The 202,590-nt window shown below is 44.0% G+C and overlaps 1 protein-coding gene and 1 pseudogene across 4 annotated transcripts; both read left to right on the top strand.

Moving 5' to 3' along the window:
- Rpl12-ps1 (ribosomal protein L12, pseudogene 1) lies at positions 27,744-28,374 on the top strand (annotated as a pseudogene).
- Positions 46,646-194,071, top strand: Tmem131 (transmembrane protein 131). Of its 4 annotated transcripts, none has more exons than XM_017321814.2 (41): positions 46,646-47,095; positions 96,935-96,996; positions 104,886-104,926; positions 113,680-113,748; positions 131,293-131,416; positions 144,550-144,666; positions 145,749-145,871; positions 148,221-148,301; positions 151,348-151,498; positions 151,588-151,644; positions 152,703-152,764; positions 156,586-156,694; positions 158,087-158,195; positions 158,845-158,998; positions 159,079-159,249; positions 160,721-160,831; positions 160,914-161,048; positions 161,440-161,544; positions 163,107-163,193; positions 167,045-167,197; positions 167,292-167,367; positions 167,485-167,602; positions 170,013-170,151; positions 170,264-170,373; positions 170,739-170,805; positions 173,552-173,703; positions 173,957-174,099; positions 174,666-174,852; positions 175,794-175,979; positions 177,275-177,433; positions 177,784-178,376; positions 181,614-181,792; positions 184,308-184,435; positions 186,857-186,981; positions 187,169-187,318; positions 189,981-190,098; positions 190,844-190,965; positions 191,063-191,159; positions 191,359-191,456; positions 192,062-192,216; positions 193,055-194,066. In XM_017321814.2, the coding sequence occupies exons 1-41, from the start codon at positions 46,915-46,917 to the stop codon at positions 193,337-193,339; spliced, it is 5,589 nt and encodes a 1,862-aa protein (XP_017177303.1). In that variant the 5' UTR covers positions 46,646-46,914; the 3' UTR covers positions 193,340-194,066. The 4 variants fall into 4 exon arrangements, with proteins under 4 accessions (XP_017177303.1, XP_006496213.1, XP_006496215.1 ...); XM_006496150.3 differs by having other exon boundaries at positions 189,936-190,098; positions 192,065-192,216; NM_018872.2 differs by having other exon boundaries at positions 46,733-47,095; positions 189,936-190,098; positions 193,055-194,071.
- The last annotated feature ends 8,519 nt before the right edge of the window (positions 194,072-202,590 follow it).

Raw genomic sequence — 202,590 nt, 5'->3', positions numbered from 1 at the left:
CTGGAAAGTTCAGGGTTGGAGTCAAGGTGTGCCAGGTAAGGACTGTGGGATGCTGGGAGAACCTGGAGGCCAGGTCAGCTTTGATATGTAAAACATGTGCTTCCGTCCCTTGGGGGGTCGGGGGTCTGAAACCAAACAAAAAGGATCTGGGCGGAAGAATCAGGTCTATCAATCGCTTTGCTGAGGAGCACTCACTTTCAACTTGACACACAAATGACTTTCTTTGTTTCAGGGTTAAATCTCATTAGCATTGCCACAATAGGGCTATGCTAAGGAGACTTAGTAACAATCACTAGAGCCTCTCCGGTGTATTGCCTAGTGGTGCACAGCAGGACTGTGCAAGCCCGGAGGATCCTGTAACAGGAAGAGACTGAGGGATGCTGGGTCTTTATCTGTGTTGTTTGTTTCTAGCGTTCTATTGGAAGCTGCTCATTCGGTGCTAGAAATGTAGAGAGTGGCGCCAAGAAGCTGAACGGTTACCTTTAGTTCATTCAACGGCAGCATGTGCTAGCAGTTCTGGAACCTTCCTTAGATAGGCTAACTGCCTGTTTGCTGCGGTGGCTTTCTCAAAGTTCCTCCTATCTGCCACCATGAATGTTGTTGAATAATCCCCAGGACAAAGTTCCGAATTAGATGCCAGTGAGCATAAAGAGTGAAGGTGGCCAGGGCCCTGCCACCAAGGAGTCCTCAGCCTAGAGAGGACTGACAGGAAGCCACAGGGCCACATGGTGAGTCCAGGATCCTGTGACTTCTCGGACTCAGCTTCTCAAAGGCAGAAGTAAAGTTTGAGGGATGATGATGGAGGGCCACTTGGAGGAGATGTCACAGAGACACTGAGGCTCTGAAACTTACAGCCCCCCCCCATGCTGCTATGTAATTAACCCACCAAACCATGACAAAGAATTAGCACTTATTTAATTTGGCCTGTACTTCATTTTATTCCTCAAAGATCTGAGAAAGTTTACAAGAACATGCAGCAGGATAGGAATGAAGCGTGATAGGATAAAGATGGTGTCGAGAACCTAAAGAGACCTTGGGACATTTTTTTATCTTCCTGAGCCGTCACACACAGTGAGAGGGAAGAGCCCCTGCCTCTTGTGAGGAGGGACTCAGAGCACCAGAAGCAGCAGCAGTGGGGAACTGGGCAAAATTGGTTAGCTTTGACGATGTCTCTATGCTATGGCCCTGTCTCACCTGGAACTCAGAATCCTCTTGCTTCTGCCTGCTGGGTCCTGGGATTACAGATGCAAGCCACTATGCCCAGGCCAGGAGATCTTCTTGAATGAAAAAAAAAGAAAGGAAGGAAGGAAGGAAGGAAGGAAGGAAGGAAGAGAAGGGAAGGGATGAGAAGGAAAGAAGAGAGGAGAGGAGAAAGTTTCTTGGAGATAAAAGGGAGAACACAGCCAGAGTCAGACATCTGGGAGAGTCTGCAGTCATCAGGACCCTGAGCGTGTGAGGAAGGAGGAGGGAGCTGGGCTGAGCAACAGGAGGACCAGGTGCAGCAGCCAGAAAGCCCAAGGTACAAAACGGGGGAGGGTAGCCAAAATTTCTGGATTATAGAGGGAAGGGAAGCCAGACTTTTAGGCTGGAGAGCTCATGGTGGGGGACAGGCTATGCAAGCCAGGAGGATCCCATAATGAGTAAGAGACCGGCGAGCAGGGAGAATGAGGCTGTGGGTCTGCTTTGATATGTTGAATAGGCACCTCAGCTGTTTTTCCGGGTGTGAAACCTAGCGTGTTCATAATGGCATCTTACCAAGCTGTTATTCTAAGACAGAGGCAGCCGAGGAAGGCAAGCACTGCAGTACCCTTCCAGTTCTATAAGCACAGGACATATCACACACACACACCCCAAACCCAGCTGTAGGTAAGTTATGTGCCCCTCCCTGAACATGAGCAGAAGGTATGTTCATTCCCAATACCCGGGTACACTCTGCAGATATTGTCAATTTACAATAGGTTTATTGGCTGGAACCTAATACAACTGGTCCTTATAAAAAGAGACTTCCACATGGTTGGATTCACAAAGAAGAGGCAGAGTGAAGATGGAGGACAGAAGAGACATTTTCACAGATCAAGAAGCACCCCCACTCCTCACTGATAGGTTATTTCTCCACTGCCACCAATGAGACAATTCAAGCCAGATTAGAAGGCAGGTTTATTGGGAAAGCTGCTCTCAGGCACGTGAGTTCATTGGCCCCAAGGAACGAGGTCGCCAAGGGGGGAGGGGTGGGTGTACTTAGTGAGAGGAGAAGAGAGCGAGAAACTAAAATTTCTTAATTATATAGGGAGGAGCCTCTGGGGGAAGGGCAACCCAGCCCCTGGGCTGGAAAGTTCAAGGTTGGGGCAGGGTTTGCCTGGTAGGGACTGAGGAATGCTGGGAGAATCAGGAGGCTAGATCTGCTTTAGTGTGTAAAATTTGTACCTGGGTCCCTTGTTCCCAATGGAAGCCAAACCCCACCCTTCAGAAGTAGCAGGAAGTGGGTCCTTCCCCTATGAATTCCAGGAAGAGAAAGGTCTTCCTTACCCACACCTTGATTCTGGACTCTCAGACTCAAGAACTTTGAGGCCATAGATGACAACTGTTCTCAGCCACCTGGCCTGTGGCGCTTTGATACAGCAGCCCCAGAAACTGATGCTGAGGAAAAATCTCTCAGGACACTTAAATGCAGTGCAGTGTATTTGAACAACTATAAAAAGAGCACAAAACGTGGTGGCACATGCCTTTAATCCCACAGAGATTGGGAGGCAGAGGCAGGTGGATTTCTGAGTTCGAGGCCAGCCTGGTCTACAGAGTGAGCGCCAGGACAGCCAGGGCTACACAGAGAAACCCTGTCTCGAAAAACAAAAAATAAATAAATAAATAAATAAATAAATAAATAATAAAAAGAGCATAGGAAACTATTTTAAAAAAAGCACAAATTGTCGGGCGTGGTGGCACACGCCTTTGATCCCAGCACTCGGGAGGCAGAGGCAGGCAGATTTCTGAGTTCGAGGCCAGCCTGGTCTACAAAGCAAGTTCCAGGACAGCCAGGGCTATACAGAGAAACCCTGTCTCGAAAAATAAAAAAATAAAAAATAAATAAAAAAAAAAAACCAAAACAAATCAAAACAAAAAAAGAGCACAAACAATTACATATTAACTAGAGAGCTAGAGAACACGAGAGGTTCTGAGACTGTCCCCACATGATCTGATGGCATCTGCAGGGAAAAAAGAAGCATGGCACTGTGACAGTTTAATTGGTTAAAGTCACCTGCGATTAGTGGAAGCCCAGCTGACATAGTCAAACTGTGTGGTTGGTTGGTTGGTGGATGGGTGGGGCCAAGAGACCAAGAGACTGGTGCAGCCAAAATGGCTATATTATATAGGGATCCAGCTGGGGGTGGGGGACAAAGAACCCTAGCCCACGTCGGAAAGAGGTTTTCCGTACAGGGGGCAGAGTGAGACATGCTGGGAGGAGTTACAGGTACTGAGGGATGCTGGGAGAGCTGAGAGGAGCCACAGGAACTGAAGGATGCTGGGAGAACTAGGAGGAGGCACAGGAACAGAGTGATGCTGAGACAGCTGGCAAGTGCTGGCTTTGATATGTTAAATAGGCAACTCAATTAGCCATTTGTCCAAAGTTTGAGCTCTACCACTTGGTTGACTGGTTGGTTGGTTGGTTGGTTGGTTGGTTGGTTGGTTGGTTGGTTGGTTTAGGAAAGGAGCTGACAAAAAATTATTCTTCAGAAACGAACTTTATTAGAAGAGAGGGCCTTGCAACCATAGGAATCAGACCTTAAAGTAAGAGAACATTAAAAAAGGAACTGCACATCATATCAGAAGCCACACGACGGGGCCTGGAAAGGAAGGAAAGCCTTCCCCTTAAAACCCGAAGAGGGCCGTTATTTTATCATCTGGCCATCACACTAAGAGGGATAGCATAAACTAAAGATGAGACAGACACCTTGGATAGGCTGACAGGAGGAGGCCCAGACAAGAGCCTTAGAGACACTCCCAAACAAAAGAAAATATCTGACTTTTTTATCTGTCTCTCAGAGTTGGTGGGGCACTCGACACCATGTGATTTAGCCTGGGATATCCACAAGAAAGGTGGAGGACCAGAAGGAAAATTCACACACACACACACACACACACACACACACACACACACACACACACACACACACACACCTATGCTCTGTGGAGTGTGTTGGCTTCAGCTCTGCTTTTCACTGATACACTGCAGTCACAGGAGACATTGCCAATGGTGTAGGTTAGTATAACTGCTGCCACAGTCGAGACAGAGACACCTGAGGTCTCCCCCATTGCTTTTAATATTAATGCACAGCCCCATCTCCTGATCCCAGTAACCACCATAGCTATAATTTTTCATCTCAAAAAAATGTTACATAGATAGAATTACATAGTATGTAACTTTCTGAGGCTTATGTCTTTGTTACTTAACCTTTGTGGTTGATATACAAGTTGTTACATCTATCAGTGCCCGTTCCCTCTGACTGTTCAGTATCATTCCATAATGTGAATACAAGATGACCTTCCCTGATACATAATTTCAGTTACCTATGCTCAGTTACAGTTCAAGCATATTAAATGGACCAAAAATAAAACCACTTGTAAATTTTAAATTACACACATTCCGAGTCTGATAATGAAAGCTCACACTATTCCATACCAACCAGCTCCGTCCCGCTCAAGATAACGGGTCACCTGTTGTTCAGCAGAAACAAGTGTATATTCCACCTCACTCTTAGTCACTGAAGAGTTGTTGGTTTCTATTATCACATATATGTGGCTTGGTATTAACACTGTTACAGTTTCAGGCATCCACTGGGGGTCTTGGAATGTGTCTTCTGACCATTAAAGAACTACAGTATCACAATTGGTTAAGTCACTCATTGAAAGACATCTGGATTGCTTCTAGTTTTGAACTATTGTTAATAATAATAATAATAATAATAATAATAAATCAGCTAGGCACAGGTTTCTGTTGAATAAATATCCAGGAGCACAACTGCCAGGTGTTTAGCTCCAGTGTGTTTCCTGCTCTTCCTTAGAGGGCTGCTACACTGATCCCATGGGGGTGGCAGCATTTTACAGGGCCACCAGCAAGCTGGGACCAGCCTGTTTTCCACAGGTCTTTGCCAGCATGTGATGCCACTGGTTTTTGTTTGGTTGTTTGGTTTGGTTTGGTTTGGTTTGGTTTGGTTTGGTTTGGTTTGGTTTTTTGAGACAGGGTTTCTCTTTATAGCCCTGGCTGCCCTGGAACTCACTCTGTAGACCAGGCTGACTTTGAACTCAGAAATCTGCCTGCCTCTGCCTCCCGAGTGCTGGGATTAACAGCATGCACCACCACTGCCTGGCAATGCCACTGTTTTAACTTTAGGCAATCTGATAAGTAGGCAGTGGGTATCATATGGGGATTTTAATTTGCATTTCCTTAATAGCTAATAATATCCAACATCTTTTCGCATGTGGCTCACTTTTTCATTGCTGGCCTCTTTTGGTTTCTCGGAGTCTTTCTACATAGCCCAAGCTGGTCTTCTATTCCAGCCTGCCAGGTGCTAGGGTTCCAGCTTGTGTCTCTTTTAACAGGAAACTTCTTCATATCTTTTTTCCATCTCTAGCTGGGCTGATTTTGCTAGAGATCTTGGGAGAAATCTTTTTATATTATGCACACACAGTCTCTAAGTTTTCTATCATGTAAATCATTCATAGCAGGCTTCATGTAGACAGCTTGCTGACAATGTTTTCTTTATTCCTAGTTGTCAAGTTTCTTAACAAAATCGAATAATGCATTTCCCAAATGCTTCTCCTTCGTCAACAAGGTACTCAAGAGGCTTCCAGATTTGAGCTTGCAACGTTGCACACACCAGGCTTTGGTTGATCTGAATGAGGCTTGCATACAAGAGATAAATCCCAGTTAGATCTATACTGTATGATCATGTCCACTTCCTGCTGCTTGGCTTCGGTGTTGCAATGGATTCCTGTAAGTTCTTGAGAGAACACTGAGGCTGGTTTTCTTTTTGTGCACATGGAGGGAGACTGTCTTTCTCCAGTTTGGGGGTAAATGAAAGTGTTCCCACCTCTTCCACTGTGTAAAATTGATAGTTAAAGACAATGTAAAAGGTGAGATGGTTCATTAGGTATAAAAGCTTACAGCCAAGTCTGACAACCTAAGTTTGATCCGTGGGATCCACGGATCAGAAGGAGAGAAATGATTCCCATGAGCTGTCTTCTGACTTCCACGTGCACCTGTATAAGATCAATCAGTGTAAAAAGAGTGAAGACGTTTTTATAAAGCCGATGCAGACACTTCTTTGTCGAGAAACAGAATCGTCTAGAGACACATGTACCTGGATATTGTTGGACGTCATCTTTAATTACAAGCTTTGTTTTCTTAGTGGCTGTGGGCCTTGGTAGGTTACTGGCTTGTCTTAAGTTTTGGAGAAAAGCTCAAGCTTTTCAGGGGAAAGTCCATTCCTTCCATATTGTGGGTCTGTGAGAGTGAAGCTACTCCTGGCTATGCTTGTGTGGACACCTCAACCCATCCTGATACCCGTGTCAACCCTGACCATCCTACGCTCCTATGCGGTTGTTTTGTTTTGGTGTTGTTTTGTTTTGTTTTGTTTTGTTTTGTTGGTTTTTTTTCAAGACGGGGTTTCTCTGTGTAGCCCTGGCTGTCCTGGAACTCACTCTGTAGACCAGGCTGGCCTTCAACTCAGAAATCTGCCTGCCTCTGCCTCCCAAGTGCTAGGATTAAAGGCATGCACCACCACTGCCTGGCTGTATATTTTTGAAAGGACAACATAAACCCCAATTGTCTCCATTTAAGGACTAGGCTTGATTTTGAAAAGAAGGCAGTGTTACGATTTGTATATGCTCTGCCCAGGGAGTGGCACTATTAAAAGGTATGGCCTTATTGGAGTAGGTGTGTCACTGTGGATGTTGGCTTTAATACCCTAGTCCTAGCTGCCTGGAAATCAGTCTTCCACTAACACCCTTCAGATGAAGATGTAGAACTCTCAGCTCCTCCTGCACCATGCCTGCCTAGATGCTGCCATGCTCCCACCTTGATGATAATGGACTGAACCTCTGAACCGGTAAGCCAATCCCAATTAAATGTTATCCTTGTAAGAGTTGCCTTGGTCATGATGTCTATTCCCAGCAGTAAAACCCTAACTAAGACAGGCAGTAAGACACCAGCTCCAGGAACATACCATAAAATCCAGAACGAGATCATAAAACCCGCCCCAAAGAACAGCCTGGGGATAACCACAAGAATGGAAAAATATTTTACCCTGGAATGGATCATCTGTACTGGGAAGTCCTATCTCATTCTGTAGACAGGAATGCAGACTACTGACTGCCTGACTCAAACCAATCAGAAGCCAACTCCTGTGACCTCCCCTAGAACTCACCAATGGAAATTTAGATCACCTAATCCACTTGCTAATATAGAAAAACTAGCATAGTAGCCAATCAAAGTTATACTAATGTTTTATTAAAGTTATATAATGGCTTTGGTCCCTGCCGATCACATTAGAGATTACCTAATCTTTCTAGAGAGTTCCCCTGATTCCCTATAAGAAAGCCTGTATGCCTTTGTCTAGGGTCGCCATTTTGGAGAATAGTTGATCCCCACATGCTGGATGTTTGTCTTTGCATACTCCCTGAGTCTGGGGTCTTCCTTCAGCAGTTTGGGGACTCTTACATTTTCCCCCTTTGTCAATGCTTTGCTAGAAGCTTTCAGCTTACTGATGTTTTTGAAGGGCCAGCTCTTTGTCTCACGATTTCCATGTCCACAGATGCTTCACCGCTGAGCTAAGCCATTCACACACCATAAAGCTCACCCCCATAAAGCACACGCAGCGTTCAGAGAGTGAGCCCATGTCACCACTGACCCCAAGACCTTCCTCTCACCCCAGGAAGCAGATTAGGCATGGGCACTGCTGCCCAGCCCTCCCCCAGCCCTGGACCACAACTAGTCTACTTTGTTTCTCTGGCTTCGCTAAGTCTCAATATCATGCACACAGACAGAGCCGGGTATGCCCATAAGCCCGAAGTCAAGAATCTGAGGCTCAAGGATTGCAAGTTTGAAGCCACCCTGAGCTAGGCAGGGATAAAGACGGGAAGAAGAAGAGGAGAGAGATGGGAGGAGACAATAATTATTGCATTGGGTTTATGTTCTCATCATATTTTCATTACTACATCATATTTCAACAATAAAACTGTCAATGTAAAACACAGGTCTGGCCTCAAGGAAGGTAAGAGTTTATTCTGGGCCAGATGTGACTAACCATAGTCCAGGGACAGAACAGACTCAGGATGTCCCCTAGTGACCTGTTCCATCATGGAAGCAATTACATCAACTTTTGTATAGCCACAAATCAAGACGTTTACAAAATTCACTGATGGGGCCATCAGCCAGGCAGACAGGTTATAACAAGGCAAAGTCTTGCAAACCACAAAGTTCCAGTCAGTGACTCAGACTTGTAGACCCCTGAGCACCGGTGCAGCTTTCTTCAGCTCACCCAGCATAAATCAATGCTTTGCTCCTTCTTATTTTTCCCAATGCTGCAGGTTGAACCCAGAGTCTCATACTTGCTAGACGAGTGCCCTACCTCTAGGCTACATCTCCAGCCCCTTCAATCCTTTTAATAGCTGAGTAATATTCCATCATATATTTGCATAGTGGAGATCTGTAATGTTGCCCAAAGGTCCATGTTTTTATTAAGAGCCTGGAACCTGGTCCATGATGTTATTGGTGGGTCAATGAGTTTGGTGGGATAAGGACATTCTCTCTCTCTCTCTCTCTCTCTCTCTCTCTCTCTCTCTCTCTCTCTCCCTCCCTCTTTCTCTCTCTCTCTCCTCACTTCCCTCACTTTCTCTTCCTCTCTATCCTGCTCTCCCCCTCAATCATGAGATAAATGGTGTTTCCCTCTATGTCTAGCTGCCAAGGTCACTTTCCTGGAACTGGCCCACAGCAGGTCTCGGCTCCCCAGATCTCTTGAAGAAACATCAGCTTCCTCCCTTGCCTTTGTTCTCCTGGTGATTGGTCTTTTCCTCGACTGTGGGCAGTTGGTTTTCAATGAGTGTCCAGAACACAGGCAGTGGAAGCAGGGTAAACAGAAATGCCGGGAGACTCACTGCTCTTGCTCAAAGCAATCTTGTTTGTTAAACAAGTATTCTGGGATTGATAGCAGCCTTCAGTTCATATCCAGAGTTCTTAAACAAACAAACAAATGTTGATTGTGAAATGTCTGTCCCTTTCTTTCGGCTTTTGGAAAGAGTTCTGCAGGTCGGTTGTGGCTGTTTTCGCTGACATGGCATAACTCATTGATTTGGAAGTATTTCTTCTCTCCTCACCACTTTTGGATGAAGCCCAGAGAAGCCAATGTGCTACATTTTCTTTTTTGTTCTTTTTCCTGTATTGACCCAAGACTCACTCTTTACTCTGTAGATCATTCCAAAGTCTTTTTTATAATCCCGGTATTTAGAGCTTCCTGTTGTCTTTCCGTTTTCCATTGCTAGCTGGATATTCTGGGAACTTATTTGTGTGTGTGTGTGTGTGTGTGTGTGTGTGTGTCTGTGTGTGTTTAAAAAGTCTTTACAATGTCTTGAGGTTTGTATTTCTTTTTACTTTTCAGAATAAGATTGGATACTGTACCAGCTAGTTTTGTGTCAACTTGACACAGGCTGGAGTTATCACAGAGAAAGGAGCGTCAGTTGGGGAAGTGCCTCCATGAGATCCAGCTGTAAGGCATTTTTTAATTAGTGATCAAGGGGGAAAGGCCCATTGTGGGTGGTGCCATCTCTGGGCTGGTAGTCTTGGTTCTATAAGAGAGCAGGCTGAGCAAGCCAGGGGAAGCAAGCCAGTAAAGAACATCCCTCCATGGCCTCTGTATCAGCTCCTGCTTCCTGACCTGCTTGAGTTCCAGTCCTGACTTCCTTCAGTGATGAACATCAATGTGGAAATGTAAGCTGAATAAACTCTTTCCTCCCCAACTGCTTCTTGGTCATGATGTTTGTGCAGGAATTGAAACCCTGACTAAGACAGATATGAATATGACTGCCTCATAGATATTTATTTAAAAATATGAAAGCTGGGTATGGTGGTATTATAATCCTAGAATTTGAGAAGCTAAGGCAGGAGGATTGCTGTAAGAGAAGGTTGGCCTGGGCTATATGGCAAGACCCTGTTTCAAAGTCAAAGAAGAAAAAAGAGGAAGAGAACATGAAGGAGGAGGAGGAAGAGAACCAGCACTGTTATTCTGCTGTCAAGAGTGTTTTCTAAATAGAATTTAGATTTTGTTGGATGGTGGTGCTGTATCAGAAAGAGCTGGAGAGATGGCCCAATAAAAGTGCTTTCTATGCAAACATGAGGACCTAAATTCATATCCGCAGCACACACATAAAAGTCCAGGCACAAATACACATGTACCCATAACCACAATGCTATGTATGGGAAGAGGGGACAGGACCACTGGCCTTGCTGGCCACCAGTACAGTTCCAAGTTCCCCCTCTCTGGTGAGAGACTCTGTCAAAAATAAAAATAAAGCAGAGAGATGGTCTCTATGTACATATGAATACCCACACTTGCTCACATAAGAGAAAAAAAACAAATCTTTGTAGATTTTGGTTTAAGTCTTTCTATCAGTTGTTAACAGTGGAGTATATAGGCATCCTTATTGCATATGTACCTGTCTACACACAAAGGCACATCACCTAAATCTACACACCTCTCTTAGATACTTTTCCAATGCTAAAAGAGACCATGATGAAGGCAACTTATAAACAAAGAGTTTACTGGGGGATCCCAGTTCCAGAGTGTTAGAGTCCATGACCATCTTGGCATGGACCATGGCAGCAGGCAGGCAAGCATGGCATGACTGGAGCAGTTGCTGAGAGCTCACATCTGATCAACAAGCATAAGGCTGAGTGAGAGCTTACTGGGAATGGTGTGGGTCTCTAAAACCTCAAAGCCCAGGCCCAATGACACACCTCCTCTGAAAATGTCACACCTCCTAGTCCTTCCCAAATAGTTCCCCCAAGTGACAGAAGCCACCTAGGAAATTCTGATTTGATTCAAATAATTTTAGGAAGAAAGTTTAAGGAGATGGTTTTAGTTGTTTTGCCAGAAAGATGTAATAAAGTTAAAATCAAGACTAGAATGTGCCCCCGCCTCATAAAATAGTAAGTAAAGGCTGCATAATAAGGAATACAATGAGCTTTCATAAATTACACTAAGAATAGAAATAAGCTTGGGACAGATTTGTGATGAAGGAAAGACATTCTAAGTCAAATCCAAGGATGAGGCCACAGGTGTGCACCATGATAAAGCAAGGCCATGTGAAAATGTTGCTTTGAACTTATAATGAGCTTATAGAATGAAACACTATTTTGAACTTCCTATCAACATCCTTCTGTGACTCCCCTTCTGTGTAACATTTTATCTATGAGGTAATTTTCTAAAGGACTTTTGGCTAGAAAGATATAAAAAGGCTGAAAGAAAAAATAAAGGGCGGCTCTTGGGGCTCTGCTCAATCCACCAAATGTATATATGTGTATCTGTCTATATGCATGTACATACATATGTGTGTATGAGCATTTGGGAAATTGATGAAACAGGTGGTCAGGCCCAACCAGCATGTGTGTATGTGTCTGTCTGTCTGTCTGTCTGTCTGACTTTTTCTTCCTTTCTTTCTTTCTTCCTTTCTTCCTTTCTCTCTTCCTTCCTTTCTTTTCCTTTCTCTATAAAATTGACAGAAGCCATCAGCTTCTGGCCCCCAGAACAGTAAGAGAGTTAAATGCCAGAGGTCATCTGCCTTTGACCTTCTTCTAACACTGTGTGCAGCTTCAGCACCTGACCCTGTAGGGTCTAAACCCTGCACCCAAGCACTCAAATATAGAAGCTGAGGGTAGGGGCATTCGTATTCAACCCCCCACAACACCCATAAGACTCACCACAACCTATAGTTAACACTGCTGTACCTCCTCAAGGGACACCATTCTTCCACCCACCCCCATCTCAAATATAGATCTACTGTGCTTCCTACAAGCATGCTGACCACCATAGCAGATGCAGTCCGGGTTTTTGCCACAATCTGCATATTACTCAGCACTCTCCCAAAGAATGACACAGTCAGTTGACTTTAAATCCTCTCTCCTTTTTTACTTTATTTCTCATCAGTTTAACCACTCTTTCTCTTCTGTCATTTTGTCTTTCCATGAAGACTGCTGCCAACTACTCTTTGTTGCTGGTGTTCTACATAACATTCCCTTTGCTCATCTTTAGATAAGAACATCTTTATTTCCCTTTCTTTGCTGACAGATCATTTTGACAGGTGGGGAATTAGTAGGCACCAAGTCTTTATCTCAACATTTTGGTTTCTGTGTGGCTACCTAAACAAGCTCTGAACAGGAAAGGCACCAGTAGCCATGTTGATGTGGAAGGGGGAAGCTGTGTGGAGTCCCAGCCTTAGACAAAGAAGTATGAGCCACTAAGAGATTCTGAGAATCAGCGATGTAGCCTTCCCCTAGGGAGATGCTCCTGATTGATTACCTTGTATCAAAATGTCAACCCCGAAGTCATGGACATGGAAGCAACAATGAACAGACTCAGCAGGTTGTATTTATATATATATATGTATTTATATATACATATATTATACATGAATACACACATACATATCAGCAGGAATTAAAGAAGAATCCATGAATTTAAGGAGGAAGGTGTATCATGGAAGGCATTGGAAGAAGGAGATGGGATAGAGGGAAATTATGTAATTATATATTCCTATATCCCCCTACACACACACCCTCCACTCAGGCTCTGCTCCCTCCAGCCTGTTTATGATACACACACACACACACACACACACACACACACACACACATACACACTGTAGCTATCTTCAGAAACCCCAGAAGAGGGCATCAGATCTCATTACAGAGTGTTGTGAGCACCATGTGGTTGTGGTTTCTGGGATTTGAACTCATGATCTCTGGAAGAGCAGTCATATCCGCTGAGCCATCTCTCTAGCCCCCATGTAATTATAGTTTAATAAGTATTTAAAAACTTTTAAATCAGCGTACAAGGTATTAAATAGTATTATGGCATTTTCAAACACAGTATGTTTTAGTAGATTCTCCCCCACCTTCTTCCTTTGTGCCCCTACCCCAGTCTCTTTTCCTCTTTCATGGCATAGCTGTGATTTTTTTTCCACCTCCAGCCCCAACCTGTTCTCATCACCCATTTTTGAATCTGTTTTATCATTATTTTGTCAAAACTGGGAAATGTTCTGTGGTAGTTTGAATAAGAATGGTCCCCATAGACTCATATATTTGAATGCTTAGTTATTAGGGAGAGGCACTATTTGGGAAGGATTAGTAGGTGTGGCATTGTTGGAAAAGTGTATCATCGGGGGTGGGCTTTGAGGCCCAGTGACCCTGTCCTCCTGCAGCCTATGGATCCAGATGTAGAACTCTCAACTCCTTCTCCAGCATCGTGCGTGCCTGAATGCCACCATGCTCCCCACTATGATGACAAAGGACCCAATCTCTGAACCTGTAGCTAGCCTCAGTTAAATGCTTTCCTTTATATGCATTGCTTTGGTCATGGTGTCTCTTCACAGCAAGAGAACAGTGAGAGAACAGTGACTAAGACAGTGTTGCTTCCATTACTTCTTAGTTCCATTAATTATTTATCTTCTCATTCTAAAAGTCCAATGGCAGAAATGTTTATTTTTATTTCTCATCATAATCCCCAATCCTCTGCTCTTTTCTTTTCTTTCTTTCTTTTTTTTTGTTTTTTTTTTTTTTTGTTTTTTTTTTGTTTTGTTTTGTTTTGTTTTTTTGAGACAGGGTTTCTCTGTAGAACCCTGGCTATCCCGGAACTCACTTTGTAGAACAGGCTGTCCTCGAACTCAGAAATCCACCTGCCTCTGCCTCCCGAGTGCTGGGATCAAAGGCGTGCGCCACCACGCCCGGCTCTCCTCTGCTCTTTTTCTTTCCTGTTTACTTCCTCTGGCTTCTCCCTTTAGGTCATCGCTATTCCATCTTCAGCTTGTCGCTTATGGATCTCCTAATACTATTTGAGTTTTTTTAATTCGATGCTACTGATGGTTATGCTTCCCATTCTATAATTTCATCTATTATTCCTTTGCTATTTTTAAATGTCATCTGCTTTTCTGAGATTATTGGGGTTTTTTTGTTTGTTTTGTCTATGTTCTGATCATTCTTTATTGTTCCTGGAAACCTTTTTAAAAAAAAAGATTTTCTTTTAGTTCTGTGTAGAAGTATGTGCGTGTTTGTTCAGAAGAGGGTGTCAGATCCCCTAGGGCTGGAGTTATACACAATTGTGAGCTACCTGGTATGGGTGCTGAGAATGGAACTCAGTTCCTTTGCAAGAGCATGGAGCATCCTTAAGTCCTAGTGGTCTCTCCAGACCCTCTTAAGGCATTTATGTATTTATTTATTTAGAGACCAGGTGTTACTATGTAGCACTGTCTAGCCTATAACTTTCTTTGTAGACTAGGCTAACCTCCCACACAAATAAAATTATCTGACTCTGCCTTCCCAGGGCTGGGATTAAAGGTGTGTGCCCACATGCCTAACCTCTCATCTATATTTTTATTTTTACCATGTGTATATGTGGGGGGGGTGTGCATGTGAGTGGAATGTCCTCAGAGACAGAAGAGGATGCTGGATCCACTGGAGCTGGAGGCACAGGCAGTTGTGAGCCACCTAGCATGAGCACTGAGACCATGGGTGCTGGGAGCAGACTCTTGGCTTCAGCAAGAGCAGTGTATGCTCTCTTCACCTGAGCTAGACTCTGCCCTGCCCTGCCCTGCCCTGCCCCTCAAAGCATTTTTTATGATGGCTGATTTAAAGCCCTTGTCAGTTGATTCCAACCTCTGATTCATCTCAGTATTAGAATCTGTTCATTGTGATTTGAATTATGATGACTGATTTCCGGTCGTATCCTGAACAATTTGGATCATTACATTTTGATTGTAAATCCTATTCACACACAAACACACCCATTTTGGCATATACTCTTTCATTTTAGGTGCAGGTAGAAGTATACATGGGGACCCACCTCCCTACTGGCCCTGCTGACACCATCCTGACACCAGTTGAACAGTGACTCACAGGACCTGTGAATGCCTTTTACTAGGGTGGAAATTCAACAAGCCTAGTAGTCCCAACACAGGGTTCCTTGTTCCTGCTAACTGAGAGGACAAGAATCACGACCCACCCTGCCAACCCTCCACAACCCTGCCTACCTGCCATAGATCAAGTACATGTAGATACTCAGCTAACCCCTGGTCTCTAAAGACCATACCTACTGAAGCAAAAACAAAAAACAAAAAACAAAAAACAAACAAACAAAAAAACCAAAAACTCACCATCACCACCAGCAACAACAACAAAATGGAAATCAGTGTAGAGTATGATCCGAGTACTTTCGAAGTAGAGGCAAGAGGATGCTAAGTGTCACACTGGCCTGGGTCAGAAAGCAAAACTCACTGCTGGAGGGCAGACATCCGGGTGGGGCTCACTGAAGGAGGGTAGACAACCAGGGACAGCTCACTGTGCCCTCCGTGTCCTATCCTAAGCCTTTCTTCTCCCAGTCCCATGGTAGGGGGTGGAGAATAAGCTTTCCCTGTGCTGTGCTTCCAGCTCTTGGCAGGCCGCAGGTTGCACTGGGCTCCACATACAGGAGAGGCAAGCAAGAAGTGGGAGGAACTCACTCCCAGATCCCGAGGCCCTCAGCCAGGCTTCGCCTGCAACACCCTTCAGAGCCTCCCTATGCTTTCTTGATGCATGTCCAGTGTAACTAGATACAAGACTGCTGATGATTTCATATGAAGATCAAGAACAGTGTGGGGAAGACGTAATGTTAAGTAAAAAATATAGAAGCCAAGGACAGCAGTTCCTGCACAGCGCTTGGAAGGCATTGGCAGTTTGAGGCCAGCCTAGAAAGCCTGAACCCCTATCTCAACATGAAAGAAAAGGGAAGAGAGATGGGGGCAGGAAGAAGAGAGGGAGAGAAGGAGGGAGGAAAGGAGAGGTGAAGGCAGAGGCAGAGGGAGAAGATGAGGGAGAGGGAGAACCAACATTAACAGAGTTTATTTAATGAAGTGAAATAAATTGCCCTTCCTCTTATTTTTTTCCCACTGTTCCCACTTCCTGAAATTCTCATAGTAAATACAACCAAACCACCATCCCAGACTCAATAAGGCATTCAAAGAATTCTCACACATGAGCCTTCCCCTCAGATCGCCTCTTGGTCTTGGCCTTCATTCTCTTCTCATTATGAATCTATTATCTCTTTCTCAAGGGCATTTGTCTTGAATGAGGTGAAAACCAAGAGTCAAGCTATGGCTTTGGTTCATCATCCCCGGCTCTGTTACCCGCCCATCTCCCCTGCACCAGACAACACTCCCCACCCCCACCCCCAGCCCCACCCCCACCCCTTACAACCTGTACAACCTAGGCTGCTGTTGTCTTGTTTCCACACCCAACAGTGTGAGTTCCTGGGGCTCCTGATCCATCCTGCATGACATCATTACATATGTGTGGGATGAATGGACGGACAAAAGTGTTACCCAAGAGTTGGATGAATGGATGGAAGGATGAACTAATTTGTTAAATGCTCCACTCTGTAATTCTCCCCCATCCATTTCCTTACACCCAGCCTTAACATTTCCCAGAACTGTCCAGAGACATGTTTTCGCTGAGATTTAATTAAGGGTAGCTATAGGTTTGTGGGTACACACTGGATTGGAAATATCCTTACAGGCACCCACCCAGGCCACCCCTGCTCTGAGAGCCCATGGTTCTGTGAACACAAACACAAAACTTCTTTCCTCTCCACACAGTTTCCAGACTCCTGAGCAAGCCTGTGCCTTTTGAAAATATTCCATCAAACTTTTATGAAGATGATGAGGTGGTGGTGGTGGTGATGATGATGATGGTAATGAAAGAGCTTCTACAATATCTCTCCCTCTGTGGCTACCATAAACCAGGGGACAATATAGATGAAGTCTTTGTAGGTACTAAACAACACATGACACAAGACCAAGACAAAGAGCCCAAAAGGTGAGACTCGCAGCTGCCCAAATATTTGTCTTAGAAAAGTTTTCCAGTTTCAGACAAGTGGAGTCAAGGCAGAACATGACCGTCTAGTTCAGTATGGAGGAGAAACTAACAATGTTGTGTCGATTCAGGGACTGGAATCCGTGAGGGGATTCAACAGAGGAGGAGAAATCCACGTAGAATTTTGCATGACATGAATCTGTTGTTGAGGGATGGTCTGTCCATGGACAGGGCAAGGCCCCTTGGTGGCTTGACAGCTACTCCAGCAGTGTTGTGAACAATGTGACAGAGACAGCAGAGCCAAGCAGTTCTTCATGATGTAGTGCAGTCCATTTCGGAGACCAGTGGAAATGCCCCTCACCTGATCAACATCACTCACCTCTCACAGAGGCACTGGAAAGCCCACCTGAAAGACCCCAGAGCAGGATCTTCCGATCCACATTTTCTCCCATGTGTATGTCTATGTGTGTGACATGTTCATGTCTGCAATACACCCCCGTGTGTGTGTGTGTGTGTGTGTGTGTGTGTGTGTGTGTGTGTGTGTGTGTGTGTGTGTATGTGAGGTATATGTGTGTTTGTACGTGTATATCTGTGTGGTGTGTGTGTGTGAGTGTGTGAATGTGTGTGTGTGTGAGGTGTATGTGTGCATGTGTGTGTATATCTGTGTGGGGTGTGTGTGTATGTGTGTTTGTGTGTGTGAGTGTGTGTATGTGTGTACGGGTGTGTATGTGTTTGTACATGTGTGTGTGAGTGTGTATGTGTGTGTATGTGTATGTACATGTGTGTGTACATGTATGTGTGTATATGTGTATACATGTGTATGTATATGTGTGTGTTTGTGTGTGTACATGTGTGTGTGTGTGTGTGTGTGTGTGTGTCTATGTGAGCGCCATGTAGAGGCCAGAGCTTGACATCAGGAGCTTTCCTCAATTGCTATTTATTTATTTATTTATTTAAGGCAGGGTCTCTCGCTGCACCCAGAGCTTACCAATTCTGTTACACTGACTGCCCAACAAGTCCAGGGGAGTGTCCTGTTCTTGCCTCCCCAGCACTCTGGTTATAGGTATATGCAGTCTCTGATGGTTTGTGTATGCTCAACCCAGGGAGTAGCACTATTAGAATGTGTGGCCTTGTTGGAGTAGGTGTGGCTTTGTTGGAGTGATGTGGCTCTGTTGGAGTAGGTATGTCACTGTAGGTGTGGGCTCTAAGACCCTCATCCTAACTGCCTGGAAGTCAGTCATCCACTAGCAACCTTCAGATGAAGATGTAGAACTCTCAGCTCTGCCTGCATCATGCCTGCCTGGACGCTGTCATGCTTCCCACCTTGATGATAATGGACTGAACCTCTGAACCTGTAAGCCAGCCCCAATTAAATATTGTCCTTATAAGAGTTGCCTTGGTCATGGTATCTGTTCACAGCAGTAAAACCCTAACCAAGACACCATCATAGCTGGCTTTTTAATGTGGGTGCCAGGGGTCAAACTTCAGCTTGTGCATCAAGTGCTTCTCCACTGAGCTATCTCTCCATCCTCTCCAAGCCCATTTCATGAGGCCCGAATCCAGGTCCCATCAAAGCCTCCTTACTTCCGAGGGATGTGGGATGAAGTGTCTGTGGCTGAGATCTGCTGACTTACAGGGGTTGGGGAAACCACCTGAGCTTTCCGCCTGTGGGAACTAATGAATGTAAAGGTAAATCTACAGAAAGTCACAACGATTGGCTGCTGGTTAATCATCGTGGTATTGCGATGACTCCTCCAGGAGAATATAACAAACATTCTGGAAAATACAGGCTAACAATAGCCATGAGCAACAGCAACAAGAGCAAGCTAGACACGGAGAAGCCAGACACATGCTCCACTCAAAGCTCTCCATTTAAACCACATTGACAATGGACCGGGTTTTAGAAATAGCCACAGAACTGAAGCAGGTGTCAGACTTAGGCTCCAAGAGCTAAAGCAAAATGTGTTCATTGATAAGCCAACAAGTAGAGAGTCTCAACAGGGAAATCAAAACTATGCAAAATGTAAATTCCTGAAACAAAATGCATCTTATTTTAGAGGTCTTTGTTTATTTGTTTGTTTCTTTAAGGATTCTGTAGGCAAGTAAGTTGGGGACCGTGTCTCAAAAGGTATATTCAGGTTGTTTTGCTGTGCTAGTTCTTAAAATCTTTAACAAGTTTCAGTGTTTTGTGGATCTCCAGAAGGGATCATAGGATGCCACATGTCCACTCCTTGGCTGTAGAACTCTTGCGATCTCTTGAGAGGTCCATGGGCCGCAGGACACTTTCAGGATTAACCCTGGCATTTTCAAGGTCCGTGTCTCCTATCTGGCCCATCCCCTGACCCTCACCACATCCACACCGGGAACATTTCCTCTGCTCTATCAAGGCACGCTTACATCCTCTCATCGATCTGATCAATTACTTCTCTATCAAAACTTATCTTAAGAGTCCCTTTTTGGGACTGGGGAGGTGGCTCAGTTAGAATGCGCCTGCCACCAGGCAAGCACGGGAACCTGAGTTGGACTACTCAGTACCCATGTAAAAGCCAGGGTGAGTGGTTTGAGTGTAACCCTACTACTGGTAGAGTAGGAATGCTGAGGAGGGCAGACAGGGGACAAGGGAATCCCCTGAAGCTAGTAGACAGCCAGCCTGTGCCAACGAATGGGATTCAGGTTCAAGGAATACTTCCATCTCAAAAAATAAGAGTGATCTGAAAAAACACTTAACCTTGACCACACACATACACACACACACTCACACACGCACATGCACACATGTTTCATACACGTGCACACACACAGTAATGTAACAAGCATATATATCACACATATACAACACACCGCACACAAAAATAATCAAAGATAATATTCCTTTTTTTTTTCTCTGAAAGCATTCCCCAACTTTCTTTCCTGGATTTGGCCAAAACTGTGCCGAAGCGCCCAGTACCTCACTACTGCCTGCTGTTCTGTAATTGCATGTTTCCATGGCTCTCCATCTTGTGACCTCCTTACAGGGATGGCACCTCCTTGAGGGCACCAAATAGTCTGAGTCATCTAGATTTCCTCAGCCACTCAGAACGAGGCCAAGGGTTGGAGGCATCATAGGCATTTGTGGAGGGAGCAACATCTTACTGCAGAAGGCAACAGCCAATGGAATGCAACTACCAGGATGATATATGTTCCAGGTTTTAGTGGCATGAAGGTGAATCACCAGTTGTCAGCAGTGTGGTGTGTCATGGTGATTAAGAACAGGCACTGAGACCAGACTGCCAGGGCTTGTACATATCGCTATCGACATTATCTCTTGCTATCTTTATAGCTTAGGGCAATTTATCTAGCCAACCTTAGCTTCAGAATTCTCATCTGGAAAGCAAGGGCACCCATACTCTCTACTTCCTAGGATATGAGATGATTAAAGGAGGGGACCGGAGGAACACAGTTACACAGCCTTGTATGCAGAATGCTTGGTGAGTAGTGGCCATCTGAATCATTACCTCTTCCTGTTTGTCATCTGTCTGCCATCATCTCCCCTGGAAAGGATCAGTTAACCATATTTTCCCTTCATCTTCCTCTTGCAACTCCTTCTCCCCAATACACTGATTCTACCCCTGCATGCCAGCATGGTCCAGCCTGTGCCTAGCCTGAATGGCCAGGCTAGATCCCAGTCTTGATCTGCTCTTAGTCTCTTGGTCTCCTTCTACAGTGTTTGTACAATGTGGCATTTGGATGCATTCCCCCATTGTTGTATATATGCAACTTTAGAAGGACTATGACCTTATTCAATGGAGCCCTATGCACATCCTGTTTCCTTCTATGACTACATCCTAGACTCAAGGCCCAGAGGAAAACCATTGCAGGATAGCTCTGGATGCAGTAGAACATCATAACAACCCCTTTGAAGTCATAGTGATTTTATAGCAATAGTCACATGTTCACCTACAGCAGCCAGGATGGCTGTTTGTGTTAGACACAGTCAACACCTAAGATAACTGGACATCGTAACTCATTAGTGTAATGTGTTATCATTAGGATGGTCCTGGGGGGCACTGGCAGCATCTCATACCTCTCAGATGGTGAGCCATATTATGTTCTTTCCTCATGCTCTGAGACACTTGGGGGGTGGGGGGGAGAGACCGTTCAGCCACCTGGAAAGCTAGCATCAGAGCATGAAAAGATGGCAGATTTGAAGAGCATCAGTTGAGACACAAAGCATAGATAAAGACCAATAGGGGTTTAGAAAAACCTTGACATCTAATCTTGGCCATGGCAGAGCTAGAATATCTGAAGCAAAGGCTGTTTATCAAATTCCCCTCTACAAAACCATGTGGACAAGTATGTTTTGGGTGAGTGCTTTCTCCATCCCCTCCCTCACTCTAATCTTTACTGTAGAAAAGCTAGTCTACAGTTCTCTCTTCAGATTGGGACTGTGAAACAATATGAGTTAGAGCCTACAAAGTGTGAGATCTGGATGTCATCAAGGATGAGGTTTTATAAACCCTAAACTGAGTGTGGACTGTGAGTGTTACCCTGTGATATCTGGACTATATCACTGCAGGAGTATAAAGGCTACTGTGCACCAACCACAGGAGATGGCAATGAGAGAGACCCAGGAGCAAATGGTGGGGTATAGTCTAAGAACTGATGATGGTAGAACAGTCCAAGAGAGTTGAAAGAAATATTTGAATAAAAGAAGGAGAAGATCTGGTATAACCCCAATAAGAATCCAAAGGAGAGGATGGAGAGGATGTGAAGGATGGAGAAAATGGGAAGAATGAGGAGGGTGGAGAAGATGGGGAGTATAGAGAAGGGGAGTATGGAGAAGATGGGGAAGATGGAGAGGATGGGGAGGATGGAGAAGATAGGGATGATGGGAAGGATGGAGAAGATGAGGAGGATAGAGATGATGGGGAGGATGGGAAGAATGGGAAGGATGGAAAAGATGGGGAGGATGGAGAAGATGAGGAGAATGAAGAAGATGGGGAGGATGGAGATGATGGGGAGGATGGAGAAGATGGGAAGGATGGGAAGAATGGGAAGGATGGGGAGGATAGGGAGGATGGGAAGGATGTGGAGAATGAGGAAGATGGACAGGATGGACAGATGGACATGATGGGAAAAGATGATACACTAGAAGACCTCACCAGAGAATTTACTGGAATCAAAGGATGAGTGCTCAGACTGAACAGGCACACTGACTAAGATAAGTGAAAATCAATTCAACTAGAGTTGTATCATAGCGAAACTGAGGTGTGTCCAGTGCAGAGACAAAATAGTAACTTATTCTCAAGAAAAAGAACTAAAGCAGGTTCCTGAGAAATTTTGTTTTATCTTGTCTGGTGGCCTGGTCACCTTCACCTTCCAGCCAAGGCAGAAGACAAGAACTGATAAAAAGCCAGGCACTGTCCAACAGAAAGTGAGATATTTGGATCATGCAATTGCTTAAGCTGGAATCAGACTCTACCTGACAGCTCCCAGCCTATTGTATCAGAGTCTATCAACTTACAAAATGTATCTTTTTAAGGTTTTAATTTTATTATTGCTAGTATGCATGCACTGTATATACAAACATGTGCACTTGTACACGCACATATGCATGAAAACATGCACACATATACACACGCATATTCACACACACATATATGTGTGCTTGCACATGCACACATAAATGGAAATGTGCACACACACACGCACATACACATGTCCACATGCACACACATGCGTGTGTACTTGCACAAGTACACATGCATGAAAACATGCACATATACATGTTCACACACGTATATGTGCACTTGTACATGCACACACACATGTATACATGCTTACACAAACACAAACATGCACATGGCCCTACTTAGCACTGCTCACTCACAAGCTCAGCAATTCTAGACAGTGTTTCACCTTCTTTTGGGTCTGGAGACTGTGTACCCTAGTGCTTCCCACCGCTGATTCTTTTCCTCCTGCTGAGCCTTTCTGCCTGGAATACTACCTCCCCTTGCCTTTTGAAGGGCAAGTCCCACTATCCATTGAGATATCACATTAGATTCTACCTGCTCACAAAGGCCTTTCTGGATCACCGCTTTCCAGCACAATCTAAATTGAGCCTCGGTCACAATTCTTTCATGACACCTTTTTCAACTTTGCAATCACCAGGGTTTGTGGCTTTGTACCAGCGAGCGAGGTCTGCAAGACAATGGCTAGATTGTCTGTGCTCACCAGGCCTAGAGCAGTTCACGAATAGTACTTGTGTGAATGGGTAACCACATCAGATTTCTCAGAGGTCATGGGGCCCAAGTGAACTAACAGGTGTTAAGTGAGGTCAAGACTGCAAGTTTGCCTTGTCTCTTGAGAAAGTCGATGATATTGGGGATGTACAAGTAACAGCTTGGAAACAAGATTGTTCTGGTTTTGTTTTTGAGATAGAGTCTGGTTATGTTACCCAGAATGCTTTGAGTTTCTCAAATGATCCTCCTGTTTAGGCCCCTGAGTGGCAATGACTAGGTGTGTGTCATTGCTTGGGCTGGAGGACAGTTTCTGTTTATCTGGAACGTGACATCAATGAGGAAGACATCGCATGTCACAAGGCCTCCTTTCCTGCCTGTGCTTGGAGGGAACTAAGCCAATATGCCCTATCTGTGTATTGAGGGCCTCCCAGATCTGGTCCCATTAGTCTGAGCTATTTAGGACAGATTGGGGTTTTCTGCTCTCTTGACCTTCTCCTGACCACCACTGCTACCATCGCATACCTCAACCCACGTCACAGACTTGAGCCTCCTCCTGGAAAGGGTGGGAAGACACCTTCTTCATTAGCAACTCATTCTGCTGAAGTGTAAACTCGACCTTTGAGAGCTACTGACCTGGACACGGAAGGGGTGATTCCAGCAGGAACTGAGACTCTCTTCATGGTTTTCACTTGCAGAGTAATCAGGGAGAGGGGGGCCGAGCACTGATTTCGGTAATGCCTCTGAAGCAACCTCGTGGAAAGAAACCTTCCTCTGGTTTCGGAAACAGAGTTTGATGCAATGACTCTGATGAACCCTTCTCTTGGGGGAGAGTTCAGACAACATGTTTGATTTTTTCTGAGCTTTAGTCTCTCCATGAACAAGACAGATGACAGAGCTGGAGTTTAGCTGCGGTCAAGAGCAATGTACGCCCAGGTCTTACAGGGAAGCTCTCCAGACTGAGTCTTTAGGAGTGGGGGTCGTGCTTGTGAGCCTTAGGGAGACTCTGCAGATGATGTTGACATGCACTGATAGTTACTACTTCAGGTGTCTCCTCCTTTTAAATATCATATTAGAATACCTCAGCTTTGTTATAGAACCTTGACAAATAATATTGTGAACTCTCCCTTCACAAGATTCGGGGGCTTCGATTGTAGGACTTACCTATTCAAAGGGAACTATTTGAATTATATGTTACAATTTATTTGTTTTTATTTTAGAACATTGGTGTTTTGCCTGCACGTGTGTCTGTGTGAAAGTGTCAGATCTTTTGTTTGTTTGTTTTTGTTTTGTTTGTTTTTGTTGTTTTTTTGAGACAGGGTTTCTCTGTGTAGTCCTGGCTGTCCTGGAACTCACTCTGTAGACCAGGCTGGCCTCAAATTCAGAAATCTGCCTGCCTCTGCCTCCCAAGTGCTGGGATCAAAGGCGTGTGCCACCACTGCCCGGCGAAAGTGTCAGATCTTATAGTTGTAGACAATTGTGAGCCAACGTGCGGGCATTGAGAATTGAACCTGGGACCTCTTGAAGAGCAGTCAGTGCCTTTAACCACTGAGCCATCTCTCCAGCCCTGAATTATTTGTTTATCGTAAAAGAATTCTGGGTACTAATGCTGTATTATGAATCTCATAGACTCACTGTTTAAGTTAAACCATATGTAATAAATTATATTTAACTTAATGAATTATATCCATCACACCAACAGGTCATTTGATTCAGGAGAAAACAGCTAGCGTGGATAGTGTGATGTCTTACTGAGAAAATGTCCCCATGGCCTTCGGGATGAGAAAGTAGAGGGTAGGCGTCTTTACACCAAACTACCCCATTCCACTACCAAACAGCAAGTCCTAAGAACTAGACGCACGAGCTTACATTAGGCCTGAGAATCAAGAACCGAAACAAACCATGGAATCGAGAACAGAAATTACAGGCACAGTGAAAAGCAGAACAAGGCTGGGGGGCGCGGGGGTGGGGTGCCTCGTCACTGAACCCCATAGGTGAGAAAGAAGTGACAGATCTGAGGTAGTCTGGGAACACTGGCCTGCGTCTCCAGCCTACACAGAGCAGAAAAGCATTGCCTCAACCATCTTTGGATAAATAAGTACCCTTCCCCCACCACAGAAGTATGTACGCAAACTTCCGCCCCTTCACCTCTGGGGAAAGGTGGGGCAAAGTGCGCTTAAAGCTGTTAAATGCTTTTATCTGGTCAGAATCAAAGTGAGGTACAGAAAGCACCCTAGGTTTCTTGCATACCCAAGTTCGTGGAGTGCAAGATGTCCCACCATGCAGAGGTGCTGTTGCTCAGTGCTTGTAACTGTCACAGCCATCTTCTTTCTGGAAGCCTTTGCACCTTTACTGTGTGGCTCAAGATCTTTGACATATCTGGGCTTCCTGTTTGAGATGTCATCTCTTCGACAACTCCAAGAATAGACTGCCCTTGCTCTCTCCCTTCTCCATTCATGCCTTCTCCTCTGTTTCGCTCATTTACTCTATCAACACCTCAGCACATCGGAGAGCACCTTAGGTACCAGGAACAAGGCAGGGAATACACAGAGAGGCGTCTTCTTTCCTGAAGACTGTGTTCCAAAGGGGGAAGGAGGGCCGTAGACCAACAAATACATGATGTGTCAAGAGATGACAGTGTGAAGGTAAAAATAGGGAAGGTCACGAAGAGATGCAGAGGAAGGTCCTAGTTTTGAGTGGTCAAGGAGGCTTTGCTGTCAGCTCTGTGAACTTTCAAAAATACTTTATAGACATGGTAGCCTCAGATGATCTGCCAACTGGCACGCACAGCAGTAGACTCAAAGTAAAGCTAAATCAGGTGACCTCAAAAAAGGTAAGTAAACGCTACTAAAGTATACATCTTGATGGATGAAGGAGAAAAAAATTAGTAGGACAAAAGGAAAGAAAGAAAGAAAGAAAGAAAGAAAGAAAGAAAGAAAGAAAGAAAGAAAGAAAGAAAGAAAGAAAGAGAGGCTTGGGAGAGGCTCAATTGGAAAAGACTTGCCACGTAAGCGCAAGGACCCGAGTTCAAATCCCCAACACCCATGGAAAACCTGGGCTCTGTGGTGTATGTGGTGCATTGCAACACTGGGGAAGCAGGGTGAGGAGGGCTTGCTTGACAACTTGTCTAGTCAAAACAGTGAGTTCTGGGCTCAGAGGAGAGACCTTGTCTCAAAACATAGAGAACAATCGAGATGCCTGGTGCTGACCTCCAGCTTTCATGTGTTTGCATACATGCGTGCACACAACCTCTCTCACACGCACACACAGTAGAAATGAACTGTTAACAATGATGGTTCTGTAACATATGCAATGTTATATCTAACAAAAGAAAAACCTATGACAAAGCCCAGATATCAAAACTGCCTAACTGATGTTTCTAAGGAACAGTCGGCCTTCTGTATCTAGGTTTCCCAGTGTCAGGATTTAACACTCTATGGCCTGAAACTATTAAATTAACTGGGGGGGGGGGGGGTGGGGGTTGGAGGGATGGCTCAGCAGTTAAGTAAACTAACTGCTTTTCCAGAGGTCCTGAGTTCAATTCCCAGCAAACACATGGTGGCTCACAACCATCTGTAATGGGCATCCAATGCCCTCTTTTTGTGTGTCTGAAGACAGCAACAGTGTACTCACATAAAATAAACAAACAAACAAACAAACAAACAAATAAATAAATAAAAATCTTTTAAAAAAAGAAAAGAAAGAAAATAACTGGGAAGTCTGCTGAGCAGGTATAGACTTTTCCCCTTGCTGTAGTAATTATTTATATATCATTTACATGCTACCTAAAGATGATTCAGTTATTGGAGGAAAACCATAGGTGCAAATACTCTGCCATTGTCTATAAGGGACTAGAACATCTGTGAATTTCATTCTCTGTGGTCAAACCCTGAAGCCAATCCCCTGTGGGTATGGAGAGATGGCCGCAGTGTGTCTCCTTGTACTTTATTGACTGAAAAGGCTGAGGTTCCAAAGCTCTTGGTCCCAGCCCTGCTCTGGAGTTCCACGGGAAATAGACAGCAGCCTGTGGAACGGGCTCCTCTTGACTTCAGGGAAAACAGATGATGCTGTGGAAACAGGGAGACTGGGGGAGGCAGGTGGACCCAGGATTGAATGGAAACTGAGACGAAGAAGTTAAACTACATGCCCAGATCACACAGCTCCGTCGGGCCAGGAGGACAACCCAGGCAGAACTGGAGAATCATGCCAAGGGAGAAACCAGCCGATCTCAAAAGCCTGCATCTCTTCTCAGGCTCTTTATGCACTGCTCTCTTGTTTTGAGACTGGATTTCGCTGGGTAGCCAAGGCTCACAACCCTCTTGCCTTAGATTCCTAAGTGCTGGATCTATAAAATTGTTGGAATAGTAATAGAGATACAGAATAGAATCCAACTTAGAGGAGTCAAAAGACAATAGTTGCTTTTCGGCTTTCGGCTCGGAGGAGGCTAAGGTGCATCTTTCTTTGGTCGTCCCGAATCCGGGTTCATCCAACACCGGTTGCCTCCATCATGCCGCCCAAGTTCGCCCCCAACGAGATCAAAATCGTGTACTTGAGGTGCATCGGAGAAGAGGTGGGCGCCACATCTGCCTTGACCCCTAAGATAGGTCCTCTGGGTCTGTCTCCAAAAAAAGTTGGTGAAGACATTGCCAAGGCTACCGGTGACTGGAAAGGTCTCAGAATTACAGTGAAACTGACCATCCAGAACAGACAGGCCCAGATCGAGGTGGTGCCCTCTGCCTCAGCCCTGATCATCAAAGCCCTCAAAGAGCCACCAAGAGACAGGAAGAAGCAGAAGAACATTAAACACAGTGGGAACATTACTTTTGATGAGATTATCAACATTGCCCGGCAGATGAGACACCGGTCTTTGGCTAGAGAACTTTCTGGAACTATCAAGGAGATCCTGGGTACTGCACAGTCTGTGGGCTGCAATGTGGATGGCCACCACCCTCATGACATCATAGATGACATCAACAGTGGTGCAGTGGAGTGCCCAGCTAGTTAAGAAGCAACAAGAAAATATTTCAATAAAAGACTATCTGATAACCAAAAAATTAAAAATTAAAAAAATTAAAACATTTAAAAAGACAATAGTTACAGAAGAGCACCATGGGTAGTCTTTACGGTGATGAAACAGGTTGGTGTGTTGACTGTGGTAGTGGTCACACGAAGCTCTGTGTGACAAATTACTCAGAACTAAGCACACAGAAAGAAGACTAAATCAAGGATTGGAGAGATGGCTCAGCAGGTAAAAGTGCTTGCCCAGCAAGGGTGAGGTCCAGAGTTCAGATCCCTAGTGCCCACATAAATGCTTGGTGAGTGTAGTGGCACTCCTGGGATTCCAGTACTGAGAAGGTAGAGGTGTGAATGCCCAAAGCAAGCTCACGGGCTCGACTAGTGAGCTCTGGGTTCAAATGAGAGACACTGCTTCGATAAATAAGGTGGAAAGCAATTAAGGATGATGGCGGCCCGGCTGGGGAGGCGACCTAAGGCCCGGCTGGGGAGGCGACCTAAGCCACAGCAGCAGCGGTCGCCATCTTGGTCCGGGACCTGCCGAACTTAGGAAATTAGTCTGAACAGGTGAGAGGGTGCGCCAGAGAACCTGACAGCTTCTGGAACAGGCGGAAGCACAGAGGCGCTGAGGCAGCACCCTTTGTGGGCCGGGGACAGCCAGCCACCGTCCGGACCGGAGGACAGGTGCCCGCCCGGCTGGGGAGGCGGCCTAAGCCACAGCAGCAGCGGTCGCCATCTTGGTCCCGGGACTCCAAGGAACTTAGGAATTTAGTCTGCTTAGGTGAGAGTCTGTACCACCTGGGAACTGCCAAAGCAACACAGTGTCTGAGAAAGGTCCTGTTTTGGGCCTTCTTCTTCGGCCAGGAGGAGGTCCAAATACAAGATATCTGCGCACCTTCCCTGTAAGAGAGCTTGCCAGCAGAGAGTGCTCTGAGCACTGAAACTCAGAGGAGAGAATCTGTCTCCCAGGTCTGCTGATAGACGGTAACAGAATCACCAGAAGAACAATCTCTAAACAGAGTCAACTATAACTACTAACTCCAGAGATTACCAGATGGCGAAAGGTAAACGGAGGAATCTTACTAACAGGAACCAAGACCACTCACCATCACCAGAACCCAGCACACCCACTTCGCCCAGTCCAGGGAACCCCAACACACCTGAGAACCTAGACCTAGATTTAAAAGCATATCTCATGATGATGGTAGAGGACATCAAGAAGGACTTTAATAAATCACTTAAAGAAATACAGGAGAACACTGCTAAAGAGTTACAAGTCCTTAAAGAAAAACAGGAAAACACAATCAAACAGGTAGAAGTCCTTACAGAAAAAGAGGAAAAAACATACAAACAGGTGATGGAAATGAACAAAACCATACTAGACCTAAAAAGGGAAGTAGACACAATAAAGAAAACTCAAAGCGAGGCAACACTAGAGATAGAAACCCTAGGAAAGAAATCTGGAACCATAGATTTGAGCATCAGCAACAGAATACAAGAGATGGAAGAGAGAATCTCAGGTGCAGAAGATTCCATAGAGAACATCGGCACAACAATCAAAGAAAATGGAAAATGCAAAAAGATCCTAACTCAAAATATCCAGGAAATCCAGGACACAATAAGAAGACCAAACGTACGGATAATAGGAGTGGATGAGAATGAAGATTTTCAACTCAAAGGTCCAGCAAACATCTTCAACAAAATTATTGAAGAAAACTTCCCAAATCTAAAGAATGAGATGCATATGAACATACAAGAAGCCTACAGAACTCCAAATAGACTGGACCAGAAAAGAAATTCCTCCCGACACATAATAATCAGAACATCAAATGCACTAAATAAAGATAGAATACTAAAAGCAGTAAGGGAAAAAGGTCAAGTAACATATAAAGGCAAGCCTATCAGAATTACACCAGATTTTTCACCAGAGACTATGAAAGCCAGAAGAGCCTGGACAGATGTTATACAGACACTAAGAGAACACAAACTGCAGCCCAGGCTACTATACCCAGCCAAACTCTCAATTATCATAGAGGGAGAAACCAAAGTATTCCACGACAAAACCAAATTCACGCATTATCTCTCCACGAATCCAGCCCTTCAAAGGATAATAACAGAAAAAAACCAATACAAGAACGGGAACAACGCCCTAGAAAAAACAAGAAGGTAATCCCTCAACAAACCTAAAAGAAGACAGCCACAAGAACAGAATGCCACCTTTAACAACTAAAATAACAGGAAGCAACAATTACTTTTCCTTAATATCTCTTAACATCAATGGTCTCAACTCGCCAATAAAAAGACATAGACTAACAAACTGGCTACACAAACAAGACCCAACATTTTGCTGCTTACAGGAAACTCATCTCAGAGAAAAAGATAGACACTACCTCAGAATGAAAGGCTGGAAAACAATTTTCCAAGCAAATGGTATGAAGAAACAAGCAGGAGTAGCCATCCTAATATCTGATAAGATTGACTTCCAACCCAAAGTCATCAAAAAAGACAAGGAGGGACACTTCATTCTCATCAAAGGTAAAATCCTCCAAGAGGAACTCTCAATTCTGAATATCTATGCTCCAAATACAAGAGCAGCCACATTCACTAAAGAAACTTTAGTAAAGCTCAAAGCACACATTGCGCCTCACACAATAATAGTGGGAGACTTCAACACACCACTTTCACCAATGGACAGATCATGGAAACAGAAACTAAACAGGGACACACTGAAACTAACAGAAGTGATGAAACAAATGGATCTGACAGATATCTACAGAACATTTTTCCCTAAAACAAAAGGATATACCTTCTTCTCAGCACCTCATGGTACCTTCTCCAAAATTGACCACATAATAGGTCACAAATCAGGCCTCAACAGATTCAAAAATATTGAAATTGTCCCATGTATCCTATCAGATCACCATGCACTAAGGCTGATCTTCAATAACAAAATAAATAACAGAAAGCCAACATTCACATGGAAACTGAACAACACTCTTCTCAATGATACCTTGGTCAAGGAAGGAATAAAGAAAGAAATTAAAGACTTTTTAGAGTTTAATGAAAATGAAGCCACAACGTACCCAAACCTTTGGGACACAATGAAAGCATTTCTAAGAGGGAAACTCATAGCTATGAGTGCCTTCAAGAAAAAACGGGAGAGAGCACATACTAGCAGCTTGACAACACATCTAAAAGCTCTAGAAAAAAAGGAAGCAAATTCACCCAAGAGGAGTAGACGGCAGGAAATAATCAAACTCAGGGGTGAAATCAACCAAGTGGAAACAAGAAGAACTATTCAAAGAATTAACCAAACGAGGAGTTGGTTCTTTGAGAAAATCAACAAGATAGATAAACCCTTAGCTAGACTCACTAAAGGGCACAGGGACAAAATCCTAATTAACAAAATCAGAAATGAAAAGGGAGACATAACAACAGATCCTGAAGAAATCCAAAACACCATCAGATCCTTCTACAAAAGGCTATACTCAACAAAACTGGAAAACCTGGACGAAATGGACAAATTTCTGGACAGATACCAGGTACCAAAGTTGAATCAGGATCAAGTTGACCTTCTAAACAGTCCCATATCCCCTAAAGAAATAGAAGCAGTTATTAATAGTCTCCCAGCCAAAAAAAGCCCAGGACCAGACGGGTTTAGTGCAGAGTTCTATCAGACCTTCAAAGAAGATCTAACTCCAGTTCTGCACAAACTTTTTCACAAGATAGAAGTAGAAGGTATTCTACCCAACTCATTTTATGAAGCCACTATTACTCTGATACCTAAACCACAGAAAGATCCAACAAAGATAGAGAACTTCAGACCAATTTCTCTTATGAACATCGATGCAAAAATCCTTAATAAAATTCTCGCTAACCGAATCCAAGAACACATTAAAGCAATCATCCATCCTGACCAAGTAGGTTTTATTCCAGGGATGCAGGGATGGTTTAATATACGAAAATCCATCAATGTAATCCATTATATAAACAAACTCAAAGACAAAAACCACATGATCATCTCGTTAGATGCAGAAAAAGCATTTGACAAGATCCAACACCCATTCATGATAAAAGTTCTGGAAAGATCAGGAATTCAAGGCCAATACCTAAACATGATAAAAGCAATCTACAGCAAACCAGTAGCCAACATCAAAGTAAATGGAGAGAAGCTGGAAGCAATCCCACTAAAATCAGGGACTAGACAAGGCTGCCCACTTTCTCCCTACCTTTTCAACATAGTACTTGAAGTATTAGCCAGAGCAATTCGACAACAAAAGGAGATCAAGGGGATACAAATTGGAAAAGAGGAAGTCAAAATATCACTTTTTGCAGATGATATGATAGTATATATAAGTGACCCTAAAAATTCCAACAGAGAACTCCTAAACCTGATAAACAGCTTCGGTGAAGTAGCTGGATATAAAATTAACTCAAACAAGTCAATGGCCTTTCTCTACACAAAGAATAAACAGGCTGAGAAAGAAATTAGGGAAACAACACCCTTCTCAATAGCCACAAATAATATAAAATATCTCGGCGTGACTCTAACGAAGGAAGTGAAAGATCTGTATGATAAAAACTTCAAGTCCCTGAAGAAAGAAATTAAAGAAGATCTCAGAAGATGGAAAGATCTCCCATGCTCATGGATTGGCAGGACCAACATTGTAAAAATGGCTATCTTGCCAAAAGCAATCTACAGATTCAATGCAATCCCCATTAAAATTCCAACTCAATTCTTCAACGAATTAGAAGGAGCAATTTGCAAATTCATCTGGAATAACAAAAAACCGAGGATAGCAAAAACTCTTCTCAAGGATAAAAGAACCTCTGGTGGAATCACCATGCCTGACCTAAAGCTTTACTACAGAGCAATTGTGATAAAAACTGCATGGTACTGGTATAGAGACAGACAAGTGGACCAATGGAATAGAATTGAAGACCCAGAAATGAACCCACACACCTATGGTCACTTGATCTTCGACAAGGGAGCCAAAACCATCCAGTGGAAGAAAGACAGCATTTTCAACAATTGGTGCTGGCACAACTGGTTGTTATCATGTAGAAGAATGCGAATCGATCCATACTTATCTCCTTGTACTAAGGTCAAATCTAAGTGGATCAAGGAACTTCACATAAAACCAGAGACACTGAAACTTATAGAGGAGAAAGTGGGGAAAAGCCTTGAAGATATGGGCACAGGGGAAAAATTCCTGAACAGAACAGCAATGGCTTGTGCTGTAAGATCGAGAATTGACAAATGGGACCTAATGAAACTCCAAAGTTTCTGCAAGGCAAAAGACACTGTCTATAAGACAAAAAGACCACCAACAGACTGGGAAAGGATCTTTACCTATCCTAAATCAGATAGGGGACTAATATCCAACATATATAAAGAACTCAAGAAGGTGGACCTCAGAAAATCAAATAACCCCCTTAAAAAATGGGGCTCAGAACTGAACAAAGAATTCTCACCTGAGGAATACCGAATGGCAGAGAAGCACCTGAAAAAATGTTCAACATCCTTAATCATCAGGGAAATGCAAATCAAAACAACCCTGAGATTCCACCTCACACCAGTGAGAATGGCTAAGATCAAAAATTCAGGTGACAGCAGATGCTGGCGAGGATGTGGAGAAAGAGGAACACTCCTCCATTGTTGGTGGGATTGCAGGCTTGTACAACCACTCTGGAAATCAGTCTGGCGGTTCCTCAGAAAATTGGACATAGTACTACCGGAGGATCCAGCAATACCTCTCCTGGGCATATATCCAGAAGAAGCCCCAACTGGTAAGAAGGACACATGCTCCACTATGTTCATAGCAGCCTTATTTATAATAGCCAGAAACTGGAAAGAACCCAGATGCCCCTCAACAGAGGAATGGATACAGAAAATGTGGTACATCTACACAATGGAGTACTACTCAGCTATTAAAAAGAATGAATTTATGAAATTCCTAGCCAAATGGATGGACCTGGAGAGCATCATCCTGAGTGAGGTAACACAATCACAAAGGAACTCACACAATATGTACTCACTGATAAGTGGATACTAGCCCAAAACCTAGGATACCCACGATATAAGATACAATTTCCTAAACACATGAAACTCAAGAAAAATGAAGACTGAAGTGTGGACACTATGCCCCTCCTTAGAAGTGGGAACAAAACACCCATGGAAGGAGTTACAGAAACAAAGTTTGGAGCTGAGATGAAAGGATGGACCATGTAGAGACTGCCATATCCAGGGATCCACCCCATAATCAGCATCCAAACGCTGACACCATTGCATATACTAGCAAGATTTTATCGAAAGGACCCAGATGTAGCTGTCTCTTGTGAGACTATGCCGGGGCCTAGCAAACACAGAAGTGGATGCTCACAGTCAGCTAATGGATGGATCACAGGGCTCCCAATGGAGGAGCTAGAGAAAGTACCCAAGGAGCTAAAGGGATCTTCAACCCTATAGGTGGAACAACATTATGAACTAACCAGTACCCCTGAGCTCTTGACTCTAGCTGCATATGTATCAAAAGATGGCCTAGTCGGCCATCACTGGAAAGAGAGGCCCATTGGACACGCAGACTTTGTGTGCCCCGGTACAGGGGAACGCCAGGGCCAAAGGGGGGGAGTGGGTGGGTAGGGGAGTGGGGGTGGGTGGGTAAGGGGGACTTTTGGTATAGCATTGGAAATGTAAATGAGCTAAATACCTAATAAAAAATGGAAAAAAAAAAAAAAGGATGATGGCCTGTTTCAACCTTGGATTTACACACACACATGTGTACGCACACATATGCAGACACATACAGACATGCAAGCAAAAGAATAAATTAAGGCTGGGCATAGTGGCACACACCTTTAATACCAGCACTCAGGAGGCAGAGATGGGTAGATACTGGTGAATTTGAGGCCAGTTAGCCTACTCTACAGAGAGAGAGAGTTCCAGGACAGCCAGGGCTATGTAGAGAGACCGAGAGACCCTGTCTCAAAAAAAAAAAAAAAAAAAAAAGAAAGAAAGAAAGAAAGAAAGAAAGAAAGAAAGAAAGAGAGAGAGAAAAGAAAAGACAGTAAAAGAAAAGAAAAGAAAAAAAGAGAAAAGAATGAATTGTATTGATGCGAACTACCTGCAACTGTCTGAAACTCCAGTTCTAAAGGACCCAACACTCCCTCTTGACCTCCTCAGGCAAAACACTCATATCTCTATATCTATCTATCTATCTATCTATCTATCTATCTATCTATCTATCTATCTATAAATAAATAAATAAACTTAAAAGGTACACAGCAAAGGAAGGAGCCTCGGCATATCTACTTGATGGCACTGAGTGCTATCCATGATTTGGAAGTATCTCTAAAAATCTTAACACCTAAGTGGGCCTTTGGGAGATACTTAGGATTGGATGAGGCCCTGAGGTTGGGGCTCTCACAGTGAGCTCACTGGCTTCCCTAACAGAGGAAGAGTTTGGCTTCCTCCCACCATTAATGCCTTCCTGCTTTGTTACCATAGAGCAGGAAGGTCCCCATAAGATACTGACAGCCTGCCATGTTGGGTTTTTCAGGCTGTAGAACCATGAGAGTATGTTTTTGTTCATAAATTACTTTGTCCCAAGTATTCTGTCATAGCAACAGAAGAGAAACTAAGCCACTAAGCAACAGTCCTCAGGAGGGGGGTACCCAGGGCCCTGGGAATCTCTGCAGATTTCAGATATAAGTTCTGCCAGTGGTATTATGTAGTCTCATCGTTAATATTCATATCTCTTAACAAGAAATTGCAAACGTCTGATTAAGCTACCTTGGGATAGGAGTTTGTAGTTCATCCTCCAAGGAAGGGCAGAAAATGTCGCCAAGAACAACAACTTGTATTCATGTGCAGGGTAGCAGTGCTCTCAGAAGGAGGATGGCATCTATCCAGACATGCCCAAGGACTGCCTGAGCAAGCATTTCTATTAGGAACAGGCATGCAGTAGCTTGACTCTAGGATGTCAGGCTCAGAGGAGATCTGTGCTGAAGGCTCAGCATCTCTCAGGGAGGAAGAACATTCCTGCTAAGGCATTATGTCACGTCCCAGGTCACACTCAGACTTTTGAATGCCACGCAGACATTGTAGATCTCTCTGCCTACTGTGTTACAGTGTGAAGGAACTTGGGAATCCTGCCAGGGTCACGAGTAAGCAGAGGAGTTGAGCTGCTGCAGAGCTGGATCTGAGCCACATGAGCTACATGAGCCATCTTGCCCCGGGAAGGCTCCAGTCCCTTTGTTGGTGCTGCCAGGTTGGGCAAAAGCTGCTGGTTTCAAGTGCTGGGCAAGGGCAGGAGTTCCTTGTGTGAGCATTTCCCAGGGCTTGATGAGCTTTTTGGTTGGCTCCATGGGTACCAACAATGGTCTCAGGTCCCTTGTTATCCATCCATAGAGGAAGAAACCTGAGGAGGATGGGGGTATGGCGGCTGAGGGTATATTGTAGTATCTGTATGTGTTTCACACTTTTTATTGTGGAAAATTCCATCATATCTAAAAGTAGAGGTATTAGTCTAAGCAACCAAGCTCTATGTACTGATCACTCAGTTTTGATCACTGATCCATAGCCAATCTCTGCTCATAGGTAGCCTCACTCACTACTTCTATTCTTTTAAAATTAATCTCATTATGCCATGTCATTCGTAACTATTGCTGTATGGATTTCTGAAAGGCACTGTCTCTTTTTAAATACCTATAATAGAGAGCCATGGTGGTGTAAGCTTGTGATCCCAGAACTTTAAAAGCAGAGACGGGAGGGCTATGAATTTGAGGCCAACTTGGGTTATAGAGGAGATCCAAACTACCTTACCCTCCAGAGTTAGAGCTGGTCTCAGAAACAAATGAACATGTCAGTCAGGCTAAGCAGGTGTGGTGGGATGTGCTTGGGATCTTAGCACCTGGGAAGGAAGGAAGACGACTGTGCGTTCAAGGCTGGGCTGAGCTACATAGCAAAGGAAGGAAGACTGTGGGTTCAAGGCTGGGCTGAGCTACATAGCAAAACCCACCTTATTAAAAAACTGTTTCAATAGGCAAATATTCTTCTATTTCTTTTATTAGTGTTTAAACTTAAAAATTAAAAAAAAAGAAAAACAACCTGACTACCCTGACTTCCCTACAACTGAAGTATTTTCAGAGACTAGAGCTCAGTGGTTAAGAGCTTGTATTCTAAGCCGGGTGTCGTGGCGCACGCCTTTAATCCCAGCACTCGGGAGGCAGAGGCAGGCAGATTTCTGAGTTCGAGGCCAGCCTGGTCTACAAAGTGAGTTCCAGGATAGCCAGGGCTATACAGAGAAACCCTGTCTCGAAAAACCAAAAACAAAAACAAAAACAAAAACAAACAAACAAACAACCCCCCCCCAAAAAACCAAAACAGAGCTTGTATTCTTCCTGCAGAGAACCCTAGTCCCATGCCAGACAGCTCACAACCACTTAAAGCTTCAGCTCCAAGGGATCCAATACTTTCTTCTGGTCTCCATGGGCACCCATACTCCTGTGTACATAACCCTCAATATACATATCATTGAAAATAAAAGACCCCCCCCTTTAAAAAATTAATAATAAAATATATTAAGGCAACAAACAACCAAACTGTAAGGCTGTTCTTTATAACTTGAGGACTCCTGGAAAATAAAAACAGTTTTCTTTCCCCCCCCCCCCCTTTGGGCCATTGTCTTAGTCAGGGTTTCTATTCCTGCACAAACATCATGACCAAGAAGCAAGTTGGGGAGGAAAGGGTTTACACAGCGTAAACTTCCACATTGTTGTTCATCACCAAAGGAAGTCAGGACAGGATAGGAACCTGGAGGCAGGAACTGACGCAGAGGCCACGGAGGGTGCTGCTCACTGGCTTGCTTCCCCTGGCTTGCTCAGCTTGCTTTCTTATAGAACCCAGGACCACCAGCCCAGGGATGGCACCACCCACAGTGGGCTGGGCCTGGCCCCGTTGACCACTAATTGAGAAAATGTCTTACAGCTGGATCTCATGGAGGCATTTCATCAAGAGACACTCCTTTCTCTGTGATGACTCCAGTGTGTGTCAAGTTGACACACAAAACCTGTACAGCCATCATTTCATTTTTTTTATTCCGTATGACCCACTCCCCTCCCCCCAAAAGAAGACAACCCCTGTCACAGGACTATGTATGAATAGTCTCAGCTCCTTCTTCTAACTGTGTAAGAGAACTGAGCTCTCCCCCCCCCCCCCCCCGTGTCTTGAAGTTAGCTCTGATCACATGACTTGTTCTGGAGAATGTGTGTGTGTGTGTGAAAGTGGAAGTAGTGAACTGTCAGTTCTTGTCAGAAATGCCAGCTGACGGTAGAAGGCACCCCGGAGCCCTCCCTGCTTTCTGCTGGGGTGGTCGAGGTTATTCCTGAATGAATGTGTGTTCGGAGAGGGAAACACTGAAATTCATCACTGCGGTTTCCGTCCTGGTTTGCTTTCTATTGCTGTGATAAAACACTGACCAAAAACAACTTGCAGGGGAGGGGCCGGATATATTTGCTTTATGGGTCCAGCATTGAGAGAAGCCAATGCAAGAACTTGGAGACAAGTACTGAAGCAGAGACCATGGAAGAATGCTGCTTACTGGTTTGTTCCCCATGGCTCGCTCCTTGTATATAATCTAGCACTCCTGCCCAGGGGTGACGGTTCCCATAGGAGGCAGAGCTCTCTTGTATCAACTATTAATCAAGAAAATGCCCTAGGGATTTCCCCACTGGCCAATCTGATGGAGGCAATTCTTCAGTTGATGTTTTCTCTTCCCGGGTAACACTAGTTTATGTGAAGCTGACAAAAACTAGTGAGCAAAACCATCCTCCACAATGCAGATAAAAACACTCAGGCTTTAGTTGATTTTAGAAACCTCGAGACAACAATTGAGCGTGTTTTAGTGAAAACCCGACTGGGGAGTCCTTTCGTTCACCGTGCTGTTTTTGATCTGTTTCTAATGATTTATTGAATGTGAACTGGTGTTTCCCTTGCTTGTATGTCTGCATGAGGTTGTTGGGTCCCCTGGCATTGGAGCTGCAGACAATCAGAAGCTGCCATGTGGCTATTGGGAACTGAACCCCAGTCTTTTGGAAGGGCAGCCAGTGCTCATAACTGCTGAGCCGACTCTCCAGCCCCTCATTCACCTTTTAGGATATTCCTTTTTTCTTTTTTTCTTTTTTTTTAATTTTTGGTTTTTGGTTTTTGGTTTTTCGAGACAGGGTTTCTCTGTGCAGCCCTGACTGTCCTGGAACTCACTTTGTAGACCAGGCTGGCCTCGAACTCAGAAATCCACCTGCCTCTGCCTCCCGAGTGCTGAGATTAAAGGTGTGCGCCACCACGCCCAGCTCTTATGATATTCCTTAATTGCTCTTTTGCCATCATTTCTGTAGGGCAAGACATTTTTAATTCTTTCACCTTTAATAATTATAAAAGTACTTTGCCAAATAAAACCCCACAGACACACAAACCTTTCCATTAATTGGCCCTGAAGACGGAACAGAAGGCATGACCCTAGACCAGGAGTTGTGTCTCTGCTCTGCCGTTATCTTGGACCAGTCCTAGAATTTCTGGGCCTGGTTTCCCTTTTTGGCAATAATCACTGTTGTAACACTGTTACTACTGAGTGCCTGTTTGCACTACTCATCTCCTTGGGACTAGGTCCATTCAGGCCTTACAACTAACCTATTCACTTTTTTTTTTTTTTAAATCACTGTTAAGGGTAGGAAATCGTGGAAGCTGAAATTGAGTAAGGCCAAATATTAGTCACGGCCAAAGTGAAAAGGGTGTTCTCAAAGCCAGCCTCACTAAACATGGAAAAGTAGTTCCTGCCATTTGTTTTTCCCCATTGCTAGAGGTATTTCTTATAACGCTCCAGGGGGCTCTCAGTGATCATGGTCCAAACTAGCATTTTCTCCCACATACATAGCAACTCCGTGTTTTCCACAAATTGTCAGGACATACTTTATGGAGATCAGAGACTGGCGCAAAGCCTCCAACCTTTCTAACAGCTGATGGGGACTAGAGTTAATAATAGCTTACACGCTGAAGCCTGCGAAGGGGATAGATTGTAAGTGTTCCTACTCAAAAAAATAAGTAAGTGTGTGAGGTAATGCTGCGTGTCCATTAGCTTTGGGAAGTCATCCCACAATGGATACATCGTTACAAATTATCTTGTCACACGTGGTAAGCAAATATACATTGTGTTTGCTAATTTAAAATTATTAATTATGAGATCATTTCTCACCTTCTAAGCAAACTGTGAAGAAAACTTTTTTAAACAAAGCACTCCCCTCAAGAACTTGCACAGATCATTTGCTGAGCCTTTTCCTGTTAATATTTATTTCATTGGTTGTTTGGGGGTTTTTGAAATAGAGTATTACTAGTAACACTGAAACTGGCCTGAAACTCACTATGTAGACTAGGATGACCTTGAACTTGTGACAGTCCCCCTTCTTCTGCTTCCCCAGTGCCCTGCCAGCCCGCCTGGTTTCAAACTCTTGTTAACCTGTGGCCATTGCATTAGTTGCTTTCCTCTGATATTATTTCTGAGTTATATGTTTGTTAGTGAAGGTGGGTCCTGGGCATGGTTGTGGTCATGGACAAGATCTTAGTTCATGAGGGTTTGTAAATTGGAAAGGAATTTGATTTCATTGAGGAATATATAAATAAAAAGATATTCAGATAGGAGCCCAGCACCATAGCTTCTGCCTAGAATTCCAGCATTTGGGAAGCTGACACAGGATTGTCATGAGTTTGAGGCTAGCCTGGGCTTCTAAGCAAGACTCTGTCTCAAATAAGAACAACAAAAACAATAAGTACCATTGTTCAGATAGGAGGAATCACTGTTAATGTGGACTGCAGCGTGCGGTCCTCTGCAGAGGATCCCACCTATTTGCCCTATCAAGGGCATCCGTAGGGTAATTTACATAATTGAACAGGCTCAAAGCTTAAGCTTTATGAATTCGGCTTTTCTCTTGTTTAAAAGAGTAACAGTCATGGCAACCCACCAAGTGGGGGAACCTGTTTCTCCAATTTTGCCTTATCCTTTGGAAGGTGTCCTGTATGCTGTTGTTACTCCAAGAAACCAATCAGATCACAAAGTCTAGGGCTTAGTCTGAGCAGATGGCACTGTAGACTGAAGATTAGAGACAATAGGCTGTGTGGCTGCTCACTCAGTCTCTCCATTGCTGTGGGCTTTGTTCATACAACAGAACACATGGACAGAGACAACTGAAGACAAGGGGAGCAGTCTGTGGTGTGCTGGTGAGGAGGCAGAGGTGATTCGGGTAGAGGGATTACCTAGAAAGTAGGCCCTGGGGTGACCAGCATGGCAGTGGCCAGAGACACGATTCACAAAGCCAGGAGGTGAGAAGAAGGGACAGCTGTCAAAGACCATGGTGAGACAGATTGTGTAGCTTTTGGAGCCATCAGAAGCTCTTTGGCTTTGACCCTGAGATGGGATCTCTGCAGGAGTGTCAAGTATAAAACACAGGCCACCCAAACTACACAGATGCATACAAATCAAAGGCACTTGTTGGAGAAGCAGTTTGTAAGTTGGGAAAAGTCAAGGAAAAGATGGAAGACAGAGGGAGGGAGGGTGGTCCCTGGTGGTTATGCTAATTGAGGATAAAAAATTCCGGGTAGGACAAAATAACAATGACAGATCCTTTTGCTCGCAGGACTGGAACAAGTCTGCCATTGGATCAAATAAGGACCCATAGTGGGGTCACTCAGATTTCTGGTACGTTCCTTGATCAGCTCCAGTTGGTCAGAACCAGGTATTGCAGCAGCGCATTCCAAGGTGATGTCTCAAGGGCTGAGGCCAGTAGTAGGAATTTTCCCTTTTCCAGGTGGATGAGGAGATCTATCCTGCTTTAGCTGAAATGCAGGGAGATGGCAGAGCCCGTAAAGGAGCCCGGCAGGAGAGGCCACAAGCAGTTTGGGACTGAACAGAGTGCAATGCCTAGTTTGTTTTTTTTTTTTTTTTTTTCACTGAACAACTTGAGGGCTGGAGTTGCCCTGGAGATAAGAACAGTGGTGGGTGGAGTAGGCTTGGGGAAGGGAAGATTAGAGGTCATCCCAGTTTAAGATGACTGTGAGACAAGTGCGTGGAAACAGCAGCGGCAGGAGGCAGGCTGGTATGTAAAGCTGCACCTGGAGGTGTGGGTAGCATTGAGTGGCAGGGAACCGTGTGCAAGTGTGCATCATTTGGGGAGCCAGAGACACAGGACTCCAGGGATCCCAACACTATCTTCCTTCCTGCTTCTGTCTTTGTGCGTGTGTGTGTGTGCTCAAATATATAAGAACACTAATACACACACACATACACACAAGGGGGGTAATCAATGGTGTGTTGGTGAGGAGGTGGAGGTGCTTCAGGGAGCAGCCAGAGACACTGAGCTACACCTTGCCTAGAGGATGCAGGAGGAACAGCCATCGAGGACCATGGTGAGCCTGGATGTGTGGAGCTGTGGGAGCCATCATGAGGGCTTTGGCTCTGACCTGAGGTGGGGATTCCCCTTAAATATTCTGGGGTGTATTTTGGAGTATAAATTGGTTAGTGTTTTTTTTTGTTTTTGTTTGCTTGTTTGTTTTTTTAAAGACTTACTGTTTGATATAGTGTTTTGGAAACTGGATACTCATTAATAACTATTTTTGTGACTCTTCCTTGAGCCAGACATTATAAGTTTTACATATACATTTTACTCTTATTTAAAATACAAACAACCTATAATTTGGGCCTGAGAGAGTGCTCAGCAGGTAAGGGCACCCTGCTGCTTATCTAAATGACCTTATTTCTGTCCCTGACATGCCAGAGGAGGGGAGAACTGAACCAAAGGTATGTTCTGACCTCTACATGTGCACTACAGTAACACACTCCCTCCGCAAAATGTAAAAATTGTTACTCTTGGGGCTGTGAGATGGCTCAGCAAGTAAAGGCACTTTCTACCAAAACTGATGAGCTGAGTTCAAGTCTCAGGACCCATGGTGGTAGGAGAGAAGCAACTTTCCCAAGATGTCCTCTCACCTCCACACACACACACACACACACACACACACACACACACACACACACACTAAACGCAATTAAAAAAAGAAAAAAGAAAAAGAAAAACTCTAGCTATTGACCTTTCCAAGCTGTAGACATTAGCATGTAATATTTTTGGACATGCATTGATCAAGTCCACCCACTTTTCTGTCCTTCCTCCCACCTCTTCCAAACTGTTTTTTCTTACAACATACTCTGCTTAATTTTTTAACTTATTAGGCAGCTCATAATACCCATTTTACAGATCAATAAACAGAAGCCAGCAAAACTGAGTAACATTCATTAGCATCAATAGTGCTAATGAAGTGGAGGGCTCCAATGTAAACCAACATGAACTGGAATCCCTTGACCTGCTGTCTCCAGTGGTGATTCCCTAATTTGGGTAGAGAACAAAAATGAACAACAAAAGATTCAGAGACTCCACAACCTCAAGGGCTAATAAATGGTGAGTTTTCTGTTTGGAGGATGCATCAAAAATCACCCAGAGAGTTGATGACTGAGCTTATCCTGTTTAGAATGTTACAGACCTTGGGTATAGCAGGATAATTTGTATTGGCAACAAGTTGCCTGATGTGGCAGATCCCAGGGATAAGAACCAGTGGCTCAAGAGTTTTCCCTGACTTTTACCAGCAAGTAGCCTCCACCTGCAATGTTCCAGATCTTGCTAACGTCCAAAGGTTACTCTAGTACATTCCTCCTGGCCTTGTCATACCCTCTGGGTATGATGCTGCCAATGTCTATCAGGCACAGGGAAGATTTTCACAGTGGTGAGTCCTACGAGAACCATCTTGGCAAAGATAATCTAAAAGGCTCTTGAACCACTCCCTTTGGCAATCAGACTATTCAAACGATGGACCCCAAGGAATTGGAATTTCCCCAGAAATATCCCTTTGAAGGAAGTGAAAGGCTGAGGCCTGGGTGCCAGCCTCAGGAGAAACCTGTCTCCCAGGAAGAGATTTGCCACAATTTGGATAGCTCCTCAGATCACATTGCAAGGAGACTACAGAAAGAAATGGGCAGGGGCAAGCCTTGATCAAGACTGCTTATGTATGACTACCTCTTGCCCTCCCTCCGTTTAAACTGAAACCTGTGTTAAACACTGCTAAGAGCGGGCTGGGGACCTTTAACCCTCCTCTTCCCACTGTGGCCACACTGAATAAATCTCCTTGCCCTGCTTTTCACTTAATTGTCTCTTTAATTGGTGTTAGTGACAGGCCGGCCTAAGACTACCTTGCCTGTTAGGGCTGCCCCTGCCCAAATGCTGACTCTAAAGAGTCAGGTAAAAGCCTGTTCAAGTATTCCAAGGAGCCATTTAAAAAAAAGAACACAGCTCAAAAATACACAGTTAGGTATAGGGTCTTGGAAAGAACTTGTGTTAAGAAAAAGGGCCCACTGCAGAGGCAGTAGATTCATGAGAAGCTGACCTCTGCTGAACATGTTCCTATATGTTCAAGTGCCAATGACACATGCAAATTGTTTCCCAAGGGGCTTTTGAGCCTAGGGTTAATATGGAATGTGGTTGATGCCTGCTTTAGAGAAGTGAACTTTTCAAGGTTGGAGGGACTTGCTTGCCTCGAGTTTGGCAGTGGAGGAAGGACTATTGCCAGCACCCTGGAAGCTAAACTATGACCCAGTGAAGCACTTACATTTCCTTGGGCTTAATTTCTCCCAGTGTTAGAAACCTTCCATATAAATCTCTTACCTTAGGCACATTTCAAAAGCCAGTTTAGAGATAATTATTGAGATTTCATTACATTAAGAAGAAAATTTAAGCCCTGGGTTGGATACCCAGCACTGAAAACCATTAACTTAAATTCAGTGCTAGTATTCAAAAAATTAATGTTCTTTAAAACAGCAGTCAGGGATGGTGGCATATACCTCTAATCCCAGTATTCTACTGACTTTTAAGGAACACAATGAGTTCCACTCCAGCCTGGGCTCACAGTGAGTTCTAGGTCAACCTAGGCTACAGAAGGAGAATGCCTTGGGGGTGGGGGTGGGGGGCAAACCAAAAGCCATCGGGGGTGAGGACGCCTTCAAAATGTATTATTAATTTACATGTTTGCTTCACAAACAGGACGACAGCAGAAGGAAGAACGTTGAGTACCTTTTAAAAAAGGTTTTCTGAAATCCCATTTTCTTTTCTAGTTTGTTCTAAGACATGCAATAGGCAAATGTGGCCTTTTAAATAGATCGACTAACTCAACCAAAAGCTGAGAAAAGCAAAAAAAGACTCTGGGGCTAGGCTCTGGGGGGAAGTGACCAGGCTACCAAACTGTGACAATATCCTTCCTTCCCCTTCCCCAAAGGGCCTAGATTAAGACTTGTATCGAGCAAACAGACACACAGAAAAACACACACACACACTCAAACTTTAACCTGGGAGACATGAGGTGCTTCTTACAGGAGACTAAGACACACCATCTTTGATTTTGGCCTTTGAAAGGAGTATGCGCATAGAAACATATTGATCATTCCAAGACAGAGAAAACCCAGTCTGATTTCTGGCACACCTCGCCTTGTTCCTCCACCCCGCCCCAACTAATGCTTTTTACACACATGGTAAGTTTCCAAATACAAGCAAGCAAAGAAACTGCATAAAAAGGGCTTCCTGTGAACAAGAGGTACGAAGGTTCCATTAAGTCCCTCTTGGGTACGCTTTGGAAGACACAAATGTAAAGAGGGCGGGTCCCCCGTTCTTAAGGAAGCACTGCAAGAAATTGAATCGGACCCTGAACACTTCCCACGTCAAAGCCACCGAGAGGCAGAGGTGCGACCCGAGAAATCACTGGCACGGACTGTCGGCGCTGGGCTCCGGATGCGCACTCAGCCCTCTGAAAGGCTCGGACATTGCAGTACCACTAGACCCGGGTTTGTCCCGGCGTCGGAGGCGCGGCCGGGCCCCGCCCACGCACCAAAGCGGCTGCGCAGCGTGGCTACCCTATCTCCCACGTGACTGCCGTCATTGCCTCCGTGAAGCTCCGGCCGCCATCTTAACTCCTGGCCGGCCCGGGTCCCTCTCCCTCCTTCTCCCGGGCCGTGCGGCAGTGACAGGGTGCGGTTGGCCGCCCCGGCCCGTCCGGTCGGTGAAGCCCGTGTGATTCTGAGGGCGGGGCGAGGAGCCGGAGCTCACGGAGTCCACGGGGAGCACGCGAACCGGCGGGCCGCCCAGGTATTGGCACGGAGGGGGCGGGCCCCTGCGCTCTGCCCCGCCCCTTAGAGGCCAGCGCCGGGGCCCGCGGCCCTTGCCCGTTTCCAGTATGGCCGCCCGCCGTGCCTGACCCGCGGCCTCTCCGTTCCGGCTCTTCGTAGGCGATGCCGATGCCGAGACTGTGACTGACACTCTCGCTCCCACGCACGCACCGACCCAGACCCACGCCGGGAGCCCGAGCTCTGGGCCCACAACCGCTCTCTCCTCGGGCACCGCGGCCATAGCCCGGACCACGGCTCCCGCGCCGCTGCCGTCGCCTCGCGGAGAAGGGTCGCGCAGGACCTCGAGCTCGGCGGCCCCCGGCCCGCCAGGATGGGGAAGCGGGCGGGAGGAGCAGCCGCCGCCGCCGCCGCCGCCTCCACGTCCTCCGCGGCCGGGCTGGAGCCCGCGGCTGGCCGAGGCGGGGGTCCTCGGAGCGCAGCCGCGGGCCTCCTGGGAGCGCTGCACCTGGTGATGACCCTCGTGGTGGCCGCGGCGCGGGCCGAGAAGGAAGGTGGGTTGCCGGCGGCGGGCGGCGGGCGACAGGCGGCAGAGGGAGGCCCGCGACGGGCGCCGGCGCGAAGTTGCTGGGTCGAGCCCCGTCCCGAGCCGGCGACTCGGGGTTCGGCGAGCTGCCGCGTCGGCCGCGCGCCGCGGCTCTGCCGCTGCTCCGTGATTCCTTTCCCCTCACCGTGTCCCGGTCTTTCCCTCGTCTACTGTCAGTGCCCATAAAACTTCCCGAGCTCTCTTGTAGGTTCTTGCCACTTGGCCCGCTATGCGAGGAGGCACCCCGCTTTTAGGCTTCTTGGTGGCTCCTGCTAGGTCGATCGCGGGACGCTTTTCTTGTTTTCCCTTTGTCAGGTTTTAATTTGGGCATGCGGACCGAGCTCACTTTAAAATGCGGTGGTTAAAAAAGAAGAAAAAAAAAAAGCGAGACTGGTGGAAAGGCTTCAATACACGGCTTATAAAATTTCTATTTGCTGGGACATCTCTTTGAAGAGGCTCTTGTTTCCTTAGTATCCTTCTTCACTATCCCTTTGCGGTATGGAGGATCGTTTGTTATTAGCCCTAAATAGACTCTCATTTGCCTCTAGTAAGCTACTGGAAGCCGGTTTCCATTTCTGCTTTAATATCCTCACGTAATTCGGTGCCTTTCTCTTTGATGTGTGAGCCCTTAGAAACGAATGTCAAGTTCCCAGCTTGCACACCCTTCACCTGTAACTCACAATTGAAGCCGCACTCCAGTTTTAATAACTCCTCTAATATTGTAAGGTTGTAAAACTGGTACTTTGACAAGATCAGAAATTACTTTGCAGTCTTGAAGACTAATTTGGGGGTGGGGGTGTTCTGGACTACCTGTTTCTGAACGTGAGCCCAAGGAGAAGTGTGAGCAGTCACAGAACCTTCATGAATTAATTCACAGTGAATGCTGCTTTTTTTTTTCCCTAAGAAGAAAACTAGTTAGATTATTTTTGTTTTTCCTGTATAAAGTCGCTGTTACTGGCTAGCAGCTGTAAAGTAAACCAGATTAGCCTTAAAGTGCAACTCTGTGTCAGTTTATTATTTATTTTCCTTAGAAACATTATATTCTCTCACTTAACTCTATAAACAGAGTCAGCCTGGTTAACAGGCAAGCAGGGATTTGGCAGAGGCAAGATTATTTTAAACATTAAAAAATGCTGCTTTAAGATGGTCAGGCCTGGGATTGTCATAGTTCTTATTATTTATGATCCCCTGTTAGTTTAGTGTTGTTATGGGTGGCCATGGTAGCCAACATTTGCCCATGTGTGTTGAGTGAACCTTTTATAGTGTGATAATTGAATGGGCATGTGTACTTGTGTGCTTCACTGTGACCTAGAGGGGCGCTGGCTTTGCTTTGCTATTGATTGCCTTGTGTGGTATAGGCGCCTAGCTAGGTGCTTTTGAGTCTCACGAACTGGGAACTGAAGTAGTGATTGAATCTAAGTTTTCATTATCCTTCTAAAGTGTATTATTTTTCAATTGTCATTTTATACACTAATTTTGGGGGTACAGTTAAGTAAATAAAGTTATTGTTTGAAGACATTAGTCTAAAATATATTTGTGTATTTCCATTTGCATAATTTACGTGTCCATGCACCTCTCTAATATTCATAAATATATATAAGGGCTGAGCCTGTAGAATAGCTGCCAGCGTGTTAAGTATGAAAGGAAGTGATTGAATCAGCCACTGGGCCTGGCTGAATCAGACAGCTTTTGTGGTTATGCAGTATCAGGGGGAACAGTTTGTATGGACCAAATAGTTATTTAAGTAAGATATTAGGAGTAATTATATTAATATAGATCATATGACTTAGTCTCTCATAAGTAGGTCTGGTTTTAATCACACGTTCCAAAAACGTTCTCAATAAATGTTCTACTCTCAAAACATGCTGCTTCTAGATCAAATTCCAGTCATGTTTTTATTTTGAATAAGTAGAGAAAATGGAATTGATTTTCACCCAGGACTGTGACACAATGTCTTTGGCCTCTGATGTGGCACTAATATAACATTTGCCCCAGTGCTGTTGAGTTTTTGGTTTTTGTTTCTTGTTTTTTTTGTTTTTGTTTTTGTTTTCAGGAAGTTTGGTCAGACTTATAATGATAGCTAAGCTTAGTTTATCTCTTTACTCCCTGAGGATCTTCTGTGTCAAGTAATATAGCTTGACCTTTCCAAGAAGGGGTCTACCAGCAAATTCAGTGGTAGTTCTCTGGGTATTTTGTGTGTTTGTATATTTTTCCCTTCATTGCAGTAGAATTTCCTAGAAAATCAAGACAATGTAGAAGTCCCTGTCTCCTAAGGGAAAGCTGCAGGCAAAGCTGGATCGCCCGATGGGGTTCTGCGTGTTTGAACCACGTGACCACAGGAGCCATTCCTGTCTTAAGATAGGACGAGTATCTTAGCACACATCTTAACAGATCTGTGAAGTGTGTTATCTCTGGTCTAGAGGAAAGGGACCTTTGATTGCGCTTGAATGTTTGTAAAGACTTTGAGATAGTTGTCAGACAGAAAGTCACTATAATTACTACAGATAACTTGGTTAGTGTCACGAGTTTTCTTGAGAGTAACATTTACATACTGAAAACAGAAAATCTCTTTCTGTCTGTCTCTCTGTATGCACGGTGAAGGTACATATATGTTATGACTTTTGATGGAATCTTTTTTTTTTTTGATTCGAGACAGGGTTTCTCTGTATAGCCCTGGCTGTCCTGGAACTCACTTTGTAGACCAGGCTGGCCTCAAACTCAGAAATCCGCTTGCCTCTGCCTCCCAAGTGCTGGGATTAAAGGCTTGTGCTTTTTTTTTTTTTTTTTTTGATGGAATCTTGATTTATAAGTCAGTCATTATGGTAAGCAAGCATTTTTTTTTTAAGTTTTATGTGTTTGAATGTTTTGCCTGCCTGTAAGCTTGTGTGCTATATGAATGCTCTGTGCTTGACAGAAGAAGGGGTAAGATCCCTTGGAGCTGGAGTTATGGATGGTTGTGAGATGTCTGATGCTTGTCTTTAGACCTGAACCTGATCCTCTGCAAGAGCAGAAAGTACTCTTTCCCTGCTCCGCCCTCACATGCCCAGCTGATAAGTTGTTTTGTCTTTTTGTCCGAGACAGGGTTTCTCTGTATAGCCCTGGCTGTCCTGGAACTCACTCTGTAGACCAGGCTGGCCTCGAACTCAGAAATCCGCCTGCCTCTGCCTCCCAAGTACTGGGATTAAAGGCGATGTTTTTAAAATATCTTATTCATTTCATTGTAAAGTGGATTTTGGAAGGTGTGGTGCCTTTTGACTTACTCTAAATTTACCATTTACTTACCTAGTACATAAAGCTTGGGGCTGATTTTTGGACTGCTTCATTCGGTGACAGCTTGAATCTGAAGGCCTCGTGTGTTTCCATTAATTGGTAGTTAAAGGCAAGGCCAAGTTTGTAGTGTTATTAAGACACTTATTTATTTTCTGCCCATGTGTGATAGTTTCATGCATAACTTTTGTTTTCAGCTGTATTTGTGTCATATACAGAAAATGGTATTCTCTATGCAAAGCATAAGAACCCACTGCTTAGGACTGAAGGCCCGAAGAAGGGAGATAAAAGCCTGTTAGTGATTTGTCTGTCTTGGGCTCATAGAATCGATTAGAGAGATGTGCACTTTCTAATGTAAAGCTACATTTTAAGGAGAGTGGGTGTTTTGTCCTCTGGGTGGAATGGCTACGTTTTAATTTAGAGCCTGTTAAATAGGGTGGTACAGAACGAGCACTCTATGAGTGAGCTTGTTTTGCTTTTTCTAAAAGCTGTTTAGTTGTCAGAAACATCGGAGCCCTATAGTAGGGAAGTGTGCCCTTTGTTTTCTGAGAAGCATCTTCTCCTCCTTTCAGTATCTCTCCCTAAATTCTTACAGTGAGTCCTCATAGGCACCTCTGAAGAGATGAGCTTTGGAGGCAGTTGTAAAGTCATCTAATTTGTTACCCAGACTCTTGATAAAACATGTTCCTCTCGGCGGCACAGTAAATTTGTCTTTACTGGGTTCTCAGTATCTTAGAAATGCTCTCCCTTGTGGCTTGAGATTTCTTTTTGGCTTGCCAAACCAAGGGGTCAGAATTCTCTATTTTGTCTGTTGAGAGCGCTTGTGCCTTACGTGAGGAATGGACTTAGTACTTCTTGGTTGTTACTGTGTCCTAGCCAGCTGTCACTGCTCTGCATGTGCCAGTTGGATGGTGTCTGTCTGCATCTGTGTGTCTGGCCAACAGCATACACTAAAGTCTAGGCAGGATTAGCTTACACTGCCTTCCATTTCCCAGTTGTTATTAGTGCCGTGTTATTCTTCGGCCCCATTGAACTCAGTCTTGACCCTTTACTAGGTGCCAATGCCTGTGACCCCTCCTTTGGTCAGCTCTTCCTACGACCTCCATTGTTCGGCTCAGGGTGCCTGAGACACAGCCTCCTGCCTCTCAGTGTTTGCTGTTCGTGTGCAGTCCTGTTCTTTTCAAGCATGTGGTATCTATTCATTCATTTTATATCAGCAGTCAGTTAAGTGATCCCGCAGCCTCCTTCTCCTGGACTAGACTCTGTGAGGCACCCGCAGCACGGACATAGTTCTGAATGAAGATTTGCATGAAATGATCTCACCTTCCTTTTTTTTTTTTTTTTTTTAAAAACTGATGACTTGGAGTTTAGAGTCAAAAATAGGTAAAAACCCTCAGATGTAGTTGTCCTTAGGAAACGTGACAGTAGGATATTGGGTGACACCATTTTTCCTTTCCCACGTGTTGCTTCCGCTTATGACTAGAATGAGTTGTTATACTTATCTGACCCTTCCTTCACTCCTGGGGCTGGAGAGATAGCTCAGGGTTAGGCATGTGTATACTCTTGTGGACCCACATTAGGTTTCAGTCACCCACGTGGGAGGCTCCCAGCTTGCTGTAACTCCTCCCCTGGGAGATTGGATGCTCCCCTGCATTCATGCACAGCACCCCACACAGATGCACAGCAAACAAATGATTAAAGTAAATAAATAATAGACCATCGCTGCCTTGACTCCAGGACTTTTAACATTTTCAGATCCTCAAAATAGTGAGACTGGTGTAGTACTCAGGGAATAGCTGGTAACTGGCGAGGCTAGGATTCCTGCAAGCATTGTTTCCCTGAGCCAAACCATGTGGTTCCCAGTGAGCACGCATGCTTGCATGTGGGATGCTAAGTTCTCACTGGAGAAAGAGCGAGCATGTCAGTGCACCAGTTAGTTGGTTTTGTCATTTTCTACGACGAGGTCTCCCTGACTGTCATGGAACTAACTGTGTAGACTGGTCTTGAACTGGAGTAGATTGCTTGTTTCTGCCTCCCGAGGGCTGGGATTAAAGCTGTGTGCCACTACACCCAGCTAATTCCTTGAATTTCAGTAGTCATATTCTGTCAACTTGGTGAACATTAAAATGCTCATAGCCCATTCTGGATCATCAGAATTCTTAAAAAGAAACTTTCCTATTAGTGGATAGTCCAGGGTATTGAATATTTGCTATTGGTAGCTACTGATTGTTGTATTTGATGAGTTAGAAGCCTGTTTTTGTTGCTTGAGTTAAACAATATTGCATTCTGCAAATTCTCCCTGTCTCTTTTTGGAATGACGGGTTGATCTAGACCTGGGCATTATTCTTGGAAGTTTGTCCTAGATTAAAACGTACTAAAGAGAATCCAAAGGCTGGGAGTAGTAGAATTTGCTGTGTTGTTCACTGTTTGACTTTGAGATAGAGTCCTAACTGTGTTACCCAGGTTGGCCTCCAACTTCTTATTCTCCTGCCTCAGCCTCCTGAGTGCTGGGATTGCAGGCAGGCGCCACCATGGCCAGAGATTTTTTTTTCTAAAGATTTATTTATTTATTATATATAAGTACACTGTAGCTATCTTCAGACACACCAGAAGGGGGCACCCAATCTCATTACAGATGAGTCACCATGTGGTTGCTGGGATTTGAACTCATGACCTCTGGAAGAGCAGTCAGTGCTCTTAACTGCTGAGCCATTTCTCTGGCCCGGTCAGAGAGATTTTGCTTTGCTAGAAAACTAGATAACGAAGTCTCTTTGAGACGTGAGTTTGAACCCCAGGGTTTCAGCAGAAGCTTGGTTCTAATGCTTTGGTTTTTCTTTTTTTCTTTCTTTCTTTTTTCTTTTTTTGGTTTTTCGAGACAGGGTTTCTCTGTGTAGCCCTGGCTGTCCTGGAACTCACTTTGTAGACCAGGCTGGCCTCGAACTCAGAAATCTGCCTGCCCCCCCCCCCCAGTGCTGGGATCAAAGGTGTGCGCCACCACGCCCATTTTTCTTAGCTTCACTTTGCTTCATTCAGCTTGCTACCATACATGGGACAAAGGTTTGAAAAATGTCTAAGATCTAAGAGGACCCTTGACATGTTCTGTCATGATAAGAGTGTAAAGCTTGCATTGTTTGTATGTCTTTTTGTAATGAAATCCCACAAAATTTATATTAATCGTTTTAGGCATTCAGTTCAGGTACATTAAGTTTATTTGCATGTTGTGCAGTAGGTCCCCAGAACTCTTTCATCAAGCATCATTGGAAACCCTTTGCCTATAAACAACTCCCATTTCTCTCCACTACTACCCCATCCTGGCCACAGTGTCTGAATTTGATGAGAGCTGCATAACATATAAGTGGACTCCCACAGCACTGTCTTTTTGGCTTGTTTTATTTTGTTTGGCATAATGTCTGTGAAGCTTGTGTTGTAGCATGTGTGGGAATTTCCATTTCTCCCTGTGTGGGCCAGGCTGGCCTCAGACTTAGGACCTCCTTTGGAGACTGTAGTGCTGGACCCCTAGGCAGGCAGCCACAGTTTCTCCTTGCTTTCCTCAGTACTAGGGATTGAACCCATAGCCGTGGTGGTGCTGTGTAAGTGCCCTGTTACTCAGCTGTACCCTGGCTCTTTTTAACTTGTATTTTGACTGTGTCAGGGTCTCCCTAGGTTGTCTAGGTTGGACTTGAGTGTGCTAGGTAACTTAGCTAAGCCTTGAACTTGGAACCTTACTGTTTCAGCATCCCAAATGGAATAGGTATGATTCTAGGCATATGCCATTATGTGTGGCTTTTTTTTTTTTTTTTTAAGAGACAGAATCTTTATAGCCCAGGCTAGACTTGAACTCAGCAATCTTACTGCCTCAGCTTCCTGAGTGCAGGGATAATATTTGTCTTCAGCCATGTTCAGCCTGGTTTCTTTATTATTCAGTTTTTGAGTGTACAAAATAATAGGTTTCATTATAACATCTTTAAAAAATATTTATTAATTATATGGAAGTACACTGTAGCTGTCTTCAGACACTCCAGAAGAGGGCATCAGATTTCGTTACGGATGGTTGTGAGCCACTATGTGGTTGCTGGGATTTGAACTCAGGACCTTTGGAAGAGCTGTCAGCGCTCTTAATGGCTGAGCCATCTCCCCAGCCCTCATTATGACATTTTCATACACAGATGTCATGTTACCTTGTTACTATTTACTCATGCACAACCCTCCCTCTCCCTCCTTCCCCTCTGCTTTTATGTCATGTGCAGGAATTTTAGTACTATGTATTGTTGATGCCAATATGGTAGAGAATACATAGTATATAGAAGAGAATACACAGTATATAGTAGAGGATATACAGTATATGGTAGAGAATACACAGTATTTGCCTTTTCTACCCTCTCTTTACCCTCTAGCCTGTTTTTTTGTTTTGGTTTTTTTTTTTAAGTATGTGCAGTTATGTATGTGTGTGGATGTGGGCATATGTGGATGTGTGCGTGTAGAAGTTAGATGACGACTTCAGGTGTTATCCTTAGGTTCCCCACCCTGACTTTTTTTTTTCCCTCCTTTGTTTGTTTGAGACAGGGTCTCACTATGTAGCTCTGGCTGTCCTGGAACTCACTATGTAGACCAGGCTGGTCTCAACTCACAGCGTTCAGACTGCTTTTGGCTCCTGAGTGCTGGGAGTGTGCACTAGTATGCTAGTATGTGCTCCTCTTCCAGACACCAAGCTGTCTGTGGTTTCTTAACCTTCAAAGGCAGAGTAACACTCCTTAATGTGGACATACGTCCTGTTTCATCTGTCCCCTCATCCGTGGACACTTGGGCTGCCCCTGCCTTTTAGGTTTCATGACTCGCGCCACGAGGACAGGTGTGCAGTACCTCCTCCAGCTTCCTTTCACTTCTTCACGTGTACCCGAGGCAGGCTCTGCATCATAGGCCAGCTTTATTTTTAATTTTTTAGTGAATGCACTTTTTTTTTGTACCTAGGTACTAATTTCAGCACACTGGTGGTAACTCATTCATTCATTCATTCATTCACTCACTCATTCACTCGTTTTGAATAGTGACCATTGTAGAAAGTGTGTGATGATAGGCTATTGTGTTTTTTATTTTCACATCTCTGGATATTAGATCTGTGGGCATCTTTTTATGTGCTTGTTGTCCTTTTATTCATATTCTCTAGAATGATGTCTAATTAAGTCATTTGCCTAGGCTTTGATGGGGGGGTGTTGTTTTGTTATAGTTTTGTACATATTACGGGTATTAACTTTTATTTGACAGATGACTTGCAAATATGGTCTCTTGTTCTACATGCTGCCTTTGCATTCTGTTAGTGCTTCCTTTGATGAGCTGGACATGGTGGTGTACATCATGGAAGCAGGAAGATTACTACAAGTCAAGGCCAGCCTGGTCTACATAGTAAGTTCTAGGCCAACCAGGGCTACATAGTGAAACATTATCTAGCTGTCTCAAAAAAACAAACAAACAAACAAACAAACACCCCACCAACAACAACAACACAAACAAAAATGGGGAGAAAGAGTAAGAGTGAGAAAGAGAAGAGAGGGAGATGGACAGGGGCTGGGGACCAGAGAGGAGAGATGCCTGCATGGGCTGTGTGCCCCATGTGTGTGCAGATGCCTGAGGGCCACAGGGTGTCTGATCCCCTGGAGCTGCAGTTCCAGTCAGGAGCCACCTGGTGTGGAAGCAAGGAACTAAACCTGGGTCTTTCGGAGAGCAGAAAGTGCTTTTAACTGTTGAGTTATCTCTATAGCCCTAGCAGATATGTTTTTAAAAATGAAATTTTCCATATAGCTATAATACTACATTTGTGGCAAAGAATGCACTAGCTAAAAGCTGCCTCTGCGGAAAGGTTTGGGAGTTTGTGTGAGGTAACTTCAGTGTAACTGACAGAGGGGGAGCAGTCTGTACTGAAGACATAGTAAGGACTGACAGGGTTTTCTTGGTTGAATAATGATGGTAAAGGGAGCGATACATTTTTAGAGGGAGTTTGTTAATGCACAGATGTGCTTTGCATATCTTACCTGCATTTCTAGATGCTTTGAGATGCAGTTTGTCATTCCAAAATTGGTTGAGCAGGGTGCTTTCAGGCAGCACTCAGGTAAAGCTGGACCACTTTTTACATTGCTGCTGTGGATCCAGGTTCCTCTGAAATGCTGCTCCTTGGTTAGCAAGTGGAATGGTCAGCACCCAGCAGGCCAGGGCATGGTCTAGATGCAGAGAGTTTCTTTCTGGGAGTGCAGTAGTGGACATGGTTATGTTCTAGATACAGGGAGCTACTTTGTATGCGTACTTGTGGTTAGCACTGCCAGCAGGCAACAGTGGCGTTCTAGGTGCAGGGAGTTACTTTTTGTTGAGTAGCTTTGGTTACTGCTCAGGAGCTTTGCTTGGGCTGTTGTCTGGGCCTCTGAGAAGGTTATTAAGAATCGTGCCACAGAGGGAGATGTGAGAAAGAAGATAGAGGCTGGGATTCAATCCCGTCTTACTGGAATCCTATAGATTCTTATAAGAGAACATTTCTGAATTTTGTCAATTCTTTCCTGACTGCATCTGGATGTATTTATAGTTAGAGAGTATTGTGGGCTTCTTGAGGTTAGGATGTGTTATCACTACCCTAGCCCTTTAAAGGGGTTCCCCACACCCAGGCATGGTGGTACATGCCTGTAGTCTTAGCACTAAGAAGGCTGAGGTAGGAAGTTCACATTGGAAGCCAGCCTGAGGTGACATAGTGGGACAGTTGGCCTCTGTGTTTGTGCAGGCATTTGTGCATGTGTCGAGTTCTGCATTGGAGTAAATTTTTGTTACTCTAACAAATACTTGAGATAAGATTATAGATAAAAAGGTTTATTTTGGCCCACACTATGGACATTTTGGTCCGTGGCCATTTAGACTCATTGCTCTTAGGTTTGTGGCAAAGCATGGTGGGAGGCTGTGGCAGAGCAGAGCTGTTGAGCACGTGTCCATGACACACCAAGAGCACAGGTCCCAGTTTTTTCCACTCTTTGTTGCACCAGGGGCGCTGTCTCTGGGACCTGGACCTTTGCAGCACACCTGAATCTAAGCTGAGGGAGAAGCCACAAAACAGTGACTATTCAAGGTGGCCCAGAGTGTAGAGAAAGTGCTTCTAAATGGATGCTCTCTTTACACACTTGCTTTTCAGCGCTTTCGAACTGTGTGTCAGTTGAACATGCTTCCCTGATACTCCTGCTTGGTAGCTATTCAGGTCTCCTGAGTCCTTTCTTGCTCTCCAGTGTGGTGCTGTTTGTATTGCAGACCTCAGCATATTTAGTCCTCACAAGATGACAGCCTCCCTCTCTGCTTCATATTTGTTTAGCCTTGGCTAGAGTGTACCTGTGGTGTAAGGCCCAGTGCAGTGCTGCTGGAGGGACTTGTGACAATTTACTCAAGATTCTAGCTTTCCATAAGGAGAGGTGGTGTGATATGTGTGAGCTCTTTCCATGCTTACAGCTTACAGCTTGACTTTGGGAGTTGCATCTCCCACACCCCCACCTCCCAGACAGGGTCTCTCTGTGTATCCTGTCTGTCCTGGAACTCCCTATGTAGACTAGGATAGCCTTGAATTTAGAGATCTGCCTGCCTCTGCCTCCCTAATGCTGGAATCAAAGGTGTGTACCACCACTGCCTGGTTGTTTGTTTTTTGTTTATTTGTTTGTTTTCTTTTTTAAAAAATTAAACAAAATTTATATTGATTATATAACTAAAAACAGATCATCAAATAAAGTTTAATAAGTGGTGAAAGATTGGTTTGCTTCCTTTCCATGAGAGCCCACACCTTACTGTATCTTCCGCTTTCTTTTTTAAAAAGATTTGTTTTTATGTGTCTTGAGTGTTTTACATGATATATACCTTTGAACGACTTGTGTGCCTGGTTCTCACAGCAGCTAGATGAGGGCATCAGATCCGCTGTAACTGGAGTTGTGAGCCATGAGCTCTGGAATTAGTGCTCTTAATCTCTGAGCCATCTCGCCAGCCCCTCTGTTTCCCACTTCAAAAGTGTATATTGCCAGATTGCCTATGAAGAAAACTATTGTTTCAACATACTGTATGAGGGCAGCCACTTCCACATACTGACTGTTACCATTTTTTTTTAAATCACTAAGTCACATTGTGATGAAATAGTTACTGTAGTAAGAGTGGGCACTTTAAAACATTTGCTGGCTATTTCTATTTCTATCTGATTGTTTCTTTTGTTATTTTCTCCATTGACATTTGGTTTTTTTTTTTTAACTTAAATGTGTACTTAATTAAAGACAGTGTTTTTCCAAGCTTCTATTTGTTTTGGAATTATTTTTTATTTTTCTATTATTTTTTTTAATCTGTCAAATCTGCAGCTCTTGTTTTTCTAGCTTTGTTGTTATTCCTCAAAAGCCACACAAAGCCCTGTGTGTAACAATTGTGTGCTCACTAGAATTTCATCTTCATGCATCTGTTTTGTGCTGCAGATCATAAAATTCGTACACACGTGTGTCTGTGTGTGTGTGTGTTTTAACTTGTGCTATAGGAAACTGGCATTTTTATAGGTACAAGTGATTAAATAGCATAGCGGTTTCTCTACCTAATATTGATCTGTATTTTTGTATGAATTACTGCATTGGCTAGAGTTTGAGAACAGTGCTGGATGTAAGGAGTTAAAAAGGCACCTTGCTTTATTCTAGTCACTAAGGTAGTCACACGCCTTAGATGTCTCACTTCCAAGTTTGATTGAAGTATTTGATTAAAATCAGATGTTCTCGATACAGTGTTCTGAAATACTTTACTTAAGCATTATCAGGAGTAGAGGTTACATTTTATCTGGTGAGGTGGTTTGGTAGTTTGATAGTAGTGTGGGCCCTGTGAGGGACAGCAAGCAGCAGCCTCCCCCTGAGCTCCTCCTAAGACTGTTTCCTCTGGAGAACCTATCAGCCTTTCCTTTCAGTAGAGGTGTGCCCAGGCTGGGCTGCCCGTGCTGGCCGCTGCAGCTTACATTTTCACCTGCTCAGTGCGCTTCTCCGTATAGTGTGGCTTTTTAAGCAAGTGTAGCCTTAAAATAGTTCCGACACTGCAGGGAGCTATCTTTAGTGTTAGCAGCAACAACAAATGCCTGAAGACCAAACTCTAAGAACCAGGAAAAGCGTTCTTGAAGGACATAATAGACTCAGTGAAAGACACTTGTGCGCTAGGAAACACAATTTAAGATCAGTTCTCTCTTATTTAATCTGATAAAACTTAAACGTGTAAACAACTTTTTATGGCATTAGAAAAGTTGATAAAGTATAAGTAGAATGTGGAAATGCTGGGTGGGTGCTGAAGCATGACGGAGTTGCAAGGGCGTGGTGGGCACAAGCAGGTATTGGGCCTAAGGGATCCATTAGTGGGCTCCAGTCAGGAGAGTAATGGACCGAAGTCTGGGTGGTTCCTGTAAGATGACTGGCATTCTGACAGAGGTGTCCATGTGATCAGCTCTAAATGAATACCTTTGAACCCATTATCAGCTTCCAATGGAAGCCTTGCTAGGTTATAGTTTCAGCTATAGTGGCTTTAAACAACACAAATCATTCTCTTATGGTGCTTTTTATTTGTTTTTTGCTTTTTTTTTTTTTTTGGTTTTTGGTTTTTTGAGACAGGGTTTCTCTGTATGGCCCTGGTAGTCCCAGAACTCACTTTGTAGACCAGGCTGGCTTCGAACTCAGAAATCAGCCTGCCTCTGCCTCCCAAGTGCTGGGATTAAAGGCGTGTGCCACCACTGCCCGTTCTTCATGACTCCTTTTAAACATGAGCCATGAGTCCCTCTTCATCCTGCCTGGCCTCTTGTTTCTGTCCTTTTCTCTTTAGTTTCCTGTCACCCCTTTTCAGACTGGGGAAGTTTGGCTTGATGACAGCTTTTAACTTCTGTTGTGCGTTTGGAGATGATTTTTCTCTTCCAGTGAGGGGTGGTTAATATGAATTGCCGGCCTGGCAGTTCTTGCTTGGTCATCAGGGTTATCCTTTAAGTGTATTGTTGACTCTGTTTGATTCACATTTGTTTAGGAATTTAGTGTCTGGTTCCCAGGCTCACGTCTGTTTTCTTGTAACAACAGTTTGAACACCATAGAGTCAGACTGGCCCCGTAGTCCCTGTTGACAGGGTTTTGTTTTGTTTTGTTTTGTTTTAATCATTTACTTTGGAGCAGTTTGTAGTACCACGAAAGTTATCTAGCCCTGGGATTTTCTTCTGTGGATGTTTTAAGGTATAATGTAAATTTTTAGAACATAGAACTATTTAGTTTTTTTCCTACCTTGGATGAGCTTTGGTGACTGAACCTTTAAAGGAATTTGGATATTTTATTTAAGTTGTCAAAGTTATTAACAAAATTAGTCCTAATATTTCCTTATGTCTTTTTACTATTTACAAGGCCTCTCTTGCCCTTGGTGTTTATCATTGTTCTCTTGATGAGTATCATTGTACAAGCTGCCCTTGAAGACCCCTTCTTGAAGAGTCTGCCTTGACCTTCTCAGTGCTAGGCTTATTTCTGATGCATTTTTATTGTTTGATTTGCTTTTTTTTGGCTATACTTTGCTGTCTGTATTTTATTTGTATTTTATGGGTTTGTTTGTTGGTTGGTTTTAAGGTGAAAACTGATTTTCAGCCTTTAGGTATTTATTGAAGATTTTCTTGGATCTGTAGGTTAACAGTTTTTTTTATTAACTTTAACACAAATTTTATTTCTTAGGATTGCTTCCTGTCTTGCCCCTCCCTACTCCATTTTAGAAGCTCTGAATAGCCTTGTAGTAGACAGGATGAAGTTGACCTCCAGCTGACCTTTCGGGTTGGGCTCTGTGCTGAGCATCACAGGGCTGTGCTGGCTTACCTGCTCGCTGGCCTTACTTTCCTAGGGTCTGATACTGTTACATCCAATACACTGTTCATCTATAGAAATACTGTTTTGTTGTGGTTTTTCTGTATTTGATTTCTCTTGTATCTACTTCTTTTTCCAGGCTAGGGCTCAGCCCAGGCCCTTGGCATGATAGGAAACACTTACGCAGAGCTACAATCCCAGCCTCGGTTTTCTACTTTAAAAATTGGTTTTTGGACAGAAGGCTGAGTCCAGGGTCTTGCATGTACTATTTCAACTTTCCACTTTGAGATGGTGTTTCAGTGAGTTCCCAACTGACCTTGCACTTACAGTGTTGCACACCTCGGTCAGTTCTCAGTGAGCTGTGGCTCACTGCTCTTGTATGTTTTCCTGTGTGCTGGGTAGCCTTGGGCTGAGTGCTGAGAGTGGGGGAGGCCTACATTGGTAGGTACTGTTATGGCATCTTTTATTCTCCTATAGTGACTGTCATCTCCAAGGCTCACTGCCTCCATCTGCTGACCTAGGCCTAGTCCTGGAAGCTTCTCGTCTCCATACAATCTTATCCAGGCCTAGAATGTCAGCCTCTGAAACTTATTGCTGAATAAGCTCACCCTTTCTAGTTCTTTCTGAGCTCTGGCTGGTTGGTTCAACTCAGCCGTTCTGGCCCAAACTCCTCTCCAAGCTGACTGATTGAATCTGACTTTTCTCTGCCACTCCTGAATGGCTCTGCTTGACCTCAAACTAACTTTGGCAATCTGTTCTACTGGCTCCTTCTCATTTTCTGGCTCATTCTGTCTTCACCTGTGTCTAGCTTGTTCTTTCTCTTCAACCTGTCTCTGTACCACTGTCCCAGTAAAAACTCTTCTCTGTCTCTGCACTGTTCTCTTTAGTAGCTTCCCTTTCTTCTCTCTTATCATGACAGTTGGGCATATCTTCTTCTGTCAAATCTTTCTCTGATTTGTCACTTTGCCATTCAGTTAGACATCACTTTCAAACATGGCTGCTTCCTTCTCCAAACTAACTTTACCTTCATTGTCTTGGATTAAAGATGTGTGCTAAGTAAGGCTGAGCTGCACCACAATTGGAAAGAGGTTTTTGTTTGTGTGTTTGTTTTAGTAAATAACACAATCTTGGGGTTCACAGTGCAATCAGATATCTTGCAACAAGATGCTGGTATCTTTATTCCTTGTAACTGTTTTGAGCTACGGTGGAAGATGCAGGAAAGTGACTTGGAAATGTCACTCCATTGAGGTCTTGCTTGTTCTTGTTCTTCTGTGCTTGCTTGTTTCTGGTGATGTTGGCCTTGGATAAGCAGGCTCTGGCCCTTTGAGCTGCTTCCCCGGTTCCTTGAGGTCTGCAGCTGGGCGCCTCAGGTTTGGATTGTTCTCTAGCAACAAGGCATGACTTCTTGGTCTACCCTCCAGTTTTCTGTGAGTCATAGGGCTTAGTTATTGTTCTTTAGTTTCATGGGTTGGAATAGATGGTCTTCCTGACTCATGTGAACGCCAGACAAGGTGGCACGAGTCTTCTTTATCAGTTACTTCCCCAGCCTTAGGTACCTCAGGTACATATGTGATCAGCATTTTGCTGAGAGCCCAGTGGAGAACCCCACCCTCTACCCCTTTAGAGAACATTTGTTACTTTTTCACATTTATTTTTATTATTTCTAAGGGGTGTGTGTGTGTGTGTGTGTGTGTGTGTACACATGGGTGCCCTCAGAAGCCAGAGGTGTCAATTCCCTTGGAGCTGGAGTTAGAGATTGTTATGAGTCACCATGTGGGTGTCAGGAATCATCAAACTGTGGTCTTCTGCAAGAGCAGCCAGTGCTCTTAACCACTGAACCACCTCTTTCCCCATTCCTGAGGCTCCCTGCCACAGCTCCCTGCCCTGGTTTTTTTCTCAGGAGTCCTCACTGCCTGCTGTCTGCAGTCTCAGCTTCTTCTCAGCTTAGACTTGGAGAATTCACTGAGTTCTAGTAGTTTCTCCTGCCACATTGTGGCCAGCAACACAAGGTGAGCGAACTCCACCTCATGCTGTTTCTTGCTTCCAGTTTTCAAGGTCTTGAGCCCACCCAGACAGGTCAGATGCATCTTAAAAGCATCTGAGTAGAATCTTGGTTTCTACTGCACCAGTGGTTGCCGCTCCTCACATGATCTACCACATTCACAGGGTATTGAGATAATGGCGGAACCTGCCAGGGAAGCCTGTAGACATTATCATGTTCTCTACAGATGGACAGCTTGGAGCACCTATGTCCTCTGCCTCAGACATTTTCCTCTATAGAATAAAGAAGTATGATTTTTATAGAGAATTTTCTTACTCTGCATACATGAAACCGTATTAGAAACAGCAAGGCTGTAAACCTGCTTTTCAGTATGATGATTTTGTATAGATTTTCCTCTGTAAATATAAGTTAGGGTTCTTTATGTAGCTTTCACTGTCCTGGAACTCACTGTGTAGACCAGGCTGGCCTCCAACTCAGAGATAACACCTGTTGCTGCTGCTGCCTCCCAAGTGCTGGGATCAAAGGCGTGTACCACCACCCCTGGCTGGACGTATTTATTTAACCAGGTGTAACTCTCATTTTTATGTTGAGATTTTTCTCAGGGTTTTGTGTTTGTTAATTTCTACAAATTTTTCAAGCTTATGAAAAAAGACTACCACAAATACAGTTTCAGGAACTATGTCAGCTGACTTTTTCCTCTTAGAAATCATATAAAGGTTGCTTCCGCTTATCACACTGACTTATTTGTTGCTTTTGCTTGTTTATCAAACAGAGCAAGTGCTTATGTGCCTGGGCCGTTTCCTCGCAGGCCTTCAGCAGTGTGCCACAGGCCAGCGGTTATAGACTCTGTAGCAGGTGTTGGGATTGTAGGTCACACAGGCTCCTCTTCGAAGGCTCTGTACACTCTCTATGGACAAGATGATTTATGTGCATTTCTAAACAGTTAGGTTCTCACAGCTGCTTCCACCGATGGCATTGTCACGTGTCATTTCACATAGTTGCTGCTGCAGCGATCTCTGGGCTCAGTGTTTGACCTCTGTCTTCAAATGTTTATATCGCAGCTGATAAAACTCTTAAGGCAGACCTCACAGTGCATGGGGAGTCAGTGATGTCAGTCAGTCATTCTCTGTCCTCTTGTCTTTCCCCCATCAGCTGCATTACAAACTTGCCGCATCAGAGAGGGCTTGAGAGGGCTTTGATGCGGGTCAGTGAGCTGGAGGGTGGCGGTGGCGGTGGTGCTGGGGCTGGGGCTGGTTTGGAAGTGCGCAGGTGTTGGTGGCACCTGCTGCTGCTTTACTTTCTTGTGCTTTGCTACTGCACGTCCAGGGTGAAAATGAGCCACAGGCCCAGAAGGGCAGACTTTTGGAAGCTGGTCAAAATGCTTGATGATGCTTTGTCTTTGTGGCAGAACTCAGTCTGAGTTGTCATCCTCTCTGCTGGCCCTAGCCCTGGGACCCAGTCAGCAAGCACGTGTCCTTTTATTTCACCCGGCTGGTTTCTGCCTAAATTCATTGTCTGCTGAATAGGTCAGAGGTTCTCAGATGAATGCTCTTATATATTAGTTTGTCATTTACTAACCATGTAGTTCCCTGCATGGAAATTCCAAATGTGGGCTTTCCTTGACTGAAATGGACGTGCCTATGCTTCTTGTATTCTCAGGCACTTTGTCTAGGTTGAGGAATGTTAGTGTCCGGTAACTTTTTACGTAGAGACATTCTGCCCTTTGTTCTGTCTTCACTATACTCTTAACTTTGGCTTGCATCTCTACTTACATCTTTTTACCCTTTTTTACTCAGTCAAGCTGCATAATGTTATTGCATAATTCATCGGTACCTTTATTCTTATTGAACAGTCACAGGCAGAGTGGAGCTAAGGATGGACCCCAGTGAATCGGTAGGCATTGCTTTAAGGTGGTATTTTATTTGAATAGTGTATGCCAACTTTTCATTCCATTCCCTTGCATAGTGTTCCAGTAGGAAAGCAAGTTTCCTAGTGTATCCCCTGGAGGACGAGTCTCTTGCTTTCTACTTTTAGCTTACAGCAGCACTTTTCCTGGCAACATTTCAGTTCTGGCCATAGCTGCACTAGGATAGTCATTCCCAGTCCACAGGAGGAGAGGTGGACCACACCAGCCGCCCGGGATCTTGGATTGCAGAGGTGACTGGCCTGGAGGCAGATGCCCCGACCCCTGCAGAGCTCCACCCCAGACAGGGTGTTTCCAAAGGTGCTGAGCAGAATTTAGAGCAGTGACTAATTTGCATTATATGATAACATCTGGTAGGTAGCTCTGGAATCAAAGAAGGGAAAATATGAGCCAGCTACATTGGGGAGTGTGAACTTGGAGCATTCTCTTCCTGCTTCTGGTCCTGAAGTATCTTGAAGATACACACATTAGGTTGTTTTCCTGTGAGCAGACTGTCTATAGAGAAGGATGGAACAGTCTTCACCAGGTGGGTGTGGAGATAGATTCTGACTCACTGCAGGACTGCACTCAGACTCAATGGCAGCCTATCAAGAGGCGTGCCAGCCCAGAGATAAGCATTGGAGATAGCAGAGAAGGCTTGAAAGGCTCAGTAATGAGGATCTGTAAAGGAAATGGTTTTGAAAACATAAGATAGGCATTTAAGTGTCTGCCTTAAGAGAAGGGGGAGGTAACCGGCTAGCAGAAGCCAGGAAACAGGACCCAAACAAAGGCAGCCTGGCCTAGTGCCTGGGAGGACCTGGTGCTAGAACAGCAGTGTTTGTTTATCCAGGCACACACTGCTGCTCCTCTCAAGGGGCTGGCTCGAAGTCCAAGTTCTGGGTGACCTCAGTGCCTGTAGCATTGGAGATAAAAGCTTAACCTAGATATACCCAGTAGTTACAAATTGTTCCTTAGTGAGTGAATTTATCAGCTAACTAACATAAATGTTGCCATATCCTCTTTATTGTAATGGGAGTTCCTTAGAAAACTGGTTTGAGTGGAGAGCTGTAGATGGCCTGTAGTCCTTGATAACAGTAGCCAGGACGCTTGCTCTGGCCAGTATCTGTCTGCAGCATATGGGACAGGTGGAGGCTGTTGAGAGTTCCCCTTGCCTCCTGCACTTCCTGTAAGCCAGCACTGCTTGACTGGTTGTGAAGATTTCTGTTTGTATCTAGGCAGCTCCTCTGAGGGTGGGACTTAACTCTCAGAGGCCCCATTGCAGTGAGATAGAGGGCCTGCTAGTTTATCTGTGGTACACATGGCCCATGGCAAGGGCTCAGTAATTCTGCTTAACCACAAGTGGGACTGGCTCATGTCCCACTCATGTTCACCTCAGAACTTTTCGCTGCTATCTTAAAGTCTTAATATACTAAATATACTTAATATTAAAATGCCACCTGAATTTTCAATTGACTTTTTTACATTTACTTTGTGTGTATATGGCACATGTGTGAAGGTCAGAGGACAACTTGTGGGACTTGGTTCTTTCCACTGTGTGAGCTCTGGGACTAGAACTCAGTAGTTAGGCTTAGCAGTGAGTGCCTTTACCAGATATTTCATCCCACTGGACCTTTTAAATATATTCTATTTGATTATATACAGATTCTGTGAGCCCCTATCTAGTAGTTACATCTCATTTTTTGTCTTGATTTTTTTTTTCTTTTTTTTCTTTTTAAAGACATGGCCTCAGGTAGCTCAGCATGGCCTGTGTAGTCAGAGATGACTCTGAACTGCTGCCCTCTTTGCCTCTATCTCCTAAGTGCTGGGATTACAGATGTGTAACACCATACCCTGTTTATTTGGTGCTGGGACGGAATGGAGGGCCTCATGCATACTAATTAGACAACACTGTACCAGCTGAATTGTTTCCACCCCTTTTACATCTCTCTATTCAGGCTCCAGCCAGGTTAGACTGGACCCTGGTAAGTTTATTCATGAAGTTTTATTCAGTAGTACCATTTCCTAAGCTAGACCTGGAAACAGTCTTTTATCTGATGGCTGAACAGATTCTAGGCAGACACTTGCTTACTGGTGGTTGCTGTGATGGGCCTGGAATTGGGGGCAGGAGTGCACTGGGGACGTTGGGGAAGGCACACCTCAGGACACACTCAGTGTGAGTCAGTCTGTGTGTCTCCTATAATGATTATTTTCTTATAAGTTCAGCTTTTAAAAAAGCTTTTGGGATCCCCAAATACACAAATGCCATCTAAAGCTGTCATTGTTCAGGATGAGTGACCCATTTGGGAGCTTAGGCAGTAAGACACTGTATCTTTGTTACAAGGCATCTTTGTCTGCAGACTCTTGAATTTCTTTTTTTGCCTTCTGCCTCCTACCTAAAAAGGACAAAACCAGAACAAACAAGAAAAGATAGCCACAGGAAACAGTGGTGGAAGGCATTGCTGCAGGAGGTGGGAGAGAGTGTGTTAGGATTAGAGACAGCAGCATTGAGACTCCAGGACTGACTGACTTCGACCAATCAAGGATCCTGAGTCTGGCTTCCCTTAGACTAAATGGGAACAACTTTAGTTTAAAGATTCTCTCCGCTACCCACCTTTACCTTCTTCTCTCTCCACTGGCAACTCTCTCGAAAAGGTTCTCAATGCAGTATTTTATTTAGCAGGTATTATTTTTTACTATAATCTAAGTACTTATTTAAATACCTTTCCATTTAATCTTACTATTTTTTAAAAATAGGTGTTTGTGCGCATGTGCACACATATGTGTGTGCGTGCCTGCATGCGTGTGTCAGGGTCCACAGAGGCCAGAAGAGAGCATTGGTTCCAAGGAACAGGACTTAGAGGCAGTTGTGAGCTGCCCCATGTGAGTGCTGGGAACCACACTTGGCTCCTCTGGAAGAGCAGCAAGCACTCTTAACTGCAGAGCTGTTTCGATGCCTTTATTTTTATGTTTCCTCTTTTTGACCTGGTCTGGAACTGAAATAAATGGAACCTTTTCAGAGAGCTGACTTCATGGCCACATATGAATAGGTTTAGCTCTCACGCTGTGTAATGATCCACATCATCCTTACCCCAGTGCTTTTAATATGCTGCTGTTCTTAGGTAGAATGTAAGGAAGACATATAGTCATTAGCTTCTAATATGTATATAACCTATATATTGATCAGCTTCTAATGGGGAGAATAGTCATGGTGAAGGACTTAGGGTGGAATCAAGCTAACTCAGTTTTGCTGAGTCAAAGTGATCTGGGACTCACCATCTTCCTGCCTCAGTTTCCCTAATACTGGGATTGCAGGTGTATCCCACCATTTCCAACTATAAGTATGCCTTGTTTTGTTTTAAGTAGTGGGCAGATCTGTGAACAGTCTGTGGAAAGCTTGGTCAGAGCAAGCATGTTTTCCTGATAAATGATTCCCTTACTCTTGTGTAGGAGACAGGCTCTTATCTCTTGTAGAGACTAAGCATACTTGGGAGGCGGGCTTGCCTCTGACCTTGGGCAAGTGTTGTAGCCCTCTTGTCACACCTACCTGATCTGCTTGGGTGGGTACCATGGAGTACTCACCTTCTGAGGTGTTCTAAATGATGGTGAATAGGCTTGGCAGGCAGCAGGAAGTACTAGATCTGGATTAGCTGTTACATATTCATAGTATGTTTCAGTGGGAGGTGCTTATGCAATACCAGGCAAGTCACATTGCTGTTATTTTCAGCTGGACGAGACCAGTTTCTTGGTCTGAAGATATCCCATGTATTCAGTTGAGCAAACATTCATTGAGGATCAGTGTGCTAGACATTGGGTTGGTCATCAGCACCCCAGCAATGAAGGGATCCCCAACTTCTAGGAACTTGCATTTTCTTTGTGGTGTTCTTTGTCTTCCCAAAGTGCTTTCAAGATCAGGACACAATTTGAAAAGCAGGAGAAATTCCAAAAATCGGGGGAGCCATCCACCCAGTCACCCAGTCACCTACCTACCTACCTTCCTATATTCCATATGTATTGGTGTTTTGCCTGCATGTAGTCTGTAAAGGTGTCATCCCCTGGAACTGAAATAACAGAAAGTTGTGAGCCGCCACATGGTTGCTGGGAGTTGAACCTGGGTCCTCTGGAAGAACAGCCAGTTTTCAACGGCTCAGCCATTGCTCTCTCCAGATTCCTTCCCCCCCCACTCCCCAAAGAAGACATTTAGGATAGATTAAAGTACATTGTCCCTCCTCAGATGTTGCTGTTACCACTCCAGGAAGATTCTGTCTGAGTTGGATGTGGGATTCCATATTGGCTTATTCTTGCTGAATATGCTGCGGTGAAAGCAGCCAACTTGCTTCGTAAGGTTAACATGTTTTATGGATGTGTTGTCTGCTTCATGACGGTGAAAAATATATTTGTCCGTATCAGATAGTGATAGCAAAGAAATAAACTTGGTAACTTTACATTTAAACTTTTTAATTTTTTGGAGTAGGGTGTAGTAGTGTTGCCTATGTTCCCAGCGTTTCAGAGACTAAAACAAGATTGTACATTCCTTTGCACATTAGACTACCCAGTAGGATTTATTCTCTTCTTGCAGTGGTAGCCGCCGACCGAACTGTTACGTCTCCTCTTCAGGGGTTTGGATGACAGGTATGGATCTATAGGAGCAGTCTTTTTTTTTTTTTTTTTTTTAATTAAGAAAAATTTGTATCTGTATGCATGCATATGGGCTCGTGCCCATCTGAGTGTAGGTAATCTAGGAAGCCAGATGACGTGTTCAAATCCTCTGGAACGGGAGTTGAGGCTGACATGGGTGTTGGCAACAGAACTCGGGTCTTCTGCAAGAGCAGTACACACGCAGCTGCCGCTCTTAACGCCACGCCATCTCTGTGGCCCCTGCTGTTCTTGGTCAGAATCTTCCTTTTCACTGGGTTTTCTTCTCAGAGCCTGCTCTTCTCCTAAGTTGTTTTTGCGTGGCCCTTCTTTCTGTACTCATTAAAGTTTTAAGATCTGGCTAAAAGAACCACAGGGCGGAGGTCCTGGGCAACTGCCATCGACTCCTAACTCATCTCAACTCAGAATCACACTTAGATCATGTATTCATAGCAGGCAGAGGACAGAAAATATGGCAGCTTTTTAGGTTAGCCTAGGCGAAGACTAGTTTATACACTGGAGAATTTCTTTCATACTGTTTAGAAGCAGTTTTAAATAATCTACGCTGTTTGGGAGGTTAGTGGAGTTGTGCCAGTCTTTCTGGTTTGTTGTTGTTGTTGTTGTTTTAATTAATTTATTTTTTAAGACAGGCTCTCACTGTCTTGACTGTCTTGGACTCACTATGTAGACCAGGCCTGCCTGGGCCTCCTGGGTGCTGGGATTAAGGTGTGTGTTATACAACGCCTGCCAGTTGTGCCAGTCTTGACCCAGCATTCCCATTGTCCACTACATGCTCAGCAGAGGGTTCCATGGCCATCCCTGACAGGAGTACTTGGTAGGTTGTAGCTCTCTCCTGTGTCCCAGCTCCCTCATGTATGTAGATGAGGACCCAGGTCTGGCCAAGAGCCAGTGTTTTCCCTAGTTTTCTTTGATAGGAGCTAATAGCAAAAGGTAAACTTACTATCAGTTAACCACCCCAAACCCAAAACTGAAAATTCAGAATGCTCCTAATTTTGAGGGCTTATATGCTGCCACAAGTGGAAAACTTTATACCCGATTTCATCTGAGAGGTCACAGGCAAACCTAGGTACATAGCTGGGGTGCGGCTCAGAGATGGAGCACGTGGCTCCCTCACTCATGTTAGAGCTTGTGCTCAGCGCTGTAAACCACAGGCACCGAATGCATGCCCACTCAGAATACTCTCTGAAATTTCCTTCAGGCCATGTGTATTCCTATATGTAAAATGTAATTTTTTTGTTTGTTTGTTTAGACTTGGGTCTCATCCCTAAAAGCATTCCAGAATCTGAAAAAAAAAAAATCTGAAATCTAAAACAGTCTTTCTGTTTGTAATTGTTTGCAGTATGTGACACTCAGTTTGTACTTGGTAGTTTATTCCTGACTTAGGAATTTCTACCCTTCTTCCCAGGGAATTAAGCTAGTGTATACTCTTTACCCAGCAGCACAGAGAGCACATAGTAGGTGCTGCTAGACATTTGTGTTCGTGTTAATTTCTTCTGGTTTGCTGTGAAGGTGGAGATAAGGAAAAGACTCTACAGTGGAATTGACTTAGAAGGACATGTGTCTGCTGTATATTAAAAAGCTTAGTGGATAAAAGTGGACCTATTCTTAGCTACATGGGATTCTTGTTTTCCTCAGTAACATTTATTCGACTATTTTAAGGAAATCATGGAAAATATTGACTTCCTTCCTAATGGTGTCCCCTGAGGCTTCCTGCACTGCCACTGAGCTTGCTCCACACGAGTGGTATGTGACTCTGGACCTAGCTTCAGAAATGGGAAATGACTTGAGCAACAATTGCAAGGAAGTAGAGGTCAGAGGTCAGCATTGAGAAAACTCAGCGGAAGAGTAGAATGTTGTAGCCGTTTCCCACATTCCTTAGCAGTGTTTTGGGCATTGAAGCTCTTTTAATTGAGAAAGGAAACGAGGTCTTTGATTGGCAGCTGGGTGATGGGGCTGTGCGGTGGAGGTGCAGGGAGGCTTCTGTCTACAGAGAAACTTCCAGGAATGAACACTGGATTTGCAAGTTTCTTAGAAGTAGATTGGACTATCAGAATGTTCCTATACGCAGGCTACTTTGAGCTTGTGGGGAGAGAAATGGATTTTGGGGAAACATTCTAATTTAAAAAAATGTTTTATTCTTTCAGATGTTACTTCAATCCTATGCAAATATTTTGAACTTTAAGAGTAATGTACCACATGTACTTGCATAGGTCTAGAACTTGTAAGAATGTGGTATAGCATTAGCATTACCTGGTATTCATTCATTCATTTATTTTTATGTATAGTCCCAGCTGGCCTTGGAATTTGTGATCCTCCTGCCTCAACCTCACAGGTTCTGGTGTTAGAGGCATGTACTACCAACCACTCCTAATTCGTTTTTCTGATTCCAAACTAATGTTCTAGTAAGTATAGTTTCATTGTGTTTCCTTTCCTTTCTTCCTTCCTCTTTTCTTTGTGTGTGTATGTGTGCGTGTGTGCGTGCGTGCTTGAGTGCGCATGTGTGTGTGTATTGGAGTCTGAACTCAGTCTCCATACATTTTACTCATGCTCTCCCACCATGCTTCCCTCCAACCCTTCAGTAATATAAAGCTGACTAGGTACTGGGATCTTAGGGTAGAAAAGCCGTTGAAATACATACAGCACATAAGAGATCGTGAACAGACCAAAAGTAAGGGGCAGCTGTGTTTGTCTTCAGAGTGTGAAGGCTGTGGCAGGGGTGTTAAGAGCTGCCCTCTGTGCTGGGCGGTAGTCGTATATGCCTTTAATCCCAGCACTCGGGAGGCAGAGGCAGGCAGATTTATGAGTTGGAGGCCAGTCTGGTCTACAGAGTGAGTTCCAGGACAGCCAGGGCTACACAGAGAAACCCTGTCTCAAAAAAAAAAAAAAAAAACAAAAACAAAACAAAAAAAGAGCTGCCTTCTGAGGGACCTTAGCACATCATTTTATGCATGAGACCTTCTTCTAGGGGAAAAATAGTATGTTGACTGAGTTTTATGGATTGCATCCCACCAAACTCCCTCCGCTTATTTGCTTCATAGGAATACTTATTGTGCAGTAAGCTTCACCAGTTTTAAGTATTCTCAGATTAATTTTAAAAACGTGCAGCTGTGGAAACAGGAACGTTCATTGTCTTGAAAGTCCGTGGCTTCTTCTTCACAGTTAGTATCTCCCTCAGTGGGCCAGGCAGCTACTTGTCGTCTTTCTGTCACGGACTCATTGTCTTGTCTAGACTTTCAGATAAATAGATCATTTTGTATGGAGTCCGAGAGGTTTGACTTGATTCACATAGCTTAAGCTTTCGAAGCCCTTGTGCTGCGTGTGTGTGGTAAGCGTTTATTGCCGAGTGGAGAGATCCCTCTGTATGATGTAATGGTGTGTTCCTTACCTACTGGTGAACTTAACTTTGCTTTTCTCCCTATTCTGGAGCCGTGATGTTTAAATTTTTTATGAATGTCCAAGAAGCCTTTTTTAAAGGTATTGTTTCTTTCTTGAAAGCACCTAGAATAGGTTGATGTGTCTGATTAGGTGGTGATGTTTAATTTTAATAAACTGTCAAGCTGTCCTCAGCCATGTGAGAGTTCTACCTCCTTGTGTAGGATATCTTTGTTCACATTCGACATTAGTCATTTTGTAAGTGGGTAGTGCTGTGTTTTGTTACTGTTACTAGAATTTGTGAAGTGGCTAGTGGTAGGCAAGGGCCATCTTCTGTTCTCTTTGGCCATTTGTAGAACTCCTTTTGTTTTCAGTCAGATCTTCTCAATTTTTATCGAGCTGTCTTATTAATTTTTGAAAGTTCTTTGTGTCATAGATGCAAATGTTTCATTAGATATATAGTTTATACTTTTTCTACTATATAGTCGGTGTTCTCATTTTTGTCTTTATTTCTAAAAAATGGAGATGGGGCTAGAGAGATGGCTCAGTGGTTAAAAGCACTGTCTGCTCTTCCAGAGGACCTGGGTTCACCAAATCTTAGTACCCACATGGAGAGCTACATCTCTTTATAACTCCAGTTTCAGAGAGTCTAATGCCCTCATCTGGCCTCTGCAGGCACCACACATTCACATGGTGCACAGACATAACCTGTGAGCAAGACATGCATACACATAAAAAATTAATAAACAATCAATTGTTGGTTGTTGGGTTTTGAGATAAAGTATCACTTTGGGTCTCACATTCTCAATCTTGTCCTTGTGACTACAGGCACACACCACACACCTAGCTATAAACAATGGCTTCTGAGAATAAATGTTTTCAATTTTAATGAAGTACAAATTAAATTTTTTTTCATTTTTGATTCTGTACTTTTTGTGTCCTATAAGATTTTTTCCCCTGAACCAAAGTGACAAAAATTTACAAAGGTTTGTGTGTTTGTGTAGAATACACAGGCTAGGAGTAGACTGTTGTTACTGAGGTCTGAAATGCACTCTGAGCTAATCCAGTGTTCAGTGGACATCAACAGTCATTATTTGCATATGCCTATTCATCTGTTTCAGCACAATTAATGGAGACTATCTCTCACCAAATTGCTGTGGCACTCTTTTTGAAAATATGTCAATCATATGTGCACATGGCAGTGCTTTAGATTGTCAGTGCTATTCTTTTTCGGGTGGAGGTCAAACTTATTCATGTGGGCAGGTATTCTCCCACAGACCACATCCTCAGCTCTCTGTCACACTTGTCCTTTGTTTGTTGCAGCTCATCTTTTGTTTATTGAAACAGGAATATGTCATATGGCCTTGAACTCTTGTTTCTTCTGCCTCAGCTTCCCGAGAGCTGGCGAGGATTGCAGGTGGAAACCACCCTACCTGGCTGCTTTTCTAATTTCTCTGAATGTCCCTGAATTTTAAACCTATGAAATTAAAGCTTATAACTGACTCACATCAGTGAGATCACAAAGTAGCCTGTCCCTTCCCTATCATCTGAGCTAGCTGGTGCTTCTGTTTATAGCTAGGAGCAAACACCAACAATGGTACTCCAAGCTTGTACAGCAACAGCAGACTAGAGGGGAGTGATGCATTGTGCCTGCTACTAGACAGGACAATACAGTGATGCTTGTATGCTCACAAAGCAAAAGCTAGAGACTATGAAACTTACAGGAACAGTAAAACCTGCTGTTCAGAGAGACAGGAAGTACTTGGATTTAGCCCAACTTTTGGTTTGGGGTCTTAGATTAGTCTTAGACACTAAGAACCTGCCCAAACCCAGTAGTGTCTTTTTTTCTCTTTGTAAAATCTCTCACATATGACTATCTGGTTTTATGTTAAGATTCTGTTGAATGGTTCTTCTAACTTAAAATTTATCAGAGATAAGCTGTTAAAGACTGGCAATGAGTAAAACTATTGAGCCATGTGTTTAAAAAGTATGTTTAAGGGCTGGCGAGATGGCTCAGTTGTTAAGAGTGCCGACTGCTCTTCCGAAGGTCCTGAGTTCAAATCCCAGCAACCACATGGTGGCTCACAGCCATCCTTAATGAAATCTGATGCCCTCTTCTAAATACATACATACATACACAAATACACAAATACATAAATACATAAATAAATAAAACAATTTTTAAAGTATGTTTATAGCATTAAAAGTTTGGTTTAAACTATGTACTAAAGAAATATATTCTTTAAATCTCTTTTTCTAATTATAGTACACTCTCAATTTAATATTAAACCTACAGAATAAACCTAAATGAGGCCCATGTTTTTCTAACTACTTGGAGTCATTAATTTCACTTAAAACCGATTTTACTTTATAAATGTCTGCTTGTGCTTACTGCAAGCCTTTGCTGTCAGTAGCATTCTGTTCTGGGGCTTTCTTTTTAACTTTAAAGAGTACAGTTCTTACGACGCTTAGACGTGATTGGTGGATGCTGAAGGAAAGGAGTACTTATTGGGTGTATGGTCTCATTGGTCCCCGTCTGGAAGATTTGAGTCATGAGCATGTTTGGGTACATTAAAATGAAGCTTTACCTCCTTGGCTCTTTATTAAAACTTCATTTTTAGGTTTTTGGGTTAGTTTGTTGTTTTGATGTTTTGTTTTTCACAACAGGGTTTTCTCTGTACAACCTTAGCTGTCTTGGAACTTGCTCTGTAGACCAGGTAGCTCTCAAATCAGAACTCAAAGATCTGCCTGCCTCTCTGCCTCTCTGCCTCTCTGCCTCTCTGCCTCTCTGCCTCTCTGCCTCTCTGCCTCTCTGCCTCTCTGCCTCTCTGCCTCTCTGCCTCTCTGCCTCTCTGCCTCTGCCTCGAGTGTTGGGATAAAAGGCGTGTGCCACCAACGCCCTGGCACATTTTTATGTTTTGATTGTTGAGCAGTTTTCTTCCTCACTGGTAAGAAACTTACCTGACTCTTGGCAGGCAGAGGAGTGCATGTGCTGTACACACTCGGCTGTAGCGTCTGCATGCCTGGCGCCCGCACACTATGCCCCACTCCCCTCTAACCTCAACTTGTAGTCCATCTGGGAGGTGCCATGACCTCAAACAGAAAATTCCTCCTAAGTAGTGACAGTGACTGCTTTTGCATTCTCTTTCCCCCCGAAGGGAAATGGCCTCCAAATAGGCCTACTCTAGTAGGTGCAGTAGTGGGAAAATGAAGGGCCATGATGCTGTTAGCTACTGGACAGATGGTTGGAGCTGTAGAAATGCAGAAGAGAGAGGAGAGGTGAAATTCAGTATTGCTATTCTCAGGTTTGACTAATGTTTTAATGGAAGTGTGATACACATTTAAAACACATTTTAGGTACATGGCTTTTGAATTATATGTGAAAATATCAGTGAACACTCCTAAGTAAAATTTTATTTTTAAGATTTATTTGTTCTTATTTTATGTGCATGGGTATTTTTATGTATGGATGTTTTGCTTGCATGTATGCTTGTATTACACATGCATTCAGAGCCTGCAAGGACCAGAAAGAACTGGCATTATAGTTGCGTATAGTTGTGAGGGTTCTGGGAACTGAACCTGGGTCCTTTGGGAAAACAGTCAGTGCTCCTGACCACTGAGCCACCTCCAGCTTCCCAAGTAAAAATTAATAGACTATCCAGCTTTGCCATAATTTTTCATTGGAAAATACATTAGTAAAGTAACCACCTTTATCAGTAGTTATTGTCTTGGAAAGTACATGGATATGTGTGTTTTCTTTTGTGTCCTTGTGCTGAAAGTTTGAATATTCCACAAGTAAATACTTTCTAACTTAGTGACTGAGGGTGGATGCCATCACATGGCATACTTCTGGTTTTCTGAAGGGGCGAGTACTTCCAAATAGTAAGCCAATTGGATATGTGGACATTGTGTATTGGGAGAAAATGCCTCCTGTAGTTGATGTAAGACAGTTACTTGGACTCTTCCTAAAACTTTTGCATAAAAACAACCAAAGAAATCCTGTATAGAATGTGGGAAGGAATATTGACTTTATAAAAACTGATATATCAAAATAAAGTTAATGAAGGACGTTTGAAGTGTGTAGTTGGAGCTGGCCCTTGTGACTGCCCCAGTGAGGTTACAGAGATGAGTATCCTCTCCAGTCTCTTTGTCATCTTTTGGCAACAGGTCTTGCCTTTCTCTCCTTGTGCTTACTTAGTATATTCTAACTTTGTAAATTAACATAGTAATTATGTGATTCATTTGTCAGATTGTATGTGTTGATGATTGCTTTTCTTACTGCTGCACAGTAGTCTGTTGTGGGATAGTTATCACACAGTTGCCAGCCACTTGCCCAGGGGCGGAAGTGTGGTTGTCACCTGTAAGCATCTATGTAGAAGTCACTGTGTCTGTCTTGTAGAGATCCCTAGGAATGGCATGTGTAGGTATAGACGTATACTTAACCATTTCAGAAAGTACAACTTGTTTTTCAGAGCGGCTGCGCCAGTGTACACTCGTTTCCACACGGTGAGCCTCAGTCAGGTGACTATAAAGTGCTGATGTCTAGCTTGGCAGGTGGGTAAGCTCATTTGTCAGCTCACAAATGACTAGCTTTAGTTGATTAGTTCAGTCAACTAAACTAGTGTGGCCTTTTCTCTAGTGACGGGGGATCTTTGTTGTTAACTTTTGAGACAGTGTCATGTAGTCCAAGTCTTGGGCAGTCCTGCCTGGGCTCCACGTGCTGGGATGACAGTCATGTGACTAGCAACGGTGAGCGTCTTGCCCTGTGCTCACTTTGCTGCCATTCAGACTGTCTTTACCTAAGTGCTCATCAAATCTTCTCTGGAGGTTCACGGTTGAGTTTTCTTAATTTAGTTGAAAGCTGTATTTACATATTCTAGATACATTTGTATCTAATCTAAATGTATCTCAAGTTTGTTTTGCAAATACCATTTCTAGTCTGTGGCTGGTATCTTTACTATAGTCTCTAGAAAACTTTATTATTATTATTCACTTTAATCATATCTGACTTTTCTTTCAGTTTATGGCTGTGCAGGCTTATGTTCCTGCATTACAGCTTCAAACCTCAGGCTCACTAACATTTTCTCCTAGGTTGATTTCTAGTTTTAGAATTTTAGCTCTCACATAAGCTTTAGTGTTGAAGTTGATGCCTATAAGTACTGAGCTCTGGAAATTTCCTTGTCTATATGGCTATTCATCTTCGTATGGTTCATTGAAAAGATTATTTTCCCCTATTGAATTGCTACATCTTCATCAAAAATCACTTGACCTCATGAGGTGGGGTTTGTTTTCTGAAGTCTGTGTTATCTGTTGTGTTTATATCAGTGTTACAACTGGTCATAATGACTATGGCTTTAAGAAGCCATGAGAAGAGTTAAGACACCCACTCTTTTTTTGACTTTTTTCAAAATTCTTTTAGGTTCTTTACTTTCCCACAAGATAGAATCATCTTTTAGATTTCTACCCCCCAAAAAGCCCGTTAAGATTTTGAAAATAAATTTTATGTTATTTATTATGTATGTGACTATGGAGGAGTGCGTGTGGCTCCTACATGGAGGTCAGAGGACACCTTGTGGACAGGCCATCAAGCCATCAAACACCCTAAGCTCTGAGCGTCTCACTGCTTCCCAAAGCTCTGAAGTCAGTACTGCATTTCTAGGTAACAGGTGCTCCTGGCGTTTACATACTGGTGGGCTGCATTTGCATATAGGATTGCACAGATGTGGCAGTGACCCCAGCTTTTCTTGTGTCTTTGGATGAATCATTGATTCAGAAAGGGGTTGGGGACTTTGTATTCTTCTGGCTTCTAGTAGAGTTCATTTAGATGATTTTTTTTTTCTTTTGAGAGAGGGTCTGGAGAGAGAGCTCAACAGTTACGAGTAGTACTGCTCTTCAAGAGGACCCAGGTTTGGTTCCCAGCACCCTGTGGTGGTTCACAGCATCTGTATCTGATGTTTCCTTCTGATCTGGAAGGAAACAAGGCATGCACATAGTACACACACATAGACACACACAGGCAAAATACTTAAGACACAAAGTACAACACTTAAAATTAAAAAATCATATTTGGAGAAATTCATCATGAGTCAAAGTAGGCCTGGAGGTAGTTTGTTTGTTTTGTTTGTTTTGTTTTTCTGAGAAGGCTTTTAACTACAAACTAATTGTATTTGGTATATATGGGACTATTCAAAATAACCCTTTTTTTTTTTCTGAGTAACCTTTGGCATTTTGAGTCTTTGAAGGAATTTGCCCATATTGTAACCTGAGTTGGTGACCGTATTGACAGAATTATTGACATTGCTGCTGGTCAGCCTTGTCACAATTGTGGAAGTATAGCTGACCCTGGCTTCCCTTCCTTCGAGCATGGCGTGTGTCTTTTCATTTCCACTGTCCAGTCTCCTGGAAGCTTACCCACTTTATCACTCTTCCCAAACCAAAAGCCATTTGTAACATTTGCGTCTTCTGTTTTCCGCTGTTGGCTTTCTTTTTGTGATGCTGAACATTGAACATTATGGTAGGCATATACTGGCCTGCAACCAAGCCCAATTGTTATTTATATTATTTCTTCTGTTTTGAGTGTAAGCTACTCTTCATTTCTACTTCTTCAGTCATTTGTGGAGGGGGTTATAGGGAAAACATGCAGGATATGGATCATCTCATGTTTAGAATATAATTTTACATATTGTATCCTGTTCATTTATGTAACATAGATATTACAGCTCTAGAACACATGTCTATTTATTATTAGATATTGTATAACACAATAAAATCCCCCTCTAGTAGCTAAATTGACATAAGTGGATCATTTAACTGACACTTTCTGGGTTTTGTTTTGTTTTGTTTTTAAGATGGGCTCTCTTATGAACTCATTGTAGATCAGGCTGGTCTCAAACTCAAAGAGATCCTCCTGCCTCTACCTCCCCAAGTGCTGGAGTTAGAGGCATGTGCCATCATGTCTGACTTTAACTGACATTTTAAAGATAGCTGTAATACCACTATTCTTACATATATGTCAAAAGCTTATTATTTTTAACTTTTTATAAAACTATTTATTTATTACTATATCTAAGTACACTGTAGCTGTCTTCAGACACACCAGAAGAGGGTGTCAGATCTCATTATGGATGGTTGTGAGCCACCATGTGGTTGCTGGGATTTGAACTCAGGACCTTCGGAAGAACAGTCAGTGCTTTAACCATTGAGCCATCTCTCCAGCCCCTATTTTTAATTTTTTATTGTGAATTTCCCATCAAGCACCTTAATCCCACTCATCTCCCTGCCCCTCCATATCCACCTTCCACCCTTGCAATTTCCTCCCACAAAAGAAATAAAAATAAAGATAAAAACAAAGCAAAATGTCATGTGGAAGCTGTGGTGTGTCACACAGTAAACCCTTTGTCCACACTTCTTTATTTGCAGAAGTTCATTGCAGTGGGTCCCTGGTTTGCTTTGAGTCCTCTGGCTTCTGCTACACCATCAATACCGGTTCTTCACTGGGATTCCTCCCAGATTTCCTGTTGCCCTTTGTCATGGAGGTCCCACAGCTTTGGATCTGCAGTCCCAAACCCTTCACAGGCTCTGGCAGTTCATAGATGGTGTAGATAGATGTTGGGGTGAAACAGTTCAGAGTCCTGGATCTGGGCCTGGGTGGTGGCTGAGCTGGTCAGCCTGCCAGCTCTCCTGCATTTACACCTCCAGGGCCTGCTCTCCAGCACTGCTCCAATGCCCCACTGGCTAGCTGGGCCAGCAAGAGCTGTAGCCTGCTCTTCTGCCCTCATGCCCTCAGGGCCAGCATACCCACTTCCCCCACCACCAGGGTCAGCTCTACTGTGCTGCCCAGTGAGATTCGGGGTTCATTCTCCCAAGGGCTGCTACCATTGACGGGTGGGACCAAAAAGTTTATTATTACTGTAACAGTTGTGGTAGCAGTAAGGACACTAGTCACCTTTGTAACCAGCACTTCTCACATGGCATACTTAAGTGAATCTACTGCACCTTGATATGCCTTGTAAAAACACATGTAGCTATCTAGTGTTAGATTTTTTTTATGTCTACATAAGTGCCTTTTCTTTTTGTAAATGTTTTTTTCTTCCCCTATCTTTCCCTGTTCCCCCCTTCTGTAGCAAGAATTTGTAATCCTCCCCTTCAGCCTCCAGAGTGTCGGGAATTACAGGTGTGTTATACTATTACACCTGGTCTAAGCTTGTTTGGAATAATTTCAAACGTTAGAAGTGTATGGGGAGGAGCATGCTGGGCAAGTAGATGACCACAGTTGGCAGTTCCCTTAGCGGCTTTGTTTGCGCCTCACTTCCCTCACCACACATGCAGGCAGTATTGACAGATTGTATGGGCTGTGGGCTTGGTGAGCTGTGCCTTGCCAGCATGAGACTATAAGTCACTCACTCCCCAGCACTCATGTAAGAAAGCCAGGCACAGTGACACACGCTTGTGATCCCAGCACCAGAGAGGCAGAGGCAGATCTGGAGCTCATTGCCAACCTGGCTTATTTGGTGGGCTCCAGGCCAACGAGAGAACCTGTCTCAACAACAAACACCCAAGGTGCATGTCTCCCGAGGCACACCATCTGAGGCTGGCCTCTGGCTTGCATGTACATGCAGACAAACCCATACAAAAAGAATTTTTACACATAAAAGAGCTGTTAAGTATGAAGTTCTGGGATATACATTATCTTACCCCATGCTTATATAGTATTGAAATGCAATTAAGGTAGATTTTATAGAAAAGATTTAGAAAACAGAACAAAACCTGGTGCTGTCCTTTTGTTGTTGACTTAAAATTTTGAGAGGCTTGCGCTGCCACTCAGTGGTAAAGAGCTTGCCTAACAGGGGCATGGTCTTTAGTTTGAAACTCACCACCAAACAATGTCATCCCACCCACCCTCTCTCGAGATCAAACAGAACTTCCTTACACATACTTGTAATCCCAGCACTTGAGAGGTTGAGGCCCGAAGATCATGATTTCAAGGCCAGCTTAATCTACAAGATGAGCTCTTTCTTAAAACAAAAAAGCAAAACAAGCAAACAAAAACAAAACCCCAAGGGCCAGTGATGTAGTCCAAAGGCAAAGCGAGCTGGATTCGCTCTACCTCTTGGGTTCTGGTCGCCTGCTCCCAGAGAGCCACTTCCTTGATGAAAAGTTGCTGCAGTGTGTATGCCCGGGCAGGTGCAGTGTGTATGCCCGGGCAGGTGCAGTGTGTATGCCCGGGCAGGCTGTGCTTACAGGGGTTTGCTTTCTGACCTTGGCTTTTTTCAGGGTTCATATATTCTCTTTTTACTCATGGTCTTGTTTTAAAATGGAGAGCAGTACAAGGGGGTGGGAGTCGTGGGTGGAGTGTGTGTGTGTGTGTGTGTGTGTGTGTGTGTGTGCGCGCGCGCGCGCGTGTGCCTGTATTGTTTTGAGACAGGGTCTGTAGGCCTGGGTGGACTAGAACTCATCCTCACCATGTAGAGCAGGCTGGCTTCTCTACCCATTCCTCTGCCGAGATTACCAGTGTCTGGCACTGTGCCCCATGACTGTGTTGTCAAGGCTCTCATTTGTACCAGTGGGAGGATCCCCTCCAGCCCTGAGCTCACACTGTTTCTTCTGGTTCTTCTGCATCCTTCAGCACTTGTGATGTTCTCAGCTTCAGCCTCTGGTCCTCTTGCTGTTGTGGCTTCCAGGGCTCTGCTGCACAGCCAAGCTTGTGTAAACTGCAAAACTAAACTTTTATTTCCTTAAAAGACAATGATTATTTGTGTTTCTTAAAAATGAAATGGTCAGAAGATTTAAAGTTCTGGAAGGCCTATGATGTCATGTTGGAGTTACAGCAGGTGATGGGCATCAACAAAAGCTCTGTACTGCCTGAGGGCCTCCTGCTCACCACCTCTGTTCTCAGGCCTGGCCTCATAGGGCTCTGCAGGGTCTAGGGAGACATAGGAATACGCTCGCAGCCATCCTCGGTCAGGGGAGCTGTGTGCTTTGAGAATTATTCCCAGGGTCCGTTTGGAGCCAGCTCTCTGCAGGTAACAGGGATGTGTGTGCGGAGGAACAGCAGCCAGGCTCTCTCTCTGCCTCCTTTTTAGGCTTGTTGCTGTGTCGCAGTGTTTTACACCAGCAAAACAAGGCTCAGTCTTTAGTAAAAATGTCAGAAACTTTTCCCTAATAGTTATTTGCCCTACAGGATGAAATCGGTTTAGATTAAAAGCAAACCTGAAACACCTTGATCTCTCTGACCAATGTTCCTAGGGTCCAAACTTTCTATAGATAGACAGCTCTGTGTCAGATCAAAGCTGTCCAGGTGGAGCCTCACAGGGACTCAGCGTACAGGTCACGTAGACAGCTCTTTGGAAGTGAACCTTTGAAGGCCTGCCAGGCCTTCCTGCCTCCCTGGTGACTGCCAGGCTGGTTCCCACTGTGGAGGTGACTGGTGATAGAGTTGCCACAAAGCCAGAGAGAAGAGAATGGGAGAGGAGCCAGGTAAATGCCACCAGTTCCGCTGGGTATTTTTGGTGTCTTTTAGAATGTGAGCCAGCACTCTTTCAATTGTTGGTCGCTTTTTGTGAAAGAAAGGCTTTCCAGAGCTCTTCAATGATACCATTTTCATACTCGCATCAAACCTTTTGAAAGTCAAAAAATACTGTCAAGTTAGTCTGTGTGTACAGAAAGCTGTCCTGAGATTTTCATAGGATCTAATGAAAAGATTGGACATATTTACATTTCTCAGCCAATGAGTATGGCATGTTTGCCCATTTAGACCTTTTATTTGTTTGTTTTGTTTTGTTTTGTTTTGTTTTGTTTTTTCGAGACAGGGTTTCTCTGTGTAGCCCTGGCTGTCCTGGAACTCACTCTGTAGACCAGAAATCCACCTGCCTCTGCCTCCCAAGTGCTGGGATTAAAGGTGTGCGCCACCACTCCAGGCAGTCCATTTAGACTTTTTAAAAGTATTTTTCCATCGGAAAATATTTTCTAAACTTGTTTGGTTTCTTGCATGTAGATAGTGCCCTTCAGTTTCTTTCAGCCCCTGTCGTCATTGCTCTCGTCCACCCCTTGCAGGTCCCGCCAAACTCTTTCCTCCTAGCAAGGCCGTTGTCTCCCACTCCCCGCCCGCCATGCCCATGCCCACGTGCACCATATCTTGTTGCTTTGTGGCCCACCAAGTAGAGTTAGGGCTACTTTCAAGATGGGTGGTGAGCTATTACTGGAGCAGGGCAGCTTGCCAGTAGCTGCATCACTAATTATGGAGGCTTTGGTTTCCTTTGTCATCTTTTTGTAGATTTTAGTATATGTGTGCTATACAGCACCTAAGTATTTCATTAAATTTGGATAATTTCTCACATATTTATGTTAATATATAGAAATATGATTCTATTTGGGGGTTGAGTTTGTATTTGCAAATTTGCGAAACTTACTTATTCTAAGTAATTCACTTTTTCTTTTTTTATCCCTCTTTGTTATTACAAACACAATTATCTAGTCTGCAAATGGAGACAGTTTTATTTCTTTGGGGAAAAAAGTTGTTTTAGTCTTCTTGTGTGCAGGGTTTCTGGTAGTATGTTGAACAAAGTGCCGTCGAGAGCCTGTGCTGCACAAGCCCCAGAGAGTGCACTGAAGCCTTGCTCAGGGCCGCCTGAAGGCGAGCTTGGGGCAGTCTCACCTCCCCACCTTGCAGACAGTTCTGCTGGGAATGAGCACAGGGTTGTTCAGGACTCTTTCAGTTCTTCTGACGATCGAGAGTTACATGTTAGGATGGTTGAGTTCTAAGTTTTGAGACAGTTTGTATACCTGAACAAAAGCCTTGGTTATTGCATGGAATCTATCTGTCTACATTGCTAGATTCAGTTTGTTAATATTTTGCTGAATAATATGTTGTATACATTAAAATTAATTTGTTCTATAGATTGTTAAGTAACATTTAATTTTACACTTGTAAGTATTTTAAGATACATAGTCTGGTAACATTAGTGTTACATAGACAGTTGCTAGGAAACCATCAGTATCTACTTCTAAAAGTTTCATCACCCCTGAGACTAAATAAGACTAAATATTTGTTAAGCAATTAACTTACCCCCACCACCCAGTTTCTAGTACTTTTATATCCATTAATTTGCCTGCTTTAGATACTTCATGTAAGTGGAATTAGAATATTTGAACTTGTGTATCTGGCTTATGTCCTGTACGTAATGTTTTCTGACCCATATTTCCTGTTTCTATGTTTGTGTTTTTGTTGGTCCATTCATTTTTGGTGGACACTTTGACTATTCCTGCTTGCTTGGTGACTTTGGGTCTTCTGTTAGTCCCTTCCTTAGCAGGCAAGGAGCCTACTCACCTCACAGGTCTGAAGCTGCTGTTGTGGGTGGTGGGATCCGTGATTTTCAAAGCCACTCGAGTGCCACACGGTGCCGCTTCTGCCCCTGCTGATTCAGCTCCTGGCAGGGTCAGGGAGGTGTAACAGCCTAAGTTTCTGTGTGCTGGTGATTCTCCTGGTTAGGGTGCTAAAAGTAGTGGTTTTCAGGAATTCATTTTATATATTCTAAATTAACTTTATTGATTTTCAAATGTTAACTAAATACTTTAAGGTCAAGTGAAAATTAAATTATGACATTTAACAGCTATAAAGCTATTCTGTAACACATTTTGGTTTGGGCATGTTCTTGCTGTGTAGCCAGCGCAGGTCTCATATCCATGATTTTTCTGTCTCATCCTTCATAGTGTGTGATTGCAGGGGTTCACTGGAAACGTCTATTTATTTAAGTTTTAGATGTATTAAATCCTGTACATACTCATTATATAGGATTACATATTGCATTTTAGTAAACAATATAGAGAATCGCCTTTCTTTAAGAAGATGGCAATGCTGAGGGTTTTGATGTGGATTTCATACCCTAGCTATGTGCATATGTAACAGTTCAATCTCGTGCAACAATTGATGGGTGGGCCCGCAGGGAAGTGAGCGGTCAGCACTCACACTGGGACCCTGATCCCAGTGCTTATGGATGAACTTTACGGTAGCACAGGTAACCCAGGCTCACAGATAGTCACTGTGCTACAAACCCAACACAGTAGACCATGTCTGTAATCCTGACACTCAGGAGGCAGAATCAGGAGAATAGCAAATTTAAGGCCCGTGTGGGCTACTTATAGAATGATAGTCAAACCTTGTCCCAAGAGTAGGGGGTTAGGAAGATAGCTCAGTCAGTGAGAACTTGCCACACATGAGAACCTCAGTTCAGTCTCCAGAACCTGTGTGGAAAAGCTGGAGTGTGGTGGCATGCACTGTGTCCCGATTAGGGTTTTTATTGCTGTGTTGAAATACCAAAAGCAAGCTGGGGAGGAAAGGTTTCTTCTACCTTGTAGTCCATTATTGAAAGAAGTCAGAACAGGAACTAGAGCAGGGGCAGGGCACACACACAATTTACACAAATTGAATTTGTACTTTAAAAATTGTTTTTATTATTGTTGTGTGTGCATGTGCATATGTACATGGGGAATGCACACATGTCAGAGCACACACGTGAAGGTCAGAGGACAACTTTGTGGAGTTACTTCTTATCCTACCTGTATGAGGGAACTAGGAATCAAACTCAGGTTGCTAATATTGATCCTGAGATTTGCTGGAGAAAAAACAATTCCACATTTTTGGATCAAGCTTTATTACACATTTTTGAAGTAAGCTTTATTAAATATTAAATACTGACCAAGAGATGGACTTTGGTCAGGACAACTCCCTGGAACTTTGTGCTGAGTGCCCTCAAGACATGTGTTGCAGGGGTTTATAAAGAGAAACCCATAGGCCACCATACTTTTCCATGAGGCTTTTGTTATTTTCCCAGAACTTCAATTTCCAGCATCTCAAGCAAGAGGTTACCTGGTCCTTGGGTGATGGGGCTTGCAAGTTAATTTTGGGTACTAGATTCCCCCCTTGTGTCTTGGGTCAAATCCTTGGCTCTGTGATGTGTGCTCATTTATTTTGGATCTAGTGACCGTCAGCTTAACAGTACCCAGTAGGGATTAGCATTTAGCTATTGTGTCAGTGAGGTAAGAGTCACTGTAATTAGCAAAAGCAAGAGGGCCAACGACCCTGCGATGGCTGACATCAGAGCTACTGTCTAGAAAGAGCCTGGAATGGGTGGAACACCAGTCATGTGTCTCGGTCTCCTTTTTATAGTGTTAATTGGCTACAGCCATATTATAATCCTGAAGGTTTGTACAAAAACAACAGGTTTTTTAAAATTATTTATTTCATGTGTATGAGTACACTGTAGCTGTCTTTAGACACACCAGAAGGGGACATTGGATTCCATTACAGATTGTCATGAGCCATCATATGGTTGATGGGAATTGAACTCAGGACCTCTGGAGGAGCAGTCAGTGCTCTTAACTGCTGAGCCATGTCTCCTGCCCCCAGAAACAACAGTTTAAAAAGTCACATTATACTTCTTTGTTCTATAGAACACAGGCCAAGTGCCCTATAATATTGTAGGACTATTTTAGTTAACAAACCTACCAGTTGACAAATCCAGGCCCACTTTTCTGGTATATCAGTTGGCTTACAGGTAGCCATTTTGTCTTGTATGTCAGGGAGTTTCCTTTTGTCTTAGCATTTCAGCCTATGGTGGTGGGGGGATGATTACTCTCTTTGGTAACTACTTCCAGCTGACATTAGGACATTGTTGTCAGAGCCCAGGAAGGCAAGGCAAAGGCTGGGCAATGGGGCATTTGTCAGAAGCATCAGATGAGCTGATCCAGCTGAAGAGACTGAGCAATCACACAGGCTAGACTGGTTTACATCAGCTTTCTGCAAAGTCCAGAGCTCAGCACTTCGCAGTCCACAGGTGATCCCTGGATGGAGCCTGACAGCAAGTGAAAAATCTGTTGAGACAAGTAGACTAGGGACAGAGTTAGTCTTCTAGTAACTGGGGAAAGGGAGAACTCTCAGGACCAGTGGGAAATCCCGTTCTCAGGACTAGACAGGTGCAGAAACTTAGGCTGTACTTAACTGGAGACTGACCTGTGACAGGTGCATCAAGTCTTAGGACTTCTTTCTCCCCTGAAGGTTTACGTGGGTTTTTAGTTTACAAAAAGAGATATCTTAGTGTTAAATTGTACTGAAATCTACATTGTAGAAAAGGCTGTTAACAGGTGTTTGTAAAACAGCAGGAATAGACCCAAGCCGTGGGTCTTGGCAAAAGCTATAGCTTTAGGCTAAAAAGCATGAACATCTTTTACACTCTTTCCTCTCTCCAGAGAGCCTATAGTTGGACAGAGATGTTTTAGCTGGATGAAAAGCATCTTTAAGTTCATATTTAAAAGACAACCAAAGAAAACTGACACTGTGTGCTTGTGATGATCCGCAGCAGCCTGTGCTCCATCTCCAGGCTGCAGAGCTCTGCTGGTGAGTGGTAGAGCTCTGAACCTTTGCACCTCAGAGGAAGAGAAGTACAGGAAGGCAAGGATGGAGATGCTTTTATAGTTACTTTACATATCTTAGAGTATGTTTGAGACTTATTAAGCTTTTATTGTCCTAAAACCTTCATATATCTCAGAACAATTTTTAAAAATCTAACCATTTACCAGAGACGTGAATAGTTATTATTGAAAACAGTCATTGTAAAGCATGTTCCTTTAGTGGAAAGTTACACCTGAAACCTGTTGATTCTTTAAAATGAAGCCTGTGAGCAAGGCAAAACTGTATCTTTCTCTTAGAGACCTAGTAACTTTAACTCATGAACTAACAAGATGGCTGCAGCCTTGAGGGATGGAGCTGACAGAGCTACAGTCATCTTAGCCATCAATGTGATCAGGGATCTAAGAAGGATAAATTATAATCAAAATGACCTATGTGTCAATTAAAATGATAGACTAATCATTACCTACACAGTCATCCCAGGCTCCTGTGGTCTCCATGACATTGGGGCAGTCTGATCCACTGGTTAGCACTACCACATTCCTTGCACAGTCCTTTGTAACTGTGTCCTTTGCCTTCTTGGAAACCTTGGGCATCACTGTTAGGATCTGGAAATCTGTCATAGTAAGTTTAACATGTTAAATGCCATATTCGGCAGATCTGACAGGTGTGAGGGCAGTTATTTATGAAGTGTATCTGAGCTAAGCAGTCCTTGTTTGTTTCCAGGTACTTGCTTTAGGGTATACCTTGAAAACATGCATAGAAAGATGGAGCTCTTTTCTGTAATTAATTACATCAATACTTAGCACGACTATAAGTATAATTCTGAGCATATCAAAGCTTAATCATCTTTAACAGTTTATAATAAGATAGCAATTTTTGAATTGAAGCTCTTCCTGTATCAAGATAAGAGTTTTAACTCATAAGCACAGTTCATAGAGGCTGGGAACTTTTCTAATCCTCCCATGGTGTACCATTATAAAATACAGCAGTTTACTTCATGACTCAGCTTGCCAAAATAGCTAGAGCTTATTAACAATGCTGCAGAAGGAAGGAGGTTGGGCGTGCATCCTTAAGTCAGTCTCTGTTAGCCTGAATAGACCTTAAGTAAGGAGAAACATTCTCTTAGCCAGTGCTTCTCAACTTTTGTGTGACTGTTTGTTGTGACTGTTTAACACGGTTTTTCATGTTGTGAAACGTCCAACCATAAAGTCGTTCTTGTTGGTATTTCACAACTGTAATTTTGCCATTGAGATGCCATTGTTATGAATGTCAATGTAAACATCCAACATGCAGACAACCCTAGGCTACCCCTGTGGAAAGTGTTCTTTGACTTCAAGGGATCCTGACCATAGGCTGAGAACTTGTTCCTAGTTCTTTGTCATCCTGCTTAAGGTCATTGTCTTACTGTAACATAAGATAGAAATACTTCAGTTTCTGGTGTCTAGCTGTAGCCTTTTGTAAAAATAAATCTATTTATTAAGATCACTTTTTTTCGAGACAGGGTTTCTCTGTGTAGACTTGGCTGTCCTGGAACTCACTTTGTAGACCAGGCTGGCCTCGAATTCAGAAATCCGCCTGCCTCTGCCTCCCGAGTGCTGGGATTAAAGGCGTGCGCCACCACTGCCTGGCTAAAAGTTGTTTCTTAAAGATACCCAGTTTTAAAAAATAATTTTCTGTGAAACTCCAAAACTTTCTTTTAAAGTTTAAAATCTCTCAACTGCATGCTCTTATACAAATAAAGTACCTTTTTAAAGAGTAAAGACACAAAGCACAATCATAATTTTCAGAATTCAAGACCAAGCTCTAACAGTACAAACAATTTAATGTCTCTAAAATCAATACCAAGTGGGTTACTCTTACAAAGTTTTAAGACAGGACAGAAATTACATAAAAATCTTTTGCAATCTAAAAGCATCTCTGGAGAGGTTTCCTTTGTTGGCCCATATCATGTGGCTACCCTAGTAAAGAGGGGGGCGAAGCCATGGACACCCACCTTCTCTAACTCCAGCAAAGAGGGCAACTAGCCATGCAGGGGCTGCTGTCCATGGTGGCAGCAAGCCACGTGTTGTTTATATCCCAGAATGGAATGATGTCACATAGCCCCTTTAAGATTATCTAAGCACAGACTTTTAATTACCAACCACAAGTTACAAATTTTAAGTTAACAATTTGTTACAGATATTAGATTTTTAACCATATACAATAACTTATAAGCCAATAATTCCTTTAGTTTCTGACGCCAGACACAGACTTTAAAATCAGGCCTTGGTCTGAAAAGGGGTGAGCCATAACCTAGTTCCAGAGCCAGCTTCTCAGTAAAGTAGAACAGACAAAACAACTTTTAAGGTCACACAGTCAAACAAATGCAGTGGCTGACTGTAACAGTAGCAGCATAGCTGTAACCAAGACACAAGGAACACAGTAAACTCAGGCATTCAAGGGAGACCAGTCAGAAACAAGCATGCAGCAGCCATATACGTTTCTACATTTAACTGAGCCTGATGCAGTTCTCACTTAGCTCCATGTTTGCAAGAAAACGTACAGGCACATCAGAAGTCACAGATCTATCTACACATAGAACATGAGCAGACAAAACTTTTCCTATCTGCTCCACTGTTGGAATTTCAGGGGAGGAGCGCCTTGCTAGTTGCTGAATCCCATTTTCTCATGCACAGTGCTGCTGTAGCAGGATTGGCTGCTGGCTTCCCTACAGGCACTCTGGGTTTTTGTTTTGTTTTGTTTTGTTTTTTTTTTAAAGCTGTTCTCTGGTCCCAAGCATTGCATTTTGTGAATCTCATGCCCCCAAAGACTCCACCAATTTAGGAGTGACTTTTCCAAGAGCAGATAGTTAGGCCCAGCCTGACACTAGTGAGACCCAGGCAGGAGGTAGAGCCATGGGTGCGGGCTCTCTTTTGCCCCAAGTCAGAACACATAAAGAGACCAGACAAGACATGACCAGACATGACAGTTAACAGTTGGAGTCCTCGGCTTCAGAGGTTCACTAGTCCTTGTTGACTGGTAGGGTACCAAGCTTTTTGAGCACAAAACTTTCAAAACTTCGTTTTTTGTCATATTTTGGCTCCCAGTCTCACCAGGGGGTCACCAGGGAGGGACTCTGGTGGGTCTGACTGAACTCCCTAATTAACCAGAAATAACCAGGAGCCATGAGGTCATAGACCTCATCAGGCCAGCCCATGCCAGATTGGGATCCACCAGAACCGGAAGCCAGGCAGACAGGTGCCATAGAAGGCTAAGATAACCAAAGGCTTTCATGACTTCCTAAAAAGGGAGGCCTCCATTAAAAACAAAACGGTGTCCACAAAGTGGAAAGCACTTCCCTGAGGTCTCTGGGTCAGCTAGGTTAGTTATCTAACCAGGGTTAGCACTCCTGGGTAGCTCATCCCATAATGATAAGATAAGTCTTCATAAGTGAAGAGCAAATTTTGGGTAGCGTTATCTCACTGGGGCCTCCAAATGAGATTTGCTGGAGAAAACTGAACTCTACCTTTTTGGGCCAAATTTGAAAGAAGCTTTATTAAATATTAAGTACTGACCAAGAGTTGGACTTTTTTGTTTGTTTATTTGTTTTGTTTTGTTTTTCAAGACAGGGTTTCTCTGTGTAGCCCTGGCTGTCCTGGAACTCACTTTGTAGACCAGGCTGGCCTTGAACTCAGAAATCCGCCTGCCTCTGCCTCCCAACTGCTGGGATTAAAGACATGCGCCACCACGCCCGGTGGACTTTGTGTAGAACTACTTCCTGGAACTTCCAGCTGAGTGGCCCAGAAATAAACACATGTTGCATGGGTTTATAAAGACCCATAGGCCACCATACTTTCCCATGAGGCTTTGATTGATTCCAAGAACTGTTAACTCCCCGGATCCCAGGAAGTTACCTGGTCCTTAGGCAGGTGGGGCTTACAAGTTATTTTTGGATATTACATTCAAGGAGTAGTCCTGACCAAAGCCCATCTCTTGGTCATTATTTAATGTTCAATACAATTTGCCTCAAATTTGGACCAAAATTGCGGAATTGGTTTCCTCAGTTTCCCACTGAGCCACTTCATCAGTCCAGCTTTGTATTAAATATGCTGAGAGATAAGTTTGTGTTTTATCTTTAACATAATAAAGGACTCACTACTGAAGGAGCATCCTTCCTACCGAAGTGCTCCACACAAACCAGTGAATAAACATTTGTGTTTGCCCAGCCCTTTCTTGAAGCAAAATCTTGAACAAACAGAACTTTTAAGAAGCTCGGAAGGCTATTCACAGTGAGTGTAGCAAAAAGCCAGTTTCTGCCAGCCGCAGCTTTCACTCTTCAGGTTGTCCTTGGGGCACAGGGTTGATTAATAAGCAAACTAGGGACTGGCAGATTGCGGTGCGTTAACAACGGGCAGGCACTGGGGCTGCCAACTGTGTGTGTGAATGGAGGAGACAGTCCTGTGACAGGCAAGATGGGCTCCTGAGCCCTGCATGTGTGGCTTTTGTCTTCTTGGTTTTCATAGAGGATTTAACTCCCCTCTTCCTCTTCAGCCAAAAGAGACCATGATCTGAATGTAAAGACTGCTCAGCATATACTTGTGTGCGCGCACACACAGTTTGTGTCTCTGGCGGTTATTTACATTGCTGTTTTCATCAAAAATTTAGAATGTATTAAGAGGTAGGTCAACCAATTATCAGTTGCAATAGTTGGGAAATTTTTCCTTCTTCAAAAATTATAGTAAAAGCTGATGATAGTGGCACATGCCTTTAATCCCAGCACTTGGGAGGCAGAGGCAGGCAGACTCTGAGTTTGAGGCCAGCCTGGTCTACAGAGTAGTTACCAGGCCTGTCATGGCTACACAGTGAAACCTTGTCTCAAAAACATACCAAAAAAAAAAAAAAAAAAAGACTTGCCTTTATAGCATAAATGTCACCCTCCCCCTTCAATTCTGGGAATTAAACCCCAAGTGTGTCTAAGAAATTTGACTGAGGAAGAGCCACTCAGAATGTTGATAGCACCACCCCGAGCTGCGGTTCCAGCCTAGGAAGGGGAGAAAGGACAGTGAGTGCTTCTCTGCCTTCTGACTGTGGGTGAACTGTGTTGGGCTACTTCATACTTCTGTGGCCGGGCCTTGCCTGCCACAGTCTAAGTCTAAGTCTAAGTCTGTCTGTCATCCATCCTCCCTCCCTCCCTCACTCCCTCCCTCCCTCCCTCCCTCCCTTCCTTAAGTTGTTTCTTCTCAGACACTTACTTGGTCATAGCAGCAAGGAGAGTAACTACTATTGCATTTCCACTGTGCTGCTGAATATGAACTTATTGTCCCCCCACCCCCAAACCCCCTTTCTTTTGTCTTTTTCCCCCCACTTTAGGAGACAGGTTTCTTGGCTAGTCCAAAACTCAGTATGTAGACTTGGTTGGTCTCAAATTTTTAGAAATCTACCTGTCTGCCCTCTGAGTTGTGCCACCACCCCTGACACTCCAGAGTGCACTTTGTTTTCTCGTTTCTTGGTGTTTTGTTTTGTTTTGTTTGTTTTGTTTTGTTTGTTTTGTTTTGTTTTGAGACAAGTTCTAGCTGTGTAGCCCAAGCTAGCTTCAATCTCAGAGTACTCTTTTCTTTGCCTCCTGAATCTAAATAAAATAAAATAAATAAAATAATAACTTACAATGGCATCATAGTATCTGATTCATAACTTGAAGTTCAATAACAATAAATGCTGATAATCTAAAGTTACTATAATTGGTCACCTAGGGCCAAATATCCTAATTTTGTTTCATTAAATAATAAATTCTATGTAGTTCTTTATAATTAAAGAGTGTTGATTATGTGTAATACAATGTTTTTCTTTTATGGCTATTCTAGCTTCTGCTGTTAATTTTCCCAGTTGATAAAATTTACAGTGTTCTTTTAATCTCCTAATTAAAAGCATAGTGTATTCAGGTTACTGCTGCTGTGTTCATGAGTTAGATGGTTGTATGGCCCTGTTGAACAGTTGTTAACCACAGGCTCCAGACCTAGAGGCCCCATGTCTTGCTGCTCTCCTCTGCTGACGAGGTGTGGAGCTGTTAAGGAAGCTCCTGTTGTGTGCACATTTGGAGCCGCTCCCTAGTTAAGCCATTCTTAACGAGTCCAGTGTTCTTATGTCAGTTAAGTTTGTCTTCAGAAATATAACAGAAATACCTTCTGGATGGTCTGAACTCACCTTTGTGTTAACCAGTGAGAGGCTTGAAGAATGGAGTGGGTAAGCTGGGCACTTATGGTGCTGGAGAGGTAGCTGGTAGCACTGCTGGGTTCATTGTGCTTTCTTCTGAAGGGTCTGTCGCGTTATTCAAAGGTTCTTGTGCAGAATGCATGGATATCAGTTCTGAGATGAGATTATAAACTAGGACTAGAGGGAACGTAACTAGGAAAGGTCGACTGTGCCAGCACAGACTCCAGCACTGCCACCCAAGCCAAAAGATGGGTTTCATCTGCATGATTAATATTTATATTGGATTTGTATTTATGCTGAGGACTGGAAGAGGTGATCAGAAATAGAACAGTTTGGCTCTGTGATTGAAAAAAAAATGCAGACAATGCCTGGGGTTTCCCAAAATAACATCTTTGAGATTGCTGCATGAAGGAGTCTGGAGTGCTCAGGGAGCAGGAAACACCACCATCCTGGTAGGCAGTGTAATCAGCTAATTTCTTATACTGCCTGGCTTCCCTTTTGTTCTCTTATAGAAGCTAGGTTGTTGAGGTTTGGTCTTGCTATCTATTGTAATGCTAAGTGAGGGCCCCCAATACCTGGGCTTGGAGTGGGGGGGATCCAGGAAGGGGAGAGAGGTGATAATGGCCCCCTTCTCTCTTCCCAAGTATTTATTTAGTATAGTTTCCTTGTTTTGGGTGTTCTATGCTGGGTTACAGCCCTGTGATACTTGGTCCACTGCTTAGACTGCTCTAGCCTTGGTCACTTGGGACTCTCTGTTAACTGTTACTTCTCTGTACAGATTCTCATCAGCATGTTTTAAATAGTTGTATTGTTTTTGTTTTAGTACTGTCTACTTTCTGAGGATGCTCTGCTCCTATTGTGTATGTCTTATCCCAATCCTAGAAATGGGCATTTCTCTAGAAGCCCCAATTCATTCCATTGGAATAGTCTCAGAACGTGGGCTGTGGGTGAAAATGTGGTCATTACTGCTGGGGAGGTCACTGGTTAAGTGAGGAAGAAGTATATTTCGTTATTCTAACAGCTCTATACACATCTCACTCTCTCCCTTAGGGTTGTTTTGTTTTGTTGTTTTAAGATTTGTTTTTATCTTTCTGTGTGGGTGTTTGCATGTTTGTCTGGGCACTATATATATATGCAGTGTATACAGAGGCCAGAAGAGGGTGTCAGACCCCCTAGACCTGGAGATCCAGGTGGTTGTTAGCTGCCATGTGAGTGCTGGAAATCCAGCCTGGGTTCTCTGGAAGAACAGCCAGTTCTCTTAATGCTGAGCCATCTTTTCAGCCCCATACCTGCGTTTCTATTTGTAGCAATTAGTCTATCTCGACTTTATGCTGAGCCTCTCCCACCCTTTGCTTCTATGTAAACTCTTGGCCCAGCATACTTTGATATACTGACATACTTTGCTTACATCTTACTTAGTCATTCAGTTCCAGTGTACAGTACAGTGGCATCAGACTCGCTAACTCCTATGGAAGCTGCCTTCATACATTTATAACACAGCATAAAAGAATGGTTATGAATAAAACTGCTATAAGGAATGTCATATATATATATATATACACACACACACACACCTGTGGACAGCTTTCAGATGATTTTGTTACATGCTAAGATCATCATTGGCATATTGTACACCACAGCTACTGGCCTTTGCGTCTGCCCTCAAGACTGTGTGCCTTAGTCATCTGCCTTATTTAGTGTGCATCATTTCTTACAGTAGAGTAAGCTTTGTTTGCTAGTGCCTCTATGATCGCTTAGGTGGAAAACAAATGCCTGTACACAACAGGATCATGTGCAGCCGGATGATCTGACTCCACCTTTCTCACAACAGCAGGCGTAGATAGGTATTTTCAAGGCACCTTGCACAGCTGGGTTATTGAAGCTGTCTTAGTATTGATCATGACTACATAGCAAAGCATTTCAGAGTTGCTAAAGTTCTGAAGCATTCGCTGTATTTTCCTCGTAACCATTACTCTCATACAAGCAGTGTTTCCTTGGCTTGTTCTGGATGCCAGTCTTGACCTCAGGGCCCTCACAAATGCTAATTACTCTACCTACCATTGGTCTACATTCCCCAGTAAGCAATATATTAAAATGTAAAATTGTATTTACTGCAAGGCAAACGGTGAAATTGGGTTTCTGTTCCTATCAGTGATGTTTGGTTTGTTTTCTTGACAGCATTCATTCAGTCGGAGAGCATAATAGAAGTCCTGCGCTTTGACGACGGAGGGCTACTACAGGTAATTCTCTTGAGTAATATGACTATTCTTCTTTCCTGCCTTGGAAACCAGTGTAACTGGTTTTCCTGAAGTATGTTTTATGAACTGTAGACAGTCAGTGGAGTTATTGCATGAACCTCCTACTAGAATTACTTTTTAGAGTAAACATTTTTCTAAACAGTGGACTCCCTGTGTAGTATGGAAGCTGTAGGTAAGTAAGTCAGAGTTTGTGTCCTGTGGCTGTGAGGGTATGTAAAAAAAAAAAAAGCCAGGTCAAATGAGGTTGGGTCTGTGAGCTCTCTGGTTGTTAGTGCTGAGTGAAGCACTGGCTCAGTGTGTGTAGCTTCAGCATTTACCTAGAAAAGAACTTCTGTGCACAGTGCAAGGTTTATGTCTCGTCTGGCTGGCTGTCACTTGCCATGCTAAGCTATATCTTTAACTGTAGTAAGCATGACATTAGAATGTGGAGTCTGGTAATACTCTGCCTTTTCTTTCAAGCCTAGTTCAGATCCTCTGACAACTCATTCATTCGTCAGCTAGAGAACAAGAACTGCAGAGCTGAAAGGCATTGTCACTGCCATCTGCCTCAATTGGCTTTGCTGAGAAGGGTCTGGTCTTCTGGCCTTGTCTTGTCCGTCCGTCCTTCCTTCCTTCCTTCCTTCCTTCCTTCCTTCCTTCCTTCCTTTTAATAGCCCAGTATGCCCCAAGATTGGGATCCTCCTGCCTCAGCCTCCTGAGTAGTAGGAGTACAGACATATGCCTTTATATCCATTTCAGCTTTCTGATTTTTCTTTTTAGATTAAATTTGTTCTTTGACATTTGCATCCCTGTAAGCAGTGCATTCTGGTTGCTCTCACCCGAAACTGTCTATCGTGTGCTTCCTCCAACCCCATTCTTGTTCTCAAGGGTGGACCCTTTAATTCTTGTGTGTGTTTGCCCAAGGCCATGTCCGTGAGCACGGGTGTGGAGACCTTCACTGGCATGGTGCGGGATTACATACCTGCACTGCCTCTTATGGCATAGGTTATGTGTCTAAAGCTGAAATGTTTTTCACATTTTGTTCTGCATGTATGTTTGTGTGGCTGTCTGTGGAAGTCAGGACAACCAGTGGGGGTTTGAGCTGTTTCTGCTGTGTGGTTCAAGTGGGCCTGACGGTAGATGCCTTTTCCTGCCAAGCCATCTATGTCTTTGTTTTTAAAAGCCAGTGACAGTAGTTTTCCAATTTATAATCCCATCAGAGGGAATTTCTTGATTTATATTTAAAGACCTTGGCACAGCCCACTAGAAGCCCCCTCCTGTCTCTGTTGTATCCTGTCACTGTTCTTACTTGATGCGTTGGTCTTTTGACTTAGATAATTGTGACTTCAAATAAACAGAATTTCTTTATTCATGAAGTTTAGCTTGTCAGCTTTTTGTTTTGTTTAGTATGTCTTATGTCTGGCTGAAGAACCAGGTTATGTGGTTGGAAAGATAGCTCAGTTGATAAAGTGCTTGCATAGCAAGCATCAGAACCCAGGTTAGATCCCCAGCACCCACGTGAGGAAGTTGAGCATAGCTGAGCAAAATCTCAGAGCTGGGGAAGTAGAGACAGAGGATCCTGGGGCTCCTTGGCCAGCCAGCCTAGCCCATCAGTGAGCTTCAAGTCCAGGGAAGAGACTATCTCAAAAAACCAAGTGAATGACTTCCTAGAAATAATACACCCAGGGCTGACCCTCGGCCTACATACATGTACACTTCCACACACATATGTGCTCATCCATCCATCCACAAGCACACTATGGATGATCGTAATTTAGAATTTTATTTGGCTGCTCTCCTTAGGTACAGCTACAGTTCCTAAAATAACTTTCAGTGGAGGCAGAGGGCAGAGCTCCCTTGTTGCTGTTCAGTTGTTTCATGTCCTTTGCTGGGTGTCCTCCAGAACTTTGTTACCCACTTACTCTGAAGTGACAGTGTCTCCTGGTCGACTGCTGGTGTGAGCTGGAGCTGGCTTTCTGGGTGTCCTGAGCCTGTTTGTCTTTGCAACTACACTTTTGAAAGTTTTGATTCTCATTTCCTTCCTCTTAGATAGACATGGTCCTTGATAACCTTTCCATGTTGTGCTATCCATGTGCACCTGTAAACTCTGTGTGTGCTGGGTGGTTCTTACACTCGATCTGAAGATCAGGTTGGAGAGAATTACAACTCCCTGGGAAATTAAATCAGTTATACTGTGCAAAATAGTAATAGCACCCTGACAAGTACAGTGTGCAGAACATTGTACTAGTGCTAAGGGGTAGATCACAGGAAGCTACTAACACCTTTCTTACTCCTGAGTCTTGGCATGTATCATTCCTGTAGGGCACCCCTTTCCTATGGTGATGGGCTATGTGCACAGAGAGGCCACGTCTAAGCTTCCAGCTCGCAGCCAGCACCACTCTCCCTCCTGTGAATGAGCTTCATGGACAACCAATGAACACATCTGACGCTTCCTACAGATGTAGCACAAAGGCATGAATGAGAACGAGCAACTGGGGGTTCACCAGCCCCAGGATGGGCAGTAGTAGTAAACTGCCTTAAGCCACTGTGCTTCAGAGGCCTGACTTTGCAGCAGTGGATAACCAGAGCCCTGCTGTGATCTGAAACCTGCCTGCGTTGTACTCATTTTTTCCCCATTGTTTCAGAAATCCCCTTTTGTATATCTTTGTAATGAGACTCCAGTCAAAGCTCTGCACACCAGAGCAGAGCTATGTTCTTGGTAGATGAACCTACATGGCAGGGAAGTGAGTGTCCTGATGACAGACACCACAGATCTGTGTTCAGGTCACTATTCCTTTAGCAACAAACTGAAAATTTTCAGTGGAGTGTTGTTCTGAGCTCTGTGAGCTGTCCTGGTGAATAAGAGAGTCAGGGGATCATTGACAGCCTTGCATTTATAGCTGATTTGTCAGAAATACAGGTGGCCAAAGTGCACAACTGTGTATGGAGTGAGGGCACAGCCAGCATCTGGATTCTCACCTGACTCTGACTGCTTAGATAGTATTAGAGGATAGTATTTGAGTCCACCAGGAGTAGTATTTCCATTATGTCTCATGTGAAGATATGTTACATGATGCTGTCGTAGGAAAGGCTGCCGTATGTAGGGATTTAGTGGTTTTGGAAGTGGGGCACTATGATACTGCTTTTTACCATCTAAGCAAGAAGTTAGCAATCGTTCTGTAAGGATCAGACATTAGCTGTCTGAGGGTTCAGGTGCTAGCAGTCTCCACTTAACCACTCATCTACTGTTACTGTGGTACAAAAGCAGCCGTCTATCCCTGGTACCTAGGAAGCAAGCATAAAACCAGTAGCAGAGTGGCTTGGTCTGTGGGTTGTAGGTGGTCATCTCCTCTGAACAGTCTTGGGAGTGGGCTCTCTGTTCTGTTAGGGAAAGGGAAGGGAGAAGGAGCTAGGATCAACTTTTATGAAGGCTGAGAATATTCATCTCTATAAAGAGACATGTAAAAGTTTGCAGAAGTTTGGAAAGCATAGAAAAGTAATACTATTGGGTATTGCCTAGGCATGCTTTATTTGTTATTGTTTTTGCTCTGGAAATCAGTCTAAGAGTCTTGTGTGTGCTGGACAAGCACTTTGTTGCTGAGCTATAGCACCGGCCTCCAAATTCTTAAGTGAATGTAATAGACTTAGGCAAGCAGCTTAATGTACAGAAATCAGTAAATTAACCAAGTAAGCAACTGGTGAGTGACAGAACCGAGCCTTCCTGTAAAGCTTCCCTCTTAGCCACTGTGCTTTTCGCGTAGACTGGAGAGCAGCGCTCTGATGTGATGCAGCCTAATGCCTGCATTCATTTCTATGGTGCCTGTTCTCACTAAGCATAGTTTTGTTTTCTCGCACTATAGACAGTTCTATAACATAGCAATTAATTTTATATCACAGTAGCCATTCATCAAGTCAGGGGCCACAGGAAATATTCATAATTGGTATGACAGCTGAACACTTTGAATTATAGTGCAAGAAGATGCTACTACAGATAAAAATTAAGGGGGCCGGAAGGTGGCTTAGCCAGCAAGATGCCTGCTCTGCCTGAGGACCCGAACTGGGATTCTAAGGCACCCAGGCATGGTGCACATGTAACCTGAGCCCTGGGGTAGGGGAAACAAACCCTTGGAGCTCACTAGCCAGCTAGTCTTGGCAAATTTGCAAGCCCCAGATTCAGTGAGAAGAGACCCTTGTCTGAAGAGATAACATGCAGAATAATAGAGAAAAACATTATGTGCCTGTGTGCACACAAATAAAAATGAAAACTATAATTAGTAACATCATAAAGTTCAGGAAAATTTACATCTTGAGCCAAGTAGTTCATTGTTTGGGGAGTCAGGGAAACTGTCCTGTGCACTTTAGAATGGTCATTCGTGTCTTTGTTTTCTTGATGGTAATGGCATCTGCTTTGTAACAATTCAAACATCTCTTAAGGTCTGGGGAAGTAGTTTAGTGATGGTGATGGCCTAGCATGTGCAGGGCTGAACTCAGGCCCTAGACCTTTACGCTCAGCCCACAGGGATCCCTGTGACCTTGCTGAGGAAGTTGAGCTATTGTGAGCTGCATTTATGATGAGAACTGACACATTACATAAGTGCTCCTGCAGAGGCCAGTGTGGTGGATTGAAATAGTCTGCTTTCCTCCTGTGAATCCTATTGAGAGGTGGGGAACCGTCTAAAAAGTTGTGTTCAAATTGGTCTGGAATTGGCAGCCCAGTGGTGAGCACTGCATGCATGTGGTGTGAATTGCAGGGTGGGAAGGAGTCTGATGGCCTCTTCTGGAGTGGCAGGACAGAAGGATAATCTGGGTTCATTTGGGCATTACCATGTTTCTCTGATTCTGAGAACTTTCTTTGAACCACTAGTGGTAGTCATTTGTGATAGATGGTTTACATGATATAGATAGTTTCTAGGACCCAGAATTCTGCTAAGCTCTGTCGTGGAATGTGATGGGCCAAATGTCCCTTCAATCAGCTGGTAAAATTGATTTCTCTGTAGAGATGTCCTCTTTAAGGAAGTAATCTCTTTTCAGACAGTTGTGGCCCATTTACTTTTTCCCTCACGCGTGTGTAGGTGCACCACTTGCATGCTTCATGCTGTGCAGGTCAAAAGCAGGCATCAGATCCTCCCCACACTGGACTTAGGGATGGTTGTGAACCATCCTCAGCAGGAACAAGTGCTCTTGACCTCTGAGCTATTTTCTCCAGCCTCTGCTTTCCTGGAGTGAATTTCCTGTTCTTGTTCTTTGTTTACATTTCAGTCCCCACCCCCTTTCTTCTCACTGCTTTGTGAGAGAAACTTTCCCATTATGAAACCCCTCCTGGTACAGTTACTCAGGGCAGGGCATTTGCTTGCTCTGTTACATGGTTTTGCGGCTTGTCTTGTGTCTGTTCCTCCTGACATGACTTGTTTGTGGTTAAGCTCTAGATTCTGACACTTTTAAAATAGATTTTGATTTGACCTTCAGTGTACTGAAGGCGAATTTGGTCTCTTCCACCTAATTTTTACACTTTCTGTTGTGCTGCCCTGTGTTTAGGCCCAATGTTAAGATACACGTAAAGACAAGTTTAAGATTTTATTTCTCAGATTACCTCAGAGCCAAAATAGCATCTCCTTTCAGTACTTGGGGCACAGTGTTTGCCTGCTGTGAGACTTTATTATAGCTAAATGATTGTTTTGTTGTGTCTGCCTTATACTTCAATAAGAATTTATTTGTTCTAATCTTATTTCTTATTGAATATCAGCTAATTTTTCATAAGATGTTGTCTTAGGGCTTCTGTTGCTGTGAAGAGACACCATGACCAGGGCAACTCTTATAAAGGGGAACATTTAACTGGCTGGCTTACAGGTTCAGAGGTTCGGTCCTTCACTATCACCATGCTGGGACATGGGCATATGCAGGCAGACATGGTGCTGGAGAAGGAGCTGAGACTTCTACATCTTGAACCTCAAGCAGCAGAAGGAGACTGTGTCCACACTGTCTGTAGCTTGGGCTTCTGAGACCTCAAAGCCCACCCTAACAGTGACACACTTCCTCCAATAAGACCACACCTACTCCAAATGTTCCACACCTCTTAATAGTGCCACTTCCCACAGCCAAGCATTCAAACTCATGAGGGGCTCTTCCTAGTCAAACTACCACAGAGGGTTTGCAGTTTATCATCCTGAATACTTTTGCTTTTGTCCTTGGGATCTTTTGCTACATTGTCTTTATGATGTTTTATTCCTCAAAAAGTACGCAGGGCAATAGATTTCTTGAGTTTTGCTTCTGTTTATACAGGAGCATAGCTCCTTATGCTCTGATGTTTTGATCACCCTTTATTCATCTATGAACAGCATACGGTGTAGATGTCTAAATTACACATTGAAAAGGCTGCATGCTGTTTTATACTGGGAGATCATAACTACAGTCCAGTAGTGAGCACACCCAGCTCCCTTAAGGGTTTCCTGTGCTCTTATTCTCCATCTCTAGGTGACCTCTGCTCAGCTTCCAGTCACTGGGTTCCAACATTCACCATCATAATTTTGAGATTTACTTATGATATCATATATATTAATAATTTGTCTTTTTTGCTGAGAAATAGTCTGTTATATTAGTATGTTACAGTTTATGTTCCCATTTACATGTTATAAGAACTTTGGGTTGTTCTAGTTAAAAAAAAAGGCTGTGTGAACATTCAAATACAAGTCACTATGTAGATAAATACTTTTATTTCTAGAAGTTCCATAGAGCTATTATATTTCCTTAGACATTTCTTTCCGAAATTAATTTGTGTACATTATATAAAATAGGGTAAAGAAAGGTTCCTGTTTCCTCGCTTCATCATCTGGTTGTTGTGTCTTTTGAGCAGACATTGCGTTATCTCTTGAATGTCATCGATGCCTTTGCTGAAAATTAAGAGATTGTATACATGTCCATTTCTAGACTTGCCGAGTTTCATTAATCTGTCTTTATGCCACTACTACTGCATTGTCTTGATTATTAAAGGTTTTTTATATGTATTAAACATGGGACTTAGACATAGAATTGCCATTTTTAAGTATGCAGTTCAGCAGAATTAAGTCTGCTCACACTATTCTACAGAGACCTCCACCATCTAATTCCAGAGCTTCTTCCTTCCAAGTGGAGGTTCTTATTGAGCAGTGGTTCCCAGTGCCTGGCATCTGTGACTATTCTTTCTGTCCATGACTGAGACTGGGTCTCTGCATCTGCTCTCATCAGCTGCTGGAGGAAGTTGTGACTTCTTAGCAAGGTGGACATCCTCTGGCTCCCACCTTGCCTTGCAGCCTTATTTTCTGCGGTCAGTGCTTTGGATGTCCTGTGTTCCTCCTCTTTACTATCCATGTGGCTTCCATGTCATGGTTGCTATCAGTTCAGTGTAAGCATCATCAGCTCTTCAGATGCTCTTTCCTCGTGTGCATCACGTTGGAACTCCTTTCAGCATTTCTGTAACCAGTTCTCAGTGTGTAAGTATTTGTTACTTAAATGGTTTGCCCTTTGATTCCCACTGTATCTTCAGCTCCTCCATAATGGCAGCAGCTAGAGATACCAGCACCACACTGGCAGTTGGGAGGAAGGGAACACTCTGGAGTGTATGACCTTACATCAGAGATTATAAAGACTTCCCTACAGGATTTGTATTGTTTGCCAAACGTTAGGAAACCAGTAGCATTAGTTTGTGGTGTACGTAAGATTGAACCAAATTGTTCTCTCATTCTAATTGCATAGTGTGACCTATTCTTTTATGTGATTTGGAACCAGGTCTAACCTGAAAATCAAGGGTTGGAATGGGTTGAAAATAAAAGACACAATAAAATATGTTGATGTTTCTTCTGTCTGTAATGTGCAGCTTTGGCTTTAGCAGTTTCATTCTTGTTTTCTTCCTCTTACAGACTGAGACAACACTTGGCCTCGGTTCATATCAACAGAAAAGGTAAGTAGGACTCACGTGGCATCATCAAACATGCTTCCCTTCCTTGGGGTCCTGATAAACACGCAGTGTTGAATTATAAAGACATTTTGCTGTGTTTTTCTTTTCATTCTGTTGTTACTTGTTTTGCTTGATTTTGGCCAAGATCTTACTATGTGACTCTGGCTGTCCTGGAACTCTCTATGTAGATCAAGTTAGCCTCAGACTATCTATGTGCCTCTGCCTCCCAAGTGCTGGGATTAAAGGCGTGCGCCACCACACCTGGTTTTATGCCACATCTTTGTAAGTACTATGTTTGGAAAACCAAGTTGAAGTGAATTCCCCTGTGGTACAGTAATAAGCACATTACTCTGGAATAGTGTCCGAGACTGTAACCAAGACCTGGGGTAATGAACTGGCAAAGAGAAAAGGTCTGTTTGACTCACAGTTTTGAAAATCGCACTCCCAGCACAGCATGGCAACACCAACTCCCCTCATCAGAGAGATAGAGGTGGAGAAAGGGCCACGGTCCCACAGGCTCCTTCGAGGGTGTGCTCCTAATGACAGAAAGCCCTCTCTCTCACCAAGTCCAACCTACTACAGAGTCTGGGGACCAAGCTCCCAAACATGAGCCTTTCAGTGACATATAAGATTTAACTGTAGGTCTGTCCCTGTCATTTATAAAGGGTCTTTACTCAGAACAGAGGTACCCCTGTCTTGCAAGAGTATCATAAGGTTTGCAAGTCCTTTGGGAGCTCTAGGCCTGACACATCCAGAAAGGCACACCCCTATTCTAGCAGATTGGAAATTAGCTGTGGAATTATACTGGCTGTAGTTATGGAGCTGATATTCATCTGGAGAGCTGGCTCAGTGTAACCATTAAGAGCACCTCTGCTCTTGCAAAGGAACTGGGTTCAGCTCTCATCACCTACATGGCATAGTCTTCCGACTTGACAGTCCAGCATTGTATTCTCTTTGATTTGTCTCATAATGATATGGAATTTTGCATATTTACTGTGTTTTCTCTGTGGCCAGCTTTCCTAGCCCTCAGGAAGCAGGGGCAGCTAGACCTCTAAGTTTGAGGTTAGCCTGGTCTACAGAGCAAGTTTCAAGACAGCCAGGGTTACACAGAGAAACCCTGCCTCAAAAAAACAAAACAAAACAGACAACAACAGTGTGGAGGGGGAGGGGATCTACTTGAGGTGTTGGGAAAGAAAGCTGTCATGACTGAGAGGAACTGGTAAGGAAGTGAGGTGAGGGTTTATCAGCCTGCTCGCCATATCTTAGCATCTTCTATGAGCTGGGTTGTAGATGCCCCTCTTTAGGATCTTGGAGGATAGCAGAGATACAGATCTGAAAGACTCTATCTAGCACACTGGGAGAAAGTATGGAAATCGGTGGCTGCCGCCTTTGCTGTTAGAGGGTATGGCACTGAAAACACAAAGCTCTAAATGGTATCTGTCATCCGCACGGTTAACCTCTGACCTCAGAACCTGTGACCTCGTACTGACTTACTGTTGCCTGATGTGAGGGCACTTGCTATGCATGGTCTGCTGTTAGGGTGCACAGCCTTTGTGGGAGAGTAGGAATCAGTTCACCAAGCTGAGCAAAATTTTTCTTTACCAACTGGGATAGTGAAGTCACCATATGGCATATATTGTATATAGTGAAAGGCAGTACAACCATAAAAGGCTGTTTTGAAATGAAATAACAAACATTTATGCAGGTACTAACAGCTTGCAAACTCAAGCAGCTGACTGAAAGTTGTGGGGTTTATGATTCATTCATTCACCCGTTCAGCAAATATTTATTAGAATTCTTATGTATAGCAGACATTGTTCTAACCTCTGACACTCATTCTCCATTGTGTATAAAAAGTTATCAATACTCTAGCAGTCTTAAAAACAGGATTCTTTGAGGTCAGAGTCAAAACTGGCTATCATCCAAAGCTGCAGACTAGAGTTTGGGCACGTTTGGTAGCCCATCTGTAACACAGTGCTTCTGAACAGGTGACAGGATATCTGAGGCAAGCTGACTAGCCAGATTAGTCATATTGGCAACTCCAAGTTCCAGTAAGAGACTCTGCCCCCCATACACATGCACAAACAACACACACACACACACATGCCCCAAACTCCCAATAAGGTGACATCATTGAAGTGTCACATGGAAAAACTGCCATTGTAAAATAAACTTTAAAAATGAAGACATTTCCAGACAGAGGTAAGAAAAATGTGGGCAAGACAGAAACACTTGTCTAGCAAACTTTAGGAAATGTTAGAGGCTGAAGGGTAATTAAGCCATTCCAGGTAGAAACATTTAACAAAAGAATGAAGAGCATCAGAAAAGTAAAATATGTTGATACATAGAGAAATGTTTTCGATGAAGATTTTAATTAGCAGATGTATAGAAACAAATAGTTGGATGTTAGGAGACTCACTGCATGGCATGTGTCCTGTATGTAACAGTAGAACAGAAGACTGGAGCGAGCAAAAGAGTCGAGCTCTTTATAGACAGTGATAAGATGAATCCTGCAACTATTAAGACTACTTTAAAAACAAAGACATAGCTAATACACAAGTCACAGAGGGAAAATGGTAACTGAGAATATTCAATTCTTCTGTTTTTAAAAGATAGAACAGGAGAACAAAGGGACCAAAAAGCAGTCAGAAAAAAACCCGCAAAAAACAAACAAACAAACAAAACCTAGAAAGCAAGCAGCCACGTGGTAGAGTGGAGCAGGGTGAGTGATGTACATGACCTGTCTGAGCACCAGGCGTCACACTCACTGTGCACTTGCTCTGCACAACAACAGCGTTGCTTTAAACTTATACTCAATACTTTACCTTTTAACAATAGTTTATTTTTGGAGAATTTCACATAGTATGTTTTAAACATGTTTACCTCTTGTCTACCCTCCCATTCCTTCCCACCCTACTTTGGGATTATTATTTCTTTCCCCCTCCCTTTCCCCACGGAATCTAGTTTGTGTTGCTCAGCTGGTCTGGGGAGTGGCTCTTGCCCTGGTTCAAGGTATATACCCAGTAAGGACCACATCATAAAGAGAACCGACTCTCCTTCCCCAGCAACTGTCAGATGCCCCTAGCTCACCTAGTGGTGGGATTCTGTGCCCTCCCTCTGCCCACCTCTGTGCTGTCCACCTATCAGCACAGAGCTTGTTCAGACCTGTGCATGCTGTCACAATAGATGTGAGTTTGTGTCTGCCCTACAGTGTCTTCAGACACGGTTTCCTTTGTTTTCTACCACCTCTGGTTCTTAAGATCTTTCTGCTCCCCTTTCTGAGATCTGAACTCGATCCTTTGTGTTTATGCAGCCAGTCCTCATGTTAGCCCTTGACATGTAATTCTTGGATACGTTAAGTCAGTTGTCACATTAATGTCTTCCCTTGTGTTTCTTTTCCTGACTCTTAAATGGAATAAATGATTTGTCTTTCTTATTTTTATAAATGACTTTAGAAAAACAAATCAAATAAAAAGAAGCAGTGTCTCCCTTTAGCCCAGACCAATCTCCAACTCATTTATTATGGACAGTAATGAACCCATATATAGAAGCTGAAAGTATAAAATACTTGGAATAAAATGTCAGTCTTTCATTGGAATTATTTGCAACCTGGGCAAATTTTTCTTAAGATACCAAGAACGTGTACCATAAAGAAAAATGGTTAATTAGATTTCATCAAAATTAAAAGTGTTTGCTGTTCAAGATTCAGCTACTAAAAAGGCAAGGGGAATGTGTTGTCTGTGCCAGAGTGCCAGAATGTCCATAATACACAGGCAGCCCATAATTCAGACAGCAGCTCTGTCTAAGAGAGGTTAGAACAGACCATTTAAAAAAGACAAGTCATTTGATAAATAAATGGAAAGATATTTGGTATCATTAATATCATTAGTTAGTGGAATCCATATCAAAACAAAATTGTGTCTGATATGTGTTCTATATTATTCAGGGGGAAAGTCCTGTTATCTTAAGTAGTTGCTCATCTATTGTAAAAGTCGTTGGCAACTACTTAGCTGTGGATGGTTGTTAACTTTTTATCTGCCCCTCCACCATCTGTTTCTTAATGATCTTTGTGAGTCAGCATACAAAATAGTGTGCAAATGTGAGAGATTGTGCTTATGAGGTCAGATTTCTCAGCTTTGTAATACATGTAATGAAGCAGATTCTGAAGATGGGCACTCATAATTTGCATTTCCATAGGAATTCTATGTGATTGGGTTCAAGTGGACCACAGTTTTTTCTTTTTCTTTTTTTTTTTTTTTAATACTGTGTCTAGGTAGCACCTTCCCCACTCCCTGTTCTCACCCCCACTCCCCTACCCCTACCCCCACCCTGCTGTAATCTCAGCATTCAGGAGGCTCAGGTATGAAGGAAGAATAGAGATCTGGGGCTAGCCTGACTACAGAATGAGACCCTGTTACAAAGCCTTCCCCATACTGAGTCAGAGTACCTTTTGTTTAGTTAGTAGTTGATTCTAAGCAGACATCTGTAGAATTCCTAACAACCCCTCAGGACCAAGAAAGTCCTGTAGATTTCATTTGGAAGTCACCTGCTTAATTTTAACCCAACTGGTAACCAAACCGTAGAGCTCATTTCTCCAGGATTTCATTGTTTTCTAGCTGCAGATCAGAAAAGTCTGCGTTTCTGTCTCTCCAGATCTGGAGGGCGGTATGTTCCTGTGTACAAGAGAGAAAGACAGAGAGGGAGAGAAGGAAACACAGACAGAGATACAGGGAGTTTGTCTGTCTGGATGTTTATGTGCACATGTGTACATGTGAAGGCCAGAGACAGCCACAGATGTTGTGTCTCAGGCATCACCCACCTTTTCTCTTCGAGGCAGGATCACCCACTGCCCTGTAGTTAGCCAGTTAGTCTAGGCTGATGGACCAGCAAGCCCCCTGCCATCTGTCTGTTCTCTGTCTACCTAGTATTGGTATCACTAGTGTGCTCCACCATGCTGGTCTCTACTCATGTGGGTCCTGGAGTTCAGACTGAAGTCTTTGTGCTTGTAAGGCAAGCATTTTACTAAGATAGCTCCCTAGTCCTGCAAATAATTTTTCATAAAAATTTAGAAGACAATTGTATTGATAATTCAGAGCAAATAATTGCTGAAGAAAGTGAAAAAGCTATGACAACATCCCAGATTGGCTTGCATTTGTAATTGACAAAGGGATATAAACCATTTTTCATATTGTCTATCCCTTCAATTTATTTTTTATCATTTCTAAACATTTGCACTCTGTTAGTAGAGTATTATTGAGTAGTGTCTTGTCATAGACAAATAAACACCGTAGAATTGTTTTATCAGTTGCAGATATGTGACAGCTGTGTTACTATATTTTTAGTTTTTTAAAACAAGGCAATATTTGTGCCTGTTTGTGCCAACCCACTTGAATTTTTCCCTTGGCCGTGGCTCTGCTGTTGTCGTGAAAACACACATCTGTGAAAGACTCATCGTCCACTCCACTCCTCCTTTCTCACCGTGACTGTTCTCACAGTCCCAGTAACCGTGGCTGGCTGCTGCTCCTGCCGAGTTTACAGGAGGCTTGAGCACAGGGCACTAAAACCTCCTCCTAAGGAGGTGCCAGGAAAGGAAGGGAGAGTGTCCCTTGCAGATGATTTGTCTACAGTGATTGTCCAGGGTTTGGGCAGCACATATGGAGACAATTGGAAAACTGAAGACAAGGCCCTGCAGCGGGACCAGAACTTGGCAAGAAGGTCTTTTATATAAGCAGCCTCCCAGGTTTCCTGCTACTGCTTACTTAGCTCCATCTAGATATGATACTGAATTTAAATGGTCCAAATGATGCTCTTCAACAACTTTCATGCAGCCCTTCTCCTTTTAGTCTACTATTCACAGGTTGTTAAAGTCTGTCAGTCATCCTTGGTTCTTTCTCTCCTAGTCCCGAGTCAGTGTGACTGTCGTGCAAGTCCCAGGCTTAGGAAGCAGTCACTGTCCCTTCCTCTGCTTGGGCTGCTGTAGCAACGCCCTGCTTCCCGCCTGAGTTTCTGTTCTTCACACTGCAGCCCACAAGTGCCCCGGTACACAACACTGAATCCTGTGACTTCTTTGTTAAAGCACTGCTGTAGTATGTAACTCTCCTCATTGTTGTCACAGAGTCCTTTACAAGAAACAACTTAAGGTATACAGTTGAGGGGACATAGTCCTGTCATGGCAGAACTAAGAGGCAGCTGGCATTGCATCATCAAACAGCACAGAGTGAAAGGAAGCCAGGCCAGGTTACAAAACCACAAGGTCCAGCTCCAGTGGCCCAGTTCCTCCAGTACGCTCGGCTTCCTGAAAGTTCCACAACAGTGCCACTAGCTGGGGACCAAGTGTTGAGACACATGAGCCTGTAGGGAACACGCTGGAGAGGGTGTTTCTTACATTTGGAATAATAGCCACACTCCTCACTTGACCTTGCCCTTTCCTCTCCTTTCACTCAGAGCTTTGCCACTCACATTCCCCTGTCTACCCTTGATCTCCACCACCCTAGCTTTGTGGTGCCCTCCTCACTCTCTGGTTAACCTACTGTGCTGGATTTGTGTGCTGTCACATTTGTGTCAAATGCATGGGCATTGTTCTTTTCAGTCATGCCTACCACTTCAAAAGTATTCATGTGCAAATTTCAAGGCATATTCTTGGTTCTGTGAGAGGAAGAACTATATCATGATCTCCTCTGTCCCTCTAACACTGAGCATAGATGTGTGTGTGTGACTAGTGACTCACCATTGTGTCAGGCATTACCTTTTCCTTTCCTTAACTTGGTATGGTTTTAGACTAGCTTAAGTTTGATGCTTAAAACTTAAGCTAGTCTAAGTGGGCTGGGGAGTCAGTTAAGAGCACTTGTAAAGGAGCTGGGTTCAGTTGTTGCCACCCATACGGAGGCTCATCACCTCCTTGGGCACCAGGCACACATGTTGTGCACAGACACACAGGAAGGCAAAACAGTCATACACACAAAATAATAAATCTAAAAAAACCAAACAGGTTTGCCAAACATGTCTTATTTTAAAGTAGCCAAGAATGCTGACACTCTGTCATGGCTAAGGACAGCCGCCGCAGCTGTCTTACAAAGAACTGTGCCTCTCCTCCTAGTGTCTGTAGTTTTGTCTTAGCACAGTATGATCTTGAGATATGCTGTTCTTTCTTTCCTGTTTTTGTCATCTGTGTTCAGCATGCATATGTAGAAAGAGGGATGCTCCAATAGCCCAGAAGAAGGATGCTCCAGATCGGCCAAGCTCAGAACACTGTGGAGCTGATTGCTTTCAGCTCAGTGGCCCAGTCAGTTTTTAGTGTATTTCCTGGATCTATTGAATGAAATTACATCGTTTGAAAACTTGAGTTCTTATGAATTGTGCACGTGATGAGAATACAGTCGTTTTAGATTATGTCCTATTTCTTCAAACAAAAATATCAGAATTCATTTTGAAAGTTACTTTAGTGGCTGACTGCATTTCTTACTTCATGGTATCTAAACATAAGACTTTAGATATGTAAGCACCACCTGCTCCCAAAAGATCCTTGATAATCTTACCTTACATGTTGGGTCAGGATATCTGAGGCTTGCCATGCCAAATCCTATTTTGTTAACAAGTTCTAGTAGCAAGTCAAGTAGACATGGTACTTGAACACTTAGAATAGAACATTAGTGTAATGAAGTCCAATTGTTTGAAAGTTCCAGGCCCAGATTCCTTATGACTGGGTCTTTGCCACTCAGCTGGAATGTGGTTGTAATTCTTCTTGTATCAACTTTGTGTAATTGTATTAACAATTTATCATATTGTGTCAAAAAAATCTAAGAAAAACATGTTAAACTATATTGTTACCAGTGATATCAATCAAGTAAATATTATTAGTCTATTGAGAAAGTTCTGCTTTACATACCTTTCTGTAAAAAAAAAAAATTATTTTTTTCTTTTCTTTCCTCCTTGTTTGTTTGTTTTTCCTCGTTTTGTTTTATTTGAGATAGGATTTTACTCCGTAACGGAGGCTGGATTTAAAGTCATAAGCCTCCTACCTCTCTATCCCAAGTGCTGACATTGTAGGTTCTTAGAGTTATAGGTGTCACTACATTAGCTTATTTACTAAAATTCACTCACTTTCTTCTAACTTAATGAAGAGCACTAGGTTCTGTAATGTGTGTGTGTGTGTTTGTGTATGCAGGTTGCTCTTGTTTCTTGAGAGGCCAGAGGACAACCTTAGCTGTTGTTCCCAGGTACTATCCATCTTGTTTTAAGACAGTCTCTGTCATTGGTCGGAAAGTTACCAAAGAGTCTGGACCAAGCTACCTAGAGAACCTTAAGGACCTGCCGGCCGTGCTGCTGGCCTTGCTGCCTCTAAGCTTGCAACCATACTCAGAGGATTTTGGTTTTTGGTTTTTGGTTTTTGGTTTTTGGTTTTGTTTTGTTTTGTTTTGTTTTGTTTTGTTTTCGAGACAGGGTTTCTCTGTGTAGCCCTGGCTGCCCTGGAACTCACTTTGTAGACCAGGCTGGCCTCAAACTCATAAATCTGCCTGCCTCTGCCTCTGCCTCCCAAGTGCTGGGATTAAAGGCGTGCACCACCACGACCGGCTTGGGTTTTGTTTTTAACGTGGTTTTTACATTCAGCTGCTATCCTCACACTTTACCCACTGAGCTGTCACTTTGTCCCAGATTCCTGTTCTCTTAAAATGCTTTCTTGTGACAGAAGTCAAGCATCCAACCATGATTTACAGAATTAAAGAGCTGCTTTTCACACTTTTTCTTTTTCTTTCCAGCATTTCTCTGTACCGGGGTAATTGCAGGCCCATACGATTCGAACCGCCCATGCTGGATTTCCATGAGCAGTAAGTAACTTGGAGCTATAGGACAGTTTTACGTGGATTTCTCCTGCCCTTTGCTGTATTAGCTGTGTGAGAAAGCTACAAACCTTAACAAAGCAAATGATGTTGAAGCCTTTGAAACTAGAATCTGCTAAGAATCTGACATAACATAAACTTCGAAAGTCTGAACATTGCCCACACGCTACACCCTGGTTCAGAGGATCCCACCCAGCGTGAGAAGTGGTCTTCACCTGGAAGCCTCATCTGATTAGCACTTTGTCTCTGGCATTTAAAGTCACCTTATTGATAATTTGCATGATATAATGCTCTTAAAGTGCATGTGTCAGCATGTCACCAGTAATATGGTCACTGACCTCGTGAAAGGTCACAGCTAATGCCACAGATATATCTGAGCCAGTCGCCTTCTGCTTAGGGACTCTGGATTCACATATCTCAGGGACTCAAGGAAAGACAAGTGTTTGCCCTGTTGGGCTCAGTTGCAGTGGGTGATGGGGGCATCTTGTATCGTCACCTGGTATAGAAGAATTTTCAAAGGCTCAAGAGCAAGCTGTAAATTAGTGTCTGTACCAGGAGAGCATGTGGCCTAGGGTCTGGTTCTGTGCATGTGTGCATTTGTTAGTGTGCTTTTCTCAGGTGTGGGTGGACTGCAAGTTTATCTTGATTTCTCAGCAGTAAGTTAAGCAGTTGTCTATACTATAAGCCTGTTCTAAATGGAGGTTAGATGTTATACATATTCTTGTGGGTTTAATTATTCTTCTGCCCCTGGGAATATAGGCCCGTCCTTCCTTGCCTCCTTTCCTCCCTCCCTCCTTCCTGTACTACTACAGTAAGTTTCTAAGCAAAAGGCCAAAGTTTCTGTTTTCAATTTTGAGACTGATAGGTAAATAGGTAGTAGATATTAGACTCCTATGCTTTGCTGGGTCAAAGTTTCTAGCTGTCTTACAGGGCCATGTCCTCTGCCAGAGAATCACTGTGTTCTACCTTCTTAGACGTTTTATTTTAGTTATCAATGTTTTAGGTCTCTTCTGGCTAAGCAAACAAAGATTAGAGTGTTGGTTTGTCACCGGCAGCGTTTACTCAGCTGCTTTTGCTATGACACACACAGCAAGGTCAAGTGTCTTTTTCATAGTTTCAGATACAGAAATCGAATGTATCATTTGTTTTTTCTGAAGTGTGGCTGGGTAGTTTGCCTGAGAGTCAAAAGACACTTGGTAGCCTGTCTGTGTCTGATGATGGTCTTCTTGCAGAGGTGCTGAGTTGAGGGGCTTAGGCATGCAGAGAAAAGTGTGTGCACTTGAGAATCAGCCACTGTATAAGTAAAATTGACCTCTGTGCTATTTAGTTTTAAAGACCATAACGTTCAGATAGGGAATAAATGTTATATTGTTCTGAGACAGGTTTAAGTACTGTTAGGACGGTAAACCTCAGGAGGAGGTAGGCTCTCCCAGAGGTAGTTAAGGCTCAGGGTACCTACCTCTCCCACACAATACCTGCAGCAGTGTTAGAATGTGTCAGGAAGGCCAACACCTTGATTATGAACCCCACCTCCCACCCCCCTAGCCTTGCAGAACTAAAAGGAAGTAAGTTTATTTCTATGTATACATACATAAGTATACACACACACACACACACACACACACACACACATTTAAATCTCTGTGTGCACATCTGTGTGTGCCTATGCCATAGGCCCATGCAGACACAAAGAGAACATCGGATCCCCTGGAGCTGGAGTTAGAACTGACTGTGAGCCACCCAGTGTTGGTTCAGGATACTGAACTCAGGTCCTTTGGAAAGAGGAAATGCTCTTAATCACTCACCTATCTCTCCAGCCCATGTTCACACCCAGGGCCTTGTGTTACCACTGCATAGTGTGTGTGTGTGTGTGTGTGTGTGTGTGTGTGTGTGTGTGTGTACATCTCACAGGCCCAGAACTTCTGTTTATGGATTATGCAGTCTGTTACAGCAGCACAAAATGCACTAAGACAGATGCAGTGATAAGATGCAATAACAGAGTTCTTAATTAACAGAGTTCTTAATTCAGTTACAGAATATATCACAATCTTCTTTTAAATGAAAAATATTTAGTGAAAAGGGGCATGTATTTGGTGTTTATCAATATAGTTAATTTTTTTTTTAAATAAAGGCTTTTCTTTCTCTAGTAAAATTACCTCTGAGTGTGTTCTTACGCTAATTTGTTGAGCTCCATGCCGCACTGCAACTTTAGATAGTGTCAGTGCTGTTCTCAGGTGTGGACTCGAGAATGAAGAGGACTGCACAGCACCAAAGCTGTAGTCACCATCAGAGACTGCTCTTGAAACTCACTTTCAAAAGTCTCATCTAACATCTAGTTGTGTTTTCTCCATTGGTGTTTGTGTGTGTGTGTGTGTGTGTGTGTGTGTGTGTGTGTGTGTGTGTGTGTGTGTATGTTCATATGTGTAGCTAGAGATGGATGTCAGATGCCTGCGCTTGGTGTCTTCCTCCATTACTTCTAGACAGGAGGAATTCCACAGACTGGCTAGCCATCAGGCTCCTGGGATCTGTCTGTCTCCTGGGATCACAGAGGTGTGCCATCACACCTGGCCTTTTACATAGGTACCGAGATCCTCATGCCTTCTCCCCAGCCTTTGGTTTCTTTATTGAGGGGATTTGTAAATTTCATTTCAAGGTTTAAACAAAAAAACCTTCAGTTATAGAAAAATACCGGAACTGAAACTAAAAGTTCATGTCCTAATTACTTGTTTCTCAAGTCTGAGTATTGTCCTACCTCCAAAATAGTAGAAATTGGGATGAAGTTAAGCAAGGTTCTGAAAAGGATGATTTTAGTGTGTTTGGGAGATGTTAGCTTCTTTGCTTTCTGAATCATGTATTTCTTTAGGAAAGAATGGCCCCTCTTGCTTTCTTCCCCTAAAACACACAGTTGCACAGGAGAGTATTCAGGAGGCTGAAGCAGGATCAAAAAGTTGAAGACTAAACTGAGGCCTGTCACAAAAGCCAGAGTAGTGAGGCATGTTCTGCATGCTGTGACACTTTATAGATAGATGCCTCCTCCAGAGTTCGTCTGTTCATCCCTCAGAGCTTGAAAAGGTTGCTAATCACTGTTATAAAACTGGAGTTCTGTTTATTGTGTTGAGTGGTATATAGTCACCGTAATAAATTTATAAACAAAATACTTGTGAGGACAAGAACGAGAAGAACTGCCACAGTCTGACCACGTAGAACCTCTACATTTGAACTGTCGTCTCTTATGGCCTCCTTTGCATTTAATGTTATTGAGTCACAAAAGCACAACCATGTTTTATAAACATACTACCTTTTGACTTGCTTTTCAACTTAATATATTGTGAACTTTTTCTGTTTTTATGTGGTATTAGCATCAAGTTATATGGATATATTTGTTGAATTCATTTGCTAATTTTATTTGTTTGCATATTTTGTTTTCGATCAGTGCTGAACCTGGTGTGTTACATACAATTCGACTTCCCTCAAGAGAGTTTCAATTAAAGGACATAAAGAATATTAAAGTTAACCTTTAATATCCTTTATAGCTAGAGAAGAATTTGATGCCATGAACTAGAGGCAACTGGTGTGACAGTAAAGTCATCATTGACTGGAAAGGAAGCAGATAGGCGTTCTTACTGAGGCTGGCCCAGGTCATAGAGAAGCCAAAAACTCGTGGGCTAAGAGAAGCTTCAGCTTCCTGAATGTAGGTGGGAGGACAGATGAGCTTCAGCAGGGCACAAACAAGGCAGGTAACACAGTGAGGAGAACTATTGGAAGCACAGGAAAGGGGCTAATCCTGAGGGTAGAGACCTGGGCTCCGGGCTCCAAAGACAGAGGAGCAACACAAAGGAGCCAGGTGTGCTCTGTGTCTGGTGTTTGCACCCTCCAGCTCTCTACAGAGAACCTCCTCTTGGAGCTTGCGATGGTGTGGGAAAGTGGAGGCTCTGCAAAGCAAGTAGGGCACAAGGGAGAGCAGAGCATCAGGAGTAGGATGCTGCCAGGCTGCCCAGCCCATTACCCACCAGGTGAGTGGACAGCAAGAAGACACCACAAAGGATCCCACTAGAACCACAATGTGCTGGCTCTCTCTATGCTCAGAGGTTTTGGCACTGGAACAGTGAGAAAGACAAGACTAGTGGATTTAATCCACTGAGTGTATATCATCTTATTACATTTTCTTAAATTGCCTAACACATTGCTTTTCCATTATTCAAAACACCTAGTCTAAGAACATTAAATGGAGTGTGTTTTATTTCATAAAGATGAAACTGGGGTTACAGAAGGTAGGTTTTTTTTGTGGGCCAGTGGGGAAACATGCATAGTGGAGTTCATTTAAAAATCAGAACTTGCTGGGAATCTTAAACATGTGTGCCTATATGTTTTTAGCTGTTTGTTTGGGCATATGAGAGGTTTGGCTTATGGTGTAGGAACTGGTTAGGCACATACTGAGGAAGATTTCGAATAGCTGGAACTGTGAGGCACGTGGAACATCTTTTTCAGGCAGTCGGCAGGGGGTCCTGAGCTAGAGAGTGCAATTGAAAGTCCAGTTGGCTTGAGAGCTCCCTTTGATGGAAGTCAGCTGATAGGGGATTTAATTACACCTGCAGAATCACTCCCAGAAACACCTACATTTCAATAGCTTGGGAAGGTATGTTTGCTACAGAATAGCTGCTGGCTCTCTTCCTATCTTCAATCCGCAGGAGAGACTTTCAGAAGTGTCTGTACTCTTAAGCTCTCATGAATGAGAAATGCACTAAAAAGGAATCCTGAGGACTGTAACTTAGACCAGCCTGAGTGTTAGTATCCAGCCACTGTAGGGATATAGACATCAAAATTCCTAACTTTAGTGCTCTTGTCTCAAAAAAGGATGCTCTTTTGCTTAAAATACTTTGTTTGGCAGTGTAGAGCCAGGTTCTCAGGAGACAAAAGTAGCTTCATGACAAGAAAGAGTTATGTTTTCACGATAGAAAGTTATTCCTAAATGAACAAAACCATCCAGGATCTAAAAATGGAACTAGAAACAACAAAGAAACCACAAAGGGAGACAACCCTGGAGTTAGAAAACCTAGGAAAGAGATCAGGAGTCATGGATGCAAGCATCACCAACAGAATACAAGAGATAGAAGAGAGAATCTCAGGTGTGGAAGATACCATAGAAAACATTGACACAACAGTGAAAGAAAATGCAAAAAGCAAAAAGTTCCTAATACAAAACATCCAGGAAATCCAGGACACAATGAGAAGACCACACCTAAGGATAATAGGTATAGACGAGAGTGAAGATTCCCAATTTTCCAACTTCAAGGGCCAGTAAATATCTTCAACAAAATTATAGAGGAAAACTTCCCTAACCTAAAGAAAGAGATGCTCATGAACATACAGGAAACCTACAGAACTCCAAATAGACTGGACCAGAAAAGAAATTCCTCCAGTCACAGAATAATCAAGACACCAACTGCACTAAACAAAGAAAGAATTTTAAAAGCAGTAAGGGAAAAAGGCCAAGTAACATATAAGGCAGACCTATCAGAATTACACCAGACTTCTCACCAGAGACTATGAAAGCCAGAAGATCCTGGGCAGATGTCATACAGACCCTAAGAGAACACAAATGTCAGCCCAGGCTACTATACCCAGCAAAACTCTCAAACACCATAGACGGAGAAAACAAGATATTCTATGAAAAAAACAAATTACACAATATCTTTCCACAAATCCAGCCCTAATAATAGATGGAGAACACCAACACAAGGAGTGAAACTACACCCTAGAAGAAGCAAGAAAGTAATCTTTCAACAAACCCACACAAACATAATTCCACCTCTAACAAGAAAATTAATAGGAAGTAACGACCACTTTTCTGTAATATTGCTTAATATGAAAATTAATATTACAAACATATCCTAATTGATTGAAATTCAAAAATATGAGTGATTAAAAATTTGTTGGCTGTCATGCATTGGTCTTTCTAACTTGATAACTGGAAAAATCCAATATTGCACAATCCATATACACTTTCTGCTTGTTTGTACATGACAGTGTCTTGCTGTGTACCACATAATGGTCTTGAAGTCACGCTCTCCTGTCTCAGCCTCTCTATTAGTAGAATTGTTTATTTGATGTTTTTACAATATACTGTGGTTTTCAGAACAGCTTATATATTTCAAAATTATTTATACAGCCAAAAGAAGTGTAGACAATTAATTTGGGTGGTGGCTTGTAAGAGAACAGCAAAAAGTGAGACTGAAGGCTTTGCTTGATATTTATAATTACTGTATCAATTTTGAAGAAGAGGACTTTATAAATTACTCTTATTCTGAGATGAATGCTTTTCAAAATCATCACAGCCAATGAACCAGAATCTTACCCTCACCTGAAGTCTGTGCCACCCTCCAAGCAGAGCCATTGTTCATTGAAACAGTTGATGAATGACTTCATGGATAGACCATCTCAATACACACACCATTTCTTAAATGAATGTAACCTGTTCCCTGCAAGCTGTGAAGGACAACAGTCACTCAAGTCAAATAGCTTCGACCATAGCAGGAAATCTGTATCCAAAAATCATACCTACAATTCATTCCTTGGCGCAGCAGAACTGTCAACTCTTAGCTTAGCTACAATGGAGGTAGAATCCTTTCGTGATGTGAGGGACATTGAAGTACATTGTAATAAAATGAACTCCAATGTCTAAAAATTGTTCTCATTTTTGTTTTGTACCACATTAAGAGCCAAGATTTTAAGCTCTACTAAAACCAAACAAAAAAAAGGCCTTATCATTTTATGTTCATTTAATAACATGTCCATCATTTTTAAGATTGGTATAAAATATATTGTGTTGAATATGATTAAAAAGATAAAGAGAGAAAAGAAAAAAATATATTTTTATTATATATTTTAATAAAAAGATTATTAAAATAAAAGAGAGAGGAAAAAGTTATTCCTAAGTGGCTTCAGGAAGTAGACAGTTACTATACTTGTTCATGTCCTCTTTGAGTTAGGGTTTTTCCTCCACTCATAGAAACATAGACATTGTTAGTTAATCAGAATTTTTCCCGCATTGATCTATTTTCTTTCTGCCTCCAAACACTCCTGCATTTCTTAAGTGGGTACTAAGTAGGAAGCATGAGGTCAGAGCACCACTGTAGAAGAGCTGCTGTAGGCTACCTGCCTGTTGCCTGAGGACACCTGCCTACCTCTAGCAACCCCGCCCATGTTTGTTTGTTTTTGTTAATAAGTGTTAAGCTTTCTTTTCAGTTGTTCAACCTGTGGGCAAAGTGAGCATGTCCCTGGCACAGGAGCAAATTCTGTTTAAGTTGGATATAACATTTCCATTCTCATTTAGGGTCAGTTTACAGAGAGATATGACCCAGACTAGCTAGGGGTATGAGGACACATGTAAGGGAATTCTGGAGGAGGATTTTTTCCCTCTATGCTGCTCAGTGTATAGAAGTCCCCTCTTCCAGGCTAAGTATGGGATTGGTGACACAGTGTTGTGGCAGCCATCCTGTTACTTGCCAGCGAGCAGTACTTGGCAGGATAGAGGCAGCATGTTGTGTCTCCCAGCAGGAAAATGCAAGGGCGTGTTCCCTGGGCAGCAGGCTGCCATGCTGAGCTCACAAACCCCGGTGGGTGACTGCACTGGCTGGGGCCTTAGTTAGGACACCAGTTTTGTGTCCTTGGTACTTTGTGGAGCACATGGTCCCCTTCCTCTGCCCCTTCTTTTGTCTGCAGGTAGCCTTGTGAGCACACATCTACATATTCGTCCTATCTGAAGCCTGCTGGGGCACCTTTCCCTGATCTTTCATAGCTCTGGCACAAGCCTGTGATTCCCAGTCTATGGCCCCATTCCTCGCCACTGAGGCATCTGAGTACTTCCTGTCCCTTGGAGCACTCATGTCTCTTCTGTCAGTCAGGAGAAAGGTTTTATCAAGTTTATGTACTCTCTCCTACATTCTTCATTGCTCTGCTACCTCCTCTTGGCTCAGGCCCGTGTTAGTTGAAAACTAAGACTGTCTCTACATGTATGGCATTTACTGACTTATCATCCATGCTGTCAACAAATTATAATGTTAAAATTTGATCATGAGGCCAGGGAGATGGCTCAGTGGGTAAAAGCATATACTGCCATGCCTGATACCTAAGTTCAATTTCTGCTATCCACATGGTGGGAGGAGAGAACTGACTCCCAAAGTTGTCCTCTGATCTCTACCCTCATACTTACAGACAGCATGCCCTCCTGTACGTACACACACATACACACACACACACACACACACACAAGGGGAGTAATAAATAAAATTTTTATAAACTTGATCACATTATTATCTTCCCATAAAAAGTCCTTTAATGGTTCCTGTTGTCTTATGATAAATGCGAATAGTCTTCATTTCTTATTCCACATATATAGAAAACTACAGACTGTTTCCTGAAGTCAGTGTGATCTTTCTAACTCTGGGCATGTTCTACATACTTTGAAAATAATCTCCCTCTTTTGTTTCTGAGAGAGAGAGAGAGAATAAATATGAGAATGAATACATGGGCACATGAGTGCAGTGCCCGTGGAATTTAGAGACAAGATCTGTGGAACTGGAGTTGCAGGCACTTGTGAACCATCTGGCATGGTTGCTAGAAACCAAACTCTAGTCCTCTGGAAGCAGTAAATGAGCCATTGAGCCATCTCTCCAGGCACACTAAAGCAGTGTTTCTTACACATAGAAAGAAAACAAATTATGATCGTACATTGAACAGGGGTAGCAGCTATCTATTTTTTTAATGCGTGTATTTGTGTGTGTGTGTGTGTGTGTGTGTGTGTGTATGTTTAGGCAGGTCAAAGAACAACTTGTGGGGATTTGATTCTTTCCTTCCACCATGTAAGTTTAAAGAGTTCTCCCACCCTATATTTCTTAAACAAAGGATTCTGTCACTGAACCTGAAGCACATCCATTCAGCTAGACGGTTGGCCAGATAACCTCAGGACCCTTTATGTTTCTACCTCCTTAACTGTATATGCCCAGGTTTTATGTAGATGTTGGGGTTCACGTTCAGGTCCTCATTCTTGAACAGCAGATGCCAGCCATCTTCCCAGGTCCTTGTAGTTTTATAAGCCGTCTGAAAGCAACAGGCACTATGATTCAGTCATATTTTTAGTTATCATTTCCATATATTTAGAGAATAAGAAAATTGGCAGTTAGTGTAGATGGCCTATAGTACTTCTGCTTCAATCAGTGTTGTAATTGTTTGATTGTAAATGAGAGAACACTGACTGAAACTCCTTAAGGCAAAAAAATAAGACTGATTCAGCCACCATAACAGACAGGTAGGCCCACATTACCTAAGGCTGCCAGGACTCCTGTGTCCTCACCTTGCTCACTCTCAGTACCAATGCTATTTCCCTACAGCCCTGCTGACTGTTTCCACTCTACCTTCTGTAGCCTTCTTTCTCTCTAATCTAAAACATCTTAGCAGAGAGCAATGGTCACCCCAGGTGGATTCATTGTCCAATTCCTGAAGCAGCTGTGTTAAGAAGACGTATATATCAGTGGATGTAATGCTATTCCTAGTTTGTCAGAGTTTCATCAAGAGAGAAATCATAGCCGGGCATGGTGGCGCACGCCTTTAATCCCGGCACTCAGGAGGCAGAGGCAGGTGAATTTCTGAGTTCCAGGCCAGTCTGATCTACAAAGTGAGTTCCAGGACAGTCAGGGCTATACAGAGAAACCCTGTCTTGGAAAAGAGAGAGAGAGAGAGAGAGAGAGAGAGAGAGAGAGAGAGAGAGAGAGAGAGAGAGAGAGAGAGAGAGAAATATATCATACAGTGGGCAGCGGATCCTATTGAAGACCATCTTAGTCCCTTGGCTTCTCATATGCCTGATGACCAGTCAGTAGAGGTCAGCCCTGTGCTCAAAACAACCTTCACAGCTTGCCATGCACAGGTAGACATGGCCTTCCCACTGTTTCCATGGTATCTTCCCAGCTACACAGAAGTGGGATGGATCACCACCTAAAACTGAGTTTAAATATCCAGACTGATGCTGCCACACACAGACATACCCCAGAGGGTATACATTGTCCATCATATAGGTAGTTGATCCATTTAGGATGGGGTTCCTATCCTGACTTCCTTTGATAATGTGGAAGCATAAGCTGAATAAACTCCTTCCTCCCCAAGTTGCTTTTATGGTGTTTCATCACAGCAATAGAAACCTAAACTAAGATATGTACTCCTAAGTAACATAGCCTCCCTTTTTCTTTATTTTGGGTGTTTTTAAATTGACTTTCTGGAATTGGATTTGAAGCTGGAACTTTGCAAACATTCAGCTTACTCTCCACCTTGGACCAGCCTGGAATCCCTTAAATGTGCTTAGAACATTTCCATTCTATTCCCAGCTGTCCTCTAATGACTGGCTGGCCAGGGCTGTGCCTGCCTCTGCTCCCAGAGTTATAGAGAGGCTGGGCCTGCATAGCCAAAGCCCAGAATGGGATCCAGGGCCAGAGTACAATGTCTAGTGACTTCATATGACCTCGCATCACTGTAAAGCTTAAAAAGGAAATGTCATTCTGGCCAGCACAAGTTACAACATCTGTCTACACTAACACAACACAATGAAGTTCTCTGAGAAACCACAGCAGGCCTTCAGCAAGGCTGAGAGCGCAAACAAAGGAAACCAGCTCAGCTTTTACTGGGTTCCCAGTGAGGCTGGTAGAGGCAGAAGTGGTGGCAGCAGTTTGGAATCTTGGTTGTCATAGCCACGAGGAAGCAGAGGGCCTTTCTGTCCCCTGCTCAGATGTACTGGGAAGGGAATGTTGTGGGATGGAGTGTCAGCATGGCTTGAGAATGCTAGCAGTGTGGGCTGTCCTGAGGCACACCTTGCTGCTCTCTAGGAAACCTGGTACTGACTGTCCTCACCTCTGTGGTCACCTCTATTAATAATGGGCTAACACTCATTTCAGAGCACAGATGTAAAATTAGCATTCTGAAGAAATGGGCTGTTTTTTAAAAAAGACTTTTGTGTGTGTCTTTGCCTGTATATATATTTATACCACATGTATGACTGGTACTTGAAGAAGTCAGAAGAAGGCATTGGATCCCCGGAGCCACAGCCAACTATGAGCTACTATGAACCCAAGTCCCCTGCAAAAGCAACAAGTATTCTTAACCAGGCCCCCCAAATAGGTTTTTCTTGGCTTTCTTTTTAAATTAACTTTGTCTTTAATGTTTAATTTCTACTTCACCCTCTCTCCCTGGTATCTTCCCAGCTACACAGAGGTGGGATGGATCACCCTGCCCAGTTTCCAAATGACACTCTGCCATGATTTGGGTACTCACAACCTCCCTTTCTTCCCTCTCCCAAATTATTTATGCCAGTGTCCCTAAGTGTTTTCTGTTTCCATAGCAACATCTTTCTCTCAGGCATTTATTGCAAGCAGTAAACGATGTTTGGGGTAAAAACTGGTTCACTGCATTCTTTGGTTCATATAATTATTAGGTGCAGAAAAATTGGCTTCAGATCTTCAGTTTAAAATCAGTGCATGAAAGCTTTTTCACCCTAATTGCTTTCTGGTTCCAAGAAAATCAAGGAGGCTTCCTTTTTCTAAGAGTTGTTTGGTTGCCTTGTAGCTTCCCACTTCTAATTCTTACTTCCATGCATAGTTTTATAGCATGTGTTTGTGAGAACTGTAGGATGTTGTGGTGATGGAGTTTTACAAAGTGCTGGTGTTGATTTGGCCCGGCTTCCTGCCTGAGGCTGCACAGCAGAATGCTGTATTTCATTCAGCAGGTTTGTCTAGGGGCATTTGGGAAACTATGCCTGCAGCTGTTTCCTGCGGTTGCAGGAAACAGTGATAGAGGAAGTTTAATCCCACAGGATTGCAGCTTACTTTCCCAGCTACTCCCGGTCCTAAGGTTTCCTCCCAGTTCTTTGGAACCTTCCACTCCTGTAGAATCTGGACAGTGTGATCCTTCAGCACAGAGAGCAAAGATGTCCGACTGCTCTGGCTGTGTTCATCTATAAATACCTCCCACTGTTGTCTCTGACTCCTCTGTTTGGAGCAGCCAATAATGGAAACAAACAGGACTAGCACTGGCAAGGGACTGGATATTTGTTTATTTTTAAATTCAACTTGTCTAGCCAGGCAGATCACACATGCTGCTTGTGGTAGTCAGAACTGTAAGATGATTGGGAGAATTTCAGGTTTCTAATACACACACACACACACACACACACACACACACATATATATATACACACATACCTCTTTACAACCAAGCATTAATCCAGATGTGACTGTAACCAAGGCTCTATCTAAATCCTATGGTCTTTAAAATGGAGAGCTATCTGTGTGGCCCAGACCTAGTCCCAAAGCCTTCAAAGGCTGACTTTAGAATGAGGAGCAAAAGTGTTGGACATTTGCAGTAGGAGAGGAACTTGATTTTGGAAGTAGAGGAGCTGCATGGAATCATGCAAACAAAGTAAATGCATTTAGCTCTGCACGAGAACCCAACATGCTCAGCATTTGCAGAAACCTTGTGGAACTTTCTTAGAAACTCGTGCAGTAATGAGTGGAGGTTGCCTTTAACTACTGAGCTTGTGGTAGTAACACAGCCTAGAGCATGAGAGGTGATGCAGAGAGCTTTGCACTGAGAGAGTAGAGGGTAGGCTGGACAAGGAAGGCTCTTCCTACAAACGGAAGCCTCTCGCCATCTTCTCTATCCTCATCACTCCAAATTCCCATAACCCTTCTCTCAGCAAGGCCTTATCTCTTCTACTCGGCATGGCCCAGAACATTTCCTCCTTGATGCCTCAAGACAAATAAGCCAACCTCCCATCGCTGGCCACTCCCATGGACGTCCATACTTGTCTGCTTGAGCCCTGTTGTGTAGCAGGCCATCCACAGCCCTGTTTGAAGGAGACTTTAAAGTACCTGTCTATCTTCACCCTGTCTTTCTCTTAGATGAGATTGCTTGTATTAAAGTTAGACACCAACAAAAGCATGGGGAGCTGACAAAAGCCACTTAGCCTGCAGTCCTTCTGAACTGTCCAGGGACAAAGGTGTTTTTAAGAGAAAGTACATATTGTGCTATGTATCTTTCAAGATACAAGGAATGTGTTTATTTCTCTTTACTGTTCTACTTACAAAGCCGAGGAAATAAGCAGAAAATCTAAATAGAGTAAAAAATCAAAACCCAAGAATTTGAGTACATGTATGAGAAGCCAAGCAAAATGAGTCAGTCCAACAAAGTCAGGCTGTGGCACAGAGGGCAGAAGGCAGGTCCTTACATGCTCTGCTTGCTGCATTGCCCTCATTCCAAATCAAACACACACGACACAACAGGCATCCTTCTGAATATAGGCTCAGAAGTACCCCACAATGTGCCGACAGACAGACCTCATCTGTATGTAAGGGAATCATACACTGTGAGCAAGTAGTAGTATTCTAGGACAATGAAGGGGATACATAAGATCATACATAGATGTAGTAAAGATGCACAGTGTGCTTCCATAGCAAGCATTCTGAACAAACCAAGAACAGAAAGGAATGTTCCAACCTAATGAAGATGATCTGTGAAACCCCAAGGTTGATGTCATGCTGAGAGGGAAACTGTCCCTGCATCAGGAGCAGCTGGGAGTCTTGTCAGCTCTCTTCAGCATCTCATTCTTCTGATTTGGCAATAAGGTAGGGGAAAAAAATCAGTTGGCACCCAGATGGACAAAGAAGCAAGCATCTCTACTTGCAAATGTTCCCCATTCCATGGACTAGATACTGACTCTAAATATAATATTTTAAATTAAGGCTACTAGAAGTAGTAAGTTGAATGCAAGACCAACATACAAAAATAAACCATGGTTTTGTTCAGTGGCAGCAAATAATCTTTTTAAAAAGAGAGAAACAGTCTCAGCCAGGTGGTGACATACACCTGTCACCCAGCACTGGCGTAGGGGAGCATGAGCTCAGAGGCGGTCTGGACTAAATAAAGACCCTGCGTCAAAGCTGGGATGGGGTGGGGAGAAAGAGTAGCATCAAAGAGAACAAAAATTCTTAAATATTAATTTTTGATAGAAGCACTAAGGCATACCAAAAAAAAAAAACCCTAAAAATTGTGACCAAGAGAAATGAAATAACCAAGTAAATAGGAAAAGAAATCTCACAGCTCTTAGTGTGTTAGATGGCAGGAATTAAGATAGCAGATTGAATACATTCTTCATCAGAATTTCACCTGTCTCTCTGTGTAGAAATTGATAACCTTAAAATTCACAGCCATATAAAGGACCCCAAACAGTCTGATCCAAAACACCCTTAAATTAACGTTGAAGGAAGCACACTTTCCAATATCAAAAACTTTATAGAAAATTTTTTAAAATTCTGTTTACTTTATGGGCTCACATATGTGGATGTCAGGGGACAACTTAAGGGTCTTGGTTCCCCCATTCTACCATGTGGGTCCTGAGGGCTGAGCTTAGCTTGTCAGGCTTGGCCCCCACTACCTTCATGTGCTGAGCCATTTTGGTAGAAAGCTCTCCATTTTCAAAGGCTTTCTACAAAGCAGTGGTGGTTCAGACATATCCCTAAGGACAGACACATAGATAAATGCAAAAGAACTCAGATTGTAGAAAGAGATTCATTGACAGTTGATTGTCACAGTGATGCCAAGACCGTTTAATAGGGGAAGAATATTCTTAGTAGTACATGGTGCTGGGGCCACTTGCTATCCATGTGAAAAAAGAGTGAATATCAGTCCCTACATTATACCATGCAAAAGAATGCAGTGTAAAGCTAGAGTTATCATGTGACTAAATATGAGCTTAATGGAGGAGCTGTGAGCATTATAGAGCTAGAGATACCATGCAGCTAAGTATGAATATAAGGGAGCTGAGCTGTAAGCCATTGGAAGAAAACATTTTGTATGTGTCCATTGTTATTTTTAAAATGTAGAAATCCAGATGCACAATTAACAGGAGGCAAAATTTATACCTTGGGTTACGTAAATTTTTTTTTTTAAGTTTATGCTGTAATTGATAACCATCAAGTAAAGAACATGACCCACACACTGAGAAAATATTGGCAAAGCATGTTTCAAGGGAGCTATATGGCTGACTGTGGCCAAACATACAAGTACAATGTTAGTGAAAGGAAAGTCCGATGCTCTGAAGAACTGGAAGGGAGTTGCCGTTGTCAGCACACTGAGCAAGCTGCCCCTTTCATGTGTTTATAGGGCCGCTGTACAGTAAGAACAGGTCAGGCCCCGCCCAGGGTTAGCGTAGGATGATCCTAAGGTGGAAAGCCCAGCTCTGCACACCCAGCTTCTGGCTGACCCACCTTGTCTGCACCCTGAGACAGTGCTTAGGTCAAACTGCAGTTGGGCAGGATTGCCCTCCTAGACCATAGCGTACAGACCCAGCTCTCTGGAAGACCTGAGAGGAGAGTTGGAAACCATAACCTTTCTACACTTGTAAGGAGTTGCTCTCTGCGCTTGAGTCCAGACAGCCTTCCCATCCGCAGTCTGGTTTTCAGGCCAGGCTGTCCTTTGCCCCCCTGGTCCCTCACTCTCTCCTGTCTGCCCGTTCAGGCAGCCTCTCTTCCCTCAGTTCGCTAAAGAGTTCTCAGTTGAGTTTATTCCTTTGTTTGTTTTTCAGTGTTCCTTAGAATTGATTTTTTATTTCATACATGAGTACCGTATTCAGACTGTTTCCACTCTTCTCTCCTTCCCAACTCTTGTTCCTCCTTCAGTTCTCTAGTTCATAACATCCTATTGATTATATAAATACATATATGTATAGATCACACGCATGTACAAATACAGCCTGCAGAGTTGACTTAGTTCTGCTCATGTATATGTGGTTAGGACTGCCCATTTGGGATTGGGAGTGTTTCAGAGGGTCCACCCATGGAGAAACCCGATTCTGTCTCTTGGGACCCATTAACCCTTTGATTGCTGTTACTCTTCTGGGGGTGGGCTTTCCCCATTGATGTAGGCATGGAAATTGATAATGGTGTAGTCGTTATGCTGGTTTTGTTTAGGCAATCATGCTGTTGAGATTTCATCTGTGTCATACACATCTAGAAGACAATATACCACAGCAGGTGTCCCAGACCTCTGATTCATAACGACCTTTCCACCCCTGTTCTGCGATAGTCTCTGAGCCACCATTGTAGGGGTTGTGTTGTCCAGATGTGTCTGTTAGAGTTGGGCACCCAGTGGTCAGTTGTTCACCGCAGTTTGACCCATTGTGGATTTACCTCTCTTTAGCTTTTAAATTTTAACATTGTTTTGGAGGCATTAGTTGGGAGGAGCAAGTCTGGCCTGTGTCCTAATATAAGTTACGATCCTTAAAGGAATTTAAAGCCCCTAATTCATTTTCTTAAACTGGTGAAAATTATCAAATTATTCTTTGGTTTATAAATTTCCCAAATAATAAATTAGTCAGACGACTGAACTGAAGAAAAGGTAGGAATAAAATTGTACGATGTCCACTTGACACAACTAGAAAGCACAGCTCGGGCTGTGCTCACCTGCTTAAGCTCAGCTTCATGTACAGACACTGAATCTGAATTGTAAAACAAGGCTTCGGGAAGTGCGCCCTGGGGAAAGCGCCTTGTAGAAGAAAGTTGGATCCGAATTAGAAAATGAGTTAGGGCTCCAGGACAGGGACGGCACATTGTCTGCAAAGGAGCTAGGGTCGTTCACAGTCTGAAGGTTCCATTTGAATGGAAGTCTGCATGGTGAAATCTCACTAGTTGAAAATCATCAGATTCTGCAGGGCACTGTAATACTGAAAGAGGGAGAGGAAACAAGCCAGCAAGCATGTGCACATGTGCTCTCACCCATGCCTCCGGCTGCACTGAGTGATGCATGCTGTGACGGCCTTTGACTTTGAAGTGCTGATAATCTTGACAGGACATAGGACCAACATGCCTATGAGAACATCTGCCCTGAAGAAAGATGTGTACAATGCCGAAGAAGCCAGGAGGATACACAGTGACATGAGCTGCAGAAGGACCCATCCGCCACATACTAAGACTGCTTTTAAGGGACACCAAGGGGTCATTCCGTGGACCTGTGAGCCCTTGAGGATGTATTCCATAGTGTTCCCTTGAAAGGAGGCAATTCGTAGATTCCGGTGCAGAGAGCAGCTGTGGACAAGTTAATGAAGCTTTCTTAAGTTTCTGTGCCCTCTATTAGTCGAGAATAACAGAAGTCCCCAACTTGCAAGATTTCTTTATACAACCATGCCGCTAAGTTTGTCTGTGCTTGTAGAATTTGAGGAGAGAGGCAGTGTGGTATTAATGAGGAAAGATGAACCTACCCTCCCAGGCTGGCTCCAGGTTAGAGAGATCAGCCAGCTGAGACTTACTTGCCCTGAAGTCGCATGGGATCGACAAGCAGATACTTGTCGAGGGGCTACGTATGTTTCACTGTTTTATGGTATTTGCATATGAATTTGCTTAATAATCTATATGTTTGACTTTTAAATAATTACTGATTATCCTAAAAGCTAGAAGTGTCTTTGAATTATTTCTGACAGTTTCCTTTTTATTTTTGCAGGCCAGTTGGAATGCCAAAAATGGAAAAAGTCTACTTACATAACCCTAGTTCTGAAGAAACGATTACTTTAGTATCAATATCTGCTACCACATCACATTTCCATGCATCGTTTTTTCAAAATAGGGTAAGCTTGTCTACTAAAAATTACTTTTGTTTGAAATTGAAGTTCTACATTTTTATTAATAACTTTATTTTGCTATGATTAAAATCTGCTTCTAGTGTTTTCATACTTAGATGCCAGTTTGTCCCATTTCATAAGAATTATAATATCTATTCTTAAATGCACAGTGTCCCTTCAAGTAATAGTAACTGTGCCAGGATTCCTAAGCGTTCTGAAATCCAGCCTGTGCAAAGCTGAGGGCTGTGTGGCCGGTGGGGGCTGGAGAGGTTGCTGTTCTTGTTTTGTTTTTTCCAAGACAGGATTTCTCTGTGTAGCCCTGGCTGTCCTGTAATTCTTTCTGTAGATCAGGCTGGCCTTGACCTCAGAGAACCGCCCCTCCCCCCACCCTTGTGCTGGGATTGAAGGTGGAAGCCACCATCCCTCTTCTTAGCTACAGGGGCCAGGGCCTTAGCAGTGAGTGAGGCTGCTATGGCTGGGCACTGAGTGAGTGAAGTTGGATGGCTTCAGCTAGTGCTCGCTCGGGGACACGGTTCATTAGTTCAGCGAGTTGTCTGCTCAGCATATCGTAAAGTGGCCCTTCCTGTCTGAGGCTCTGAGAGGACGTGCACCTCCAGACCTATTGAGTCTTCGGTGGATTGCATTGTCATTGGTTGCAGAACAAAAGGCCCTGCCTTGGTGACCAGGCTCTCACTCAGCTTGAGGCACCCGCGGGCTCCTCTGTCTCTTTATGCTGGCGGCAATGTCCTCTGCCCTTCTTGTGTCTTTTCCCTCTCCCGCTGCTGTATCTGCCCAAGCTGACCTGAGCGACACCAGCAAAGTCCTTTTTACAACCACAGGTGTCTTCATACCTGTGGTCACAGTCACGGTTGGGTTCTAGGTACTACAAGTGTCCTCCAAATTTTGACTGATGATGTCAGTTGTTGGATGTGAAGTTGGTATTCAGGGAAGAGCCTTTCTGATCAAAACCACAAAAGATGGGACTGAAGTATATTTTTTAATTAGGAGATACATTAAGTTTTAATATGTAGGCTTCCAAAATAACGAACAGGAACTATGAGGAGAAAGAGTAAATGAACGGGTTCTGATTGCATCTTCACAGGGTTTTTTCTCACTGTTGAAGGGCTGTGACTAAGAAAATGAGCAGCATCTTTTCTAACATGTAAACTACTGGTGTACGCCATATTACTTGTTCAGGATCCTACATTTCTTCTTTCTGAAATCCTGTATCATTGTATGCCATTGTCAGCAGCTTCTAAGGGTAAAATGGCTATGGCTAAGGGGTTTTTTTATCCCTCTCTTTGGAAATATTTTCTAAATAAAGGGTTTGAAAGTTAACATATTGCTTTTGGTAATTAAAGCTTAATTTCTTTGTGCTACTCATGGAAAATATCCCTATTCTTAAAGTATTTCTTAAATTTCCCTTGAGCTATTGTTGTTGTTGTTTTTTTAACCTAAAAGATCTTTTCACCATTTTTATTAATATGTCAATGGTCTTTTTTTTTTTTAAAGATTTATTTATTTATTATATGTAAGTACACTGTAGCTGTCTTCAGACACTCCAGAAGAGGGCGTCAGATCTTGTTACAGATGGTTGTGAGCCACCATGTGGTTGCTGGGATTTGAACTTCAGACCTTTGGAAGAGCAGTCGGGTGCTCTTACCCACTGAGCCATCTCACCAGCCCGTCAATGGTCTTAAATAACAAAATTCTAATACTGAGGGAGACTCAAGTATATAAAGGAGGAGTAGGTCTCAGAAGAGTCAGGGTCAGAGGTCAGCATCCATGAGTCTGCTTAGTGATTTGCCTCATACGTGGCCATCACAAGTGGTACACACATTATAAACCACCACCAACCACCCCTGTGTGTGTCTGTGTCTCTAAACAACCATAAGCTTTCAGGCACTGGTAGTGTGCAAGTGTACTAGGTTAGAAGGCAAAGACAAATGGGAAAAGCCCAGAAGTAGTGTTTGATTGTGCTACAGTTACAGTTGTGCTAGAGTTAGTAATGCCTTGATTCACTCTGCCAGTTCTGAGATGCTTTGTTCTGGGGGTTGAAGCTCCCCCTGTTCCTCTCCACATCGTGAGCAGGAGTTGCAGCTGTGGCTGGATGAGGGAAGTGGGGTGGGCTGCAGAAGTGCTGGGGGTCCCTGTAAGCAACGCCAGCTTCCCTGACCTGGTAGCCATACTGTGGGAGGTAGAAGTCTGTGTGCAGTTCTGAGTTTTCAAAACAAGTCAGAAGTATGAATTTCTATGTATCTCTCAGCTTTCCTACATTGGGAACGAGTTGAATTTAGAGACAGGGTAGAGTGCCCATCGTAATCAGCTCTTCACTGCCAGCTTGACACCTCTGAATTAGACTCCGCCCAGAGAGAGACGTGTCTCCTGATGACCTTTATGTGAAGAACAGATCCCTGGACATTCTTAAAAAATACATTGTGTGTGCTGTCAGCCAGTTCTAGGAAGTGGAGCTGAGTGAGCTCCATGACCGTCCCAGTGCCTGTGGACACGTCAGGTCAGCTTTGAGACAGTTAAGATGGTGGCCATAGTTGGGGCTGGCCTTTCTTCTTCCCTGTGCATCCATCTTTCCTTCTCAAAGACTGTGGGGAGGGGTGAGCCGTTGAGGGGAAATGAGCCGTGTCTCTCATGCCCAGGAGAGCACAGCCTTCCTATATATCCCCTCTGACTTAACTCCCTCCACACCCTCAGATTCCCCGGCACTTCTTATTTCTTTGGGAAAAAGGATATTACAACTCATGATGGTTTTTATTATCTAATACCATGTCTATATTAACCAACCAGTAGAAAAATAGAGAAAAGACCAAGCTCTATATAGCTACATTTCAGTTACATTTCAGTCTATAGATAAAATTTAAAATTTTTAAGCTGCTTACTTTCTTATGCTTTAAAATAATCTTGTGGGTTGAAGGCTCTTGTGAACATTGGTGATTATTTTTAATTAGATGTAGAAGCCTAAACATTGTTTATGCCATTCTAGGTTAAACTCTGCTATCCACGCAGGTTGTCAGAAATCGGGGCACATATGCTATAGCCCTAGTGTGGGGTATTAGACAGATAAAGATAAACCTGTGTTGTGTCTGCTGCTACAGAATACTCTACATCGTGTGCTCCTGTGTAAGAAAAGCAGATCTTAGCAGAGAGATCTTTTCATGCCATTGTATGAAAAGCTGGGGCTTCTCTGGGGTTTGGTATGTTAGCAAGAGCCGGGGTAAGTTGTCTGCAGCTGCATGGCGATGGCCTGGAGAGGGCAGGACTAGAGGAGCCTAGAGAGCACCGACCTTCTCACACACTGCTGCCATATCTGCTGTCACAGCTTACAGCATGGAGCACATAAAGACTTTAAACCAGCTTTGCCATCTATATAGAAGTAACAAGTGTGTTAATTTAATAAATATTGCCAGGATTTATCACTGAACAAGAGGTCTCTGCTTATGATACTCACCCCTAGTGGGGGTTGGTGACTTCAGCAGACAAAATAAAGATACTTAATGAGACCAATTAGACAGTTGATCTATGAAAAAGAAAAGCAGCTGGGTAGGGGGATAGTGCTGGGGTGAGTCGGGTTTAAATAGCAGGCAGGGTTTAACCTGAGACTCCAGAAAGGCAGTCCTGAAGCAGCAGATCTGGCAGAGGCTGTGCTGGGAAAGATACCCAGGAGTAGTGGGGTCTCCGGTTGTGAGGGCCACTGCTTGTTACAAAAAGGTCTTGGCTTTGGTTCTTTCTGAAAGAGAAAGGCATCCGAAGAGTTTTCGCAGAAGAATGGAATGTTAAATTTTATTTTCAGACAGTTACTGTTGATCAAAAAATAGAAGATAAGGGAGAAATCAGATGTAGGACTGCTCTGGTTGTCTGCTGTATAAGTGAGCTTTGTTAAATTTTCCAGGCTATGAGTGAATCTTTTCATTTCTTCTGATATTAAATGTATAGGCATTGGGTTGTATATAATACCTTTTTTTTTGATAGGATCATTTTCTTATAATAGTTTTATACATATATAATTAGACTATTCACATTTGAGCAAAAATGTGGTATGTTTCTCTGAGTCTGAGTTTCTTCATTTCCTGGGGTGCTTTCCAGTCACACCCATTTTCCTGTAAATCCATTTTCCTTTACGGCTGAACAAGGCATCATCGTGTATGCTCTTCACTTTGTTGTCCAGGCCCATGTGGTGGGCAGGCAGGCCGCTCCATACCTGGCCTGTTGTGAAGAGCACAACAGTAAGCATGGCTGTGCTAGCTTCTCAGGGTGCTGACTGAGACCCCTTAGGTACATACCCGGCAGTGCTACAACTGGATCATGTGTTAGTTTAGTCTGATTTCCATAGTAGCTGTTACCAATTTCATCCCTACAGTGTATATGTCTTCATCTCTTCTCCATCCGACCTCACCTGTGTTTCTTGTTGTTTTCCTGATAACAACTGTTGTGACTCAGTGAGATGTGATCTCACAACAGTTGTATTTGTAGTTTCCTGATGGCTACAGGTATTGAGCACACCTCTGACTGACTTTCTTTCTTTCTTTCTTTCTTTCTTTCTTTCTTTCTTTCTTTCTTTCTTTCTTTCTTTCTAGAACAGACTCCAGTTCATTAACCATTTATTGGTTGGGTGATTTGTCCTTTTGGGTTTGTTTGTATGCTTAGAGTACTTTATAGATCTAGGTATTAATTCTCTGTTAGACATTTAGACTGACCAAGGTTTCCACCCATTCTGTAGGACATGCCTTCACTCTTTCATTGATTTTTCATTTTATACAGTCACTTGGCAATTCTTGGACTTACTGTGTGTGCTGTTGGCGCCTTTTACAAAATCTTTGTCCCTGTGTCTTGAAGTGTTGGGCGAGTCTTTATTAGTGCTTCAGTAGTGTTGCTTGTTACAAACCTGAATTGTTTATATCCTCTTGATACATGTTAGTATCATACACAGCTAGGAATGTATGTTTCTTCAGTTTTCATGATAAAGGTTTCAAAGTATTCCCCAATGGTTCTCTGCGTTTCATCAGAATCTGTTGTAATATCCCCCCTTTCATCTCTCATTTGTTAATTTAGATTTTGTCTCTCTTTTGATTAGATTGGATGGGGCTTATCAATCTTGTTACTTTTCAGGAAGAGCCAGCTCTTGGCTGACTGTGGTTCTGTTAGTCTCTGCCTCATTATTTCTGCCCTGGTGTCCCACCTTTCTTGCCTTCCACTGCCAATGCCCTTGCTTTGTTCGTCTTTCTCTAAGACTTTGAGGTACAGCATTCATTTGTTTGAGAGCTTTGCTTGTTTTTAAAAGATTAATTTATTTGTATATTTTGTGTGTGAATGTTTCCATTCATGTATATCTACACCACGTGCATGCCTGGTGTCCATACAGACAGGAGAGGACGTCTCTGGGACTGACCAGAGCTGCCGAGAGACAGGTGAGAGCCGTCATGTGGGTGCTGGAGATGCGGCCTGCTCCTCTGCAAGGCAGCAAATGCTTTTCTCTGCTGGAGCCACAGCCCAGCCTCCTCCCCATTTCTTTATTAATTTATGTCCTTAGAGTTTTAATCTTTCCCCTTAAAACTGCAGTGACTGTATCCCAAAGGTTATGGTGAGTTATAATTACACTTTGCTTTCATTTGATTCTAAGAAATTTCCAGGTATAATCCCTCCCCAGAATGACTTCAGTGACCTACTGGTCATTTAAGAGAATTTCTCCATGTCGTGTCCAAGCATTTGTACAGTTCTATGGTTTCCCTAGTGGCTGGTGTCTGCTTTTATTCCACTGTCTCCTGAAATATAAGACATTATTTTGAAGCCAGTGCAGTGCGATCTCCTGGACCCACATGATGGGAGAGAAGATCCAGCCCTCAGTGTCCTCTGAGTTCCACATGTGCCATGGTGTGCACATGCCACATACTAATGTACATACACAAATACATTTAAAGGTTTGTTTGTTTGGTTGGTTGGTTGGTTTTGGTTTTTTGAGATGGGGTTTCTCTGTGTAGCCCTGGCTATCCTGGAACTCACTTTGTAGACTAGGCTGGCCTCGAACTCAGAAATCCACCTGCCTCTGCCTCCCAAGTGCTGGGATTAAAGGCGTGCGCCACCATGCCCGGCACATTTAAAGTTTTTAAAGAAATTATTTTGATTATTTTCTGTATCACTTGCTTTGAAACTTAACCTGTCTTGGGGAAAGTTCCATAGGCTGTTGAGAAGAATGTGTATTTCTATTCTACTAGGTATAATATTCTATGTGTTAAGTCCATTTGGGCTATTATGTAATATAACTCCAGGTTTCTTGTTGGTTCTTGTTTGAATGTCCTGTCTAAAAATGGGGACAGAGCCGGGCAGTGGTGGCATACGCCTTTAATCCCAGCACTTGGGAGGCAGAGGCAGGGGGATTTCTGTGTTCAAGGACAGCCAAGGCTACACAGAGAAACCCTGTCTCAAAAACCCAAACAACAGTAAGGAACAACAAAAAAGGGGAGTGGGGGTGGGGGGACAGAGTAATGCTAAAGAGATGATACTGGGTAAGAGCACTTGCTGCATTTCCCAAGAACCTGGGGTCAGTTCCCAGTGGCATGTCAACTCAGAGCTATCTGTAACTCCAGTCCCAAAGGCAGACTAACGCCCTCTTCTGGGCTCTGTGGACACTGCATACAGGTTAGTGCACAGACATACATGCAGGCAAAACACCTATTCACATCAAATAAATACATAAGTAAGAAAATGGGATTTGAAGGTTACCCACTCTTTGTGTCAGGATCTGACTAACCTTTGTGCCCACTAGTGTTTGTTTTATGAAACCAGGAGCACCAAAATGGGGTACATTATTACTTAAAATTGTTGTATCTTGATGAATTATATCTTTTATTTGGAACTCTATCACATATCAAAATAACTACATCAGCTTCTGTTTGGGTGATAAATTTACTTTTTGAGTGTCTTCCAGTTAGGTATGTATATTTCTTAGAGACAACATATAGTCAGTTTTTTTTTTTCCAACTCAGCCCATCTGAGTCCTTTTATTGACACATTGAAGCCATTAACATTTAAGGTTGCTATTGGGAGCTATCATGGGGATTGTTGTGTGGTTTTGTTTCCTGCTAGTATTGAGAGTTTTCTGAGTGACAGGCTAGCTATGGCAGAGTTCTTCCTTGATCGCCCCTATCATCCGTTCCCCTCATGGAGTTTATGCTCTTTAGACTACAGTGTGTTAGACTTTCTTCCCTTTCTGTACAGAGCGTTCTTTCTGAAGCACTCCTGTGCTGATGGCTCGTTTGTGCTTGTCTCGAAATGTCCTGATTTCTCCAGAGCTTTTAAAAGAGCTGTGCTGAACATGATCATCTTGGTTGGCAGCTGAGTGCTTTACAGGTTGAAGTGTCTGGCCCAGGCTTTTCTCAGCACAGAGTCGCTGAAGCCAGAGCCAGAGCTTGCTCTGGTGAGTCTCACTTTGTAAACGTGTGGGCTTCTCCCTTCGGCGCATTCTGTATCTTTGCTCTGAATTCCTGACATCCTGACTTGGTGCTGCTTCTCTGCTGTGTACACCTAGATCTTTAAGTCTCTTGCATTCGGTGGTTCAGTTCTTTCTCTAGATTTAGGAAGATTTTTTAACCATAATTCTATTAAGTAGGTTCTCTCTGCCTTAAGCTTTATCTCTAGTTCTTTACCTCAAGGATTCTTAGGTCCTGTCTCTTAATCAAATGTGGGAGGTCCTGGTCCCTGCCATTGAGTTTGCCTGTTCCTTTAGGGATGCTTGACCTTGTGTCCCACCGCTGACATCTTCCTTCTGCTTGGGCAAGTCTTTCAGAGACACTTGGCACTCTGCTTTTTATTTGAGTCGTTGAGCTTTTCTTTTCTAGTGACTCTGTTTTGTTTTGAGTCTCAGTTTTTTTGCTGATGTTCACCTCTCATTGCTGGTTTTCTCTTCTTTGTTGCTGTTTTCCCTCTCAGTCCAGGATTGGTCTCCTTACCTCATTCATCTGTGTGGTTGCCCTTCTTGGGGGTTTTGCTTTTATGATATCTATCCATCAGCTGTTTTAGCTACTTCGGTTTCTGACTCTGACTGTTAAGGAATTGTAATTGCAGGAGAGGCCTTGTCTCTCTACCTTTCCACGTTGCAGTTTGTGCATGTTTGTTTCGCTGTCTTCCTGACTTATTTGGTTATCATTTTAGTGTGCAGCTTGCCCCTAAGAGCTCAATTTCCTTTCCCCTTAGAAAGGAAAAAGCCAGAGCTATAGCTTATAGCTGTAACATCGAATCATGCAGGACAAAGAAAGAGACAGAAAATAAAGTAAATGCCACCTGCATACCACTGTTTAATAAAACTTGACAAAGCTAATGGAGAGTTGGCTTTGAAGTTAAAAATTATTTTGAGTGGGGCTAGATAGACAGCTCAGTGGTTTAGAGTGCTTGTTGCTCTTGCAGAGGACCTAGGTTCTGTTCCCAGCACCCACATGGCCGCTCACAACCACCTGCAGCTTCACTTCCAAAGGCTCTGGCACCATCTTCTGACCTCATCAGGCACCGGACAGACATGCAGGCAAAACACTCACACACAAAAATAAGTCTTACTTTTTAAAATTACTTAGGGTTAGGATGAAAATAACAAATGGATGGGGTAAAAGAAGAAGCAGGGAAGGGAGAACTAGAAGCAAAGTTAGGAAACAAAGAGAGAAAGAAGAGAAGCATGTTATGAAGAAGATGAGAAAAGAGCAAGAAGTTAGACTAAATAAAGGAAACAATGGTCTGCCGATGAAGACCCAAGTTCAAGTCCCCAGCACCCAACTAAAAGCTGGACACATAGTGTAGTCTAACTCTAGCACTCCTACAGGGACATGGGGACAGGCATAGAAGAGTCCCTGCAAGCTCCTAGGCCAGCCAGCCTGCTGTATGCATTGGGAAATCAGCAGAGACCCCGACTTAAGGTGCCTGTGTGTTATCCTGACATCCATACACACCATGGGACACATACTAGATGTTTACACACACAAGTGCATATATGAGCACACACTTCAGAACCAAGCACATTTACACACACACAAGTGCATAAATGTGCACACACATCATAACCAAGCCTAGATAAATATAAGGAGAATAACAAACATTAAAATGTAAAAGCTTTTTAAAGAATGAATTAAGTCGAAAATACAGATGACTGAAAACCCAACAAACCAGAGCAAGCACAGAAAAGAGAAAGAAAAATATAAACAAAATTAGCTAAAGGTAGGAAGGGGAACAAAAACGAAAGCCTAAAAGCTATTTATAGATGAGAGAAAATACTCCTAATGGTATAGAAAAGGAAAGTGGATAGCCAGTAGGGCACTGCTAATTCGTCAGAGTGCTTTTCCTCTGGGTCTTTGAAACCTGGAAGTGGCAGGTATGTGCAGGTCAGTTGAACTTGAGGACTCGTGTCTTCTCCTGTGTCTTACGCTGGTCCTTAGCCTGTATTGCTCAAGTGTCCACTGTCTCCAGGGCTGTCTCAGTCTAGTACCTTCTCTTCTTTGCATCCCAGGGGCCTTGGCTTTTCAGTCTCCCATTCTCCTGCGCCCCGCCCCCACACCGGGTTCTTACTGAAATGGTCTCTGGGATGGAGCCGGGTGGGGGAGGGTGTCTCCTGAGTGCAGAGACAGTAGGGAAAGCAGTGGCAGTACTTTGTTCTCACCTCATTCATTGCCCTGCTGGAGGAGCACAGCTGGGAATGTTGGGGAGTGTCCTGGAGCTCAGAGTTCTTGGACTCTATAGCGTCAGGTGGCTCTAGAGGTCTGTCCACCCACACTTGTTTGTCTCCAGAGGCTGGTGAGCTCCCCTCTTCCCTGCCCTCAGAAGTTGCCTCTTCAGATAGCTGCTAGGCACAGGAGAACTTGGGACTGCAGACCCATTCTCTTAGAAAAGGCACTGTGTCAGGGAGACCCATCAATAATAGATCTGAGCCTTGTGAAAGCTGTGGCCTTGTTCTGTGGGTAGGACTGGCTACCCACCAAGGCTCCTTGTTTACCTTTCAGATGAGACTTCTGCCCCCCTCCCCCATAGGACAGCTACGGCTTGGTTAACTATGGTTGCATCTCTTCCCTGGCAACTCTTGAGTTTCTCTGCATTTTGAGCTGTCTTGTCCTCTCCATCTGTATTTATAACACAAACCCAACTTTGCCAGATCCACCTCACCTCCCTACCCATCTAACTTGGCTTGTTTGTTTGTTCAGTTTGTTTTCTAACTCTTCAAATCCAGGTTATATTGCCCAACTAATCTTAGGAGTGAGGAGTTCCTTAAAGAGTGGTTGACCTGCCAGGGGTCACACTGGTAAAGAAAACTGACTCTTCCTTTCCCAGTGGCTATAAATCTCGAAGAGCTTCTGAGCTCAGAATCGGGATTTGTGCTCATCTCCTCTTCCAGTCCGCTCCTTTCTCCTCTGTTCTCCCTCTCCTCAACTCTCATCTCCAGTTTGTCTGCCTCAGGCTTCATAGGTGCTGCGTTTGCTGTTAAAATCACTGAGTTCATATTTGTAACTGCCCTAGGGTATCCAGAAAACTGGTCTCCTTGAAGTTATCTATCCCTGCTATCTCTTAAAGTCTTTCCCTCCCCTCTTTGCTGAAGATCCATGAGCCTCGGGATTTGGATGACCCCTTTAGGACTGAGTGTTAACTGTCTGCAGGTTGACCAGGTTAGGGTCTCTTTGTTAATTGATGTCTACTGCAGGGAGTCACTTTGAGGAGGGGTGAGAGATGCACTGGCCTGTTAGCGTGATAATGAGTCATCGAAACTTAATGTCAGTGCTGGGTCCACTTAGCAGAATAGTAGTAGGTGCTCACCAAAGCTATCCAGTTACAGGTTGTCGGCCCTATTAGCAGTGCTAGGTATGGGTTCCATCTCATAGAGCAGACCTTAGATTCAAGCATAAAGTAGTTGGATAATCCCATAATGCATGCCCCTGGTATACCAGTGAGCAAGCATATCTTGTCAAATCTGTCATTATCGTAGTTCACAGGGTTCACAGCTGGATGACATTAATGGTTACTTTTCTTCTCTGGTAGCATCCATAGTACCTTCCAACATTGTGAAAGCTAGCCAGTAGGGAGACAGCTTTCAGGGGAGTACCAGCTAGATGTTTCCTTGATCCATGACTCAAGAATGGAGTGCCCTTAGCAATAGGACAGTAGAAGGCTAACCAAGAGCATTGGTAATGGCTTGTAATATTTGGAGGCTTCTGGAGCACTGTAGACCAATAACTCAAAAAGAGGGAACCTATTCCTGGTACTAGGATTTTTATTCACTATCATGTGTATCTGCTTAGGGTGCCGTTCCCCCATTATAAGGTAACCCCATTCATACTCTATATGTATATGTGTATGTATTTTAAGAAGTTTCTGTGGCAGCAGGTTTCCACGTGGCCTTTCAAAAGGCTTTTAGTGTTAGATGTACCTCCCTGTTGTGTGCCTTCTAACCTGCCCTCCTACTCCCACTCTGTTTACCTTTTTCTGTTCCATTACACCCCCCACGGTTCCCCCTGATGTGTCCTAGCCCTCTCCTGTGAAAAATCCTCTCTTTCCTGGGGTCCTTTACTGGTTTTCTAACCTCTGTTGGTATGGAATACTCTTCCTTTTTGATATTTCTCCTTCACCGGGCTACACAGAGGCAGATACTATCTGACCCTCTTTATCAGAGGAACTCTATATTCCTTGAGTCCTCCCATACATAGTGTATGGATGCACGGTGCATAGTATAGAACATGTATAAAGCTATGCATGCTTTAGCTCCGTGTGCCTTCTCTCCACATGTTCTATAGAGTTGTCCATCAGCTCTGTAGATCTGAAGCACCAGCTTTCATTGTATTTATTTTGCTGGTTGTTTTCTGCTTTCTAGTTCATCAAATTTTACCTGACTTTATTCTTTTTACTTACGTTGGATTTCATTCACTCTTTTTTTAGCTTCTCAAAGCAGAAATATAAATTGTTGGTTTAAGGCCTGTATGTTCAAAGTATGTAATGTTATAAATTTTTCTTCTAACTATTGCTTTAACTACTCCCTGTATGTTTTAATATGTTGTATTTTCAGTTCAAATCAATTCCGACTATTTATGTTACCATGAGATGACTTAAATGGCCAGTGGGTTATTTAGAATTTGTGTTCTGGGAAGTTTATCAGACTTCAGTTCATTCTTAAATTCAGGATCAGGTGTTTATAATTCAGGGGGAGCTGTGCTCCACTTGATGCCACACCCACCTCTAACAACTGTGGATGAGTTCTCTGTGTGCCCTGGGATGATAGCCCTGTTGTCTTCCCGTTCTCTGCTGTGGTTGCCAGCGTTTACATGTCATCTCTATTTGGACCTGTTCACCATCCATACAATTTGTGTGATGGATTTAAGAAAAGTTAGGATTTCCCCCGTCCCCCACCCCCACCCCCCAGTTTTGTTGCTGATAATGCAGGAAGAATGTTCTTTCTAGCTTTCTTCAGCCAGAGTCTCAGTGCCATATGCTTTGAGCTATAGTTTGGGTAGCATTTTAGAGTTCTCACAATAGAAGCAGAATGAAAGAGATTGGTAGCTTTACACATTAAATGTCCTTAAGGCTGTATTGCAGGCAAAGCCTTAATCTTGAATGTCATAGAATATCCTCCATTACTTTGTTGTAATAAAGTTTCCTTTTACCAATTACAATGACATTCTCAGTCTGCAGGAAATAATAGGAGTGACTTCCTTTTTTCCTAATTTAAGTAGCTGGGACATTTCATATTTCATATGGACAAATGGCAGAGGTCAGAGGATTGAGGCCCAGGCTTTCTGTTTTAGTACAACACTGCATCTATATAGAAAGCTTAGGCTCAGCCCCGGGCCTGTTTGTCTGGTCTTGGAGCTAACAGTGTATAATTAGGTCCTTTATTCCAGTCTAGTGACTTTTGAATGACCAGAGTCCAAGGGAGCTATCTGAGCAGAGCTTTAGGCTAGTAAAGGACAAAGATAGGTAATGAAGACATCTTTTATTATTTTCCATTGTACAACAGTGTGGCTAACTTGAAGGTTAGATGTTTAAAAGGAAACAGCTGGTTTATAGAAATGATTCTAAGATGTGTTTGTTTTGTAGAACTCTAGCTGTCTGTTAGCCAGTATGCTCTGACTGTTTTGTGATAATTTAATTTTCTTACTTTTCTTTTTCAGAAAATTCTTCCAGGAGGAAACACATCATTTGATGTAGTTTTTCTTGCAAGAGTAGTAGGAAATGTAGAAAATACTTTATTTATTAACACATCTAACCATGGGGTGTTCACTTACCAGGTAAGACCAGAACTTACGCTTCCTTTTCAGTACAGTCATAACCAGCAAACCTGATAACCTTTAGGAGCTGCGGTGTGAACTCCAGGGGGAAATGGGAAATACAGGACATTAGGTTTAGGGCACTTACACTTCCTGGATCTCAGGGGTTTGCATTTCATCTATTGCTTTTGTTTGTTTGTTTGTTTGTTTGTTTGTTTGTTTGTAGTACCAGGAAATGCACTGAGGCCCTCGCATATTCTAGATGTACACTCTACCACTCCTGGCTACCTTGTCCACTCAGTGACTAGACTAATGTAGAATGAAGGGCTTGGCTCTCCCAGGCACTAACACAGGCGGTCATAGTCTATAGTATCTGACGGTTACTGTCAGGTTGTTAAGATGAGCTTCAATGACTGCTGTACTCTAGTGTACTCTGTCCTTTCCCACAGCTGGTGCTCCTCCAAGTCTTTGTCCTAAATACACCTCATCTGTCTGCTACTCTTGGCCCTGCCCCTGCTCTTTCTCAGATGTCACCTCTGCTACCTCTCACTGTTCCCCAACTCCTTCTCCTTCTGTGACTTACTTTATAATCACAGCACATTTTATAAGAGTCTCTGCCTTTACCACATCTGCCCAGTACTAGAGTAAGTGCCATGGGCTCATTATTTACTGTGTTCACTACGGTGCCTGTGCTGTGCCTGGCATAGCATAGACAATAATATTTGTCATTTGAATAGTTGCCTTTCCCTTTTGGTCAGCCTAAGTGAAATGTTCCATGGGGGTTAACCTGAGCCTGGGCTCCATAGCTGAGCATTGTCTGGGTCATGGCTCTATCCCTTACTAGTGGGATAGGGAAATTTCAGCTCCCTGTGTGCATCTCTATGTGTAGTCCATGGTCTACTGAAGGGCTGTGCTAAAAGTCATCCAGAACTCATTCTGGATGCATGTACACAGGAAAGCAGATCTACGCATGCCACTTCAAGGGGTGGTTAGCATTGCTCGCATCAAAATTAGACTGACTGTTCTCCAGAGATAAGAGAGCTGTAACTATGAAAATGCTAGTTTACAACGCAACTAAAGCTTTTTTCCCCCCTTTGAAACAGGTATTTGGTGTTGGGGTTCCAAATCCGTATCGATTAAGGCCATTTCTTGGGGCCAGAGTCCCCGTAAACAGCAGCTTTTCACCCATAATAAACATACACAATCCTCACAGTGAGCCTTTACAGGTGAGTTTCTGTCCTTTTCCAGAGGGTAAGTTTAATCTTCATTTTGGTGGGAATTAGTGCCTAGCAAGAAATCTCAAGTCTGTCACAGTTGCCAAGACTATGTTAGAAAAAGTCCTAGGGTTTTCTAGGTGGGCTCAAGAGATGTGGGGCAGTCCACACTGTTTGCGTGTTACCCATTTTCCTCAGTCTTTGTTGTGACCTAGTTATCTTCACTTTGAATTAATTTCTCTACTCCTTTCCCAGTTATTCCTTGTTTGTTTGCTAAAGGTGGGGCATCATGCAGGCCTGGCACTTGCTGGACAGACGTGCTGCTGCTCAGCTGTGCCCAGCTGTGCCAAATGGCAGGTCACAGTACTCAGTGAGATAGAGCTCTAGCCAGCCTGCAGAGCGTGGCCTTCAGCATACACAGAGGAGAGCAAGCAAGCAGAAAACCTTTTCTGCTTATCTTGGAGTTTAGATGTCCTACTGCTTTGTTCTCTCTTACTCCTTCCTGGGAGACTTTATGATAAAACAAGTATCACAGTTCCCCTACTTACTACTACTTTGCCCCAAATTTACTAAAGTTAAATCAATGTATCTATTCTTTGTTAGCACTAAAGTTCTCTGCTATTAAAGTTTCCCACCATCTTGCCCACTCTCTTCCTTAATGTTTACCTAAAAGAAAAGAAGGCAGGTGTCCATAACAAGTGTCCTCAGTCAGTACCTACTGCAGCTTCATGTCACCCAACACTAGACATCACCAGTATGTTAGTGTAAGAAACTGTGATGTGAGACCAGGCAAGTTGGCACACACTTCTAATCTCAGTACTTGGATTGTTGAGTCCAGACAACCTGTAGCAAGGCCATGTTGCAGATGAATAAAACAAAGCAAAGCAACCATAAAGAGAGAAAAGAAATGAATTATTAATAGAACCTGGTGAATCTCAAGGTAATTACATTGAAAGAAAAAAACAAAACAAGCCAGATATAGTACATACTATTTACTCTGTGTGTAGAAAACTCTAGAAGAGGGGCTGGGAAGGTGGCTCTGTAGATAAGAATGCTTGTTTTTCCAACATGAGGTCCTGAGTTCTAATCCCCAGCACCCACTGAAAGACTTTGGCATGGTAGAATTTACCTGTAATCCCAGCACTGGGGACATAAGGTCAAGCCGATTCTGACAGCTCACTAAGCAGCCAAATCTGAAAGAGCAGCAAGCTCCCAGCTCAGTGAGAAACTATCTCACAGCAATATGGCAACACAGGAAAATGCCCAGAGTCAAAGGAATATGCACTGCCTGAGAAGAGGGGGGGCGGAGAGAATTTTGGAGCACTGGCTATATTTAATATCTACATTGCAGGGATGGCTTCATGCCTGTATACAAAGGTCAGCAATTCCCGGGTTATACTTGAATACTTGTCATTTATTGTACACCAGAGATATTAATTTAAAAAAACATTGTAGGCACAAGCTTCAAAACCAAATATCTTTGTATTTCTGTTTTAACTGAAACATAGTTAAGTGCACATATTTATGGACCACTCTGACATTTCAGTACATGTCTACAGGAGAAAATGAGTTCTGGGCAGTTGGCTTACCCATCACTTCCTATTCCTGTGTATTAAAAACACTCGACATCTTCTGTGATCTTTGAAATGGCCACTAACTGTTGTCAACTGTAGTTCCCTTCATCCCATAGACCGTGAGACTTTGCTCCAGTCCAGCCTTGCAGAGTTGTTGCACATTAGCCACTCTCTCTCTCCAGCCCTCCTGTAGAGACCTTTTTTGGTATGTGTGCTATTGGGTTCAAACCCAGAGCTTTGCACATGCTAGGCATATACACTCTCAACTCAGAAACCAAGTGCTTTGATCTTTATTAGAATTGTACATGTATCTCAGAGTGTTTAATCTTCTCATGGCACTGTTATTGGATCCACCACTAGATCTAGCTATATGTAAAATTGATATGTACGTATACATTTTTTGGTTTTGTTTTTCTGAAATAGCCTCATGTAGCCTAAGATGGCCACAGACTGTGCAGCGCAGATGGCCTTGAATTCAAGATTGCCTCAGCCTCCCAAGGGCTGAGAAGACAGGCATGTGGCACTGCAAAAGCCTTAAACTTATATTTCTAAAACTTCATCATTTACATGTATCTTTATTTTTATTTATTTATTTTTTAAAAAAGGTGTTCTGTTGCTTCCTAAAACCTAGTTTCTGAAACTACACTGCTTCCAGGTTTACTTTCAGAGTTAACTTGAGTCAGTTGCTTCTGCAGATGAGCCATGGGAGCTAGTGCCTGCCCTAGTGTATCTGCTTCTACACCTGCCCAACAAGAAGTGAGAGTGCTGTGTACTTTCTTTGTCACAGGTCGTAGAGATGTACTCGAGTGGAGGTGACCTTCACCTAGAGCTCCCAACAGGTCAGCAAGGAGGCACCAGGAAGCTGTGGGTAAGTGGAAGCAGAGCTTGCTCGTGTGTGCTCCTGTGAAGTCCAGCATTTTCTTCTTCTTTTAAATGGTTCACAGAAGAGTTATTCCTGCCATTCATTACATACATTATGACAAGGTTCTGGGACTCTGTGGCAAGAGGGCATCAAATCAACATGAGGATCTTTTGATATACAACATGAAGAATAGATTATGAACATAATTAAAACAATATAAACATGAAATAGTTTACAGAATACAAAGAAACAGATTAGTTGCAGGTGTATGGTAATGATTCAACATAAAGGGAAAATTGATCTAACTTCCTTTTCAGATTCCTTTCAGTATGTAAGAAAGATGGCATTTTTACTTAAAAGCTAATCTTGCTCATCTATTTATTGTTTGAAATAAGACACTTTCAGAAAATGTGCCCAAAATTTTGTTTAAAGAAAATACACATTAAAAACGATTTTAGGCTGTGAGGCAGGAGAAACGACTAGAGAGATGGCTCAGTATTTAGGAGCAATGGCTCTCTAGCTGGAATTCAGTTCTCAGCACCCACGTGGTGCCTCTCAACCATCCTTAACTCTACTTCCAAGGAATCCAGTGCCCTATTCTGGCCTCATAGACACCCGGCAAGCATATGAGATGCACAGGCATGCAAGCAGACAAAACGCTGTACACATAAAATAAAAGTAAATAAATCTTTTTAAAAATCAACCTAAAAACATACACACACACAAAGTATAACTCTCTATCATATGATCCTAACACTAAACATTTTGAAATGGCTTGCTAACCATAATTACTTAAACTTGGTAGTGTATTAGAACATCCTTAGATTCAACAGGGCTTACAATAGAAGGAGAAAGGGTGTATTGTATGATTGATTTTAAAAGAAATAAAACTCATTCTGTATACCATTGCTAAAAGAATCCTTTGAGAATCTTTTCATCTAGTATTTATTTTCAAAAGTGGAACTAGAAATATGTAGCCTAGAAGTCTAGAAATCTGCTCTTCCAGAGGGCCCAAGGTCAGTTCTCAGCACCCACATGAGGTCCCGGGATCTGATACCTCTGACGTCAGTGTGTATGTGCACTTCTGTGCACACACCCAGACATGCTCAGTGAGGCACTGAGAGGCGCAGATCCCTTCAGAGCATGGATTCCAGGCTCCATAACTCCTGCTGGGCTCTACAGAAGTCCCTTTACACCCCATGCTTCCTGTTAGCTGCATTTCTATCAGAGCACTGCAGGAGACGGTTACACAATCACTTTACATCCGGTGCTCAATGTTACATACATTTATAGACATTCACGACAGGAGACGCTCCTATCCAACTTGGAAACTTTCATACAAGTACAACTTTTTTGCTCAATTTTCTATTTCACAAGCTATTGCCCTACTGTGTATTTACAACTGGGGGCTGTGAAATTTATGTCTTTGGTCAAACTTCCCTATCATAGGTTGTTTTCTCTTCCTTATGAAACTGATAGGCAGTGCCTAGAAAGTGTCTAAGTGAATCGACTTGGAAATAGCTGAGAGCTATAATGAACCTGGCAGAAAGCTCCTAATCCCTAAGCGACTGCAGAATAATAACCAGTAATGAATGAGTCCTCCGGAGAGGCCGCCACCTGCATCCACATCCTAGCAGTTGGGGAGGGTGTGGGTTTACTTCACCGGGAATTTGGTCTGAGACACTGGGCAGTTTTAGCAGAGGTTTACTGAGCAAAGGCAGATTGGAGAGGGCTGTCCCACAGTGGATGTAGCAACCTAATCAAGTTGTGGGTTTTAAGCACATCTTGTGACTATTTATCTTATGACTATTTTGATTTAGCGTATTTGTGAGATAAAGTGATCATTTCCCCTCCCAGATCATAGCACATTAAGATTAGATTTTCCTGCCCCATAGGTAATTCTTCTCATGATGCTTTAGAAAGGCCCTGAAAAGGGGTGGAGGCCAAATACAGTAAAAATGGCTTTCTAACAGAAGCAGGATCTTTGAGGATGCAGACCTTCACTAGTGTGTGGGAAAGCGCCCTGCACCTTAATTTTTTTTATGTAGTGAGAACATTATCTTCAGCCACAAGGGAGTTTAACCACTAACAGTCTGTGGAACCATCAGGAGATGCAGCAGCTCCAAGGCACAGCTGCAACCCCTGTGGTTATCCCATAACCGCTGCTCAGGTCCTACAGTTGATGTGTAGGTTTTATCATGAGAGCCAGGGCTTCCCAAGAGGTTGCTGGCTATGTAGACAGGACCAGAGCTTTGGCTGTCTGTAGGCATCGTGGTGCCCAGCTCCACCATTCCTGTCTGTCTTCTGCCTGATGCCACCCTACCCACTTCACTGTACATCAGAGAGTCCCAGGGACTGAGACCACTTCCTAGAGTTGGAAAACAATCTGGGTTTTCCCCAGAAGGCTTCCACTTGCCTGTTTTCTATCTACTTTGAGACGACAGAGTTATCTAGTAGAGTGTGTGTGTGGGTGTTTGCATTTAGAAGTCTGAAAGTTTATGGGGGGGGGGGGGTGCGCGCACGCATGCAAAAACATTTACTTGAATGCACTACGAAAAGTGTTAGGTTTTAAATGAGAGAAATAAGAGTCCAAAGCCAACCTGGCTATCATCTGGAGAACACTATGCACTTCTGGAAAATCCTGCCCTCTGATAGGGACATTTCTATTGGATAATTTCAGGACTAAATACACAACTGACATGTTACTAAAACAAAACAACCAACTGATTTTCTAGACCAGTTAGGCTTTTAAGAGGTTTTTTGCAGCTTATGGTTGTTTTCAGACCGTTGGCTTGATTTACTTGTCTTGACACAGCATCCATCACCCATTCTAAAAAAGCTCATTTGTTTTTGTGTTGAAACGTTCTCTGAGCTTAGAGGTTTTATGTGCTGCAGTCATCAAAGCATATGTTTAATTGGTGATGTACTATTTTTTTTCTTGATAGGTGTATAAAATAGCAGTGCACCTTCACTCTGTGTCATCTAATTGAATAAACAAGGTATTTGTACAGCATTGCAGGCACTTGCTACATTATAGTCTGTTTACTCACAGGAAATCCCTCCTTATGAAACCAAGGGAGTGATGAGAGCCAGCTTTTCCTCCAGAGAAGCAGACAATCACACAGCCTTCATCCGGATAAAGACGAATGCATCAGACAGCACCGAGTTCATCATTCTCCCGGTTGAGGTTGAAGTTACAACAGGTCAGTGAGAGCTGACTGAGTGCAGGTTTGTTCAGCACGCCCTGCCCTGGCTGAGAGAGTGATCATTGTGCACTGTTCTTTTCTCCCAGCTCCTGGAATCTATTCCTCAACTGAAATGTTAGATTTTGGAACACTTAGAACACAAGGTAAAGTAGCAAAAGCCTTTCTGGGTCTGACTTAGTTACTTTTTTGTTGCTGTGAAGAGACACCATGGCCAAGGCAACTTATAAAAGAAAGCATTTAATTTGGGGGCAGGGGGAGTTGCTTAGAATTCTAACGGTTAATCCATGACCATCGTCATGGGAGCATGGCAGCAGGCAGACAGGCATGGTGCTTGAGGAGTAGCCAGGAGCACACGTGTTACCTGCTAGTTGGAGGCCAGGAGAGCCCACCCTGACAACATGGCCACACCTCCTAATCCTTCAGAATAGCTCTACCTCTGGGGACATTCAAATGTCTGAGCCTGTGGGGGCCATTCTCATTCAGACCAGCATGAGCCGTAAAGTAATCCACTTGGGATTCAGTTCTGATGGCTCTGCTTGTAATTCAACTTGAAAGCCATTTCTCAGTGGGTCCTGTGATTTTTGTAGAAAGTGTTTTTTCGAAACCTCCTCCCCGGTGAGAAAATAGGGTGAGGTAACTTGAATCTTCAGGTAGAAAACGGAGTCAGAAAATAGTTTCTTTTTTTAAAAGATTTATTATTATAAATAAGTATGTATTTGAGTACACTGTAGCTGTCTTCAGATGCGCCAGAAGAGGGCATCAGATCTCATTATGGGTGGTTGTGAGCCACCATGTGGTTGCTGGGATTTGAACTCAGGACCTTTGGAAGAGCAGTCAGTGCTCTTACCCATTGAGCCATCTCATCAGCCCCCAGAAAATAGTTTCTTAATCTAGTTCCTCACACATTCAATGTAATAAATATTTTTATTTATCTTAGTGATCAAAGAAAGAATTCTAATTTTAAAATTATAAACAACCAAGCTAAGATGATGATGATGATGATTAAGGAAAAAGTACAAAATTTGAGATTGATTTTGTAATTTGTAATTAAGACTTACTTGTCCAGGATTAAAGGCCATATTTTTGAAATTTAATTTGCTTTTACTATACTAATTTTGCATTGTATTTGATGAGGTAAAGATTCTAATTTGCTGTGAAGCACACCTTTTAAAGAAACACTTCTTTTCTTCCATTTCAACAGATCTACCAAAGGTTTTAAATCTTCATTTACTAAATTCAGGAACAAAGGATGTACCAATAACAGTAAGTTTTTGAGTGTCGGCGCACACACACACACACACATACTCACACTGTGTGTGCATACACGTGCACATGCGTTTGTGTGATTTAACAGCAGGGTTAAGTCCTTGCTCTGTATTGTGGTGACCTGTAGACTCTTGGTTGTATGTAGGATATGAGAATCCTGGTCTTCATTCATCTACTCGTTCATTTAATAACTGTCAGCATCAGCTGTGCACTAGACTGCATCCTGAAGGTGGAGCTGTGGCTCAGACTGCCCAAGTCCCCCTTACCGTTGAGCTCACTTTGAACCCAGACTTCTTTGGGTCCATCTAAGTGTGGTAAGGAAAGGATCAGCCGACTTACACATTGTAGACAAACGCTGTGCCTACTTTGGCACAAGCGTAAAAGATGAGAGAGACCAGCCAGTGCTGTCATGGTGCTCAGTCGGGGAGGTCACATGGGCGTAGATCTCTCTCTTACATTCACTGAAAACTGAGTTTTCTGAGAACCAAGCTTTGCTTTGTCGTGCTTTCTGTTTATTTCAGCATTTCTTTCACATAGTATAACAAGATTAGAGCCTGGTGTGTCTTTAGAGAAGTCATTTTCCTCCAGTTAGGCTGTGCTGAATGTTAATGTGTATTTTATTCATTTCTCTTCCAAGATCTATTCTCTCTTTAAACACTGTGGTCCTTCCCAGTGTGTGATAGCAATTCAGGGAGCTCCAGATGTGATCCCCTGACCATGCACAGAAGGCCCACATTCAGGCCCTCCTGTCTGTCATGTAACTGAGAAAACAGCCTTCCTGATATCATGACACCCATGTGCCTCAGATATCTTCAAAGGGAGGCTTGCATGAGCTTCCTTGGTAGTTGATGAGTGGGAGCCATTTGTATCAGCTTGACATTTGCTCTAGTGAATGTATACACAAAATATCCAGTTGCTATGTACTAGCCGGTTTCCCCTCGCTTGTTGGCATGCTCTGACTGCTCAATATGTCTTGGAATCTTTTTTTTAAAAAAAGACAAAAAACCAAGGTCTCACACGTGGCTCTGAACTCACAGAGATCTACCTCAGCTTCCTAGGTACTGGGATTATAGGCATGCACACCACACCTGACATAATTACTGAGTGCTAGTTTGACCTGAATATCATGAGAAAAGACTAAACATGTATTAAGAATAGATGCAAGCATCAGATCCCATTACAGATGTTTTGATCCTCCAGGTGGTTGCTGGGAATTGAACTCAGAACCTCTGGAAGATCATCAGTCAGTGCTCTTAACCACTGAGCCATCTCTCCAGCCCTGCTTTCCCATTTCTTAAGTCATCTTTGAATTAGCAGTAGTTAGTAACTAGTACTAAAGTGGCTAGTATAAATAAGTTCATTACAAGGCAATGATTTTGAATAATTTTTTCATCTTAAGTTACCTGAATGAACTTTAAGTATTTTATTGTGATTTTTGTTTGTTATTTATTTATTTGTTATTTCCTTAGACAAATGAGTTTTACCTGATGATTCAGGTTTATTTTTAAGAGTGCACAGTTCAGACTCCTTGTGTAAAGTGGCTCACCAACTTTACATTTGTTCACTATTAGTGCAGTATGTTTTGCAGTGATAACTCTGAATGTAAATTCTCTCTCTCATTTGGCAATGCTTAAAGTATTGCATTTGAAGTGAAAGAATCATTTTTTTTCAACATGTATTTTAAGATCTTCCTGCTTATAACAACTGTATCTCAGCAAAAAAACATGACTTGTTCTTTCTGGTACGGTTTTGCAAGGCTGCTACCACAGAGAGCATGCTACGGTGTGGCCCCTCAGGAACCGCTGCAGCAAGGGAGCATGTCTGGACATGGCCGTGCTTCCATTGTTGCTGTCTCACAAGGTAGACAGTGAAGGAAAGCCCTCTGAGGCCTCAGCTCACAAGGCCAGCTCTCTAGCTCCGCAGACAGATCATACCCTAGAGAAATTCTCACAGGTGGGGAAGTGAGCCTGAGTGTGGCCACGAGCAGCTGGGGCTCCAGCTGCACTCCTGCTGCCTGCCTGCCTGCCACGTGTGCTCCGTGGCTTCCCTTGCTCGGGTGGTAAAATCGTGCAATAAAAGCAAAAGAAACTTCCTTCCATTTGCAGCTTAGCTCACAGTTCTAGCTGTTCTTTGTTTACTCTCAAAATGCTTACATATGCTTGAGGGGATGGAGAGGTCTGTGTTTTAGACGGTTGCTACTAACAGTAAGCTTATTGATAAGTAAGGAATTGCTGTGAGCAGATCTTCTGGTTCCCAGCCCAGTCTTCAGCGCACAGTGAAGCAGATGAGAAGCTCATGCTGGGAGAGCAGAGGTGCAAGGATTCCAGCAGTGCTTCTGCGGGAGGGAGGGAGCAGTCCTTAGGGTGCCCCAGCCTGTGAGGTCTTGCTAGCCCCCAGGGCTAATGGCAGTGCGTGGGAGAGTGAGCTGCCCTGGCAGGCCCTGGAGTTACTCTAATCTTCTTAAGTCCCTGCCATAGCAAGCACCAGGCTGCAGGCCAGTGTCCTTTTTCATATTCTTCTCACTTCTGTTGTGGCTTCAAGGGACTCACATTTGATGCTCAGACTGGGAAGAGTTCTCCTTTATAAGGATCAGCCTCGACTGGGGAGGAATCTAGTGCCCTGCCGGCCGTGAAGCAGGCATGAGCTTCACAGGTGGAGGATTGTCCTGGGGGGAGGGGGGGGGATAAGTGGGCTTTGATGTCAAGTTCACACAGCCCCAATGATTTGATACTTAGAATTAAGGTTACTGTGCAATTTGTATACCAGGATGTCAGACAAGTGGCCCTGTACCGAGTCAGGAGCCTGGCTTCAGTCCTCTCGGTACCCGACTGTTGAAACATTGCGTTATACTCTGAGGCTTTCTTTCTTTTTTTTTTTTTTAGATTTGCTTATTTATTTATTTATTTATTTATTTATTTATTTATTTATTTATTATATGTAAGTACCCTGTAGCTGTCCTCAGACACTCCAGAAGAGGGAGTCAGATCTCGTTATGGATGGTTGTGAGCCACCATGTGGTTGCTGGGATTTGAACTCCTGACCTTCGGAAGAACAGTCGGGTGCTCTTACCCACTGAGCCATCTCACCAGCCCGAGGCTCTCTTTATTAGAACAGTGCGGATAGAATTGATATCTTTGAATTCTTTCAGTTAAAATGATTTGTATCATTGAGGATAATTTAAAAAAATAAACCTTATAAAGTGTTCAATTTAAATATATACTAAAAATACACCATTTAGTGGGGTGTTTGTTTATTTGTTTGTTTGTCTTAACTTTAAGTTTGTGTAGATAGACCTGATTTCCTAAGTTGTAAGCATCCGAGCCTCACTTCCAAGTTCAGTGCCTCTGTAGTGAGCCTCAGTCCCTAGTGCTCACTAGAGTGCAGCCTTACCCTTTGACAGTGGACCGTGCTTACCCTGCCAAGCTGGGGAGAAACACTGCAGAGGCCACATGGGGTCACAGTGCCCTGAGGTGTGCTCACTCTTCCTACTAGGACACAGTTTCAGGGCACCTTTGTGTGTGGCTTTCTTCAAGATGGATGAGTCTTGAGATATCTTCTTGTCCTCTTATCTTAGAAAGTAGGCTTTCATGTAGAGAAGGAGACCTTTAGGTTTCCCATGTGTGAGTTCGTCCTGAGGTGTCATACTTAGTCATCTCATACTTTGCCATCACTGCATTTCATACAGTGTTCTTGTGAAAGTCGGGCTTTGCTCTTGTCTTATTTCACTTACAGCTACTAGTATTACGCCTTACGTTTGTGTATGCTTTTCTTTCTACCTAAACTACTAGACTAAAATAACAGGTTTGTTTTCTTCGCAGAGTGTTCGACCAACACCACAAAATGACGCTATCACGGTACATTTTAAACCAGTTACGTTAAAAGCTTCTGAAAGTAAATATACCAAGGTTGCCAGCATTAGTTTTGATGGTAAATATTCATTTTTTTCTCCTAGAGTGGTTATTATTTTGACAAACTAGAAAGCTCCTATGTTGATGAGTTAATATAGAAATCCAGACTATTTTAATACTACTGCCTCAATTGATTTTCCCCTATGAAGATTCATCATTAACTTACTTTATTAATTCATAATATAACTCCACAAACCTAAAACAGTATGTACAATCAGGAAACCTAAGCAGATGTGTTAGGGTCGGAAGTTTCTGTAGTGTGGGATAACTAGTCACAGCAGTCGACATTTACCTTAGTTATGAAGTCATTGGGTGTTTTAATTAACTGATACTATATTTAACTTCCAGAAGCACATTTTGGTTCACAGGCAAAAATATTATTTTTAACATTTTTCTGTGTTGACTTTTTAAGCAAAGCAGACAGTCCTGTCTAAGCTAAAATAAGAGCCTTTATGTATTGTCAAATTAGCTACTATTTCAGACAAGTGATAGATATCATTTGATGTGTTATTTCATATCTAGAACCACGCCTCCCTGGTCATACCCAGTCTCACCTGAAACATTAGCTCAGACGTCAGCATGTTTACAGTCTGTCTTCATTCCATTTTTCACTTGTTTTAAGAGAAATTTATTGAATTTATTACTGCAAATTTTAAATTATGACATAACAGCTGCTCAACTAGATATACAATTAAATAAGAACTGAAACTCGGAAGAGCATGTCTTTTCTGTGGTCTTGATACCCCGGACATGCCCATTTCATCCAATACACCTGTCTTATCGGAGCATGGAGTGAGCGATAAAGCTGAGCCTGGTGCTCCAACACCCACATCTGCCCAGAGTCCCCAGCTCACACCCCGGCTCATCAGATGAGGGAGTCGGTGAGGGTGGCAGCAGCCAACCAAGCGCAGCAGTGTGGGAGAGAGTCTGCATGGTCCTCACATGCTCACTGTACTGAGGGTTAAGGAGCCTGCCGTCCTAAGTGACACCAGCGCCTCAAACGAGCCTGTTTGCCTCGCTACAGGAAAGATAACCTGCTTTTTATATAAAATGTGAGCGCGGTTTGCAAGTGTGCTGTTGGCCAGTGTAAAAGCTTTCCTTTTTCAGAAACAAAACTTTCAGTTTGCATAAAGTCACACAGACTTACGAGCAGTAAAAAGTAAGAAGCTGCCTACATGGCTCAGGGTTCAGGCCTCGCTGCTGCAAGCCTGACAGCATATGTTCTGTCCCTGAAAACGCACATGGAGGAAAGAGGATAGTCCTGAAAATTGTCAATGTGTGTGCCACATGACACCTCACCCGCACTCACTCACACACACACACACATAAGGAAATGTAATTTTTTTACATTTCAAAAATACCCTCACACACACACATAAATAGATGATTTTTTTTTAATGCTTCCTTGCAGCTTCGAGAGCAAAAAAGCCATCTCAATTTTCTGGGAAAATAACTGTTAAAGCAAAGGAAAAGAGTTATTCTAAACTCGAAATCCCCTACCAAGCAGAAGTTCTAGATGGGTAAGTTTTGTCTTAAAAGAAGCTTTGTAACTTTTTGTTTGTAATTTTTTGCTGATTGATAAAAGTTCACCTAACCTGATGGGTTATTGTGAAAAGGATAACCACAACTATAAAGGAAAATTTTCTGTGTCCTGTTTATTTCTGACTTTCTAAGGTGGCAAAAGAAAATGGAATATTATGGTTTGTGTTAGATTTAATAATTTATAAGTCAATTTGTGCTTTTTAACTACTTAAATCTTTTGAACCTTTTTCACTGTGCCATTCTGTTTGAGGTATGTCAGCCTGTTCCTCGGTGACTTGAGGCAGTCTTCTGTCCTTTCCTAAACTAGCAGTGTGCCGACACACAGCCTGTAGATGCCCACTGTGGCCATGCATGCATTCATGCTTGCAGTGACCTCAGCAGCGTTAGCCTTCCTGCACTCTCCATGCTGTCCATGGAATTTCAGCTTGCAGCAGGGAACCGTCCGCTGTTTCATTTCAGTATTTCATGAGCAAAATGTTAAGTCACATGGTGAATGAAGTTATAAAAATTAACCACTAAATGCCTATAGTTGTAATTCCATGGTGTGGCTTAATGCTAAATGTATACCAAGCAAGTTGGGCACATGGAAGTAAAGAGGATTCATCCTGCTTTGTTTTCTTCCCGTAGTTATTTGGGGTTTGATCACGCCGCCACGCTGTTTCACATCCAGGACAGTCCTGCTGACCCAGTGGAGAGGCCGATCTACCTGACGAACACTTTCAGTTTTGCGATCCTCATTCATGATGTGCTGTTACCAGAAGAAGCCAGAATAATGTTTCAGGTGCGTTGAGCCCGCTTGCTTGGCATCTGCTGCTCTAGCATCCAGGTGAGAGTAACCCTGCTCTTCTGCTTCATCCCCAGGTGCACAACTTCAGCCAGCCGGTTCTCATTCTTCCTAATGAGTCGGGATACATTTTTACCCTGTTTTTTATGCCATCCACCTCATCCATGCACATAGACAACAACATTTTACTTGTTACCAATGCTTCTAAGTTTCATTTACCTGTGCGGGTATACACAGGCTTTTTAGATGTAAGTATGTCGTCAAGGTCCTACCTCTGTGCTTTTGGATATTGTCAGGCAATTGGGAGGATTCCTTCCTAGTTAGTGCTTTCAGGATACAGAAATACACACACACACATACTCACATACACTCACACACTCACACACAAAGGACTCCTAGGATCCCCAGAGAACTCCAAAACTAAGGGTTGCTATTCTTCAGTGTCCAGTGGGAAGTGATCTTGGAATCTACTATAGATGCCCAAATCTGTGATTATCGCAGGCCAGGCCCTTATGGAGAATGCTGTAGTATTCGTAGGCAAACAGTGACATCCGTGAATGTGGAATCTACAGATGGGGAAGACTGACTGCCCATACTGGTCTTGTTCTAATTTAGAAATTAGAATAGATAGTGGTAAATGGAACACAGGTTAATATATAACACAGCACTGCAGTTAAACTATTACTTTCACCTTTTGCCTTAAGGAAAGGACTCTATAGCTTTTCTTTGGTATAGTAACTCCCTGCATTCACTGCCCTTGCTCCTTGGGACATTTATAAAGCATGATAAGGGTTGATTGAACACAAGCACTGTGTTGCTACCACAGTTTCCCTTTGAGACCTACAGGATTGATGAGTGGGTCGCATGTACAGGATTGGATTCACAGGATGAAGGACTAATTCACACTGGGACAGCTCAGGCTTTGCTGACTGCTCAGAGAAGCAAACCACTGAAAACTTAGGAGTTACTTTTGAAATTTTTCACATCAGTCCCCCCCTCCCATATGATATATTTATGATATATTTAGCTCCTTTAATTCCAGTCACTTCCCGGAGCTTTTTCTACATTATTTTCTCTTGCTTTACTTTTACATTGTAAGACAGAGAATCTAGAACAAAGATAAATGGAGAACAAATGGGACAGGGAGACTATTAGGAAACACAGTGGTGACCTTGATTGGATAAAGTTGGAGAACACCAGGCAAAGCAAAGAACCAGAGAAGAAGAAGGCTGGATGGTAAAGATGCACACTTGGGCAATGCAGTAGACACAACACAAGGAAGGTGCAGAGGTCTTCATGGCACAGAAAACAAACCAGAGGGAAAATTGCAGACAAGCTTTGGTGAATGTGGCCAATGAAAGGCATTGGGGAAGAGAAAGATGGGACATCTTTCATCAGCTAGGTGTGCCCAGCTCTAGAGCTCAGTCCAGGCAAGGGGCTAATTATTATTTGTAATCTGTGAGTACTGAGAACACAGACTTCTGCCTGATTGTCAGAGCTCCCTAGCCTTTCCTAGAACTTCAGGGAAGTAGCTGCTAGGAAATGGCCTCTCCATCCCTGACTCCTGATTGTCCTTGTCCGAAGTTCTCAGCATATCATGTAGTTGTAAATATAGACATAAGATGTAGAAACCTTAGTGTCTCCTAGTGGACACTTTATTCAGTAACATTGTTAAACATGTGATCTGGTGTCTAATACAGTCCTTTTCTATCTCTCTAGTACTTTGTATTGCCCCCCAAAATAGAAGAACGCTTCATAGATTTTGGAGTACTGAGTGCTACAGAAGCAAGTAGTATTTTATTTGCAATTATAAACAGCAATCCAATTGAGGTAAAGACATTGTTTTTATTCTCAGTTACACTGAAGATTTCATGTTTGTGCTGCAAGATCACTTTTTGTTTTCTCTTTGAAGCTGGCAATAAAAAGTTGGCATATCATAGGAGATGGCTTATCAATAGAACTTGTAGCTACAGAGAGAGGCAACAGAAGCACGGTGATTGCAAGCCTTCCAGAACTGGAGCGGTCCTCTTTGCCCGACCAGTCCCCGGTGAGTGGGCCTCTTACTGCTTCAAGTTAGAATGGGTGTTTCCGGCCCAAGTGAAAGAGCAGGGCTATGTGCCCCACTCGGCAAGTACTGTGACCTGTTTCCCGGTGGCCATGAGCGCTAGACACTGCGGGGGCCTTGTGGAGCCCGTCTACCACAGTGAAGCAGGCACAGAGTAGATGATGAGGGCACAGAAGAATTGGAAGGATCTGTACCACACTGTCATGAAAGGAGAGTGTCTGCAGTAAGGTTCTGTGCATCAGCTGTGCAGATGCTGTCACACAAAGTCCACACATGGGTCTGTGTGGGCATAGCTCACCACCAGAGTGCTCCCCCTTCAGTAAGACCCTTGAACCTGCACAGCTACTAAATGATGCCATTTTTACTGCTTCAGGTAACATTAGCTTCAGGACACTTTGCAGTGTTCAGAGTCAAACTTACTGCCAAGAAGCTAGAAGGGGTCCATGATGGGGCCATACAGATCACAACCGACTACGAGGTAAGCTGACCAGCGGGGTTTTCTCAAACTTATTAATGGCTGTGCACATTGATCGGGCATGTCAGTTTCTGTAGAAGCAGAGAACTACATTTATTTACAGTGTACCCCTCTTGTGCCTTTAATACAGACCTTTCAGAGCCATTTCAGAACACTAGTGCTTGTACCTCCCAGGGCTCTGCTGAACCTCCTCAGACCTCCTAACTTAACCACAGTGACAGGAAAGTGCCCTTAGCACACTGAGAGTCACGCTGTTAAAAACCTGTCTACAGATCACCACAGAGCAGGTCTGGACTGGACTTCCTGAGCTGCAGGTCTGACTCTGCACTTGTGTTTTGCAGTCCTCTGTGTAGAGTGTATATTATATTCACTAAGATCCTGATTGCATGTATTTCTGGCAGATCTGATCTTTTTCCTATTTTATACTTTTGATTTTTTGGATAAAGGTTCTGGAACTCACTGTATAGTAAACCAGCCTTGAACTAGCAGGCCTCCTACTTGAGCTTCCCAAGTGCTAGCATTACAGGTGGAAGGTTGCTTGCCTGTCTCAGACCTAAATACTTTTAATTTAACACTTACAGATCTTTGGGCGGTTGAGTACTTCTAAATTCAACAAGTTGCTATCTTTGTCCTCCTGAGTGGTTTCAGCATACACAAATCCAGTGGCAAAATAAACAGAACTGGCTATTCAAATAATAAATGATTAGAGTATATCCAGTTACCTCCAAAAGTGAGGAATTCATACTTAACATTCATATAGAAGTAAGTGCCTTTCAGAATTGAGACAGTTTTGGTTTTTTGGTTTTTTTTTTTTTTTTTAATGGATGAAAATAAAAATTAAACAGGGCAGGAAACATGGTTCAGCAGTTAGGAGCACTGGCTGTTCTTCTTGAAGACCCAGGTTCAATTCCCAGCACCTACAAGGTGGCTCATAACTATTTGTAGTTCCAGTTCAGAGGATCTAGTGCCCCCTTCCGGTTTCTGCAGGCACCAGGCATGAGCGTGGTAGGTATTCAGGCAAAATAGCCACACACATACAATTAAAAAAATAAAAGTTTTTAAAACAAAACACAAATATACCCCCATACACGGCATTCATGGCTCACTTGTGATACTAATTAGGAATAAGCTGAAATTCTAACTACAGAATGTTCAACTTGTCTTTAAAACTTGAGTTGAAATCTATTTCTACCAAAACAATATTGAATTTCATAGCTGTAGAAATCCTGGATTTTTATAGATGTTGTTTTAGGAATACAACTTTCCTTTTTAATCTGTAGAGGACTTGTATTTTGAAAAGCTGTCTTTATTCCTCCCCTGTGACTTGGTCTTAACTGGTTTTAGCAGGTAAATGAGTAGTCACTGGAAATGGATTGTTTTCATTTTATAGAAAACCTTGGGCAGATTAAAAAGTTTCCAGGGTGGTTTTAATACTGGTTTTGCGTTATTGTCAGTATACAACACAAAATAAGCTTTGTTTTTAATTCCTAAAACAGTGAAGTCATTGTCAGTAGCAAACATCCCAGACTTCTGACGTGATGGTGGTCTGCCTCTTTCCTCCATAGATCCTGACCATCCCTGTGAAAGCTGTGATCGCCGTGGGCTCGCTGACCTGCTTCCCCAAGCACATGGTTCTTCCCCCTTCCTTCCCAGTAAGCCAGCTCACGCTTCGCTTGATCGTTGTTTTCTGTTGCTTAGTGCTCAAATGGGAAAGACATTTCCTGTTTTCATCCTCTACTGTAACTGAAGCACCGCACTGCGCCAGGTTCTTAAGAGAATGGAAAGTGGGATGAGCAATAGACCCTCCCTCAGGAAGATTTCCTATGAAGACTGGAAGCAGGAGCCTTGATGTGTAAAGCAGATACAAGTTGTCCTGCAAAGAAAAAGGGGCTTAGAGAGAAAGCATCTTGCAGCCTAACTCAACAAAGCCTTTCCTGCTTCCAGCAAAGCCTCCACTATTTGAAAGGGGGAAAAAATGGCCTAAAGAAATGTCTTGTTCTGTATAGTTTTACACACACATACACACAGAGTGACCTTTTTTAAAAAAACAAAAAACAAAAAAAAAATATGAAGCTGTTTAATTAGGTTGTTAGCAATTTAGAAAACCTAAGGATGCATCCCATTGGTTGTCAGGGAGAGAAGCAGCTGCACCCTGCAGCAGGAGGGCGAGGGCTGCGACAGGGCCGTGTTTAAAGAGTCACTGGGAGTCCAGCACCTACATGACAGGATGGCTCCCAGCTGTCTGTAACCCCAGTTCCAGGGGATCAAGACACACATACAGTGCACATAAATACCAACACTCGTAAAATAGAAACAGGAACTCTTGATGCAGAAAAAGTTGATATCAAAATGTTTCTCTGATCTATCTGAAAAACAGCTAGAATCAATTTTTTCAGCTTGATAAGAAATTGTCTAGGCAGGCATGTACAGACAATTTTAAAATCATCTCCAAAAACTTTGTAGATGCTTAAAAATGTAAAAAATGTCTTTGTGGGCTGGAGAGATGGCTCAGTGACTAAGAGCACCGACTGCTCTTCCAAAGATCCTGAGTTCAAATCGCAGCAACCACATGGTGGCTCACAACCACCCGTAATGAGATCTGTCGCCCTCTTCTGGAGTGTCTGAAGACAGCTACAGTGTACTTACATATAATAATAAATAAATCTTTTTTAAAAAAAAGTCTTTGTGCTAGGGAAAAAAAACCCACATAGGTTTTATTCAGTAGGAAGAGGTCCCTTGATTTCAACAAAGCCCAGCTGAATTGGATTTTTTCCTACATAAAAATATAAACATTTACTCTCATAAATAAATAAATATAATATACAAATAAATTGTTGGGTTTTACATATAAAACTTGATATGTGCAACATAAGTATAAAATCTCTTTCTAGATAGAATCAGTATCTTTTTAGTTACTTTTAAGATTTAAAATTAAGATGTTTTCAGTTCATCTGGGGTTGGTGGCTCTGCAGGTGAAGGTGCCACCAAGCCTGATCCACCTGAGTTTAGCAGGACTCACATGAGGGAAGGAGAGAAGCAACTCGTGTGAGTTATTCCCTGACCTCTACACGGTCTGCATGGGGCGTGCACGCCCTGGCACATGAGCCCACCACCACACACACACAAGTAAATAATGTAATCTTTTTAATTTTAAAGAATTAAAAGTCTGTATATAGGATATTAAGTAAGGAAATACAAAAATCCAAATACTTCTTGACTACTGTAGACAGCAGTGGTTTCATGTGTAATTCTAGAACACTTGTCACAATTCCTTTTTGGTTTGATGATGGTTTCTTACGGGTTGGTCTCTCTAGGAAAGGAATGAGGTACCTTTTATCCCCAGTGACTAGCAGGTGATATACATGAGGGAGGTGGTTGGGAGAGGACACAGGCAAAGATATTTCACAGGGATCAACTCCTTGAGTGTCCCAATGAGGTCAACACAGGGAGGCAACTGTGAGAGACAGGTAGTCAGAGAGCTCAGCTATGCCTCAGAGGTTGAGCCTTGAGAGAAGAAATAGGAAAGGAGCTGGCTTTTTGAGAAAGAGTCAGGATGCGTTGGGCAGATGTAGGAATGTAGAAATGGTATCTTCTTGGGGTGGAGGTCTAGCGGGTAGGAGATGGGACACCCTATTTAACAAAGCCTGACTCAAGATTGTGTCCCTTTCAATATAAATTTTAATAAGGTTAACATATTTCAGTTGGGCTATCATCGAGCCTTTGCCTCCCTATATTGCACTTTGTCCTGACTGTATGTTACACCCATGCTTTATCATGCGTGCATAAGAGCCTTCTTCCTCCTCAGTCACCATCAGTACCCCAATCTCCTCACTAGCTGCTAGGGAGCAGTATGTCAGAAAACGTTTCAAAAACCTTTCAGCTCAATATTTGAGTAGAGTTGCAAAAGGAATTTTATTATCTTTGGTCTTCATGTGGCCTAAGAACAGGCCAGCAGGAGTTATGTTAGCTGTAGAAACTGGATAGCTGACAAGGCAGCACTGCAGCCACCGCTGTACCCGTCCTCTCCCCAGCCTCATGGCCACCCTCGGGGTCTTGCCAGGGAGAAGGATGTCATATATCTGTTTTCTGGGACTAATTATTAGACAAGCACGTTTCTCATTTAGAAAATTATTTTAAGGGGATAGGAACCACATGTACAAAGACCATAATTCTTTATTCAATCAGAGAGTTTATAAAAGTAAGTCAAGCTTGTAATGTGCTTCTTAAGAATAATTTGAATCTTTTTTCTTTTTTTTTTTTTTTTTTTTTTTTGAGACAGGGTTTCTCTGTGTAGCCATGCATGGCTATCCTGGAACTTACTCTATAGACCAGGCTGTCTCAAACTCAGAAATCTGCCTGCCTCTGCCTCCTGAGTGCTAAGATTAAAGGCGTGTGTCACCACTGCCTGGCTTGAATCTTTTTTAATTTCAAGCTTTTCTAATTTGATACCTTCTAGAAAAACGAAACTGTTACTTGGTAAGAAGGAACACTGATGAAGACTTCAGTCTGTGGGGCTGGAGAGTCGGCTCAGCAGTTATAGGAGTTAGGCTTTTGCAGAGAGGATAGTGGAGTTGGCAGCACCCGCATGGCAGCTTCTTGCTGTCTGTTCCCAGTTCCTAACTCTGGCCGCTGCACTTGCCAGACATGCACACAGTGCACTTTACATGTGTACAGCCAAAGCATTCATACACATAGTTAAAACAAGCAAACCTTTTCAGAAGAATCTAATTTGTGTGCTGTTTTGTCAGAGTCTTCAATGAGTTACTTGGTGTGTTTTTACTGTGAATTATTATTTTGCAAGACAAGGACGTATGAGGCTCTGTCCTCTGGCCTTGATCATCCACATGCTGACAGTACAGGCATGTACCCCATGCCAGCTGATAGCCTACATTTTTTTTTAAAGATTTATTTATTTATTATATGTAAGTACACTGCAGCTGTCTTCAGACACTCCAGAAGAGGGCATCAGATCTTGTTACAGATGGTTGTGAGCCACCATGTGGTTGCTGGGATTTGAACTCTGGACCTTCGGAAGAGCAGTCGGGTGCTCTTACCCACTGAGCCATCTCACCAGCCCGATAGCCTACATTTTTAAAGAGATTTAATTTTCTCTTGGATGGCAAAAATTACTGTTGTATTTCTAAGGAAAACATTTTCTTTTAAAGAATGTGTTTCGGCCTTCCTTGGTTAGATTTTAGAATTCATTTATTTTGGGGCAGCCTTGCCTTGGTGTTAGCAGACTTTACATTACAAACAAAGTGACCCTCTAAAGCCCCCTCTGTGCCTTCCTGGGTACTTAGTATGTCAACACAAGTTAAATTCCCATTAGTTTATAACAGTACTTCTGTAACATGCACGATGGCACCAGTGAAAAAGCTGGCCTGTGATCTCAGGTCTTCAGATTTGCTGGTTCTCATTTGAATGAGGGCATGGATTTTCGTGTCAATTATAATTTTAAAAGGTCGATTGATGAAAATTCTGAACTTGTGTTTTCTTCTTTCAGGGGAAAATAGTTCATCAGAGCTTAAATATTATGAATTCCTTCTCACAGAAGGTGAAGATACAGCAAATAAGGTCTTTGTCAGAAGACGTACGATTCTACTACAAACGATTACGGGGTAATAGGGAAGACTTGGAGCCAGGGAAGAAGTCTAAGGTTTGTTAGAAATGAGAATTTCCAGCTGTCATCACTCTGTGGCTGGCCGTCTGTCTGTTCTCGGCACTCATGGTCGTCCTGTGTTCCTTTACAGATTGCAAACATTTATTTTGACCCTGGGCTGCAGTGTGGGGATCACTGCTATATCGGCTTGCCTTTCCTATCCAAATGTAAGTCTTCCATCCCGCCTTCCTTTACTCTCCTGCCTCGGTACCGTAGGACTCACTGGAAGGGGTACTGGCAGTGGCTTAGGCTGAGTGCATGCTGACTTGTGCTTCCTCTTTTAGCTGAACCCAAAGTACAGCCTGGGGTGGCCATGCAGGAGGACTTGTGGGATGCCGACTGGGACGCACATCAGAGCTTGTTCAAGGCTTGGATGGGGATAAAGGAAAACGCAGGACATAGGTATGAGCTTCTGCTTCATTCAGGAGTTTTAGAGGGTAGCCCACGGGGCAGCTCTGCTGTTGTGTCACATTGTCATTGTTAGCATGTGTCGCTAAGAAATGCACGCACTCCTGTGTCCTCTTTTCTCCAGTGCATGAGATCTGTCCTTAAAAATCAGAGGAACTATTTGAAATCGTCCTTGTTTATAGTGACTGCCATGTCCACCTTAGACACAGAGTTATGCATGAGAAGAAAGATTTGTCTGTCACTGGCCTCTCCAAAAGGCAACTTAGGCTTAATCCCAACAGGAGACCAAATTTATTTGTTCCTTATGAAAAATGCTACTTCCTTTTTCTTCAAGTGCTGGTCTTTTGCTGGGGAAACAGGGCCCTGCAGTGGCCTCCCCACTGCATCTTTGGCAGGTCGAAATAGGCTTCTGGAAACCCAGTGCTGTACCTGGACTCAAGCACTGAAATGTGGTGTTGGTATCACAGTAGCCTGGCCCTTTCACGCACAGTAGAAAAGAACTTTTCCAGAAACAGGAATACTGAAGAGTAATAAGTACTTTTCTCACTTGGCTGACGTGATATGTATTGGTCAGAGTTAAAGTATTCTCCTATAAGGACAGTATGAAGTTTTAAAGCTTTGGTTAGCACACAGAGCATGGGTGTTGCTGGCACCGTCGTGTACACATGCGTACTCTTGTTCTTACAGTTCCTCTGCCTCCTTGCTGCTCCCTTTCTTCCTTAGAGGAATCCCCTGATTTTGCTCTCATGATGTATTTTCCATTACCTCCTCTTGGCCTTCCTTGAGACCAGGAGATGGTTCCCTCTTCACTCTTGGCTGTTTTAGATAGTGCAGTGATAAATACTGCTTTTTGCAAATGTCTCTACAGTATGTTGACTTAACAACCTTAGGGAACGTCCCCTGAATAGTAGAGATATAATAGTTCTACTGTTAATTTTCAAGGACCTCCATACTGATTTCCATAATGGCTGGACAAGTTGGCGTTCCCATCTGCAACAAGTAGAGCTTCACTCCACCCACCCATCTTCACTAACGCTTGTTGGGGGTCAGTTGGTTAGTCAGGGGTGTGCGTGTGCATGTGCATTTCAATAATAGTCACCCCTCTGAATCTCAAAGCAGTTCTAATTTGCATCCCTTGATGGCTAAGGATGTTGAAGACTTCTTCAAATGTGTCTGGACATTGGTATTTCTTCCCTTGAGAACTGTCTGTTCAGTTCAGCTCATAAGTCCATCTGTCTACTAGGTGGTTCAGTCCATTAACTGTTGAGAATGAGGGTTTCTATATTGTAAAAGTTTTCCTTATAGTAAAGAAAAGAAAGTTTTCTCATTAAAAATGGTTTCCCTGAGCACACAAAGACTTGTAATGACCTCGAGAAGAGCTCAGTGATCACAGCTCTCTTCTTCTGTCTCCAGAGTGGAGCTTGTAAAGTGTAGGCAGTCCCCTAGTGCTGATGAGTAGCTCATTAGTGCTGCCTGCTGCTGCAGCCAGGGAGCCTCCTCACCACCAGTGTCTTCCGACATGCTCCTCACCAAGGCCCTGGGTTCCCGTCTGCAGTCTGCCCCCCCTATCTGGTTGACAATAAGTATAACACTCTCCTCGTACATGCACTTGGGTTACCTTGTTTGTACGCATGTGCTTGTCAGTACCCCAGAATCATAATTCAGTAGCACTGGGTTTGAGTGTGCTTCACTGGTTAGTCCCAGACACTTGGCATTTCCAAATACATTCCAGGTCCTGGACCGCTGACTCTTGAGCACTCATTAGTAAGTATGTGTTCATATGGGGTCCTGAGGGTGACTATGACTGAATGCAGTCTATACTCTCCATTTATTTCCTCTTGAACTGACATCTTCATCATGTGAAGATGTCACCTTGGTTTTATATCAGAGGGAAACTGTGTATGTCAAGCCAGCACCTCTTGTCCATGGTACTACTGGGAATACCCAAGTGTCCTGCTGGGGTGTCCACATGGAAGCCATGGAAAAGTCTTTAAAACCCAAGTGTTCAGCCTTCATTATTGAATTAATACCTTTAATACCTTTGAGGACTAGGCTGTTGATGTAGTTCAGTGGTAGGGAGCTTGCCTAGCACACAGGCATTTGCTTCAATCCTCAGTACTACCAAGAAAAACGTTTTTGAAGATGTGCGTGCATCTTTTACTGATGCTACTAGAACTAAAGCTTGTCATCCTTTACATATGCTGGACAGAGCTATAGCACAGATGACTTTAATGTTGACAGCTCTCTGTGCAAAATAGAGACACATGATATGTCATTGAGAGCTTAATAAAGCTGCATGCCCAGTCATAAGGATGACAGCATCTCTGTCAACTTCTCTAAGACTCAAGGAACATCAACAGAAACGTGTAGAGAACATTCACTGACATAGAAATTGCTTTTCTAGGTTGAATGCTATGTTTGAAGTAAATACAGATCTTCAGAAAAATATCGTATCAAAAGTCAGTGCCGAGCTCTCCTGGCCGTCTGTCCTTAGCTCGCCCCGGCTCCTGAAGTTCCCACTCACTAACACAAACTGTTCTTCGGTAAGTGTTCAAATGGCCTAAACAGTCAGCAATGGGCCACGCGTGGTTAGAGAGCCGACGCTGTAATTCCTCTGTAGGGATCTCCACTAATGCATCTGGGCTTTGCTTTAAGGAAGAAGAGATTAGCTTAGAAAACCCTGCAGACGTCCCTGTCTACGTCCAGTTCATCCCACTGGCTTTGTATTCCAACCCCTCCGTCTTTGCAGATAAGTTAGTCTCAAGGTAAGCACTCCTTAGCTGGTCAAAGGGTAAACGCAGAGTCTGGCTTTATGGCTGAAGTTGCCAGCAGTTTCCTGGGAGTGGGTTGGTATTGAATTGAACATGAAGAAAAGCTTTCAACAGGTGTAAATGGGGCGCTCACATTTAACAGATTTGTAAAGGGACAACAGACAAAATAATTCCACTAATTCCTTTTTAAAAGTGAACAAGGTATTAATTATAAGTTAGCCTTTAGTATTAATATGGTATAATGCTACTGGTCCCAAGACCTGACAAAAGATAAATTTGCAAATAAAACCTCAAGTTTGGCTATCCTCCATAGTTCCTAGTTGTGATGTTTATGAAGATAAACGTGTTTTTTATTTTAGGTTTAACTTGAGTAAGGTGGCCAAGCTAGATTTGAGAACACTTGAATTCCAAGTCTACAGGAACAGCGTAAGTACAACAATCATTTACTCTGCTAGGACCAGGGCCAATGGGAAGGACACCTGCGGGCTGCCCTTAGCCTGGCTGAAGGCAGCTATTGCAGTCCAGGAATTGACTTAGAGGCAGAGGAGAGCAGGAAGAGTCAGGGCTGCAGATACACAGGGTATGTTAGACGGTTCCTCTTTGTGGGTATTAACCTTAGAGTCAGCAGTCAGCCCACGATAGCTCAGCATAATGCCACCCAGAAAGTCTGAGGCTGTACATGAAATATGCTAATGCAACATTTTATTTTTAAGCGTTAAAAGATTCAACTGAGCTGGGCGTGGTGGCACACGCCTTTAATCCCAGCACTTGGGAGGCAGAGGCAGAGGCAGGTGGATTTCTGAGTTCGAGGCCAGCCTGGTTTACAAAGTGAGTTCCAGGACAGCCAGGGCTACACAGAGAAACCCTGTCTCGAAAAACCAACCACCCCCCCTCCAAAAAAAAGATGCTTCCTGATAAAATTGTAAAACCTGTGAATGTGAGACCAATACCTGGCACAGCTCTGTGTGTGTGTTTATCTCGATAGATAATGTTGACTTTAAAGTGTATAATAAGTTGATTTGTTCTGGGGGTGAAAGTGGCCTCTATTATTCAGGTAAGTGTCTGCTAGCCACTCATATTGTATCAGGCCTTGATGTGGAGGGTGCATGTCAGCTAGGAAGGTTTCACAGGGGCCAAAGCCCTGCAGGCTGCCTGGGGTCTTGTGCTTCATTGCCTTTCTGCCTTATTCAGATGAGAGTGTTTGTCCTTCCTGTTTGGACCACATAGTGCTATGTAGGAAGTCTCCCCAGCCTCGTCCAGCCAGCTGCTTTGTAGTTCTTCATCTCTGCCACAGCTGCAGTCAGAGCCTAGAACTCAGACAGCAGTTTAGACACTCCCGATTCCCTGTATCATTCTCTTAGGATCTCGCCTTGCTCCTCCCATCCATAAATGCCATTGTAGCAAGCACTGGAAGTCATTGAGAATGCCCAGTTACTAGAACTTGGTTTCTTCTGCCTTGATAGGGAAAATACAGAAGTCAATGAGCTGATGATCTCATGCAGTCGCATTTGCAAGACATAGGACCCTGACCTAGACTCTAAAGGACAGATGGATGAGGAAAACCTCTGGACCTCAGGAGGTTTCCACAGAAGAAATTCTCAGTGTGAAACTCTAATTGCTGAGAGTCCTTTAAACATGCTTCCTTTTCTGTCCTATCCAGTTCTATCCAGTTCTATCCAGTTCTAGAGAGTCATGAATTCATGTTGAAATTGAATAAATTTTGTTTGCTACTGTTCAAAGACATTTTCTTTTCATTATAAATGCAGACTGGGGAGCAAACAGTGGCTACAAGGGAGGTTTAGCACCGTGTCTCGGTTCACACCTAACAGCTGTGATCGGTAGTACAAACAGCATCCTAAGAAAAGCAGATGTGTCTGTCTGTATTACTACAGAGGGGTTTCTGAGGTTACCCACGGGTCCCCTGCTCAGTCTGTCTGACCCTTAAGAGCTTACCACGGCACAAGTATGGAGCCCGTTAGTGCTGTGTCGGGGCACCATACTATCCCAACGTGCTTTTCAGACCATCAGAGGTTAAATGAGTTAGTATTTTGGAATACATACAGTCTTTCATTGTGCTCATAAGTGGGGCCAGCATGATGACAAACAGACTTAATCCCAGCACTCAGGAGGCAGAGGCAGATGGATTTCAGTGAGTGTGGTGCCTGCCAAAGCTACATACATAGTGAGAGAGAAAGGGAGTGGAGGCGATTGCCAAGAATAGCTTATCAGAAGGAGCTTTCTCAGCGGGCGTTTCAGAACAGTCAGAGTATTCTGTTATCCTGGTAGACTGTTGATAAAGAACAGTGCTATCTGTAAAGGGAGACCTTTTACTTCATAAGCGGGACTTACGTAGTGCACGTCATCAGTCCACGTGGTGTGGTATGTTTGTCAGTTCCCACTAACACAGCAGAACCCAGCCATGCCAAGAGAAGTAGAGAATGGCACACAACTCACCCTTCCCCAGAATATTTAGTCTTCTTTAAAAAAACACAAGAGTGTGTCTTTGTGTTGAAACAGTGTTTTTTAACATAAAAACAAAACAACTCTGAACCATTTTAAAACTGGTCATAACGTCTTATTTTAAATTTCAGATTGGGTTATATCTTAAATCAAGTCTCTACAAAGCAATAAATAGGTACTTAGTTTTCAAAATGGGATTAAAGATTATTAGTCAGGTCATGTATAACTCAACAGCACACATTGACTTGGGGTGGGGGGGGGGGCGGCGGGGGGAGTTCTCCACTTCCAGCAGGGCTCCCTACCCAGGCTGCAGTATCAGTAGGACTTAGGGTGCTGATTGTCAGTCATGAGTATTGGCTTTATAGTAATGTTTTGATCTATTTGTCTTGGGTCTGTGTCCTTTCCTATATGTGAATTGTATTTCAAATTTAAAAACAAATACACATGTACATGTTAAAATTATCTGTATACAAACATAGAATGTGTAGTTCAAACTCGAAGGCTTTGTAACTGGGAAATGAAGTCTGTTTGTAACTTCGCACAGACCATGGGTGCTCCTTCCCGCCCCCCGCCCCCACTTCAGTGCCAGTGTTTGACGCACGAAGGGGCAGCTCCTCTGTATGAGCAGTTTGAGAGGCCTAGAGGGGGTCAGGGACAGATGGTTCCCAGAAGCCATATTAATGACTCCTGTTTGTTTATACAATAATTCAAGGCTCATCCACTGCAAAGTCCAACAGGATTTACAGAGGGTCTCTCTCGGCATTTCATTTTAAACCTCATTTTAAAACCTGGAGAAAAGAAATCTGTCAAAGTAAAGTTCACTCCACTCCACAACAGAACTGTGTCTTCCCTGATCATAGTCAGGTAGGTTCTAGACGTACGTGTGGGTGGGTGCCAGTGCTTCCCTCACTCACAGTCCCCTGTCACGCCAAGCACGCACAGCGTCCTTTACCATATGAGACTTACAGTGAAAAACTGTGCTTTGTATGGGTTTGGATTTTCACCCTTAAAGTCAACATATGAATAACTTTTTGTGATTGTTTGCATAGTGTTAGAACGTATGTATCAAAAGTTACAAAATTAATTGGAGAAAATGTGTAATTGCTATTTTTCATAGAAACAACCTGACTGTGATGGACGCTGTGATGGTTCAAGGTCAAGGGACAACGGAGAACTTGAGGGTGGCAGGCAAGCTTCCAGGTCCAGGAAGCTCCTTACGCTTCAAAATCACAGAAGCATTGTTAAAGGATTGCATAGACCGTGAGTATCGGGCTTGGGAAGGCCCGGCTTTGAGCACATGCTTTCAGCCATCAGGATTCCAGAAGCAAAAATAGTGTTTCCAAATGTGCATACCTGCCTTCTGGTCCTGAGCGTGTGATGGATGCTAAGAGTCCCAGGCCTTACATCAGAGCTGTTCCACTTGGCTCTTTTGCAGGTTTATTCTGAATGTGAAAAGTAAAACATACCCTTTGACCATGGCAGGTCAGAGCCTGACAGGGAAGGCCCTCTGTGAGCCTAGGCTGTGGGAGGCCAAAGCAAGGGAGCATTAGTTCTAGGCCATCCTAAACTACAGAACGAGTTCGGTTCCAGTCAGGAGTACTGACAGAGACCTTACTGCCCAAAAATACATATATGAAACTAGTTAATTATCAATACAATGGCAGACCCCAGTGGATTGTTCCCGGATGAAACCTTATGAATGGCTGGTCTTTTTGGCATGTGGGGTGGATTCATAATGTCCAGCATACAGAAGCTCACAACATGTTTACACTGGAAGCACATAATAGCAAGATTTATCTATATTTGTGATTTTTTCCCCTCTTTAGGTTTGAAACTAAGAGAACCAAATTTCACATTGAAAAGAACATTCAAAGTAGAGAATACGGGACAACTTGAAATCCGTGTAGAAACCATTGAGATCAGTGGATATGCGTGTGAGGGATATGGTTTTAAAGTGGTTAACTGTCAAGAGTTTGCCCTGAGTGCCAACGCCTCCAGAGACATAGTCATATTGTAAGTACGTCCTTGTCTGGCTCACCACAGAGTGGAGCTTTCCACTGCTGCTAGAGTCAGTTCACTACTGCATGGAGATGCATTTCCAGACCTGAAGGGTCTTTACAGGGGCTACAGAGATGAGCACTGGCTGCTCTTCCAGAGGAGCTGGGTTTGATTCTCAGTACCCACATGGTGGCCAACAGCCTTCTGTAATTCCAGTTCCTGAAGGAATCTGTCTTCTTCTGGCCACTTCAGGGACTGAATGTGGTGTACAGATATACATGCAGGCAATATTTTTTAAAAGTCTATCACAAATGTATTTATTTTATTTTTTCCTACCTAACATCAACTAAAATATTCCATGTTTTTGTTTCCAGCATTGTAAAACTTCCTCTGCCCTTAAATTGGATCAGATAATCTTAGCAACTACTTTTTTTAGAATCCAATTTCAGTATTACTTCTACGGTTGTAAAGCCTAAGATGTTAGTGTGACTTGGTCAGCCACAGAGCCACCTGTGCCTCACATTTTTCCAAGATGGAGGCTTTGCCTTAACAGAGACAGCCTCTGTGCCTTCAGTGTCAGGCGCAACTATGGAGCGACTGATGATGCAGTACCAAGTGACCTCTGCCCTGTGATTAAACAACAATTCTGTGAGCGTCTGTGGCTGTTAATCAGCACTGTTGTGTATATTGCTCCATGCTCAGCAAAACGTCTGCCACCCAAGTGTCCAGGGAGGAAGGAGGCACCGATGTGTACAGCTAATAACACAAGGAATCACAAGTGACTACAAGTAGACAGGAGGTGACAGAACAACAGTAGGCATGCGACTTGTTGTGTTGTGTTCTGTTGTGTTTTAACAACATCAGTACAAATAAATCCTAGATTCAACAAAGAACAACAATAGAACCGAGAAGCAGCAAGTTTGAAAACGAACCTCACTGCCATTCTTGTGTCTCAGGTTTACTCCAGATTTCACAGCCTCCAGAGTCATTCGGGAGCTGAAGTTTGTGACAAGCAGTGGCTCCGAGTTTGTGTTTGTGTTGAATGCCTCTCTTCCGTACCACATGCTAGCCGCCTGTGCAGAAGCCCTCCCTAGACCCAACTGGGAGCTCGCGCTCTACATCATCATCTCCGGGGTCATGAGGTACAGTGTGCTCCTCTGCAGCCAACCAGGGCTGCCTCTCACTCACCCTCTGGGGCCACTCGCTCTCTCACAGTTGCCGGGTCTCAGCAGGCACAGCAGACACCCCTAGCTCTGTCAGGCTTGAGTGCTAGTGGGAACAGTTAAACAAACTGAACCCTTCTTGGGTGGCATGGATGGCAAAGTCTTACTACCTTTGAAAGTTGCTTAACAAATGAGGTCTATGCTAGTTCATAAGAAAGCAAGCACAAAATATCAGGTATAGTTGCCTTATTTGGGCATATGTAATTAACATCATTATAAGCCTAAGCAACGTAGGACAGAGTAGAAATGTTTCTGAAGGTTTGGCATTCTTATCTTTATATCAGTTTATTTCCTTACGTACTTTAGAGACTCAAATATACTTACAATAAGTTATTTATAGCTGCTTATACATCCGTAAGGGAAAGAGAGGTGAACCTCCATCCAGTTTCTCTCACTGCAGCTGTCTCCTCTGACGCACATTATTGTCTTCACACTCAGCTTCTGTGTAGGATTGTGAACCTTTTTTTTTAAGATTTATTTGTTTGTTTGTTTGTTTATGTGAGTACACTGTAGCTGTACAGATGTTTGTGAGCCTTCATGTGGTTGTTGGGGGTTGAATTTTTAGGACTTCTACTGGCTTCAGTTGGCCCTGCTCACTCCAGTCAACCCGGCTCATTCAGTCCCTGCTTGCTCTGGCCCAAAGATTCATTTATTGTTATATATAAGTACACTGTAGCTGACTTCTGACACACCTGAAGAGGGCGTCAGATCTCATTACGGTGGTTGTGAGCCACCACGTGGTTGATGGGATTTGAACTCAGGACCTTTGGAAGAGCAGTCAGTGCTCTTAGCCACTGAGTCATCTCGCCAGCCACAGTTGTGAACTTTTAAAGTTGGTGTGCAGAGGCTGGAGAGACAGCTCAGTGGTTAAGGAAGGCACCGGTGCTCCTCCAGAAGATGTGGGTTCAATTCTCAGCTCCCGCTTGGCAGTTACAACCACCTTAACTCCAGCTCCAGGAGAGCCCATCCCCTTTTATGGCCCCCGTGGGTATTGCATGCATGTAGCGCACCGGCATCCGTGCAGCCTAAATACTGTACGCAGAGATCGGTCCTATAAACTCTGAACTACGATGCTTCATTTTTGTCTTTCCTTAAAAGTGTGTTACAGACAACTTGGAGTTTTTACATCATTCTGTAGTTATCAAGGAGCCTGTGGTAACCAAATATTATTCTTGTTTTGGCAAAGAATGCTGACCCGCCCCTCTGCTCCACAGTGCACTCTTTCTCCTGGTCATTGGAACAGCCTACTTGGAAGCTCAAGGGATTTGGGAGCCCTTCCGAAGGCGACTCTCCTTTGAAGCCTCAAACCCGCCCTTTGATGTAGGAAGGCCATTTGATCTCAGGAGAATCGTTGGTATTTCATCTGAAGGAAAGTATGTTCATATACTAAAAGTCCACTTTTTAATACACATAGACTTAGCTGATATAATTACAAGAAGTGAAATTTATCTTTACTCGGAATTTTTTAAAAAACGATTCTGGTGCTCAGATACTGAGAACTCATGAGAGTTCTTAACAGGGACAAAATATGCTTAGTTATTAGTTATTAGTCCTAACCTTATTTATAACTGTCAGAGGTGACAAACTGTAGAAGGTTGTGGCTCTGATCCCTTCCACTTCTGTCCCTAGTTTCTCTTTATGATGGGTTTACTAATGAAATTTTTTTCTTAGTATTAGGTTGGAAGTTACTGCTTACTGATTTTTCAATTGATCCATTTTTCAGCTTGAACACACTTGGCTGCGAACACAGTCATGGTAGGGGTTTCTATAGTAACGCATCATCCCGGCCTGGTACAGGCAGTCACAGGCAGTGTGGCACATCAGTCCACCCACACAGCAGCCATGGCAGCAAAAACTCAGCTGATGTGGACAACGTCAGAACCAGAAACAGTTCAAGTATGTCAAGCAGGACTTCTCCACAAGCAGCTGCCTCACAGTCTACAAGCAAAACCAGCCCCCTAGTCTCAGAGACAGCTGCAGCAACCCAGGGTCACACAGCAAGCAGGAAGTCCAGAGGGGCAAAGCAGGGCCAGCACAGCAGCCAGCACCACAGCCACAGCCACAGCCCACTGGAGCAGCACTCACAGCCTCCACCACCAGTGCCTCAGCACCAGGAGCCACCACCCGAAAGGCTGTCTCCTGCCCCCCTCACACACCCTTCCCACCCCGAGCGAGCCAGCACCACACGGCACAGCTCAGAGGACTCCGACATCACCAGTCTCATAGAAGCCATGGACAAAGACTTTGACCACCACGACTCCTCCCCCCTAGACGTGTTTACAGAGCAGCCTCCGTCACCGATGTCAAAAAGCAAAGGTAACCCTGTCCAACCCCCTTCCAAAGAACAAGGCGTGTGAGGGAGAAGGAGCAGTCAGGATCATAGGCAGTGGATACAGCACCTTGTTAGGTAGCTCAGACCCATCTCCTGCGGGAAGCAATGGCCTCTCTGTATCACAGTGCAAACGGAAGCAACTGCTTGTCATGAAACTTGTTCTTCCCTTGTTTCTCCAGACAGAATCTGATGGACGGCTGCCGGTGATAACTGTTACAGTCATTTTTAAAAATTATTTTGAGGCCAGGTATTGCTGGCACATACCTTTAATCCTAGCACTCGGGAGACAGAGGCAGGAGGATCTCTGAGTTCAAGACCTGCCTGTTCTACAGAGCGAGTTCCAAGACAGCCTGGGATACACAGAAAAACCTTGTCTCAAAAAACAAACAAACAAAAATATTTTGAAAACAGGGCTAAAACCAAAACCATCTACCTCTTAACTCAAAATAGAATTTCTAGCTGTGCACACATCTGTAGTTGTACTGGTGAGGTAGAGACAGGAAGTTTGTCACAGGCTTGAGGTCAGTGAGGCTACACACTGACACCTCTCTCTAAATAGGAAAAGGGGCAAAAGAAGCAAGTGAAAAAATAGTTGGTGAAACCTCCAAAGAGGCTGGCCAACAGGACAGGGACAACAGGAAGTGGTGGCCGTGCACACATCACAGTCTTGTAGGCAGAGGAGTGAGGGATGTACCAGATCTGCAGAATTGGTAGGTTAGGGAAGGAACTTTGCCAGAAGGAACCACACAAACAGGAGAAGTGTGAACAATTCAAGGGATGGAAAATCCAAGGCCAGAGTGACAGCGAGGTCTAACAGGGAGCATGAGCGAAGGCTTCAGAGTAGTGGGAGTGGGAACAGGCGCTTGTGTGCAGCCTCATGGGTAAGGTACAGAGGAATACACCTTATTGGCAGTGGCAGGGCCTCAAGACTAGAGCAATCCAGAACCGCAAGATTGGGGACTCAGAACTTGGAAAGAAATGTGGCGCATAGACCATGTGGTTCCTAAGACTGCAAGCAGCCTTTCCATCAGTTCATCTAAGGGGGTGCGACCACAAGCCATCAATCATGGTATAGTTCATTTCAAACAAGCTAGGGGACAACAGCGTTGAGGGGCTTTTGGGTTTCGGAGTTGCAGATTAGGCACAGGAGACCAAGGGAGGAAAGTCCCTGTGGGTGTGGTGTGTGCCCCTTGTAGAGACCAGGAGAATGCGTGGGTCGCAGCAAGACCAGGCCAGGTGTCTTGGTTGCTTTTCTATTGCTGTGACAAAACACCATGACCAAAGCAATGCTTATAAAGTGAAGCATTTGCTCTGAGGGCTCACGGTCCCATGGCCATCAAGGCAGGGAACATGGCAGCAGGCAGGGCACACAGGGTTCCACAGCAGGGATGAGTGCTCACATCTTGAAGCAGAAAGACATTACTGACTGAGATTGATGTGAAACCTCCAAGCCCACTCCCTGGACACAAACAGTTCCACCAACTAGGGACCAAGCCTTAGGGGGCATTCTTATCCAAACCACCACATCCACTCCCTGGCCCCCTTAGGTCTGTGGCCATATCACAAGTCAAAATGCATGTAGTTCATCTTCCAAGGTCCCTACAGTCTTTCACTTTCAACAGAGTTGAGTAGTCCAAGTCTCTTGTAAGACTCAAGGCAGTCTCAAGCCTGTAACCCCTATAAAATCAAAATGCAAGTCACATATGTCTAACACACAATGGCACATAATATACATTGCCATTCCAAAAGGAAAGAAAGGGGGCAGAGTGAGAAATGCCAGGCCAAAGCAAGACCGAAACCTAACAAGGCAGAGTGTAACTGTCTTCCCGAAAACAGCATGGCCAGACCTATCACAGCTCTGAGCCTCCCCATGAGTCCAGAAGACTGAAGTACAAGGCAGTGGGTAGACTGTGACAGCGGTGGAGAGGAAGAGGGCTCTTGCAGTGTCCTGGAGCCAGAGTGCTCTGACTGTGCTGTGCAGTGAGGAGAGTGCTGCAAGCCATTACACCACCATAGGTGCTGAGCACAGCACAGTAGAGGCCAGTGAGGCTGGGGTGCAGCCCAGTGGGGAAGTCCTTGCCAAGCAAGGACAAGACTTTTGGTTTTCTTTTTTTTTTTTTCTTTTTTTTAAGATTTATTTTCTTTATGTATATGAGTACACTGTAGCTCTCTTCAGACACACCAGAAGAGGGCATCAGATCGCATTACAGATGGTTGTGCGCCACCATGTGGTTGCTGGGATTTGAACTCAGGACCTTTGGAAGAGCAGTCAGAGCTCTTAACCACTCTCCAGCCCTTGGTTTTCTAACTTTGTAAAAATATTGTTACTCTACCTTCAAACCATGCAAAACAAGCATAGGTCAAGTAAAGTAGGCTCTACTTTGCCAGCCCCTGCCAAGATTTCCATGCCCAGGTGAGGAGTTAGCAAGGCATTGTTTGAGATAAATTCAGAAGTCTGGATCGAAGTCAAGTCTGAAGTCCCTCTTTTCACTCGTGTGTTGAAAAGGGAGCCACACACACACACACACACACTTTTCAAGTGTGACCTCTGCAGGTCTGGGTGCTGCTGCTGAAGGCTCAGTTGGAGGTGGTAGAATCGGAGCTTTCCAGGCCTGTGTACAGTGTCAGCTCCATGCCGCAAGGATTGACTTGTTCAGTATTGTATTCCTGGCTCTTGGAACATGGCTAAGGCTATGCTGTGGTTGGCTCTGGGAGCATCTGGATCTCTTAAGTCACTAAGCTTTCTGTTTTATGCTGTCCTTAGTGACACTGTGTGGCCACTACTGTCCTAAGGGCTTTTTGTAATTCCTTACTTTAGCCCTGCAGATGATCTGCCAGGATTGGGCCCAGCTGGGGTGTTAGCAACCCCAGGTGATGCACCGCCAACACTCCATCTCCCAACACATGAGGCTTTGCCTTTCTCTGTTGCGACTCTTTAAAGCTCCATCACCTTTTGGCAAACATTTTCAGGCCAGTTTGCCAGATCTGCGGACAAACTTGCCAAACTGTATTGTAAGAGTATAGTCCATTGCACACCAGTTGTGTCTCAACAAAGTTGACTTTTTAAACAACCTCCTCACAAAGACAAGCCTGACAGGCAGCTGTAAGTCAAGAAGGAAAAATTGGAGACAGAGTCTAGCCGCTCCTAATAGAACTAAGAACAGCTCTATGTTTGAAGCTGTTTGATCAAGCTCTGTTTTTACTCCAATTTTCATCCCCAGGGAAAGGAAAGTCTCTCCAACAACGTAAGGCCAAGCCTCCGAAGAAGCAGGAGGAGAAGGAGAAGAGGGGGAAGGGGAAGCCGCAGGAGGATGAGCTGAAGGACGCTCTGGCCGACGACGACAGCTCCTCCACCACCACAGAGACCTCCAACCCCGACACAGAGCCACTCCTCAGGGAGGTATGTGGGCGTTCACAGTGGGGCCTCAGACTGCCTAGCTCAGTACACATTAATGTCTCCTGTGTCATGTCTCTCCTCTGAGCATGTGTCCTGTGTGTTCAACATGCCTGCACTCTCCCCTGCAGAAACCAGCCCAGCTCTGAGGCTGGGTGACTTTGTTCCCCCCACCCCCACCCCTGAGAAGAGCATTTAGAAATATTAGAAACTGAACCGCTGCTAAAGTTAGCGAGCAGCAGGGTAATTAGCATCACACTACCTCATGAAGTCTGTTCGTGGCTGTAAATGTCAAAGAGGAGAAGGAACTGGACCTATTCACTGTCTAGTAATGCTGGGAACAGGGCTCAGTAACAGCCCACCCCCAAGGCAGGGGCAACAGTGGCTCTCCCAGAGGGAGTCATGTAACTCGTCTTTGCTACTTTTTGGGTTCTTCTTTTTTCCACCCTTTGTCCAACCCTCACCCCTCATCCCCATTTTACCCCCTAACACTAGATAAGAGAAAAACAAGGATAGAGGAGAAAGAGATCTCTGAGCCTAATTTCTTTCCTTTTGTTTCTTCTTTGAACATGGCCACTAACAAACCACAACCAAACCTCACTAAACGACCAGTAACCACCCAACCCACCTCTCGGGGCCTTCGAATTTATGTTCCCTCTGAAAAGTTCCTGGAATTCCAAACACCATACAATCACAGAAATTATTTGCATCTGGAAAACCATACTTCTTCTAGGGCACAAGGCAAATCACGGTCAGCTGCTATGGACAGTCCGAGCAGCCCTTCAACCTTACACCTAGAGTTAAAACAGAAACATTCTTATTTTAAAACATTCTTTTTTAAAGAAACTGGAATATAAGAATTCTCAAAACTGTCACTACAGAGTAGGTTCAAGATGCCGTTAGTGGTCACTGGAACCAGAGCCCAGCCTAGGATACATGAGCACATGAGGTCAGCATCCAGCAGTGACATACCATTCAGAATAGTGCAGCAGAGCCCAGCATGCCACCACCACACCCCACCCCCCCACCACCACACCCCCACCCCCCCCCCCCCCCCCGTGCACGTGTCCAGCAGTGTGGCTTGTAAGTGCTGAGTGGAAAGGCAGGCTCCAACTCGTTCTTGTTTTAGGTGAGTGTGTTCAGATCTACACTGCGGATCAGAATCTGGCTTCTGGTCTCCATCTAACGGCCTAAAAAATCAGTTCACAAGCAGTCCCGGCTCTGTTCCCTGGGTGATTTCATGTTTCACATAGGATGCGCATGTCCCACTGTCCCTTTGCAGTGCCTTGCAGTTGGCCTGGTGCCCTGTCTAATCCCATTTCATTTGTAACTTGTGCTGGAGCATTGGACTTAGTTCCCATTTTAGCAAATGACTAGAGAAGTATAGCATCTTCTGGCAAGCCGGTACTGAGACATATACCCACAGCACGGGGAGAGTACTGAGACATATACCCACAGCACGGGGAGAGTACTGAGACATACATACCCACAGCACGGGGAGAGTACTGAGACATACATACCCACAGCACGGGGAGAGTACTGAGACATACATACCCACAGCACGGGGAGAGTACTGAGACATATACCCACAGCACGGGGAGAGTACTGAGACATATACCCACAGCACGGGGAGAGTACTGAGACATATACCCACAGCACGGGGAGAGTACTGAGACATACATACCCACAGCACGGGGAGAGTACTGAGACATACATACCCACAGCACGGGGAGAGTACTGAGACATACATACCCACAGCACGGGGAGAGTACTGAGACATACATACCCACAGCACGGGGAGAGTACTGAGACATACATACCCACAGCACGGGGAGAGTACTGAGACATACATACCCACAGCACGGGGAGAGTACTGAGACATACATACCCACAGCACGGGGAAGAGTACTGAGACATACATACCCACAGCACGGGGAAGAGTACTGAGACATACATACACACAGCACGGGGAAGAGTACTGAGACATACATACACACAGCACTGGGAAGAGTACTGAGACATACATACACACAGCACTGTGGGGAGAGTACTGAGACATACATACATACAGCCGTATAACCTCTACTGGATCAGTCTTATAAGTAGAGACCAGGTTTTACTCACGGTACTTTAGTAAGAAGCTACTAATTGATGCTGCCACTGCCCACTGCACATAAATGTAATCTGAATGACTTTACACTTAAGACTCATCAAAAGACGATTACACTAAGTTAAAAACAGCTAAAACATTGATAGAGGTTCAACAGATTTCAAGAAGGGAGTTTATGCGGACAGCATCGTACTGTATACACCTGTAAACCCAGCATTCAGGCAGCCCAGACGTGTGAACATGGATTTCAAGGCCAAGCCTGATTTACACAGAAAGCTACAGGCCAGCAAGGAGCTCTGCAGTGGGGCTCTGTCATTCCTCAGGCTGCCGTGTATGGCTGTGTCTTGGGTTATGGTTTCATTTCCATCATCTTGCTAATCCTTCTGAGCACCTGCATCTGTGTCTTTACAGGATACAGAGAAGCACAAGGGGAGACCAGCCGTGCCTGAAAAACAGGAAAGTGAACTGTCTCAAGGGAAGCCCAAGAGCAAAAAGCTCTTAAACGCTAAGAAAGAAATCCCAACAGATGTGAAAGGCAGGTAAGTATCGTGGGGTTGTTGGTGGGAGCCAGGCATTGCTCCAGTCACTTCTCTAAGGGAGGGTGTGAGCAGCAGAAGCCATGCACTGCTGTTCCACTAGGCCTCTCGTGTCTAATGTCTACTAGTCAGGTGGATGCTTAGGGGTTTGCACCTGCTTCTGATGCCAGGCATGTGAGGGTAGGGTTAGCAGTCTGTTGTGAAGGCTTGGTTTAATACAGACCCACAGTACCTACCCTGTGGACAGAAGTAACCTTGACGGGTCACCCACTGGTAAAGGAGCTAACTTTTCTCAAGAGCTTGGCGTCTGCAGTGTCACAAACCAGGGATGCAGTTGGGATCTAGAATTCTGTGCTGTAAACCTTGGAAGAGTTATTCTTGCCTGAATCATGTTCTGGGATGGTGTCCCCAATGAGACAAGCCTACCATGGAAGAAGTCTAGTACCCACAGGGCAGAATTCAGGCAGGCCCCATAAGGAGGCTTTCTGTGGACTGCTTCCCAAGAAAAAGGATGTGTTGAGCTAATGGGTTGTTGACTAAGAGTTCTTCGTATTTTCATAAGCTGGGCTAGCATCTTCCTACTGAGCTGATGTCAGGGTTAGCATTGTGGAGGTGATGGTTCATGGCAGATGGGGAGGTGAGGCGAGAAGGATGGGGGTTCTCTTATCATTGTTACCTCCCTGGACCCCAGAAAGAGCCTCCAGGGTGCAAGACATGAGCCAAGACCAAGCTGGCATCTGAACCTCTCTCACCCTTGATGATGGAATCATTTCAAGTCAGTGGGCTGTTGTCCATTTTATTTAAAAGCTCTAAATTTTTTTTTTTTTTTTTTTTTTGGGAAACCATCTGGCTTAATTTAGGAATATTGAATTAGCAAAAAATAAAATAGTCTGGCACCTTTTTTACTTTAAAGCCAATTAATTTTACAGTGGCAAAGTTAAACTTTGTAAAATAGACACCCCCACAGTTACAGATAACTTACCTAAAAATAGCTCACACAGCCTCTACCAGAAGGTTGAGTGTCTGTGTTTTAGGAGTCTTCTGCCATTTTTAGAATATGGAATTTTAAACTAACCCTGCCAGCCAGAAGTAGAAGAACAGAAAATTGTGTAACACTGCCCATAAATGGCATTCTTGGAGTTTTTGTTTGTTTTAGGGGCGGGTGGGGCTTTTTGTTGTTGTTCCAGTTTGTTTATTACACTGCTTTGGACCCACCCCCTTATAAAGTCTAAGCTGGACCCACCCCCTTATAAAGTCTAAGCTGGACCCACCCCCTAAAAAATCTAAACAAGCGTCTTTGCAGTGTGTGCTCTTGCATGAAGTCACACTTGGCCTTCCTTATTTTCTTGGTCTAACAAGGAGTGGAAGAGCCATGGTGATTTGGGGGCTACTGGGTCTAAAAATCTGGAGCTATTTTGATGTTTGAACTCTACTGTGAACGAGTACAGTGGTTTATTTTTGACCTTGAACCTAGCAGAAATTAGCAGCCTAGAAATGAGAACTAGGGGCTCGAGGGGTACAGAAAGAGCTTGAACAGCCGAGCAAGGTGGGTTGTGCTGATGTGACACGCGGGGTCTGAGGGATGTGCTGACGTCACACACATAAGCTCGGGTGCAGGAAGCATACTTAAGGACATTTGAGAGGCACAGCTCAAAAAATGCCTGTTCAAGGCTGGCTATGGTGGGCTGTTTTTTTTTTTTTTTTTTTTTTTTAATTCAAAGGCTGAAGAGGATCAAAAACTCAAGGGCTAGCATGAGCTGCACCAGTGCAACTCAGTAGGCCTGTCTCAAAATAAAGAGCATGCTCAGTGGGAAAGAACCTGACTGGCGTATACAAAGCCCCAGATTTACCACCCAGCACTGGAAAGGAAGAAAATAGATTTGTACAGACTTTCTGACCTGTCCCAGCAAGCAGACTGTCAGCCGTCCTGCCGTCGGCAGCCTTCTCAAGGCCTGACTTCACCTTGATGGGCATCACAGAACCTGCGCTGTGAAGAGCACCTCTGTCCTGCCCTGCGGCATTGCTTGAGCTGATGCTCTCTCTACGGGGCTAGAACTTGACTCCCACCCATGTCAGAATTTCTGTTGGAAAATACATTCAGGAGCACGGTGTGGTACTGGAAAGGCTCGGTCGTAGCACAATTGCCCTTGCTGGTTCCGTGCAGCAAGTTCATGCCCATATTTCCTGAAGCAGACACTGCACTCCAATCAGGGAAGCAGAGGTTAGACCCTCACGTGTACACGTGTATACATACACACTCCCAGAATGTCTAGTGCACAGAGTCCAAGTTTAGAACTAGGTAATGGCTTAGGAAACTATAAATAAGGCACACAACTGAACTATGGGCTACTTCCATTCTTGGTGACTTACAGCCTTGCCTAAACACCAGGACCAATAGTGTCTACATCCTTGTTTGTCTTTCAGTTCCTTTGAACTACCGTACACTCCCTCACTGGAAAATAAACAGCGTAGAAATCTCCCAACCAAGATTCCTCTTCCAACTACACTAGCAAGTGGATCCAAATCACGAAATCCCCCGAAAACAAAAGGTATCATCATGTTGATCACAGATGTTTTTGGTTCACTGTTTTCATGACTGCCAGCGCCTGGTGGTAGCCATGCAGTAGCTGCCAGCTGTGTTGGGAAGCCTGTGAAGGCTGTGTTGAGGGTTCACTGAAGCAGGCTCATGAGAGAAAACCCTTCCCACATTAACTTTCCTTTCTGAATTCTGTGCAGGTACAAATAAGTTAGTGGAAAACAGGCCAGTTGCCCTCTCAAAGTTCCTCCCCAGCAGTCAAGAACTAGGTAATACCAGCAGCTCAGAGGGTGAAAAGGATTCTCCTCCACCAGAATGGGATGCTGTGCCAGTTCACAAGCCCAGCAGCTGTAAGTATGGGTTTAGCAGCTACTGTGGTCCATGGCCGCCCCCGATCCAGTAGCTGCTGGGTGGGGAGGTTATTTCCAGAAGTGACTGCTGTGGGTGGCCTGCTATAGCCAGCTTCAGCCAAAGTGCATCTGTCCGGCCAGGGACTGGTCTACTTACACCATAGAAGGTAAGAGAGGCCAGAGATCCTAGACCAGCTGGAGGAAAGCCCGATGCCCAGGCCCATGTCTATACAGCCCTTCCATGCTTTCCTGCTCAGAGAACACCTCAGCCTGGCCCCAAGCTCTTTACTCTGCTCTCACCATCAGCCCCACTGGACTCGGCCCCGCTGTCTGCAGCATGGGCAAAGGAAGCCAGGGAGTGCCCAGGTCACACTGTCGCTGTCCCTTTTGGACACCTCTACTGCCTTAGTGCCCAGTTTTCCTGCTTCTTCCTTGATCTTCCATCTTCCTTAGACCCCAACTTCGGGTGCATATTTTCAGGACACTGCAGGCTTCAGAGCTTTGGTTTGTCCACTAAGGCTGAGTCAGGACAAAGCATTAGTCAGAGGACTCTATCCCGTGTGTACAGTCAGGATCCATTCAGCAGCCCTTGGCTGGAGGTTTACCTTGCTTGGGTTTCTGTTGTTCTCATGAAGCACCATTACCACTGAGGAGAAGGTTTAGTCAGCTTATGCGTCCACGCCACCGTCTGTCTTCTCCGGTGCAGAGGCCATGCGGTACTGCCTACTGCCTTGTTCCCTCAGCCTGATTCCATAGCACCTAGGACCGCCAGGGTGGCATTGCCCACAGTGAACTGGCCACTTCCATGTCCATCCGGAAGATGCACCACAGACTTACCTATAGGCCGCTCTAGGTGGGCGGTTCCCTTTTCTCAGGTGACCCTAGCTTGTGTCGAGTTGACATAAGAGTAGCCAGTAAAAACTTTGTACCAGTAAAGGAAGCCAAGAGTGTTCTTCATGGCTTAAAAGGCAAGGAAAGTGCCACGGAAGGCTACCCCAGGGGAGAAGTACCTGAAGCCAGAGGTTCTCTAACTTCACAAAGCAGTATGAAGGCTCTCTTCCCCAGCTTCAGGCCTTATTCCAGCCTTGTTCTGACCTCCTCAGTTCTGTTCCATCTTCCTTTGTCAAGCACATCTGCACACAGACAGAGCTTCCCTGACAGGTTTCAGGAAACACAAGCCAACACACACACACACACACACACACACACACACACACACACACACGCCCACGGCCAGCTGGCTCTGTTGCGTTTAGGTCTGTAGCAAAGCAGAAAGCATGACGGAAGGATGTGGCAAAGCTGCTCAGCTCGGTAGCTTGGAAGCAGAGAAGAGGGCACAGGGAGGGGTGTGACCGTGAAGGGCAACTTCCTCGTAGTCTGTCTGTCCAGTTGCTAATCCACTAGCGGCCCTCACAAGCCATCACCTGCAGGCGAGCACTGCTGTTGGAATAAGCGTTGAGCTCACTAGCCTTTGGGTATGGCTCCCATCCAGGCTGCACCAGAGCGGGGCCTGCCCCCAGTATTTCATCTTTCACCAGGGGCAGGTCAGAAAAGGTCCCATCCAAAAAATGAACAGGGAAGGAAGGAGCTGGGCATTTGTACAAAAAAATCAACCTTCAACATCAGTGTGCTGAATAAGCGTACTGTGCTCTGGAACTTCTAAGAAGCTTATGAACAACTCAGGCAAGAAATGTCTCACACACACACACACACACACACACACACACACACACACGGCATTTGTGATGAGCACTGGGCATGAGCAACAGCAGAGCAGCTATAGAGAGGTCACCTTTATGGTCACGAGTGGGCAGGTGGCAGGCTAAAGCAATGATAAAGGTTATCGGTGCCACTGGGGGTGTAGGAGAAAAAAGGTGACCTGACCATGGAGAATGGAGCCGTGGGCTTCAGGAGATAGGAGCTATGCTCCGCACTGATGTCACGGGGTCCTGACATGCCCCGAGGACTTAGCAGCAGCAGGTGCTAGACAGCTTGAGCAGACATGAGATCAGCAGAGCAGTGCAGAAGCAGGGCAGACTGGGGCTGCAGTGTCATGAACAGCTGGGCCGAGTCCTGTCCTGGGCCCCTGTTAGGGACACACAGCAGCTGTGTGAGTAACATATCTTCTGTTGTTACTCCTCCTTCCAGTTTGAGTGCCGATGTGACACTGAAATATTGTAAAGTTTTAAAGCAGCTCTGTAGATGTTTACAGTCCCAGGAATCCTGAGAGCCACAGCCGCACCTTCAGCACCCGGGCCTGAGACAAGGAACCTTGCTGGACTGAGGGCAGTCAGCCTGCGCACTTCATCTGCTGCAGGTTTACCCTGGAAGGAGGCATAGCTCCCTCTGGTCCTCAGTGGCCTCAGCTGCTCATGGGGTGGCAGTGAAGAGACTGACTGCCCTGCCCTGCATTTGGGGAGCAAGTGCTTGTATTCCCTGAAGCCCACAGGCACCAAGAGATGCACATTTCCCCCTTCTCCTTAGAACCTTTAAGTGGAATGCATAAGTCTTCATGTGTCTGCTTTATAGAAGCATTTGAATTTCACATCAAAAATAACTAACTTTGAAAAGTCCAGATGAAACTGTCACATTAATGGGACCTTTTGTTAATTTCCAGCTACTGACAGTCTTTATAAACTGTCTCTGCAAACCCTCAATGCAGACATTTTCTTAAAACAACGCCAGACCTCGCCAACACCTGCCTCTCCTTCTCTGCCCACCGCTCCCTGCCCGTTCACATCTCGTGGCAGCTACAGCAGCGTTGTCAACAGCTCCGGCAGGTAGGCTGCTCACCTCTGGTCATCACAGTGACACATAGACCCCACGCTCTTGTGCCTGCTGGTGTGAACCCATTTTCATTATTAAACCCCTTACCTGGGACAAGCTCTTCCTGTGTTCCAGGTACCTGACCCCAGCACTGACCTTATCCTGTCTGTGAACAAGTCTGTTACTGTGTTCTTGAGCTGTGTGGCAAGCATCCCACGACGGAGCGCTTCACCTAAAGTGTTGAGTGGAGTGCATGAGCAGGCTGTGACATCTGTGTCACTGCCATGTTACATGTTGTAGAGTGACACACTCCTCCCTCGGTGCCAGCAGGCTTAGTATCACACAGGCACCATGTCCTCCAGACAGGCTCCTGTAGAGAAGTCAGGAAGCTATGACCGACTGGGTGAAGGGGGTTTACTGACTGGGGACCCCCACTGTAACCATGTCTAGGGGACGGAGCCCTGATGAATGGACTTGTCCCACCAGCCCCACCATTGGCTGATATTCTCACAGGTTTCTTTGCCAAGGGGGCACCTTCAGGTTCTTCAAAATGTGGTCTCCACCTTTCCCCAGTCCCTAAATTGGGGTACCTCCCTCAGTCTCCTTCCTCAATTTCCCAGAAACCCCTCATTTTTCATATGGTTAAGCTCTCTTGGACCCCAGAACACTTTCACAGGGCTCCTCTGTGCTCTGAGCCATCCTGGACTCTTCCACTGTCGGCACCACCAGTGAGGGGCAGTTCTTTCCTTCTTGCTGTAGTGACACAAAAGCCAAGCAGACGAGCAGCAGCAAGAGCAAGCTGACAAAGGCGGCCTCGCTCCCCGGCAAGAATGGCAACCCTACCTTCGCCGCCGTCGCTGCAGGCTATGACAAGAGCCCGGGTGAGTGGTCTGCACCCAGGGCCTGCCACACCTGGACAGTGTGGCATATGGGCTCTGTCCAGCTGGGCCTCAAACTGATTCACAGTCCTTGTTTCAGGTGGGAATGGATTTGCTAAAATTTCTTCAAACAAATCAGATTTTTCCAGCAGCCTTGGCATTTCACACATTCCTGTTGACAGCGATGGCTCTGACAGGTGTGTGGCTTACCCTTGGGCAGCAATGAGGCTGAGACTCCCGGGGCGGGAGGCATCTTTCCTATAGCAGCCACGTGGTAGGCTCCCCCATCTCTGTGCTTTCATATCCGAGCCCCGATTGACACAGCTCTCCATGTGAAGCCGTAGATGGCCGGGTTCACTAACCACCATTTTGTGTATTTTCCCTTGCAACGTTCAGCTCGGGTTTGTGGAGTCCTGTCAGCAACCCCAACAGCCCTGACTTCACCCCCCTCAATTCGTTCTCAGCCTTTGGAAATTCTTTTAATCTAACAGGTGGTAAGTATTCAGCCCTGGGTCTATAAGTCGGAAGCCTGTAACAAGAAAAGGGGTGTGACATGTTAGGGACACTTAGTACAGGAGACATGGCTGCCATCTGAGCAGAGGGTATCTTTTTCAATGCAACAGCTGGTGATAGGTTATATGGAAGTCTAGGGGAGGGACAGGTGTGCTTCTCCTGTCATGGAGGGCTTCCGAGAACCCTGCACACAACCAGGCAGCCATGTGGAAGTCCTCCCTAACACCCTTGCCTGGTACAGCAGGACTCAGTGCAGAAGGGCATGCCGGCTGGCTGTGCTCCACAGCACATGCTAAAGTGCTTCTCAGAGGGACTCTGGTCTGAAGTTGACTCCCTGCATCTGCCGGGCAGTGTGCTTGAGTTAGCTAAAAGATCAGGATCGGACGCGGTGCCTTCTAGTGATGGCTGTGTTAGATGTTCACATTGTGGCCTTGTATGTGCCTGTGTTCTTGGGAACACCCCAGAGTGTTGTGGGAGCTTACGAGGTCTGTGTCAGCTCACGCACATGGCACTGAGGGGTGTGTTGCTAAGAGACTCATCTCATCCCAGAGTCCAAAGAGGCTTGACCCAGTGTCTCATATTTCAGCAGTTTTCAGCAAACTGTCGCGATCCTGCAGTCAGTCGTCCCAGAGAAGTTGGAATGAGTTCAACAGCGGCCCCTCCTACCTTTGGGATTCTCCAGCCACAGACCCCAGCCCTTCCTGGCCGGCCAGTTCCAGCTCCCCAACCCACACAGCCACTGTGAGTGCCCAAGCCCCATCCTTGTCATTACCAGTTCTGTCCTTCATGTGGACTGTGCTGACAGTCACACCGCAGAGACACCATAATGGAGGGCTGTGTTGTCAGGGTCACACTGTTCTGTGAGCTGCCTGAGGCGCCCTTCAAAGCCATTAGAGTCAGGACAGGCTGAGGAAACTGAGGGGCTGTGGTTGAGGCCCTGGCCGCCTGATCTCAGGGACGGCCCCACTTCTTCCACGGCAAGCTGCCCAGTTGCACATGCATTGTTCCTGGCAAGCACACAGCTCCTAGCTCGTGGCCGCATTTGCTTCTACTCTCAAGTTTCTGCAAAGATTATGCATCCTGGAGGTGCTCTGGCCAAGAACAGTAAGGGATTCATCCTTCACAAACCAATAGCAGAAACCCCAGACCAGCCGCGCATGGCCAGTGGATAGTGCTGTGAAGATGGGGCCATAGGAAAGCCCATCTCCCTTAGTAATAGTCCTAACTCCCGTTTATAGCACGTGGCCACTCTTAAAAGCAGACCAGCAAATTCTCTATACACTCCAGGTAGTCAGTCGGACTGTGGGCTTTGCATCTTGATACAAGTTAGTGTGGCCAGGACCCACGCAGGCGCCTGCCTCAGTGAGACCCACACACAGAAAGCACAGAAAGCAGGCTGGTTGCACTGGGTCCACCAGCCAGGCTGTGTCAGCCTGCAATAAAATATCAGAGCTATGGCTAACTGTCTGGAGTATTCTTTAAAATCAATAAAAATGGGAGAAGTCTGTGGACCACTCTGTCCCCTGCCGGCCCTGCTCACCCCACACTCAATATTATGTTCCTTCTGTTTTTTTCGTAGTCCATCCTTGGCAACAGCAGCGGCTTGTGGTCCACCACTCCATTCAGCAGCTCCATCTGGTCCAGCAACATCAACAGCAACCTTCCTTTCTCCACTCCAACAAACGCGCTGTCGAGCATCAGCCTCATGGGCACGGAAAACTCTGCCGCCGCCCACACCCCTTCCGCCTCTGGCCCAGCTGACGACTTGGGACAGACCTACAACCCCTGGCGGATCTGGAGCCCCACAGTCGGAAGAAGAAGCTCTGACCCTTGGTCTAATTCGCACTTCCCTCATGAAAATTAAAATTAAGCAAAAAACGAAGTGGGGGCCCCTCATCTAGATCATGATATGCCAGTTTCCAAGACATCTTCTGAAGGCCCTCACTGCCTCAAGCCCTCTCCCCTCCTCGCAGGGCAGGCTTGGTGCACTGGCTTCTCTCACATCTTTCTTGCAATTATGATACTCTGAGATTTGCTGTTGTGCTTAAAGACAAAAGTCTGGACTCAGCCACAAACTACTACAGCCTGTCCACCTGAAATCTTGACTTACCCAGTCCCCACCTGTCTCTTCCTGCCTTCTTTATCTGTAAGAACACAAATTTGGCATTACAGTTAAGGGAGTGATTTGAATTGATTGACAAGTCCTGGCATGTGACAATTTTACTAAATTACCAAGTTTGGTTTTTAATAATTTCACAATATTATGCGCCAAGATCTAATTTTAAAAATGTACGAGGACTTTGTGCTGAAAATACAGAGTATTTTTTTAAAGTAAGGCTGTCTTGGCTTAAAAGCAGATTACAGAAATGTAAGCCAGCGTAAGAGCAGTGGCTGGATGTAAAGCGCCCAGCAGGAACCACAGGCACTCTGTGCTGTTTGTACTTGAGGTATGTACCATTTGTATACCTGAATTTATTTTAAAGATAAACTGAAATGCACATAGCCAAGTCTTGACATTACAAGATTGTGTATTTCTTAAAATACAACTTTGTGTTGTACTTTGAAATAAATGATGCTTTTTTTCAAAAGCCTTGAATTGTTTTGTTTTGCTTTTTTACACTAGCTGCATTTCCCACCACGGTTGTCCATGGTGCCACTGAGGTGATGGGTCAAGAGGTGTCTGGCCTGTCAGGACTAGAGCTAGCTGTGGGCTACTAAAATCCTCCTAGTGACCATAGAGGGTCCCTGACAGGCAGTTACCCAGAAGCCTCTTGGGATTCGTCCAGGAAGCAGCTTCCCTCACCTCTAACCGAAACACAACAGCCTCGGAGGAAAAGCTGCTAACATTTTCTGGCCATTCACCGTGTCCACGTGCACCTGAAACCTTGGGTATCAGTACTCGGCCTCTGAGGGGCTGTGGAGTTTCCAGCTGAGTGACTGTGACAGCATAGAGCCCTCAGGGAGGCCACCCACACGTCCACTCTGCTGTCATCCTTCTCAAAAATGGGCCTTGTGCTGGGCACAGGAAGGGCTTTAGACTACCTGCAGGAATGCCCAGTATTGCATTCCTGAAACCTGAGGCAGCTGACAGGAGGCTAGAGGAGGCAGTTAGAAGCAGTTTACCCACCAAGAAAGGGTCTTTTGCACTTCAGCTACACCATTTGTCTGGATGGATCTGAAACTGGGAGATGGAACCACGCAGAGGCAGAGAAGCCAGCCTCGGGTAGCAGTACGGTCTGGAAACTGAGTCCTCGGGACTGACTAAAAGACTCTAGAGTCTAGGAGGCAGAGATTTGCACACACCGAAGGCATTTCTCTTTTTTTTTTTTTTTAAAGATTTATTTATTTATTATATGTAAGTACACTGTAGCTGTCTTCAGACACTCCAGAAGAGGGCGTCAGATCTTGTTACAGATGGTTGCGAGCCACCATGTGGTTGCTGGGATTTGAACTCCTGACCTTCGGGAGAGCAGTCGGGTGCTCTTACCCACTGAGCCGCCTGGCATTTCTCTTTTTAACAAACTGTTGACCCTTTTCCAATGATAAGTCTCCTACTGCTTCTCCAGAAAGAACCCACAGTCTACACCGGAACAATAGCAGCACACTGCAATCCATCCATCTGGGTTCTAACTCCCCTGGTGGTCCTTCCTGCTCCGGCATGCTTTTCTTGTCCTTATTTCCAGGATTTTACAGACAAAGGACTGCTAGGCAACAGGGAGCTACGAACATATGTTCTGAGGCTAGTTACATGGTGAAGAACTCAAAAGTGCCCTTCCATGGGCCGTGCTGTATGTATGAACCGTCCTATGGTGTCTGAGGCGAGTTACATGTGAAGAACTCAAAGCGCCCTGCGGATGGGCTGTGCTGTGAGTATGAACCGTCCTATAGTGTGGTTTCTAATCTAGCCCTCCCTGCTTTTCATCAGAACCAGCAAGGTCACTATGGGTTTCCTCTTAGGGCTTCCTAGACAGCTAGAGTTGGCCCATAGAGCTGGTTCCTGGCCTTGTAGCCCTGTTGGTTAGCAGGCTCTCTTGTGCAGTTAGGAAATGAGAGCAAAAGTAAGTCGTACAATCTCTACACCAGGGAAAGAGCAGAGGTCTGCACGGGTAAGCTTCCCACTGACTGAGGGTTGGAGGGACGGTTCAGCAGTTAGAGCGCTTGCTGTTGTCGGAGGCCCCTTCAACCACATGTAACTCCAGCTTCAAGGATCCAGCAAACTCTTTGGCATCTGCAGCCATGCACATGCACATGATCACACACATGTACATACAACATGCGAGCACATAAATAATGAAAAGTAAATCTTGGCAATATAAAAGGACAAATGTTACTAGCAAAGCTCTACCATGTTTAGGGTACAGTGGGGGACTTACTTGCTCATAAGAATCCCTCGAGGTTGCCAGATTATTCTCTAAGTTCCCATTTTACCCATGAGACGTTCCTTGGCCAACTTGAGGAACACCATACAGCTGTTAGGAGACAAAGGGTTCTAGGGAGCCCAGGTTTCCCCAGATACTTCCAACAGTAGGTATCCAGGCAGGCAGGCAGGCAGGCAGGCATGTGTGCTCAGTGCTTACCTACAAGCTGCAAGCTGAGAGCTAGATTTTGAGGCAGGAGAACAACGAAATTCAAACAGACAGAAACCTAGGACAACAGTTTAGTAAGATACTCTGGCGTTTGCTACCCAGCTCCACATCCAGGGGAGGAGAGTGCCAACCTCTGGAGGGCGGGGGAGGGGGTGTGTGCTCCAGAGGGCTTCCTGTCATGTCACCTTTCAGTGGGCCCAAGTCTGCCACATCCCAGAACCATCTCACGAAGGGTGCTAATGCCTGGGTCTGGATGGCTCTGGGAGCCAGAAACCTACATAATCACACATCCCACCAGACCCCGAGCTGGCTGGGGAGTTGCTGCCTCTAAAGCCCAGGGTGGTTTATCCCAAGACAGTAACTGGGTGTACGCTAGTGCAGCTGTCCGCAGCAAGGGTAAATCAACCGGGTACCCAGAAGGGAGACCACGGGGCAGAAAGGCAAACTAAAGTTTCTTCTGAAATACCCTTTGCCGCCTGAAGACACAGCCCACAATTGGGGTGCACCTTCCCACGTCAATCAGAGAAGCTCTGCAGATGAGGTTCCCTATTCAGTCCAATTAGTGTCAAGTTGACATTAAAACCAATCAGCGTCATTTAAGGAAGTTGGGCAAGGGATGGACACAGAGCACAAAGGAGCACTGTTTGCTGGGCTTGCTCTGTGGGCACCTCTGCCTGCTTTCTTATACAATCCCCTGGGCAGCAGTGGTGCCACCCATAGCAGGCTGGATCCCCGACATCCATCATCAATCAAAAGAATGCCCCCACAGACGTGCCTTCAATGAAGGCTTCTTCTTGCCAGCTGGCCCTAGTGTGCATCAACTTGACAAAAATTTACCATCACAGAGGTTAACTGACCTCTGGTCAGGATGTGTTCCAACAGTCAGCTGGCTTACAGGTTTCATCTGCACCTCCATGGTTCCCGGCAGACAGGAAGCAGCATGACCATACTAAAATAACCATTTGGACAGTCCTCCGAAGCTCAGCCCTTCCGGAAATGCATCCCATAGGAACCCTGCTTGGGAAGGAGGCGTTGAAACCCAGCAGCCAAATCCTGCTACGTGGAAATGTGGAAGAGTCAAACCGATGGAGACCCACAAGACAAGTGTGTGGACTGCTCAGAAAGTCAAGCTGTCGGTGACCCCCTAGATGCTGCTTCAAGGCTGACAACAGTAACCAGTGTGTATCTTTTGGCCCTGAATAAAGACAGGGTTTCATTATGTAGCCCTGGCTGTCCTAAAACTCACTCTGAAAACCAGGCTGACCTGAAACTCACAGAGATCTGCCTGCCTCTGCTGGGTTTAAAGGTGTGCGCCACCACTGCCTAGTAAGAGTGTAATTTTTTAGAAAAAATTATTTTTATTGTTTGTGTGTGTGTGTTGTGTGTGTATTGTGTGTGAGAGAGGAGGAGGGGGAGGAGAGGGAGAGAGAAGGAAGAGAGAGAGAGAGAGAGAGAGAATACATATTTGTTCATTGCCAAAACTGTTTGATCACTGGACCTGAAGTACCAGACAGTTGTGAGTCTCCCGATGTGGGCACTGGGAAGAACAATGTTATTAACCACTGGGCCACTTTGTCCAGCCCCCCAAAGCTTACATGTAATGGAAAGACAGTAGCAATAAAATTATATATTCTGAAATAAATAAAACAAATAGCAATCTTAGAAATGAAGAGCTCAGCAGATAATACAGCTGAGTGGCAGGTGCGGCAGGGCAGGGCAGGGCACGCCTTTATCTCAGCAATCAGGAGGCAGAGGACTCATCTCTGTGAGTCTCCAACCAACCAAGGCTACACAGGGAGACTTGTCTCAGAAAAAGCACTGCGGGGCTGGTTGTGAGCACCTTCTGCTCCTGCAGAGGACCTGGGTTCAGGTCCCACCACCCACACGGTGGCTTACAATCCTCTACAACTTCAGTTCCCAGGAGATCTGGTGCAAGAAAATAAATCTCAAAAAGGCCATCTCTTAGAAGGAAATATAGGGACCCTCTCAGGCCATTAACCCTGAGGTGACTCCACAGTCTGGGACGGCCCCATCAGGGCTTTCTCTTCCCCCCCCCCCCCCCAAATTTTTTATTAGGTATTTTCTTCATTTACATTTCAAATGCTATCCCTGTGTTCCCCTGTACTGGGGCATATAAAGTTTGCAAGACCAAGGGGCCTCTCTGAAGGAGTTACAGAGACAAAGTTTGGAGCTAAGACAAAAGGATGGACTATCCAGAGACTGCCCCACCTGGGGATCCATCCCATAATCAGCCACCAAACGCAGACACTATTGCATACACCAGCAAGATTTGGCTGAAAGGACCCTGATATAGCTGTCTCTTGTGAGGCTATGCCAGTGCCTGGCAAACACAGAAGTGGATGCTCACAGTCATCTATTGGATGGAACACAGGGCCCCCAATGGAGGAGCTAGAGAAAGTACCCATAAGGGGTTTCTAAAGGAGCTTTATGCCTCTGGAATAAGGTGAACGAAGCCACACCTGATGGTTTTCTGTTTCTTTTCTACATGCACTTGGCTAGAAGTCTTCATACTTCCTGCATTCGCAGTGGTAATCTCTCTTTTATTTCTGGGTGTAAAGTTAATATTTTATTCAAAGACGACATGCAATTGGGAGCAATGTGGGATGAGGAGATGGCAGAAGAGTTGAAGGGGGAGGGGAGCATCAATAAAATCAATTTATATTGTATGCATGTGTGAAACATCCAAAGAATAATAATATACTTTAAAAGTCATTTCTGGCTTTGATTTGACAAGATCCAACATTGTGGTGCTATAAGGGCAATTAAAAAAAGTAACAGGGAAGAAAATAGTCTAATAAAATATTGAGGTATTATAATAAAATATCATCATAATAAAATCAATAGAATATTCTATAAAATATGAAATTTAAGAAGTATACTTGTGAACTTCCAAGAAGACAAAGAACTAAGAAAATTCTTTTTTTAGCTCTAAGGGTTGGAGAGATGGCTCAGTGGTTAAGAGCACTGACTGTTCTTCCAGAGGTCCTGAGTTCAATTCCCAGCAACCACAAGGTGGCTCACAACCATCTGTAATGGAATCTGATGCCCTCTTCTGGTGTGTCTGAAAATAAATAAATCTTTAAAAATGTTCGGCCTTATTATTATTGTGTGTAAGCATGAAGCGTTGTCTGTCTCCAGAAGTCCTCTGTCGGCTCCAGCAGAAAGTCAGTATTCATTACCCTACTCTGTCTAGTCCACTCTGTGGCTGCCCCAGACTACCCACGTGAAGGGAGCACAAGGCCCGTCCAGTAAGGTCCGGTTACTTCACTTCGAATGATGCTTCAAGGTTTCACATATTATAGCAGGTGCCCAGATTTCACTCCTTTTATGGCCAAATAATCCTCCCTAGCCGTTCGGGATGAATTTGGCTCATTTATCGCCTGGTGAAATAGGCTCATGCATTTTCTCTCTCCAGTATTCATCACTGCCAAGAACCGTCTCCTCGCCCTGCTCTCTGTGCTTCTGAGAAGCTAAAGAGCCTGCTCAGCAGTTAGCAGCATGTTCTTGCAGAGAACTGGAGTTCAATTCCTGACACCCATATCTGGTGGCTCACAACCACCTTTAACTTCAGCTCCAGGGGCTCTAGCGCCCTCGTCTGGCCTCCCTGGGCACTGCATTCAAGTGCGCAAATCCACACTGACATGCATATACAACATCAAAAATAGACGCGTTTCTCATGTGTGTGGTACATGTGTGGTATATGCATGTTCATGTGTGTGTGCTTGTGGAGACCCAGTGGAGGAGGAGATGCCAGAAGCTCACATGGTGAGACATGTCACCACCCAGCCCTACACCCCCCACAAATCAGCCACCAGAGTCCTGAGCCGTGGGGCCTGCAGATCGCCCACCGTATCTATTCATCAGCTGGCTCCACCCAGTTCAGACTCTCAGCTTAACAGGTGCTACAGACATAAGTCCCCAGTTTCCCCCAGAGCCCAAGTCCAAAATAGCTGTCCCTAAAGCCATGCCACCTCCAAACCCACTTGGTCTGAGGCCCTGTCCCATCCCTATAGGCTGTGGGATCCCAACAGTGAGCCTAATGGGCAGTGCAGACTGGGGACCCACTCGGGAGGCTGAGGCAGACAGCGCATGAGTTGAAGGCCAGCTTGAGCCAGAAACTGAGCAAGCTGGGGGAGAGCTTACCTAGTACGTGCAAAACTTGGGGTTCATTCCCCTGCACCCCATAAAACTAAGAATGCTGGCCCCTGCCTGTAATCCCACCACAGGAAGTGGAGGCCAAGAGGAACAGAAGTTCAAGGTCGCCTCTAGCTACACAGACTTTTAGGCTATCCCGGACTTCAGGAGACCCCGGCTCAAAAACAAATAAACGAAAACGGGGGCGGGGGAGGGGGCTGGGGAGCAGGCGGAGTAAGTTCTGTTCCCAGCACTTGAAAGGTGGCCAACGACCATCCATACCCCTAGCTCCAGGGGACCTGACACCCTCTTCTGACCTCTATAGTCACAAGCACGCATGGGATGCACCGACGTACGTGCAGGCAAAACATTTACAGGTGCAAAAATAAAGCCACGAAACTGAATGGTGACTGAGTCACGCAGTCGTTTCTTCTCCGGACATGTAAAGGCTGCGAGTACAAGGCAGGAGCCATCAGCTACAGAATGTCGTGGTCTTGCTGGATCAGGGGCGACATCCACAGGCAAAGCAGAACCTGTGGTTAAGAGAAGTCTGTGAGACCGAGGGACGGGGCTGCAGGAGCAGATGATACTGGAAAGGAACAAAGAAAGATGTCCCTCCGTACAGCCTCGTGGGGCGGCGGTGGGCTCAGTCCTTACTCTGAACCATTCTTCTGCGCTTTTCCTAGGCTGCTGCTGCCCCTCCCCCTCCTCCTGGCTGCTGGTGGCAGAGAAAATGGGAGGGTTTCTCTCTAAAGCCAGGTTCAAGCGTCAGGGCTTTAAGCGTCCTTGTAGTTCCCGGTACCTTTGAGATCTTCCCACTGGTTTTTCTACATTTACTTTCCCTTTTCAGTCGACGCGCCCATAGAGAAACTGAGGCACGGGAGGGCTAAACAACCTGCCCCCGGGGCAACTGGGGCTAAATCTATAAACAGCAAAAAAGCGTGCCACACTAAAGCAGAGGGCTACGCTAAAATACAAAGGCGCAAGAGCCTGGATGTATTCTGCGAGAGGGTGCGGAGCCCGGGTCCCAGAGGCTGGCAAGAAGCATCCTGCAAACCGGCCTGGAGTGAACCCTCTGCAGGCGGCGGAACTGACGGCTGAAGATCAGAGGCGAGTCTGGATTCTGTTCCCTAGCCAGAAGCTGCCAGAATAAGGACAGGTGAGCGCCCTGTGCCAGGAACTGAGCCCACCTTTGCTTTTACTGTGGCGCCACCTTGTGGCATTGTTTTAGAACTACAACCTCTTCAGAGGATTCCGTCATTGCCAAGCCTTTCCCAGTGTACTAGATACCCACGTGGATGTTTTAATACCAAACCAATTAGTGATGCAGACGATAAAATAAATAAAAACAAAAACGTATTTATTTTCTTAAACGTTTGTGCAATAATATGTGTCATTGGGCTGGAGAGATGGCTCAGCGGGTAAGAGCACTGACTGCTCTTCCAGAGGTCCTGAGTTCAATTCCCAGCAACCACATGGTGGCTCACAACTGTCTGTAATGGGCTCTGATGCCACTTCTGGTCTGAAGACAGCGACAGTGTACTCACATGCATTAAACTAATTAATTAATTAAAATATATAATTATCCAATAACAAGTGAATTTTAATGCAACTGAAATATTTGCAAAAGAAACCATTTCCAGCAGCCACAAAATCCTACCACTGAGGAAATTTCTTTCTTGATCAACTTATTAGTTTTAAAGAGATTAAAGACTGTTTAAGTTTTAATATTGTCTATGAATTAGTAATACAGCTTACATATGCAGTAGTAACGTCACCTTCTAATGAAAAACGCATATCTCCCTATTCTCAAGGCACTGCTAAGGGGTTTTCGCTTGGTTTTGTTCTGGTTTTTTGAGTTTTTTTTTGTTTTGTTTTGTTTGTTTTTTGCCTGTTTGGAGTGTGTGCTGTTGATATAGGATCTCATTATGGAACCCAGGCTCGCCTGCAACTTATAACCTCCTCATCTCAGCCCCGTCAGTAAATCTTCAACACAAAATGAGGCAGAGTAGGGAAGTACTCAGCACTCAAGGGTGCTTACTGCCTTTCTAGAGGAACCAAGTTCGATTCCCAGCACCTGTGTCAGACATCACAATCCCAGGAAATTCCAGCTCCTTTGGCCTTCCCAGACACCTGAAAGCATGTACAATTCACTCCTGAGACGCAGACAGACAGACAGACAGGCAGGCAGGCAGGCAGGCAGACAGGCGCACCGTCACGCACGCACGCACCTAGGAGTACAGAATGAAAACTAATAGTTAAACCAAATTAAGCTCTGTACTGGATCTAACGTTATTGTCTCAGCATTGTCCTGCTGACCCTATGTGCGTGTGTCAAGGCTCCGGGGCTCCTCGCTGCCCTCAACCCCATTTAA

Source organism: Mus musculus, chromosome 1 (assembly GCF_000001635.26).
Source record: "Mus musculus strain C57BL/6J chromosome 1, GRCm38.p6 C57BL/6J".
NCBI classification, from domain to species: Eukaryota; Metazoa; Chordata; class Mammalia; order Rodentia; family Muridae; genus Mus; species Mus musculus.
The sequence above is the reverse complement of the archived record's forward strand: the minus strand, read 5'-3'. Positions and strand labels throughout refer to the sequence as shown.

What these genes read in the sequence shown, in the direction of transcription:
- Tmem131 (NM_018872.2), top strand. Translation starts at nt 46,915, where the DNA reads ATGGGGAAGCGGGCGGGAGGAGCAGCCGCCGCCGCCGCCGCCGCCTCC. An exon ending in GGTTCATATCAACAGAAAAG is followed by an intron (nt 104,927 to 113,679) that starts GTAAGTAGGACT and finishes TTTTCTTTCCAG; the next exon opens with CATTTCTCTGTACCGGGGTA. An exon ending in GCAGATAAGTTAGTCTCAAG is followed by an intron (nt 170,374 to 170,738) that starts GTAAGCACTCCT and finishes TTTTTATTTTAG; the next exon opens with GTTTAACTTGAGTAAGGTGG.